Raw genomic sequence first — 205,374 nt, 5'->3', positions numbered from 1 at the left:
ATATATAGAGCCACCTGCATCGATCTGCGCAATCGCAGTGTAAGGGAGCCAGCTGTCTGCACTGCTTTATGCAGATGGCCATTTAGCAGTAGAGCAGTCTTCCAGCTCTCCCTCAGTGTAAATCCACCATGCCAACCTTCACACTAAGTTAACACACACAAACATACAAATACACATATATACATGCACCCCCCCCCCCCCCCCCCCCCACGTTCTCTCTCTCTGTCTCTTTCTCTTTCTCACACACGTGCAAACACAACCTGTCCCTCATATACTCACATATACTGGCATGTCCCTCATATATGCTCTCTCTCTCTCTCTCTCTCTCACACACACACACACACACACACACACAAACATACACCATACGTTACAAGTGCAGGCACACACACAGATGAAACAGGTGTGCTCAGCCGAGTCATGAAACAGTAACACCGATTTATGTCTATAACTTAACAGTGGTACAAGTTGCTGCTTATCTGCTGTAGATAACGAAAGCCCATAAAGATCTAAATGAAGTCAAGAGGCGGAACTGACGGCTGATACTGTACCTCACGTACACTTATTTCACTCCATGCCAACAGGGGGAGCAGCTTCTGATTAAAATGCATGAGGGATAGGATCTAAAAATAGCACAACACAGTAGCAGTGGGAGTAGGAACCTTTGTAGATCTAGAATATGGGAGCACTGACACCATCACAGAACAGTCACACAACTGTAAAAATGTGTTAGGATTTTATGACTAGACAAACACTGAACTACATGTTTCTAACCAACCCTCCAAACACTATTTCTATTTTTCTCAATACATTTTCCGGAAGAAGTGCAAAACTCTTAACGCAAGAACACAAACTCAACAATCCAGCAGCCAATGCCTATAACATTTACAAAACTCAAGCTTTGTACATGCCTGAGTTGATATTTATGTCAAACCATGATATTTATGTCAAAGACTAGTCATGCTTGTTGCAAGTCAACCAATAATAGTGTACTGCACCTGGACATATTGGTATAGCAATGCTTGATCTTGTCCTTGTTTCTCTGAAATGTGACCAAATAGACTTGGTGGCTGCATTTATTGAAGCAACTGCGTGGAATATATTATTATCCGTAATGATTTCTCTCTGTATCTTCCTATGGCAAACGTGAGCCCTCCTGTGGAATGGTGAGCTCACGGCTATACTGCCATTGTGGTCAGAGCAAAGAATACCGAGCTGGACAGGCAAATGACCTCACAGCAGCGCTGCTACAAAGAGCTGCTGAACAACTACTGCCATACTCCACACAGGCCCGTGCAGTGTCGTCCAGTACTGCGAATGCTTTATTCACCAGTTTTTAGTGCAGAAAAATGACTGGGCAATGCTAGAGCTGAAGGGTTGCATGGAGAGTTCTGGCCTGACTTGCTCTTTCCTGAGCATCAAGGCTGGCAGGAATGTTCCAGACTTCACCTTGAGGAACATTATTAGAGTGGCTAGGGGATGTGGAATGTGAGCTGCAGATCCAAACAGAGTGGAACAGTTGTTTTAGATGGGGCAAAGGCACAGCTGCCACTAGCCCTGTTAGCCATTTTAAAGAATCCCTGTTAGCCCTAGTCCTGTTAAAGAATCCCTGTGTTAGAAAATTTGTGTCTTCCTACTCATTCATTCCACCATGACACAGCGCTGAGGAAAACACACCAATCCTTCTCAGAGGCCACTTGAGTCGGATTTTCATGTTGTCCCTATACACTGGGGACTGAAGTGAGTTTTTTTTTTTGTCAGACTGGAGGATTAAGGGTGTGCAACCTGATGCCATCCTTGAATAAGGAAGTGGCCCTGGAAAACAGCACTCACATGAGAAGGAAAACAGAAGTCAGCTAGGCTGTCAACAACATAACTGTACACTCTAATTCAAGGCGTAGCTAAAGAAGAATATGGGTTACTCAATCAGACGACAGCATTCTCAGCAGTGTCCACTGTTGCTATGTTGCTCTGCTACATGAGAAATTAAACACTGAAAAGACCTGCAAATACGTCATTATACCTTTGAAAAGGAGACAGGCTGACCCTGTCTGTTTCAGACGCCCTGAAGGAAGTGGACAAACCATATTCTAATTCCTTTCATTTTCACACCTGCACCTGTACTCTGACATATAGCATTTGTATTCTCTCTCCCCATGGAGAGATATCATGCAGTACACCTGTGATAAGGCCTGGCAACAATCAGAAACAGCGAAGGGAAGTGATCTCAGACCTGGCCCACCTCTCTACTGCCTCTCTCAGCACAACCCATTTATGAGCAGGAAGACATAAAGAGTCCCCACACTATACAGTTGTCCAGCCGTCAACACATTCCTCTGGTGGAGACAGTGCATTTCATCATCATTACTTTTGTCATTTTCTGTCAGGAGCCATTATTGCATTGGAGAGCTGAGACTGGTGGCACGAATGTAATCAGAGGTCTCATACGTATTAGAATAGCAGTCCAGAAAATAAATCTGCGAGTGCCTATTTCACTATAACAGGGATTGGTCTCCCAAAGAAAAGTGGTTTAAAGAATTCTGCTGCATGCATTTTAGAAAAATTTATTCAGAAACCACACATTATTGGTATTTAATACTGCAGTTTTTCATACAGCACTCATTCTTTTGTAAAAAAACAAAAAAAAAAATAAAATAAAGGTGAGGAGAAAGCCCAAGGAATGACTTGACACAGAGCCCAGTACCTTATGAAAATGTAGATTCCAAAATGAGCAACTGCATCTAATACGATGCTGAATCTGGTTTTCATAGTTTGCTGTTTTAAGTAATTGTATAAAATATATGCATGATTAAAAAACCTGCAATGCGTTCAATGTGTATATTAAAAATGTATGTAAATGTGTATATTAAAATCATTTATTGAAATTATTTACTCTCACAAAGCTGAACAATTCAATTACAAATGAAACCTTCATTCATTCCTCACTCTTCAAGTTGGATGCTGTTTTTTTTTTTTTTGGGGGGGTGGGGGGGGTGGTAGTGTTTGGACAGTGTTTAAAACTCTATTGAATTCCAGTTTTTCCCAGAGTGAACCGTTACAAAATGCGGATAAGTTTAATGTCCTTATTGCCTTCACACATCCGCCCACAAACCATACCAGCTGAAAGGGTGAATTAGTCAACTACAACAGCACAGCACTTGTCTCACTCTCTCTGCTCTCTCATTTGGCCTTATCCATAAGCCATTAGGTTCTCCCCAGCATCTATCTAGAGACAAAAACCTGCTTCCCGGGAAAGAACGGCTAAGCTTCTGACCTTTAAAAATCCATCACAACTACTTGGATAATACATCATTACTACAAATGTCATTATTTAGATCATCAACACAACTATAGAAAACAAATTAATGTATGAATCGGTTCATCACATATCTGTAGCTCAGTAAGCAAGAATGTATCCTTTCACAAAAAAAATCACCCTGCAAGGTACACATAAATGTCTTTTTGGGGGATATCATTTGATTGCGACATACTAATGAGTTTTTTGCCTCTCTGTATCACTGGGAAGCACAGCCCCTGCTTCCATTCACATTTTGGATGCAGTGCAGAGGGTGTGGAGCACTGTCCTGTAGGAGTCTGTCCATTTAGCCGGTGGACCCACGCATGCCTGAAAGCTGCCAAACTTCCTTTATCTGGAATTCAGGCTGCGTAACCCTTGAGAGTACCTTGGAAAAACAATCTCATATCTCGTAAATGTTAAAATGTGAAGCTCTACAGGCAGTATAAAAGCCAGGTCAGGAAACAGCAAATGACAGGGTGTGGCCACCATGAACAGGAAGAGAGCAAGAAGGAGACAGAGAGGACTGTCATTACCTTCACCTCTACTCCACACTCTTACAGAGATACCACAGCATTACAGTGTATTCAGAAAATAACCACCCAGGGTTCCTGCGCTAGTCCAGTAATGTTTTCTGGCTCTTTAAGAGCATCAGTTTGACCGTGATTTCACTAGTGTTGAATCAGTCTGTATTCTCCTTCCAAAACCTGTTGGCATTGAAAATAGTCTATATTCTTGTCAGTGTGAAATCCTAGCTATCAAGTCAACAGGCCTTAAAGCTGGTGTGTGGCTGCTACAGATGAAAGTAAATACATATATATAAGTCTGTTTTGTTTGGTTGGGTTTAGAAAAAGTTCATGGTTTTGTGGTTTTCATGTGCAGTGCATCGGCCAGCACTGTTACACAAAACATCATGAGGTGGCACATTTGGGGACCCTCACAAATCTAATTTTGCATGTGAAGATGACTGAAACCATGGGATAGAAGCAGTTCACTGCCTTGTATCTTTCCCCGCACTCAGAGCTCAGATTTGACTTTGTACGAGTGGCTTTGAGTACATGTTGCTGCACTTCTGTTTGTTATGCATGCTAGTTGTAACCACCAGAAGCCAGCGCTACGTCACCTAATTACTGAAGTTCAAAGATTTGGGAGGGGAATTTTACAATTCCTACACAATTAACCAAACCTTGACAAACAATTCCCGTCCACTGTTATAAAAATCCCACTCGCCACTTCCTTTCCACGTCAGCTGTTCACGGAATCCCTCCTCCGCCCCATCTCCCACCTACCTTTTCTCTGTTTATAATGCCCAATTGGGGGGGGGTGGGGTCACCAACCTCAGCCCACGGCCAGTTGCAACCCGGCTGTTGGACTCCGAGCCAAATAAAAGCGCCGCCATAACCGCATTAAACGCAACCTTCATGCTTTGATTGTATGGAAATTCACACCTCCTGAAAAGCTATTTGACTTGTATTGTCTGTTTTCTGGTTAAAATTACTAAACGAAATGCATCTTTTGCAAGCGGTAAACTCTAATATACAATGAAAAAATGAGAAAATTCTTGTTTATTGGTATATTAACTGTTGAGAGCTATGCAAAAATAGCTTTACATCTGTGAAGCCATTTGATTGTAATGACTGGACATGTGCGAATTGTTTACAAAGTCAATGCATCATTTCTGATAGATGACAGACACATGTATTTAAAGCAGATGAGCAGGACAATATTGATTAACATATGGATGTCAGATTTAATAAAGCTCTGTATCAAACAAAACTGTATCAACTCCGAAATTCTGATTTAAATTGACTTGTTGATTCAGACAGATGTTTTGTGATGACAGCTTGAATGCAAACCCCTGTATTGGGACTGTCTGAAGTTCACTGGTGTTCGTGCAAAAAAAAAAAAATCCTATCTGCAATAATGATACGTGCTCTCTGGCACGTGCAAATTGTGTCACTACACTTTTGCTGCAAGTTTAACGCAAGCAGGTTTGTGATGTGGCACACACGAGGGTACAACAGGAGATGAGTGCTTTGCACCGCTGAGATAGTACGTCAGGGCAGATCAATGAGGAAGAGAAACCGATTAGCTGTGGCGTGGGAGGTCACAGAAATATGACTGAGCAGCTAAAATTCTTTGCCCCTTCAGGATGATCTCTCCTTGAATAGATTAGGCCAGCGTTTCTCAAACCTCTCCTGGAGTACCCCCTGCCCTGCAGGTTTTAGATCTCTCCCTGCTCCAACACAGCTGATTCAAATGATCAGTTTGTTATTAAGCAGCTTCAGGAGTTCATAACGAGTGGATCATTTGAATCAGCTGTGTTGGAGCAGGGAGAGATCTAAAACATGCAGGGCAGGGGGTACTCCAGGAGAGGTTTGAGAAACGCTGGATTAGGCAATAGGAAGTACAACTTCCCGTTCATCATCTGAACGTAATTTACGGCAAGCATGTTTTCTCACTGTATGACACCCTGTTTTGGTATTTTTATCTGTCCACTAGGCTCCTCTCACCATGCCAACATGCAGGAGTGCTGAAGAGAGACGAATGCGATCCTATGGTACACTGGAATGCAACCAACAGCCATTTGTCACACTGTACGTTGCACAGTGCACAGCGGTGTTGGAGGATAAGCACTATTCCAGGGTTTGTCCAGTGGGTCCCAGTCATTGTTGGCGTAGGGCTCAGCCTGTGCAGACCCCTAGATACTGACTTCTGTGAGTTTTGCACTATATCAACACACAGTGCCTTGATGTATTTAGCCCTCAGATACCAAATTGAAATTTAAAAAGTATTGATACCCTTCATAATGATAAGGCTAACCTTGCTCAGGTGCAAGCCAATGTCTTATAAACTCATCCTATTTTTTGATGGTCTACACCTGTGAAGGTAATTAGTGGATCACCTGTTTTGTATTACTTCTTGAGCATAAATACTTTCCCCCTCTATAAAGTCAAACAGTATAGTTGGAGTTTGTATTTAACAAACCAAAATGAAGAGAAAAGGGCATTCATGACAAGCGATGGATATAATTGTGGAGAAGCACTAATCTGGGGAAAGATACAAGAATATTTCAAAGGCACTGAACACACCTTAGAGCTCAGTGTAGTCTATCATACAGAAGTGGAAGAAATACGGAACTACAGTCACACTGCCTAGGGCAGCCCCCCCAAAAAAAAACTTACTCACCAGGCAAGAATGGCACTTGTCAGACAGGCTACTGTAATGTCAACTGTCCCTGTAACCAAGCTACAGAAGTCAGTGGCTGCAACTGAAAATGATGTCCATGGGTCAACAATGTCTAAGCTATTGCATAAAAAGGGCCTTGATGGAAGAGTAGCAAGGAAGAATCCCTTGCTGAAGAAAAAGCACCTGTTTGCCCATAAAGACTTTGCAAAATGTCACTTGGAAGATGCTACAAAGATATGGCAGAAGGTATTGTGGTCTGATGAGACTAAAGTGGAACTTTTAGGCTCATACACCAAGACATAAAGCTAACACTGCACATCAGCCAGGAAACACCACCCCCACAGTGTAATACACTGGACATCATGTTATGGGGGTGCTTAACAGCAGGAAGTGGCAATCTGGTCCAAATTGACGGGAAGATGAATGTTGCACAATACATGGAGATTCTTGACAAAAACCTCCTCCCTTCTGCCAGAAAGTATAAACTAGGGAGGAAGTTTGTGTTTCAGCAGGACAATGACCCAAAGCAGACCCAGAGCAACACTGGATTGGCTTAAAAGGAAGAAAATTGATGTCATGAAGTGGCCTGGTCAGACCCCTGACCTTAACCCCATTGAACATGTATAGAAAGACCTCAAAATTACTGTCAACTGCCGCTCCCCAAATAACCTGGTACATCTTGAGCAATTTTGCAAGGAGGGATGGGCTAATACTGCTCTATCAGGTTGTGTAAAATTGACAGACTTACCCAGAAAGACAAATACTTGCAAAAGGTGGTTCAACCAAGTACTAAAGAAGGGGGGTTGTTCAATTTTATTTCTTATTTGGGTTGCAAAGTTGCAGAGTTGAGTGATTCACAAATAAAAAAATCTCAGTGTAATTAGTCAAAATCTCAGGTTTTTGGAAACCATTTGTGTGGGGAAAAAAAGGGTTGGGGCTGAACACCTTTTCAAGGCACTGTATATAGCCTATATAAAAATGACCGCCAATTGGTTATAATGTTGTCGTGAAACAGCACAGCAGACCTTTTAAACTTTGGTACTCGTAAAATATTTTAATATGCGTGAGCAGTTGTGGTTCATTTGAAACTATGCTCCAGAAACGCAACATTCCACCGATACTGTACCGTCTAACCTCACAATTCAGATAATTGATGGAAATTTGACCACAGAGTTATTGCACAGACTTTCCCATTTGCATTTTCTTCCTAATCGTTTTCGTATTCTTCTCCATCTCAATTTTCCTGCTGCGTTTTCTGGCAAAGCCTCAGGCAGCAATAACAAATCTGCCCTGTTTGGATCTCGGCAGTGCAGCGGTAGCTGGCATTAGCGACGGTGAGAGCACACCTTAGTCGGTGCTTTTATTTTTCTCGTCCACGTTTAACCAGACATTAAAGTTAACGATAATGACATGTTCAGATAGCCTGCTAAGCTGCAGTCATTCAGTTTCTTCGCTAAGATGATAAACGTTTACTGTCACAAATGTGGAGTTGGCGATGTGTGTACTGCGTTACCAACAGAGTCAAAGATCATGGTATATATACACCCACAGCCTTTAATACAAAATGCCAAATTATCGTCATGCATGGGTCGCTAACGTCAGTTAGCCGACTGTTAACGCTTGTAGCTAGCTATCTGTTTGCACACATGTAAAACAAGGGGACTAAATGTACATTCAAATGGACATTAAATTCTGCTGTATATGGGAAAAGCCAACATACGTTTCTACGCGTTTTTTAATCTGAACATTTATTTAACGCGGACGCTGTACTACAACTCCAAAGACACTTGGTCATCATAAGTAAAGTTAGCCGTAATTTTCCCTGGCTTCTATATTTCTCCACCGCAGCACTGACGCCCCTATCGCTGGGACTGAAAAAACGAGGGAAGGGAAGAAACGGAGAATATACCCAACTAAACTGCGTGCGTAAAAGCGCTAGGGAACGAATCGATTTACTTTAAAACTGGCCGAAAGGCATTGTTTTTAAAATATTGGTGAGTTGTAAAAAGTCTGCATTACAGGACTAGACTACATTACGTAACATTGTGTTTGTTTTACACCAGCGGAGGTTTGGATTCTTAACTGCATGTTTGGATGAGGGAGTGCGTTTTACGGGGCATCACGTACACGGGGCTACGAGGGAAACTGTGGAGTGTTGGGAATAAAGTTTGCCCTCACAATGTTGTTCCCTTAAAGTATTTAGTTTTTGAATGTCATTTGTTAACAGTTCTGACAAACAACAGCATTAAAAGGCTACATTTGGCGGAGGCAATCGTGGGGTAAACATGCGCCCGTATCCCAGCGTTTTAATTCCACTACATCACTGCACTTGTTTGTGCATCCAGGTAACATTTAGAAAACAAAGCGTTGCTCTGGTTGCTCAACACAAATATCGATGTGCTTTTCCGATTTTTCCAGCGGAGTGTTGTTTTCGGTGGTATCCTCACAAAATCCATTGAACCTCGTAACCACGGATACGTGGGTTGGGGGTTGGTATGGTGCTCAGCAAAGCCAAGCGATCGGATCGTTGTGTAAGTGCGTGGTCAGCATTTTCAGACCAAGTTGTGTCTGAATGGGGGTTTCCTGTGTGGCTCCTACAGCAAAAGTTAAGCAGAACCAGCCCGGAGGGGTGGGTAAACAGACTATGGGAAAGACTGAGCTGAATTAGCGGCACTCCACTGACACGGCGTCCTGTGGGTGTGGGTGCGGGCACTCCACACTTTGCCACCCTCCGCAGTGTTGTCACAGCTGGCAATGTTGATGACAGCGTGTTTTAGGAGGAGGAAACGCCCCGGTCTGACTCAGAGTTGTAGAGTTCTAAAAGACGCGCAGAGAGAGGGAGAGCGCAGAACAGAGAAGAACGTCAGGAGAGCACTTCACGCTGTCACAGAGAGGTGAGGCTCACAGCGGCAGGGCTGCATCTGAACAGTGCAGCCATCTCTACTGAGGAGAAAGATATTTGTGGGGGGAAATTGACTCAGTCCTGCAACCTCCTGTGCACAAGACAAAGGACTGAAGTTTAGAGTAAGAGTTTGATTACTAGTTCTCTGGCTGCAACGCTGTGGATGTTTGTGATCGCTGTGCTCTTAATGCAGTGCTTCTCAATTTTTCCGTCTGCTTTGTCTTACAGAATCTCAGCTGGGCTGTCAGAGAGGTTGCAGTGATGGAACTCGACGACTTTTTTAACTACAGCTATGAGTACATGGAGTATGGCGACTTTGAGAGAACAGAGCAGGGCTACGTCCAGAGACAGGCTTTGCACATCATCTCCGTGGTCATCTACAGCATCTGCTTTGTGCTGGGCGTCATTGGGAACGGCATGGTCATCTGGGTGATGGCGTTCAAAAGCAAGCGGACGGTAAACACTGTCTGGCTGCAGAATCTGGCCGTGGCGGACCTGGTGTTCGTGCTCTTCCTGCCTTTCTCCATCGACTACGTCCTGCGAGACTTCAACTGGAAGTTCGGCCTGGTCATGTGCAAGCTGAACTCCTTCGTGTCGATGATGAACATGTACGCCAGCGTGCTGTTCCTGATGGTGCTCAGCCTGGACCGCTACGTCTCATTGGTCCACCTGAACTGGTCCCGGAGGCTGCGCACGGTCGGGCGGGCCTGGGCCGTGTGCGGAGGCGTCTGGGGGGTGGCGGCCGCCCTCAGCTCCCCCGCGCTGATCTTCCGGGACACGGTGCAGCTTCAGGATGTGGTGGTGTGCTTCAACAACTTCCACGACGAGAACGGGCACACGTTCATCATGCGGCACGTGGTCATGGTGTCCGTGCGCACGGTGGTGGGCTTCCTGGTGCCCTTCAGCGCCATCAGCGTGAGCGCCGGGCTGATCATGTGCCACGCCCGCCGCTCCGACGCGGTCCGCCTGTCCAGCTTCTCCAGGATGGTCTCGGCCGTAGTGCTGGCCTTCTTCCTGTGCTGGGCGCCCTTCCACGTCTTCAGCCTGATGGAGCTGACGATGCACTCGTCGACGCGGCTGCACCACGTACTGCAGACGGGATTCCCCCTGGCCACCAGCCTCGCCTTCCTCAACAGCTGCATCAACCCCGTTCTGTATGTGCTGCTGGGCAAGAAAGTCCGTCGTCTGCTGAAGCAGTCCTGCCTGGACTTCACCAAGAGCTCCCTGCGCGAGCTCAGCCAGTCCTTCTCGGGCACCGAGGCTGTGTCCGCATCTGTCAGCTCCGCCCCCGAGGAGGACCCCGCACAGACCCCCGTGTGATCGGACAGGACCGCTTCACAGGCTCGACTTGCCGACTCGCCTGCCGTCCGTCTCACCGGCCTCCGCACAAGCCGTTCGTTGACCATCTGTCAGTCATATCAAAGCTGTTATGCTCTGAATTTTGCAGAAAGAAAGAAGCTCGTTTTCTTGCAGTGGGGTAGAAGTGCTTTGCATTCTTTCAGAAACCCGATACAATTTCCAGTGGAGTGTCAACTATTTCCTGTTTTTTCTTCCTTCTTTTTTTAATATTTCCAGCTGGCATGCAGACAGGAATGAGTACAAGTTCCACATGGAAAAACAGCCGTAAGGAGCACACACACCCGCCTTGAATTGAGTAATTTCTGGTAGTTTATACAATAATATGAAGGTGACTCATTTATTGCAACAGTACGGGAAATGAAAATGTGATTTTATTCCTAGGATTGCTAATTAAAACAGGATAGAACCACATCTTTAACCTCATGTTGCGAAATGTTCATGTTATGAAATGTTCAAATGACTAGACTGCCCGATCATGTATTTATGTTTCATATATTAAAAAAACACAAAAGAACACACACTTTCAACTAGGCTAACATAATACACAGGGATGAATTTAGAGTTATATCTCTTTTTTTGTCTAAAAAGTCTTGGTTTAACCAGAATGAAATTTAGGCTCACGGGTTACACTGGAGAAACTGCAAAGTATCTTTTTTTGCTGCTAACCCAAGTTCACTCAGAAAGGCAACAGGAAGCTGAAATGCTTTCATTCCACACGCCTTGTACAGCAGACACTACAGCTTCTCGCATGTACTGTAGACTTCCCTCTTGAAGCATTCCAACCTCAAACACACTACAGCAAATCACCAGGTTTGTGAATTGCAGTTGAGGCAAGTCCTACACAAAACAAATTTTAGATTTAGATGCGACTTGAGAACCAAACGCATATAAACCTAAAACGTATTACGTGCTCATACTCAGATTACATAAATGAGTGAATTTTTTGCTCCTATGGACAACCTTTTGCTTCAGTTAAAACAGCACATGCAGTGCTTGCCAGCAAAGCATTGTAGTAGTGAAATATATTACGATAGCTTAGTATACGACTGAAATATGTTAGCTACTATATAAAATTAGAACCGTTGACGTTTCAACATTGTAACAGATGAGGTGATACTAACACCTGCATTGAAAATGTCCAACTTTGTTTTGGATTGCCATGCAACCTTGCAAATAAATTTGTATCAACACTTATCTGGCTCCAGTGTGGAAAATGTCTGCAGAACATAAATTACCATTCTCAAACCTTCAGTTTTCCAGTAACCAGCACAAATTGCAACTGATGTGGCTATGGCCCCTTTGAGCCAAGTTTACCGTTACAAAGAGGACTGAGTGGAAATCACTTGCATATGTACAGGAGGTGAATGTGTGCCTGGTTCCATGAGACAAATGGTTTTAATCACGGCCCTCCCGAACAGTGCCTCTTGCAAAGCCCTTTGTGGGCGTTTGCCCCGGGGACCGCAGCCGCGTGTAGGCATAGCTCTGTGATGAAAAATGCCAGAAGTCTGGTCTTAGACGCAAGTCCCCTCCTCTCCCTCTCACACGCACACAGAGAAAGAAAACATTACTCCACACACAAGACATATGCATTCTAAGTGCCTTTATTGCATCACTGTAGTGAGGTTTTTTCAGATCTTGTTGAACGCCGCCACATCCATAGACTGCACGTAGTCCTCGAAGGCTGTGATCTGCTCCTCCAGCTGGTCTGTCCCCACCTTGTCATCCTCCACAACGCACTGGATCTGTAGTTTCTTGATGCCATAGCCAACAGGCACCAGCTTGGCTGAAGGGGAAAAGTATGGATGTTACTGGGGCTGTCACAGTATTACAACCAAAGCAACTTAAGAGTGGCAGAGGAAACACATAACAGATAAGATGATGGAATACTATCTAAAGGTTAGTAAACAGATCACTGAACTGACCATCTGGAACAGTGCAAAATGCAAAATCCCGTTACTTTCACATTAATATATACAGGACCTTGAACTCTACATAAAACTGACATATGAATTTTACTGCCTGAATTCTGCAAGGTTAGATCTCCGCAGTCAGCCACTATTTACTCATTCAGTGGGGGGGGTATGGCTACGCTTGATCATTCAGATCTTAGGAGCTGAAGGACACAGCGCATTTGCAAATCGGATGTATGGAAACGCGCGTCCGTGAAGTGCACGTAAAGCCCCACTCACAGGATCCCCACAGCAGCCCGTCCATCTGAATGCTGCGAACACACTCCTCCAGCTTCACCATGTCCGTCTCGTCATCCCAGGGCTTCACGTCCAGCAGGATGGAGGACTTGGCGATGATCGCCGGCTCTGTGGGCAGGTAGAGACGGGTGAACAGGCGAGACCTTCTACAGTGATGAGTGCATGTGTGTGTACACACACACACACACACACACTCGCACAGAGAAGCCGGTGGCAGTCAGAGTCAAATAAGCGTCCATCACAGCTCAGCCGAAAGATGGTGAAAAGTTCATCATTACGCCACCTGATGGTAAACTACTGGGGCCAACCTAGAACCACAGCTAAAGTACAGAAGGTAAACCTAAGCAGTGACATGCATCAGAAGAGAAGGAAACGTACTTTTGGCTTTCTTCGCATTGTAGGCAGCAAGTCTCTCCTCCTTTAGCCTCTTAGCCTCTTCGCTCTCCTGTAGTGAAAAATGTCAAGTATTAGCTATGGGCTGGGTGGGGGAGGGACATGTCCAGATGGGCAAATGCTGGTTTAAAATCAGACAAATTGAAACAATCCATCACAAGCTCAGCCGAAAGATGGTGAATTAAATCCTCACGTGACCAGCTCCCCTCAAGTAAAATATTACTTGTTTACATACGTCAAATCACAGCCGTTTAAATTCACTGCTCCTTAAATCTGGATGGCTCATCTTGCTTACAGACCCCCTATTCAGTAAGCTTTCATACTTGTAAACAGCAAACCTGAATACCACTCAAAAAAGGTCAGAGTTATGTGGTCATACTGCACAGGTTTGACAGGTCTTTGAACACCCTGTCCCATGCACTGCACCAAGTGGATCAGCCCATCCAGAGGAAGGTGAGTGAATGTAACACGACACCGCGAAACAGCCAGGAAACAAGTCCTGCTTACCTCATCGTCGGAGCCGAACAGATCGATGTCATCGTCATCGTCCTTGGATTCTGCGCTGGTGGCGTCCTCCACACCGGCTGGGCCGTACTGGCCGAGTGGTTTCTTTACCCCGGGAAGGCTGTGGGGGCGGGGGAGCGGAGGTCAGGAGCAAAGCATAACACAGGGGCCCTGGCTGCGGGAAACCCGGGCTGATCAGTGGGGTAAACTGTGCATCACGCTCTCAGGCGAAAGATGGTGAAAAAAATCATCACTCAGCCGGGCCAGACGGCCGCAAACCTGGCTCCCGAGCAGCGACGGGCGCTACGCACCTGGCCTTCTCCTTCTGGTAGGAGCTGATGTGGTTGTACCAGCGCAGGGCGTGGCACAGGTCTGCAGAGGGGGCCCCGGAGAGAGCATCAAACACGGCCACGTCAGCCTGGGACGGCACATACCTGCGGGGTTAAACACTGATTGAGCAACACTCGCCACACAGGCCTACATTACAGCAGAAAATCCATAGCGGGGAGAAAGAGGAACATGGGTTCTTCATGATTTTAAGACAGCATCAGACATGAATGGTGCCAATGTAAGTTTCTACACAAATGGTAAACCATTAAAAACTAGGTGTTACAGAGGCTAAAATCGGAGGGTGGTACTTTTGGGTCTGGCGTAATAACTACAATCACTTACAGCTTTGAACGACAACCCACTGGGCGTTTAGATGAATAACACTGGATTTACATTTACAATCAAGACACATAACCTGTGATCCCCAAGTTCATGTTTCAGTGCAACTTTACACACCCACCCTCACCTCCCCTCCCCCGAATCTTTAGAGTCCACGTGGAGACATCCGGGTCCCTACAGAATAAACACTTAGCCATTTCCCCAAGAAAAGCTCGCTAGTATGAGAAACGCCGCGCTTATATGCCCTTTTGAACAGGCGCTAGCTGGCTAATTTAGCAAACGAATATTCTTCCCGCTCTAACGGCAACCACGCTATTAGAACTGAAAATGCCACAATTTCCCTCACAATCTGACATCTCTTTCGGTACGTGTAGCCAGGCTATAGTGAGTCCTACTAACTGCAGTCATTAGGTCTAGGGGCAACAATACAGACCGACACGACGAGAAAAATGTCTAGCTGTACGTAAAAATGTGAGGTTTGACGTCACGATAAACCGGAGGAAATGGTACCCCTCAACCATTCAGCTGCGCATACAAAAAAAAAAAATACTGTCGCGCTAGCTAGGCCGCAAGTCATAAAACATATGGCTAACGATCATATTTAAATGAATAAAATAGCGGTCAGACCGCACTGAGATATAGAACTCGTTAAATGAATAGAATGCATTTCACCGATCTAGTTAGTCTATAACTGAGTATCTTACCATACGAACTGCTGGCTATCATGCTAACGTTATCTAGCTAATCCTCACCTCAAGTTCAACAGGCAGCAGGACGGTAAGAGATTAAATCAGGTTCACGATTACAAACTGTATGAGGATACCAACCCTTCGATATAACTTTTATCGGCCAAAAAGTCATTCAAGACTTTAAGTCCAGCGGGAGTTTTCAGATCTCCAAAGCCCATTGTGTTGTTACTAAGACAGACCTCGTGTTCTCCTCGAAGCTACTGGAAGGGAGAAGGACCGATGGGAGGCGAAGTAGAAGACTTTATACCGATGACGACTGCAGTCTCCTCCTCTTTTCCTTACGACTTGGGTTTCTGCGAACGGACCCAGACCGAAGGATCTAATCGATGAATCGAGTGATCCATCCACTTAAGTAAAGGTCCGTGAATAAAGTAATGCATAGAACAGCTTCTCTGGGCACATATCACCTGGACAGCGTGTTATCTTAGTGTTTTAGACACTAGGAATGTAAGAACTTGATGGGACACACGCGAGATTTCAGGGTTGATTCACGTAAAGATGCCTTGATTGTAAGGTACCAAGAAGAGTCAGTAAACTGGTATTTACATTTGTTCGTTAAAAATCACACTTTAAGGATTTCATTTTAAATAAATGAACGAACGTTTTGAGGAACGTTAAACAGGCTAAATATGTAAGGATCTCGCAAGGACATACACACTGCACTGAAACTGGCTGTATGGTTAAGCAAGCTACTTAAACGGATTTGCATCAGGTGTATATCTAGCGGTATAAAGTTATATTTAAGGTAAGAGTAGTTATCCACTACAAACAACAACGACGACAATAATAATAATTATTAATTCTTAAAAGGAGGGCGCTCCAAATGAAAGGGTAAAATGAACATTTGGGCCAATGTTTCAAGCAGTGTCTCTTAGTCCGTTCAGAAATGTCAGATGAATTATTCATGGATGACATGGATATTCATGGATGGCATTTTATACAAGTATTTATTGAATGAAATAATATGACTCCCGTTAATTATATCAAGGTCGCCACGGGGCACCATTGCTAGTATGGGGCAAGCTATAGCACAGTGTCCTTAACTAAATACAATAATAAATAATAATGTGACTCCGGTTCATTATTTTTGAGTTTCTCCGTGATAACTTGGGCTTTGGTGCCTTGTCGTTTTCATGACATGACATTTCCTTGACGTTTATTATTGACAGAATATTTCTGTATAGTGTGTAATGCCGGTTTTCTGAGCCGTATTTCTTTCAGTGGTTGAAGAAAACAGAAATCTTAAGTTGTAGAAAGCATCTTTCTTACGCCTGCAATGTCGAGGGGGGTCCAGACACTCAGTTAAACTTTTTTCTGTCTCAGTATCTTAAGTTCACATTTCATATATTCACGTTTTTTTATTAATTATGCACCTACTCCACTGAGTACCATACTACATGTTGTAGTTGAGCCCATATTGATTCTTTGTAAATTCCTTTATTATTACAAAAACAAAGTTTTTAAACAGCAAAAGTCTGTGTAAATGACAGTTTATATCTGCAGGCATAACCATTACGCCTTATGTTTAGACAGGAAGTGACGACAGAGAATTGGGTTGAAAGGTTATATGGTATGCGAGGTTTTTTTAATAGAAAATTTATCAGGCCAGTTTTTATGATTCTCAAAATTGTATCACATAAAATGTAGTTATTATACCGCTATACTTAAATATTTAAACGTGTTCAATACTTCGGAAACCCAAATGTCACTGTTAGCTAATCGGACATTTCCGTCGTTTTAACCGGATATTTACGAAGTCGCCATTTATGTAAACTACAGTGACGCCGTTCTGGTCCAGGAGGCCACATAGCGACAAGGTAAGATGAGTAGTTATCTCATGATTATTTAGCACATAATTCATACGCTGCTGGGGGTTTATTTGCAGATGAGCATATCACAGGGTGAAAATTATAAGCTTGCCAGTCATGAACGTGAAGTGCGATGTTCTCTCTGTGCCCTTGACTTGCCAGATACCAAGGAAGCTAGCTAGGTGTCAGCTTATTGGATGTAGTGTAATTAACGTTACAGTACCAGTTGGCTGTTTAGGGACTCTTCGTAGATAGAAGAGGAAAGGAATGTGCTGAAGAGTTCAACTGCACAGTCATTCGCAGGTTAATTTATGTTTACCGAGAGTCCCATTAGCTAAACAGCTGGCTGCAGTATACTCTAGTACAGCCGGCTAGATAGCAGACCTGTTACAATCGTAGGCAGTTTCACGTTGGTTTGCTGTCACACAACTAAATGAAACAACTAGCCTGCTAGTTAATTAGAACCATAAAACAGACTCCTGTATCTGTATACTGTGTATCCATGCATCTTAGGGCACAGGTGTATTTTGAAACATTTTGGTTGTGAACAGCACATATATGTCTAGGTTTGTAAATCTATTTAGCTGTCTACAATAGTACAGCAATAGTACAACAATCTGCACTTATGATTTGTTCATGTTGCTGCATTTTGCTATTTACCTTACTGGGTGGATAGTTACAGTAGCTAATCGTCTTATTTCTTTAATGAGGATAACCAGACAACAGGTACTGTATGCGCAGAAGGAACCTGCCGTAATTACAGAACGCAGGCCTTGCTTAGTCTGTCAGATAAAATGAAATTGACTATACTGAGTCATAAGTGAGTTGAGAAAAAGTGACGTCATATACTGTATGCTACAGTAATACTGTATTGCCCTCTGATGAGACTTGCGTCTTGTCTTGCAGCGTCATGCAGCGTTTGCCGGTCGTTAGCCGAACCCTGGCTGGGGTAGCCCAGTCCAAGAGCTGCTTGCCAGTCACCAATAATGGTAATTGTCGCATGGGTGCTCTCACACATATGTTTGTATGTTTGATCTCTCTGCTTGTGGTAGCACAGTGTCTTTGGCTGCCCCATACTGTTAGGCCACATGCAGCTGACGGATGCTTTGTTTCAGGAGTCTGCCCTAGAACAGCGTCTTCATGATGTTGTTCCGTTCTGGGATTACTTGAAGGATTAGAGATTTACGGGCACGGCAGGGGATAAGTGCCAGGGCCCGGTCAGGGAAAGATGCCAGGCCTTGACCTGACCAAACAGCTTATCTTCTCAGGGAAATGCACGTGACTGGTATAGAATCAGTTACGGTACTCTCGTCAATATTTAGTGCATTTATTGTCACATTCTGTGAAACACAGACAAAAAAATTACTGTTACCACATTTGCTTGTAGATGTTCTTATCCTCAATGACGTACATATCTCACAATTTTTACGCATTCCCTGCCCTATTCCCCACTGATACAAAAACTACTGGCCAATTCAGTGCAAGAAGGGCCTTATGATGGATACTGAAGCTTTAACCCATTGTAGCATTCAGCAATGCTCAAAATAAACTTACAAGTAGAAAAACACTTGCACTTTGTGGCATAGGCCTTTATCAGGGTGATACCCTTACACCCTGATGAAGGCTTAAGCCATAACATATGTATATTTCTTAACCATGTGAATATTATCAGATATTAGATATAAGGCCCTTGAGTTCTGCTTAAGTTCATGGTGAGGTGCAAATTCACTGGTTCGTGCAAGCTGCTCAGTGAGCAGGTGAGTGAGTGCCACACTTGTGGCAGTCTAACAGACGTTGAGGCTTTGTGTTTTCTGTACGACAGCAGTTCGCACAGCTGCCACGGCTGCCGCGGCTGCCAGTAACCTGGTGGAGGTGTTTGTTGATGGGAAGCCTGTCATGGTGGAGCCAGGAACTACAGTACTGCAGGTAACCTGCCTCCTCCTGCTCTTTTATACTCGTTTATTTGAAGTAACTGAGGGGAAAAACATCTGAGGGGGAAAAGGGGAGCAGTGCTGTCCTTCGTAAACAACAGGGTCACCATTGTCTTTTGTGAATGAACATCCAAAGCTTGTGCTTGAACTCATGTACATGTAAGAGTTTAGAAGAGTTTTTAAAAAATCGTCTCCCAATGTAAGGTATGAGGTGAGAATGTCTTTCCCTCTATGAGGTTACTACAGTGTGCTCTGTCTCTGTGAGGTGAGAATGTCTTTCCCTCTATGAGGTTACTACAGTGTGCTCTGTCTCTGTGAGGTGAGAATGTCTTTCCCTCTATGAGGTTACTACAGTGTGCTCTCTCTCTGTGCAGGCATGTGAGAAGGTTGGGGTGCAGATACCTCGCTTCTGTTACCACGAGCGTCTGTCTGTGGCTGGGAACTGCCGCATGTGTCTGGTGGAGATTGAGAGAGCACCAAAGGTAACGTGATATTCCTAGTGTATTATTGTAGATCAGGCCAGCCTGGGTGCAGTAAAGTCTAGCAATGCTGCTGGTTTAAGTATGTCTCCACAGACAGCGTCTTTTTTTGGCTATGACCGAGCAGTCCTAGAAGTGATGAGCTTGCTCAATAATTCACTAACTGACGAAGCATCTCGAAGCATCTCTACCAGTCACAGCAGTACCTTCATGTTACCACTGGATGGCAACAATGCACTAATAAGTGGACCAACCACAGCAGTTATAACCCCCTAGTCAGTGCTTGTTCTGCTTGTTAGTGTTTTCTTATTGGTTTTATTAATCATGCTCACAGCAGAAGATCATTTTAACTAGTGCAGTATAATTAGAGGGAATGTGCGGTCTCTTCCAGCCGGTGGCTGCATGTGCCATGCCTGTGATGAAAGGCTGGAACATCCTGACCAATTCTGAAAAAACAAGGAAAGCCAGGTAGGCCCAGCCCACCTATGTGTCATATGTACTTGCTTCCTTTTTAATGATAGTTAAATACACTTTATAAAGAATTAAGGCAGATAATTTTGAGGGTTTTTTTTTTTGCTGTTGTCAGGGTGCCAGCCTTTGATCTGTAGTTGTGCCTGTCTTTTCAGGGAGGGTGTGATGGAATTCTTGCTGGCCAATCACCCTCTGGACTGCCCAATCTGTGACCAGGGTGGAGAGTGCGATCTGCAGGTAATCCTAGCTTAACCAGCATCCATACTGCCTGTTAGCCATTCCTTGCCAAATGGATCAAGCTACGTGAGGGAGGACTTGTTCAGTGCTCCTGGGAAACCCGGTCTTGTGCTAGAAGTGCTGTGCCTAGGCCAGTGGTAGGCAGTCTTCCAGTTGCCAGGTAGAAAACCGACACCCCTGCACTGCCTATGACAGTGGCCGATAAGAGCACAAGTCATAAGAGATGTGACTGGAGGGGGCGTGTCCATGTGCAGACACACGCTGGTGCTTGCATCATTATATGACTCCCCCCCTGCAAAGGTTACACGGGTTTTGAGCCTGGCTGTTTGTGCGCAGGACCAATCCATGATGTTCGGCAGCGACAGGAGCCGCTTCACTGAGGGGAAGAGAGCCGTGGAGGACAAGAACATCGGCCCGCTCATCAAGACCATCATGACACGCTGCATCCAGTGTACCCGCTGCATCCGGTGAGCCACGCTGCGGAACAAGCCCGTGAGCTGTGTGCATTTAGAGCTGGGGGTTCAGGGGACGCTGAGGTCTTAGGCGTCACAGACACACATTGAAGTGAATGGTGACGGCAAGCTCTCTCTTCTCTCTCCTCGGCAGCTTTGCCAGCGAGATCGCGGGCGTGGAAGACCTAGGCACCACCGGCAGGGGCAACGACATGCAGGTGGGCACCTACGTGGAGAAGATGTTTATGTCCGAGCTGTCGGGCAACGTCATCGACATCTGCCCCGTGGGAGCGCTGACCTCCAAGCCCTACGCCTTCACCTCCCGCCCCTGGGAGACCAGGTACGCACAGCCAGCCCGGCACAGCACCTCCACAGCTCACAGAACACATGGTGGGACCACACCACATTACACTAGTGTGTATAGTGCTACACTCGTACAAAGCCGCACTGCAGCACACAGGGACTTTACCAGAGCAGTGGAAATCTTGACTGCTGTGCTCTCTTGGATATGGCCATTGTTTCAGTGTTCTTCAATACAGTGTTCAGGAAATGAGTATTCCAGGTGAATTCCAGGTGTCCAGGTGAAGTTTCGCTTCAGTGGTGAGCCATTTCTGATGAGTCTTGCTGTCGCGTATGTTTGTATGTGGTCATCAACCGATGTGAATGAAAGGGAACCTGTGTTCACAGGAAGACGGAGTCCATCGACGTGCTGGATGCCGTGGGCAGCAACATCGTGGTGAGCACCAGGGGCGGAGAGGTCATGAGGGTTCTGCCACGCCTCAACGAGGATGTGAACGAGGAGTGGATCTCCGACAAGACCCGGTGAGCAGACAGCCCATGCACAGCCCTGCCACACTGACCTGTCCCATCTCCCTCCGTCCGAACCCTGACCAGTCTGTCGCCCTGACCGCAGCTTTGCGTACGACGGCCTGAAACGGCAGCGTCTCACGCAGCCCATGGTGAAAAACGCCTCCGGACAACTGGTGCCCACTTCCTGGGAAGACGTCCTGACACGAGTCGCTGGAGCGGTAGGTGTCTCCATGATTGGCCGTACTGGGGAGTGACCTGTCATTAATGTCCATAACTGAGCTCTCATGTGTCCTCGTGTCGAAGGCTCACACGTCACCCTTTTGTCTCAGTAAAAATTCATTCTAAGCATACCCAAAATGTCAGTGTTTGGGTGAGGTATGGCACGGCGTGGTAACAAATCAAAATGTATTACCAAGCATAACCAGGAAGATTCCCTTGGTTGTAGGTGTAACTGAAGCCAGTAGAAGCTCAGCCTTGCTCAGGGCACCCCTAAGTACATGGAGATGGGGCCATGAGTATATGGGGGTGTCATCAGTCTGTTTGCGGTTACAGCTCCAGGGGGCACAGGGGGACGATGTGGCGGCCATTGCCGGGGGGCTGGTGGATGCTGAGGCCCTGATTGCCCTGAAGGATCTGATGAATCGCCTGAACAGCGACAACCTGTGCACTGAGGAGGTCTTCCCCATGTCCGGAGCTGGGTAAGACGTGCGGGGGTGTCGGTAGGATAAAGAGGTGATGCAGCATTATAGGGGTGGGACCAGGTCAGAATTTGGAACAGTAGCACTTACGAGGATGTCTTTTTTCGTTTCTAGTACTGATCTACGCTCCAACTACCTGCTGAACTCCCGCATCACCGGCATTGAAGAAGCTGACCTGGTCCTTCTGATTGGCACCAACCCACGCTATGAGGCGCCGCTCTTCAACGCTCGTATCAGGAAGAGGTAAGCGTGGCGAGGGAAGTGGTGGGTGCGGCAGGATGGGATGGGTGGGGCCAGAGCCGCAGCGAAACAACAAGGCCGTGTGATGCATTGTAATTTTAAAGTGTAGATGAAATGTATTGTGAGCCAAGATTAATGTCAGTTTTCTCTGCTTGCTCATTCAGTTTGTACGTGCATTTCCTTGTGTCACCTGTGATTGAGGTCAATGTAAACATTGCTGATTTTGAGAAGCCAATGTGAGTCAGGAGTTGCTGTGTTTTAATTTGGGTTTCATCATCTGACTGCTGGCTGGATCTGGACTTGTTGGTTTGTTGCTGAAAAACCGCTGAAAAATCATTGCTAAGGTCCAGTGGCTCACAGAAACTATTTGGACTTTGCAGATGAAAGTGAATGTCGATATATGAACCGTAACTGTTCAGGTATATTTTTAGTTGACTAAAACTAAATAAAGCATATGCCTAAAACTGCTGCTGTGTAGATTTACAGTGATCCACACCAGGTTATACTGCAGTTGGATGTGATTATGGTATGTGCTGATCTCCTTGTCTCCTAGCTGGCTCCACAATGAACTGCAGGTGGCACTGGTGGGCCACCAGGTGGACCTGAGCTACACCTACGACCATCTTGGGGAATCTGGGCAGGTGTTGCAGGAAATTGCAACTGGGACACACCCCTTCTGTGAGGTAATGCTGGTGGCTTTACCGCCATGTCTGTTGGATTTTCCCACCTCGGTGGGAAGTTGGTCCACAATCGCTCTTGAGAGATAAGCTGGATGGAGTATAGTCTCTGCCTGTTTCCTCACCCACACCCCACCCTCCTCCCCAGGTGCTAGCCAAGGCGAAGCGCCCAGTGGTGGTCGTAGGAAGTGCGTGTCTGCAGCGAGAGGATGGCCCTGCCATACACGCCATGGTGTCCACCATCGCCCAGAATGCCCGAGTCACCAGCGGCGTGGAGGACGGCTGGAAGGTTCTCAATGTCCTTCACAGGTAACAGATATTAAACTGGCTGTGTGCCTTTTCATAGGCAAACCAACACTTACACAGTGGACAAGTAAGACAGACACCTTAAACTGGGTATACCTGTTTACTACAAGTGGTTGAATTCTTCCTTGGTCATACCTGTCAGTAGAGCTAATCAGTGGTTAACAGCATGTCCCTTCCTCTGTTGTGTGCCCGTGATGGCAGGGTGGCCAGCCAGGTGGCGGCGCTGGATCTGGGCTACAAGGCTGGAGTGGAAACCATCAGAAAGAACCCGCCCAAAGTGCTCTTCCTGCTGGGGGCGGATGCTGGCTGCGTCTCCCGACAGGACCTGCAGAAGGACAGCCTGATCATCTATCAAGGTCAGTGATGTTTGTGCCAAGCTTTGCTGCAAGTCTGAGAATGCCAGGACACAATTCAAAAACAGGAAGTGTCGGTCAGTTCCTAAGAGCCCACTTCCTCAGGGCCCAAGGCCTCTTTGTAACCGGTTATGTCAGATGGTAACTTTCCTGCGCCGCCACTTCCAGGGCACCATGGAGACCTGGGAGCGCCCACGGCCGATATCATTCTCCCTGGGGCTGCATACACAGAGAAGTGTGGCACCTACGTGAACACTGAGGGCCGCGCCCAGCAGACCAGGGTGGCGGTGACTGCCCCAGGCATGGCCAGGGAGGACTGGAAGATTTTAAGAGCCATCTCGGAGGTGCACGACTACCCCAATACCCCACACATGCAGTCCCCCCCCCCCCTTCCCACATTTCCTACCTCAGCCACTCCCCCCACTGTACAGAGCAAAAACTCGGGTACACGGGGGGTGTTCAGGACTCTCTCATTAACACAAGTGCGTTCACAGCTGGCTGGTGTGATGCTTCCCTATGACACGGTGGATGAGGTGCGTGACAGATTGGCTGAGGTGGCGCCCAATCTGGTGCGCTATGATGACGTCGAGGACGCCAACTACTTCAAGCAGGCCAACGAGCTGGGCAAGGTCAGAGCCAAACCCTGGCGCCCCCTGGGGTGGTGACAGCCTCGGCTGAGAGCCTGTTAATGATCTCAGGATATTATTCTGACTGAGAGCTGCCATCACCTCCTGTAAGCCTGGTGCTAATACTGTAGTCATCTGGGGAAGGTGCATTTACAGACTTGTTATCACAGCCCTTCAGTAATGTTACATTCACAAGAATTTGCGCAGTTGCTTTAATGAGTAAATCTTGTCTAATATTTTGAATGTGTACTTAAAGGCTAGGAGTATGTTTACTTAACACTGGTGTTGTCTCAGCACCATTCCAGCTGAATTTTCTTATCAATGTTATATGAATGTGATGGTAAGATAAGTAAATTTTTGATAAGCGTAGAAGAGAGTTGTGGTGTTAATGGTCCAGTAATTTTTCAGATCGTTTCAAGGAGAAAAGATGAATATGGTGATGAAGACCTACTCTCATCTTTCTCTGTCTCTTTCAGACTGTCGACCAAACACTCTTAGCAGACCCTCTGATCCCTCCGCAGCTCACAGTGAAAGACTTCTACATGACAGGTATGTCTGTGCACACCTCACACACGAAGCTACTCTGTTCCTGTCCTGACTGCACGCTTATGGTCAGAATACAGATTGAACTCAGGGTTCTCTCACCACACCACACAACCCCTGATGAGACACAATTGGATGTCTGAGCTAAAGGCCCAGGGTTTTAAGCTCAGCGAACCAATCCTATTTCAGCGCTGACTCTTGGGTGATGTCCTTGTCTGTCACAGACTGCCGTTCACTCATCTCTGCTACATTATCCTACTCTTGATGCCCACAGCTGCTGGCCACCAGTGTACATTATATGAGTCACATGGTATCAGTATAAACTGTACAGGCTGAGAGAATCAAACTGTGGCCCTAGCAAACACACAGTACAATTGAGAGAAAAGCTATTTGCCTAGTCTGCTGAAAACCCAGGTCCCTGGCTCGGGTAACCAATGGTGTTTTCTACCTGTTGCTCTCTCCCTTTCTCAGATCCCATCAGCAGAGCCTCCCAGACCATGGCCAAGTGCGTGAAGGCAGTGACCGAAGGCGCACAGGCAGTGGATGAGCCGTCTATCTGCTGAAGTCCTATCCGTATATATCCACAGATGGGCCAATTGCTAGTAACGCACAACTTGGTGTGACAAGACACCTAGCCTCCTTTCACCTGTAGAAGGAAATCCAAAGAAGTGTATGACCGTGTACCTCCTTCTAGTCTCACCCAAACCTGATGCCAGCAGTACAGATGAATCACATGAATTTTTCCCTCGTATGTTTTAGCACACTCCTGACAGTGTTGTAAAATGCTACTTCCACGTTGAGGATTCAAAGAGCAGATTTGTAGGAGAAAGGTTCAGATGTATTAAGAAAAAAAAAAACAGTGGAACTTACTGCAAGACGCTTTGCCATTTTATTGAGAGCACTTAAATGCACAGACTCCTTCAACATCATTAAGCCTCTTTAAATGTTTGGCTTTGCAATGCTATGTTGATAGTGAATGAATGACAATGACTTACTTTTGGTTACAGCTTATTTATGGCTCCAAAGAAGAGAGAACACAGTGAACTGGGTGTTTGCAATTTCTTGATTGGGTGGCTGCTTTGTATTAAAGAGTTGTATATTGTATGTAGATGACTGTATATTTAATGAACAAATGAAGCGGACCGCTCTGGAAGTGCTATTATTTCAATTACTTGTCCAGCCATATTTAGACATTAATAAACCAATGCACAACAACTTGATGTCACGTTAGTAATTTCATATTATTCCTTCAAGCTGAAAAAATGCCATCACCAAATACAATCTCTGCAAGAAGTACGAGGGGGGCACTGTTGCACTCTGGGAAGAGAGCCACAGGCAGATGGGTAATGCAAGTGGGGGAGAGGGGGATGAAAAGTGTGGAGGCTGGGGCTACATAAGTAAGATCACAGAATGACAGGGTAGCGAGAGGAAATGATTGTGTGAGAGGGGGGAAAGTACTACTGTGTAATGTGGAAAGGAGATGACGAGAAGATGAGCTAATGTATGACTGCATGCGTGCTGACCATTAACGCTTTAGAAAATATTCTGGGATGCCAGATCTTAGTAATTTTCACTAATAAGCAGGGTCCCACCTGTGAACTGTGGTTACAGTGCACCATACTTTTTACCGAAACAGGACAGAAAATGTAGTTGTCATACACAAAAGTTTTCCATGTTTCTCTTGTATGGCTTGTATCAATGTAATAAAAATAAAGGGTGAACTGCTAATATAACCCTACTGATTTACGTGCTGAGCATAAAAAATCCAGAATGACGAAAAGATTGAAAAAAAAGTCAGAGACCAGTCAGAGAAGGTTGAAGAAGTATGAAGTTAGCTAGGTGCTCTCCGCTTCAGCGCAAGAAAAAAATAACTAAATGCGTGCCACTAGCCAGACTATGCTTGCGTTTAACACCTGACAAGTATACAGTAACGTACACACCAAGAAACATGCAAGCTTTAACATGGTACGCCTTCTCTCTGGTATAATATTAAGTTAAATTTCCAATATGGTTGCAGAGGTTGTTGTTGTACAGTCGGTTGTTGTCATGTCCCCGCAGTGCCGGTAGTGGTGCTGTAAGGGGAGTCTGCTGAAGACTGAACTAAAAAACCCAGCAGGTCTTTACGGCTATATTTTGTTGTGGGTAAACTGCATTTAGATGCATCAAAGACTTAAACAAAATCACATACGGGTAGAAAAGTGGTAACTTGCGTTAACGACACTGAAAATCAGTGCATGGGTCGTCCGGTTGATTATAATAAGCATTTCCAGACTCTATCCGGAGCGAATACCATATAGCTACAGCGCATACCAACTGAAGGTAAGCGGATATGCCATAAAGCCTGGGGCTCGAGTGGTAGCGTAAACCGAGGCATTGTAGAAGACAAGGCCCTCGCCACTGCTACCCAAGGCCGTGGTTTTAAACGTCTGCAAGGCCGGTGTTCACGCTTTAACTTTACTTGTTTATTTATATTTCGCCGTATAATTTTCCCCAACACGGCGCCCGCAGGCATAGGAGAGAAATTGAGTATCACTCGAGTGTGACATGGGTCTTATCTGGTGGCTAAAATACATTTATTTAATTTTGTTTCGAAGGCCCGTTTAAACGGCCCTTTCAGCCCTTTGTTCGATGAAATATTGTAGCCAACGATACGTTTCTGTAACTTGAAAACGGATGCATATTACAAGTAACGGTGTAAAATAAAATTATTTAATGAAGTTGTGATATTTCCCAATAATTTGAACGGAGCGTATATATGCATTTTTATTTCCGTTTCCTGCGCGACGCTGCTTTGTTTTTAGCTAGCTAGCTGTAGCTTGGCATCTACCTAGCTAACGTTAGCGAGCAAGGTAAAAATCAACCTTGTTTAGCTAACCTTAGCTAGATAGCCAGGTGTCTACGTAAATAAGTATTTGCTACTGCTGTGGTCATTATTTTATTTGTCATGCAGAGGAAATAAATGTGATAACAACTACCCATTACGTTTCCAAAATAGCCTCTCTACGTATGTAGGTAGCTAGCAAAGCTGTATCGATAACGTATAACGTCAGTTAGCTAGCCACATTACTAAGATTGTTATTGACATTACCTAAGCTTGCTAAGTGTTAGCAAACTTCCTATTATCTTTAACGTTATCTTGGCAGTGCAGGTAGCGCACATTAGCTGTAGCTAATGGAAATTAATGGGCCTATTTTACCTTAAGTAGCTGGTTGGCTAAGCTGGAGTTACTTTGCCAGTCGGAAGGTTTCAAATAATTGTTTTTAAACACGTCGTAACATTCTTACCTGTTATTTTTTCGGTGTCACTACCTAGGTAGCTAACGTCAATAACTATTTGCTTATTAGATACTGTAGTTTGTCGACTGCGTTAGCTTACTACCAAATTCTAGATGTTGAGTTGCTAGCTAGCTAGCTATATATGTAACGTTACCATAACGTGACTGGATGTCTTGATAGCTACATTATTATTGAGTAGTGGCACTGCGTTTTCCTAGATACACGAGTAGCTGTCCAGCTATCTGTTTCATCACAAAGTGAGTCGATGAAGTCTAGTTACATTGTCGGGACTGCTTTGAAATGTGACCGGGAAATCGAGAGAGTGGATTTGCTTGTTGATTGCATTTTTCCCCCACCGTTTCTCTTACTAGAGAGCACTTTTCACATTTAACGTTTGTGTTTTCTGAAATCTTTCGGTGATGGACGTTTGGCGGGCTGTGATAGGATCGATGCCTGTGGCTGTGTATTAGGTTGGTTTCTCTGGTATTTGTTATATTTAACTAGCTTGGAAAATTAAGTTCAGTGACGTTACCTAACTACTGTCAGAGTGTAATTACATGTTTGCAAAAATGTTTTGGAACTTCCCCGTACTTATCACCTGATTAGACAGTGTGTGTATCTGACTGATGGGCGCGTTTTGACGACACGTCCCCGTACATTTCCTCCAGGAGCTTGATAGTTCAGTGTCGTGCTGCAGCGTAAAGCATCAACACGACGTGTGAAACTACATTTTTATTTGTTATAAGTCAGTAACTAGCTGACACTTAACTTGTAGACAGGAGATATTTTAAAGTAGTATTTTGTCAGCGTGTTTTTTTTATGGTTAGAGGCTTAACAGTGCGCGAAGCTGTGTAAAATCTAATTAAGTAAGAAATTAAAATCATGCGGTTGGAATTAAAACCCTTAACTGTAGCGAGGAGGCTAAAGACCGTTACCGTTGTCGGAATAACACGTTGGAAGAGAGATACGTGCAATATTTCTGCTGACTCTGGGGCGGTAGGCAAAGTTCGCTCGCTGGTATGTAAGTGGTTCCTGTGCCTGAAATTATTGACTGTTTAACAGACCGAAAAAAGTGAAAGTTTCTGTCTCTGCACGTCACACCTGGTAGTTAAAGGAGCAGACCTACAGTTCCGTACGTGCCCGTGTCTGTGAAGTGCAGGTTACCTTCAGTTTGGCTTGAATACCCATATGACGTCGCCCACTTAGAATCTGATGATCATTCACGCTTTAGATGTCAGGGGATTTCGGCAGTTACTAATTAGAGAGCAAAAGGACAATAAGTTACAGAGAAAGGGTAAGGACCCGAGGCTACTCATACTACCTATTTGTAGTATGAAACCCACAGTGAAACTCTCACCAGCTGAGTGACTTGTTACTTTGTTTAAAAATGAAAGACATGTTTCAAGAGTTCATAAATGGATAGTTTGTCCTGACAGTGATAAATGTTACTTTCATTTTCTTTTTGTGATGATCAGAAATAAAAAGGTGGGTCACAATGGCGACCCAGTTAAATATTATATTACTGTCCTTATAAAATGGTTCCAATTTAACCATCAAGGGAAAGAAGAAAGGGTAGACCTCACCAGTGGACTAATTAGCTGAATTGAAGGTTCAGACTGAATGTGTGGCAGAGAATGTTACCATATTTCTAAATGATGGCAGATTTCAATGGAGATTTGAGTAGTCAATGTAGTGGATTATTTGGCTTCTTTGCCATGACAGGATGTTTGGGGTTCCATGACGCACCTGGCATTTGATTTACCTTCCCCGATTTCTGTCAACAGCTGATGTTCTCAAGGACAAGAGTAACGTGATGTATGAAGGCAAACACATACACTTCTCGGAGGTGGACAACAAGCCGTTGTGCTCGTACAGCCCCAAGCTGTGCAAGCAGCGCAGACTCAACGGCTATGCCTTCTGTATCCGCCACGTCCTGGAGGACAAGACAGCCCCCTTCAAGCAATGTGAATATGTGGCCAAGTACAACAGCCAGAGATGCACCAACCCCATCCCCAAGTCTGAGGACCGCAGGTGTGTGTGTGTGTGTGTGTGTGTGTGTGTGTGTGTGTGTGTAAAGCCGTGTGTCTCATCTGTATGCATGTGTTCCTGTCCCAGCCCTGGTCTCCTCAGTCCTGCCCCAGATATCCAACTGCCCTTCTGTCCCCAGCCCCCTCTCTTCATTCTCTCTGGGAATAGCCTCCAGGTTCAGATCACAAGCGGCTCCATATAAAAATACATGTGAAACCTTTAGATATGCCTTTGGAGTGTGTGTATCTGTATAAGGCCAGCTTTGTCTGCAGTGTGTGTGTACGTGTGGCCATGTAAAAGGTATGGCTGTGTATGAGTGTGTGTATATGTCTAACTGTAAAAGGTATGTGTGTAACTATTAAATGGTGTGTGTGTGTTCTCTGGCAGATACTGTAACAGCCACCTGCAGGTGCTGGGCTTCATCCCCAAGAAGGAGCGTAAGAAGAAGCACGATGCGCTGGAGGACATGCGTCCGCGGGCTCACCTGGAGTCCGTGGCCCTCAACATCACGGTGCCCTCTCTGGCCCTGAGGACGCCCAACGGGCTGGACGAGCCGCCGCCCTCTCCCCTACGCCCGCGCCTGCTCGCCTTCTCTGAGGCGGAGCTGCTGGACCCCTTCGCCTTCCACGAGGAGGAGACGGACGGGGAGGAGGGCGCGCCCCGAAAGGTGGCCGCCGTCGTCAGGAAGAAGCCGCCGAGCCGGCCGGGGCTCGGCCACAGGCTGCGGCTGCCGGGCCCCAACCCCCTCAAGCCCAAAGCAGAGCACTTTAGCCCCTCCCCCCTCCCCAGCCAGCGCCCCGCCTCTCCCAAGCACAGCGTCCTCCCCCCTCAGCCGCCGGGCCTCCTCCCACAGATGCAGCACTCCTACCTGCCCTCCTCCGGCCTCCCTGGACTACAGCAGGGTTCGTTATGCAAGCCAGCACCACCTCATACCTCTGGCCCCCCGCCTCCTGGGCTGCCCCTCAGTGCCACTCACAGCCCAGCCCCGCCCAGCGGCCCCTCCCTCAGCAAGAAGCCCCCGCCCATCGCACCGGCCCCGCCCCAAGTCCCGCCTTCTAGCAGCCGGGATGGTTCACAGCGACACACAGTGACCATGCGCTCGGCCTCCTTCTCCCCGTCTCCGGCCTGCCTGGTGCGACTGCGGCGGCTGGTCCAGCTCTGCTCTCAGCGGCAGCAGCAGCACGGAGACCTCTTCCCTCATCTAGGTGCGGCTCTCGTTTTTACCACTGATTTTCTCCATGGCGCACTTTTGCCGTCGCAGGGGTTTTCAGTTTTAATGTCCCAGGCCAGGTTTTAAAGATATAAAATGGTAATGCTCCCCTGTCCTGTCCTGCCCTGGGGAGAGATTTCGTGAACTGCGTTGTTTCATTTAGAAGTGCCTGGTTAAACTTTTCTGGCCAGCCCAGAACTTGCTCAGTTTAGGCAATTACTTCTGGTGTAATCTACCTAACGTCTTAGAACACCACAGTGCAGTATTGTAGGAGAGTCTGTTTAGTGGGGAAGGTTCTGTGTAATTTCAGCACTGTATAATTAACATTGTTCATTGAACATAACATAGTGTTCTCACCCAAGGCACCCGATGAGTGAATGGAGGTAATGACTGTCTTAACTGTCAGCGACTGACAGGTGTGTCCGGTTAATTCACTAGGCAAACTGGAACGAGAGGTTATTTTGGAAGACCACACAGACAGACAGGCTCCACACAGACATTTGTTAGCTGTGCTGTTTTGACAGGGGTCAGTATGCTTAGCTAGTAAGGGTGAAAGCCTGTATTGGCCTTGGTTAGATTTTTTAACTGTATGTTGGCCAGCGTTGGACTTACAGTGTGTGTTTTGTCAGGGTTGGACTGGTCTGAAGACAGCGCTGAAGATGAAGATGAGATGGAGAGAGTCCCACCACACCAATACACCTGGAGACTACAGGAGAGATTCTCCCAGGACAGGTAAAACAAACGAAACTGAAACACATCTCTGAGAGCTCAAAGACGATATTGACTTTGAAGCAGAAAAAGCTCTGTCAGTATTTTCTCTGGAGGCATAGCTTATTGACTTAGCTTTATTTGACTCAGAGGAGTTTTATGTTTGCTGTGCTTCCTAAACAGTTTCACCCAAGAATCCGTTTTTTTGGCGTGTTTATAGTCTCAACCACACGTTCAAACCTTTACGCAGCTTTAGAACGTACAGTAAATCACAGACCAGCTCTGACAGCTCAGAGGGCTTCCTTGTGCCCCTTGTCCCCGCAGCTCGGACGAGGAGTCGGACGGCTGCCGCAGCTCGAGGCTGGCCCGGCTCTGCACTTACCTGCGGCACAAATACAAGCACCTGTGCAGGCAGGAGAGGGCGGCCATGCGCCAGAGGCGGTACTGCTGCGCCTTCCGGAAGGCTCTGCTGCACGCCGCCACCAAGGACCCGGACTGCGCCGGCCAGCTGCTCCAGGAGCTGTGCAGAGCCTCTCAGACGCCCGCCAGGTACGGCGCACCCGCGGACACCCGCCGGCCTTCACAGACCCCTGCGCAAACCGCAGGTCCGCTCACACCAACGCTCATAAGATTCTGTTTTGAGGAATTGGTCTGTAGGAGCTGTACCCGGGGTTCTGTGCATGAGAACGTGCCTGCCAGAGGACAGCAGTTTTCAGTGTGGCGTTGTGCTGATCGGTGGGGTTTTGTGTCCGCAGGGCTCGGTCGGAGGTGCCGAAGGACGCGGGGCCGGGACTCTGTACGGGCAGCACTAAGGGCCAGCCCTGCAGCAACCGAGCGCTGCCTTACACGCGACAGTGCTTCCAGCGTATCCTTCCAGCAGCCCCGCTGCACTGCATTCTGGGAAACCTCCTGACCAGTGTCCTGGTGGATATCCGCAGTCTCGACGTCCTTACAGCTAGCTCTTTCCTGGTGGGCCAGGCTCTTCTGCCTTGGTTTTGCAGTGTGCTGTGATATTTCAGAAAAATTTGAATAAGTGCAACAATATGTCAGTTTGGACACCTAGTTGGGAGATTAGCATTTTCATGCTTTTGTTTTTCAGCCAGCTCACATGGAAAAAAACATGTTAGATACGACTAGCTATGTTTTGTTTAAGTCATTGTGAAAGTTCTGTTCACTTCTGTGGCAGATATAATGTTGGCATACGTAGCTATAGGTATGACACACATGTATTTCTAGAGAGAAGAATGAACTTCGGATAAGAGCAAGGAATAGTTGTGAGGCTGTTCAGATATTTATTCTTTCAATGGCTAGGCTAAATTTTACATAATTTCCAAAGAAAGCCTCCAGTGATATTTCCTGACAGTCTTACTCTGCCTGATGAAACAGTTTCCAGTGGGATTTACAGGAGTCGAGGTTCACTAGTGTTTTTCTCTTGGCCTGACAAAGAAGTGAAAGGCAAAGTGGAAAGCCAGGCAGAACAGAGTCTGGCAGGGGTGTCGTAGTGGTGATAGTGTAGGAGATCTGAAGTAATAGCTCGTGTGAGTCCTGCGTAAAAAGCCTTAGGTAGCGGGTAGCAGGTAGCCGAGCGGTTGCAGCGGCTACGCCACTCCCCCGAGACCTGGTTAAGTGGCGTTGTTGCCGATCGGCTAACGGCAATTTGCCTTTAGCTCAGCTGGCAACGACGCCAGCCGCAAGGGGTCGGCAGCGAGCAGTGAGAACCTCGGTTCGGAACTCGCTCGCTCGCCGACCCACACCCGTCGCAGTAGGGCGGAACGGCTCCCCGCTGCCTGCGCCCCCTGCGCCCGTGCGCTTCCTTGACCCCTCTGCGCAGACATCCTGCTGAACCGCTCCCAGCAGCTCTTCTCCAGCTGCACAGCCAGGTTCGCCGACGGCCAGCAGTGCTCCATCCCCGTGTTCGACATCACGCACCAGACCCCCCTCTGCGAGGAGCACGCCAAAAAAATGGTGGGTCCGCGGTCCGCCGCCCACCGTTCCCACAGTTGGGGCATCGCGGCCTTCAACAGCTCTTCGCGACTGTGCCGTATTGTACAGAGAGTACAGGGATTCAGTGCTGCGTGTGTTCTGTGGTAACTTCCTCAGCAAGTGTGGGTTGTGCTCTCTGGCGTCTTAAAGGTCAGAAGGGAGGATGTCGCGCTTCGCTTTGCTTTGAAAGTTCATTCCCCTCATTGCTGAACCGAAAGTCCCATTACAGGAACTCCTTAGTGTTATAGCTGTTTAAGTGGGGACTGGAACTCCTTTTCCAAGAACAAGAGTGTGTATTCTCTGTAGTGATAAACAGTCTTTGCTAGCATGCTGTCTGCGTTCAGTTCTACCTTGCTGAGTAACGTGGCTTCCGTTGCAGGATAATTTCCTGCGAGGAGACAGTAACCGCAGGGTGCAGCACCAGCAGCACCAGCAGCACCAGCAGCAGCAGCAGCAGCAACAGCAGCAGCAGCGTAAGCCGCGGAAAAAGACCAAGCCTCCCGCGCTCACCAAGAAACACAAGAAGAAGCGGAGGAGAGGGCCGCGGCGACCGCAGAAGCCCATCCCCCCTGCCGTGCCCCAGGGGAACCTGGGAATGCCCTCCAGCCTGTCACTGCCCGCTCAGGCCACCAGCATCAGGTCCGTCACGGTGCCCTCTGACCTACGACCCCTGGTTTCTTTTCATATGGTTATGCTATCCAGTGGCATTTCTTTAAGAGGGGAGAATGGCCTCTGCAGTTGTCCTTGGGCGGCAGCAGCAGCACAGAGCCGTCCCTCATCGTTTCGTCCCGTTTCTTGGCAGGAGTCCTTCAACCCCCGACCTGAGTACAGACGAGCTTCCTGACGACATCACCAATGACATCACTGACATTCCAAACGACCTGGAGCTGAACCAGGAGGATTTCTCGGATGTGTTGCCTCGGCTACCAGATGACCTACAGGACTTTGACTTGTTTGAAGGTACCTTCCTTAAAACGCACTGTAGCAGACAGTACCCTCCTGTCATGACTTCCCCTAGCCCCGATTGCACTGTAGTAAGATTGTGCTGGTTTCAGGCTGTGTTGCGAGTAGAATGTCCTGTGTCCCAGCTACAGAATTAGAAATGGTCTGTTAAATGCTGCAAGGTCATGCTTTAGTCCAGTCACACTGATATTAAATTGATAGTAAATCCAGATCATAGATTTAAGTATTTATTATTATCATTTTTAATCTCATGTCTATTTTAGATCGCTGTGTTCCCAAAACTGTATGCTGAAAATAGTTTAATATTTTCCCTGATAACCAGGGGAAAATTTCCAGATTATTGAAGAATCAGCTGATATAATTGTGTGTGTGTGTGTGTGTGTGTGTGTGTGTGTGTGTGTGTGTGTGCAGGTAAGAACGGGGAGTTGCTGCCCACCACAGAGGAGGCGGAGGAGCTGGTTCGCGCGCTACAGGCCATGGGCTCGTACCCGGATTCTCTGGTGTGCCTGGGCTCCATGGCCCCCTTCTCCGGGCAGGGGGGTCAGGGCGGGGCCATGGGGGACCTGCTGAACGGCCGAATCCTGCCGGAGAATTTCTCCAGCCTGGAGCTGGATGACAACCTGCTCCACTCGGCCGAGGGGCACTACAACCCCGCCCCCTCATCCCAGCCCCCGCCCCCCACGGCCACGCCAACCGCCGCTGCCCTGGGCCCGCTGGTGGAGCGGGCATTTGCACGGACGCACCCCTCGCACCTGCTGGCCAAGCCGGAAGCGTCCCGCTCGTCGCCCCACGGCAGCCAGTACAGCAGTGAGCACGTGCCGTCGCCTTACAGCGACCACGTCTCCTCGCCCCACCCGGCCTCCTTCCACACGGACTCCGCCCTCCTGCTGGAGGTGCCCCTCGGCGGGGTCCCGGCCCCGCCCCGCTCCCCCTGGAACAACCTCTCCCTCCCCCTGACGGACCCCGCGCAGTTCGGCAACCTCATCGGGCCGGAGGGCCACCTCCTGTCCACCTCCCTGTCCACGCCGCCCTCCACCACGCACTCCCTGACCCTGCAGCCCACGGCGGCCCTCTCCGCGCTCCCCCAGACCGGCACCTCCTCCCCGTCCTCCTCCCCGCACGACCTGCTGACCTCCATCCTGCCCAAGCAGCAGCTCCCCCAGTTCAGCGCGGCCTTCGGCCACCAGCTGGCCTCGCACAGCGGCATCCCCAAGGACGTGCAGCCCACCCACAGCTCCACAGCGCCCCCTACTGGCTTCTCCATCGCCAGCGCCACCGCTGCCAGTGCCAACAGTGTGGCTCCCCCCTTCACCACGCAGTAGCTGGGGAGAGCATCAGGCAGAGGGTGTCAGGTGAGAGGAAACAGGCTGGACTCACTCAAACACAGCCACCAAGATTTACATTACCCAAAGGGCAAAAGCCACATATACTGCTGTTGCAGCCGCTTCTGTCTGCAGCCTCTGTGTTCAGGCTCTGAAATGAAGTGATGTGATTGGCTGACAGTAAGGGTGTGGCTGAAGACCAAGCTGAGTAATTCGATTGTCGCTGCAGGGTTGCTGCCAGCAGGGGGAGCTGTGGAGTTGGGTGCCTGTCTGGGAGTGGGCTAAGAAAAGCCAGTGGATGGGGAGGACAGTGGAGGAGGGGTGGGGGGCGTCTTTGTAGAAGAGTGTCGCTATCATACTGACAAGAGCAGCGCTTAGGCCTCAATCAGTGCTCCCATCTTTGTGTTAACAGTTAACATGCCTATCTTAAAGCTATCACCATGTCTCGCTTCACTCGTATTAATTGTTATTATTAATGAAATGTATTTATTTATCTTCCCCCCACGTTCAGTTCCATTCACCGTAGAAGATGTGGGAGTGAGCCGAAAGGAATGCACACATCGGAGGTGGGGCTGTGCTGAAATTTTCTCGCCAAATTGGGCAGCCGGCGTAAGTGGAGTCACATACTGAATGTGGGTGGAACAGCGAAGCTAATGTGTGAGCTGACTCCATTTTAAAATGCAGATTACACAAGCAGCAGCTGTCCTTGTTGCAATATTACTGACTACCTAGTTGGGCTAACCTAACTAACTAGTTATTTAAATGTTAGCGAGGATGCCAGGCTGGGTAGTGAGAGAAAGCATGCAAATAGCTATGAAGTTGCCCAGACAGCTGTGTAGCTATCCCTTTGAAAATGAAGGTTAATTACTAGACATTTCCATGACTTCAGGAAACTTTGTGTCAAACAAAATCGGTTGGTAATTTCCCTTTTTTCAACCGCTACATAACATCTGAGTGGTTAGGTGCAGCCAGCAGTGAAAAACTTTTAAATTCAAGCCCAGCAGCTCCACCCTCAACACTCGCTTCTGCCAAGGAAGCAGCCTTTTATGAGCGATAAGTTAGAGTTTAAAAAAATCTGCATGCCCCGCCCCACCAGTCTCCGATGTGTGACTGCCTTTTGTGTGTGTGTGTGTGTGTGTGTGTGTGTGTGTGTGTGCGCGCGTGCTCGCGTGTGCGTGTGCATGGGGCCCATTGTGATGTCATAGCGTAAAACCGTATCAGGAAACGATCATGGAGACAAAGCGCTTTTAAACTGTTTTTACATTGTAAATAGTCTTTTACTCGTTGGCCGAAACTCAAAGAAAGGTGATCATGTGTATCAGACCATGCCTGTGGACCCCTCATGGGCTGCATACTAGACACTTGAAAGTAAATCTGGGAACTCTAAGCAATAAACTATCACTGGCATATTCATGCTGTCATAGTATTTTAACGTAGTATTGGTCTTCACCCTGCGTCTTTTCAGCGCTGTTTAACCATTTTAAAGTGGGCTAGGGATCCGTTGTTTTCCTGATGGACAGATGAGAGCTCTCAGACAGTGTGGCAATGAGATTGGCCCAGTCCAGGTCAGGGAAGGTTCCATGAGTTGGCGGAAGAGCAGCCGGTTTGCAGAACCCACGGGTTTGGGAGAGTCCACTCTTATCAGCGCTGCTCTCTCTCTCTCTCCATTTGGTGGCCTTAAGGGGACAAACGGAATCCAACGCCAGTCCCTCCAGCAATGTCTTTTTTCCCATGGGAAAGCCTCGAAAGATTGCGCACGCTTATTCATGGTCTGATGTCACGTCCTCCAAAGCGGTGGACCCACAATCCTTAGTTTATACGGAAAAGACAGAGACGGAGGGTGTGCATTGGACGGCCGAGTGTTGTTTTTAGTGATGTAAGGAGGAGGGGCAGTGAAGGCAACTAGTAAAAGAGGGTAACCATGGGGGGGGGGTGGCGTTAGGCGAGCAGCAGGGCTGTTTGGGCCCTGTCCCTGACCTCCGCGCAGACACGTCTCGCACCCGGGCGCTGGAGACCTCCCAAAGACCAGCGTGCGGCGGTTAGCAGCACATGGCAGCCCAGGCAGACAGGAAGGAAGAGCGTGTCGCGCGTCGGAGCATCCCCGCATCGTGTCTGTTCAGGGAGGGAGGGAGGGAGGGAGGGGGGCAGACGACGCTTCTGCGCAGCGCTTTCGCTGACAGCGGCCGTTCAGCTCGCTGCTCTTCTGCGTCCGTGATTGTGCTGTTCCTTTCACCCGCCACCTGCTCCCACAGTAAGCCGAGCGCGTTGTGTCGGGACTCTGTGGTTCCTAAGCTGGGACGGGCGTGTCTGAGAGGAGAGGGCCGAGCAAGAAAAGACAAAACTACGTGACGTTACTCCTCCCTGTTGGCTTTTAATCACCGTTTTGCTACCTTGCACAAGGCGGATGGTATATTTTCATTTAGAAGCTGAAAGATGATCATGTCTGTTGTTATAAGTATTTAATATATTTTTAGAGTAGCGGTCCCCAAACGCTGGGTTTTGTCGGTGAGCAAAAGCAAGTGGGTAATGGACTGAAAGTGAAGAAAAACTCCCAGTTCCCCAACGTTCTTGTCATCTGCAGGTATATTTAGCAATGCCAGTGTTTTTGTGGAATCACCTTTCACCAGTTTTTAATAGCTACGGAAGCCTCTGGTAATAGTTTCACTCTCTTCGCTGTGCAGGTGGAGTGGATGCTGTGGGTTGTGTGCGCGTGCGTGTGTATGTATGTGTGTGTGTGTGTAATCTCCCGTTTCATTCAGCAGCTGGATTATAACAGCTCCGATTAGGTGTGACAGTAATTAACGATGATTGCTTTTACCGTAGCACCTTTCGTGGGTCTCGGGAGTGCTGAGAGCTGGGTGTGGCGTCGGGCAGGGGTACAGGGCTATGCAGGAGTTGCCCCATCCTTCTCTTTTGGGGCTGCTGTGTGTGCTGGTTGTCATTCCACCTGAGCTCTCCCTTACTGTGGTTTACACAGTAGGTCCCTGGACCAGGACTGGGAAACACTGGCTTAGGGGAACAGCCCTGTGGTTGTACACACAAGCCTGGCCGGACTCTGCCTTCGTGGGGGGGGGGGGGCATTGTTACTAAACTCCGGTTTGACAGGGCCGTACCCTTTGTGCTGATTTCTGTTTTGTTCCAGCTGAGCTCTTAATTAGTTCTGAGTTGTTAATTGGAAGCCTGAGCCGGATTTGCCAACGCTTGTCCCGCTGTTTCCCCCGTGCGAGTCCTTTTTGAACTGCAGGGAGTTGTTTGAAGTGCGTTTGCGTTAAAAGAAAAAAAAAACTCCACAAGCTTCAGGGCCCGGAAGCATTCATTCAACAATGAATCGGATTAAAGTGCAAGAGCCGATCAGATCGTGTCAACAAAAATATTGAATGAATAACTTCACTTGTATTTTTCAGGAGTACAAACAGTTCATTCACGGAGGACTTGCAACTGATTACATTATCGAGATAAATCCGGCACAGGGCAGTGTGCAGGTAGCCAACTACTCAGATTTTACTAATGAAGCCGTTGGAACGAAAACCAGAATACTCAGTTGGCCCCCAAAGCCATGGTTGGGAAACTCTGCCCTAGGCAACCACTGGGCTGTTCCTGTGTAGATTGTGCCCACAGCATCACCCCCAGCACTGATCCAGGATCAGCTACCCTAATCCTATCCATTCTGTCTGAAAAGCTGATGCTGGGTCAGTGCTTAGGGGCTCTTGCTACCTACATCACACTGGATGGTGGCAGGTTCGTTTGGATCTCTGCCTGTTAGAGCTGGAGCCAGGCTGGGTCGTTATACCCTTTCCCCACCGTAGAGCTGGAACCGAACTGGCTAATTGTATTAGCCAGTCTTGTTCCATCTCTTAAAAGGGGGGTGTAATGAGCCAGCCTGGTTCCAGCTCTACTGTGGAAAAAGGGCTTTTAGTGCCCTCCCTCCCCGACTGTCATTCACACTCATAGGCTCCCCCCCTTATTAGGCCACACCCTTCATCGATCAGTGCCCGCCCCTAAGCTGAGCCTTACCCCTGCTGTTCACCGAGAGCGATGGTATTGGTTTCTCCTGTCTCCGAAAAAAAAAGCCATAAAGCCAATACATTTCTACCACCTCTCTGTCACGCGGAAACTGCAGTAACACCCATCACACTTTTGCATTTGCTTGGCCACAGCATGGATCTCTCCCAATCGCACTGGAGAAATGTAGGCCGGGGGGGGGGGGTTTCTTTCGCGTCTACAGGAGCAGGGAAGCACAGACTCACTGCACAGTGAAGTTCCTATAGGAGCCCCCCACCCCCCACACCCCACACCCCAAAAAACTAAGTCAATGAACAGGGCTCTCTAGGCACTTACAACTGCTTTGAAAACCAAGAGGTGGCTGACCGATTCCTATACTCATTGAATGTACTGTATTACTGTTTTTAAAGATGATAGGACAAGCTAATAATAATATAGTCACCTTTTGTTATTGGTCCTTGTTTAATTTAAGGTATTTTTTGTATACAAAGTTTACATTTTTATGTATATTTTATTGTGTACAAATGATGTAATATGTGTATAAACACTGTATGTTAATATCTGTATATAGTGTGACAAATTTTGATCTTTGTTTTTTGGATGTATAAATAAAACTTGCTGTGAGGTATTCACTGACGTCTGTCCAGGGGCGCTATTTGCATAACACCACTTTCTATTGTATTTCCTCAGATTGTACTTACATTGAGAATGAGTTCTTTACTTTGGGATTAGATGGTGGAAGAGACTGAAGTAGATTACTTGTCTAGGATGACATAAAGGAGAGGAAGTAATCTGCACTGGTGAATGCACAAATCAAACAAGACAAATTGCTGAGACCCTGGAATCACCTTAGATGTCATGACAGTAATGGGGATTTAAGATTTTGTAAATTCTCCACAAGATGGCACCATGGCACCATTTTAGGCCTGGGTATTTTTGCACTTGATCTTGGAATTTAAATGAAGTTGTGAATGTGTAGTGTCCGGTAAGGTAAGGTAAGGTGAAACCCAACCAAGTGCCAATGTAGCAAGTTAAGTATCTACTCATTGTGTTTAAATTGGTTTGTACTGGCAGCAGGTGTTTCAATACGTATCCCATTGGCCTGCTTGTAGTTAATTTTAAAGATAATTTTGAAATTTTGGTATTACTTAGTGTTGTATTCCCAGAATCTGTGATGTAAATTGTATTAAGTAAAAGGCAAGTCAGCAGTAACGTGATTTCTCATGAACTCTTGCAGGAGTGTCGAGTTCTGCGGGAATACGTCCCGAGAGAACGGGTGACGTTTTTATAATCACAGGGTCACGGTCAGCCGTAAATGGAAGGTCAGCCATAAATAGGAGACACCACCTTAGTGACGCGGTTGCTAAGTATAGCATCGCGTGCTGCTGCGTGACATCTGCGAGCCTCAGACGCCACACCTTGTGGGACAAAGAGCTCCCGCTTCAAGCTGTGAAGACACTTTCACTGATGACTAAACCAGCAGGACAGCACAATGCTCCCGCAGTAATAACATCTTCACTGAGGCGTTGGTTTTCACTAGCAATTCCAACAAATCCCTCTGCAGAAATACGAGGCACAGAGCTTATCTTAAATTTGCATTAGATTTTTATTTTCTTAATCACTTGAGAGCTTACAAGGAGTTCAATACCTCTGTTCTTTAATGACATAAGCAAGGATTATATACAGGCCTATAAACTGTCAGCAATGTTACAGAAAAGGAAATTTACACTTTTTTTAATAATCTGTCATAAGTATCCCATCATTAATAATAATAAATGTCACAGAGGACCAGATTTGTATTTATTCTGTACTACAATACTTGCTCTTTACAGTTATAAAAATATTGGATTTTTCTTTATTGATTCATTCCATACAATATGTGTGTGCTGAGTGCATCCTGATGGCCTCGCGTTATTGCCATAATTGCAAAGGTACAGTAGCAATCGTTAAGAAATGACAAAAATGCAATGGTAACATTAAGTACCAGTTTTTTTTTCCCTCTCTTTAAATTAACGCTTACAAAGTGCACTACAGATTAAGAGTAAAACTGGACAGTCTCCACAAGGTGCAAATTACAACAAAAGACAGACTAAAGGGGGCAAAAAAAAAGAAAAAAGTCATGGCACCATTTTCATGTGGGACAAGAGGATGATGGGAAAAGACTTGAGTGTCAACGTGCATAGGTTGGCAAACACACCTCCGCTGAATGGGGCACAACCAAGGTGGTTATTATAAATGGCATTTTCGTATGATCCTTTGTTAGAATAGTAGTGTAGGGTGTGTGTCTGTGTCTGTGTGTGAGTGTGTGTGTGTGTGTGTGTGTATGGTAGGGGGGAGTTGGTGTTAATATAATGGCAGATGCCATCAATGTCTTCCGAAGCGAGTTCAGCATTCACACGTATCGCATGAGGAAAGCGCTCCGATCAGCCATCAGAACCTCGTCACCCCTACGCAGAGAGAGGAACAACTGCCTATCCATCCATACAGTCCCAAGCACTGCAGAGGGCCGTGGGGCTGACGGAGCTTTAAAATCTAAAATACTCAGCTAAAAACCTTCACTAAAAAGTCATTCCTGTAAAAAAAAAAAAAAAAAGACTATTCAACCAACCAATCACCCTTGATCATTTTTCTCATGCGGGGACGGCAACATGCCAGATCTCTCGGGATAGGACATGTTATTGCTGCATACGCTTGTCTCCATAGCGACGGGGGCTATGCCAATTTGTATAACCGGTGAAAGAAATGACTTGGCCAAAAACATAGGGGAGGGGGAACAAGATGCTCCTCTCTCCCTTTTAAAGCTGTGGCTTCACTTTGTCCCCCGCTCTGCAGTGATGGTAAGTCTGAGGGTAACCTGCACTCTCTAAGAAACGCGCTCCTTCCACACCCGGCGGTATGCTACAACACATACCGGGCGGGTCTGTCCGGAAGGGTCCAGACCAACATTCAGCCAAAACTGCAACGGCAGGGAGAGGCGGCCTCTCTCCGTTCCCAAACAACCTGCTGCTAGTTTTAGAAACCTGTACATTCCGTCTAACCAAGTTGTGCTGTTAAAAGGTCGAAAGCTGTCTTGGGCGACCTCTAACCTAGTACATCTCTATCTAGCAAGACTCATGCTAATTACTTATGGCTACTTCATGTATAGCGAAAAGGCAATTGCTATTGTTTTTTTTTTCCAGAGAGCAACTTGAGCAGCTGGTGAGAGTCCAGAGATAAGCTGTGATGTAATTTCTGGACAGAGTCTGGGAAGCGGCTGAGATCACTGCGGCGTGAGGGCTGAGAGCTAGGCGTTCCCTGTCTGAGGAGCTGCGTTACAGGGCCAGGCGGCACACACAACAGCCAATCGGCGAACAGCACGTTATCTCTTTTCGAAGGGACAAGGGGAAAGGGGAGAACAGCGTATTCTTTTAGGAGTTCTGACATCTGAAAGGTCGAGGATGTTCTCTTTATTATTTTTTTTTTTTCTGAACTTTGACAGGTCAGGTACAGCTTCCTCCCGCAGGAGTGAGGACAGGCTGAGGTCTGTCTGGCATCCCACGCAGCGGTGCGGGGGTAAAAGGACTCGAAGATATGCAACACCGTGGAGCGCCACAACCAGGAGTAGCTTAGAATTGAGTTACCCACAGCAGGAAAACAAGACAAAGCAAAAAAAAACAACTGGAAATAGGGCATGAGTTTTCAATGAATGGTAAACCCTTGAAAGAAAAAAAAAATATTACAAATAAGTGGAAATCAAAGATCAAACCCCTCCCCCCCCCCCAAAAAATGTACATGTAATCAAGGCAAGGCAATTCTCAGTTATGGCCATATGTGAGACTTTTTAAATATTTACCTTTACTAACAGTATCTACAGAAGCACTTGGCCGTTTGTACACAGTGATTCCTTTACCGCAAACTGCTTTATTTCTCAATATCTGTAAAAAACAAACAAACAAAAAAAAAAACAGACCCTATATACATATTTATACAACCACCCCTAACAGGCTGGTCTCCACCCCCTAGAGGACTCATGCGCTTACAGCAGGATACCTGAGGTTTCAAAAGAATGCTTCAATCTCCTTAGCATGGTACTCAAACACACGTTTCAGGACTCTGAGGGAAATGCACTTGTAAGGACACGCATGCTTGCACGCACGCACGCACACACTCAGACGTCCTCCTTTCAAACACCGCGCCCACTTTCCAGAAGTTCCGAGCCCTTCTGGAAAGTCTCAAGATATCTTCGCTTGAGGAATGCGCTGGATTAGACCTTGTCGACCTTGGATTAGACTTTTTTTTGGACGCACTGGAAAAAACTGCCCCAAGAGTGAGATTCACCGGATGAAGAGGTACAGAGATTGATGCCACAGTGCAGGTGGATCCTACAGGCAGGCAGTGCGTCCGGCCGCTCCACCCTCTCCGCTACACGCCTCTTTCTAAATATGTGCACTACAACAGTAAAGTAAAACAGAAGGGAAGGGAAGGTGGAAGAGTTTGCTTTAAGCGGCTGGCAGATGAGGGCCCTTCCTGGGAGACAGTGGGAGGCCATGGGAAACACAACAGCGCTTACTGGGAGGAGGATGACGCCCTGGACACAGAGAACCTGTAGGGGGCGACAGAGAGGGGGAGAGAGAATGAGAGGGGGAGAGAGACAGGATGAGAGAGAGGGGGAGAGAGAATGAGAGGGGGGAGAGGGACAGGATGAGAGAGAGGGGGAAACAGAATGAGAGGGGGAGAGAGACAGAATGAGACGGGGGAGAGGGACATGATGAGAGAGAGGGGGAAACAGAATGAGAGGGGGAGAGAGACAGAATGAGAGAGGGGGAGAGAGACAGGATGAGAGAGAGGGGGAGAGAGACAGGATGAGAGAGAGGGGGAGAGAGAATGAGAGGGGGGAGAGAGACAGAATGAGAGAGAGGGGGAGAGAGAATGAGAGGGGGAGAGAGACAGAATGAGAGAGGGGGAGAGAGACAGAATGAGAGAGAGAGGGGGAGAGAGAATGAGAGGGGGAGAGAGACGGAGAGAGAAGAAGCAGGAGAGGGACAGACGGGGAAAGAATGGGGGGACAATGAGAGAGGGAGGGAGAGAAAGAGCGATAGGATTAGTGAGAGGCTCTAGAGTGCAATATCAACACACAAATAGGACACAGGTCCTTGGTATTGGAACCAGCCCTTGAGATGGCTTCCTGTCAGTCACAGGGGAACTAAAGGAGGACTCTGAGAGGGATTTGCCGGTCACCTGGTCACTGCTGGCTAATGACATGGCTGGGAGTGCCATAACTACTTAGGACTCCTGTATGTGTATAATTTCATAGAGTCTAACAGCTCTTAAATGAGACCACCAGAACCTTATGGGGAGCCTCTGTTCCAGCAGGAGTTCAAAGGTCTAAGAATGATCAAATACACTGTAGGACATGTGGGTGGTACATTTTGCTGTACACTTTTTATTTCTTATTTCCATTCTGTGATAATGAGCTGATGTGGTTTTGTCTTCATAGCTTGGTTTTATGTGGTGATGTATCATGTCCTCACCCACACAGGCACTACTTAAGGAGATTAGCCTGTGGCTAAATGATGTGCACTGCGTAGCATGACACAGCATAAAGTTTTATAATTACCCACCACCTCTGATACGCAAAGTGGCAAATTTAACTTGGGAGAAAGGGGGAGCTAAGAACCTTTCAATGCGGCACTAAAATCATGTCTAAATTTGGCCTGTCACAGAGAGCCTTCTGGCTTCGTGGGAGAAAGATAAGCCTGGAAGATTAAAATTAACAAGGCAGAAAACACTAAGAATGTCACTGTTGGATAATCCGGTGGTTGCAGAATGTGAAGTGAAAACCAGCTAAATGGGACTCCTACGGATATTTTAACAGGCTCATACAGAGCTGGGCTCACTTTATATTCGGAGTAATGTGCACACCTGATGGTAAGTGGCAATATTAGCTTATAGGCAATGTTAGCTTATCACATCAAGCAGTAGATGAGCTAAGGGCATGAGAGGAGTGTATCGAATATAGGATTTTATTCTGTTTATTCAGGAGATTCGGATTCAGATTCAGGCTCTCCTGTGCCAGTACATCCTTACAATTATAAGACAAGCAGTGAGGAACAGTAGCCTATAAACTGGATCTGGGCACATATCCCTATTTTCTGTTAAACAAAAAGCACTCTACACTAGTTTAGCACTCAACTCAGTATTTTACTAACCTCTTGTAGTACTTTTCGACAACTACTCCTAGCATTGTGATGTACTTATCTGGAAGTCACTCTGGGTAAGAGCATCTACTAAATGAAGTAATGTAATGTAATCAGCAACCACATTAAAAACAGCTGTGATGTCATCCATTTGCATTCTGTGTACGATCAAGCCCGGTGCGCTACTGTGGATCTGAATCAGCAGCCGATGAATGGCCCACACTGCCCCCTGCAGGCCGCCTGGAGTGTGGCGCATGCCTACCTCTGTAGTCTCTGCACCAGCTCAGATACCATGGAGTCTGAGATCCCGGGACAGGCCTCCTCCGCCAGGAAGATGGCCTCCCTCAGCTCCTCCAGCGCCTCGGGTTTGCCGTTGTTCGCCTCACTCTTCTGCTTCAGCTGCGGGAGAGGGGAGGAGGCACAGCGACCAGGTCACTCTGACGAAAGCACGGGCACACCGTCCTCGGGCTTCCCCACCCAAAGGACGAAGGCTAAAAAAGGCCTCAGTATCAAACAAACTGGCAAATTCCCCTCTGTGCCATTTCTCAGTGAAAACCAAAGCTGGTGATGGAGCAGACGATCGTCACAGCCCCCTTCCACAGGGCGGGGACTTCTCCAAATGCAGAGACACACCCCAGGGCAGTGGGGGTGGGGTCTGATGCCACGAAAGATTCTGTAAATGCACTGTGTCACTGACTGAATTTGCATTGACTACATGGAATCCCTCAATTTGATAAACGGGGAGGCTTAGCCTATGGTTCTGATTTGGGGGTCATGTCTCCATCATTTAGACCAGAGCATCATGGGAACACAACAGACTCAAGTCATTAAGCCACAGCCGTCTCCCATCAACACTAGGAAGGTGATTTTGAGGAAGACGATGGCAACAGAAAATACACATGGATTGCATCATGGGATATTTTTAAAGAGATATCAACATCCACAACAATTGAACAAGGCAACACAATACAAACAGGCAATAATATGACCTAAAGGATTTTTAAATGAAGAAATCCTCCTTACCTCAGCAAACAACGGAGAAATAATTGTGGACAAGCTCTGTGACAAAGGCCTCTTTGGAATGTCTTGTACCTGCGGACAGATTCAGTAAGCGGGTGAGGACAGAGAGGGAGGGCTCCCCTGAATAATGAAACAGGGGTAATCGAGTCGGCCGCGCTCCCCGCTTCGGCTTTAAGAGCTTCCCGGGGCGGCTGCTTCAGCTGTTCCATTTAATCACACTTAAGCTGAAAGCTTTCCAGAGTATTCCACACACGACAGAATCAAAAAAACAGCCCATATGTAACACTCCACAGTTAAAAGTTGAGCTTAATGGAATTCTTCACATCGGCTGCACGCTGAAATCGCTGCTCCATCTTTCAGATAAACGAAATGGCAGCTCATGTCTGAAGTGCGGCGACAGGAACGATGAGAAGACGGCCTTCCAACAAGAAACAGTGCATGTGCTCTCACTCTCCTCCTTTACTCCATAATGAAACTACCCTACATGAGGAATGCTTAACACTACACAAAGCAGCTCTGCTGATGAAAGCGGTCTGCTGAGACAGGGCTCAGTAAAGTAAGTCAACTGATGATCTGGCACAGAGTTGGATGCTGAATGTGGTGCCAGCAGGATCTTCACACTGTAGTCTTACAGCTCCTTTTCAATCAGGGCGAGACATTTCCTGGCAGCCCACTTCAAAAAGGCATGTACACAAGTGCACAAGCAGCAACCAGACGAGGAGTTATGCTGTTGCTATGAACAGACCAATCAGCATGTGCCCTCCTAAAACAAATGCAAAGTTTCTCATGTCAGGGAGGAAGAACCACAAGGGCATCTACAGGATGTCCTGCCTTTCCGTCTGCATTTAAATCAAGGTTTTATCTCTACATACAAATTAATTTTCCCGTCAGCCTGACGTTGGAATCGGCAAGTGCGTCCTCACTGCAGTATACTCTGCACTTGCGTGGGAGTGCTAAAGAACGATGAGCTCAATCTGCTGACGCACTTGCTTACGGTTACTCTTTTGCACTACAAGTCCCATAATGCACCCTAGGAGGGCAAACACCAAATGGAGGACAGGCGCCACCGCCACTGACGTCGTCTGAGGAACTCGCAGGTGCCCTGTGGGGCACTAGAGGGTACTACTCAGCGCAGTGAAACGGGTGTCACAACACACCCAAACCCAGTGGAACAGAGTCAGTGCTGCTCCTCGGTTGTACCCTCCCTAATTTCAAGCATCGAAAGCCTTGGCTCAGAAAAGGCTCTACTGACAGAGCCATTCTGGAGCCCCGGGTTAATTTTGATTACGGCCCATGACAGCGTTCTCTCATTATCACATCATTATCGTTTATTTGCCTAGCAGATGCTCCTATTCCAGGCGTGTAATATTTCCATAATATCCACTTACACAGCTACAGGGGCCTCCAAATGCATTTACAACTTAAAACAATAAATAATATCAGGAAAAAAAAGAAATGCAAGTGGACAGTCAAGTTTGTCTTCTCAAACACATGAATATATGTATATTTTTAACGTTTGCAGATGTGCGCAGATTGACACGAGGAACTGTAACTCCTTGTTTTCCGCATGCAGCAGAGGCCGGCTGCACGGAGGGGCCGTGCCCCCTGCTCTCTCTCACCCTGCTCCTCTCCAGCTCGCCGGGCTGGGCCGTCCCGTTCTGCAGCTTTTTGGGGTCCTTCTCCCTGATTGTGTTGAAGATCCAGTCGTCGTTCCCAGAGTCGTTGCCCCCCGCCGCCTGACCGTCTTGCTCCCTGGTTTGACACGGTAAGGTGACAGGGTAAAAACGGGGCCGTGAGAAAACATCACGCGGAATCTCAATGCAACGGCAATGCAGGACATTGGGCATACTATGCTAACACTGCTGGCTACGCGGGAGGGAGAAGACTTCTGCATGTCACTGCCACTCAGAGAACTTTCTTGTAGCAAAAGATCACTTAAATGATGATGGAAATAATGAGCCTTGACAATTTTAATCATAAAAAAGTTTTCATGTAAAAGTATGGAAGATTTTGGAATCATCATGAAAACACATTAGTGGATCAGAGTTTCCCAACACAGGGATCACATTGCATATGTGCTGATTTCGGTTCCGCTCCTAATGATTTAGATTTGACTGGTGCTGGCTGAACACTGACCTAATGTGTTGCTAGAGGTTTCAAGGGTACGATTACAATTATTATATTATTACAATATTTCCAATTCAACATATTTTGTTAATACTTACAGCCTTACACTCAGTGAAGCTATTTCACTGAGTAATCAATAAACAGCTCAGGCAAACCTAACAGTTTAAGAGCTCAGATACAATGAACACCAGCATCCTGAATGTGTTCCAAGGACTGGTATAGGGAAATTCAGTGATAGTTCATGTATGCTTAGTGAGAGACAGAGAAATGTCTAAAGCAGTGATGACATGACAGAGCAATAAAGGCGAGAAGGGACTCACGTATCGGACTCTTCTGAGCTGGACTCGTCCCGGGACTGCTCCGCTTTCCACCTCTTGTACTTGTCGATGAGCTCCGTCAGGTACGACGTCTTCTTGGCGTGGCGGACGATTAGCTTGTGCTTCAGCAGCTCTTTGGCGGTTGGCCTCTGAAGGAGGAGGAGGAGGATGAAGAGGAAGAGGGGTCAGAGAGAAAGGAGGAGGGACCAAAGATATAGGGAGGGGTCAGAGAGAGGAGGAGGGGTCAGAGAGAAAGGAGGAGGGACCACAGATATAGGGAGGGGTCACAGAGAGGAGGAGGGGTCAGAGAGAAAGGAGGAGGGACCAAAGACATGAGAAGGGGTCAGAGAGAGATTGTAAGGGTTCAGAGAGAGGACGATGGCGTTCACACCATCAGCTTCACGTTCTTAAAAGCGCACTTTAAACGTCACGTGAGCCAATGCACTGAATCAGGATATATTTAGGTTTAGAAACCAGCATAACATCCATTGCAGTTTTCAGTAACACAGGTATGTAAAAGCAGGTGGTTCAGTCTGCTGCTGTCTCACTGCTCCTCTCTCTCTCATTACCTTTCATGTTGTGTCCATTAAAATTTACACTGCTCTTCTGTAAAGCACCGTGCACTAGAGCAACCTGACACCAACCTGTTGTAAAAGGCGTCATTAAGGAAATGTTTAATTGATCAACTGACAGCCTACAAAATATGTGAACACTTCGAAAGAGCTGCAGTGAGCTGGCACAGGGTTTCAGACTGAACTGAGAGTAAGGAGAAGGACTGTGGCCCGGAGTCTGGAGGACTGGGGCAACCTGGAGCTCAGTGCAGGGGAAGGGGTCTCTTCTCTGATCGACTCAGGGATCTGGTCACCATGGTGCAGGAGTGATGTCATAAGGACACCTATCATGGTCTCAAAGTCATATACTTCATTCACAAGATGGGAAGGGTGGAGCGGTGGGGAGGCTTAAGACTGTTGCAAACAAACGAGATACTGCTGAGCTGGTCAGCTGACTGGAGACCAGCCAACCCAGCAATGCAAACATTTTTTTTTCTTTTTACAAGCTCCTATTAATGAGGAGAAAAGAGAAAGGGAACTTTAACACACCATTACACCTTCCCAAACTGGCACACTTCAGCTCCAGGTGAAAATGGGATGCCAGGATAGACACAAAAAAAGCGATGCATAGCTCGCCTGCAAATTACCCTGCTGTGAGATGGGACTTTGGAATGGGGGTACATTCAACCTAACAGCCATGGCATTTTGCCCTTAAAGTAGAGCAACAAATTTAAGACCGTGTTTGCTTTAATCTGATTCCTACACAGGACTAAGTCGGCTATCACTGAGATAGTTAACTAATGTGTCAGAATGTTAAAAAGACATGGCGCTAGTAATGAACATTATGATCAGTAATAAACTAGTAAATTTCTCAAAATGACAGGGACAGTGCCATGTGTAATTACAGGCCTACTCTGAGGGAGGGAGAGGCGCAGACCACTTACGAAGCTGGGCTCCTTGTTCAGGCACGCCTCCACAAACTCTTTGAGGGGTTTGCTGTAGTTCCCCTCCAGTGTGGGGGGGTTATTTTTTGGGATGAGGAAGAGGACCTTCATGGGGTGAAGTTCTGAGTGGGGGGGCTCCCCCTTCGCCAGCTCTATCGCCGTTATACCCAATGACCAGATGTCTGCCTACAACACAAGAGATGGGTGGTCAGTAACTCTGACAAGATACAGACTCTGATGATCACACTTAGTATTTAAGGAACTACTTTTAATCAGAAGGGTATGAGTTCCAACCTTTAGTGCTGTACTTTTACAGCTATACAAATGGATATGTGTGCTTGCTAGGTAATGTACAACGGATAAGGGATACTATCAAAAAAATAATAATACCAAAAAGGATACTGACAGGAACCGACTGTTTATGTAAATAAATCACATGGGACAGATATGATTGTCATGCAGGAAATGTTGTAATGTTTTGACTTTAAGAAGAAGGAGGTGGGGCCAGTGTGTGTCACATTCAATGCCAGAGCTTAAACAGCGCGGCCATGTGAAAGCGTTCTTCACGCAGGAAGTGCGGGAGGAGGCAGGAAATGGAGCAGCTGCTGTTTCCATCCTCCCAGCTTTCTGCATAATCATCCCAGAGTGTGTGACACCCAGAGGAGCCGGCTGCTGGCCACAGAGGACCTTTCCTCAGTACCCAGACCCAATGCTGCTCCCTCAACATCCCTGAGATCCATTCTTATTGGGTTTATGTCATTTCTAACATTTCATCAGTACTATGTGAAATGTCTTTGTTTGCCTTTGTAGCCTTAGCCTCAGAAGTGGTCTGAAATTCTGCTAATAAAAGTGAAACAGTCAAGTGCAGGGGGAGGATCTGAGAAGCCACTCGGCACTCGCAAGCGGAAAAACCTCTTCATGCCTTCGACTGACGCCTTATTTGTCATTCCATCTGCAAGCTTTTAGCAGAGGCCTGTGCCTTAGTGACAGACCCTGGGTCCAGAAGCTGCAGAGGAAACACAATCTCCCATGGTGCACCAGGAAAGTGGCAAAGTCCTGTATGTAATGCTCTGGTTTGTTGGTTCAAGTGACCGAATGGTGTTCATTTCATTATAACATCATGGGAGGTCAGAGAGATGCCAATAAAGGCTCAGTTTATGCCAGTAACACTCAGTGACTACTTGGCAACAGCTCCAAACAAGCATCATACAAATTCCACCAAAATTCCAACAACAATCCTGATCTGATTATAATAACCTAGAATTCAAAGAATGGGTATCAAGACAATGTGATACATAAAAAATGAGCGGGGAAAAAACTGACAATTATGATCATGTGCTCAAATTAAGCCAAATAAAAGCATTTGGGCACAAAACACCACCAGCACTGCTACAGTGCACTCTTACTGGAAACAGTTTGGGCCATTTGGGACTTCTGGGTTTACCAGAAGCAAGTGAGTATGCCGAGTGGTACAGCAGCCATCTCCTAGTAAGACATGGAATGGCTCAGACTTGTATGCGTTGGTGGAGCTAATTCCACAGCTCCAGATGAGCGGGACAAAAACAGGAAGGCGGAGCCTGTACTCACTTTCGAGTCGTACGCGGACTGCTTTATGACCTCCGGGGCCATCCAAAAGGGCGTGCCCACGAACGTGTTCCTCTTGATCTGCGTGTCTGTTAGCTGTCCCGCCACGCCGAAGTCCGCCAGCTTCACGTCACCTTGCTCCGAAAGTAAGACATTGGCGGCTACGAAAGAAGCAGGACAGAGGTCAGAGGTCAGAGGGCAGGGGACTCTGGCACAACGCTACCATTTTTGATACATGTCACAGGGAATAAGGGCAAAGCGGTACGTTCCACATCTAGCATCGCACAGGATACAGATATCCTTTCCCAACTAGTTCACGGGACATGCCGTGTTGGTGACAAGAGGACGAACTACATGACTGGTTGCTAGTTGGGTAACTAGGAAGTGACACAGCAGTGAAAGACACACATTGCCCCAGTATAATGACAGATATGGCAGTGAGGTTCCATTTCAGAACCCAGAGTCACTTCCTTAGCTGTGGAGTGGAAACAGTGTTTTGCAGTTTTACGTCAAAAACACCGTGTTTGACAGTGGCACTCACGACACCAAGGCCACAGGTGTAGATCATTCAATTACTCATTGCTTTATGCCCAGCACAGTCTATCCCCACCAGTGAGTAGAACTGCAACTGATATAGCTTTTTAGAGTGAATGAGCAATTGAGTCACTGCTCTGCCCTATTGCTACATCATCTTTGCTAGGGCAGATCTTCCTGGGTTCCTCTAAACAGATCAATTTGGATTTGGCTGTCGCTTTTAAAGGTCAGGCATATTTCAGGAATAAATGTCAAAAAGCTGCGTGCCTAAGAAGATAATAACGTATCTCTGCACAGAAGAGACTGAAAAAGCCTATCGAAGAGGTCACTGCCTTCAGTGAAACTAGGCAGAAACATTCATTAGGGGAAAAAACGATGGTGAAAGGCGGATGTTTGGGGGGTAAAAAAAGGTGGCACCTTTGATATCTCGGTGGATTTTCTTTTCTGAGTGCAGGTACTCTAGGCCTTTCAGTATCTCGCGAAGAATGGTAGCGATCTGTGTTTCGTCCAGCGCCCCGGGCTCCAGCTGAAAGAGACAGCAGCCTCATGTCTGTCTACAGTCACAACCAACATTAGGTCTACCCACAGGAAAGAAAAACACTCACATTCACTGGACATTCCACTCTTACAATTCCCCTATAATAGCCCCCTACAATAGCAATAAAGTGTTTCAACACAAAACAAGTGCCTCTGCTACAAAAAAAACAAGTGCTTGCTAATTAATTCTCTCAGTCAGCTAGCTTGCAAGACAAATCCCTAAATAGACAGTTACCTTACTGGCTAGCTAGTTAATGTATTAATTAGGTAAATTAGGTGGTTAATTTTATCTTCCACCTGGCTTGCTAGCTACCTCTATGAAAAGGTTAAAGGTTGATGGAGCTCTGACCTTACTGGCTAGCAAATATGCCTGAAAATATACTGAGGACGCTAACCGGCTAGCTAGCAAATAAGAATTAGTCTTGCTTGTTAGCTTGCTAGATATCTTGTTCCAAGTGTTCGGGTGATATCACTCACCAAATCCAAGGCTGATCCTCCACCTAAGTATTCCATAATAATCCATAATTTTGTGTCCTGAAACAGGGAGAAATAATGGGTGTTAAAAAGAATACCTTGGAGAACAAGGACAGCACCACAGGGAGGAGCTCCAGATTGATGATTAGCACTTGAGTACTTTGCTAGTGGGGATACCTCTTTTTAATGGTACCAGCTCTGTATAAATACAGTACAGTCCACACCTGTGACAGAAAAACAGAAACATTTTTTACCCTAATCAGAAGTGCTTGAGTGCTGATTTTAACAGACACCCAAAAACCCAATGCGCTTTGTATAATATGATAAATTATAATTCATACTCTGAAATGCACTCAGTGTTCCTTGGCTTCACATTTGCACAGACATCATTCTGTTACACTGAGTATAATCTAATTTATGAAACAAAATGGACAGGCGAGCTTTGCCCTTCATGCACTGATGATGTGCTTCCTCTTCCCAGCTGATCACTGTTCCCATCACTTCCATCATTGTCATACACAGCAGAAACAGCATTAGTAAAGCTCCCTGGTAACACTCTACGCCAGTGCATCTATAGGAGCCAATCACAGGAATCATCTGTGAGCCAATTAAAAAACAGACAAATAGGTCACGTGGGCCAGCATGCATTTGGGTAATACATTAGACAGGATGGAGAATTGGAGATTTTGCACAAGGGGAGGAGAAAAGAAGCCGCAAGAATGCAAAGACTGTAGGTTTAAGCACAGTGGTGCCCCATGCAGGGGTTTTTCTCAGGGCCTATAGAGGACGAGGAGCCCAACTGATTGATTGTGAATAGTTTGCTAGATTCAGACTCATGCTTGCTGCCAAGGCAGGCCTGTACACAGGCACAAGCATAGGCAAGAGACAGAAAGAAGTGCAGGCAGACTGACAGACATGCACAATGAAGTCTTCCAGGTGTGACAAGGGGCCATGGTTAGACACGACACAAGCTATAACCTTCCTTCACACGCCATCCTTCCAGGAAGGGGCGGTCTGGCCGCCCCAGCTAGCCACGCCCCACTCTGTCTGTAAAGCCCAAACATGGGCGCATGTGAAGCAGAAGTAACAGCCACTTCCTCCAACTGTTTCTGAGAGATAAAACAGCTTTCTGGAGCAAAAAAAGGGTGCGTAGTGACCAGCATGGTGTCCGCTATCAATCAACCCCCTCGGAGGCTCAGGAAAGGGATTTTGTTGGGTGGGTCTGTCTTAAAAGCAAAACATTTACACAATGAAGGCAACTCTATAACTGCCCACTGGATAATTTACATTTACATTTATTCATTTGGCAGACGCTTTTATCTAAACCAACTTACATAGGTTACAGTTCTTTACAATGTTATCCATTTATACAGCTGGATATTTACTAAGGCAACTGTGGGTTAAGTACCTTGCCAAGGGTACAGCAGCAGTGTCCCAGCAGGGCAACCTTTCGGTTACGAGTCCTGCTCCTTAACCACTATGCTACACTGCCGCCCATAATTACATCCTCCTGTTTACTGCTTATTGTGCAGCTGGTCTAATTTTAATCCCATTAACATTAGTTCGACTGAAGTGTAACTGCAATGCATAACTTCACAACAGTTCTGAGCTGAAGCGATTATGAGGAATTGACCGTTGACCAATATTAGCGACGAAACTATATTTTCCCCTCAGGGACAGACCAGCACAGCTGATGGCAACGCACAGCTTCTAGCAGCATCACTGTGGGTGATTCTCCTCTGCGGGCAAAGGATAATCTCCTCTCCTTTCATGTTACACCCCCTATAATTCAGTTTCTACGCAACGCGCTCTGTGAAGCGGAAGGAAAACCCGAAAGGCATTAAGCGCACGGGCGATGGTTCGAGACCATGGCTTCTGCGCCCCCCGTGGAGACCACACTGAAGCATGGCCACCTTTGACAACAGCAAAGCACCAGAACCCGCGGCCCAGCCACGTTCCACTTCCTGTCCTTCTTAAGAGGGAGTGCAACACAGCTAGGAGAAATTATGACTTTTTTTCAGGAAAAAAAAACAGCACCTATGCCAATACCTACCATACCATTTCAAAGGCGTGTTATACAGTAGGACGCTGCAGTTTGACTGGAAACCCGCCGGAGCGCACTGAGCACGACACTCCGCAGTCCCGCTCGAGAGCTCGGTGCAAGTGCACCCAACCGAAAGCTAATTTGCTTTTAATTTTCATGTACGCGCTACACATTGACCTCCTTCCCCGAGGGTGAGCGTTCATTTCAAGCCCAGGCTTTAACTGGGTCAAACGAAATGATCGCGGCACAGCTGGGCCAACTCCGCGTTCCTTTCCAGGGGGGGCGTTCCCGTTTAAGGGACGCGGACGATGTTGGGCCTCGCGTGGAACGGGGACGAAAGCACAGAGCGGCGCTCCACGTCCAGGGGCGGGGGCGCGTTTCGCTAACTCCGCCCGCTGACGGCGTGAGGAAACATCAGAAGCGTGCTGGATCTACTCGAGGGCAGCTGCGAGCCTCAGCCTTCAGTGCGTCCCCTGCGCCCGCCGGCGGTCTGATGCGGATTTCTGGGGCAGAGCGTGGGCGGGAGCACGTGGCTGGGGAAAGGGGCCCCCCCCCCGCGGCTCTCTGTCTGCGCCGCCGTCTGGAGCGCCGAGCTAAACGAGGTGACCTGTCTCCGCCGCCGCTGCCGCTGGTGGCCCGGCCTCGCGGTGACCCTCTTCGCTGCGTCTGCGGCGCTGTGACCCGGGCAGGCGGACGCCGGGAAACAGCACTTCCAGATGAGGGGCCGTTTGAGCCACCGCTGGTTTTACCGGAAGCAGCTGAGGGTACTGAGTAGAAGCTAGCTACTGATTCCACTTGGTGGATGAACCTGGTTCTTGTAAAACATGGATCATGTCAATGTGATGGGCCCTGGGAATTCACTTCCCCTCATAGTTTAACAGCGACATTAATATTGGGGCAGCAGTGCAGCATGATAGAGAGCAGGGTTTGTACCTTAGAGGTTGCTGGTTCAACTCCCTACTGGGACACTGCTGCTTTACCCTTGGGCAAGGTACTTAACCCAGAATAGCCTCATTAAAAGAAAAAATTGTAACCTATGTAAGCTGCTCTAGATAAGAGCGTCCCCTAAAGGGACAATAATGTAAAGTAATAAACTCAAACCTGGTCTACCTGTCTGCACTGCACCAGAGGAGAGGGTGCTACATAAAGAGACAAAGACTCAAAGTAAAAACATTACAAACTGCCCTAACTGGGTTTGTGCAGCATCAATACCTGTTTTATCAGTATTCTTTTAACCAGGTCACCCCCGGGTAGGAAACGCAGTGCCTTTTGCCTGGCATCTCTACCCCTGTCTGGCCTGCAGCTGCCGCCATCTGTGTCCCACAGTGGGACGGAGCGCACCTGTCAGAGCTGCTTTCCAGGGGGTGTTACTCACCTGATCCCACACAATCACCTGAGTCATACGAGTGGCAACACACACACACACACACACACACACACACTTCACCGGCGCTGGATTATTTTATGAACTTTGCTGGAGGTAACTGTTTATGAGTTTGCCTACACTCCTTTAAAGGATGCTGAAGATGAATCCTCCCATGAGTGGAGAACCTGGGCAGGCGCGTGTATGAGCTGGGCCAGAACCAGAACCAAACCAGAACTCTGCAGGCTGGATTCCCTGGTGGGCTGTCACACCCTTGAGGAAGGCGCCCGAATGGCTTTGTTCAATACCCAGCTGCATAAATAGATAATGAGTAAAACATGACCCCAATAAGTCGCCCTGGATCAGGACATGCGCTAAACAAACACATACTAAGACGACGACGACGAAGAGGAGGAGGAGGAGAAGCAGAGGGATGGAGAGGGGTGAGGAGTGGCAGAAACAGAGGGATGAGGAGGAGGAACACGTCTGAGCAGCAAGACCACAGCAGGGGACTGAGCCACTGAAACGGATGCAGGCCTGCGAGCGCCTGTCAGCGCGGACCGCACCTCGCTTCCTCTGCGCTGTTCTGCGCTGAATCACCCACCGCAAAAAAAAAGCATGTCCTGACTTTTTCTTATCTCGTTCAAAGCTAAAAAGCCTTTTATCGGTCGATTTTACCAGTGAAATGACATGTCGGTCTCGCTCAGCGTGAAGCCCTTTCCTAACCACAGAGACTTCAGAGTAGGTGCTTCCGTTTCTAATGAGGTGGCTGACAGGATGGAGGGTTTGAGTAATGTAGGTCAGGATGTGGGCGTTCACCTGGACACCTGAGAGTTCCCTAATGGACCACCGTCAACCTTTCCAGTCATACAAAAATGGGCTGGTGTAACCCAATGGAGGAATTTCATAAGTTACAAGTGTCACACAACACCTGCACCCAGTCACACCAAGGATGATGGATGTCATGCCATGCCATGGGGGCAGCAGTCGGCTGAGTTCATTCTCCCTTATTACGGTGGCAGTGTGGCACAGTGGTAAGGAGAAGGGTTTGTAACTAAAAGGTTGCTGGGTCAATTCCCCACTGGGGCATTGCTGCTCCACTCCTGGGCAAGGTACTTAACTCACGACTGCCAAATATCCATCCAGCTGTATAAATGGATAACATGTAAAAAGACTGTAACCTATGTAGATCGCTCTGCATGAGAGCATCTGTTAAATGACAATAATGTAATGTAACATAATGTCGTATTACCACTCAAAGGTGCCCAGGAGCACGTAAACATGGCCATTCTAAAAAAGGCAGTTTCCACTTGCAAAGTTTGCTAGTTCTCTTTTTTAATCACCATGGCAGAGGCAGGATGGGAAAGGATCAGACATCCACCGTCCTTCTGTATTTAACGACACCTCAAGATAACGCAAGGAAACAATGTTTGCTTTTTAGATGAGGCTCTCGACCATCAGGTCAACGAGGGTAGTGGAAACAAGCGATTACACAACGTAACCCCGCCTCCCCAAAGGGAGGGGCTTGCTGGGATAAATCTTGCCCTTGCCCCCTTTTCTCCGGGGTTAAGGACAGAGCACCTGCTGATATCTAAGAGATAACTCACAGTGATAAAGTGCAAAGTTAAGGACGGGGCGAACGGTTCAGCTTATCGCTTAGTTACATAATGTAGTCGGCTGGCTGATGCCCTTATCCAGGATGACATTTTAATATGCATTTCACATTATTACCATTTCATATTATATAACCTTACATCCATCCCATACCTAGCTACCAGCTGCTAGCAATAAAGGTGAAGCGCCTTGCTCAAGGGAAAGGAAGCAGTCTTACACCTAGCATGTGAACCTACAGCTGGCTGAGTTAATTCTCCCTTAGTGCAGTGGCAGTGTGGCAGGGCTGGTGGTGTAGTACAGTGGTAAGAAGGGCTCGCAACCGAAAGGTTGCTGGTTCGATTCCCCGCTAGGGCAGTGCTGCTGTACCCTTGGGCAAGGTTCTCAACCCAGAATTGCCTCAGTAAATATCCAGGATGACATGTCAAAACTGTAAACTATGTAAGTTGCTGTGCATAAGAACATCTGCTAAATGACAGTAATGTAATTACAACGTCACACAGGTAACCTACACCATTACAGCTTAGCCTGCTTCTACAGACAAGGCTAAAGAGCATTTTATTTTATTTGTTCAAGTATGTGGCCTGCCTGCTTTGTTGAGCTAAGTGTGACTTCAAACAATAGGGCAGCAGGTGTACCCACATGTTCCTCCAGCACCTCAGGGGCTGGCCTTGAAACTGGCCCAGACCGACACCATTGTCAGGCTCTGTTCTTAACAGTTCTACCCTTTCGACTCTTAACAACCAGACATGAATCATGGCTCGATAAATCGGATCAGTATGGAGCAACACTAAGGGTGTGATATCCTCTTTGTATTGTTTCTACACAGTCCTTGAGAATGCTGGAGTGTGTATGTGTCTTGCGTTGCGGATGCTTCATTATCAGACCTTGTCTGTTCGCTGTAAAGCAGTACTGTGGCAGTGCATTACACAATGCCCACCAGAGACACCTTACTGACTGCAGGCTTCCACAGAAGAAAGCCGCTGAATAAGAGTGTCTGTACAAATGGGCAATGGGTGTCTGTTATCATTTAAAGCTGAGAGACAACAGATTCACAGTCACATGATTTGCGTGACAAATGTTGTTTGCTTCCCTTACACACACACACACACACACACACACACACACACACACACACACACACACACACACACACACACACACACACACACACACACACACACACACAGTCTACTCCCCATCCAAAATACACACAGGGGCCAACGTGCTGCCGATTTAGCCAGTATTGATCTCTCTTGAGTCTATTTTTACCCAACAGGTGCCGTTCTTTTACTACCTGCACAAACTCAAAGGTCAGTCGCCACAGAGTCAGGGAGCAGCAATTATGTACAGCGCAAGCGGGTAGATGGTGTAAGAAGGCAGTCTCCTATGAGACGAGGTTCCCCAGATACCAATCTATGTGTCCCTTGGTACTTTAATAGAGACTGTCCAATGAAACCTGGCTTAAGTGTCCACATCCTCCTTCACGCTGTCCCCCTTCCCCCTTCATTCAGGAATAATAGCAGGATTGGTCCAACACCCCCCTGTGAAGTAGTACCGTCAACCTACTTGACCTGAGTTATGGAGGATCATCACATCCTTTATAAATACATCAATGTCATACAGTATCACTGCGAGCACATTTCAGACAGAATTACAGCAAAAAATATGCTAGAGATGATGCCCTTCTACTTGACAGTTTATCTTTCATGATTCAGAGACGGATTTGGGTTTAAATCACAAGAGGATTGGCTGCTCTACTTATCCTGGCCTCCACCACGGTCCTCTTCATCCAATATCCAGAAACATTTAGCCGAGCTTCTCCTGAAGCACCGCCCTCTGCTGCAGCCGCGCTGGGTTTTATCGCATCCCACGCAAACTCACAGCAAACAAGACCTTCGGCCTCGGCGGGACAGTGACAGAAACCCTCCTCAATAACAGCACAGTTCACCACGCCGGTGCTGTGTGCAGACTGGATCACAGGCAGGCAGCACGGAGAAGTAGGAGCTGCACTGGTGGGGGGTGGGGGTCTTGCTCGGTGATCCCCACCCTAAAGAGCACGCAGTGCTTTCACAGCAGACCTGTCCCATTGCCATGAATCATTCATTGCCCCACATATAGCTGTCTAAGTGCAAATACTCGCAAGTAACACAAACGCAAAAAGCGCTCCCTCGAGAGGCTTGAGCTGCGATACGTGGCGATCAGTCTTCCTTCTGCAGGGCCTGGTGGGGGACAGCACTGATCACAGGCTAAAGGGAGAGACAGGAGCATGTGCCAGTGGCTGTAAGGTCCAGTCTAATTGAGATTGCACTGTCCTTTCTTTGGACCATCTTCAGCCAGGAAGATGCGTGGCTCAACGGGTAAAAGCCCTTGTCTGAGTGCAGGATAGGTCCTACGCCCCAGGGCAGTAAGTTCCAGTCTGGGCTGTGCTGCTTGCTGACAACTGCCCCTTTAGTGACTAGCGCCAGGCACCTCTAAGGCATTTAGACAATGTCTGGGAGATCCACTTCTCTGTTTGGCACTTGTTCTCCTGCTGCGCTTTTTTTACTTGCAGTGAAAATAGCGTACAAGTTTATCAGAGGATTGCATGCGTTCTGACCAACTAAGCAGTGAGGTGAACTAAGCATATAACTGCCGCCTGAAAGTTAGGGTGACAAAAAAACATCTAGAGGCCAAAATTATTATTCTTCTTTGACTAGAGAGTTAGGGACTTCACATGAAACCCTAACCCTAACCCAACCAAAGGACACTCTGCTTGGTTCCCTTAAAAAAAGGATCAGACCAGCTCCCTATTTAAATACCTCACCTGTTTGCATGATTATGACATTGGTGTGAGATTGGCAGCCTAGGAGATCAGGGATAAACTGACAACGTTACACTGTAGGTACAAGGACAGGCATAGACGCCATTATAACTCAGTGCATTTTCAAACCAACTTCTCACCAGATCAGATAAAGAACCCTCAAAGTTGTGGTTATGCTTCTATATAAAAAGGACAGGATGTTTAGTAGCAGGTGTTCAGGGAAGGATTATTTTTTAAGTGCTGATGATTTATGGTCCAACCTTCCAAATTCTTTGGGCACTACTACATGTCACAGAAAACATTTTTCTGAAATAAAGCCTTTTATTGCAAAATGACAGAGCTACACACAGAAACATGCTCAGATTCCATCTTTCCTGAAGAGGCAGCTCATCCTACCATGGATAATTCATTCCAAAGCTGGAAATAACATGTAACCTACTGAATGCCCATTGGTCATAAAGGATCTGGAAGCTGCCTGAGGAGGACATCCATGTGTTTTACAACCATGCTCCATCTACTGACTCCACCATCCTATGACGGAAGAAAGTCGGCATTGACTTTTGCTTTAAAAGTCGGAAGTGGAATTTGAATAAATGGGTCAATCTGCAGCTCAGCATGGAAGGAGGAATTGGCCTTCGCCTCACAGCACACCCACACAAAACCTCGTAAGGCTGGTCTCTGATATAGCATGCACAGTGTGCACTGAGCAGCATGCTAACGGACGTGCTTGAGTCTTCATTCAAAGAGAGCATGAATCAACATTCATCACAGGAGTCACATGCAATGACCTTTGCAGCCCTCAGTGAACAAGACCGCAGCTCTACGAGAGGCTGAAACAGCTTGGGGTGATGGTGACACTCACCTTGAGATAGGATCCGTAGTACTTGGTGACAAAGGGACTGTCACACTGGCTCAGAACGGTGATTTCTTGCTGAATGTCTTCGATTTCGTCCTCCGCTTCCTCGAGGTCGATTATTTTAATGGCCACAACTTTCTGAGTCCGATTGTCAATGCCTTTGAACACTTCCCCGAAGGAGCCTTTGCCGATCTTCTCCAGCTTGGTGAACAGCTCCTCTGGGTCTGCTTTTAGATTCTGAGAGGAAGGGAAGACAGAGAGATGTCGGGTAATAATCAATAGTAGTCATACAAACTAATCTAATCTAAACATTTCTAAACCATTCCACTGTGTGTTTTAGTAAATGCCGCTACTTAAAGAAACAGACAATCTAAACATGCCTAACTCTTCCACAATGTGTTTTAGCGTACACCAGTACCGGTACAACAAGCTCCAGTCTGCTTTAAAAAAATTAAAATTAAAAGCAAAACAAAAACATTTTGCACACACTGAAAGATGAATACATGTTCATGAAGAGCAAATCTAAGCTTAAAACAGTAACACCCCTGTGTGAATCTGCCTCTAGGACTGTCTACATGTTGGACACTGCACTATATTTGTGATCAAGCCCTCAAAACCAGAAGTGACTGTAGCTTGAAGTAGGTTATCAGAGACAAATCAGGATAGAAAAGTTCACAGACATTCAACTTTAATGTAACAGAGATGGAGATGAGTCTTATTAATGTAATACGATAATGTAAATGTAAACAGCCTCACTATCCAAACCACTTGCAGAAATAGGACGCACCTAAAATATTCTATACTTCTTTAACTAGGAGGGACAGGGCGGCTTTGTGGCCCACACAAAGGATGGAACTATTGTGTGCTATCACTCAATGACTCGTAATGATCCAATCAAAACCTTCCTTTCCACGGTATTACAAAAACTAAGTTTCATTCAAGTCAGTTACCACCAACGCATAATGCCACGAACTGTGAGGTACAGGAACCCTCACTGTGCCCTAAATGACATTGCAAAGGAAATTTGTGATGCAATTTCCTGTCACTATCATAAAAAAAAGCTCACAAGTTACCCATGCCACTGTAGTCACCAACCGCATTGTGAGTCAGAGCGGTAATATTGCCCTGGGTCAACACTCGGTCCATCGTGACAAAACACAGGCCCACACACGGGACAGTCAGGCGTACGGACACCCACCCTCTGTGACATAAAATGTCTCCTTGGTGTCCACTGAGACGAACGCCTACAATCCGTACAATGCAATTTCAGTTTCATTTGAAACGCAAGAACTGAGGCTCAGTCCAGGCTAAATCGAAAAGGTACTGACTTTTTTCTTAATCCTGCACTAATTTGGTGAAAGCTCTCCTTGTGCCTAATGAGGTGTATTGCCTCAATCAGGGTTTCTCTGCCATTCACTCCCTCAGGAATCTATGTGTGAGACACTCAGCAACTCAATTTTACAATCAAGCCCTCAAATCAAACCACTTCTATTTTTTTAATCTATCACTTTTATATGTAAAAATGAGATTTGTACAAATGCCACAAGTGCATTTTAAATGAGGATTAAAAAAGGTGTGTTATTATTATTGTAACACACTGCACATTCAAACACAGGTATTTTGTGCTGAGTGGCTCAGCATTGGGCTCTAACATCACCACAGGACAGAACACTTCAGAGCAGGGGCTACTACACGCATCAGATTCCATGGTCTGAGGGCTCCAGCGAATAGCTAACATAAATATTTAAAGTCTTGCGTTTATAGGAACGCATGTGGAAACTTTCAGCAATATCTGACGGGTTAACGGCAAAGTCGAGGCAATTTCACACACAGTAACCCAGTTTCCAGAGCAGAAACAGAACGCTGATTGTCCTGCCACTGATAAATTGTTATTTACATTGTCCAAACGTGGAGGGAAACAAAGATCTTAAGTAAATTTAAGACGTGCCCTTACCCTCCTGCTACACTGTCTGTAGTCCCCTCACCGTCACCGACAGAGGAAGAGGAGGGAAGTGCTAGTTTGCGCTATGCTCGCTTGACCTAACCGAAACCACACTTCCACTAAGACGCTGTCGTAGAGTGCAGAGAGGCTCACGCGCGAGAAACCTGAACGTGGACGTGAAAACGGCTCCCAATCCAAAACTGTCCCTACGAATTCACTGAGGAGCTGTGACTGTTGCACTGTGTCTCCAAGCGCATGGCTCAAACTGAGATGGGGCAGTCTATGGGGTTCCTGTACAAGCACTGAATGGATTACTATCCTAGCCAGGTAGAAATCTGTAAACCGCAGAGCAGAAATCAGGCCAGGTTGGTTGATCTAGCAGGAGGGATTCTATCCTAATCGAGTAGAAATCAGTAACCCACACAGCAGAAATTAGACCAGGCTGGCTGATCTAGCAGAAGAGAGTGTTTCTAGCCTTGCCTGGTAGAAATCGGTAAACCACACAGCAGAAATCGGACCAGGCAGCAGAGAAGGAGTTGCGTGCAAAGCACTAGTGACTAAAATGGAACACACAGCTCATTCCAGATGAGGGCTTCTGAACCTTTTAAGGTTGACGTACCCTTCGGCCTCAGCGAGAGGTGTAGTGTGCCCCGCTCTCAGCGGTGACTCAGTCGTTACAATATTTATTCTGGCACATGTGCTGTGTTTTGTATATCCCCGAAACGCTTTTTCGGGCCTTAAAATGTGGCGCACGCACCCCTGATGAGGGTTTGCGTTCACCCTGTCCCCTGGTGCACCTCCTTGTAGCCGCGAGGCGCGTGAGCTCTCACGCACAGGGTCGGCCGCGGCGGCTTTATCTCGATCCCGGGCGAAAACGTCAACGCTGCGGCGACCATGTGCAGATTTACGCCCTGGCACTTATCTACAGGGCCGATCCCCCCAGGAGTGCTGGCACGGCACCGGCCAGAGCTGGATCTCCTATTAGGAGGGACAGTGGTTACGTGGACTCCTGCTCCCCCCATGAAGAGTCAACAGGTGGGGTGGTGCTGTCGCACAAGGCACTTAACCCAGACTGCTTCGGTAAACATTCAGCTGTATAAAACGCATGACAAACTGTGTACGCTTGCTCTGGGTAAGAACGTCTGTTAAGCGAGTGAATAATTCAATAATAAAACACCATCAGGCGATGCTCCCGTGGGTTCCTGTCACAGCAAAGTCCCCTTTTCAGTATTAACTGCATAACAGCAATGGTAAGCAGGATCAAGGTGCCATCCATGACTTATTCAGGGACACTCCATTCTCTGGAGGCAAACACACACAAATAGCCAAATCTAAGGAAACCGGTTGATTGAATGTAGCAAAGATCAATCAGCACCACAGTGGCTAAGCAGTCACCTCCCCGTTTAGGGGCACTTGTAATGTCTCATTGAGGATTTGACCCTGAAACCTACTCCAGAGGTTCTGTTCCTTGGCTGCTGCACCCTGCCTGTGAATGGCTCTGAGTGGCACAGCCTCCTTCCCTTAGGGCCTGGGAGAATGTCAGTGCGGGGGGGGGAGATGAGATGCTGAGTCGTGTGGCAGGGGAAGCAGAATGTGTCACACAAGGGCCTGAGACCAGCGACACGAGTGCAGGGGACGTGCCAAACCCGCCAACGCGCCCAGACTGCACGGCTTCTGCTGCCGCGCGCTTCCTGTGTCGGAGCACCAACGTCTCGCTTCGAGGAGCTGCCCTGTCAGCGGCGTTGCAGGCAGGCAGCTGGGCGAGGAGAAGGGGAGGTGCGGGTTTGAATCACACTGACATGCTTACCGCTGCTGTACCCTTGAGCGTGGCGCTCACGCCTCAGCAAACGCCCGGCTGTGTGAATGGGCGACGCGTGACCCCAGATAAGACTGTCTGCTGATCAAATAACTGGCAAGCCAGAATGTTTCCGCTCGGAGAAAGTCAGCGTCGCCATGGAGAGGGACACAGCACGCGGGGAGGAGCGGTCTCCTGAATGCCCTCTTAGGACACATTTCCATCTGACCTTGGTCTTCCTGTGGCGTGGGTCTCTTCTGCGCAACGCAGCCGAAAACAGGAAGCTCCATGCAAACAGGATGTCTCTGCGGGTCCACCGGGCCCATCAGAACTGCAGCGACATGCACGCGAGTTCTGGTGACGCACGGAGCGGAACAGGGCCGCAACCCATCAGAACATCCCAATGGACCTCGGAGCCTAGACCAGCTGAATGGGGAGGCCTGTTAGCTCATTCCCAAAAGGTCCTCTCCCCTCCCTGTATCCCAAAATATTCATCTCGTTGCTATATATTGACCAGTCATGCTCGCTTTTCATAATGAGTGTAACAGATTTTGAGGCCTTTTTTCTAATGAACGTTGCACAGATCCCACAGACTCACTGACCTTTGTAACATGTGAACTGGCTGATACAGTGCACTCAGTGAATGGGGTCAACTATCCAAATAATTTAAATATCTGTGAATCTGCGCAACGCTGTTTTTCAAACAAACAAAAAAAAAAAACTAAATATAAGACACGAACAACAAAAAAAAACACCCTAAAACCATGCCGAAGTCTCATCTGTGACTGGGTCACATCTGGAGAGGGCAGGCAACAGGAACAGAAAGGACCCTCGAGGACCGCAGCTCCCAGGGGGCTCCCTCGCCACCTCCCCGCTCAGCTGAAACATCACTACACAACGTCAATCCTTAACGAGGGAACATCCGCTTACAGCGTGTTCGCGACCAGAGCCCACATCAAAGGGCGCCTGCATTCTGTAAATAACTTAATAAACCTTGAGGAGCCCCGATCAGGAAGGCGATGCGTTTTAACCAGGGGAAGTGGCACGGGCTTGTACGGCGGTGGAAGGGCTTCTTCATGATTTGACGACAGAAACCCAGCAGCCAATTAGAGTGCCCTGACTCCGCTTGCCTCTGACCCCCACTGGACGGGCCAGTGGTCTCCACGCTTGCCATGCCAATTCACTTACACTGCCACGGCAACCCGCAGCCTGGAGCACCAGGACATCTGCTTCATATTAATATACGGCCCCTGTCATCTGCATAATAATAGGGGCGAGGAGAAACACTTTCCAGCCTATCGCAAATTCACTTCATGTGATGAGGGGATTGGGCCTAATTGGTACAAGTGTGCCCTCAAATGAACCCCTTCTGAATCAGTCGTGTGCAGATGTGCAGTTAGTAAAACCGTATGCTAAAGAGCAGGGGCTGCTGCAGCCAATTGACAGTGTGGGAGCCACTCATGCCACTGTATGCTAATTTAAGATGAATAATTGGCCAATTTACCCATTTTACATGTTACATCTTGTCATTTACACAGATGGCTATCCACTGAAGCAATGCAGGCTGAGTACCCTGCTCAAGGATACAGCAGCAATCTCTCCCACCTGGGAATCAAACCTGCAACTAACTGGTTGCTGACCTCGTTCCTTACGTAATGCACAACCGCACACACAGACCTGCTACGCCTTCCTTCAGCTTCTCTCTGCCCACCTCAATGGCAATAAGGCACTTTCTGCCCTTAGCAACTGATCCTGGATCACAATCCAAAACTGTAAGATAAATGGCTGGGGTTAGTATTGGGGGTGGGCAAAGTGATCTCAGATCTGTTCCCCAGGGCAGACAGTACTTGTATTCCATGTATAAGGCCTCCATCATTCAGCCAAGCTTAACACGCGTGTGGTGATAACTGTGCTGTTAACTGAGATAAGGATGCATGGACCCCAGGGAGGAATTCTGCACGTTATCCACCAGGCCCTCAGGTAATGATAAACACCTGCTTGTGTGGCGTACTGTTAAACCCCACTTTGAGTTTAACTGCATCAACACTATAAGCATTACGAATCCAACAACATTCCAAGAGGCCACTGCTTCTGCTGTGTCCTGGTTCTGTGTGTGTTTTCGGAGTTTTTTTTTTTTTTAACGGGCTCTTGTTATGCGACAAGCAAAGGTGCTGGAAGGATGACAGCGGAGTATGTCCCAAATGCACTCCCAAATCACACCCTTCCCCTCTGTACTCGAGTGTGTACTTATGTGGTGTTGCATGAGGCATGGACTCTGACTGGGACACAGTCGTAGTGTCTGGCGGTGTAACCTGATATGTGGTCAGTCTGGTAGGAGAGGCTACTCACAGCCTGATAACTTTAGAAAGGTGTGACTGCTGATAGGCTGTTCTCTCTGGCAATGCCACTCAGTGATCCTGGCCCTGGCTGTAAGATCCTGGACTCCAACTAGCTTCGTACAGCTAATGGGGGGGTACCATGTGTCAGGATTAATCTGACAAGATGGCCTTACTGGGTTTGGCATCTGCGGCCTGCACATACCCAGGACACTCCTGAAAAGATAAGACACTCTGATGTAGCTCTCCACAGAAAGGCTCCTCCTCTCCATCTCCTCTTGCTCGACTTTCAGAGGAAGCCGCTGAGGGACCTTTGGGAAAGTGAATCATCCCCCAACCTCCCCACAGAAGAAACAGTTACCTTCTGTCACTTAATAGCTCCTCTTCTCAAGACCGGCTTGCAAGAAAGAGCACAAAACTGCATCGCAGGGATGATACAAAACACAGCACACCACATCTGAGCGCGGCTGCCGTGACCGCCAGGGACGCACCTGCTAAGTGCTGGGAACACACATTTCAAGCAACCTGACATTCCAGTATTCTGTGGCACTTGAGAACAAATATTTGAATAACAGAACCTTGCTGCATGAAACTCCACAACTGCAGTTCTGTCTAATGACTCACTGCTAGGAGACCTGTTCTCACTCACCCTCAGACAAATAAACAAATCATTTCAATTAATTATCTTATTTTACCCAGCCTTGAGCTGCGAATCGTGAATATGAATGAGAACAAAAGCACAGCACTGGATTTTCCTTCATTTGTAAATAATTTGACGCATCTGAAAGCTGTAATCAATTATTGACGCTACGATGGAATAATCTTGTGGTCGGGCTTCACTCTTCAGAAGCACGCGATTGGCCAGGCACGCCGGTGTTGAGAGATAGCGTGCACGCCGCTGCGGTGTGACGCCCAGCGCCTGGTCCGCTGACGGCGAGCCGGCCTGTGGCAGAGACGTGCCGATGCCGGCCAAGTCTCCCGCTTCAGAGGTGCCAACGCAGCCTGACGTCAGCCAGGCAACCGGAGGCGTCGCTGACTGGCATGCTGTCTGGAACCCCGCCGTGCGCAATCCCGCCTGAACATTTACATTTACATTTATTCATTTAGCAGACGCTTTTATCCAAAGCGACTTACATAGGTTACAGTTCTTTACAATGTTATCCATTTATACAGCTGGATATTTACTGAGGCAACTGTGGGTTAAGTACCTTGCCCAAGGGTACAGCAGCAGTGTCCCAGCGGGGATTGAACCGGCAACCTTTCGGTTACGAGTCCTGCTCCTTAACCACTATGCTACACTGCCGCCCACTGCCGCCTGAACCTGAACAGGGAGCTGCAAACGCACGCGCGGCCTTCTTTCTGATCCGAGCGAACACACTCTCCTCTTCGCTTATTCATCTGGCAGCGGCTTCTGTGTTCACATTCGCCCAAACCTGAGTGTTCTGCCCGCTGAGAGATGCCAAAGGCGCACTCTACACTGGAATGACCCTGGATTTTTGGTATCTGGCGAGCTCTCTTGGAACAGCAACATTTACACGGCCCTCAGAAACATAAAACGCTTTGTGAGCGTGTCCTCTCCATAGTTTGGAGCCGTGGGGGATGAGATGATGAGCTTTGGGTCAAGAACAAAACTCATTTCTAAGTGATGTGTACATGAAAAGGCCGATAAGGTTCACAGCATCAATTTACATCAAAGAGGATCACAGCAATACCAACACCAATTAAACAGCGTGCAGTTTTTCTTCACTTAGGTTTGAATTTCTGACTGCTAACTCTCCACAACACTCTCTATGTACCCAAAGTGTACCAGACATCAGGCACACCCCTTTTTTTGGCAGTTTAGCCCTGATATGCACTAATGTTTGCTCAGATGGAAAAAAACAGGCTATTTCCTAAACTCTTCTAAGACAACACAAGGCATCTCTACATTTTAAAAATCTCTGATGCCATGATAACCAACAAAAAAAAATAAAATCAGAGTAACACTTTTTCATCAGAGTGATATCAGAAACCACTTGTAGTTGACATCAGTAACAGCGTAGGTGATTCCCAAATCAGACGTTGCTAAGAATGACAAAAGTAGGTGCATAAATAAAAACAGCCTTCGTTGCTATGGTTCGACGGCCCGTGGGAATGGCAGACAATAACACTGCGGAGAGCGGATGGCATCCTCTGCTCTGGCTGCTCTATAAAGACGTCAGTGCGCTAAAATCAAAAAGCGAACGGACGTTACCTCATGACAAGAGGCACCACGCCCGGCGAGGCTGTGGCCGTCCAGCACAGTGCTGTGATCTGGCAGAGCTATCTCTGCTTATGCAGAGACGTCAGTTAAACAAGTTAAAGTGTCAGAATTCCTGCAGGATTAAACATCTTTCAGGTGGAGGGATTCTGTGAGAACACGACACACGGAATCCCCGGCTATACGGCCCGGTCCGCCTGGCAAGAAATATGCTCAGAATCTACGCTCAGAACGCTGTGTGTTACGACTACTGGTTCAAGGGAGCACGTCTGAATATGAATGAAACACACAGGCCTATGCCTGCACAGCAGTTCCTTGAAATGGATGCATCGAAGCGGATGAAAGGACGGGACATGTTCCCTGTCTGACCGAATCATAAATGAACGCTTTAAGTAAGAGCGTGATGCAATGCCGAAGACAGTGCTACTCACGGGCTGGCTTGCACTGACCCGCCTCAGCTCTGTGTGCGTGTGTGCGTGTGTGTGTGTGTGTGCTGTTCCCACTCGGCCAAATATGGCAGCCTGGCATTTACAGCTGCAGAAGCTTCTCTTCATCCAAGCCCGCTACAGCATTAATAGTGCACCATCACTTATCCTTAATGGCCATCGATTACAAAGGAGGCCTTTTTTTAAAGTCTTTTTGGGTCTCAGACCAACAGCCTGGCATTTTCCCTCAAGGAGCAGTCTCTCTCCACCAATCAGAGCGCAGCCATCGGATCCCTTTTACAGCCTGGTCCCTTGGGCGCACACATACTTCGTCCAATAAGATACTCATTTAGGGGGCCGTATTTCACCTGGGTTTATAGGCACATGTACAGCTGATTAATTCCAATAAAGGGAAAGCCAGCCTGTAGCAAATATAGCTTGCAGACAGATAACGAAGAGAATATGTTTTACACTGTGTTCTCGGTAGACAAACAGACTTGACATTACTGCATAATATTAGAGCTTGAAAGAACACATAAAGGTAAGACAGAGAGAGAAGGGAGGAAAAATTAGAAGAGAAGCACACGACATCAACTGCAATGTGCCGGAAGCACCTGGTTTATGTGACATCACCATCAGAAACATTCATTAAAATGTCAACACACACAGCTTTAAGATTAATGGCGACTCAGATGGTGACACTGAATGGCAAAGGCAAAATTAAACACTGGCCTCCTGCTGTCACACAAACACACCCCAACTCCATTCATTTGTGGTGCTCCTGATGCAGTGGTGAAGCAACAGCATGACAACGGTGTAACCGACATTGTGGAGTGGAAATATAATTTGCAATACAAATAAACAGGTGATTACAGCAAGCAGCCAAACCACCCCACGCCTAAAGCTGCACATGGAAGTGGTAATGCGAGGCTAGAAGGGTGTGCTTCCTGTGGATCAAGTAGAAACCACTTCCCCAACGCTCTGATGGACGACCGAAAAAGAAAAAATAGGTCCTGTCTCTTTCTGAGATCATTTCCCATCCCCATCTGGGTCATTAAAATGATATCAAAAATAAATTCTGCAGTGTGGTTAGATATGGCACTAAACGACTAAGTACGACCCACACCTCGCGTCTTGTTGGTGAAAATGTGTTAACCCTTTCAAACGTAGATCTGAGTTCTTTACAAAGCATTACACAATTAATATTATAATTATTATTCATACCACAAAAGGAAAAGCACACCCTTTCCAAATGCTAATAGCTCAGATTCTATAATGAAACACTAAGAAATGAATGAAGCAATCATTTGCTCTAAACCTGAAGACGCAGCTTCATTACAGTTGTTAAGGACCTGGAAATGACGATACAGTCAAGCCGTCGGATTTGACTATTAGTTTTACCTGGCAATCTACAGACGAAGCACAAAATAGAGAGACGTGTGGTGACCCTGGCCATTACGAAATCGATTCGTACGAAAACCCATGAGGAGAAAACTACAGTTTGCGTACCCTCGAACGCGTTACGTTCAATATGATCTGACCGTAACATCTGAAAAAGTGCTGAGTCCGCAGAAAGCAGACGCAGCCACGGTACCATCCAGTCAAAAGGGAGATTTCCAAAATCCAGTAAAACCAAGAGCATCGGAGGAGCTACCAAACCGCAGCATGCAACTCAACTGAAGTAAACTACGAGTGCACTGTTAAGGCTAAGTAACGAAACTAGAGTATTTTGGGGGAATATCACTGAAGCAGTGCTCCTATCGCATCTCCCGAACACTGCATAGCAATCATGTGTTAACGTCACCTTTAATTTCCGCACAAAAAAATAAAGACCATATTGCAGGTAGCGGGCTATTGTCACTGAAATCCATTATTATTCCAAAAATACTAGCCACCAAAGTGGACAGTTATACATTGATGTTAAAGGGACAATACAACGAATAATATTTCATGTTCCCACAAAAGACAACGGCTAGAAGTGACCAGCCAAATGAGTAACGTTAGCTAACTAACCTTACAGTAAGAACAGGCATTTCATGACGTCTGCTACTGAATGCATTTCAGTCCAATGGCTAACAAATTTCGCAAAATGTACTCGGGACAGGACGTTACCAAACATCCAACCCAAACAAAGCCTAACACAAGCTAGCCACAAACTGATCAGCTGTTAACACTAGCTAATCTAACGTTACCTGCAGCTCGCTATCTATTCGATAACAAGAACAATTGTGCAAAATATTTGCAATTCAACAGCGCAGCACATGCCTTTGTTCTTGGATTTACTAGAAAATAAGACATGTCTACTATAATTCCACAAAAATACATTTGACAGACGCCTATGAGATGGCTAGCTAGATCTACCTAGCCGGTCTGGCCGTTTTTGCACAAACCAAAGGAGGTGGCTCTCGTTTTGCCCAGGAACTCAGCGTTAGCTTGAGCAGCTCTGCTCTCTCGAAGGCCGCACGCCCCGGAAAAGAGACAACCTCAAGCTTTTCCCCAACTCAGTTTCCTTGCAACTTAGCCAAGGGTCCTTAAATGTTCGGGCTGATCACAAAACGCCCCATGTGTCGCCGCATAAACGGCCGCGATTACCGCAAACAACGTAGTCTGGCTAAGGAAACTTACTAGCTTGCCTGACTACCTATCTACCACATCCCCAAACTGGAGAAGCTATGACACCATCATTACATCTATTGTTCCCTTGCTTGTTGGCTGCAACTATATGCCGCATTCAGAAGTTTATTGCCTTTAAACTTCGTAACTAAGTTTCGAGTATCAATGCAGAGAACAGGTTAGCCAGCTGGCTAAAATGCCTTACCTGCATCCCTGGAAGGCCACCCTGTACCGGGGAGTGCGCCATGGCGTCACGCAAGTTGTCTAAAAGCAGAAATAAAACAAACTGCGACGTGAATTCCCAAGCGTGGACCCTTTACACTATAACGCTGTTTTTGAATACTCCGTCTTCTTGCTTATTGTGGGGGAAACCGTTTCCTCCTCCACGGACAGAAATACACAGTCAATTAGCCACAGATCGCAATCAGCCTGACTTTCAGAACCTCCGGCTAAGCGCTCCGTCGGAACACCGTGTTCCGAGGGTCTTTTCCTTTTGGACTGAAACCAAGTGATTCAGGTACCATTAGCTAGTTGGCTATCCCGAGAGTCGATGGGCAACTACAGAGAAATTCCAAACAAAACAGAAAAACATCTAGAAAACGTTAACATATATGCGACAGCGAAGTGCCGTTTCTCGGCATTTCAGATATTTTTACGAAGTGCACGCAGGCTTTTTTTTTTTTTTTGCTTGACTTGGGTTGAGTTGACAATGTCCCGTCTTCCGCCGATAGACTTCCCTTGCATAACACAAGCTCGGGTGCATTGGTTCCACGCCGCCCCTGCACCGGTCCGATGTGCGAGCCGAACAACCAGACCCACCAGCCGTAGTGAAAACAATACAAATGTCTTCAGCTGTGCGATAAATGTTGTGTTGTCCTCCTCACTTTGCGCTTGTGCCCTCCGCCATCTTGTCGGTGCTGTCACTGTGACATCAGGGCGGATTCGAACGACACTGCTGAAACTGCAGGGGGAGCAAGACCCCCTGCCTCCAATCAGGGTCCTACTCCCGCCCCGCTTCTGGTATCATGCAGAAACCTACACGTTACAGAGATTGGAATACATTTTACCTTATATTATATCTTTATTGTGTACGCTCTGTTCTGCGATAGGATTAAGCAGTATCCTGACCAGTAACATCGGGACGAGAGAACTTAACTGACGCATTAGGTCTTAATTGTTCAACACTTTTACCCCAAACCGATGCTTTGCAGTTACTGAGTTGATATATGACGTAGTTAATTTATTATGATGTAATTTTATAATTTGCGCAAATTCTTCAAAATAACATCAGTACTTTTGTTCATCGCGGAATATAACAGGTGTCTCGCAACAGTGATGAAATGGCTTTCACCCTGAATACTTTAGATTCATAGCCACTGTTTTCATAATCTTTAAAAAAGGCTGCAGATCCTCACAAAATACCAGTGAGTAATGTAACACAGATCAGACTTAAAAACAGTAGGCTACACTGGGATGGCAGATATAACCGAAGCAACCTGACCTCTTTCCTGTCACGTAGATGATGCATGATCAAAGGAGGACCGGTATTTCTCATAATTGTAACACCGCCACAGATTATCGGTAAATTCACATAAATTCAAATGGCGTGTACCTCTGTACATTCCCACATGTTGACGTATTTTTACGCAAATGTTCGCGTAAACGATTAAAATACAACAGCCAGGTTATCTTGTATTGCTTTCGTTAAAAAAAAAACGTGAAACCAAGTGGCTTTAACGACATTATATTTCAAATGTACGATTTTAAGAAAACCCCCTTGTTGTAGCCTACTTGTATGTTTGATGTTAATGTCATGTACATGTTCTTAAGATGACATGAAGGCAGTCATTAAATGTTTTTTGTTTTGCTTCATGTTATTTGATATATCACTTATAGTAAAGCAGATCCTGTTACAAATATAGGAAAATGACTTGTGACTAGATATATACAGCCACAATACCACAAAGAAAATGAATGAAACAATCATCTGAACAATAGATTCCTTTTAACTTTAACAATCCATCTCTACCGAATCCGTTCATAGTTGAGTCTATAGATGGCTCTTGCATCTACCAGCGCAGGATCTGCTGTTTCTGGAAGAAAATAACATTATTTCCTCCAATCTTAATATGTGTTGTGAAATATCAATTTGAGTTGTTTATATGTACTTTTAAAATTCCATATTTCAAATTCACAGAGAATTACTAACAATTTTATTTTGAAGTGAATTGATTGCCTTCTGTTATTTTACTGAGGTGTTCATATTGATATATTAATATTTTATTAATACTGAATGATTTAAAAAATCAATGATCATTAAACATTTAATAACATACAACTACATTCATTTATTAGACATCATAATGTATTTAGGGAATTGTTTCAATTGATTTATAGGGGTCCATGTGAATGTGGTGGTACCGGCCACCTGCACTGGGGCCAGTGGTATAGTATACTTGGTATGGTCAATGAAGCACACTTCAGGAATCTTGGAATTTGATATGAACTAAAAATTCCAAGAATATGCTAACATTCGCCAACTTTCCCTAACTGATGATATCTTTAGAATAGGTATGACTCGATATATAAAGAAACACAGAATAACTCTAAAATAAGTGTGGTGTATGGCATAGCTTAAGGCAGTATATAATGTTAGTTTTTTGTTGACATCACTAGCACCGTCACACTTTTTACCATTTTGCCAAAATATGATACATCCATTGTGTCATATTGTGTGGGTCATAGTTTTATGGATTAACTGACCAGTAAACAAAAACAATAAGGCACAGCCTGAATCCATTGTTTTTGTTTTTAAATTTATTTAAACTCTTATTGATTGACAGGAACATGTTTGTCACACAGTTTTACTGTTCAACATGACTGAGAGAGAAGCAGCTTCATTAAGGTGTCTCTGTGTGTTGGTGGAGCGACTGGCCCCATCATGTACAAAAGCACAATAACAATGATAAAAATACAAGTTACACATAATACTTACAAAAGCTGGAATGGACATGTATTTTACCTCTTTGGTAACCCCAATAAAATGAATGAAAAAAAATTATTGTAAAAAAAATTATTTACAATATTAAGGTAATTATCCCGCAAAGCTGGAATCTGAGATGGTATTTTTTCATGAACACCGTTCACATCTTTTAAAGATTTTAAATTTCAGTCACTGGAAACTAAAGTATAATAAAGTGTCATGCTTCTTGTTTTGTTCAGCTCTCTCCCAAAAACTGGAGCGATTCACTCTTCCCTTTCAAAAGCCACTCTTACGCAATACTACACTGCATGGTGTTTCACCAGCTCCATCGCTGTCATGGACACAACCGTCTTAATCTCAGTTTGGAAGCACCTTGGTGTCAGGGGTAGAATGATCTGATGCCGGTGAAGCATTACGTTCTATTTACTCATAACAGACTGTCCTCTTTGAGCACTGCAGGGCTGTGCCATAGCCCCAGATGCATGACACCAAACCAATTCAACCCACTGGGGCAAAAAAAAAGAAGCTTATCGAGGTGTTTAGATCTTGGTTTGCTTGATGTCTTCGTCGTGGTGCTCGATGGAGTCTTTCTTCTTCATTGGGATGCTGTCCTTCTCCTGTTTCTTTTCTTCTTCTGTTCCATCCTTGTTGAACTGGGCTTCTATCTCTGAAGGGTCCACGTAAGTGTAGAAGTAGGCCATCACAGCAAAGATTATGCACACTGCCACCAGGAGGGAGGCAAAAAGGATGTACTCTGCCCACTGTGGACACAAGCAAACATACACGCTCACATACAGAAGTGAAAAACCCACCAGATCTGTCATTCTAATGATCAACAAATGTGTCATTTGTACCAAAGATTTATGAATTGCACGCATGCACATTTGCACAGGCACACACACACACACACACACACACACACACACACATACACACACATGCATGCACATATGCACAGACACACAAGCGCACACACACAAACAAACACACACACATACACACACACCTGATCTGGGAGCTGTGCTGCCTCTGCCACAATCAGCACAATGATGTTGCCCACGGCGACAGTAAACAGCCATCCAGCCTGAAGCACTGACTTCATGTTGCTTGGAGCCTGGAGAGTGAGAGACGTTGCACATCACATGCGAGCATATGGGTCAAAATCAGCTGCATGACTTGAAGGCACCAGCTGTGAGGTTATTTTAATTAGCCTTGAGGTCTAATAACAAAGGCTTCAGATATGTAGTCATATCACCCGGCACATCAGAACCTCGGAAACATGATATAGGAGGTGAATTTTCCAACAAAAGCATTTCAGACCGCTTATGCTAAAGGCCTAGAAAGACTCCTATCCTTCCATCTATTCTGCCATAGAGACCGGGGACCCAATCTACATCACATAACATTACATGTCTACTGTCTACTTGTTTGACAAGAAGGTGCGCCCCCTACCTGTGAGTAGGAGAACTCAAGGCCGGTGACAGAGAAGACCACCTCTCCAGTGGTCATGAGGAAGTACTGTGGGATCTGCCAGGCCATGTGGAAGGTGTTGGGTTTGATGTCCATAATAGGCTCTATGGTAGATGTGCACTGGTTCAAAGATATGAGCAAAACAGAAAAAAATCAATCCCCTGTACAGGTAGTTGACTGGCCAAGGTTTTTATCTAAAAAACACAATTTTTAAACATGAAGCCAACTCACATTTTGGTCCCATTTGAATGTGCTGGGGATGAGGACAGTGAAAGAGCTACCAAATCCCAGTGTCATGGTGAATTCACACGTGTCCCCTGCATCATTCTTGATTGTGAAGGTGGTCCTGAGGAGACAGAGGGGACACCCTAAATTATCAGTATCTTTACAGAGGGACATTATCAGCCCTTAATACAGCAAATGCTACCTTTCACAGTGCTAACCATGTACAGAAAGGAAATCTCTCACATCCCTGACCAAACCTGTGCAGGTACATCGATGAAACCAGCAGAAAGGACAAAGCTGCTAGAATACAAGACTACTACTCAATAGATGAAGATTCAGCTTATTCAATGAGAATTGCAAAGACCACAACATGTTCAGATTTTTCATTCAGTCCTATAAAGTGCCAAAGGAGACAAAAGTATTGCAGAGTCTACTGTGGAATACAGGTAGTATCAAGAAGCACGTCATGTCATGAAGGCTTGAAACTGTATCTAAGAGTAAAGGCCACTCCCTGTTATTCAAATGGCTGTTTCTCAGCAGCAGGTGGTAGAATGACAGAGTGCTGTATGATAGATGTGGTATATAGATACACGGATGTACATGTACTTGTGTAAATTAGCCCTATAGTCCTGTGAAGATACTTACTTCCCCTCCGGTATCTGAGAGTAGTTTGAAGCAGTGTAGGGCCAAACCGCTCCATAGTCTGTTTTACTTGTTGACACGTTCAATACTGAATCCATACCATTCACAAATCTGGAAAAAAAGGAATAAAATAATAAGGCTTCAGCCCCCAAAAGAATAACAATATCACAGCAAATGTTCTGTAAGGACCATGACCCTGCACCTTTCCCTCCACCAAATCCTTGTTCTTTTTTTTTTATAGGGTTTTCTGCTGTATGTTAAGCTCAGTATAATGGCATGAGAGAAAGTCAATTTGTCTCCTTTTTTCCCTCTCTTTCCTCACAGTGGAGTATGGACCTAAGCAGAAATGCCCTATCCGTGAGAGCAGATCGCTACAGTATTGGGAACTTAACGTCAGTGTCTTTTCATGCCAGCTTACCTGATGGCATTATTGCCTTCCTCTGGCTTTTTAGTTATATCGTCGATCTGGAAGAGGAAAATATAAGAGTCACGCGTCAATGAGATCTTCTGGACACTGCCTTCTGGGGCCTCACATCAAAAAGGTTTCAGTCATAAAGAAAAAAACAAGAGCGTGTGCTGTCACTGGAGCTTCCTCCAGCCCGTCTGGGATCAGGTGACAGACGTTATCTGGAGAGAGTGAGGCTTTATAAGCCCCCAATTGGGTGGAGCCAACAGGGGTTGTTAACAGCTCACTGTTTGGAGCCAATTATAGTGTATTTGCTATGACAAGCATTGTGAGTGGTTCAGAGGAATCAGTGACTGAGAACACATTGCACATCTGCCTATTTCAGGGTTCACTTTTCCTGCTCTTGTCTGTAATCAGGAAGCAGGAATCGTCTTGGATAAAATAAGCCAAACACCTTTTGACTTGCCCAGGGACAGGACTGGATGAGTCTGTTAAAACAGTGCCATCTGCACAGTTTCACTGTGTGAACAGCGAGCAGTGTGATACTTACCAAATCCATTGTTTTGTTGGCAGGGTCGATCAGCAGAGTCTCCCGTGCTCCTTTCTGTAAGTAGACTGTCTCACTTATAGAGGCCACAGAGACCTTTATGCTGGCTGTGTCATACGTCGTGTAATCCACAGTGGCCTGCAGGGAGAAATGGAATAAAGTATGTTTAGAATAGCATTACAAATTTATATGAACTGTTGAAATGCAAACTCCCTCTAGTGGAGAGTCAGGGAAGGGCAAGTCCCTGGAAAGAGTTTGCATCTGATCCCTCTCATCTTGTACAAATGTGAAGATTGTGCATCTTTGCCCCTAATTGATTTTTTTTTCTACTTTGTGTATGACGTGAAAAGGAATTTTACATATTCCTTATTTGGTGGCTTTCAAGACAACAAGCTCAAAGCTGCTTGTTTAGGCCTTGAATGAGTTTATTTGTGCCTATCCCTAGATATGTGCTCTCAGAGGCCAAGTACTGTGATACCACATGCAGAGGTGTGGAAAAATGGAAGGTTGCATTTAGTGGAGGGGTACGACCCAGATGTGACTTTCACCACTACCTGCAAGAGCCAGGTGGAGGTGTGGTGCAGTGGTTAGGGGAGTGGACTGCCTATAAAAAAGGTTGCAGGACAGATTCCCAAGCGGAGCATTAAATATAGGCTTTAGTTGGATATGGCCCTCTAAGAAATAACACAACAATACAACATACAGCTTAGCAAACCAAACTTACTCCCCTTTTCAAAATGCATGTCATGTTAAAAAAATTCCAGCTTGCTTTGTCATGGTCAGTACATAAGGTGGTATTGCTATCTGCTTACCTGAAAAGCGCCAACATGCATAGTTTCGGTGCCAACAGTTATGTCCACAGGGTTGCCACCCAGGTTTAGGAATTTCACCTGACTTTGGGATTTGGATGGGAAGGTTGGCAAGGTTTTCTGTAAGAGAGCACACAGTGACAGGGTGAATTAGCACTCATGTGCTCTCTGCTCATGTACATTGGCATCGCCCTGATTCAAGAGACTGTATTCATCTGCTAACATGAAGGTCACAAACAGGCACATGCACATGTGCACAAAAGCAGACACACTATTACACACACACACACACACACACACACACATACAAGCACACGTACATAGACACATACACTCTCTCCAATGCCCCCTTCTAATGTCTACAGCAGAAATTCTATGAGATTTGGTCGGCTGTGAGCTCTGGCGTACATGTATTTATAAAAGAAATCCAGGGAACGTGTTTATCTGGCCATACCAAGCTTGTACCATACAACTGACCCCGACAGGACTGATGTATAACAACCAAAGACTTTCCCTGTGTTTTTAATCTTCTAAAAAAAGTCTCTGTTTCCTTTATGGTCAGATTAGAGCTGTGTGTGTACAGGTTGTACATGGCTGGTTCATGGGCTCTCCGGATTGGTCGACGGCCTCACTCACGTCAATCTCGATCTGCACCAGCGCTGCTGCCACGAAGGCCAGGCCCGCCAGCAGCATCCCCACGGTCATTCTCTTCAGAGGCCTGCAGAGCAGAGACAGGCGGTCAGACCTGCGATCCTTTCTAACCACGCTGCCTGGCTCCTGGGTGCGGTAGCCAGAGAGCAGCCACGGCTCTCACGACTGCAGAAACAACCAATGCTGGTGAGCCCACACCTACAGCGCATTCCACACACAATGCAATGCTGGGATCCGCCGGCGTGTTTCCATCCACCTACGTAATATGTAATTTCATCCTGAAGGGGGCGACGGTGAGCTGAATCCGAACCCACACAGGTATGCAAGTAGGCATGCATGCGTGTATTGGGACGATATAGCGTAGGCCAGTCAGAACCCAGAGAGCACGTCTTTAAACTGCAGGATAAGGAAAGTGTGGTACCAGGAACCAGCTCAGACACAGGGAGGACATGCAAACTCAGCACAGACAGAGTTGAACCCTGGCCCCTGGGGGTGTAAGGCTTCTGTGCTAACCACCAGAAATAACACGGGTCTTTATTCTCCACAGACTGACCTTTTAGTTCTGTGCGTGCGCAATTGGCTCAGAAATACTTGTGACGTTTCAGGAGGGCGAGACTCACGTGAAGTTGAGGCCGCACTTCTTGATCAGCGGGTAGACAGCGCTGTCCACGATGGGCACCAGCACCAAGATGAGGATCGGGTTCACAGTCTGCCCAAAAGAAGGAGCTTTAACACTGAAGAACTGAGCTGAGGCTCAATCACATCGGTGGGAAAGCGTCCGGAGCTTGACCTCTGTGACTCACCTGCATTTGATCCGGCTGAATGATGAGAGCTCCCTGAAAAGAAAGCACGGGACTGTAAGTGACTTTGCTCCACGGCAAACGGAGGGGGATATGAGTCACATTAAAATGTGTCCTTCCGAGGACGCTGAGACACTTACAAAGTTCCCGTCCATGGTGGTGGCCTGGAGGGTCCAGCGCGAGCCCTGCAAACGGAGTCACAGTCTGCTTAGAGAGTCCATTCCTCACACACTTCCCTCCTCTTTCCACACGGACAACATATAGCATGGTAACCACAGCTGTCAGTGCGCCCTGGCTCAGTTTTTACTTCTGAAAATGCACCTGTGTTTAAATTTGTCTGTATCGAATTAAGCTGTGCTTTTAGTTGGCCGGGTTACGGGCCTCCATTCATTTTGTCTTATCCAACAGACACTAAGAAAGAAGCCCTGTTACCTGCTGGTCGAACAGCGCCCAGAACATAGGCAGCGGGATGTAAAGGAACAGAACCTTCAGCACCATCTTGATTTGAGCGATGAGGAGTTTCTGAAGGAAGACAGGAGCAGAGAGAGAGAGAGAGTCGGGACAGAGGAAGGGTTATTTCCAGTCCTGGATTAGGCACGTCTACACTGGTGCAGTATTTAGCATGCAGTGTGTGGTGTGCAGTTCTTGGTGTACAGCGCATCATATCCAATGTGTGGTATGCGGTGTGCACAGTGAATAGTGAGTAGTTTGTAGAGTGAGGTGTGTGTTGTGCAGTGCACAGTGATTTGTATGCAGTGTGCAGTGCGTAGTGTGCAGTGTTGAGCGTGCAGTGTGTAGTGTGCGGTATAGTATGACCCGTGCGTAGTCTGAGAGTGGACATACGTCATATTTCTCGTTGGCCCAGTCCATCCAGTGCTCTCGCTTGGGATGCTGTTTGCTTCTGTGCCTGAAGCGGTTCTTCAATGCAAACTGAAGAAGAAAGGACAGGCCCAGATCAGTCAACCTCTCACAATTATTAAAGTTATCTGTTTTAGTTTAGGTGGAGAGAACAGCATTCATGTAAACTAAAACAGGCTTGTCACACATACAGCATACTGCAGTACTGTTCACAACCAGGTGCAAAAACGTTACTGTCTGATACGTGCAGAAAGAGCTGCCCAGACACAATGAGGACAATTTTTCTCAAAGTAACTATCTATACGACTGAATGACGGTACAAAGAGAATGCAAAAAACATGGTCAGTGTATTTCTGCCCTTCATAACTGATCTAAGATCAGGCTTCCCTTCCCCAGTCCTCACCTCCACAATTTAATATCAAATTTTGATGTTGATCTGGGATCAGACGCAAAGGACAGAGACCACCTAAATCAATCACAGGCTCTGAAGGCGAGTTAGGCCTGACTCACCCCAATGCACTTGCAGACTTCCAGCATGATGTTGCCTTTTGGGGCCGCCTTGGTGTACATGCTGCTCCCGACGATGAACACAACTGCAGAGGACACACAGACACGAAATCAGCGGCCTTCAGACACAGCCCACGGAGAATAAAGACAGGGGCTGGAGAACAGAGGCGCCGTGGGAAGGAGCTTACGCAGGGCGACCACCATGAGGGCGGCGGGGACGCCGAAGGCCAGCGAGTAGCACTTCTGCTGGGACCTGATGCCGCACTCCTGACCTGTGGATGGAACGGGGACACACGGGGAAGACTGTGTCACACCGTCATAGTCCCACAGACTTCTCATCATTTATACTCATTACTTGACCATTTAGCAGACGGTCGGGTCTTGTCAAAAGCAATGTGTAAGGCCATTGGCACAATGTATTAATTGAACGTCACAGGAGTAGCAAGAGCACTAAAAAACAAAACTGGCTGTAGCTTTGGAACCTAGCATGAAGCTGCAAAAGCATGGATATAAACAGCTATTGTTCCAGCATAAATTGACACACAACTAACTAACAATCACACTTAAGAGGAACACACCGACATCATACCAACACGCACATTGAGCCTAATTATAATCTACCAGAAAGACATTGCTTATTTCATATCCCATCAGTTTTCACCGAGCACAATTCTCTCTGTTTTGTCTCCCTAGTATTAGGCATTGTGCTGTTTTAGTCAGCACCATAGGAAATACCCAGGGCATAACTGGGAGGCCCCCCTCACTGGAGAGTACTGAGGCTATATTACTTGTGATGGGAGAGCGAGGCTTCTTGAACCCCGTAATGAGTGGAAGCTTCACTCTGCTGTCACTGTACCAAGGCACCTTCCCTGCCTTTTGGCAGACCCATTTGGGCTGATGTCACAGCTGTGACTCATACCTCTGAGGATTGGAGTGATGATGGTGGACAGGAGACTTCCAGCGTTGATGGACAGGTAGAAGATGGAGAAGAACGTGCTCCTCTGTTTCTCCTGCAGAAAAGTGACAGTGAGAAGGGCTGAGTGACACCCCAGTGACAACTCTCAAAGGGCCCCGATTTTGAATAATGACTGAGAAGAAGGAGAGATGTGAATACTGAACAAAACTTCTTTCCATATCACAATATCGCTGCTGACAAAAGCTCAAAAAATAAATATCGCTTTCTTGGAATTTCATTGTTATTGCTCTTGACTTTTGATATCGTTATTATCAGTATTGCAGTATGCCATAAATGCTTCTTGGGCTTGGCCTTGGAGAGAGACAATAAATGAATATCTGCTTTATTGGGTCCTGGCGTGGTCCCAGGCTATGGAGAGAATGTCTGGGTCTGAAGCTGGTTCTATCAGCAGGTGAAAAGGGGGAAGAGGCGATGGCTAGAAAATGTGGGTGTGGTGGACCTCACCTGGTGGTCCTCAAACTGGTCCCCACCGAAGGCCGCCACGCAGGGCTTGATCCCACCCGTCCCCAGGGCGATGAGCAGCAGCCCCACCATGGAGAGCACACTAGGATAGGCCGAAAATGCAACCTTTACCATTTTGAGTGGGCACCCTTCTCTGTAGCAACTGTAGCTGAGCGGGCAACCTTCTCTGTAGCAACTTACATATCATAATTTTTTTCCACAACAACCCAGGTAAAGCACTGCTGAAGGGTATAACAGTAGAAATGAACCAGCGGCCTTTAGGTCACAAACCCACTTCTTTAGCTAGGACACCACATTGCTGCCCAGCTAACACTCCCACTGACAGGCTGATGTTTCTTTTATCTCACGCCAGTGAATCTGTTCTTCACAATTAGCTTTCCAGTTTGAGTGTACATCACCTATCGACAGCTGATTCCACCATGATGGACCCTTGTATACCTCACTAAAATAATTATCAAACAGAGCTAAACCCTCTGTCTCTCATATTTGTAGATCACCAGCATCCTCCGCATCATACACTAACTCTTAGATTCCCTGAATTTTAAACATCTTTCCTCAACTTTGACTCAAAATTAAGTTACCTTCACAAACACAGTTTGATGAGTTCAGCACTCATCAAGTTGTTGTGTTTCTTTTGGAAAAAAAAATTTAAATTTTGATTGAAACCAGATGAAACCAGATGTATGTCTGTTGCCATTAGGCCAACGTCATTCACCCAATCACAGCAACCCTATTGCTATTATACCAATAAATACCATATACAACCAACACAGTAACTGTTCTTAGACTACCATTATTCAGATATAACACTCACAACTATTGAGAAGGGACACTAACTGCATACTACTGAGTAAGTGGTGCACTGGGTCTTCCCACTGGATTCATACTAATATCTACTTTGGGTTTATGCTGAAGTACTAAGATGCATATTGGCACGGGAAATTATGCTCATTTATGAAAACAGCCATCTTCGACACTAGGTGGCGCTGCAGAGAGATCAGCGGACTCACACGTGGAGGGTCATGTTGTTCGGTGTTCCGTCCCCGTCCGTGTCCGTGATGTCGTGAATAGCACTCACCGCCATCACAGCCTGCCCGATGGTGTAGACGATGGACAGGTAGACGATGGTCCTGCGAGGGGGCACGAGATCAAAGGGTTACCTAGGGGTGACGGAGGGCGGGCTATGCATTCCACGCATCGGTAGTGGTGACCATGCCTGCCCCTCGGCGCCTTCCCCCCCGTCACTCACTTGAACTTCCCCAGCCAGGAGTCGGCCACGATGGCACCCAGGATGGGCGTCAGGTAGCAGAGGGCCACAAAGGTGTGGTAGATGGAGGTGGCCATGTCATCATCCCACTTCAGGAAGTACCTGAAGTACAGGACCAGCACCGCTGTGGAGTGGAAAGAGACATTGGAGAAGCATGTGAGTCAACACTAATTGCTGATTACCCAGGGTGAACTACACAGCTGACATTTTACGACGTTATCCATTTGCACAGCTGGGTATTTACATTACATCATTGTCATTTAGCGGATGCTCTTATCCAGAGTGACTTACATAGGTTACGGTTTTTACATGTTATCCATTTATATAGCTGGATATTTACTGAGGAAATTCTTGCCCAACTATACAGCAGCAGTGCCCCAGTGGGGAATCGATCCAGCAACCTTTCGGTTACAAGCCCTGTTCCTTACTATTATGCTCCACTGCTGCCCCCAAAAATCAGTTTGGTTTCAGCACAGTGCAATGGCACAATCCTGACTTGGGAATCGAACCCGGGACTCCCAACTGCAAAGTGACACAGCTGGGTCTGTGTATCACAGCACTTGCACCGATGGCTGTTGTCGCAGTGGCCTCGGTCCTTACCTCGCATTCCATAGTAGGAGAATCTCTCGCAGAACTCATTCACCACAATGAAGAAGATGCTGAGGGGGTAGCCACAGACCTCCACCTGAGAACACAGGAGACAGAGCTCTGTGAGGAGCTGACACAGGGGTGCGCTCCTGTAAGGAGGCGTTAGGAAGCACGTCTTTTTAGATGCGTTTTAAAAAGAGCAATGACTCATTACTAGTGATGGTCAGATTAACTTCTTTCGGGTACATTGACATGACATCCTGCCATATGGCACAGCTGCTTGTGTAAACGCTTGAACAAACTCTGACAAGCTGATGGAAAATTAAGCCAAAGTGTTCTAATAACAACTGTGACAAAATTGTGTCAACAATTGAACTGAGGGCTAATCATCGAAGACCATTTATCTTGGTTCAAGTATTCCAGATGACAAGGAAAGAGATTTAGCAACATATAGTACAAGGACCTTTTTGGAACTTAGGCCTTTTTGAACAAATTACACTTGTAATCCAGGGAACTCCCAGCCTGCATGATCCAATGTCTGCAACTGAGGCTTTTAAATGAGGTGGAATTGAAGGAATTAATGTTGTATTTTTCCACACCTCTGTTGAGTTCAGATTGGGAATGACACATCAAAATTACCTTTTTCTTGGGCTTCTTCAGGTCCTGCTTCTCAGAGTCTGTTTAAAATAAAACCGAACACCAGACAAGATTGGCAACAACGTCTTATATCACAGGTCACAGAACTTCATAAGAAGAAGAAATCTCCAAAAAATGCCAATGGATAAATAAATAAAAAATAAAAAGCAGCCTAATAAAGAAACGCATAAATATCCATAAATATTGACATAAAACAATTGAGCTATAACATTGTTGAATGAGTCTGACATTTTAACAACCTATAATTAATGTATTAAGTTATTTAAAAAGAATTTTGTATTAAATAAGTTTAATACAAAAAACAGCAAATTTGAGAGACGTCTCTGAGATGCTGCTCTCCTGACCCACCTGTCATGATTGCAGTGTATGGAGATAGCTCCTGGTCCTCTCCCGTTAAAGATCCTACAGCAAAGAGACAGAATCCCTTACGCTCGGCAAACTTAAAGGCTGAGGGGGAGGGGGGCCAGGGGCCTTTTGTAACCTGCGCTGTGATTAGGGCTTGGGAGGTGGACTGCGCCCTGCATTTATGGCACCCTGCGAGAACACGAGGGGGGCAAGGAGAGACAGGGGGCGGGGGCGGGGGCGGGGGTGGCGTAGGGTGCACTCAGGTGGTTGTGGAGACGCAGGCGCAGGTGGGTGGGCCTGGGGATGGCTGTTGCCAGCGTGGCTGTGCTGTACTAGGGACAGAGCCAAGCCCGCCTCCAGGACATGAGATTGAAGAAGTCAGCTTTCTTCGATGTTGTCTTGTCATCTTTTTATGGTAAGGGAGAAATGCTGTGTTTTATCTGTGTTTGGGCCTTCTGCTGCTAGCCCTGGTGAGAGGAACGCTTCTGCATCGGCCCAAGGAGCCAAGTCATTGTTTCCTCAGAGGGCCCTGCTTGGACAAATGAACGCAGGCTTTCAAGAGAATGATGTTCCTGGAGAGTGCTGTGGTGAAATGAATAAGACCAGGCCAGTGACCTATGTGGGACTCTACCAGTTAGTCCCCCATAGGAAATATGAAAGACAGGCCATCTAACCATAGCAAAATGCACTCTAACTGCCACATGGGACTTTGTAAGCATGCATATGTAACGTAAGTATACAAAGAGCAGTCTGTCTGGGCCCCGATTGTCAGTATATGTGGACATAACCTCCTAAGAAAAATACATTCCAGGAAACAGGATGAAAAAACCCCACACACAACAGCTGCTTATGAATGCAATGATGAAAATTGCAGTGATGAAAATTCAAAATATTTCCTTTATGACAAACTGTGACATTAACTTTAAATTTGAACATTAAATACATTTAATATTCATAGGGGTTGAGGTTGTTGCAAATTTTTTCAAGGGTTTTTGATACTGATATTAATTTTGTTTACTTTGTTGTTTGCATTTTATGTGGGACCACATGCCAATGAGGAAACAAGGAAAAAAATGGGCTCTGAAAAGTAATATGAAACAATTATGTTATGTTGTTAACATACAAAAAATACAGACTCATCCAGGACATAAAACAAAGCACTTGTCCAGATTAAATTCATGATGAATATATCAGAATAACATTTTGCAAATTATGTAACTTTCAGTCTCTTTTGTAGAGCATGTGACTTTGTATTGTTTGTTTTGTTACGTCAAAATGCAAGTGCACACCAAAGTCTGACCTGTCTGTGAAGATTCCAGCCACGCGGGTCAGCCAGACTCTCAGTAAAGGTACAGTAGATAACACTCACATGTTAGAAGTACCGGATTGACCTTCTCACGTGCACACAGGCACTCCAAAATGCTTTCAGAGAATTATCTTTGTAAGAACAGCCAGGTTATCTGCAATCTAAATACATTGCTGGAGGGCAGGATTGCAATGTCCCATTTAAGATTTAAACCTGCAACCTCTGATTAAGCTTTGTTTGTGGAGCCAGTACAAAACAGGATCTAATTCACACCACAGAGTGCAAACACCCCAACAGAACTGTACAACACAGCCGATAAACGAACCACAAAAGACAAGCACACACCTGCAGTCTGAAACGAGAAAAGAGACATGAACCTGTTTCACTCACATCTGAAACATGGTGCTCGGCAATCCCCCCGCCACTTTGAACAACCTGTTTTTAACACTCTGGGTCTGGGTAGCGCTGTCACTGGATGAATCAGGATTAATCTCCCTTACTGGCGGCAGGAGAGCTTTCAAATGCGTCAGCACCTCTCTTTCAAAAAAAACACATGTGGCCTCAGCAACAAACCTCCAGCGTTGACTTTATTCAGTCACACACACACTGGCCTCTTTCTCTGGACATCAACATGGATCACAGGAGAACATGTCAAATGTAGGAGCCATTTTTAAGGAGTTCAGATAATATAATTTGAGTCATATTTAATGCTGAACTAATGTTACTTTTTGGTTAATGCTAAACTATTTTATCTACTGTCATAATCAAACAACACCCTAAATAAAAGTCTTCTGGATCATTACTAGCCATAAAAAAGGTTAATTTGGATCTGGCAATATTTCCTTATGGGGTTACTTGTGATTCATTTTGGCTTGTGACAGAAAGTCTTGTGATTAATTTATGATTAAAAAAAGTAGTAGTAGCAGTAATCCCATTTATGAGGAACTTCATGGAATTCAGTGGATTCATTAGTAAAGGACTGGACTCTGTACAGGAATTAGCCCTGATGTGCAAGTGTGGAGCATATAGGGAGTGTGTCCCATGTGAGAATGAGTGTTCATAGCATAGCGTAGGGAGAGTGTATTGTGTGTAGGGGGTGTGTATAATACATGGGGAGAGTGTATAGTGTGCACAGAGTGTGTATACCTTACATTCCATCCATTTAGCAGACACTCTTAACCAGAGTGACTTCCACCATGAAAGAACAGAAGTGTATCAATTCAGATTAAATGGGCAACAGTCTCAGGCCAGGCTAACAACATTCCCAGACCAGTGAGTGTGAGCGTAACACTATTCAAGTCGTACCGCAAGTTAACTTGTGCAACATGACTAGTCAGAAGAAGCCAAGTATACTACCATACATCAGTCATTAGATTACAGAATCCAAAACACATTGTGATACTACACGTGAAATAAAAAGTAACACAAGTGTATAGTGTATAGGGATATGTGTAGTGCGTAGAGAGTGTGTATGGTGTGTAGTGAGTGCATATAGTGCATAAGGACTGTGTACAGTGTATACAATATATAAGGAGTGTGTATAGTGTATAGGGTTTGATGCATTTGTAATATGCTTAAAACAAAAGCGAAAGCTGTCCAAGATATAGTACACTGAATAGCAGTGGCTTTTAAAGTAGTTTAAAACAACAGGGGCATAGAGAAGAACAGACATAATAATCGCTAATTTCTGTGTGGTTTCCTCACCTCTGCTTCATGTTACATTGACCAGTGTGCAGGCATACCCTTCTGAATGTTTTCATTTGAACATTCAGGCTTTTGCATTAGTAGCAAATCATTTGAGAGCTGCTTACAGCAGAGGTGTGCTCTCACACTGAATATGCAGTTATCTTTACGAGTAAAGAACACGTAGACAGTCATGTTACGGCTGGCGCAAAGTCCAGTGGCCATGACATGAAGCAGGCAAAGAGCAAACCCTGGAGAGAAACACAGTGGGCTCACCTCGGACCCAGGCCAGCCTTTTGTGCCAGCGGTGGGACACCATGATGCAGAACCTGCTGTTACACATCGTGCCGGATCCTAGCGGCCTCCTCCTCCCAGCCCAAAGATGTGCATTCGTTTCGCCCCTGTGCTGAACCGTGGAGCGTCCTGTCCCAGTCCCAAGGCAGAAACGCAACGCGAAGCAGCTACCTCTCAAGCCGGAGCGCCGTCAAAACAGTGGAAACTGGAACTGGTTCTACCAGGTTAGCCAGTGTGGAGCATGTCTGACTAGTGATAAAGAATTCAAGATGGCTTCCTTTACACAAAGAGGTCTCCTTGCGCAGAAAGGTGGCGATGTACAGACATAAACACAAATGGCCTTTTCATCCCTTGCTGGCCTCTACCAAGAATAACACTGTGACTGCAGCAGCACATGCCTTAGCAAAGACTCTCAGTCTTTCATTCCCAAGCCCTCACACAAAGAAATCAACATGCAGGTTTGGCAGTTTTTCAGAACTGAGGTTGAATTCTGACTATCCACATACTGAATTTCAGGGCAATACACCTGCAACATCAACAAAATCAGTTATCATTCCAGAAATACTGTACAACAGTGATGTTTAATTGATGATTAACGACCAAATAATGGAAACCGCCCTTTTCTCATGAGAGAGGAGCAAAACATGATCAAATGCTGTTTTTGTTTGATACAATTCAGAAATAAATTAATAAAGGAAAATGAAAACCCGAATGACCACAAAGACAACAACAGACAGAGGAGAAATGTGTCGAGATATTAGTGACCTTTAATTAAAAGAGAAGCATAAGGGCTCATTTTACATTTAAATACAGCAGAACAGTGACTTTCTGTTAAATAAAAAATAAAAACCCCTTTACTTCCCAAATATAAAATGATTTCATAAACAATAAAAATGAACATTAAAATGGCGAAAGCATCGTGGTACAAACGAACGCCTTTTTCGCAGCGTGGGCCGTCTCTGGGTCCACATCATCTTTACAGTGTATGAACCAAACACAACACCTCGCCCAAAAGACTCATATTGCACTCCTTTTTGTCTGTACAGGAACAACCAGTAGGGAATACAGTCGCTCTATGGCCTTGAACAGTTTTCCGTGGAAAGTCCTCAGCCCTCTGATGGTAATGGGTTGGAAATCTGAGGGCTAACGCTTTCATGGGAAAATCTTTTTAAAATAAGATGCATTTGTGTAGAAATATAATGTCTTCATTTACAGAGAGATTAGCGCAAATGTGCGGTATGCATACAACAAACAATATACATTGACGCACCTCGGTTTCCATCCAGAGGAGACATTTATCATACACTGGAATACTGTACATACAAAATTACTGACAAGAGTTCAGAACCTGTAAATAATAATAAGAAGAAAGAAAGAAGGGAGAGAAACTGTCAGATACACCCAGAGGGACAGTTACATGCATAAAGTGTTCTTCTTGCTTAGGAATCCCTGTTGGGAAGTCTCCACAGGAAATGCTACTGAAGAAGCCCATACAGACACGGGAGGCTGAAAGGACCGCACCTCGAAACGTCTGCTCCCCTATATCTCCTCACATCCTCCCCCTGTTCTCCATTTCTTTAGCTCCCGTTGCACCCCTGTCCTCTCATTTCCTCTCTTCCTGGCCGAACACAACTGCCCCCATCCAGCACAGAGACAGAGAGCTGGTGTCCTGCTTCATAAAACAGACGAGAAAGAGGGTCCTACAGAAGAGGGCGGGATGTTCGGGGGGAGGACGAGGGCATGTCAGTTCACGGACAAGCCGACAGACCGCCGCTCTCTCAGAGCGCACAGAGGCCGGAGGTCAAAGGTCAGAGTTCAGAGTTCGCCTCACGCCACGGAGGTGGAGCCGGAGATGCCCTGGATGGAGGCCCCCGTGGGCGTGCCGCTGATGGCGTTGAAGATGTGCAAAGAGTCCGGCAGGACGCTCTTCATGCCGTCCTCCACCGTGTGGATCTGGGGAGGGGAGAGCGGGAAATGAGACGACACGAGAGACGCAGGACGTCGGAAAGGCTGCGTTTATTTAAAAAAATGACCGGAAAATCCAAAACAAAAGCACGTTACCATCCAATCTGCCCATGTTGGCGCAAAGAAAATAAGAAGGAAAAAAAAAAGTTATTGTCATAAAGCCAAGCAGATCGCTCAATGTGAGCTTGCAACTAACAACGCACTATTGGACTGTGTACATCATGTCATCACATACGTGTGGTCTAATTTAACTGCAACTCTGTGATATTATTAATAGTCCAGACAGTTTCCTAAATGTGATAGACCCTGAAAACGAGCTGCTGGGATAGATGGAGGGCGACTCAGCCCTACCGGCTCGTGCATGATGGTGGACAGCTCCCTGGCCAGGTCCCTGTAGTTCGCCTTCATCTCATCATGGTACTCCTGCTGGTCCTCTTTAATCAGGCGCTCGTTGATGCCCAGGCCCTGGCCACAGGCGTCCACGAATTGCCTGTGTAAAAATGAAGTCCAGCACATCTCAGCAATGCTAAAGACAGCCATGTAGAGCAGTGGTGAGGGAACGGGCCATGTGATTCTTGTTGTAGCCTGGAGTCAGGTCTTCAACTACAATTGCTTCAGTTAAATTTATTAGATATTTAAAGGAATTATATGTAACATGTGAGCCATGTAAATTATCCTGAATGACGGCATTGACAAAGCTCAAAGCTAATAAATAATCTAAATGAATAATAATGATTTTTGTCCAGGGACCTTGGGCTTACCTGAAAACTTCTTTCAGCTGTTTGACCTTGTTATCAGGGTACTTCTTGGTGTTACAGTCATCCAGGAAAGCCCTGGCATATGCGAGCGGACCAGCATTTACCTGAAGGAAAGGGAAGGAGAAGGAGAGGCAAAGGGCCAATGACTTCACTTCCTTGTTTCAGTCACAAAGTAGACGGACAGCATCAAATTTACTACTTGGGTGGGATATGAGATATAACGCACCATTGCCTTCTCTTGAGGGTGATGCACACTCAGATTAATATGGGGGTCATGATGTGTGCGTGCATGCATTTGTGTGTATATGTAATGTCCATTCACCTCTTTGCAGATGTGTGAGTGTGTGTGTACGTATGAAAATGTGTATTTAAGTGTATGTAGATGTGTGACTCTAGGTAGATGTATATTTAAGTGTATGGAGATGTGTGAAGATGTACATGAGTATTTAAGTGGGTGTACATGTGTGCATATGTGTGCGTGTGTAGATGTGTATTTAAGTATACATACTTTAAGTATACATGAGTCTGCGTGCGTTTGTCTGTGTATGTAGATGTGTGTGTGTGTGTGTGTGTGTGTGTGTGTGTGTGTGTAGGACAGCCACCTGCACGCTGATGCTGCCCTGCAGTTTGAGCTGCAGCCGGATCATGTCCACGTCGGTGCTGGAACACAGTTGCCGCAGCTCCGCCACCTTCTTGCTCATCTCGTCGATGGCCACCTCGATGGGGTTCAGGTCCGAGTGGTGCTGGTACATCACCGCGATGCGCTTCTTCACGTAGGGGAAACAGTGCGTGGCTGGACAAGCACGGAGAGACACGACATGACATGACATTACATCACGTTGTTGTCATTAAGCAGATGCTCTGGAAACACTTACATATGTTACAGTTTTTACATGGTATCCATTTATACAGCTGGATATTTACTGAGGCGATTCTGGGTTAAGTACCTTGCCCAAGGGTACAGCAGCAGTGCCCCAGTGGGGAAATGAACCCGCAAACTTGGTTACAAGTCCTGCTCCTTACCACTATACTACACTGCCACCCCCAAGAGGAGTCTGCCATGAACCCTCAATACATCCTTACAAAGGGCTGTTTCATATTAGAAATTATTATTATTATAAACGTCCATAACACAGACAGAGAAAGTGTGGGGTTTGTCAGCGTTTGGGAAAAAGGTGAAAAAGCAGTTTATTGGGAACTGCCCCCTCAGCCTCCACTGTCGGTGAAAGTGCTATCAGGTAATAAAGATAACAGCCGCACTTTGGGATTTATCAGATCATATAACAATAAAACGCAGTCCAGCAGGACTGGGCAGGACAGTTAATTAAAAGCTGACAAGGTAAAAAACGAATCTGTGGAATATCGTATTGACCCAGGCACCTTCCAGGGGGTAGTGCTACCATTAAACGAACAGGGTTCATTATCCAGGAAATCAGACGGGCTCCCATTACCATCATTCATCCGTCATTTCCCCTGTGAGGATGGCTTGTGTTGAAACACAGGTTTGACTGGCAGGTCATGAAGCATTATGGGGTTATATGGATGGGCTGAGGGTCATGAGGTGAGATTCTGTAGATGGGTGGGGCTATCATTGTCTTTCTTTGTCATTTAGTGGACGCTGTTATCCAGAGTAATTGACGATTTTATCCATTTAGACAGCTGGATATTCACTGAGGCTAATGTGAGTTAAGTACCTTGCCCAAAGGTAGAACAGAAATGCCCTAGCGAGGAATCAAACCAACAACCTTCCAGCTACAAGCCCTGCTCCTTACCTTATGCCACACTGCTGTCCTAACTATGTGTTATCAGTGACTGCCCGATTTGAACCAATCATGATGCTGCTTGAATGGAGGAAAAAGTCCTGATTGGCTCATATGAGTGACTGTTTGCTGGACGCCGTGCGGTTATCCCACCCCGTCCGCGGGGACACCTACTGGTCAGTATGGTCCTGCGCTTGCACTGCTCCTCCACGCCACCCTGCTTCTTGCCCGAGACGGTGAAGGGCATCTCGAACACGAAGCGCCGGATGTTGTGGCTCCTCTCGAAGTCCGTCTTCCTGTCGGCCAGCTCCTTCTCCTCCAGGTAGGGCGTGACGTGGGTCACCTGGATGTAGGCGTACTTGGAGTCCAGATCTTTGGGATTCACCTGCGCAGAATTTTCCTTTGTTTGTCTGTTTGTTTCTGCACTCAATATGTGACCACAACTCGAAAAGGCTCGAACAAAGGCGACCTCGCTCCACACACACACAAACACGCACTGTCTCTCTTACAAACACGTGCATGCGCACACACACACACACACACGCAGTCTCTCTTACAAACACACACACACACACACACACACACACACAGTCTCTCTTACAAACACACACACACACACACACACACTAACACACACTGTCTCTTACAAACACACACACACACACACTGTCTCTCTTACAAACACACACACACACACACACACACACACACACACACACACACACACACACACGCACACACACACACACACACACACACACTGTCTCTCTTACAAACACACACACACTGTCTCTCTTACAAACACACACTGTTTCTCTTACAAACATACACACACACAAACACACACAGTCTCTCTTACAAACACACACACACACACGAACACACACTGTCTCTCTTACAAACACACACACACACACACACACACTCACACACACACACTGTCTCTCTTACAAACACACACACACACTGTCTCTCTTACAAACACACACTGTTTCTCTTACAAACACACACACACACACACACACACACACACACACACACACACACACACACACACACACACACACACACACACACACACACACACAGGGATGACGAGTATCATCAGTATGCATCAGTCCTTCCTTACTATGCAGCAATATTCGACATATTCATAAGTACAGTGCGATTATTCAAAACAAAACCCAGCATGCTGTTCACTTAGTGATATTGGATAATTAAGTGCAGAGGAAAGGAAACATTCCTCTTTCAGGATAATATTAAATGTATAAAGGTTATCAGTGGGAGAAGTATCATTCATGGTTTATAAGAGCACACCCTTAGGGCATTCTCATGAGACACACTGGCGCGTCACTCACAGATAGCACTGTCACAGATAAGGATAAGAGCATATTATTGTCAGTGGGCTTCCCTGGTCTGCATGCTTCATAAAAACATTTTAACAGGAACAACCCCACTACAACTCAAAACTGATTGGCTGTGGTTAATTAGCAGGGAAACAACAAAAAACACACACAAATATACTGTGAAGTACATCTACTTAGACAATCCAATCCAACCCTTACACAATTGTATCACCAGTCACTCAATCACACTGTGGCCTTAGAGATCATAGAGGCACCTATTAAATAATAAATGTCTTCAAACTACTTAATATACTGCAGAAAGTACAGCCATAATTCTAGGGCGGGCTTACGGCTCTGATTAAACTCCATCTTTAGGCTTCAGGGAAGTCACTATAGATTATATAAACACACAGAGACCTGACAGAGAAGACCAAAGTTGGCTGTAACCAGTGGATATCAGGTTCAGTTCCATGGTGGGACACTGGTAGAGATAAGGTGCTGAAACCTAAAACTGGACAGCCATCCAGCTTGGTACATGGATGACATATAACATCAACATAAAAATATAAACTATTTAGGTTGGAGGTATGATATCTGCCCATTAAAGTACACTGCTGGGCTGGTACACTCAGTGTTGGTCAGGCACTGAGACAGCTCTTACCTTTCCAGAATCCTGGATCATCTTCACATTCTCTGGGCCAAACTTGTCAGAGTAGAGTTTAAGCAGTCTCTGGGAGATCTCCGAGAGGGGGGTGAATTTGGGCTCTTTGTAGATGTACTCTTTGCCGTCCTCGTCCTCAAAAAAACCCTGAGAGGAAGGACAAAAACACAGACTTTGGTCTATGTGCTTTAACTGAAAACCGTCTGAGGTAAGAGTTAGGTGTACATAAAGCAGCACATGAAGGGATGTCTAAAGTGAGTAAAACAACTGTGGAAATAAACTGAGGGGAACGAAAAGACACTCATTAAACCACACGTGTTCAGAGACTCAAGTCACTCTCATGCCCTATACAACAACCCAGTAACAGAGAGAGAGAGAGAGAGAGAGAGAAAGAGAGAGAGAGAGTGTAATCAGGTGTGCGTGTGCTTATGACAGTGTGTGAAAGTGTGTGTGTTTTTATGAGTGAGTGTGTCTGAGAGAGTGAGAGACTGAGTGATATCACAATGATGAAGACCTTAAGAATGTGGCTAAATCTGTGAAGCACACCCCTGAAATCCATGGAGCCATAATTGGAGTGAGGTTTTTGGTGACCTCACACTCACACACACACACACACACACACACAGGAACACTTAGCTACAAGGAGGAAATGGCGATTTACATCATTACATCAATTTAACTGGGAAAACAGCATATTAACCTTCAACAGTTTCCATATGAGCCATAACTGTACAAAGTGGTTGCCATTTCATAAAACATTTACACTGAAGTAGATCAGCAAATGCTACTTTGCAATGTTTGAAGGCAAAGGGGCTGAACAGACAGCATGCAACCCTTTATACAGCAAAGGGGAATATGTCTAAGATGAGGAAGATGGTCAGAGGGCAGATCATAGCCATGATCCCAAGGACAGGAGTTTTAGTTCACTCCAATTCAAGCATGTTAGCATCAGCACACGAAGGAACACACCAATGCCCTTTCCACAGCTTAACCCTGTTTATCAAACTCGGAGAATGACTAACTAGAGTGAGCATTGTTTTATGTGTGAACATAAAGGTGCACTCTGAACACTGAAAGTAATGAGAGCGATGACAGCGAGGCTTCACGAACCCTGGAATGTGTGGAGCTACAGTGTGGTGGGTTGTGAATCACCGACTGGTACAAACCAATCAAACATCCTTGGATTCCATAGCGGCACACTATGATTGGCTCCCAATCAGTGAGTCACAGATAAGACTCGATGGCTCCACCCCTTTCAGGGTTCATCAAAACCTCACTCTCCAATTATGACCTTCTAAGTTAATCTTTGAGACAAGGTGGCTACTGGAAGCCTTGACAACACAGAGGCAACACTGCAATGCTGAAATGGATGATCTGGGTGGGGGTAATGACGCAGGGACATACAGTGGGACTCTGGCTACACTCACAAGGGGAACATCAGGAAGCCACAAAGCTCTTAATGCAGTGCATCTACTGCATCATTTGCTTTTATCATGTTTATTTACCTCCACATCCCTCTCACTCTCAGTAAACTGGTACTGCTACAAGGTCATAAAACAATAAAAAACAAAATGAAATTAAAGTTATTCCAAAAATCCACCCAGAGAACACACCTAGAAGCAGAAAAGTCACTTTTAGACTGAGGTACTATAGTTTAAAATGGATTCCTGAATGAATGCTCTGAAAAACCATCCTGAGGAAGGTGTCTAAATGGATGCACCAAACATTACTGGTCGGCACTGTAACAGTAGGGGCCCTCAAATTGTTGGATACTCGGAATGTCCCATCAAAAACTTTTCCTCAGTTTAAATTGTCTTTCAACACAGAGCTCACAAACATTTACAAGTACACATTAGACAGAAGTGTTAAATGGTAACAGCAAGATATCCATATACCATTTAACAGAAATCAGCAGGAGTCAACCATAGGTTTCAGAGACAACATTCTGCACATCTTTTAGATACTTCAAACAGAACACGCACAGAAGAAGCTAAAGGCGACAGAAGCTTAAAAAATCAATTCAAGTGCAAATGAGAGATGAAGCAAACTGATGAGGCTTTAACAGTGATAGCAAACCAGACTCAGAGGCCGTTTTTCCTTCCAGCTACATGCATTACTCTCGTAAAGCAATGAGATGCAACTCCGTGCCTGCGGAAAACGTGAAGCAGAGCACTATGGCCGGAAACGTGTTAATGGTGAATTAGAAGCCGAGAAGCACATCACACTCAAAGCGTTAGTCTGCTGAGAAGAGCTAGCAGAGCCTACTGCCCGACTTACCGCTGCCTTTGAGGAGGACAAAAAAGCAGAAAGACTTGATTAAAATAGATAATAAAACAGAGGTGGGTGATAGGGCTCATGCTTTTAAGAGTAGCACTGATTACTGCATTCATGCTCACTGAGGCCCTTGAATATGCAAAATCATAAGCAAAATCAGTCACTGGCAGCCGTGTCTCCCCAATAGGAGATGTTCTCTCAGCCAGGGTTTTGGTGGCACTTGTCAAAACCAAAATGTAAAGAGGTTAACTGCCTGAGGAAAAAAGACTATAAACAACTTAAAAACAACTCTCTACATTACAGTTAGCATCAGCATTGAAGACTGAATATTACTGAAATCACATTTAGGTGAAAGAGAGGTAAAAGGTCATGATTTTCTGCCCGAACAACATCAAGACTAGCCTCTGGTTCTGAACTCTGTCTGATAGGATTGCTGTTCGTTAGCTATGGCCCGTTCGGGCCACCATAGCCTCACCTGGCCGAAGAACGCCACTCTGAAGTACGTGCCCAGGAGCCTCTTGCCTGTGTGCATGACCTCCGTCACTTTGCTGTAGGCGCGGTGAAGCGTGTCGTAGAGGTGGGCCAGTTTCTGCAGAACAAACAACACCAACCATCATGTGGCTGGAGCTACAGCAAGGGTGAGCACTCTGACATTGATGGGACGTGCTCAGGTCTTCCGAGTGTCCCTGTCTCCTGGTTGACTCATTTGGTGACAATGCGCATGTCCCCTTCTTCAATAAAGGGTGTCTTTTCATAGTTCTACATGTCCGGAAGGAGCCAGCCAAAATTGTCTTTTGTACACTATTACTGCATTGCATGGTAGTTAATTGCTTAGATCCTGTGGTTTTATTCATGAGGCTGGCCTGTCATGTGTGAATGTTGCCAGGTGAAGTACCTCGAAATCCCGGCGTTTCTCGTAAATGGGGATGATGAGTTTGTAGATGTCCGATATGAGCTCGTAGCGCTCCGCCTTCCACAGTCCGTCTGCACACTCCTCCAGCAGCTCCATGAGCACATCCTGCCAAGACAACCAGGGCTTATCCACAGTGGCCACAGGTAGGCGCTTTGAGAACGTGTGTAACCAAACAGCACACTGGAATTCATAGGCAAAAATGACCTATCCCCTTAGAGGTCTTACTGGTCAACTTAGACATCTATTCAATCAACCTGATATGTCTTCAGTTTTGAGAAATAAATTTTTGGCAGAACTAATTGCACCGTGTAAAACCAGTAAAAAGAATATTTTCCCAAATGAATTCATTTAAATTAATTTATTTTAAGTTCAATGTGTAATGACAAAGAGCACTGCAGAGGCGTCTTATTCCCAGCTAGGGAATGACAACTTTTTCTACATGATTACCATTGAATATGGCATTAAAATTTGATTAGGGGAGCTTAGAATATGATTAGAATTTGTTCCAGAGTAGAGTAGTTACAATGTTATCATAATGGTGATTAGAATGGGTTTAGAATGGAGAGGTGATGATGTCACACTAGAATATTAGTGATGTCACAGCCAGAAAGGTGACATCACAGTATATAATGATGATGTCACAATTAGAATGGTGATGATACAATAGTAAGAAAAACAGCAGAAGAAATATGACAAAGTACAATCCCAGTAATCATCAAAAGATCATCACTGCTTGAACACCTATTGCCCTTAAACAGAAGATGTCCATAACAACATTTATCGCATACCTATGATAAGTTTATGATAGTTATGATAGTTACCCTAAATGTAAAACAAAATTTTGTTTTTCTTCTTTCTTGCTCATGACTTGCATTGGAAATTGGCAGTTTATTCTAGTACTGTAACTCTTATGGAGGAGGTGCAAATTTCTCTCTCTGTGCTTAATGTCAGGTGATGGGGAAGTCTGATCCATCGTCACTGACTGTTGCTTCATTTCATACACATAAATGGATAAGTAAAAGCAAATTACCCTGACTGTATTTACACAAGAGGATAATTATAGGTTCTTGTTGCAGAGAACGCAGAGTCTGCTTTTGAGGACCAGATGGAGAGGAAATGGACTTTTCACTTGTCTGGAAACAGAGAATTTCCCATGAAGATAAACACGGGATGGTAGCTTAAAATGGTATTTACAGTGTACAGCTTCCAGAACAAACAACATCAGCTCTGCGGCTGCTCTCTGGGGCTGTGACCAAGACACATTTGTCTTGATAGTTTGGCACGTAGCTCATCTCCTGATAAGGACATTGTAATGCAGCTACTTGGTTATCTGTAAGAAAAGTGCAAACTCGGCCTTCCTGCACCGGGGACTGTCGGTACACACGAGGCAGAATGTGAACAGCAATTGATACTCCTTACAGAGAGATAAGCCAGCTCTGGGAACATGTTTACAGCCACACAGCCATAACCCTAAGAGCCAAGGTGGCAATTTTAATACAAGGTAGCGCCACAGTTATATGGCCGCTTTTATTGTGAAATTTACTGGCAGGCTGTAAAATATGCAGGGCTTGCCAAGACTAACTTGCTGCAGTGTCCAGTTAATTTTACTTCATTTTTACAGGCAATGAGAAAACAAAATTTAGCATTAATAAGAACATGCACGAAGCAGTGAATTCAGTGTTTGTTAATGTATGGATTCTGTGAGACTGGCGGCTGTGCAGAGGTCCTGGACACCTCCGTTCCTTTCCGGCCCAGAGGAAGGGCAGAGGTGACTCGCAGGTCGAGGCGGGTCAGCGCCCTCACAGCGGAGAGGACTGAGAGCCGCAAAGCTTCAGCCCTCCTGTCCTCCTGTCCCTCACCTCGTTGAAGTGGACGTCCTGCATCCCCACGTCCTCCATCATGGACGCCTCCTCGTCGATGTTGGGCGTGATCACGCGGAACGCCGAGCAGCCCTGCTTGAACATGCCTGTGACACAGGGACGGCGATGACACAACCACACAACTACCAGGGATCCACATAACATCTCCTTCTTATTAACTATCACCAGCACTGCCATCTAAATTTATTATTAACACCACACTGTTCAGACTGGATGTGTGCTGAAAAACAAACACCTCCAAGGAGAGGTGTGCGGTGTTCAAACACAGCATCATCTTTAAGGCACTGGAAGGTAGAGGTCAGAGGTGAACACCTCAGACCTGTAAGACAGAATCTTATTGTGACGTTTTCGCTTCATTGCTCAATGGCTCTTGGCAATAAAAATACTGCACATGAGAAGGATGCATGCGTTGCATAAAACTTGTGATTTACATCTAATGACTACAGAGATTAACACTGATATCTGCAAGAGCCTCGCAGAAGGCTTATCAGAGGAATGTGTACTTTTGAACGTCAGCTAATACACACAACAAAAGTCTGTTAAAGTACCAACATGTATGAACACAGCTAGTCATACACCAGTCTTTCCCTCTAATGCTACCTGGGCAAAACACAATTTTACCTTCATTTTTTTGGTGACAAAACTTGTAAGGATTATCCAGCAAAAAAAGCCATGAGACAATCATGAGATTAAATCTCTTGGGCCATGCCTCATGCTCTCATGCTCTGATGTGATGAATGAGCATTTTTCTTATTTACACCCAGTGCGAAAGTATCATTTATGTGACACAAAGCTGATACTGACCAGGAGAACCCAATGTGTATGGCCTAAATGCCCCTCCCACCTGTTCCAAAATCACAGCCCCTCAGGCACTGCATATATTGAGATCTCTGGCGTACGGCCCATGGTATAAAAGTTTACTCACACTAAATTTGAAAATCCTACATTTGAAAATTCTAAATTTGGCCAGATTCCCAATTTGACATGATTCTGACACATTCACATTCTACATAGATAGTGGTTCGAAGGGACAGAGAACATTAATAACTGATCAACTGACAAAGAAAATATCAACAACTAATTTGTATTTGAATTACCATGGTTTTAAGGAAAAAAAACTATAAACTGCTCTCTGTGAGGACAACAGAAAACTGATAATTTTCTACACAAGGGACATGTTATCTAAGCAAAGGTGCAGAGGTGTGTGGTGTCACCCAGTGGAGATGAGATGCACTGCAATTCCAGCGTCCCGAGCTGAAGACATACCTTTCCTTCTCAGGTATTCTGCCACCAGAGCTGCTACGTGCACATAGCACATCGCCGCCTGCAGACGACATGGAGAGGTTCAGGGCAACTGCTCAGAATGAATGAACACGGGACAGCTAAACTGGCAAAACACGCTTGTGTTAAGACTGCAGAGTATCCCTGTACTTTGTTTATATGCCAATATAATGAAGGCCTTTGCACAATCACATTAACTGCCGACTTCATCACAAGTGCCTTGAATTCAAGAGATGCAAGTCATGTTTTTTACATAACACAACACACTACTGGGACCAAATAGGGAACATTTCAGTTTTACACAGATATCTCACATTGGCTTTCTACTTCTGCCCTCATACACGTTCAGGTATTACTTTGCCCCTCCTATCTCACTGCCCCTCCCCCTATCCCACCCCCTACCCCACCCCCTGTCCCACCCTGACCTCAGACAGGTCCCTGTTTTTCACGTGGATGCGGGCCATGCTGTCCAGCCAGGTCTTGCGCAGCTCTGGGGTGCTGGCGTAGGACTTGGCCAGGCTGTACTGCAGGTCCACCAGCATCTCGGGGTCTCTCTCGTGCTCCTTCATCTGCGCCGTGGCCATCAGCACCGTGCGGATCCGCTTGGTCAGGTCCTTCACGTCCGACGGGAACGCCGTGTTCTGCGGGCGGGGCGGAACGGACATATGGCGTGACTGCTGCCACCCGCCGACGCGAAGCACCTGCTTCGTCGAGCGCGCCAAAACCCGTACAGCACCCACCTACTGAGCCTATACATTCTTTCTAAAAAAAACTGTAAAATATTTGCCAGAACGATGTTTAATCAACTGAAGGCCTCGTCTATGCTAGGGACACAAGAATAAAATGTGGAATTTTTTTCCACTGTTGTGTTGCTGCCTGTTGTGTGCCACTTAGGACCCAGTAGTAGGGTCCTTATTTATCAATTGGGTTTCACTGTGTGAGTGATAACCTGTGCTTCACATGCTGGGGATCTCTGTAGGCACAAGATGGCGCCCTCTGCAACATACTGTGCATGTATATTTTGGACTTGAGTACTGTAGGAGCTGCCCTGCGGTTAGCCCACTCACCTTGATGGTCTTGTCGCTGTTGGCGCAGTTATTGATGATGGACAGAGACTGCTGGAAGCGGGTTCCTCCGATCCCAATGACATCTGCGATCAGCTGGCTGACTGCGATCACCACCTGCGCAGAGAGGGGCAGACACTCCTTCAACCAATCAGTAAGCATCTATTCTAAGTAATGGCAGCTTTCATCACTGCAGGCAGTCCGTGAAGCTGCAGCTCTAAACCAGAGCTCTTCAACATTGTTATGGTGGCAAATAACAATGGATAAAAAAGGTGCTGGCAGGCTCAGCTAATTGCACTTGCTAATTATCATTCAATGTATGAATAAGTATTTAAGTAGTAAACACACTGACCTAGGCACAGCGGCTAGTTGTCACATTCTGAATATAGCATTGCCTTTTAATTGTTCTAATTAATCTCATGTGAGGCAAATGATCAATTTGGAAAAGCTGAGTACTATTTAAACAAATAGCACAATACTGGAAAAAAAAACAAATATTTCAGGTCAACAATCAACAACAATTATGAATGTAAACATACAGGGAACACAGCACTTTTACACAACAAGGCAAGCAGTGATTACAGTGGCTTACAGTGGCAGTGTCCCGGACACATAGAATACCATCATACTGGATTTCCAAGCAGTCACAATTTTTGATATATGGTAATAATAGGAGTTGTTTGTTTCTCAATGATCAAAGGGCCAATAGGAAGCCCACTGTGGGCCGCACTTGGCCCCCGGGCTGCTAGCCAAACAGCCCTGCTGTAAACTGATATGTCACACAGCTGAGAGAGCGCGCCGGTGACCTGCAGGTGCGTGCGGACGAAGGACTTGCGGCCGGTGTAGTCGAAGTTGCTCTTCATGAGGAAGTAGAGCAGGTGGGCGGCGTCGCTGCGGATGGAGCTCAGCTTGGAGTTGCAGCACTTCAGGATCTCGTAGCAGAAGGAGGCGCACATGTCGGCGCGCCCCTCGAAAAATGTGCAGGGGAACTGAGAGAGAGGGCAGGGAGGGAGAGAGAGGCAGAGATTTAGTAACAATTTGGTTATGTCTGTTATTATTGCAGTTACAGAAGTTCAGGATAAGATTTCTTGTCCTATTTTTTTATTGATTGTTCTTCATGCTTTGACAATATGTACTGTGTACAGTACCAGTCAAAAGTCTGGACACGCCTACTCATAGAAGGGGTTTTCTTCATTTTTACTATTTCCACATTTTAAAATAACAGCAAAGACATCGAAACTATGAAATAACATAAATGGAATTATGCATTTATCAAAAAAAGTGTTAACTATCCCCATCACCTGACATTAAACTATATCATATTTTAGATCCTTCAAAGGAGCCAAAAAATATTTTTTTTAATTAATTTTTTTTGAAAGAAGTTCATAAATTGGCATCAACTTCACTACGTATATTTGTCTAAGAAATACATTTCAATCATTTAAGCATACGTCTCATCATGCATGCATTTGAATGCAGGTGTGTCCAACCTTTTGATTGGTATTGTATGTCTTGCCAGTAAGAAGGCTTAAGCTCAACTGAGAAAGGGAGAGAGGTAATGTGATGGGATCATGAGAGACATGTTAAATGAATAAAAGCATCTCTGAAGACACACTCATTTGCTGGAATGCGAAGGGGCTCCTGCTCACCTTGTAAATGAAGGTGCGCAGGGAGGTGAAGACCTGCTTGAGGGCAGCCTCAGACTGGTTGATCTGAAGGAAGCAGAGGTGGACCGCAAACACCTTCTTCATCAGGAGGTTGTGACCGTGGTCGGAGCACAGCTGGGTCTGAGGACACAGGACCTTCTGTTAGTTCTTTCTAAAGAAAACGCCTTCTCTCTGAATTCACTCATTCACATAGCAAAACTACCTGGGTTGATCCTAAAATGACCTCAAAATAACCATAAAACCCCACAGAGAGCCATCAATTAGGGGTGAGTTGTCTTAATTAGGGGAAATAATCACATTGATCAATAAACACACAAACAGCCCCAAAAAAATATGATCACCTTTTTCCCCCATTTGGAATTAGCAAATTGGCCACCTGCTCGACCACCTTTTTCCCATACCCACAGGAAGTGATCCTGCACCCACAGGAAGTGCTGAAGGGTGGTACCCACACTCAGCCGTGATGTCAACAGCTGCTTCTCACTGTACAAGCCGCACAGTGTACCACAGAGGAGTTAGCGCTGATAAGAGGATTGGTGGAGTATAGCAGGGAGGTAGACAACGCACCTTGAATCCCATGATGAAGACGCTGAGGGTGTCCAGCACAGTGAGACACACCTCGGTGGCGATGTTGGCCTCCAGCAGAGACTGGTTCAGCACGTCGGCGTCTGAGTGGCTGTAGCCTGCAAGGGACGCGCCACACTACTGAGGACCCCTGCCCGTTACCCCCATTCCGCATACTCACAGAAAACAGAACATCCGTACATTCACTTATGGTGCAAAATGAGGGAGCAGCTGTTATCAGCAAAACCAGCATACAACAAGAAGGTCACATTTGATTCAAAAAAAGTACACACTGTAAATAAATATTCACATTGGATTTAAAAGAAAATACACATATAAAATACATATTCAAACTATACTGAAAATGCATACATACATCAAATGAATATTCACAAAGTATTTAAAAATAATATATCAAAAGCACGTTTGACCTTTAAACAATGGGAAGAGCATTGAAATGCAGCAATGTCAGGAAAAGATATGAATAGGGAGAGAGGAAGGGTTTGGAGAGTGGCATTCCCAGCATGCACTTGGCACAGCTAAATTAATCACTAAAGAGCTGATTATGGCAGGCTGGCTGCCGACCTGACACGCTCTTACCATGGTCTACAGAAATTCCAAGAACACTTGAAATCTTTCTTACACTGAAAACACAAACAAAGTCACTTCATTAAATGAAAAATGATTAGACTTACCCCCCTTATGCACCCCCCCCCCAAAAAAAAGGAGGAAATGTTCTTGTTTTCAGTGAATTACAAACCGACAGAGAGCTGTGTCTCTGTGACAATCACAATCAAACTGCAGGAGATCCAATGTTGACTTGATGCACGTATGTGTACATACCACCTGAACGGCAACACACATGGTCAAAACCCTTAGCTCTGCTAACCTGTTCAAACACCCATAAGCCACAGATGAAATTTGGCGGGGTCGGGCATATGTGAAGTCAGCATGACGATGGTGATGATAATGACGATGATGATGGTGAAGATGGCGAGGGCGAAGGTGACCAGAGAGGAAAGAGGGACGGAGCAGAGGGGAGTTGTGGGGAGGGAGGGAGGGCTGCACTTACTGTGGTTAAAAGTGTAAGAGTTATCCAGGCTGCTGAGCTGCTGTAAGCGGGCATGCATCATTCCCGCCCTGTTACGGGACACAGGCAGAGTCTGAGACTTCCGCTCATGTGCTACGGGCCCTGCCCCTTCCTGGTTCCTGATGGGGGGGAGAGGGGTGTTAGTGCGCTAGGAGCAGGCAGGGGTGGACACCTCCCACCCCGACACCTTCAAAAAGGGGGTGGAATGTAAGAGACAGGACAATAATCAACACTATGCTTCAAGCGATATATGCACAATCTTCATTCGGGGAATTGATTTGATCTTAAATATGGGCACGTAAATGGGCACATACGCATTTTTGGATATCACTCCCACCCCCTTACACATCCCTCTGTGCCCCTTTACGTTACAATCTTCAGCACAGACACACTGAGATAGGCTGCCGTTCGGCATGCTGTGATTCGGAGAAGGCTGTTCCACATGCAGAGAGATGAGCAGTTAGTACCAGCAGACAATGAGACATGCCGTGACCAGCAGGAGGTCACACTGTAACTGTGGTTATTAAGGAAGTGGCAGTGCGCAGCATGGTGTTACGACATGACCAATGAGAGCAGAGAAAGAGGCAGCATGCGTTTGGTGTGGGAAAAGGCAGGCACACCCCAAGTCTTACCCAAGCAGGAGAGGGCAGGAGCCATGTGTTTGCCGTGTGTTTTTATTATATTAAACTTGACAGCATTTAAGTGCAAAAAACAGAGAGAGTGAGGGAGGGTTAGAGAGAGCAGTGACCCAGAGCCCATGGTTTAACAGATATACAGAGAGTGTGTGTGCCTATGCATGCTTGTGGGTGTTTATGTGAGTGAGTGAGTGAGTGAGTGAGTGAGTGAGTGAGTGAGTGTGTGCGTTTGTGTGTCTGCATGTGCATGTGTGTAAGTGTGTGTTGTGGTATGAGCATTTGTCAGTAGTCTGTCAAAAGGTATTGTGTACACTGTGTACGATGTTAACACAATGACACAAACCAGAACACACAATATTAATGACACATATTAAGAATTATACATCAAAACAAAACTGAGTTAATCTTGTTACATCATCTCAAAAGTTCAGACACGGTGTAATTTCAAATGTCTGTTTTCTTTTTGAACTTTCAATTGAATTTACTGTAAATTACTTCAATAATATGTCAGATAAACAGATAAGCCTGATCTGAACCATGCCCATTTGTTTTCATTTAACAGTGCAGACTTCTAAGATGGGAACAATAAGCAAAACAATTAATCATAAATATTGGCTGATGAAATTCAAAATCTGCAATGCACAGTGTCAGGTGATGGCGTATGACCATCACAAAACGTTTAGTGTTTCACATTTCTGTATTGTATGGATCATTTAAAATTTGATTTGCATTCGTTTACTTGTATTCTTGTCTAAGAAGCATATAATAAATCCTAATGATTACTTAATGTAGCTGCAACTTTAAGCTTTTGTGAATATGTTACATGTGCCTTATAAAGATGCCCTTAGATTTATACATTTATGGTACGGTTTCATATAAAGTTAAAAATGTAGCTGGTGTTGTCCGTGCTCAATCTCTAAATGACCCAAAGTACTGCTAATAACAGGGCCCCTTATGCTTCCATACTTCTGACTGCATCAGAGAAATGCAAACATTACCTGGCGATGTGCCGCTTCCCCATGTACCTGAACTGATGGAGACACACCCTGTGGGAACACAAACAACAGCATCGTTTCAAACAGGGGAATTCCATGGAAAGGATCCTAACATGGGGCCAAGCTTTTCTTAAACCTGTTCCTTGCTGCTGTCATATCATGTTATGTTGTATTTCGTGCATCGCTATAGCAACACCAGAAACAGCATTGTTATTTTGTTTCTTGAGACTGATGTTGTAATAAAAAGGACAGGCATGCCGTGTGGTGGGCAGGACTTACTCGATAAGCGTGAAGAAGTCCATCAGCTCAGCTGAGCTAGCCTTGTTCCAGTAGGTGAACAGAGCATCTAGAGGTTGGACGGAGAGGGAAGGAGAGCGAGAGAGAAAGTATTAAAATGTTATCAATTTCATGTGACTGATCTGATAACATAGCAGTAATCCTATGACACTGAAACAAACCAAAAAGAAAAAAAAAACACAACTTGAACATTCAACCAAGTTCTTCAAAAATCCCTACAGACATATTCAGTCTAAGCTAACCCAGCGGTAAGTGCTGTCACTTTGGAAAGGTGGGTCTCTTCATCATAGTGAAATAAAGAGGCAGGGTATTCACACTTCCTTCCCCCCGCGCAATATTTTATTATCTCTTAAGAAAAGACAATGCACCGAAAAAGATGCTGTTTGTACTCAAATTTGTCTGTCGTTCTGTGCACACAAAAATAACAAAAAAGCTTCCTTGGAGAGTCAAATAGAGTACTGTTCCCGCAGGTCTGTTCACACGAGCTGCCTGTGTGTGGCGCAGGCGAGCGCGGCGGCCGTACCTTCTGACATGCTCTTGAGCACGTGCAGGAAGCACATGAGCAGGCTCTTGATCTCGGCCTGGTCCAGCTTGTCGCAGCGCAGAATCGCGCTCCCCAGGGTGGCGGCGGGCTGGTGCTGAGGGGGCAGGAGAGTCGGGTCAGAGCGTACAGGGAAGGGGGACAGAGGGACGCTCCCCGCGGCAACGGGCAAACTTTTTGCGGCTAGGCCTTCCTGCTCTTTCTGCTTAGTCCAGAAACACACCAGGCTTGTCACCTTCCCAATGAATGTGGGGTCATCTCTCTTTACTGCTGACAAGGTGTACTGCTGTCTAACACAGCTTTCAAATAAAACTTTTATAGTTTTAAAATGACCAGTTCTATAAACACTACAGCCATTAATAACCAAATCCCATTACGCCTCACAGTTACAATGCAATAACACAGCTCTGTAAAATATATCCATCATCTGTAGACATCTGTGTAAAGTATTCTGCTGGGGAGAAGGGAGCGTTCACTACCATTCACCCACTGCCTGCTGAGACCTCTGGGACACTTATGGTATGGCATTCCTACTACACGTAGCTTGTGGAGTCACTTGGCTCTGTAGTGCCAGCTACACCAGGATAGCAGTGAAAGCTCAGCTCTAAGTGCACCTACTCTACAAACTCTCAAACTCCCCGCAGAGAGGAGAATTCGACAAAGCGGCAGACTAGCAGGTCTAACGCAGCGCAGGGTTGGCCCAAGTGACTGCAGCTTCCTTTGCCAGAAGGGAACGAGACTCTGCCGGTGAGGGAATGGAAACCGTGAGGCTATGGATGTATCTTTAAGGAAAATATGATCTGTCTCCGTGCGATCCAAAACTTTGCACTGAACAGCCTTCGCACTGAGTAACTCGGACAGCTGGCAAAAGATCGATTCTCCATTCTCTTCCCTGTACCCAATTCAAAATGGAAACCTATCAAGTCAAAACCAGATTCAGTACAAACAACATTTAAGAGGAGGTATAACTATTGTATGTTAATTACCAGGTACGGACACAGAGGGTGGGGGGTTAGGGGGCTCAAGCCCCTGTCCTTTCGGTCCTGAAGATAAAAATGCTCTTTCCTGCCTTTCCATGCTGTTTTCATTTTACAATCACCTTTTATACTTTTATGAGAGTGATATTTTAGAATTGACAAAGACATCTGCCGAGAGTCTTAAAAGTAATTGTACTTCATACTGCACCTTTCCAAAGACACTAAATTGTCAGATGATCAACACCCAGTCTGAATGATTTAAAAACACTGATCATTGATTTTTCAAGCACTGACATGTTTAAAATCAACAATAAAAAAACAATAAATCACTGCAGCCAAACCAAAGCCATCTCTGACAATTACTGGCAAGATGCTGTCAATATTCCACACTTCCAAATCTCAAAACTCATCTCCTAAGAGATCAGCGTCTGATACTCCGGTTTCTGTTAGATTTTGGGATCAAACACACACGGACAGACAGAAACTGTGAAATGTATCTAAGAGAGAAAAAGGATGACATTGCGAAGAAACACATTGAGGGAGTTTCTTAGGAAACAAATAAAGGATTTCTTTTCATCTTTCCACCGCAGCACTTTGATGCCCAACACAATATCTGCAATTGATATGCATGTTATTTCTGCTTTGTGTAAAATCTAATTGAATTGTGGCTGTATTTCCCCAGGACACCCCCAGAATGAGTTGAGAGAGAGCTGTGGAGAGCAGGGGGAAGGGGTGGGGGGGTGAGGGGCTCCTCCCCCCCAGGGGGAGCACACTATAGATCCTAGCACGAGCAGAGCGGCAGCCCATGAATCCAGACGTCTGGTTCATGACACCCCGGAGCAGCACTGGCCAACAGCGGGGCTCGCAGGGACAGTAAGGCCTCAGCACAGCCAATCCACACACACTTGCTCCCGGAGGACAAGACGGGGGCAGAGAGGGGACAAAAATAAAAGCGTGTCCAGTACTTGGAGCGGCATGCCGGCATGCGCGATATTCTCCTGCAGGGTGGGGACTGAGAGCAGGGAAAAGTCCATGGTAACGCGTTTGGTGCGGGCCGAGGGCGTGGCGTCGTCAGGCTCGGAAAAGAAACGCAGCACGTTGGCAGAGTGTCTCCGGGTGAACCTCTCCCTCTGACATCAGCAGCATGGAGATGGGGGGGGGGTGTCAATGGTATAAGGACAGATTAGAGGAAGAGGGGATGGGGGTAGAGGAGTGGGTCAGTGTTGCACGCTGCCGTCTCAGGCCGAAGGCGAACATGAACACATCTTTGCCATCCCTGAGACATTAGACACACCCCCACATTGAACAGTATCCCCCTTATGACTGCTTGTAATCAAACAAGAAAGTATCTTATTACATCGCACAGTTTTACTGAATCTCTATTTCAGAGTGCAGGTCCATGTACTGTTGATTGCACTCTCAATCCAAAGCACTGCAACCCTTTCCCTAAAGGACTGCATTTAAAGCACAGACCATTTGACGTTGCTTTCTTCTGTGTCTTGATAGCTGCCTGGAACAGATGAGGCAATAGGAAATGACATCACAGGCCTTGATTTTGCTCACAGTGTCTGTACTGGGCAGTGAGGAGGCCTCCTGTTGGCTAGCTCATCTGCTGAGCGATGGCTTTTGCAGAGGCCCGGGTCACAGAGACTAGAGGAATCACAGGGCAGTACCTTGTCCAGGGAGTTGGTCTTGTCATGGCTCTTCTCCAGGAGGCTGTTGCCGGAGTCGGTGCTGATGAGGGAGCCGCGGGAGTCGGCGTGGCGCACCGAGTTGATGTTGGGAGTGGAGGAAGCGTGGGGGGAGGCTGCAGGATGGAGGCAGAGGGAGGCTGTGATGCTTTCATATACACACACACACACTCACACACACACACTCACACACACACACATACACACACACACACACGCACACACAACCACACATGCACATACAACTACACATACCCACACGCGCACATACGTATGCGCACACACACACACACACATATACACACACACACACACACACAAACATGCGAGCGTACACACAACCACACATACCCACACGTTCACACAAGCACACACACAAGTATACAACCACACGCACACACACACGCACACGCACACACACACACACACACACTCACGTATTTATTCACATACTCTAATTTCCCTGTCTAACTTCATCCACAGAAAGCCTATCCCTGCAGGCGGTGGGGAGCTGCTTACCTGTGCCAGAAATGACTCCAAACACATCCTTGTGCAGGCTATTCTCCAGACTGCCCCCTGGCTTCTGTGGAGTCATCATAGAGCTGCCCAGGAAAGAGTCATCTCTCCCATTCTGAGATCCAAGCACAAAAAGAATGCATCGTATTAAGAACCATTCAGCCATGGGAAGCTGTGTTTACAAATTGACCACTAGGTGTCAGCCTTACATTGTTGGAATGGTTGATGACAAAAGGGGAGACCTCCTTTACATTGAGCCTGTGCACGTTCTCCTGCAGGAGACCGAAGAGGGGCAGGTAGAGGGTGGCCAGCCTGGCCTGTTGGCTCTGAAACACATTAAAAAAACATTACATCATGCCGCCATTACAAAATCTCATCATTACATCATAACGCCACTATAACACACAAGGTTCCAACGGATTGTGCTTCTTAGCACTGCCAAAGTGAAGGACTCCCTACCTTAGAGGTATATCGGTCGTCAAAGGTGTGCTTGATCATCAGGTTCTTGAGCACCTGGATGGCGATCTGGCGGATCTCCCGGAACTCCTGCAGGGCTCCGCCCACCTCTCTCAGCAGCAGCCCCACCAGGAAGTGGTTCCTGCAGAAGTCGTCGGTCAGCGAGTAGTCCAGCTGCAGGTCTGAGAGGAGAAACGTTGGAGATGGTGAGGGACAGGGACGTCTTTCTCAGACAGCTCAGCATATCTCCCTGGCGTGCACAACTGCGCAACCCAGCAGCCCAGGTAGCTGAAGAGCTCTGAGCTTGCCTTGTCTTAAACTGTAATGTAATGTACTGTAAAAACTGATCTCACACAACGGTGACTACAAGAACAACTCTTCCAGACGCTTGCTGTCCAAGGCTGAGCCCTGACTGCCCTGAGGTAAACCCCGAGGTGACAGTTCCCATACAAACATGCAATATTACATTATTTATAGGGGCACCAATAAACCCTGAGTGGTGCTGCATCAGCTACCAATAAAAGCCATACTTAGCATTTTTTTACCGTAAGCTGTATACAGGGTGAAACATAATCAGTTTCATATTAGCTCCTAGCTAAGGATCAACAACATACTGTAAGCCCTGATTGGAAAATAGTATCTTACAAGCATAACCTACAAAAGAGAATGGGATTCTGAAGAAGTTTCTTATTCTTGGCTTGATAATGCAAGCTTTGGGATGTATCTTTGCCAGCTATGACTATGACAATGTGAAAAACTAAGAACAGCGAATTAGTCTGTGACATGATAGCTCTGTTCTTTACAAATTCTGGCTCCCAACAAAAGCTAGTAAAATAGATAAAAACAAGCTACTCTAGTGAGAATGAGTGGGATCCTATGCCGACTGCACTGTACTTCTAAAAGTGATGGATATCCATAATTCTGCTTCACTGCTCACATAAAAGACTGTTGTTCTCTTTGCTTAAAACACAACAGAACCACACATGGCAGTTAGATGTCTTCCTCATGTCACACTCACCACAAATCAGAAACCGAATGAAAACCTGCTCATCACCAAATTATTCTATCAGACCATCTGGGTTTAGCACATTGTGTCAGAACCTTGTGTTTTAAACAGCAGACTTTTACAGTGAGAGAACCTCAACAAGTAAAAACCATACAGTGCCCAGGGTAGGTTTCTTTGTGAGTTTGATTGAAATTCTTCTGTTGAGACTATATTCAATCTATGAGAAGTGACAGCTTTCTGTAGAACAGCTGGCGGTCTGGGAGGTTGTAAAACGGACATCTAAGAATTAGTTTAAGCAACAGCACAAAATCTATGCAATTGTCAATAGTGCATTGATCAGCAATCAAAGACAATCATGAATGTAGCTTCACCCGAGTTATGATTAGGCAGGGGACGACTGACCATACACAAGCTTTGTCAATGTTCACACTGCACTGACTTGCAGTCATGAGTCTCAGACAAAGCAAAATTAAACCACTTAAAATGTGGCTAGAATGAACACTCAATATATGGTCATGGCATGAGATCTAGAAAGAAAAAACACTAAGACCCAATATGTACAAAGGCACCAAAAAGAACAGAAAATACTTATTTACAAACAGCATACAGAAGCCAAGCAGCGATTTAGCATGTTGGTTTTTTCAGGCTACAAGGTTACAGGGAATAAAGTGAGCAGCACTTAGCATGAGAAGTTACACAAACATAAAACTTCATCACAACAAACCACTCCTCCATGTCCTCTGAAATGGTGGTGATAAACATTCACTTACACTGTCCTCCACATATGGGCTGTAATTGGTTCACATTAAAATATCAGAAGAAATATGGTTCTGAAAATAACACGTTGAGCGTGTTCATTCTTTCAGTCGCACAGACACTGTTCTGGATAAGATCTAACTACACCTCATTAATGATAAAAGTCCGCTGCTCCCACCCTATAAGTATTCATCTATTATTAAATCCTGCTGACATTTCCCAGAATCCCACCATCATGGCAGCACAATGTGAAGCTACTGCTTACAATTGGTTCTGATTTCTATGTAGTCTGACAGGTATCAGAGATGTCTTTCCTCTTCCTCTCTCTTTCTCTCTCCCTCTCTCCCTCCCACACTCACAGTCACTCTTTCCTTCTCACGCTCTGTCTCCTTCTTTTCCTTCTTTCACAGAAAACTACCTGCGTGTACACAAACACGTGCACGCACACACAGAGCTTGTATCAAAACTGGTCAGGAAATAAAGACTGAGCGCAAACAGACTGAGAGTCTGTAAATAGACCACTGCACCTGCAACCAGCCAATTACAATCCATATTGATGGAGACCAATTACATCAGCTTTTATTAGTGATGCGTGTGACAGATTAGTCATTCTACACCAGATACACAATGACACTGATGACCGAATAATTGAATTTAAGGGGCAAATCCGTTCATTCCGGCCTCTGCCATCCGCAGTGAGACACTGAATCGAGACGCCGTCTCGGACAGGAAATGCAAGCGGCACACCTGGCACCTACCTACAGGAAGGTCATGCGACTCCACGCTGGGAGACAGAAAAGCTAATTCATAAGGAAAGAAAAGAGGGAAAAAAACAAAGCACAAACAAACACAAAAAACAAGCCGCAGTCAAATGAGGATCAGCTGCAAACAGAGGAAACGTTAATGCAAAATACACCTGGTCATTCTCAGCATCTGCAGCCCAAGCTAAGGAGCTGCAGCTCCACCTATAGCTTGCATCTACAGGTGCAAAGCCAGTATCACCTAGAGTATGCACCACTCCAACTCAGCCAATAGGAAAAGAGCAGAAGGCCTTAAGGGAAGGCTGTGGGCAGCTGCAGAGGGACTATGTCTACACGGCATCTGACTTGTCCATTGATTTGCCTACTTCAGCCCAACCTGCAGCATGCTTGCACGCCTACATGTGTCAGAATAACTCTCACACCGAGTAGGATACCCAACATGCACAGCAGCACCCTGAGGATTAGGGCGGAGCAGAGGAATGGGCCAAGACTTTTTACCTTGAAACCTCTGGATTCTCCCCTTCCCGAAAGGCATGGGCAGGTTCAGGGGGACGTAGTGCTCGTGGTTGCATACCACGCGCAGGAACTCGAACTTGAACTCGTACAGCGTCTGGAAGAGAAAGCGTCTGCGTTAGATCAGGAACAGCTGAACAAACCCTGCCGAAACAGATGCCTTTCTCTCCCCTGTGGTCAGTACATTACATTATTTATTTGCTAAGTGGATGCTCTCATCCAGGGTGAATTGCATTGCTTACATTTTATCCATTTGTACAGCTGGCTATTTACAGATGTAATTCTGGGTAAATCCCTTGGTTATGGATACAATGGGAGTGTCTAACTCTGGACTTGGACCTGCAACAGTCTGCTCACTAGTTCACTCCCTTATTTCTGCTACACAATACTACTCTCCCATTCAAAGCATTAGATTGTATGAATATTCTGGACACTTGGTTGCCACATGCTACACAAGTACAGTGTGCACAATGGTCCAAACTACCTTGGAATCTCCAGGAAGAAAGCAGTTGATGTAATTGTTAATCTGCTTGAAGACAAAGCCTCGGTCCATGAACGTGAAGCATCGCTGCAGACAATAAGAAGGAAAAAAAAAGACACACTACTTACTACTTCAACATTTGACCAGACTATCAGGAAATTAACCTTGCTGAACATTGTTACGGCTGAAACTACAGGTGTGGATCATAACATCCTTGTTCTGTCAGTCTTTGTTTAGAACGTGGTTCCTGTGACCTGACCCGGCCTGGACCGTTTGCAGACGGTTTGGGCAGACAGTGTCCTGGGGCCACTCCCACCTTGATGAAGACGGCCAGGCTGTGGTTGGCGTTCCTGGCAGCGTCCAGGTTGCCCTTGTACTTCTGTGTGATGTGGGGCATCAGCATGTTCACCAGGGTCTCCACGGTGTGATGGAAGGAGGCGGAGAAGCGCTGGTTCCTGGACAGCTGACAGAGCGGAGGGGACCAGGGTTAGAGCTCCGCCAGCACAGATTTGCATTGGTTTATTTTTCAGCAGCGGCTTGCAAATTTCCACTCATAATAAAGCCAGATGAACAGTGGAACAGACATAACACAAAGACATACAGTAACACAGTCAAAAGAAGTACCATTGTGTGAAAACAACGCACTAATGAATATCTTGTTATGCACCAGTGCCACAGCGAAAGGGTCAACATAAAACCAGACTGGTATGAGATAATTCACCCAGCTTTAACTGCTGCCCTGCTCTTGTTAGCATTTCGTAGCCCGACACTGAGGGAAATTGATGGGAGTCTGCTATGGCTCCCTGATTACACAGAAGCATGCCAATGTCGAACAATAACAGGGTGGTTCTGGGTAATTAGCATCCTCTGTGGCTTAAAATGTGGGAGATCTTTGTAATTTGAGGGGTGATCTTGTGGGAAGGCTGGCAAGGCTGGAAGGTTAGGGGATGTGTTCATTTAGATTGTGAACCATAAAAGTGGCAGTTGAGTAAAGCATAAGGACCTGGCTTTAATTTATGATGTCTTTAAGTATTTACTTTGCTCAGCATGTTGTAGAGTGCTGCATCAGAGTTAATTTGCACCAAATTGCTGAAACCAATGTTGTGTACTACAATAAATACATGTTCACACATCGTGCTTACCTTGACTTTACCGCTTTCTATCAAATACTGGGCCATGGACTTCACTAATGCCTCAAAGAAATACCAGGAGTACTAAAAAATGGACAACATGATTAATCCACATATATACAGTACAAAAAGGTGTTTCCATTGTCCATTACGTATAAAAATGACTTTCTACTACTGTATTTGAGTATAGGTGCCAGTAAAAGTGATGCATAAATGGAGTTATGCTTTTTCTCACATGTAGCTGTCCCATACATAAATGCGGGTTAGAATAAAAAAGGTTATTCCTGTGTACAGCACATAATTTGCACCCATTCTTGTGTGAGTTAAAGTAAAGCTGGCATGCCATAGGCAAATTAACTCCTAACTGGCCTCGATCTACCTCCTTTAGAGAAACGGAAGATGAGCTATGTCCAAACAACTCACACATTATAAAAATCTTTTATCTGACATTAGGTGCATGAGTGGAAGCCTGGCTGCTTTCACAGCGTGCAGTGTTTCATGCTGTGTAAACTCGAATCGCCGTGGACCTGTGGGCTGGCGCCCTGAGCGGCGCATACCTTGAGCAGCTTGTTGCTGGTGAGGAAGTCTGTGGAAGGCTTCAGGATGGTGGTCATGGCTTTGGCCAGCTCCTCGTGCACCGTCCTGGCGCTGGTGGCTGTGTATTGCTCAGTCTTAAACACATACTGAAGGGAGCAAGCAAGAGAACAGGAAGGGGGACATATTTTAAAATGCCTTTTCTCTCCTGTAAGCAATCCTATTTTGGAATTTCTAACTATATGCTAAGACTGTCTCATGTGACATTCTGTGCCTTAACTGCTGAGTGACTCAGGAGTCCTAGGGGTATGTTTTTGAGTGAAGCCAAAAGGCAATGGACTGCATGGTATTACAACAGGACCGAACACCTCAGGAACAACAGTTGCAGTACGCACCTTTACGTAAGATTGCAGGTAGTGTTCCAGACCCTCCTCGTGGCAGTGAGAGACGATGTGGATCATGACCCTGAGAGGGGAAATGAACCACAGGGGTCAAAGGTCATGGAGAGGTCAGATGCAGTGAATCAGGGGAAGCCCTCACTAAGATTTACCTGACTCTGAAACACCTGCTGAAATACCAATGGTTGAAGCACACTCTGAAGCACACTCCAGAGGCGGTGTATCAGCAACCATCAGCAGAACATGAACCAGCTGTATCAATTACAGGCCACATTTTTACAGATAATTAAATGATTTAAGCCTCAGCTTCATGATCCTGAGAGGTGGGAGCAGGTGGCGGGCGAGGAGCACGCTTGCCTGGTGACGTTCACCGCCACGTCCTCGTGGGCCGCGTTGGTCAGGACGCGGAACAGCTGGTTGAGGACGGTGGGCAGGAAGTTGATCATCATGTGACTCTCCATGGCATGGAGGCTCTGCAGGGATTGGGGGGGGGGGGGGGGGGGGGGGGAATGCTTTTAATTAGGATGGTACTGCAGACCCAATAAGCAGTGCCGCTCTGTATTCGTGATAGCCAGCAGGGCAGTTCCGCCAGACATCCCCTAACGAACACGCCAGAGCTTCGGTGCATAACAGGATAGGAGGAGGACACAAACAGGACAAACAGGATGAGCGCTGATAAGCAAGGTGAAGAGGATGTTACCGGTTTACTCTGTTCCTAGAATACGGTAAGGCTGCGGGTTTTCAGATTCATTCCCAGCCACACAGCCATCACTCAAGGCCAGTGAAATCATTTGGCTTTTAACCTGCGGGTGACTCACTCCCCATTGTTAGCTTAGAGGCGGTGTTTACGATCAGACCCTGAGGATATGCGTGGTTGCGAAAAGCTTGCCATAAGAGGCCAGCAGAAACCATGCAGGAACACAGTGTGCCACGCTGTGAATGGGTTGAAGCCACACCCTGAGAAAGCGTGACTTCACATTCCTGGAAACTTTGTCATGACCTCCCTTCCGTGGTCAGTAAATATAAATGCATTTGTACTTTTTTTCCTTCAGTCATTGAATATTATAAACACATCCAGAGCATATTAGCGAAGAATTTGAGCAAAGTGTTTTTCTTTCCATTTGTGTCACAGCCTGTGTTACCGTCAGCGTAGCGTAGTGTTGCTGTCCATTTCAGCATTGTTTCCAGTGTCAGTGTTGCGGTCAGTGTCAGTGTCATTTAGATTTAGTGTTCCTGCCAGTGTCAGTATAAGTGTCATTTAGTCTTGGTGTTGCTGTCAGAGTCAGTGTTGTTGTTGCTGTCGGTATCATTGACAGTGTCAGTGTTGCTGTCAGAGTCAGTATTGTTATTGCTGTCAGTGTCAGTGCGGGTGCTTTACCTTCAGGTACTTGATGAGCTCCCCTCCTGAGGGTTGGCCTGCACACTCCATACTCTGACAGTGGTGGAAGAAATTGTGCAAATGTTGATCCTGGGGAAGGGGAGAAAAAGCACAGCTGAAGCAGGAGTCGCTTTTTTAAAAGCAAAAGAAGAAAAGATTATAAAACGACAGCATCACTTAAACAAAAAGACACGGAAGATTTAGAAATACACATTCATACTGTACGCTGTCTAATACTCATTTATATGCTTAGCGGGTTTCCTTGAGGTGATGTGCACAGATTATATTTCACATGTGATCTATTTATACAGCTGGATATGTACTGAAGCAGTTCAATTAGATTACTGAATGTTGTTCAAGGGTACAACTGCTGTGTCCCAACTAGTGTTTAAACTCATAACACATTGGTTCCAGGCTGACAAAAAGCTTCCTTATTACACAGCCCTCTCTGGTTTCAATAATGTAATGCATGACTGTTCTGAAAAGGATGTGTTGATGAACCCCAATGAAAACAAAGGTAAGCACCACCCAATTGCACGGAACTCAGTTATCACTAACCTGAGTGTAGACTGTTGAGACAAGGTGAGTGGACACCTTGAGCAAAGGCTTGCCTCCATCAACCCATTTGATCTCAGGACCGGAATGCTGCCATTGATGACAAGACACAACGGCAATTATTAAACCATTATTAAACGTTCACTGTATGGAGCAGACATCTACAGCAGTGACAGAAACCACAAAGCAGTCGCAGCTGTGAGGTGGCAGACAAACCCAAGCTGTTGAAGGACCCATGTTACTTGCAAGGTTGATGTGACCTACAAAGCTTTCCTCAATGTCAGACCTGAGTGCAATTTGTTCGCGCATTGCTTAACACTTGTGCATATCTTCATATGGGTGTCTCTGTGTATATAGCAAAGATAGAGCAAGGCCCCTAATCCATCAGCACTCAGCAAACTGAAGCTGTCTTTCATATCTTTGTATGTGGAATTGAGCAGCAATTATACACACTGCTTCATATGGGTGTCTCTGTGTATATAGCAAAGATAGAGCAAGGCCCCTAATCCATCAGCACTCAGCAAACTGAAGCTGTCTTTCATATCTTTGTATGTGGAATTGAGCAGCAATTATACACACTGCTTCACACCTAATCTCTACAGAGGAACACTGAAGGTTCTCAGGTGGGTGATCAGGTGATCAGGTACTCTGTATCACAAGGTCAGATAAAGCCATCACAATTCCTTTTTGAAAAAAAAAAAACCATCTACCTTTAAATAAAATGAAAGTATTCATTAAAACATAGCACAATGCACAGATTAAATTTGTCTTGGGTCCTATTCTCTCTGCAATTGCAGAACTGTGACACACTCCTGCTGGTGAGGATGACGATGAAGATGAGACGGGTGTGAGGGTAATGCTACAGTGCACAGTGCTAACTCAGGATTATCTGTGCGCAGACTAGTGATGGGAAAATGATGCTCCAAGAACTCCATCGTGGAGCTATATGTGCCGTCAATCATTGGTTACTCTGAACGAACCCAAAACACTGTCCAGTGCAGAGCATTACGAATCGTTCAAATCAGGGAGTCATCAATGAAACATGCAAGCTCCACCCAATGTGGGGTTCATGACCTCCCCCCATCCCACCAATCGTGTTGAACTGCACCCGCCCGCAGAAAGCCCCGCTCCAGCCTCGCTGGGATTGGCGTTACCTTGCTTATGCCCTCCTGGGAGCACAGGTACCCAGCGGGCAGGTTGGCGGACACCGGTATCTGCTGCTCGTTCATGATCACCCTGCCGTCCTTCAGTAAGGGGAGCCAGGCGTAGCCCACTGCCGTAAGGAGAAAGCAGAACCCATCACCCCACCGTCCATATGTCTATTCAATTTATCTGTTTCTTTAATGGACGCTGCAGAGCAACTTCAGCTCAGATTTTACACAGGCTTCCATTTACACTGAAGTCATTCAGGTTAAAGATATAAAAACAGTGCTCCACCTGGGATTTGAAATTGCAACCCTCTGGTTACAAGTCAAGTTGCCTTACAGCACTATACCACTGTACTGGCCACTACTGCATATACTCGAAGTTGGGAGGCTGTCATATGAGTGAAACTGAATGGAAACAGTGACACAGGAAGTGACGTGTCTACTTGAAAGGGTGATGTTAGGAGGGCGTTGGTGGTGTTCACCTTGGGTTTCCACCAGGTCCCTCTTCTTGGTGCTGGCCTTGCTGTTGCTGTCGCAGCTGACATGGTAGAAGGTGAAAAGCAGGTGGTGCTTCTCATGGAGCTGGGCGGGCAGCTCAATCTTGATCTGAGAGAGGAGAGAATGCACAAGGCCCCTAAAGCCTCACAGCCAAACACACGGGACTCCAAAGGACTCCTTTACCAACATACGCACAGAGGTGCTCACACTCACTGGTCTTTGAGTGTTGTTACCCTGGTCTAACACCATTACTCATTTAACTGGATACACTTATGTTCTATCGTGCTGGAAGTCACTCTGGATGAGAGCATGTGCTAAGTTGATGTAATGTAATGTAATGTAATGAGGTCCTGCAGCTGAAAGAGAGGGTTTCTGCTGCAGATCTTCTGTCATGCACAAACTGCTGGCTTTACCCTTTAAACTGCAGCTCAAAGTGAACATTCATGCATTCTTGTCTCAGGATGCTGAGTGCTGTTGTAATGGACAAATGCAAGATGTCCTTCCAACGGGAAACAAAGGTTATTTACACAAGGTTCCGCTCACCTCATCATAGAACTCTGGGTTCTGCTGATGGTGCAGCACTGCGGCAAAGGCGTTTTTGGCAAACAGAGGACCTCCGGGGTGACCATAGATACACTGCAGAGCCACAGTGAGAAACGAGTTATTCTCTTCTCTTAGACTGCATAATGTTCATCACTGCTTTCCTTTAGCTGTGGGGATTACAGCCACCACCCATGACACGTGACAGGTAACTGCTGACAGGTGATAGATAATGGTTGACAGGAGCTTACTTTGAGTGGCTGGGACTCCTCCTCGTCTGAATCCTTGAACTCAATACAGATAGCAATGTTTCTTGCCTGAGGAGAGATAAGCAGAGAGAGTGAAAGGGACAGAGAGGAGACGAGAGAGAGAGAGAGAGAGAGAGAGAGAGAGAGAGAGACAGACAGAGACAGAAAAAGGGAGAGAGAGAGAGAAAGGAGAAAGAGAGGGAGAGAGGGAGAGAGCATAAAGCTGACCCACTTAGAAAAGAGACTTCAGCTGTTCTTATTAGATGAAAAGTTCTGCTGGCAAAACTGGCAGACTTTCTTTCGGTTATTTTCTTTTATGTTAATTCATCATTTCCTCACTTCAACTTTGTTTTCTCTGTCAGCTCTGTCATTGTGCTGGCACAACAGCTAGGCTCAGCTGTGCAATATCGAAGAACTGGAGACATGACATACATTTATGATATAACCAACAACTGGGAGCAATTTAGATAATCTTTATATGATTTGGAGCTTGTCTGAACAACTTTAAAATTCTACTGTGCTCATATAACATCATACCTCCTTCCAAGGATTGTAATATCTAGCAGACAATAATTAATACATATATTCTATGTATCACTAACATGCTGTCATGTCTTTTCTATTATCTCTTGGTGGCAAAAAGTGTCATTATATTGTTTTTCATGCTATCCCCATTTGCATGTGTACTATGAAATGTTTGTAAGTCCTCTTTCCTAGAAGTGTTTGTATACCCTGAATCCTTATTTATTACAATGGAAAACAAAGTTCCAAAAGCATACTGAAAAAGGGTAACTACTTACAATAAACATCATTGAACTGTGTCTTTGAACTATGACTCTAATAAATTGAAATCTTCATCTGACAAATCTAGCCAAATCTTACACTGCTTTTATAAAATAAGGCTTTTTCCCACACAAACACCACAGTGCGAGGACTGGGTTTGTCCCCCTACCTTGGCAAACGACTTTTGGCTGTCATATTTCAGGTGCTTGGGGTACACGTAGAGGTGGTTGTTGTAGGTGGTGAAAGGCTGGGAGCACTTGGCAATACAGGGGACGAACTCCTCCACCTCGAACAAGACGCTGTTCTTCCCGTTGCACTCAAACTGCTTCACTGGAATGTAGGACGAAGTGACGCAATCTGGGGGACAAAACGAGACCAACAATGAAAACGAGAGGCGCCTCCGCTGGACGGAAAACGGCTCATGCTTTTTCGGTGGTTTCATTGTTTGAGCGTGGATCGAATTCGGAGATCTTACTCGTTAGGTCCGGGGCCACGTTGTCGATGGTGACATCTAAGTTTCCTAAGATTACAGGAAGCTTGGCCATCTTTTCCGGCCTGAGGAAGAGGAGAAAATAAGCACTAGTTAAGCCCTTTATTATCTTTTAACTCGGCCCTGATGGAAGCAGACTGGAGAGAAACTGACACATGGACAGAGCATGAAGTGAGCAATTATTTGTCTAGGTGCAGCGACACTGAAGGGTCAGATTCATGGTGGTAAAGAAAACATTATTCCAAAAACATACGAAGATATCATTTCACTCTGAAACCCTATGAAGGCCTGTTCTAAGCCTTAGCTATATTGTTTTAAAAGACTGGGAAAGATTAATTACGCTACCTCATTAAATTATAACAGTAATGATGACAAGTTTATTTGAGTAGTTATGAAACAGCAAAACTGTAAAACTAACTTTCTGAAATCCGCCAAAAGCTTGAACATGTCCTCATTTGAGAGCTTTCCGCTGTCCTGCCTGTAAATGGCGGAGAAGCGGGATGTTTTGTCCAGAGTCCCCGACGCGTCTCTGAACAGCGGCCTGCGGAGACACAAGGGAAGCTCTCTTGGATGGGGTAAAAACAAAGCTTCGCAAGCCGCGTTCCGCTTTCCAGGGCCGTTCCAGAGCAAAGCTTTCCGCAGAGATCTTCCCTAATATTCCATCTGCTTGGGTTGATTCATTTTTCCGCAGGATCAATGCAATTTCCCCCACTATCTCGGACTTCCTGCAGAAGCTCTTCTGACACTGGGGATGCCAGATTGTCCCCATCAAGAGAACGGCATTCTGCAAAACTAGCAGCCTCTTTCCAAGCATGAAGGACACAGGCCTGTTTCCACAGCTCATTGCAGAATAACTGCAGCTCCAGGGAACTGAGGTCATTTGTGGGCCACTGGAAAAAGCTTTTCCAAAGTATTTTGAACTGGACAGTAAGAACACAGCCAGCAGAGAACTGAACACATTAATGCCCCCCCTGTGGAGAGGACATAAAATATGGAGAAAACATGCTATTGTACAGCATCTCCTTTGCTAGCTAGCAGTTGGAGTTTTTTTTTTTTTACTGAACACATGTCAATCAATTCCTTCCCAGTGCTCCATCTCTGTCTGGACTTCTGCATATTGAGTGTTGCATAAAAGTCATGATCAAAGCAATAGCTATTTTAGTAGCTTGTGGTCATTTTTATAGTTATTGTTGTGGTGTGACCACCTTTTATCATTACAGTTATTTTTATCGCTGTCCTTCTCAGTGTAGTGGTCATGGTGGTCAGATGAACCATCTTTAACATGTCTGGTTTGCGAGTCAATTTGCTTATTCAGTGAACACAACCAAATGTGCGTTTCGTTGGAGTCTTGCATATTAAACACACATTAGATCCCAAGTGGACCTATCCCCTGGTACTTCTACCATGTCACTGAGTCTGTATGAGGTATGACTTAGTTTTGGGGCATGAAAAGTGAAACAGGCGAGGGAGCCTTACCTGGCTGCCCAGGCGAAAGGCATCCTGTACTGACCCAACCTGCTGCAGGCCAGTTTGGCATTTTTCAGGACCTTCTGAGCAGCCTAGTGATGGAGAGAAAGACCAGATCGTCAGCCCTGGGCACCATTTTAAAAAGACGCAGGCCTCATTTACATGCACATTAATGATGCCATTTTAAGGTGACTAAGACAAAACTTTGAGTTGTGCAGAACTCATGTAAACTCTTGGCAGGAAAGTGACGGGACAGGGCAGGGAAGAGTAACAGGCCAGTCTGTAATGTTACTGTGGGTGAAATGCCTCTCCTATTCCCACTCTTTACTCCAATTATCCATTATTTACATGTAAATGGGAGTGTTTGGGAAATGCTTTTTTACTGACAATAATCGCATTATCGTGTGTATATAAAGGTAGTCATCGAAAGGCATAACTTTCAGCACTTCAGTGTGTCCAATCGTAAGTCCAGTCGCTGCCAGCTGCTCTTTCACTTGCACCACACTGAAAAGCTCCCTAATGCCTTTCACATTTGCAGCCTGAATAAATCTCATTACCGCGCATCTCCTGATATAACCGTTTTACGGACTGATATGAATGGACAGGGCCAACCAGTCCTGCATTTGATTTAAAACTCTGTCAGAGTATTCTGGTGGCTGGCCAGAACTCTTTAAAAGGCAGATCGTATGTATATCTATGGAGTCTAGGGTTAGCAGTAGACAATGGAAGGGAGTAATTAATCTCTCTTTCAATGTGAAGGGCCACTGTTCTACGCCTCTCACGCCGGCCGCACCTTGTTGGAATCCGAGCTCTTCATGTACGGCTCTGCGCAGTGAGCAATCCCTCCTTGTAGGACCTTCTCTATGCGAGCCACAAGGAATATGTCTGGGTGGGGACACGTCACTGAGAAGACCCCCTGGGTTGAGACAAACACACTTAAAAATACAGCTAATCAATGCTTAACAAACAGTAATAACTTCACTACAAACCATCAACGGATACATCATTGATATGTATTTCTACATTAATAAAGGTTATGAAATGTTTTATTAAGGAAGAGGCCAAGGTTAGCAATGTGAGAAATTTCCACTCATGGTTACAACATGCACTGTTGACATGGGCAGATACACAAAATAACACTGCATTTTGCAACCCTGTGTAGAATTTCTCCATCTGGCAACTCTGATCAGCAACGGTATTTGTCAATGATTTACAATTAGGTTATTAATGCTTTATCAAACACAAAATGTTTCATCCCAGTTTCCTTAAACATTACATGGGCAGTACTTCTGACTGTGAGAGTTAGCTCTTTGCTAATGCTACCGTGTTATATGTACTGTTGGGTCACACATGCCTTCATTGTTACAGACAACCTGCACTGTATTACAACTGTTTCACAATGCAAGCTGTGGAAAGAATATATTTAAGTGAGTATAATTAATCAAATCTTGTTAATGTAAAGTAATCTATTCCAATCCACAGGTATGCGTTTGCATGACAAAGACAAAAATAAGTTTCTGTTCTACTCCATTCTAAAATGGAGAATGAGCGCCCCCCACCTGTCTGGGGTACTGCAGCAGAGACTCTGGCAGCCCGTTGACCAGCCTCTGGCCTCCCTGCAGAGTGTCCCCGCCCCCGTTCATGTGCTGGCCAATGGGAGCGGAGACCATCTGCCGGACGGACGGGTGGTTCAGGTCCACGTGGAAGTCGGCTGAAATCTTGCGGCTGTTCTGGATGTCGAAGAGCGACAGGGTGACATAAAACGGCTCCACCTAGAAAACAAAAACAGCCAATACCCATCCACGTCAAGCCAGATATGTTTTTACGGATAACAAGCGTTTTTATGGGATGTGCATTTGTACTTATTTTTTTAATGTTGTGAATAACTCCTAAGGGGGGGGGGTTCTTGGAGGGAGTGGAGATGGAGTGCAATATTGCAGACTGGAGTCTGGGGTGGGGGGGTTGGGAGGGTTGATGCACTGAGAGTGGGGCCACCTGGTTTTTTGCGGAGGGTGATTTACATCCTTGACTGAGCAAACACTATCTGACTGAAACAGAATAGCTGTCTATGTTCTCCCAGCCCTGCAGCACCCTTGTCTTTGTGTTCCCCTGCCTGTGTGCACATTTCTCTCTAATGAACAGACCCCCGTGAGTGACAGCAGGAAAGCGGCACTAGTCCCATTTCCCCCCCAATTGATGTGGTGCACAGTGGTTTGCTATGACGACCGGATCCCCCTGCCCCACAAAGACAAACAACAGTGATGGCCTGACCAAACTCCAACTGATAGGTTAACGCCTTCCTCCCTGCTCTGAAGTACTGGGAGGGGAAAAAGCTGCCTAATGACGATGCTTTCATGGAAAAAAACGGGGATGTGAACAAAGAAACATGTGAGTCTACGTATGGGGTTATGTATGTGAGTCTGTGAGGGTGTGTGTGTGTGTGTGTGTGTGTCTGTGTATGTATATTAGCGTGTGTCTGTGTGTGTCACATTGAGCGCACATTTGTCGTTGGTCCCTCCTCATTCTCGGCCACACAGCTCTGCAGGTTGAAGGACAGGTCGTTGCAGTTCACCAAAACGCGCTTGCCAAACTTCTCCTCAAACTGCTTAATGTCCGGCTCAATTCCTGAGAAGTCAAGTTTCTAAAGCAACACAAAGATAAAATATTAATGGCTCAAGTTTACATTTGCACAGAGGTAAGGACAGAAGACTTAGTTAAAGGGATCAGACAGATTCTACATCAAATGACAGTGCTCTGACTTTAATGGTCAGACTATCAAGGCAGTGGCACCTGTTGGGCTTTGATTTGCTCACCTGTGTGTCGGGATCCAAGGCAAACAGCTTCAGCCTGGTCTCACTCCTCATTTTAGATTCGATATCTCTCGCGCTCTGGCGAAAAGCAAAAAACGAGGTCAGAGCCATCACCACAGATGCTACATTTCACAAACAAAGCACTGCATGTGCTCACTTTTCGAAGTTTCTCAAATCTGAATGTTCTCAATGTTTCTAAAGTTCGGCCAAAAAAAAAAAAAAAACAAATAAAAAAAAATGACCCTGTCAGCTCTGGGGATCGAAACTCTGCATTAGCAGTCTGGCTGTGACTGAGGATATTTTTAGCTGCTCACGGTAGGACTGTTGAGTCAGAGGTACAGCGAGGAGGACGAGCATTTGTCACGATCACCTGTCCTATCTGTCTGCCCCAATTCGAGATCCCAGGGCTATGTGTCACCCTGGCGCTCCCGCGTCGCCTGCTGCTTGCCATGGCACACAAGGATGGGACAGGGCCGCAGCCATCTGGAGGAAGGTCGGCACGGCGACGGCGCGGCGGCGGCACGGCAACAGCACAGCGTGCCCTCAAGGTGTCTGTCAAACCGGTGGCCCGCAAGCCGACCCTGTCAGTGCTGCACCCTGTCCCCTGGCGGACGCGTGTGCCCATGCATGTTCGCCCCACAGACAGAGGGGCAGGTCTATCATGCCTCAGCACATTTCCACTTTGGCCCAGCAACAGCTTCTACTTCAGCATGATACTCGCAAGGAATCACTGCGCATCTAACAACCTGGAGGCCCACAGCTTTCCCCTCAACTTTAGTTTTTTAGGGGCCCTCAGTTCCTTATTGGTAGCAGGTGGGATCGCGTGCATGTTTTGTGAATCACAACCTACAGTTAATTTCATGGATTTGAAAACAAACCGATAAACAGATAATGAGGCACGCCCAAATACATGTTTGTGAAATGAGACCAGACTTTACCAAGAGTGGGAAGCCCAACCGAGCTTGCACTCGTTTGATAAAGAAATGATAAAAATGATAAAATGCATCTTAGAGTGGAGATATGACGGAGGCAGCCGTGGATGGGCAGAGTCCCGTTCGCTGTGGGTAGATGGTACTGTGGATCTAATGGATTAGATTCTTTGTTTATTCAGTACCTCCCACTGCGTGGCAATTTCTTGGCCAGATTATACATCATGTGAATCGGTGTGAAAAGGAGACCCGCCTGTTTGCGAAAACAGAACCTACCTGAAAGCCGTCTAAGCTCCCAGAGTAGCTGTCTGCTTTTCCCAGCTCGTCATCTGAAGAGGAAATGAATGATTTCTAATTAAGACCCAACACATCCTACACACTTACTGCTTATTTTCCCCCACTTACACCCATTGTAAGTCTTATGTCTGAAAAACAGACATTAGTGCAGTAAAAGAAATGTATAATGTCTTATTATGAGCATGCTCAAATGAGTAAACACATCTCACAGGTGCAGTACATTTTTCCTGTGAAAGGAAGTAGATCAGAAAAGCAATTCAGGCCCCAGAATTAAACTCCTGAATCCTTTAAGACTGTTGTTATTTAAACAACCATTAATAAAAGGGATTAGAGAAGCTTTTGGAGGGGCATAGCTTCTCTCTTTAGGCCGAGCTCAGATCAGGGAGGAGGTGCGATTAACAGCAGGCTGGGTGGTCTGTGGTCTGCGTAGATTGGGAAAGGAGGTGTGTGGCTGGAAGAGACAGTAAGAATTGTGGCTGGTTTCCCAAACGGATGTCTGTTTGAGCGATGACACGCTGACCTCTTTGACATGCCCAGAGGAGAATCAGCTTTCATCAAAAGCTGTCTCATTAGTAACACTGTCGTCTATGACCCCTGGCACACACAGACCTAGACCCACACATACAGGTGTGCACAAATGGACATTCACACACACATACACACACACACGCACACACACACACACACACACACACACACACACACACACAAACACACACACACTAACAAACACGCACCATCGTGCAGGTCCCCGTTCCTCTTCTCCTGCATGGCAATCTCGAAGCTGCTGTGGAGGATCTTGTTGAGGGTGCTGATCCACTCCTCCATCTCCACCTCGCTGTCCGCAGCCAGCAGGTACGTGCTCTTATCCTGCATCTTCAGCTCGAAGGCGAAGCGCCGCACCTTGGTGTTCTGGGCAGAGACAGAGAGAGACACTTATATCCCTCATCGGAGCTGGGTTCAGTGGGCTTTTCAATGACGCTTAATAGTGATTCCTGTGCATTCAGCTCAGTATTAGAACAGCTGTGAAAGACTGCTAATCTGCACAGGGTCCACAGTATGAAGGTCATTAAATAACAACGATAAAATAATAAAAATAATAATGAAAATAAACAAAATATACAGAAAACACTCAATACCAGCAACTGTCACAATATAGACATAAAGTCCTGTACCCAGTGTATCTGTGATGAGACTATTCATCTAGCTGACCAAAGAATTATCAGGAATAATAGTCACCGAGCAATTACCAGCACTGAAAGAGATGCTATAAAAGAAAACGTTTAAAGCTTTAAGCACTTCTGCTTAAAAAAAACGTACATGTGGAAAAACGTACATTTTTTTAAATGTAGAGTCATTCAATTGCAATAACAGACACGTCACTGCTGAGATCCACAGAGAAAGAGCAGTAATAGGGGCCGGGGAGCGGGGCGTAAAGACAGGGGGTGGGTGGTGGCTGGATGTGCTGCTGCCAAAGCTGACGCGGTGCTCCTTTAAAGCTGGGGTCTGAAACGTCGTTTCTGGGAAGCTGGAGTGGTCTTTGTTCCAAACAATTATCATGGCTTAACCGGTCCGATTAGTCACTAAGTTGCATATCCGCATTTCCCAAAGTACACATAAAAATAGGTCTGTGTGGGGACCCCCGAACAATCTTCAGCAATAATGTCCAGAAAATCCAAGCTTTGGAAAATGAATATGCTACGCATGTCAGAACAAACTCCACCATAGACCAAGTTTGAAAAAACAGAATAAGATCCTAAAACTCATTCATATTGTTCTGATGTCATATAAAGACCAAAATGTAATAAAAAGGCTGCACCCATGAGAAGTCTCCAGTTTCATAATGTATGCTTACCCACTTCTTTCACCTGTTTCTCTGGTGTTTTTTTGCAAGGATAGAAACCTAATGCCAGGTGTCTGGATCCTTCCAAGATGTCATAAAGACACTCTTGCACAGCTCTGATTGGCTAACGGAGACAGCACTGACCTATTATTACAGCTCCCTTTCAACACTTAAGACACAGATATATCTTGACAAATTCAAAACAGTGCCTTTTAATATCCTCTTCTATCATTTTAGATCTAGTTAAACGGCTTTGTACCCACTGAAATAATTAAAAGCAGAGATCAGTCAATCAAATTTAATTTGTCATAGCACTGTCATCAAAGGAAACTTCACACATCCTAGTAAAAGCCCTTAGAGCCATATAGTATGACATCGTATAAGGAATTTAGTCATATACAAGTGACGGGCAAAATGGAAAATATCCCCTAGCTGGTCTCACGGCAACCAAAGATAAACTAGGAAAAAGCCCACTCTGTCTGTTTGGGTGGACTGCAAAATAGAGCCTCGAACTGAACAGAACCCAAGCTGAAACAAACACAACATAATTCACAGTTAGCAGTTATTAACTGCTGTCACTTCCTCAGGATGAGTCTCTCAGACTCTCCATAGTCTCGGGCGTTGTCTGTTTCTTCGTCTTCTGGTGTTTGCACAACACATATAGCCAGTTTCAAGGAACACATCACTAAGGCCTCCTCTCATGACTAATATTGTGGCATTACCCACAATGCACTGAAGTTCTTTGAGAGGGAGGCTAATTTGTCTGTTGTGTAAACAACGCTCCCTCAACATTTCCTAAACATCTACACAAGTCATTACTGAGCCAGAGGAAATACTGTGTATTAAAAAAAAAAACACTCTCCATTTGCCTCATCACAGGGGTAATTAGTGCACGCCTCAGTGCATTTCAACCACAGAGGAGCTGCATACAATAGCACCAGGAAATGGCCGGGCATTACGCTAATCTTAGCAGAGGCCACATTAGATACGGAGCCGCCACACTGACATGGAGGAAAAACCCAGATGGGGTTTTCCTTTTCTTTATCTGTAGGATCTCCTGCATCAGAGGTCCATCACCCAGGGACATTACCCTGACACGTGAGTCCTATGAGTCTTTTGGGTCTGAATCAAACAACACTAAGCATTATGGAATAACCTCTCAGGCTCTAACCAAGTAATACGTCTATGAGATCTGGTAACGCAGTCACACAGTAGGCCCTTCACAGCTGTGTGCATGTCCGACAGACTGCTATTAAGACATTAAGACTGGAGAGACCTACAATGAATTGCTGCAACGGACGTATGAAGACAGGTGAGCTCTACAACGACCCACCACAGCAAAGGTAAAGAGACAGGTGAGATCTACAAAATCTCACTGTGGGAGACAGGTGAGACCTATGATGACTCACCACAGCCAGGGCAGCCACTGAAATACTGAGGATCATATTTCGAGACATTCTGCTCCAGCAGCTGGGGACCCAGCTAATAATTCAGCCTGGCCACGCTGCACAATGCTCTCTGCCAGTGCAGTTAGGTCTCTGACTCGGCCAGGGAGCGGGAAACGCAGACGCCGGCGCTCGGCCTGCGCGGTCCAGCCCTACTGTAAATCTGCGCGCGGTGCAGTGGGGGAGCGGCCCGGGCCGGCTTCCTCCTCTGCTTTCCTCATCGTGGAAAGACTGAGCGCCGCGACGGAGAGCAGAGAGCTCGGCGCAACTGGCTGACGAAATCTCCCCGGGGGCCAGCTGGAAAACGCGAGCGCTTTCCAAGGATACCAGACCTGTGATCACATCACAGCGATAGTTGAGTTTGCTGAGGTTTTGATTTGGTGGTGTGGGGTGGACCTGATGTAAAGGTGGGAGCAGAAGGACAGGGGATTTCGGAGGACCCAGGATACCTGGTATCTAGGATAGCCAGTGTGTACATGACAGCAATGCCAGTGTTCAGCATCTGCATATCTACTTCTAATCCCACCATTGTGGTTTATATCTGGAGTCCACACCAAAGGTGGTAGAGGTCTATATCTCTTGCTGGGTTTGTGTTTACTATTTTTTGTGTATTGCCTCTAGGATGTTGAAAGGAATCAGCAGACAGGTCAGAGACAACAAGACAGCCCCATACTTCAATTCCCACAATCCGCAGCATTCACATCACAGAGTGACAGACCCCTCTGCCCACAGGGGCTCGTCTTCTTGTCCTTAATCCTTTTCTTGCAGTTTAGTAAAACCAAATGCATTCCCTCTTTGTGTTTTTGCCTCATGATCAGAGGAAGCGCCTGAGCCCTCCAGGGAGACTGGTGTGTGTAATATGGTGATCGATACCCCCCAAACGTGCACTGTGGTCTGTAGCGTCACTCTCCTCCCTTCACTGAGGAGTCAGTGGTAATCAGTGACTGGTCAGAGCGAGCGGAAGAGAGGCTCAGATGTCAGCTTTACGTCAATGCTGTGGGGTGACTGCCAAGTGCACCAGGGGAGGTTCCACACTGCACGCAAAACATCCCATATCTGACCACCAGTGACCCGGGTCTGATTCCCAATTGTGTTAGTTACAAGTAACAATGGGGCGAAGACAAAAGCCAGGAGATACAGTTTAAGGTAACAGCTTGGTCTGAAGACTAGGACTTTGTGAGGGAGGAAAAAAACATTGGGAAGGCATAGCACAGTGCCCGTATGAGCGTACCAGCCAGATCCTGTACCACAATGTGCACATGACTGCACACTGACACACCACGGTGTGTGGACAAAGAGAACCAACTATAACGTCAACTGCGATAGGCTGTTAGACGTATTTCACAGGCACGCCTGTGAAAGTGAAGACATACGTCACTTGTGAAGCAACTGAGAAAGGCTACCTGAACAACCCCCATGCAGGAGTCCAGGAATATCGTTCCTTTCGGCTCTTTGGAGATCTTCTCGTCCTTGTAGAAGTTGAGGTTGTACGAGCCGTCGCCCAGCTGAGTCAGGTGGAAATACCTCCTCTTGAATGACTAGAAAGCAGATTGAGAAAAAACAGTAAACCAACTTTGACTTTTGCAAAATTTGGAAACGAGAGATGGGGGGAGGGGGTGGTGGTGGTGGCGTGGGAAATTAGCTCAAGGGATAAAAAATAGCCCTAGATGTTAGGAAGTCTGATAAACAGGACATCCCCCTCATGAGGATGTAGTCAGTGCTGATGAGTGACGGGCACTGACAGCGGCCGTTCCGCAGCCCATTGTGGGTAAAAACACACTGATCAGGTATGAAGAATGGCATGCGTGCCAAGGGGAACCACCAACGAGCAAACGCCATCACTCTCATCACCACCACTGCCATTCTCCTCACCATTCCTCTTCTCTGCACTGTATCTATTGATTTGATTTATAATCAGCAGTGTGGTGGTAATGGCTGGGCACAGGGCTTGTAACCCAAAAGGTTGCAGGTTCAAATCCCATGTTATGTACTGCTGTTGTACCCATAAGCGAATGACAGCAGGAAATGTCCAGCTGTATAAATGGATGTTGCTCCAGAAAAGTGTGTCTGCTAAGCAAATATCATAATGTAATGGGTGTGTTTCCATGGTGGGGGGTGTATTTCTGTGTGGTGTGGGACAGCTCATGGGTAATGTAATGGGTGTGTTCTTGTTGCAGGGGGTGGGGGAATGGGTCATTTTCTTACCCTCATGGTCACGCTGATGGCACTGTTCATGTTCCCTTTGTAGAGCCAGCCCTGTTTGGTGACCCCGCCCTTCTGTGACCCCAGGGAGGCTGTGTCCTGGAAAAGCACCCGACAGGCCACCAGTTAAACATGTGGATCACGCTCACACACACACACACACACACACACGCTAACCCCATAAACCCAGACTAGAGATTGGCCGTGCTTCAGCAACCTTCTGAGGACCTCAGCCCCCCACCCAAACTCCCACAGGCCAGCTGTGTTTCTAAGGCAGCAGGATAAGGCCCTGCTGTTGCCCAAACTCTGACATAACAGTCTCCTGGGAGCACCAGGAGAGGCAAACACACAGAGGACCACAGCGTGAAATCTCCCTCCAGGAGCCTGCTACTTCAACCAATCAGACACATCACATAAATAAATACCTCTTATGTCTCTTCTATTATGTACAGGCATGTCCAGATACAGTATGGACCTCTTCCCAATAAACAAAAGGTAAATTTCAAATGCAGCCTCTGGCTTATTTTTCACGTGCCAATAAACTGTTTATTACACGTGAATAAACAAAGGGCTACTCCAAAGGGTTTCCAGCTGCATTATGGATTAAATATGACATTATTTAGCAGTGAGTTTATCTGGGGCGAAAATGGAAGAGCAGACGGCTGTTTTTGATCTCAGTTCCTGGCATCGTCTCTTTTCCATGATTAAAAGCCGTCGAGAACATTTTCATTGGTTTCCGTTGACACGCAAAAGTGGCAAAAAAAAAAAAATACTGCTCCAGACAATTTTAGAAACCAAAAATAATGAATTTTCTCTCAGGACGTTTTATGACACCGTTCCTGTTCCATTCTGCAAGCTGAAAGGAGCCTTGGCGTGCTGGCAGGGAGAATATTTTCGGCATATCGTACGCTCATCTGCAGTGAGTCTGGAAACTCTCAGGGCCCGCCTACAGTGTTCGTCCTCTGGCCGATGAAGGCTGCTCCCAGAGGGGTTGGCCAAATTACCAGCGTTTACTTTCAGTGAACCTAGAGGCTCCCCAGACAGTCGCGAGGCGACGCCAAAATCAACAGTCGCCTTTAACCTCGTATGCTCTGTGTTTTGCGCTCTTTGCTATATGCTACAACTGAGACACATTTAAACACTGCCATTCAAAGAGCTTGACTGGATCTGCATCCTAACAAGATCCTTATGAGCTTTGACTCTCCTGTCGGGTGCCTTTGAGTCGGGACCTTGAAAAGAATGACACATTTTGATTTATTTGATTGGCTGGGAGAGCCTAGTGAAGGAGTTTTGAGAGAAACCGCTACAATAGTTTTCTTTGCTTGCACCTGCCTGAGGTAAAACATGCGCCGTCTCCCTGAGGGAATGCTTGCAGATTTGCTCTGGGCTGGCGGCACACCCTTCTCACAGTCTATCATCAGAAGATGTGCTTGTGTGTGTGTGCGTGTGTGTGTGTGTCTGTGTTTCTGCCTGCAGTCTGTTGTCATCAGATGATCCAGTACAGCACCCATGAGCTGAGGTGCTCCACCGCTCACTACTTAGAGCACTCCTCCTGTTATAGTTTGGATATTCCTCTATAGTAGAGTTCTTATTGACGGTCCCTAACTGAAGCAATGTCTTAAGTCCGATTGAGAATTTCACAACGGTCCCTTAAAAGATCAAAGTCCCATTTGCCAGTTGCAAGTTTGTTATTATGTAGTCGGAATCAACAGTCATTAAACTTGGATAAACTGACCATTGGTGTCATCTGTGCTTAATGACACATCATAATAACAGTGATACTACACACCCATCCTTGCACTCCAGCCCAAAAGAGGGAGCAGCTCAGTGGCTCAAACCATGGTACCGACACAGTTAGCATGGTTAGCATGCAAGCAGGTTAACATGTGAGCTGGTTAGTGTGCGAGCCCCTAAGTGTGTGAGCTGGATGGCGTGCGAGGTGGTTAGCGTGCGTGCTCTTTGGATTCAGTTGCGCAGCAGTGCAGAGAGAGGAGGAAGAGAGTAGCGGTGTTGTGGCCATTTCTGTGCCAGGCTCCCCTCAGCACCGGACTCTCAGCAGGTGACCCCCTGACCTCCCCTGGGTGCAGTCCAGGGGGGGTCTTCCAAGGGTAACAAAACCTCAAGTACATGGTTAAGAGATGGCATGGGTACATACAGCTGAGCAATCTGGCGTCCCTTACACATCCAGTTAATTAAGTGGTTCTTCTCAGCAGTTTAACTGAAACTAAAACAGTAAGTGCCAAAGTGCTGGAGTCTGGAGGCTTTGAACACAATGTTATCTCATGCAACGGAGGTGAGAGAGGAAAACAGGGCCTCCAAATCTCTGCCTGAAGTCAGTTCATGCAAATGATTGCAGTATTTTCCTGTAAAGTTTGGAATTAATTTAATATGAACAATCCCCCCTTTTTTCAGATGCCAGGAAGCTTTAATTATTTGGATCGCAGCTTTTATGGCAAATAAAATTCAGTTCCTTCTTGGGAGTAATTACTGTTCTCAGAGCCCAGACACAGTCAGTTCTATGAAACAGGGAGAGAAGCCGTGTTGGGGTACCAGATGACCGCTGCCAGGTTCTGCTGGTTCTTGGAAAATAGTTGGGTTGAAAACAGAAAACAAGCTCATTAACAATATCTGTGAGGGCATGATTATGTATTCAGTGTCTCAGGCTTTTACAGAGGAAAAGAGAGCTCCCTGTATTGCTGTTAATCTCCTTTGAGAACTAAACAAGCCAAATGTCCTATGTGCATAAATACCAAACTTTAATAGTGAGGAAACTCATTCCTGTCAAGTGCATCAAAATGGTCTACAAAAACTAAAAATGAACGTAGGCCACAGAACTCTACGACTTCGTAATAAGATTCTTGCTTATTGTAAAAAAATAAATAAATAAAAATAAGGTAAGACATAAAACGGCACTGTATATAGCACAGTATATACCTACAGCAGAGTATTGCTTCTGTATGACAGAAATAAAATGAATACCGACGCTGAGCAACCCAAAACCCTAATGATATGCCACAGAGGCACATATACAGTTTGATGTGGGTACGCTTTCCTGTTATCACACAAAAGGGGGTGGGGAAAGAGCAAAGGGTGGGGGTGAAGGGCTCTGTGGAAAAATCTGAGCTCTGTGTTTTTCAGCTCGATCTGTATATCAAAGCCCAGTCACCAGATAAGGGCACAGCTGGAATTATAGAGAATGTCCTCAAAATAAACTAGGAGTGAACTCTACGGGCACCTTTATGTTCACTGTGAGTTGACGGATACTACAGTAAGCACAGTGTTAGCCCTTAATCGCTTGATTAATTGTTTAACTGAAAGCGGTGTAATCCCTTCGTGCGCTGACAAGATCTTTGCTGGCTGGGCTACCCACATTGCCACATGAGGGCTTTAAACCCTTCTAACATTTTCATTACAGACAAAACTGTCGATTAAATTGTTATGGCAGCCAAAAAGTACACTGCTGACATGGAGAGAGAACATCTGTGCAAATCTAGACATGTGAATGAAAAAAAGAGCATTATCTGTTTGTTATTTTGGTGCATGACTAACATGGCTGGTTGAAGCCATAGGGAATTCTGATGGCATGAGCGATAACTCATCTAGCTTAGACACTCCTCTGACTTAAGCCAGATCACCTGTATGGCTTCAGCGTAATCTAGGAAGCTCTGACTCGGGTGGCCTTCCAGTTCAAAAACCTCATCTTTGAGTACACTAACAGCTGCTGGGGTTTTATCACTGCTAACATTCCCATCCCAAATCCCAGCAAGGGGAACCTCTCCATGACCTGTGTGTTTGTATGTGTGGGAGAGTGTGTGTAGGTGTGTGAGAGACAGAGTGTGTGTGTGTGTGTGTGTGTGTGTAAGGGAGAGTGTACGTACATGTATGTGCGTGTGAGTGTGCATATGTGAGAATGTTTGTATACCTGTGTATATATATATATGAGGGATTATTGTGTTTGTGCATGCATCTGTGTGTATGGAGGAGTGTTTGTGTGCAGGCCGAGCTATGCCTGACACAAGAAATTACAGACACAGAAGAGGAAAGGAAAGAAGACAGGAAAGAAGACTGCCATTTCAGATACAACGAAACAACACCAAAAGAGGCCGAGATAACAAAAAAAAAAATTTGTTGATCTTGACAGACACACAAATCACACTGCAACTTCACTACTACTGCAGCGAAACCAGGGATGTACATTTTGATTAATTTGATATTTTGATCATTTTATGGCTCAAAGGATTTGTTGAACTGACTGGAGCAAATCTACATTCATTCACCACTCATCATTAGTTATCAATGAATTCGATGTTCTTTTATGCATGAATACTGATGAGAGAAAATAAAGGTGGAAGACCTTTAGCATGTCATTATTGCTCTCCATTTGATCAATTAGATTCGATCAACCTACAATCTCTTGTTTGAATATCTGCAAAATATATGTACAAAATAACAATAACGAAATAAATTTTGAGCAATACAATCAGCCAGATTAGACGGAAAAAAGCACAAAATACAGTAAATGTATTTATCCTTAACATCACAGTGGTTTTATATCTTAATCTAAATTGTCTTAGGACAGGATGCGACCGGGCCAAGAAGCACACAGGGTAAACACACAGGTGCACACTCACCTCATCTTTATCCACATCTTCATCTACCTCAAACACGTGGACCGCAAGTTTATCCGGCCTGGAAACTTTACTGCAAAACAAACACACAGGAACAGGTCTATAAGAGGAACTGAAGGCATCACAATAAGGAATTTCAGCTGAGCCCGACATCGCCACCTATGAAGCTTAGTGTGACAGGGAGATGACACATTTTGTAGCAGGCCAAAAGCTCGCCTCTTAGCGTTTCCCAGCCGAATGTAACGGATGTGTGAGAGAAAGAGTGGGGCATTGAGCTGTGCTCACTGAAACAAGCCTCTCTGATTGCGTTTGCAAAGGTTAGCGCCCATTCATAATGATGGCTCATTCACAACACACTGAGTGACACAAAAAAAGGTCTTCAATAGCCTATCGATAAACATCTAGCTTTCTTGCCTGGCTTAAACTCTTTTCCAGACTCAACGTATGGTGCTCTCTGCTCTCTTTTGGTTTTTATTTTTACTGCTTCTATAGTGAAATGATACACCCACAGCAAAGAAAGAGACACAACAGTAGAATTAGAGTAGAGTCGCTGTGGACGGTTACCAGACGGATAGGGACAGTCCTTTATCTTGGCCACTGCCAGACTGAGAACGTTAATGGCGGCTTAGCTCATTTCCTTCGGCTACACCGCTCCACAGTGACATCTGCAAAATGCATTCCTCAAAACTCAAAGGTGGGGCTGGTGACACGCAGTCTGAGCCGGGAATTTTAGGACTTTCCGAAACTATTTCCTGAACGCGCACATTTGAGTAGTGCTGATCCAGGAACAGCCTGAGAGTGCCTCGCTCAGAAGGAAGTGGGCTATTGTTTTGCACTTCGGGGCTGAAAGACCTGAGTTTCCTAGCTTGGCAGCCACATCAGTAAACAGTCAGAGGGGCTAAACACAGCCAGATAATGACACTGTGTCAGAGGGAGGCTAATGGCAGGGGTGGGGAGTGATCCACCATCCCGGCGCCTTTCGTATAAAAGGAAGAGCAGCATGTTTCACCATCACACACGTACTGTAATTAAAGTGGCACACTTTATATCAGATGCACAACTCTGAGGCTTACTGAGGGAGCTGGCGGAAGTCTCCGGAGTAGTCCTCATACTTGTAGTTAAGGACATGCCAGTCAGAGATATACGTCTTGATGCACTGTGAAGAGAAAGCAAATTAAGGCTTTATGTGTGTCACAATAAAAAAAAAAAGAAAAAAAAAGAAACAACATTCTACTCCAACGATCAGAAGAGCTGAGAAGGTTACACACTCAAAATAAAGTTTTGGAATATTCCGCTTGTCGGTTTCATCTCTGACTGTGAAAACACTCACAGCTGTGGGACTACAGAACCACAATTTGTATGTATTAAGATCATGATGAGAAAACTGGAAATAAGTTCACAAATTAATGAAATACATAGTCTTGAAAATATGCACTGACAGAACAGCTCACACACATATGCACACTCAAAAGAGGTATGTGTCAGTGTCCCTGTGACGCCGACATGCTGTTTACATGCATTGTTTCGCCTACAGTGCATGCTTGTTTTAGACAGGGCCAAACAGCCCTGTTAAGTATGACCGACCATCAGACACTTTTTCTGGGCCTTCTGAACATGAGTGTGCCCATGTGTCTATGTGTGTGTGCAAGCAAGTGGATAGTTGTGTGGGTGTGTGTGCGTGAATGAGTGTGTGTGAGTGCGTGACGGGGTGGGTGACATTAACAGCTGCACTAGCTGTCAGCAGGATGTGAATTAGATTGCGATGCTCTATTAACCGCTTAACCACTTGAGGCCACTGGACCATGAACTGCGGACCAAGATGAACAGACATGACCTTAAGCACGAACCTGGAAGCCCCCTTGTTATTCTAAAATTGTGTTTCTGGGAATTCTGGTTGCTGACGTCATAGCAGCTATGAGGAGAGTTTCCAAACATGAATGCAATTACAACATGACAAAGCTAAAGACAGCTTGGTGTTTATTTTCACTTCTTTATTTCTTGGTATTGTGAGCACCACTTCTTCTAACACCAAAGAATTGGTGACCGTGTGTTAAGATTCAGTCAGGAAATGCTAACAATGTAGCATTATTCAGTTTGATAACTGCCCTTAGCCCCACTGTCAGGGGGCTTTCAGATGCATGAGTGAGGCCTCGAGGCCCTGAACGAGTCTCACTCGCTCACATAATGTCATGAAATATACAGTGGAAAAAGAAGGTGCACTAAGTTCAGGTTCTGGTGTACATAGTTGTAAGGTGAGCCTGTAATCTCTAAAACAGAAGTAGATCGCCCTGGTCTTGCAGTGCTGGGGATTTCTCTCATTTTTGTTTCATCCATGCTCTTAATCGCATAATTAGATCAACTGGTTAGCTAAATTAACATTTGGTTAATTTGGGCGCATTTACTTACCTTAATAATTGATCCAATTAGGTATTTAAGAGCTCTGCTGGAATAAAAAACTATGGGCTCTTCACAGGCAGGAAAAAAGTGATTTTGTAGAAATAAATACTTCAGCAGTAGGCACTGGGAGCTTGTGCCATTTAGTATCTCCCAAAAGTATAGTCATATGTGTGTCCAAAATATGAGTCCATACAACACAATTCCATATAATACTTGTGCGTGGCTACATGACTGAGATGTGAAATGTGAACTAAGATTATACCCATGAAAAATATATAGCTACTGTATAGACCTAAACCAGCTGCTATCAACCACAACATTGCAGGGGTCAGATGTTTTAGATGAGAAAGCTGAATGGATCTTACACTGGATGCCTGTTTCATTCTGTATGGGACAATGTGTTCTACACAGAAATCCCCACACAGGAGGAGCGGTTATGAGCTGTTCACAAATGTTTGGTTTCGGGATGCCGGGCGGCTCCGTAGGAGGGAATGCTACACACCGGACAATAGCTGCATTCACAGAGCCCATCAGAGGCGGCCAGGGGGGGAGAGAGACGCCCTAAGAGCACATATTTATGACCCTTCATCCGCGGCTTACTGGACTGGGCGGGGTTTCGGTCAGTGCCGGCCAAACACGGCGCGTTCCATTTTCCATTCATTCTTTAGGACTGACATCTGTTCCACATTAGGAATCAGAGTGATAGGCAGCATCAGAAAGGCATTCTTTAAAAAAAAAAACAAAAAAAAAAGAGGAGCAGGTTAGGAGAGCGAGGCTGACGGGGGGACCTCTCCAGCTGGAGGTCTGCAGTCGGGGCTGGCGTTTGCTAACGAGGATGGAAATGAAAAACAGCAGACTCTCTCTGCGCTGCGTTCTGCGTTCTGCAGCTGCTTCATATGATGATGTCATAATGCACTTGACCTAGGGGGTGGAAGTATTGCCTTACCCCTCCAAGGACACCCCCGCCCTCCCTGATGGAGCGCCACATGTGTGAGGGAGAAAGGGGGATTGGGTTGGAGTCTTTAGGGCTGCCGGTCACACAGTGACATCACAGATATTCTATATGCTATCCGGCTCTGTGAGCTTAACGCTGGAGGCTCCATCTCTACCGCTTCTGAGGCCATATGCCATCTGATTTGCTCGATTATCATGGACGTTCTTAAGGGTGTGTGGTGAGAAACAGAACATCCACAGCTAGCCTAGCGACAAAGACAGCAGCAGAACCCCCTGTTACCAACAAGAACCTACACAAGAGACTAGAAGGATGGAGGGAATGCAGGAGTTAAACATCCGGTCGTGAAACAGAACCTCCCTGGATCTACAATGCACTTCAGACACTAAAGTGTGCTGCCCACTCTACTGCCAGTCTGCCCTTTACTGAACACTGGCCCAACAACCATGAACACTGTCTATCCCCTTGAATCCTGTCAATATTTTCACTATAAACACCACTTACATACTTTATACACTACTTGTATTTTACTCGTACCTTGACAAGATATTTGCTGCTCTGGGTTCCTCCCACAGCCCAAAGATACAATGTCTACATTGGTGTCTCTAAATTTGGCCACCTTTTGTACATATGTGCATATGTGCATATGTGCGTGTGTGTGCGTGTGTGTGTGTGTTGTCTCTGGCCAACTGCAACCCCCTAGGGAATAAAAGTGGGTACTGACGAGGGATGGACTCACAGGATTGAAATCCCTGTGGTTCAGACTTACACACAAAGCTGTCTCCTTAGCTGTCTCCAATTCACTAAAAGCAATCCTTCTCAAGACTGCATAAGATCTGTAACAGCAATTAAGGCTTTCTTATGGAGAGTACCTAACTAATACACATGTCACAATGTGACAACAGCCAACCACACTGTCCATTCCATGTAAAGGAGAGGATTCTAAACACATTTTTACCACAGGAAAAGTGGTGCACTGAACAGGGCTGCAATGTGAATCTACTACAGGCATCCGAGGAGGAGACTGAGGAAGTGCTCACTTCTCTGAACTGCAGCACTGAGCGCTTGGCCAGTGTAAAAGCCCTAATTACACACCCATGGTGATGGAACTGGAAAAGCACCTCCCCTCGCCCCCAGCTTCCAAGAATGACGTACAAGATTCTAAATAAATCGCATGCTGGATCTGATAGCCACACCCACATTCTGAGAATTACAGGGAACTCGCACCAGAAATACTGCTATAAATGACAGGTCTACAGACTTAAACACCTTGTTTCCCTTCAGGCTCAAAGCTTAGCGGCGTGTTTAATGAGGCAAACACCTGTGACTTCTAACTTTGCAATCATGGAAATGCAGATATTACACTGCACCGTGTGGGCATGCAGCTACACGATATATGGCCAGATAAATTTCAAAGGACTGGGCTGCAAAAGACATTCTGTGTCATAGGCTTCACACTGGGGTTTAGTGATGAAATTCGAGGCACAGGGTTAGGTTTTCTTTGGGGTGGTTGGGATGAGTCATTCAAAGGCGCCTGTGCCATCAGGTTAGGTCTGTTCTTTCAGACATTGACTGATATTGAGACATCAGGAGTATTATACATATATTATATATCTATGGTCAGACTCCAGTAATAGACCTTGATTTCTGAACTTAAATTTCAAAGGAATTACAATGAAACCTGAAGTGTGTCATGAAGAATGCCAGTTTTGCAGAGTTCTGTAGGCGGTGACGGGAATCAGAGTGTGTGCTGTTCAGACCAGTTCAGTGCAGTTTGAATATGGTTCAGTACAGTCTTCCACTGCATGGACCACCACGTGCCACGTTGTCAGGCCAATGTGTGGCCTAACACTGGTACCTGTGGGAGCTGAGTGGCAAAGTTGCAGTCACACTCCGCTTAATGGGGTGTTTACAACTAATGACAGCATTTCGGGGTATCAGAACCAAGACAGTGAACAACCCCGGCGTGCTAGTGGTGCATTCAGAGTAGGAATTTCTGTTTTGGTCCAATAATGCTCACTGCGACCCTGGGAAGGGCCTTACCTCTTGGACAAACAGGCTCTGCACCTCCTTCTCTGCGTTTTCAGGCACGGAGGGGTAGAGGGTCCTCCACTGGCGTCTGAGGGTTGAAATCTGTGGGGGGAAAAAGCAACCGGAATCAACACCAGAGAAGACAGTGCTTTGCTTCACCGCATGCAACACATTTCACCTCCTATGCACTCTCTCACTGATGGACCTCTTCCCCTGATCAATAACTGCTGCTGTTAGCTTGATATAAAAGCACAGTCGGTGATGATGATGAGTGCGCTCTGCTTTCAACACATTTGAAATTTAAAGGGCGGAGAGCCAATAGAGAAACAATAAAGCCCGGTTCACAGTCCTGCACTGACTGCACATTTATACTCATAATGAGAGAGACCGCGTGCCAGCGCTACTTTCCAAGGTTGCTCTGTTTGAACGTTTTATGGAGCTCTTTAGTGCATGAGAGTGAGACCCGAATCTGCCTTTCGAGACACGTCAGCTCAGAGATGTCCATAACAGATGGAGACAGACGCTGATAGAAGAACCAGAGCTGTATAGTAATCTGAAGACTGAGGGCACTTGGCTGGCCAGGATACAGAATACAGAATACAGTTCCATTCCTTTGGACAGAACGTGGACCTGAGGCCTGGAGCCTGCACGCAAGAGACGGCTTCTCTGTGCGAGGTGAACTTCCTGTGCGTAAGACGAGCTTCCTGTGCTTGACACAGGATGCTCCTTCTCCCAAATGAGCACGCTGTGGGCCTGGAAACCAGCCAGCGAGCACCGCAGCTCCCAGAGGAGATGGACCGCACCTTTATGAAGAGGACTGGTAACAGCACAGGACTTGTGCTTGGAAAGACAGTGGGGTGTAAATGGGAGGAGGTGCAGTAGACAAAATGCTACTGGTGGTGGGCATAGGGTTTGATGCAGCCCCTCTACAGAGTCCACACTGCAGACACACAGTAGCTGTATTACCACTTCACACCACTAGGGCGTGCCAGCGGCTCCCCTAAGTGTAAGCCACACCTTAGTACCTGATTCGTGTCTCACTGTCTCTGTAAATAATTTGAGACATCTTTTCCTCTCCATTGCTTCTTTCACAGTTGATGAAAGCCCCAGCTGACACAGCACACATACCAGAGTCTGTGAACCATGAGCTCAAAAGACCACCAATTAAAAGCACAAACCAAAGAAAGGCGGCTTTTTCTTTCGTGAATGGACATGACATGAGTGCTCATTGATGTGTTCATCACCATCACTCAGCCATAAGCAATACCTGATGACCAATTACAACTCACATGCCACAGAAAGGTGGGGTTTTTCCTCTTGAATGAGCAAGAGGTATTCATCGATGTGTTCAGTGCCTTTGCGCAACAGTAAGCAACACCACATGAACAATGGCAACAACATATCAAAGAAAGATTGTATGTGATTAGGCACTGAACCCTGTCATTCAACTGTAACCAGTACTTCACAACCAATTAGAACTGCACACCAGAGAAAGTTGGATTTCTCCTTCCTGAGTGAGGATGATATTGGGTGTTGGACATCGTCAGTCAACTGTAAGCAGGGACAGGCTACAAATTAAAATTCCTCCCTTTATATGCATTAACCTCTGTGTGCATTCATTTCTGCTCTGTTGGATTTCAGTCACACAATCAGGTCCCCCAAAGCTGTGGGCAGTCATGTGGAAAATCAACCACTAGATAGGTTCTGCAAACTTGTATTGCATATGCAGAATTCACTACCCAAAGTTCTTTACATAATTGGGAAAGTGTGAAAATTAAGGGATTATGCAACTGTGAGGAATAAAATGTAACAAAAGCTTCTTAAAAATGAATGCTGAGTGTGATCTGACTAATTACAGAGATGTTTCATGTGCAAATGAGTTCATAAAAAATATTAACAACAATAAAAATCATTTAAATTTTTTCTTTGTGTAGTTTTTCATACAGTTCTTAACATGTCCACTCCAGTTAGTACAAACATCTTGGATGTGAGCTTCCTTTTGAGACACAAGGGAATTATTAAAAATAGAAGCACACACAAACCTGCCACCCCCAGACTCCCTCCCACTCAATGCAAACCCAAGGGGCCGGAACAGAAGTTAATTTACCACTCTGTTGATCAAAAGCCCTGGAGTTACTCCTCAGTGAAACAAAGGACTTTGCAGCAGTGGGAGTGGGGCGTGGCTGATCTGAAGAACATGGGAGGATAATTGCTCTAGAATAAGTCAATATTTTTAAGATGCAAGGAGTGGCGATGCTCAGCATCTGTTTGCTGTCATATTCAGTGATGTTTCTCCAGAGCTTTCTCTTGCAGTTTTAAAAAAAAGTCCTTTTCGGTCAATGGCAGACAAAGAAAAAAGCAGAAATGTCACCCTGGCTTTGTGGTTTGCCTGTGGCTTTTACCCCTGGGGCGGGGGCCATGGGGCAGATAAATGTAGCACAGAGGAGAACATCACAATACAATAACACTGCAAGAACCCCCCCTTCTGACTCACTTCCTTTCAGAACAAAAACAGGCACAGGGGCAAATATCCCTGGCTTCTTTGCCAGGTTCATTCAGCCTCAGCTTGTGTGAGAGCAAATGCACGGCAGAGATGTGACCGAATGTGACCAAGACTGTGCTACAGACCGAGCAGAGGCCATTTTGTACTTGGCGCTGTGGTACTGAACTGAGGTCAGCTCTTTAAAGCCCAGATGACTCTCACCGCTCTCCTGAGCCGGACCTACAGGCCTGCTTTAGTCATCAGGTTTACAATTCCACTGATTTTGAAACTGCACGACCCCTTGGGCCTGTGCAGAGCACTGCTCCGATTACGCCCAAATTGAAAAGCACACTCTGAAAATCAGACCTGCTCCAACGGCACATCCTCACTGCAAACAGCTTATTTTAGTGCTGCACTGAGGCCCAAATACAAGATGGAGCACATCAGTGCTATGTCCTCCATGGTTTTATGGCCTCAGTGAACACAGCACTGTACTCTCACTGTCCCACAGCTGGACGGAGGGGTCACAGATCTTCCTCACTCATTCCAGAGCCAGACAACCAGGCCTAAAAGGGAACCTCTGAACTATAGAGCATTTTAAGAGGTTTTGCCTTGTAGAAGCTGATGAGATATCTACTAACCTACTGCAGTGCTGGATATATGTCTGACACAGCTGAAGGCAGGGTGATAGTTGCAGTTAATGTACCAGTAAGTGCCCTTTTATCTACTGTGATGTTTTGTTTCACATATTTACACGTTTCAAAAAGCAAAGACCTGAGTGCCAGTAAAACAACACTTAAGCTCATTAGCAAAACAACTTATTTATTCGTGCTAGGGCACATGGGACTCCTCATCCGGTGTGGATTTTTATTGCATGTGTTTGCATGTGACAATTGCAGATGTCTGAACACATAGACATGAGTGAGCGGGAACCAAGGGGGGGTGTTGATGTATTGATGACAAGCCAGCTGGTTCAATAGGGCCATAAGAACAAAAGCACTTCTATTAATAAGTGCATGATCAATAGGAGACCCTGACCTGCTCTCAGTGGCCCATTTTCCACCAAGGCAGTTGGAGGGCCGGTTTGGAGCCGGTGCCTAATCTCGAACCAGTGCTTCGCCTTTCGACAGCCAAAGAACCGGCTCTCGGCCAGGAAAACTGGTTTGAGAGAGACACCAACACTTTGCTGGTCTAGAACCAAACACTGCTTACGTCACCGGCTGGGGGCGGGATTATCGTGACCAACTAAACTAAAGACCAACTAAAACTTTGTGACCACCATTTAAAAAAAAAAAAAAAACAGAGCTAGCGTCTGCCTAAAAAGAAGAAGAAGAAAAGTTTTATTTTTCAAATGTTTTGCCTTGTTGCCAGCCAGCTATGTACTGTCAGTACTCCGGACCCCTAGCTGTTGTTTTGGTGTTCTTCCTGTCTGTCAATGTGGTCCATGTGCTTTTGTTTACTGTTCCCATGTGTTCCAGCCCTGCCCCGCTCCCCGCCCACCTGATTGCAGAGACATATACAGTCTATACAGACTGTTTTCAGACGTATACATTGATGTAATGATGTGGCTCTGTGGTGGCTCTCTAGCCCGTGGAAAAGCAAACCGGTTCTTAGAAGGTTCGCAAGTTGAACCAACTCCGAACCGGCACTAGCACCAGCCCAGAACTAGCACCTAGTTCGCGTTGGTGGAAAAGGGGTAAGTGTCAGGCAGGGTGGCCCAGCTGTGGCAGTTTCCCTCTGGCTCCCTAAAGCTCCAAGCCTGAGCCTGAGCCTGAGCCAGTTATAAACACAATGGGGGGGCGGGGGGTGGTATTTGCAAACCTGTAATCTAAGAAACAGAAACAAAGTGGTGTGGAAACCGGAGGGAGTCAGGATGTTGGGTGGAGGTGAGTCACTGAGGCATTGTGGGAGCACCAATCAGAATGCAGCTACTGAGGAGCAAGCATTCCATAGAATCTAATTTCTATGCAGATCATGTAGTGCATGATGCATCTAACACATTACCAGGGCAGTCCAAACCCTTCCCTTTATTCATTCTCAAATACTTCTTATCCCAGCTCCTGGGATTTCCTGATATCTAATATTTTAAGGCACAGAATCAAATACATTCATTTTAAATAGACAACATGAAACGACTGACCTCTGGAAGGAATTCTCTCGAGTAATAAACCGTCTTTAGTTTCTTTAGTACATCTATCATACTCCCCTTCCACATTAAAACCACTGCTGAGCTACAAAAACAGCGAGTCTCTGACAAAAACAAAAAACGTCTACTTTTGTCAACGCAAGCTATTATGAAAGTACGCTAGTAGCTTGTGCACAGATACCACAATGTGGCCATTGAAGACATCTCAAAATTAGTTAGCGGCTTTAGGAATCCGTCTCAATAACAAATTGTCCCGTTGCAAAAACAAACTTTCAAACTCTTTTTTAAACAATGATATCAAGCCCTTCAGAAGCGGCAGAAAATGTAAACACTGTTCTCCGCGTCACTTGTTTGGAAGGTGCTCCTTCTGGCACGTTCTCGCCGCCACCCCTCCGCAGCTTGGCGGGCTAAAGCAAAATAAGAGAGAGGCCAGCCCCCGTGTCCCCCCCCCCCCCCCTAAAAACACAGTGCTCTTCACTCCCCTGCACGGCCCTGCGTTTCCACCCCTAAAACAGAAAACAAAAGGCTTCCCTGGCGGCTCGCAGACAGCGGGGAACTGAGCTATCACTGAGGAGAGCAGCTCGGCCGCATATGCGCAATATTTTGGGAAACACCCAGACTGCATTATAACTGCGCAAGCCTTCTGACTTCACAGATTACACTGTGACAGAGTGGGCCTCATCCACGGAGAGGGTCTTATCGCACAGGCTGATGGTCAGAGCCGCCTTCAAACAAACACAGAAGGCTGAACTTGCTGCCACTATCTTCAAAGAATTCTCCTTGTGTTGGAAGAGTAATGGATCGTGTTCGATGGGCTTGGCCCCCGGTGCTTGTCCTAAAGCAGGGAGGGAGCACTCCAGGTTACCCCAGAGGAGCTTCCCTGGCAAGACGAACTGAACTGAAACATGGAGGCTCCAGTGTCAGTCTCTCCCACTCTCTCCCTGCTCTCAGTGATCAAAACCAGATGGTGAAGTAAAACGCTGCTTCAGATTTTTATGTTGGTAAACAGCTACAATCTCTGTTACAAGAAGTATAATTTGATAAAAACCTCCAGCGTGAGGTGCTGGATTCCCACGGGGGAGAGAGGGGGCGGGGCGCGTCGGTCCCAAAGCCGAAGCTCTGCCAATGAGCAGATTTACACGCCAGCTGGGAGCAGCCCGCAAAAATGTTGCATTTACACATGCCTTTTTGCCCTACTCCCATTTCTGAGAGTGAAGACCCTCTGTGATTATGCTTAGGTTACATTATTATAAATCACATCCCTACCTCGCGAATATTAGCCTTGGGTCCTCATAGACTGTGAGGTAGTTGTGACTGTGAGGTAGCTTCTCATAGAAAACAGTGACTTTCTATTTGCTCACTAGCGTGGTTAGAAGTGAGTGGCAGTGCACTGCAAAAAATCCAAATCTCACCAAGCATATTTGTCTCTTTTCAAGTCAAAATATCTCTTTACACTTAATATAAGACACAGTCACCAAACAAGCAAAATTTCCTTGAGCTACAAGGACTTGTTTTTAGACGGTGCATCTTGAATATCTGTGTATTTCCACTAGTTCCATTGGCAGATTTTTTCACTTATTACTAGCAAAAAACACCTTGTATTAATTATTTTAGTTCTTATTTTTGAAGGGCTATTTTTTGCAGTGTGTAGCATAGTGGTAAGGAGCAGGGCTCATAACCAAAAGGTTTTTGGCTCTATTCCCCGCTGGGGCACTGTTGTTGTACCCTTGAGCAAGGTTCTTAACCCACAATTGCTTCAGTAAATATCTAGCTGTATGTATGGATAATGTAAAAAAAAAACTGTAACCTATGCAGGTTGCTCTGGATAAGAGCATCTGCTAAATAATATAATTATGTAGGCTGGACTCTGCAGGGCATTTCAGTAAATAATCAAAATATGTATGTGTTTCACAGCACATACTGTGTAGCTCAGATCCTGCTGTTCAAAGGAGGTCCTGAAACACAACAGGATAACACAGGGAGAGTCTGACAGCACCTGCAATTACTTAACAGCAAGCAGATCTCGGCCTGGCCGTTTTATCCGCTGTGATTTGAAAGCTTGTCTCGACGCACCTGGTGCTCTCCACACAGCACAGTGCTTCTAACTCCAACTCCAGTGTCTCATGACAGATGTGTCACAGTGAAGTCCCCCTACCCCTCCGCACATCCCATTAAAGAACAAAGAGCAGGGTCATAGCTAATGCGCCCCTCACTGCAGGCCTCCAGCTGCCTGCCCTTGACCATGCCGCTCAGATCCTGCCTATTACCCTGAGACCAATGCTGGGGTCATTCATCTCCCAGCATGCTCAGCTGCATAGGGGGCATGCCATCACATGCCAGACAAGAGAGCAGAGGATCTATTACCCAGCACCTAAACAACAAGCCTTAAATAAAACTGTCTCCTCCATCTCACCAATACTGAGCAACCGTGTAAAGGCTGAATAACATCATCGGCTGCCTGCCAGTGTGAGGGAGTCTACTCATTCAAGATTAAATGTTCCTGTGTTATCCGTCATGTAGGTGTTTCTTTGTTCTGTTTATACAACATGAAGGAGAAATGATAAAAAAGCTTATAAAACATCCTTTGGACTGTGAGGCAGAGGGCCGAGGTAATGCTTAAGGAAATATATTTCATGCATCCCTCTGCGAGAGACGTATTTCTACCTGTTATCACTTTGCTTACAGTTTCTGTTCTAGGCAAAATACTGTTTCATGGTCTCCAGCTCAATCTTCACTTGACCAGTCTGTCAACAGAAAATGTGACAGAATCTACCTCTTGTTTATTGGTTGCACTAACTTTTCCTCTGTCACAGCTAAGGGGAAAGCACCGATAAGCCATCTGACCTGTGACCTTCCTCCTCTTGGTGCACACAGAAGGAAAATTCCTTCTGTGAAAAGACCTCTCCCCTCTTCATAACATGAGGCTGCTGTAAAATGATGGCAGAAGTGGACTTTGGCTTCTTGAGAGATGTCCTGTGCTTTTGTGGATCATGTGACGTGCAGGCTTACGATCCTGCAGACGTGCCAAATGTACACCTCGGCGTTCTCAAATTGTGCAATTCACGCACTGACAGCACTTTTATTATGAATTATTTGCTTATCTGGAGTGACTTCCAGAGGTTACATTTATTTTACATACTATCCAATTATACAGCTAGAAACTTAAGAAAGCAAGTCAGAGAACCAGAGAACAACAACACCCTGGGATTCAGCATCTGGGATTCAAACATGCAACCCTCTGGCCACTTTGCCACATTGCTATTCTACTAGTGCTAAAGCACTTCTGAAGCATAATAATAAGGTCACCAGAGACAGAATGAAACAATCCTCCAATGGTTATTAATGCATAGCAACAAACTGCATTGCGAACAATTTGGAGTATCCTGGGGCAACATTATTTGTTTACAGACCAAAGCACTGTCAAACCCTGCAATCACTTACACTGTTCATGTGGGGAATGTTTCCTTATTTAGGGTAATGTGGGCTTGTATATAACGCATTACCCCACTTAAACATCTGGATTTTCCTTTCACGACCCAGGGGTGTCATATACGAAATCAGAAACCACAGCTTCAGGTCCTCTGGTCATGAGGTCGGTGGCTCAAGAGTTCCTCCTTGATGCTACCTAAATTATCAGAAACCTTTCTTCTGTGTCTGTCATGAGCTGAACAGCTGTCAGATCAGGCCTCTGGGGTTTCAACTGAGTGAACAAGAGACAGCCTCCTGCACTGCACCTGAAGCTCTGTTCTCTATCGCCACGGAGATACCTGTCGAAGTGACACTTTCTCCTGACAGCAGTTATGTTCTCACAGGCAGTCACCGGGAGGTGTGGAAAAATCCTGCCTCCCAGCAGCTCAGTGAGATGTTTCAGGAATGTGGTTTCCTGTTTGAGACACTACTGCCAGATCACCTAGCTCCACCTGACAGACCCAGCCCCAGGGCCTTTGGATCATCCTGCGGTCTGTTCCCTCTGTACGCATTATTTCCTGTGAGCTGTTTCCTCTCAGGACACATGGCCTTTTCACCAACCACAGAACATGACTAAAATATTTAGAAGTAGTTGTCTTTTTTTGGTGCCAATCTCACTTGCTCTGGGGCCGTCACTACAAAGATCAAGCAGACACTCCAACACATTAACCGAAAAAAATGAAATTAAATCACCAGACGTGAATAGTGGATTCATTTTGCACAACACAGTTACCTCGTGATTAAGGTGCAACATTTTCAGTGTTTCTCTTTGGTGGCGTAGCGTACCTCTTTGCTGGTGCTACCTGGTTTAAACTGTGACCTTTTTATCTGTGTTTTATGTTAAAGGCCCCCCTGTTAGAAAACGTAATCAGTTTTTGGCCTGTAACCCTGTACTTTTCTCTGACAGCGTATGAATATGTCTGGCACTGCACTGTATCCTAGCCTCCGTATCTGGAGTAAAGCCAGAGATTGTTTATACCGAACGGTTTTTGTTCCCAGCTCAACCATGTGCCAGCTGGGAACATTCCTCCACGGCTCCTCCACCGCGGTGACGCAGGAGTCGCACAGGTGAGCCGACAACGCCGCGAAACGAGGGGGTGACTCACCTGGAAGTCCTCCAGCGGGAACTGCAGCATGTCCCGTAGGACGTCACTGAGGATCTGGGTCTTCCTCTGAACCAGAACATTCTCGTAGTCCAACGGCTCAATCAGCTTGGGCTTCACCTGAGAACACACAGCAATGACATCCTGTTAGAACTCAAACACAGCAATAACCTGCCAGAGCCCAACACAACTGCACTGTCCTGTGCACCCATATAGGGTACAGCTCCATGCTCACCCGGGATCAGGGTTATGACAGCAGGGTTTAAGACAAAGCTGTGACTCACTGTAAGCACTTGGTGTCTGACTGGTGTCAGAACAGAGGTAATGCAACCTTGGGTAATTAAACACAGGTCTGGAATCAGTCAACATTTGTACTTAACTTCAATTTACAATTAAATGTAAATTTCATTCACAAGCGCAAGCTTTGCAATCACCAAAGTAAATTAGAAAATCGTGTTTGCTTTGAAAGAAGTAACAGTTGCATTTAATTTTTAGGAACCCAGGCCTTAGTTGTGGTTTGCTACCAATATATAGATTGTCTCAGCCCTCTTATAATAGCACTGCCAAGCATTAGGATGGTCAGGTGATGAAAGAAGCCTGTAGAAACTTTATAAATTAAATTAAAAGCAACTGATATTAAATTAAATTACATTAATATTAATTCATTAATATTAATTCATTATTGATTTGGAGGGCAGGATGCATACATTAAAATCATATCACAGAATGAACAACACAACCAGGACACAGGTGCAGAACAGCTAGCAATGAGTGCATGAGTATTAAGCTGAAAAACTGAAGTAAACTGTAAGAATACTGCAACACTGGTTAAGAACACTAGTATAGATAGTGCTAAAGAAGAGGGCAGAATAGCTACATCATTCTAAGGCACAAGCAGAGGGGAACAGTCCATTAGAACAACAGCACACCATTCCATTCAGTGTCTGAAGTGATTAGGTACTGGTTTCTAGGCAAATAACATGATTGCAGCAAGAATCACAGGGAGGTCATCTGTCATTCCATTCTTTTGCAAATTGAACTCCCCAGATTGTTCTGTTGCAATGCACACTGTGATAAAAAATAAAGGAAAATACAAATAAAGCCCAAAACAGCGGTGTTTAATCAAAGGTAAAGAAAAAGAAGTCAGTCCACACACAAAAGAAAATCCCTTTTTAAGGGAGCAGACGAGTGATATCTGGGCTTCACAGAGACTTGCTCCTGCCAGGGCAGGACAATAGGAGTGGAAACTATTTTTGCACATGGAAAATGAAGGCCCCAGACGGTGCTCGAGAGTCGGGGAAGTGAGCGAAGGGAAGGGAAAGTGATACTGGTGCTGGACTCCTCAGAGCTCAGCTGCCTCGTCTGATAGAGCACAGCATCACGCCACACGGCGGATTTAACACTCGGCCACTTCAGAAAACAGCACGGCCGCTTTAGGAAGCAAGCATTCCGATACTCCGCCCACTTTATCTATGACATCACGGTGAACTACTCCTGACCCAGTGCAAATCTTTTCTAACAATCTCACCTGTATTTGTACAGGCCCTTCCTGTAGAATGCAGCAGGTGTGAGGCACGCCTCTGTACCTTTGAGCGTAGTACTTACCCCGACCCATTGATCTGTGTATAAAACTAGATATATCCAATTTTGCACACAGATTAATATGTAAACTGTAAGCTATGCGAACCACCCTGCATAAAGTTCTCTGTTTGACAATCTTCGAAAAGCCAGAAATGCACTTTGAAGCTGGTTTACAAAATCGCCCACAACACAATAGCACAAAATAGTACAAATAGTACAAATAGCACAATAGCGTTACAAATCTGCAGTGTAGCACAGCGTGGGCGCGGTGGAGGAGGTCTTATTTCACTGTTAGAGGGGTGTTGTCTTGTTGCTGTGCTATGGCTTTCCTCAGTAGAGAGGCTGAAGGAACAGGGCAGGGCTCTGGGCCTGAGAGAGCGCTCCAGCGGTACCAGCCTCTGAGGCTTCAGTGCACACGTGCAGTCTGCTAAACACACCATGACCACCCGCGTAGCCTCCTGCTGCCGCCCACTCACAATACATGGAATTACAGAACAATGGGAGGGCCAGAATGACCTCATTTAACACCAGCACACACACACACACACACACACACACACACTTTTGCATACGCATGCACACACACACACAAACAAATGCAAGAGCACATGCACACACAAGCACAGAGACACTCAAACATGCAGACAGAGAAACACAAATGCACACACTCACTCTCACACATCGGCAGACAGCCACTGTATGCCACTACAGGCCATGCTAGCTTTTAAGTACCCCTAAAATACTGATCTGAAACAATGACTCTGGAAGAATGTAAAGGGTCCATCCTGGCCAATAAACACAGAGAGAGAGAGAGAGCCACACCCTCAAATACATCTCAGAGTAAAGACAGAAACCTGATCTGAGGCAATGGTCTGTGCTCATTAAGGATACTGAGGAGCTTCAGTCTGTCAGAAGGCTGGAGACACTCGGCACAGTGAAGCAAGGGTCCAAGAGCCCCTGCCATGCTCAGAAGCGCACTGATGTCTCCCCACAGAGCACATCAGAGCGTGGGGGAGAGAGAGAGAGACTGTACAACTGGGTCTTCACCCCACTCAGCTTGCCGTCTCTCTCCTGAGGAAGTTATGTGGTGTGGTTACGAGAACCCTGATCCCTGCTTCAATCATGCAGATTACACTGTCTGTACTGACTCTACATCTGCCTTGAGAAAATGCAGAAAAGTTTCACCCCAAGCACTGCATATCCAGAGCTTAATGTCTTATCTGATATATCAAAAAGAATAATGCTCTTCTTGATGCCCTTTTGCTATACTGTAGGATCAACATGTCATGTTACTTGTTAAAACTCACAGAGATGTAATACTAAAATGCTTTAATATGAGACTGGAAAGCAGTAAAGCTTCATGTCTCAAAACTATGCTTACACACAAGGCGACAGAAGCCTGTAATTGTGAGCTCTCCATGTCTCACCTTTACGTCACACAAACGCAGCACACTATAAAATTTACACCATGACTTTGAAAAATCCTTCCTTTGCAGATTAATGACGTTACACTCAGGATGTGGGAATGCCTCTTCCTGCGGTCTACACCACAGGACTTCTGATGACATGAAACGTGTGAAGTCCGTAATTCTAAGCCTCGCTCAAGGGTACAGTAATGGCTACCCACCTGGGAGTCAGACCTGAAACCTCCAACCCAGTTCCTTAACCACTTTACTACAGTGCCTTCCATTCACTAGCCAGCTCCACTGCGAGGGATTTAAGCGCTACAACATGCCTTCTGGAATAATATGACAGTTATTTCCTGCCCCCCTGTTTAAATATTATGGAAACATAAATTATAGGAAATCACTGAGAGGGAAGGATGGCTGGTAGTCGTTTAGTGCGGAGTTTAAGGGACCAGGAGGTTGCAGGCTCAAATCTAAGTTGGGCCAGTGCCGTTACTCCCTTGAGCAAGGTACTTAAGTTGAATTGTTGCATTAAATATCCAGCTGCATAAACACATATTACTGCATTAGAAATGTACACTAAATTAAGTATGCTAAGGAAATAATATAAGAATGAAAGCTTATATTATTGTGGAGTAGTTCACTGTAAGATACCTCAGTGATTATGCCCAGAATCATGCCAAAGTAATTGGTCAGGTGAGAGTATAGGTAAGGCTGGCTTTACTTATCATTACCCAGATAAAAGACTTCTGCTGTAAAGATGTGATCTCTACAGTAGACACAGGTAGTTATACTGCAGAGACACCTGATTGGTCAACACATGTGACAGTGGCAACTGATAGGCTTTTGACCAACAGGACATCATGACCCCAGTTACACAGAATGTCATGCCAGAGTCAGTTTAATGACTGATAGTGGAAAAGACAGAGTATTGTTGGAGCCCAGTTCAGTGCACATGCCTCTTTGCTAGCAAGTGTGTGTGTGTGTGTGTGTGTGTGTGTGTGTGTATGTGTTTGTGAGTGTGGGTGTGTGTGTGCGCAGAGAGTGTGAACAATATGGGATTAGCCAAGGCGTAGGGCCACATCCCCCTCACATCTGGGGCTGATAAGGGAAGCATGATGTCACAGCAAGAATCTTGGACTGTACCCAATTAGGATTTGTGCCTGCTGTGGAAAAGCTAGTATGGCAGTGATCACCAGTGGAAAGCCAAGTGATCCTCCTCTTACACTTTACACTACAATTCAGCAAATGGTCTGGCAGGAGGATTCCAACCTGCCAGTAACCATTCCATATCAGCTGACCATGGGGTAATGACACATTTTACAGATAGGAGCTGTGTCATTCACACACACACACACACACACACACACACACACACACGCACACACACACACACACACACACACACGCAAACACTCTCACACAAGCAGGACTTGCACACCATTCCCCCTCCACAGGTACAACCTCCTACTGACAGAATGAGCACAGGTAGGCGTTCTCTCCAAACACAAGCAAACAGACCAGGTGAGTCAGGGAGCGATGAAGGGCCCCTGGAGGATAGCAGTGCAGAGGCTGAGAGCTCTGGCACGCATCCTCTCTTCTGTTATCTCCACGCCCAACTCCAGAAAGATCACAGAGCGCTGAGCCTGGCGCATGTAGCCCCATCGCTAGCAGCTCCGCCTCAGACGCCCACGACACGTGCTGCACGAGTTTCAGAAAGCCCTCTCCGCCTCTCAGCTGCAGGAGAGACAGGCCAGTCTCTGAGCCCATTGCTGTGCTGGATGCGGGTTTATTAACAGCAACGCTGCAGTCACTGGGGACTTTCTCGCTGGGAATCAGGCTGCATCATGTGGGAGATAGGTGACACGCTCAGTGGGATGTTATGAGTGTACTAATGCATTATGCACATCGAACAGTTTTAAGCAAACCTAATAAGAAGCACTGCATAAACACTGACAGACTGAGGGCACTGAAACTCGGTACAGTGGATAAGGAACTGGCCTTTTAACCAGAGGGTTGATGGTTTGAGTTCCATCCTCTCCATGCGCCCACCAATGAGGCACTTAACCTGGACTGAAGTTCATGAATGGAAACGATGCAAGTTCCAAAGACACAGACACAAGCGCGCAAGTTCAAATGCAAGTTCCAAAAGCAAAACAGGCATAAAGTAAGCCATCTATAGTACATAGACAGGTATGCTATTAGTCATAGTAGAAGCACGTTAATTGGGTTTTCAGTGTGAATACACTGGTGGCACACCACTATGTTAAACAATAAGACCTCGGTCCCCGCACACCTCCGCGCTCATTCTTCATGCTGACACCAAAGAAAATGCAGAGAGCCCCGATCCCCCCGAGCCCCTGCTTACAGACCACACCGAGGTCTCTCTCCATAATCACTTCTCCTGATTTCTGCTGTGCGTTATCATAACAGCTTTTGGCCACTTGGGGCTTTTGCGGTTTTGTTGCCTTTACTCTGAAATTCCAGAGCCCACACACTCTCCCTCGTGACTAGAATCTGCTCCATTGTCGTCCTCCCCCCCTCCGTCCGCACGCACGCCGACGTCTTCCATATGCCAGTGTCGGCCACTGGACGCCCCGATTAACAACCCCCCCCACTGACTGGAGCTCATTCATGCCCTCCTCTGACCGACCCCGCGCTCATCTCCAACTCTACAGTGACGTTTCTTGGAGAACAATGCCCTCTTAGATTACTCCCAGGTCACGGCTCATTTGCCGCGGCGATAACCGCTAATATCACCGAGACTTAACTGCTTGCCAACTAAAGTGGTGGTTCATTATTTGGCAGCCCGTTGTAGACAGAGGGGCTCAGCAGCTCAGCACTCCGCACACTCATGGCCACCTGAAGCGCTCCTATCTCCCGCAGGGAGTGAGGTGGTTTGCCTTCCTCAGACGGGCGGCTGCCTGGGCAGAGCTGGCCTTTAAATAAAGAGCAATCAAGATAAGCAAATACCAGCTTAATTTCCAAGTCTGCCCGCGCACCGGAGGAGGTAGAGAAGGAAAAAAAAAACACGCGGGGTGCCAACATAAACATTTTAGCCAAGTACACCGCACCCTCAATTATCTGTCTTTCAGAGCTGGCTAATGAGGAATTAGCACCGTAAACAGACACATCAAAGAAAGTCAGAGTGGAAAAAAAAAACCTTAATACTGTGTAGACAGCAACAGTTTATTTCCATCCTTCAAGCGCTTCTCTACAGCACACACTGACAGCGCACACCTTCCTGTTCTAGTTCTCATGTGTAATTATTATTGGTGTTTAATCTGTCACGTTTCCACTGCTGCTTCCATCCAGGAGGGTCATCCTTTCTGTCCTCACAGATCAAACAATCAGGATTGCTTGCTTAATTTGTGATCCTGACTTCAGCAATAACACCACTCTGTTCACTGACACAAACCTCACACCACTGTCTTCCCTGTGAGTCACCACCCCCTGACAGAGAATAAAAACGGATAAGAAACGAAACCCTACAGTAGTTTTATTCCCTGTCATTAAGCGTGACTTTTGAGCTGGAGAGAGCGGATTTTACTGGAGGCGTACGGTGCAATTAACTCGTATATATGCAGGAGCACAGTGCTCAGCTGTTCTGAATGCGCGCCGTTACAGCAGCAAAGTTCACTACTGCTTTCCGTTGATGTAGAGTTGTAGACAAAGCGCTTTTGAACTGGAACCTGTTGCACTGTGGTGAATAAGCATGTTTGGATAAAAAAAAGGCTTTCAGATCCAGATGGAAACTCAGAGAAGCAGCAGAGAGAAAAGGACGGGTCTGCCGAACTTGGGCCAGGTGCAGAAATGTCACACACCTGCTTTACAGCCCTGATTTCACCCACGCACTGACAGCGCTGTCACCGTGTCAGAATTGCACCCTGCAGTTCATAACTGGGTTTCAGCCTCTGGTACTGAGGGATCTGAGGAACAACCGGCGTGCTTATACTCTCGCTTCCAATTCCTGAGCAATACATGTGCAGTACACTCTTAACAATGACACCATAGTAACAAAAATCAGCTATAGTGTATTAAAACCATGAAGAGCAGAGATCCGTGTCTCTGCTCCACAGTGTCAAACACCAAGCTTCAGATTGTATAAACAGGCACAGCAGCACTGTCAGTAAACAGCTTTAAATCACATGGTTGCAGGTTCAGTTCCCAGGTGGGGCACTACTGCCTGACCCCTGAGCAAAGTGTTTGACCTGAATTGTTTCAGTAACATGTCCAGCTGTATAAGCGGATAACGCCTAAAAAATGTGAGCGATACAACTCTGGCACCTGGTCGATGGCATCAGCTACACAAACGGATAATTCAATGCAGCGCAAAGCCCTGCCATTGACTTACCAGCACCTGTGGCACAGTCTCCACCTCGGCCTCTGCCAGGGCCAGGCTCCTGTACTGCTGGGGGGACTCGATCACCAGCTCCTTTTTGGGGGTTTTGCTCGCTTTTCCCTGCATTGTGGCTAACAAAGATTCCCCCTCGCTAAATCCCAGAGTCCAGCGGGGCAGACTGCCTCTGCCGCAGCCGCCTTGTCCAGCACTGCGCAGCGCTGCGCAGATATGCTCCCGAAGCACGCGGGCTCCTACTCAGCAGGAGAAGTTTCAGAGGAGTCCTCCAGAGCCCCCTTCCCTCTCTCACGCCCGGCTGCTAAATCACAGCAGCCTGGCCTCGCTCGCCTGCTACGAGGGGATGGCCCCACCCACTCTCAGCTGTGCTGTCTGAGGAAAGGAGGAGGGGGGAGGTCCAGAGGGGGAGCCAGACACCACCTCAAAAACCCCTCCTACAGCACTGCTGCCCCCCTGGCCATCTGACTCCCTCTCACTCAACCACCTGCAAGATAATGACAGTGTCCTCACAAGGAGGGAGACACAGATTCCACACATACATTCCACTGCCTCGCTATTATGTGTTAAACAGGGTGATCCACCATTTCGGAGATCTGCTGGAAAGATCTCAAACAGGCTCCGCTGGAGGGTGGATTAGTGATAGACGCTGAGATACAGACAGGAGGAGGTTAAGAACTTGCCATTAAGTTGGCAGTAGTCCTGAATTTGTTTTTGTTTGTTTTAAGAATTAAGAAGTATGCAACTCTAGATAAGGAATACCACTTAGCACCTCATACTATTGTCTTTATTGTGTTTAATTGCTTACTGTTGTGCCACAAAAGTACCTTTGGACATTTTTATTAAATGAAAGAGATTGCATTAATTCAAATCATTTTGATTATACTGGATCATAGAAGGGGTCTAATGTGATAGTATTACCTCTGTGCACTTTGCATGATTTCTGGAATTAGTTTAGTTGCAATGAAAAAAATGTTTTAACTGTTTTAAAGTTAAACCTGATCCCTTTGTTATAATCCAGATCATTTCAGCTGACCCAGTCTCTTATTTGTCACTAATGTGCATTTCACAAAGCCACTGTAACACCGCAACATTCCACTCAATTTAGTAAAGAAAAATAAAAATAAATAAAAAAGTGGTTTGGGACAGTCGACAGTTTAAAGGTCAGTTCTACAATTCCTGTTTATGACTCACAGGCGTGTGTCAGAGCATTCTGAGGGACTGGAGAGAGCCAGCTGTGTGTGTGTGTGTGTGTGTGTGTGTGCGCATTCTGTGAGTGACTGTGTCCATGTTTGTGTTTGTGTGTGCATACTGTAAAAGATTGTGTGTTCATGCGTGTGCGACTGCATGCATGTAGGGTTGAGGACTGCAGAGGCTGTCAGTGTGCAACATCTTAACAAATGAACACAATACAGTCTGTCCATGTCGGGATAAAAGAGCAATATACAGCGAATACTGTCTGTACAAGTAAAGAAGTAAAACCGGTAAAATTCAGCTCAAAAATCCAACAAAACCAATAGTCCTTTTCAGGAAACTTAGGCAAGCGTAAGTTGTTCTTGTCTAGATGGGTAGCCAAAGTAAGTAAATTAGACTTCCATTCAAGCTTGATATGTTCCGTAACTTTAAGAACTTTAATTCCTATCAGTGCATTCAAAACCTGGCATCCAGAAACACTGAGCCCTACCTGGCCTGAACCTGAATGCTGTAACCCAATTACAGCCGGAACCTGTCATGTTCCATTGGGCCCTGTTGGGTTAGATTCAGGCTGCAGGGCTTTACCTGCCACATTCTCTACCTCAATGGATTACCAAACATCACATCCCACGCCATGCCTCAGCTCTCCCTCTCCATGAGATACAGGGTTCGGGGGAGGTGTGGAGCTGCGCAGGTCAGAGGAAGAAAGCACGCTCCCCTCCAGTACCAAAGAACACCCGGAAAAAAAAGCAGCACCGAGTTCACCCTGACGGCGCAATAAATGGAGACATCGGGAAAGTCAGAGCTAAATTTGGCTACAGACCACTGCAAAACCACAGGGGACACGGAAAGAGTCTTTTCTTAATATCCAACAGACAAACAAGGCAAAAAAAAACACTTCACCTAATCCAGTTAGCTAAACCTACAGCTGGCAATCCCAGTGAATGTTTACACACTTCCTGGCAAGTGTGACAAACACAGCAAGAATTTCTCAAGAAAAGGACGCACCTTGCCGCACTCCTTTAATCAAATGCAAAGCGTTATGTGGCTGTATTTGTTGGCATTCTTCAAGTCACGTAAACCCCTTTGGGCATAAACCCTGTTACACTGCATGAAGAAAATTAAAAGCTACCCACATAACAATAATAAAAACAAAATACTAAAACTAAAGCAACAGTATGTGCTGGGGACTGCATACACTCGAATTGGTTTTAAAGTGCTCCTCTTCCTATATTCCTCTATTTTTCTGTAGAGGAATATAGGAAGAGGAGCACTTTCAAACCCGCAGCTGTTAACTAAATATACAAACAGAAGTATATTTCCTTGACACAACAGAATCCTGGAGCTGCCAAAGCATTTATGCATTGTCCTTGTACTGAGGGCTTCTGAAATACCTCTGCAACTGCTGACATGTCACACCAGACTGGATCCATGCAACCTGAGACTGTACAGGTGAATGAGGTGAAAGTCTGTTTTCCACCCTGGCTTTAATATGACCAATGCATTGTGATATGACAATAACATTATTGTTATAATTTATATGCTTCACAGACACCCTTGCCAAAGGCAACTTCTTATAGCTTTACAAAGCGGCATAGATTGCATATTACCCCTTTATAGAGCTGGATGCTTACTGTAGCAGTGCAGGCTTGCTCAAGGGTACAACAGCGGTGCCCCACCTGGGAATCTGACCTGCAGAGTTTAATTACAGGTCTTGCTTCCCCGCTCACAAATTACCTTATGAAGCCCTTCACACACACATACAGACACACACACACACACACACACACACACACACACACGCACACACACACACACACACACACACTCTCTCTCTCACACACACACACACTCACACTCACACACACACTCACACTCACACACAGATGCAGTCACACACAGATGCAGTCACATGCAAGTATACACATGCATACACAAATGCTCTCACACATGCATATGTGTGCGTGCGTGCGCACACACACACACACACACACACACACACATAAATGAACACATACGACAACAACACAAAACCACAAAAACAAGGAGTACCAGTGGAAATCTGAGTCATCACTAAACAAGGTCAATATACAAGTGCCTTTTTTCAGGGTGCTGCCCGAAATATGCAGCCTTTCACTCCTGACCGTCTCCTGATTCGTCACTGTGTCTCGACAGAGGGATTACGAGCGTCTCCTCTCCCAGGGAGCAACTTGTTATTGTCCCATGCGGACACGCCCCTGTCTCTGCCCCTCTGAGTGGAGCGTGGGGGGCTGCAGGGGGAGGACGGGCTGAGTTACCCATGATCAGGAGGGTCTCTGCTACTGACACAGCTGTTCCTCTCTCTGCCACCTGCCCACGCTTACAAACACACACACACACACACACCATATAAACACACACGCACACCATATAAACACACACACACACGATATACAGACACACACATGCACACTGACACACTAACACCATATAAACACACACACCATATATAGACACAAAGATGCAGACTAACACATACACACTCTACAGACAGATACACTCACCATAGAGACAGACAGACAGACACACACACACCCAACCACACACAGACACACACACACACACACACACACACACACACACACACACACACACACACACACACACACACACACACACACACAAGCGTGCACAGTCTTCAAAGTCAGAGATCTCGGAGAGAATCTTCTTCTTCCTCCTGAGTGCTGTTAAATTCAAGAGATACAGAATGGCTTTATTCAACAGTAGCCAGCCCTGACACTTTCTTCCTGTCTCTGATAACACCCTAAAACAGTGAACGTGCAGTCGCATACTATAAATGTCTCACTGGTGACACAGTCAATCACAAACACTGTCTCCATGTATCCGTGACCATCATAGCTTCCTTATCACCTTTACTCCCTCTGTCACTTTCTGAAAACTATCTGTCACATTACTGCACCCAAAAAACAAATTCCGTATATTTCCAATTTACTATTAAAAACATCCTGGTGACCTATATCTGTGAAATGACAGAGCACATGTGAGTTGCCAAGGAGACCGTCTCTGCTGCCACTCTGACATACCACAAAGGTTTTCTACCATGGCTGAGAACATGCTTTTGAAACACCCACACGCATTCACTCTAATTTCACTTTGGATTCACATGCTCCTTCACACAGAGTACAACCTGAAACAGCTTGTGGTTAAAGTGTATGTCTTTTCAATTACTGTCAGTGGTTGTGCTGTATAATGGATAAGGAGCTGGGTTTGTAATCCAAAGGTTGTCGTTTTGACTCCCAGGTGGACTGTTTTGCCCTTAAGCATGAAAAGCAATTGCTTCAGTAAATATCCAGGTGTATGAATTGATGTATAGTATGCAGAGTAAAATGAAAGCTCTGCCAAGCAAATGAATAATGACTATTTTCAAAGACAGCTGGTAAATCCGCCAGTAGACTGTGATGGCATATCACGACTCAAGCTAGAACTAAATTATTACATCTCATAGATAAAATCAATAAGAACAGTTTGCTATATAAAAAAGAGAGACAAAATGAATTAAAGCCACTGTCTCTGCGCCCGTATCCTTTCATCTTAATACCAGCAGGCAGACTGACCTATGCCAGCAGATATCTGACCTAACCCAGAGGGAGGCAATTCATTAAAAGCAACTGCAATAATCACACAATTTATTATTTTTTATGTCTATTGATGGTCTGATCCTTGGATCAAAAAGCCATAATGACATGATTCAGAATGAAGCACGGGGGCTGGATTCAGAGCAGGACGTTCAGGATCGATTCACATTAGGACATCGGGGCTGGATTTACAGTAGGAGACAGAGCAGGACAGGACAGAGAGGCAGGAATCAGAGCAGGACAGAGAGGAAAGAATCAGAGCAGGACAGAGAGGCAGGAATCAGAGCAGGACAGAGAGGCAGGAATCAGAGCAGGACAGAGCGGAAAGAATCAGAGCAGGACAGAGAGGAAAGAATCAGAGCAGGACAGAGCGGAAAGAATCAGAGCAGGACAGAGAGGAAAGAATCAGAGCAGGACAGAGCGGAAAGAATCAGAGCAGGACAGAGAGGAAAGAATCAGAGCAGGACAGAGAGGAAAGAATCAGAGCAGGACAGGCATGCCGAGTGTTGATACAGAGAACATGAGGGACGCTTGTGCTGATTTCCCGATCTGCCGCAGTAACAGGCGTACAGAGGACTTCAAACAGACTTAATCTCTGCACCACAGTTTTGGGCTGGGAATTCCCACATGGTCAGCCCTATGAATAAAGATTCTGAGTGAAATTTACATTTGCTTTTCCAGAAACTGGAATGATCTTGCCAGAAACTGGCTTTTTTTGAGCTTGTTTGTCTGATGGATGCGTGACATGGGCACAGAACGTATTTAATACACCTTTGCGATATTGTTCATCCACTTGCTCAAGGGTACAACAGCACTGCCCTAAACAAGGTTAAAACCTGCAATACTCCCCTTAAAAGCCCCTCTGAAAAACCACGACTCACTACACACTCCCACCCTTGTTTCCTGTTGCCTGCTTGTCCTCATGCAGCCCCGTCTGCTGCAGATGGTTTGCAGAGGAAATTAACTTATCATGATGTAGTACCCATCTCACTGAGAGAGGGCAATCTGAGCAATTCAAATGTTATGGATATGGCGAGATGGCCTGACATGCAGGGTTGTGGTGGAACAGCCCATTTGCTCCGGCAGGGTTTCCTCATTACCGTTAAAGTTCCATTTATTTCAGGACTGTGGAACATTCTCTATTTTACTTGTCTCTGGTCCCTTTCACACAGACTGAGTAAAAGCTCAAAAAGCTGTGAGTCTCACTGCAAGACAAGAGTATATTGCATATGCTGTTTTACACAGCCAATTATACTGACAGCCAACTTTCCAGCCAACAACTGTTTCATGATTCTGACCAGCTGTGAGCACATGCTAAATCATAGATGAATACTACATTATTCAAACAAAGAGTAGATAGATATTTGCCCAACATATTACCTCAAGTATATTTATTTACTTTTCAGATTTTTGTAACGGTGGAAAGTCCTCCATTTTATTAAAGAAATTTAGCACTTTTCATTTTAGCAGTTAATGACTGAGTATGTATGTGAAACCAAGGGCATCAAAGAACATTTAAATTACTCATAGCCATATCTTTTGTGCTACTTTGATTTCCTCCTCATTGATATTATTACTTGAAATGACTTTTTCTGTTTGAAAGAAGCACAAATATGATGGCTGCTTATCACTTCCATATGCTCATTCTTATCAATGGCCTTTTACTGAATTTAAAATACTGCAGTGTCATCTTTGTACAAAAAGGTAGTCATTAGTAGTCAGTATCCAAATATTATTCTGGAACTTCTACATTATGAAAGAAAATAGATTTAGAACAGGACAATGGCAGACTTACTTCAACATACAAGCATTTCTGAACCTAGCATTACAGTGTTTTATCCTGGAGATGAAACTGCTGTGAAGTACTGTGCTCTGTAGCGACAAGAGCTCTTCAAAATGCCAGAACATGGAGGCCTTGGTCATGGCATTGCTTAGTGCAGTCAAATTGGATTGCTGATTTAAAGAGGGCCGTGTTTTCGACCATGGCAATCCGCTGATTGAATCCACAGTATGGATCTGAGTTGGCCTCACTGCAGCCAGCACAAACATGTAAACAGGAAGCCCTCACCTGCTGTGCTTTGTTTTTACTGGGCCAAATGCGAGGCAAAGCAAGCCGAAATAGGTCTGAAAGGGGTCTGATCAGTTCCGATCTGAGCAGCTGTGACAGCATTATGGAGGGTTGCAAATACTTTTTCCACATTAGAATCAAAGCAGACTGCCTCACTTTAGACTCTTGAGCCTGGTTCCAGCTTTATAGTGGAGAAGAGGTATAATAAGCCGGCCTAGTTCCAACTCTACAGTGGAAAAGGTGTATATTAAGTCAGCCTGGGTCCAGTTCTACAGTGGGAAAGAGGTATAATGAGCCAGCCTGATTCCAGCTCTACACTGGGAAAGGGGTATAATGAGTCAGGCTGGTTCCAGCTCTACACTGGGAAAGGGGTATAATGAGCCAGGCTGGTTTCAGTTCTACACTGGGAAAGGGGTATAATGAGCCAGGCTGGTTCCAGCTCTACACTGGGAAAGGGGTATAATGAGCCAGGCTGGTTTCAGTTCTACACTGGGAAAGGGGTATAATGAGCCAGGCTGGTTCCAGCTCTACACTGGGAAAGGGGTATAATGAGCCAGGCTGGTTTCAGTTCTACACTGGGAAAGGGGTATAATGAGCCAGGCTGGTTTCAGTTCTACACTGGGAAAAGGGTATAATGAGCCAGGCTGGTTTCAGTTCTACACTGGGAAAAGGGTATAATGAGCCAGGCTGGTTCCAGTTCTACACTGGGAAAAAGTTATAATGAGCCAGTCTGGTTCCAGGTCTACAGTGGGAAAGAAGCTAATGAATTGTGCATTCCACAACACAGCACTGTATCTGAGAAGGTCTGGAACTAGTCAGCCAGTCCCCCCCCCCAAACACACACCCACCCAAAGCTGGGAGGGCCGTTACATAACATGGGTTTGACGCAACAGTTGGGAGCTGGGGGAAACCAGAAAAGGCGTAACCTGGAATGTAAGGAAAACACACATCCCCCTCTTCACCCTACCCCTCCCCGAGTGTGAGGTCAGCGTTTGGGCTGCTTGTGGCCAGCACGCCCCCCAACCCCACCCCCCTAACACCACCACCACCACCCCCTGGAGGGGGAACTTACACAGGTGAGAGGGAAAGAGAGTGGTGAACAGGGCTGGAGGTAAAATAAAACGCAGTTCAGGCTCTTCTCTCTGGGTGACCCTGTAACCAGAGCTGCTGTGGGATAGCCTAACCGCTGCCGCCCTACTCACACTGCTGCCCTTACAGGACCAAGAGGATAAATCACTCCTCTGCAGCCACTGGAAGCTCCGAGACCTCACGGCCCCACCGCACACAGCTGCAGGTACGCTTTTACTGAGAGCTGGAGATGGCTGACAGGCTGAATCAGAAAGTCTCCGGGAATCCCTCGAAAAGAGAGCATTCTGATTGGTGGTGATCTTCAGGTCTGCCTGTCCTGTGAGGCCCAGACACAAAAACTGCACGACAGCTGTTGCTAAGCAGCGTCCTTGTCAAATCTGTGGTGAGGGGTGTCTATGTGTATGTGTCACAGTATGGCAGACACAGCGTGCACACCTGTTTCTGAGCTGGGGGTCGGGGATAAGTCAGTCAATAAATACGTTTGAGTTGACACAGGGGTTTATAAAAAATTCACAAGATAAAATTATATTGTATGCATGGTATATTCTGAATTCTGAATTTCCTCCCATAATGCATGTAATGGACATCCAAGAGCCTTCTCTCTGTGGCATTCTCCCTAATCACCAGCGTGTCTTTGCAAAGAACACTGATACAGTTTTTAAACTTTTTTTTTAATTTCCATGTTTACCACACCAGTGTGAGAACCAGGTGGCTGCAGGGAATCTCTGCACAGTGTTTTTTATCAGAGGCTCAGTGGGAGGGAGGGACAGGCGCGTCCCCCCGCTGCCAGGGCTCCGGTGCCCACCGATAACGGCGTCCGGCTCCAAACAGAGCTCGCGACTCCACGGAGCGCCCCTCAATGTTATCAGCACCCCCGCAGCGCCTACCCCCTCCCGCTGATGGACTTACAGCATGGCCAGAGGGCCGCACAATGGAAACAACCCCAGAGAGCCACTGTGTGCCTGTTTTGTTGTTATTTTCATTTGCTGCTGGCCAGCGTGCATGTTTTTCTTTCCTTTCCAGCCCATTGTTTTGCTTTTTTTCTTCCCCTGTATGTCCTGGAGAACGCCCAGCCGGAGTGAGAGAAGGGCTCCCATAAGCGCTCAGAGTTTCCACTCGCTGAGGGAGAGAGAGGGAGAGAGAGGGAGAGAGAGAGAGAGAGAAGAGAGGGAGGGAGTAAGAGAGAGAGAGGCAGAAACAGAGGAAGAGATAGAGGGAGAAAGGGAGGGAGAGAGGGACAGAGAGAGAGAGAGAGAGAGAGAGAGAGAGATGGTGAAAAGAGTAGAAAAGACATGATGGTAGAGAGAGGGAAAAGGGACAGGAGTCATTATGGAGAACTGCCCAGTCAGGGCCTTAATTTTGCACAGAAGGAGGGAGGGTGTCGAATGCAACTGCAAATAAACCGCCCGGACATAAATAAGCATGGCCTGGATTACTAAGAACTGCAGCCATTAGCCAAATTTAGAGAAGCACCACTGAGCTCACCAGCTCGTCATCGCAAGCAGCCCAAACACTCTCTGTCAACACAGAGAAAGCCCTTTATCATTTCACCACCCTTTACAACAACAAAACCAACACATTGCCCACAAGAAGCATCTGAGAGCACATAGCCGCTGTCGACTGACTGTCAACTGATTGACGGCTTTGTCTTGAAATCATTTCTTGGAATATTTGTTAGTTGAAGCTCTGCCCATCAAATGCAGCTTGTTATACTGAACTCCAATGGTAAATAAACCGCTGGCTCCAACTCCAGGAACATCAACAGCAAAACATGTCAAACCACAGCGTTTTGTAAGCGTCTTTATTAGCACGGCACGTGTTACTCACATCACTGTTCGATTTTAGGAGTTTCCCAGAAGTAAAGCCAAAAGCAAATGAAGTCATTCCTCTAAAAGCTGAAAGGGCCCACGTTCGTCCCCTAATTCAATTTATACAATGCTAAACCCTGCATGTGGGGGGTTGGAAATCCTATACGCTGACTGACAGTGGCGAAAGACCTGCGGGACTCCATGCAGTGCGGACTCCATGCTCTCACACATGGTTCCTATTGACCACGGAGGTCTGAGTCACTGAACACACAGAACCTCTTCACATCTATAGGAGAGCAAACATAGCTCATCTTTTCATGTAGTGAAACCCCGGCCCACAGTTGAACAGTTGCTACCATAACACCACACTGCACAACAGCTGGCTGCACCCTCAAATGGCTAGCTAGCCTCTCTCTTCATTCCATTCTATTGCAAATGGACAATGAGGACAACTTTGCTACAATGAGTGCTTTCTGCACAAGAAAAATAAACCAGTATCTACAAAAATTGTTACTAAAATATCTGGGGTGAGCTGATAAGCACTTCGCAAATTAATTTTGCTGAATATTTAAATAAAGCTGTTACGGAGTTAAGACGATTTATATGCATATTCCAACATAAAAAGTCCTGTAATCTCTTAAGGAAGATCCTGCAGATTATGACTATAAGGTTAATGAACGTTTACATGTTTTAATAGTTTCCCTATATTCATATAATGCTGTCAAAGAAATTGAACCATAGTGTAATTATATGAAGACAGATCATCAGCATTGCCCTGAAGTTCACAAAGCATTTCCTCAAGAGTCTTCACCTTGGCCCAATGACAGCATCTTTCTTGCCAAATGAATTTCCCATTCTGGGCCAGTTAGCCACAACCTTTCCCTTGACCAGTGTGGAATCATGGGAAATTTGTGTAGGAAGGAAAAGGTGGTCTGGAGCTGAACAAAAATTGTGCTTTACTCTACCCTCACTGCCTCTCTCTCTCTCTCCTCTCGGTCCAGTGACCTTTGACCTCCGTTCCCCTCTCACACACTAACAAGCAACGTTTCCCATTGACAGATCAGTCTTCAATCAATGTCTCTTTGTCAAACAGCCACACGTTACTTCCCAAGGTTCCCTCTGGGCAGTTGCAGCAACCAGAGCAGGTCTACAGCTTTAAGTGGCAACATCACAACTTGCAAAAAACACACTATCTGCTCTCCTCAGGGGCAGCCAATTTAAGCAACAGCAGAGAGACACGATTTCCCAAAACGTGAAGAAGAAGGCACGGCCGGCTTCGTTTCGGCAGAATGCACGGTACGTCGACGCCCCACGGAGCGAGAACCTGGATGAGGCTACGGTGGGCGGTCCGGGCATTCGCGCCTGCTACAGGTCTGCCGGCAAAGCCTCCCCATCGATCTGAAACCCTGCACATTATCCCAGCCTCCCGCTGAGTGCTCAGCGCAAGCAGTGTGTCTCGGGAGGAGAGACCCAGCCTCCCGCATCCACTGAATAGGCATGAGCAAACGGCGCTTTGAAGACGGTGCTCACATCCGCAAATGCAGACACGAATAGAAGCTGCTTTCCGAGTCGATTCAGGACGGGGCGGAGGAGCGCGCGGTTTTAGTCCATTACAGAAGGCGTGCGGCCAGCCCGAATCGATGTTTTAAAAAGTAACAAGAAAAAAAGCCCAGTTTAGAAACATCTGGGGCTGGTTGTCCTCCGGAGGGAACATCGACTGCATTTTCTGCAGATGCGTGCGGGAAACGGATGCTGTTGAGTGAACAGTTTAACCTGCAATCTTTGAATTATTTATCTACCCCCCACACGGCCCCACCGTCACTTTCAGCCAGGGATGTAATACGCACTGTATACCGTATAATCCTCACGGAACATCCTCAGAAGAACACCGCACAGCTGCCTGGGTGACTTAAAAGCACTTGCTTTCAGTAACACATCAGCTTTGATGGCCAGGATTTACTGGGGAAAAGGGACAATTTGGTAAACCTGTTCCCTCAGCCCAACACCGCTCCGATTTAAACTCTTGAGAGATGCCGAGCAGCTGTAGAGCGTACAAGGAAGAGAAGGAAGTAATTCCCTAAAACATACACAGACAGACCCACAGTCAAAAGTACACGGACACTGATACTTGCAAATGCAAAATACACACAAGGACATAAACACTTTCATCTGTAAACTTTCACACGCGCAAACTTGCAAACAGCCGGACAAAGAGTCAAACACACACAGCCAGTCGTACAAACACATGCACATGCAAACGTACTCTCATAAATCCAGTCATGTACACACAGCCAGACTTTGAAACACGCATGCACACACCCACTCAGCCGCCTTCACCAACACGCCCACTCACACTCGCGCTCGTGCACACGGAGGGGGCTGTTACCAATGGCAGCACGGGCCATGCCTGGGACTCCCGGCGGCTGGGGGAGCCCTCCGCCCCCTCCTCCACCCCGCTCGGCTCCGCCACGCTCTTGCAGATGTAGCCGCAGTTCCTCTCGATCACTGTGCGCAGCCCCTCGAACAGAACCACGCTGGTGGTGCAGCCCATCGCGGCGCCCGCTCTGGTTCCAAAAGCACCTCAGACCACGCCCCCCTTCAGCAGGACCCGCCGGTGACCCATTTTCCCAGCTCGGCCCCGGCGCTGACCCCCTCCATCCCAGCCCCTGCAGCTCCAGTGGAGGGTGGACCCGGAGTGCGGCAGTGCCAGGCTGCTGAAGACGCTCCGGGTGGAGGGAGAGAGGCTGTGTGCTGTGTCACTGATCGGCTCCTCAGGGAGAGGATTAGGGCTGAGGGATGCTGGGGGCTCTGCTGCTGCTGCTGCTCTCAGCCAATGCTGTGCTTCATCACGCACCCAAGCTTCTGTCTGATGCTGCTGATGCTGAGTCTCTGTCTTTGCTCCTCTCTCTCTCTCTCTCTCTCGCTCTCTCTCTCTCTCGCTCTCTCTCTCTCTCTCTCGCTCTCTCTCCCCCCGCCCTCTCAGCCTGCTCTTCTCTACTGTATCTTATTATATGTTATTAAAGTGTGTTGCACTCATTTCATCCCCTGACCCATATCTGAAAAGTGTTTGAGCATACTCATATATAAACACACAGAGTCTCTCCCTCATACGTTTACCTACACTCATACCCACCCACAAACACACACACCCACACACACATATATGTAAACATCCAGAAAGTCTCTCTCACACATGTATCCACACACATACCTACCCATACACACACCAACACACAGGTATATATGAACATGCAGAAAATCTCTTTCTCACATATGTTTCCACACACATACCTATCCATACAAACACACACACACACACACACACACGCACACACACACACACACACACACACACAAACCAAATGGTAACAGGGAGACAAAGGTACAAAAAGAATAATGAGGTATTCCTGAAAGGATAAGTGGCACGCCTTCATTGGAGCCAGCCAGACCCCCGGGAGCCCCCGCCTCAAAGTCAAGCAAGGGCCAATATGGCTGAATGCTCATTTAGTTCAGGTTAGCATCAAAGCACTTACCCAGCAGGGCACACCCATGTGCAGTATAAACCCCTGATGCAGAATGAATCTGCCAGTCTCTCACATGACAATCCCTCAGCTCACAGTTACAGTATCACCAACCCCCGGATTCAGGTAATTCCTTTGTCCTTAAATTTGACTCACAGAGTTAATTTTTTTCTTCACAAATACAGTTCATCAAAACTTTGCAATCGCCAAAATCACCATTTCCTTTTGGTCACAATGATCACCATCATTGTTGAACAAAAAGTAACACTTGCATTTAACTTTATGGTTAAATTAAGGGCAAATGTGCATTAAATCCAGATTCAGTATTTTCCTAAATTTCTAAATGCTGCCTGTCTTTCCTTCATGGGCATTCTTGTTAAAGTTAATGGGACATTCTGGAAAGTTAATATTCACCATGACACCTACCATGTCATGTATTGTTATTACATATACTTGTTGATATATATCATTATAACTTTTTGACTGTATGATGATGAAAAAACATAACTACTGCCCGGCAACCTGTTAAAATCACTGCTGCACATTCACTAGAAAGTTGTTGCAACATGGTTTTCCAGAGTCCAAATACTGAACATCCTCAACACTTTTTCCAGAAGCAATAGTTTCTTAACGGGAAAATTTGTCTGGAGTTCTCAGAAATATTCTTAAATAATATAAGGGTTAATATGCTGTCCAGTGGCTTTCCTCTAAGTACTCTCTGTTTACATAACTTTGCGGGGACAGGCGACCCTGTAAGCCTCAGGCACTCAGACATCAAGCAGCGTATATCTCCTAATAAAAGATTAGACGCTGTGCAGATGGACAGGGGCTAGCCTCTTGACTGAGCAGAGAGAGGGAATAAACTCATTGGCAGAAAAAGCCTGACTTCTGTCCAAGACTATCCAGTAGGTGATGGTACTTCTTTCATTACTGTCTCTCTGTTTGCACATGCTAGAGGTAAAAACACAATTTCACATGCAGTAAGTACTGTAATATGCAAAATATAGAAGGAGGTATTCAGAGCAGAGGAAAGCGACATTTGAAATTGAGGTAAATTCTGAAAAGTTTGATTCAAAGTTGTAAAATGATATTTCCTGCATCTTTGTGCCACAGGACCATGTCTTCCAAATAATACAGGCACCTACCTTGTCACCAAGGACAGCGGAATGTCACCTGGATCCCAGCACTGACTGAAGACACGTTGGCTGCAGTGGGGATTTAACAGGCCTTTACGGCACAGCGGGTGGCAGGGCGATCAGTGCTGCTTTATATGGGATCAGTATTTACCCCTTCTGTAGGGTAGCTTTGCTTTACCTGAGGGTTACTTTAGTGCAGGTGACATTATTGCTTACAGGCATACAAATATTGGTATATAGGCATTGGTAAACCATGATGTTTATTATAAAAGAATTGTTAATATGTTCTTAGTAATGTACTGTGAAAACAGTATCTTTTACCTGCTGTATATATCCTTTGTTCACCATGTTGTGTGACAGTGCTAAATTAATAAATAATAAATAAATTTCCAGGAGTCCTTAAATCCTCACAGCTTTCAGAACCGTACCCTGCACTGACCATTGGTGGTTTCATTTTGTTCAGGGCACCAGACTAGGGTTCAAGCAAAGCACACACACACTCTCTCTCTCACACACAAACACACACACACACACACACACATACACACACGGACAGTGGCATGAACGCCATCCACTCACTATTCCCCAGTGGTTGAGGGGTCAAGAATGCTGAGTCTGCACCACACTGCCCGCCGCTCTAACCCCACTAAATCACACAGATCCCCCCCTCATGTCGATATACCTCTTCAGGAACGCACATGCATCCATACAGCAGGATCCACAACACTCCCATTGCTACATGTCAGCCTAATGGAGTTCTTTAATATCATGAGGCATGGCATGGCTCATCTGAGCCTTCTTCATCTTTCACAGTTCCATGTATAATCAATAACCATTTCACGGTTTTCCTCATGTCTAATGTTCGGTTGAAATGCAGTTGGTAGGAAGGTGGTCCTAACCGGCGCCCCCCCAACCTCCTGCCACTCAGCAATAACGGCTCTTCACCCGGGTAAGCTGACACCTCCCTGTGGAGGGTGTTAATATTTCAGCGGCTTTGACACAGTCACCTACTTTCAACTGGATGGAGGGGAGAAGACAGGGGAAGTGGAGGTCAGGTGCAGCAGGAGAGAGCACCAGAGGAAGAAAAAAAGAGAGAGGGAAAGAAAGACAGAGATAGGGAGGGAGAGAGAGAAAAGTAAAAGGGGGAGAAGAGATGACAAGAGAGAAGGAGAAAGGCAGTATGGGGCTATAAACACGTCTTTTGTAGTATAGTTTTTATTATTACCAGCAGTAGGGAGAGGAAGAGAGAGGAGGAAGTGAGAGAGAGAGTGAGAGAAGATGGGCTATGTTTTAACAGGTAATAATGACAGTCTGCTGGTCATTGCTGTTGAGCATTTATGTATTCTGTGTGTGGCTGTTTTGCTTTGGCAACACAAATGTGTGTTTGTCATGCCAATAAAGCTTATTGCATTGAACCGAATTGAATTGAGAAATAAATGCCAGAGGGAGACAAAGATTGAGAGTGGGAGAAAGAGACAGAGAGGATAAATGAAAGAAATAAGGAGAGACAGAAGAAGAATGAGAGAGAGAGAGAGAGATAGAGAGCGAATGAAGGAGGGAGAGAGAGACAGAACAAGAATGAAACAGAGGAGGGGAGAAGAAGAATAAGAAAGAGGCAGAGGGAGAATGGAAGAAAGAGAGAAAAGGGGAGTGGCAGAAAGAGATAGAGAGAGGACGAAGAGACCAATATAGCAGGGGGGTGGGGAGGAAAGAGGGAGAGAGACACCATTCATCCTGATCATTCAGAGAGGGAGCAGGAGGAAGAGAAACAGAAAGGGGGGGGGGGGGGGGGGGGGGGGGGCACAAGCGCAATTATATGCATTGATCTCTGAAATGTGTGTCTCCTCTGCTCTCTCCTCTCCTCCAGGTCTGCCCCTCCCTGGAGGCCTGCAGCTGCACCGGAACAGCCCCGTCACCACGGCAGCGGCCAGGCCAAGCAGGATTCAACTCGCAACAATCGGAATGGCCAACAGCAACCCGCGTCCATTCCCAAACCTTACCCAAAAAACTACTGTGGTCTGACTAAGCCCTTGTCACAATCATGAGCTCACCCTAAAATGAATAGCCATAAATGACACTGATTGCGTTTCATGACAAAAGAAGATGCTCTTAAAATAGCCATACTTCCCTGTGGGGTGTGGTGGACTGCAGGGTCAGCACCGTGCAAAATGTATGAGGCGAGGGCCCCAGCGATGTCGGGAATGACTGTGGGAACCCTGAATGACAAACCAAGAGAGAGCCCCACTCTGAGGTATCATGTGCTCATGTGTACAGCACTGTCTCCACAGGCATGTGAAACAGCTATAGCTCATATGAACAGGCCTGCTAACAATAGCGTTCTACAAAGCTCAGATGACTATCTTAAAGCAGTGTGATGCATTCATGAATGACATGCATATAACAATGACAGTATAATGATTATTATTATTATTACTATTACTATTATCATGACATAACAACAATAATATTATGATTGTTATTATTACTGTTATAATTATTGTTGTAGGTATCATCATTAATAGCCATAATAATTATTATTTCTGAAAATGCATAAAACAACAGCAAGAGAGAAAGCAACTGTTGAAGAAGACAAAATGAGGGGTGATCCAGTTTTTGATCTCAACCACAAACACATTGAAAAGCATGCAGATCATCATTGTCCTCCAACCTCACATCACCATTTCACCCGAAGTGTCACGGCTGGCCACATTACAACTGTGCTTGGAGAGTGCATTAGTTTGATGAAAACCGAGTAAAGCCAACAGAAAACCACTTACACAAATCAATACATGATCTTTCCATCATTTACCGCAGCTAATTCAAACAGTGGAAATATGTGATACAATACCAGCTCTGGATCGGGTTCTGGTGAAGAAGTCTGAAGCACACTCCTCATCGCTTCAAAGTCTTTCCCCGGTTCAACTCCACAGCATTCCATAAACACTGCCTGGCGTCTGGGATATTATAAATTCCTAAAATCGAGTCTGTGCAATAGAACCACCTCTGGCGTCTTAACTCCACCCAAACAGGAGCTTGACTCTGTGCTATGCTGCTGCTTTTGCTCTGAGGAGCTGAGGGGAAACACGCTCCCTAAAAACCATATCGAGTTTGGGTCCGAGGTTTCCTGGTTTGCTTTTGGATGACACAGAGTTTTGCAGTTGAAACGGTGTGAAGAATGCCGACAGGTTCACAAGGATCACGCAACACAGATTCTGTACAGGTTGAGGGTCGAGGGTCCTCTGGTCTTTTGGATCAAATACAGACCAAGGCTGCATTCTGAGAATGCACACCATAAAAACGCACCAGCCAGGAGAGAAGCAATCATCTGCTACTTCTGTCCGCACATGGCTACTTTTATTTTCAATATTCAGAAAAACAATGTCTACTGGTGGGTGGTGGGGTCTACATTTTAGGCTGCTTCTTGTCAGGAAAGTTAAATTAAACAACATATTATGTAAAATATCATAGTGACATTTCAATTGTTAAAATGTAGTATCAGGACATAGTATAGTATAGTGTAGTGTACTGTAGTGTAGTGTAGTATCAGTTAGGACAGTCACTAATAAGGAGCACTAAAGAGAACGCACTATACACTGGCTCGTTGACAGAACATACACAACACAAGCTTGTCCACAACACATTAATATCTGGGGTCTTCTATAGATGGAGGCAACAGGTCTTTAGGCAGGTGCCCCTTCACCCCACTTCTGACCCCCCTTGCACCAGCCCCACAGGTGAGATCCACCTCAGGCATCAATAGCAATGTAATGGTAGCCATCCTAAAAACACAGAGCCCATTTCTATATGTGTTGCACATGCACAGCAAACTCAATCTCAACGCACTCTTGGGAAATGAAACTGACTGAAGGGGTATTAAGAGGGACTTTACTAGCAATGTGAATCCACACGTGAATGTGTATTTGCGTATGTGCACAATGTATGTGTATGTGTATGTGCTGTTGTGGCGTGTGTGTGTGTATGTACTTGTGCATGTGCTTGTGTGTCTGCTTGTATGTGTGTGCGCACAGTTCCAGGGACTGAGATAATTACTCTGCGGGACTCGGACCTGTGCTGACAGGGTTTGGGCTGCGTAGTTCTGGGGCAGATTACTGTGTCTGGAACAGCTGTACTGATGCATCTAAAAGCCTGCTGGCAGCTTAGATATGCACAGTCCTTTCTGGGTTTATAGGGCAATGCTGACTGGAGTTCTGGGAGTCTGAGCCCTTCGCTTTAAACACAGACAGTATATGGCCCACAAGCAGAGTCACACGTCTTAAACGAACATATGAAATGAAAAACTTGAGATTCTCAGGACTAACTAAGGGTTCAGCTACAGGCAGGATTAACAAACAGCCAGCACTCATTCCTCTTAACCTTTTCACAATGGCATATTTTACCTACAGCAGTCATGACTAAAAAAAACACAGAAACGCGTTTTGGCATGTTGAAGGCAACACGCAGAAACATTGGTGTGCGTTATGCACCAAAAGAATAATTTAACTGCGCACCACAATCTCTCCCCTCTTCAGAACAAAATTCACCAGCTGCCTTCTGTTTTTGCATACAACTGTGAGTTTGGAAGAAGTACTACACAAACCCCAGACATGAGTATCACATTAGAAAAGATCACCAAGCGGTTTTTCCTCTGAAACATCCCCCAGCGTTGTTGCGGGGTTTCGCTTCTTTGAACGTTCTTGAAGGAGGGCCAGAGCCTGTACATCAGCTGGGAATGTTACAGAAACTCTTCTCACTGGGGTCCCATATGGAGCCTGTAATCCTCAGCTGCGGAGGACAGATTTCTCCCATCTGATCCTCAGCTGGTGCTGGAGGGAGAACAGGACAGGACCGTGCGAGGAGGAAGGAAAGATCAAACGAGGCTGAGCGCAGAGGAAGCGCAGAGCGATTCAAAACAGAGAAAAAAAACTACCTTATACTAGACTTACACTGCAGCTTAATGTCTTATCAGCAGCCCTAATGACAGTAACAAAAGTGGTAGGTACCCTTGTAACAACAGGGTTGCAGGTTCAACTACAAGAGTGGCACAGCTTTTGGTCCACCTCTGAACAAGGTACCTCACTTGGATCGTTTAAGCAAATATCCAGCTGGATGGACAAAGTCCGTACAAATGTGAGCTGCCCTGTGTAGGAACATCTGCAAAGCAAAGCAAGCTAAAATCCAGGTGCTAAATATTTAGCTAAATTTTACCAGAGGAGGCATGGTGTACACCCCAAGTGGCACGTAGCAGATGTTGGGCAGACTTCACACAGAATGTGGCAGGGAGAGAACATCGACACCGGGGAAAGTGCAGATGGTCCTGACACTCATGGGTAAAACAAGACAAGCGTGCGGTCCTGTGCTCTTACGCACAACAAGCCACAGCGGTCGTCTCCAGCCAACAGCTACTCTGCTATTCAGACTATGAGCACATGAGCTCAGATGGCTAATATGGAGCGCAACATTTCACACTGACCCAACTGATCCAAGAGCAGACATTTTTAAGAAAGCAGCTTTCTGGCTTTCGTATTGAGAGACTCACTGCCGCCAATTAAAGACATTTCATGTAAGTAAAGATTTTACACCACTGAAGCTGGAAGAAAGAGGTTGAATGAATCTACTATATACTGCTCTGTTTTACATCTCTTAAAGCAGCGCGGCCGCAGCGGTTCACATAAGCTTCTCTTGCACCGCTGTGCGTTCCTCCTCACTGAGAACTATGGAGCGTGCTGTGGAGATTCAGGCGTCGCGTGAAGGCCATCATACTCCGACCTACAGGAAAAACCACTGCGTGATAGACGCGCCCCCAGACACACAGAGTCAGGGTGCATTAGGAATGCAAGACTGCGCAGGAGAGTCTGCAGACGAGACGCCTGTCTGTCTATTCGCACTCCTACCCCGGGGACCCAGTCCTCCTCATCAGGGCTGTGACGTCTGACGCATTCCCCTCGGAAAAAACACAGATGACACCCTTTTGCAAGTTAAAGCGCTCTTCTGTGGTTTCTAGTCCTTCCACATTGGAACAGAATTTTGGAGAGGAGCTGAGGAGCTGGGCTTTTACCCCAAAAGGTTTGCAGGTTCGGTTCCAGGTTGAGACCCTGCCAATTCACTATAAGCAATATAATATTGCTTCACTATAAGCAAGATGCTTATTCTGAACTTTTTCTGAAAGGCTGTATAAACACATGCAAAATGCATGCAGTGAAATTTGCCCTGGATAGGGGCTTCTGCTGGGAAAACAGATAAATTAACATAATGATTAGCGATATGAAGGAGCCTAAAAAAACCTAATCCTCACAGCGAAACCGAGCTGGCTCTTCAGGGGGAAAGTGTCCATCACTGGAGAGGCTTCCAAAGCACATGTTCAGCACCCAGCCGGCTAGGCTTCCATGCTAAGGGGTCATCTGTGTTTACGCTGGGGTTGGGGGGACCAAAAGACAATGGGCATAGCTGACATCATTCCAACACATGGCTGCAGGAGTAAAAACACTAGCGGCCCCTCGGGGAGCTGGAGAGGGAAGTGCCTGCTTCCTCCTGTTGTGTAAACCCTGTCACATCACTCGCCTTCCCCCATACCCTCTAATGCCACATGGACTCAGAGAGCAGCACTGCTCCACGAGTATCGCTAAACTCTCCCGCTCCTTCCTCCTGGAATGTTTTTTGTGGCACAGGAGCTCTCTTATACAATTCTCTGAGACAAGAAAAAACAAAGCCGAGCTGGTCTTTGCCCATGCGGCACTTACACAACACTCCTGTTTTTCAAACACAAAATACTCCTATGGACCAACGTGGTATGCCATAAACTGCCTTTGCTTCAAATAAATTTTCGTTTAGAATTTTGCGCCCTGCAGCAGAGTTTAACGGCTTGACCTCACGTACTGTAGGACAAAGCTCTCTGTGCCGTCTGCGCGTGATCTGGAACTCATTTTTGACTTCTTTGGCTGTCGTTCAATGCACGTCAGAGCGGCCGTGTTTTGGAAGGCACAAGCTGAGACAATACAAGAGCTTTTTTTTTTTTTTTTTTTTTAGAAAAAACACCAGTCTTTCATCAAATTCTTATTCAGAGTGAAGGACAGAAGACGGCTTGTTGTTGACCGAAAAATCCAAATGCACCATCTTCAAAAGCAGCTTATTTTCTTCTAAAGCTGCTCCTCTAAAACTGATGCGATCAACATGATAATCGTAACCAGAGATCCACCCCAGCTTAACTCCTCTGCAGGGGTGGAGAAACTGGGGACATATGCACAGAGGGGGGGTATGCGTGCCCGTTCCCTAAGAAAATATTATCAAAACAAATTAACAGCTGAGAACTACGCTCTGAGGGGTAACGAGGTCTGATTGATTCAGCCATGAATACCTTGGAGGGAAGCATTGTTAATCATGCTATATTGATTTGCCGATATTTATTCAAGATGACAAGAGAAAGTTCCAGGGCCTAAAAAGTTCAGGCTATGGCACAGACACACTCGTCCAAACCGCAGATTAGGTCAATCAACACTTGACTTTATTCTTGTTGCGTTTAATCGACAGCTGTTCTAATCAGACCCCTTTGCTGGGCTGCTGACGGTTAGCAGATGGGAAAAAAACAGCAACTTGAAGAAAAACTGAAGATTCTGACTCCGCAGGCTGAAGGTCACCAGTCATTAAGCAAAGGCCCAGTAATGAGTCTGAGGGAGTGAGGGATTCACCCGTTGAACGTGAACATTTAATCAGTTCTTGTGCCAACAGACAGGGAGGGGGTGAATAGGGGAGTCAACTGCTGATGATCCTGGAAACGAGAGCAAGAGAGGTAAGTGTACACTCCAGGCCTCTGTGTGAGTGCACACTAAATAATACATAAAAGTCTCTACAGAGGTCTAAACAATCTAAAATAAGTAGGTGGGGGGGAAAGGAAACAAAACATGAAGAATGAACTGGTAATGCAGAAAAAAAGAAAAAGGAAACAAAAATAATCGGAAACTGGGCATTTTACAAAAACAAAACGTGCACTCTTTACAGATGGGAAAAACAGTGACCCCGCACTACAGGCCCCTATTTAAACTGCACAGTGGGACCGCTCTCTAAACTGCAGCTGACTCCAGATCAGTTCTTCCCCCTTAAAGTGGCACTTCACAGAAACAGGAGCCACATCCTCTTCCCCAGCGCTGGGTATTTTAGGAAAGTTTATTTATCCCTGGAGAAGCACTAAACTGAGTCTCCTCAGGGGCTTTGCTTCCTCGGCTGTGTAGCACAGCCACTGGGAGACATAGCTGTGTAGTAAGGCTACAAAATAACTACTCACCATGTACTGTAAACACGCTCAAGAATGGCGACATCAATACCACACACACACCATGCGCATGCGCGCGCACACACACACACACACACACACACGCACACACACACGCACACACACACGCACACAAACTTACTCTCCAAGCCACCCTACCCCCCATACTCTTTCCTGCTCACAAATGGCAGGACCAACAACATGCACACAAAGCCTCTTCCACGGTACACTGTAAAAGTACAGTAACATTCGCATCGGTCATTTGCTTAAACTGAACCGTGGGAAACAGATTCACCCTCATGAGTCCTGCCCGGCTCAGACCCGACCGCTCCTGAGAAACAGAGAGCCGTGACGGTGGCGAGACCCACAGACGCCAACGTTCCTGGCCCCGCCCTGCGCCTTATCTCTCTGGTGAGGATGACCCGGTAGGCACCGGTTTGGGCCAAGTGCGCTGTCACCACGAGAAAGCCATACCTGGCCTGGCGCATACAGTACAGCAGAGAGCAGCCGATAAGGCCAGCAGATCAGTGTAGTGGTTAAAGGGTGGTCTTGTAACCAGGATGTCTAAATCCAGGTTGGGGCATGGTAGTTCAATTACCTCAGTAAAAATTCCCGTGTAAATTAACACAATTTATACAAGACAAGGGAAAAACTGTGAGTAACTACGCAATACACAGTGCTGCAGACTAATAAGCAGTGTTATAAACACTGTTCATCACTCCCACGTAACATCATCGCCGACTGATCACCAACCTCCTCCATTCCAAGCTTGTGAATAGATTCATTGCCTTTCTGAGCAAAACAATACTGTTCTTATGATCTTAAGACATCAGTCACCGGCACAGTAATGCTCGTTTCCCCCAGACAGACTGAGACTGAAGTCTTTCCAAACTAAGCGCCTGCCTAAAACACCCAGACTTGACACAAGAGGAAATCTTCTCTCAGGCGCATATTGACAAGTGTTGTAGCCATGTTCATTAAGCTGTTATGAAAGAAGTGTTTCACACACTGGCCACGCTCATAATCCCTTCACTGTTCCGGTTGGAGCATGAGCTGCAGAGCTCTGTTCCCACACCCCCCTTCTGACCAATCACCACACTCCAGGCAATGCAGCTGCTGCCACCTACAGGCCAATAAGGTGACTGCTCATTTATAACGCATGCCAGACAGCAGCACTTCATGGCTTTGCTACTAGAGGAGAGACACACAGCAGAAATAAGCAAGAACAAGAAAAGAGTTGCTTTTTTTCTTTAAATAACTTATCAGTCAAAGTGAATCAGCACCAGCAAGTAGCAGCAGGCAATATTAGTGTAAAATCAGGAGCTGTGACACCCCTCTCACTGCACTACCATTACAGATGTGCCCCAATATTTCACCACATGAATATGTAACCATGAGATCTCCGACAGTTGATCAGTATTCAATTACTTGTCAATTAACAAGAAATGAAAAAAACGTGCGTGAGAAAATGTATGGATATGAAGTACTGTGCTTCACACAATGTCTGGGGGGAAAAACATGATTAGATTATTAATATACCTGAATATCAGATTGATGGCAATGTATATCTGACTGCCAGGCTGCCTCCGCTAAACATACTGTCCTTACAGATGTATTCCAAAACTCCCTCCCTGTTGCTTCAGTGAACTTCATTGCCCCCCCCCCGCCCTCCGGCTCTGACATCACAGTCCTTGTCCTCTGCCGTACTGCACGCAAACAGATGGTGTCGTCCGTGCCCCTCTGTGCTCTGCGCCCCTGTTCGTGTGGAAACACTGGACCCCTTTCCACAGAGGCCTGGCCTCTGAAGCCACACTTGGCAGTCCCCAACTCCGGTGGTGCTGGCTCGCTGGCACTTATTCCGCGGACACACTGGGACCATTGTCTCCGGGCCGGACCGGCCCATCGGCGGGAGAGTGAGAAACCAGCCTCTTCAGGCCGGAAACGCTGAGGGCCCGGCGAGAGCGGCCATGATCCAGCTCTCGTTATTTACGTGGCACACAGCCTCATTCTGGGGCCACGAGCGCGGTCGCTAAATCAAACAATCCACAGCCTCAGGACAACCGTTGATTACACTGTGCGTCTCGCAATGAGCGCGGCGACCACAGAACAAGGCCACGCTTAAGCCCTTGTCACAACGAGGCGACCGCAAGCCCTAACCACATGTGTTTTGGCCTTGTGACTGGAGAACCGCCACTCCGATGATTTGGGACAAATCCAGCTGACAACTGACCAGGGGCGATTAGGCCAGACGGCCTGACGAGGCCAGATCTCGATTAGGGCAGAGATTCTTTTGCGTGGGCACTTGTCAGATTGGCAGGACACGCTGACTAGTTTCCTTAGGATTAAATGCCGATAGGCACGTCACAAACGCATCGCGCATCAACCCGACGAAATGAAAGGGCCCTGGAACATTTTCAGGATTCGGGTCAGGGACTGGAAATCACCTGTCCGCGTCATCTGCTCAGTCATCTGCCCCGTTTCAATTTAAAACCCTACCTGCTGCCGCGGAGGGGTCCAAAACAGTAGATGACGCCTCTCTAAAATTCAGACAGAATAATGACCCCATCACACTGCTGTACACAAAACCTGCCAAACTGAGGGATGGCTAGGTCCAAAAATAATCTCTTCTCTGGCTGGAATAAGCCTCAGCTCCCCGCTGAAAATATTTAGTAGAAACTCCCATTAAAACGGCCAGGGCAAAACAACAAGGAAATTGAGCGCGAAATGAGAGGTTTATGGCATTCCAGCGGTGTTGTTATGATGCATGTACTTGAGGCAATGCCCACTTGCTGAGAGAAGCAAGCGAGGGTACACTGGGAATAATGTAAAGCATACTTACTTTCTACCCACCTAAGTTTGATCAACATCTCAAAGGGATAGCATACAACCTATAAACAGGCTTTGAGAATGGCCTCCCTTTCACAGACAGCACACACTGCAGTCCAGTGTCTGGTCTGTTCAAGGCCTGCTCATCTAACCCCTCCTACTGACAACAAACAGGCTTAGCTCCTGCAATCTCAGCCCACTGTGATGAGTATGAATGAGACTGAATGCTACACTCAGTCAAAGAAAATAGAAGAACAGCAGACTTCAGTGCAGGTTTCACGTGAACTTCAGAGTTCTCTGCCATGTGGGCAGAGGGAAAATCTGTCATGCTAAGCAGGGAGTTAGCAAGCTGTTGCCACATTTTCTGTGTCTACACAAGCACATCGCCAGAGCTCTGGGTACTGACGGAAATGTCAGTTCTCAGTCTCGTAAGATCACATTATTTTCTCTTTACTTAGCAGGTTCCAAAGTAACTTACAAGGCTTAAATATCATCCGTTATACAGCTGGATATTTATTAAAGCAGATCAGGCCGAGTGCCTCAAGTTACCTGGGAATGAAAGTGGCAGCCTCTGGGTTATGAGCTCTGCTCCTTATCATGATGCCTACACATTTATTCAGACCTCAGGTGAGAAAAGCAGAGCTGAGGGGCTTATGGAGACCACCCTCTAGTGGAGGAAGAAAGATGGCCAACATTAAACACAGTGAAAGCCGAGGCAGCTGGCCAGTTCTTTTTACGCGGCTGTAACAGTCTCTCTGAACTCTACCTCACTGATCCTGATGGGACCAAAACCCTGTCAGGTCCCTTTAAATATAAACCACTGGCAGATTTGCACTTTTTGCTGTGTGCAGTAATCAGCCAGTAATCTGCCTGTTGTGAGTGGTGAAGTGGGAGGGGGCACATCCTATTAAATAAGATCAGGGGAAACATGCATCCAATATTCATCCTTGCCTGGATCAGGGACAGCTCAGAGCTTAGGGACATTTTGAATTAAGATTCAAAGACACCACAGATACCATAACTTCCAACCACAATAAAAGAGAACACCTGAGAACTGCGCCCGTGGGGTCCTTTGTTGACCCTTCCCCTCTGGGCTCAGGTGTGAGCGCAGCTCTGCCCACTGTGCAGGTAGGTATCAGACTCCACACCTGAGGGCTCCAGAGGGGGGTCAGGTTCTTCCTGAACCCTGCCGAGGTGTCAGTCACACCCCCACCTCACTGAGGGATCACAGCACACAAAGCCCACGCCTCGCTGCTCAGAGTCCGACCGCACGTCAACCCTCACTGATTCACAATCAGAGTCTCTCCGCGAAACTCAGCACAAACCCGGCGACTGAGTTAATAAGTGGCATCTGTACACGCATTGTATCAGCAAAAGGAAATTAAAACATCACTGCTTAAATGAAAACAAGCTGCACATTAAATTAAACTAATACAGCGTTGCATCACATCTTCCCGGGAAACAAATGACAACACTTGGCCTTCACTGAAGTCTAAAATGATTCCTTCTTGTAAATATGTTCATAAAGTTCAGTATTGTTAGTCTTCATTCAGAAAGACAGTATTTGGATTGCAAAGCACTTTGAGCTGTGTGAATGACAGGTGCTACATAAATACAGTTCATTAATATTGTTATTATTTAATGAAGCAGTTCCTTTCCGTAGGAGGAGAAAGCTGTAAGTGGTAACCCGTGACCCATGTGTAATGGGTCATTAGCCAGAACATTAATGGGAGTTATTTGTTATTTGTATAGTGCTTGTGTGAGTCATAAGAAATCTGACACCGTGTGGCCCAGAGGGGCCAATGACTGCACAAGTTTACACGCTACAGACGAGGAAACGTTGCAGCAATGTGAAATTCATAACAGAGTCATATCCGGACAAGACTCCCTCAAGCAGCTAAAGTCACGTCACACATTCCAGATGAACGTTTCCTCTTCGGGACGTGCTGCGGCTTCTTCTGTGCTGCCCGCGGGATGCAAAGGAGTTCTATTCTGCGATTAATGACGTTCCTCAACAATGATCAGAATCAGTCTTGTCTATGAGTAATGTGGGCCAGATCGTGATGCAAGCTTTTGAAATCGTGAATCCTGCTGAGCCAAACTGTTCTGACTTTAACAGATGGACTTTTTTGCGCTGATCTCTCCATGCAGTTCTCTAATGTGGTGTGGCGAATCGGGAAAGAGAAATAGACTTGAGACCAGAAGGTATTAGGTTACCCAGGTGAGGCAACAGCTAGGCAAAACACTTATAACCTCAATCACTTCAAGTAAATATTGATCAGTATAAACTGAGCCATGTAGGTTGCCCTGGAGACAGTTATTTTGTAAGTGACTAAATCATAATTACAGACATAATTCAGCCTACTTCTGTCTTGAAAGCATGTGTACAATTCAATCAAAAGGTGGAAAAAATGGACAAGAGAGGGGAGGAGTGAAACCGGAAGTACAAAGAAAGAGTAGGGAGTAACCGTAGACCAGCTGAGGATGCTGGGAAGGAGGCGGAGTGAGTGACGACTGTTGAGTTGGGGCCTATGGCAGGGGTCGGATTAAAGATGTGAATGCACTGTGAAAGGAAGCATATGTCTGGAATCAGTGGGGCAAGGCAGAGAGGGTGACACTGAGGGAAAGGTCAATTCCCCCTCCGCCCCCCCCTAAAGAGGAGAATATACAACCACTAGGGGGGGACAAGAAAACCCAATACCTCCCAAACCCCAGACTCACTGTCATCCCTCAGCAGTAAGAAGAAACCCTGAAAAGGCCAACCTTTCACTCTCACAAAACAACAAAAAAATGACAGCATTCTGTGTGGACTGAACAATCACAACTGACACACACTGTGAATACACTAAATGGCTGGAGAACAAGAGTGTCAGTCAGTGACATGAGTGTGAATGTGTATCCTGAGAGAGACTGTGCCAAGGACCGGAGGGGGCCATGGAAAAGCTCTGGATAATCTTCAGAGGCTTTTCTCCTTGTAATCAGGAGAAATCCTCTTGAGTCGAGTTAACGGTACATTGCCATCAAATGGGAGTGGGGTGGAGGTGGGGGGGTTGGGATAGTAACCTGACACACATTCCTCCACCTGAGCTGCGAGACTTACAGACCGGTCCAGAGAATAGAATAAAGCTAAGTCACTTTGAGTGGAGAGGACCTATGCTGCCTTGATTGGAGGAAGGCAAAGAGCTCTGCTGCTTTGATTGGAGGATGGAAAAGATCTCTGCTGCTTTGATTGGACGGTGGCGAGGGCCTCTGCTGCTTTGATTGGACGACGGTGAAGATCTCCGCTGCTTGGCACAAGGCTGTGCTGACAGGCCACAATGTGGTACTGTATGCATACTGAGCTTGGCAGATAAAACCTCTACTGTCAGCAGGCCCAAGAGTAGAAATAAAAAACACCTAGCCTAGCATTTGCTCCCATCAGAGATGCACATTACACCAGCTCTGCTGCACAGGCAGGTCAGGGCACAGCTCTGTTTACAAAACTATGGCCAGGGCTGCAATGTCACTGCAGTGCTGAGGGGGTGTATTTATGTGCTTATAGCTGTATTTGTTTAGTTGTGTGTTTGCATGTACTGTATGTATGCGCTTGTTTGGGTGTGGGTTTGCATGTGTTTATGCATGGTTGATAGGGTGTGTGTCGGCTTATGTGTATATACTGTTGTTTATGTGTGTTGTATGCATGTTTGTTTGTGTGCATGGGTATTGTTTGGGTCAGTGTGTGTGTGTGTGTGTGTGTATCTATGCTTGTGCGGGTGTGTGCTTGTGTGTGGGGTCAGTAGGAATACTCTGTGATGCAACCATGGACATACTTGCACCTACCTGCACCCTTCCTGGCAGACGTCACTAGTGTTATTGGACACCATTATTATTGCTACAATTTATTTGCTAAGCAGATGCTGTCATCCTGGGGGATTTATAGCGTACAGTTGGCATCTTTTACACATTTTTGAATTATACAGCAAGGTATATTTTAACTGAATCAAATACTCTACGGTACCACAGGCCCCTAGGAAGGGAACGGCAGCTTTCAGCTTACACCTCCGGCTCCTCGACCAGTATGCCACCAGGCCTGCTTACCATGCCATTTCTGGAAAAGGTGTGTCACTTCCTGTGCGTCACAGCACACACGGTGAGACACATTATGGGCTGTGGCTTCCTCAGAGCAGCTTTGTCCTCCAGGCACTCGAAGTGAGTGGGCAGCAATAAGCATGTGATGATTAACACTCTGTACCACCCCTGCGTCTCTCTCTCTCTTTCTCTTTCTCTCTCTCATCTGTCCATCAGTGACCTGTGTTGCGCAGTTGCTGTGACAACAAGGTGGTCAGTCAAAGGAGTGGTGGGTCTGTGTTGACCCCTAACTCAGATCTGCAGAAAACGGCAGCGGAAAAGCATGCAAGGGATTCTGGGATTTGCAGATGGACCTCCAGAAAAAAAGAGAAAGAAATCAATAAGCTGCTAACATTGCTGCTCGATCTCCTCACATTGATGACATACGCACCATGTCATCCTTGTGATTGGTGAACCAGAATGGCAAAGCTCTGATGTAAACAAAAACCTGGCAAATGACACAGCTTCTATCTGTAGAAATGGTAGGGCAGCATCACACACTGCTGGGGACGAACACAGACACGGTCCTTTAACAGTCAGGGGGAACGCTAAGAGGAGATTAAGCGCGGTGAGAGATACTGAGCTCTTTATCTGTGCAGCTTGCGGTAAGGAGCGCTGGTGACGGCAGGCCGTTTTTAGCCAGATCGTGTGCCGTGCACGTTCCAGAAGCTCTTGGTTCGGGCGGGGGCCTGTGATGTAAACAGGGTCAGAGGTTAGAGGGCTGTCAGGAGTCTCTCAACACAAACACAGTCAGCTGGCTGAGTTTCCCGGGGCTTTCTGTTGCAGTGCCAGTTGATAAACACGGACACCTTATTTAGAAAACTACTCCAGTACAGTCATGCTGTCTAGTGTCAGCTCTGGGTGAAATAAATAGCGGGAGGTCACCAAAATGCTGTATCAAGCACAGAGCAGGATCTGGATGCTGTACTGCGCAGAAAACCGAACACTGACTCCAGAAAATCTCTTACCTGCTAAAAAAGTAATTCAACTACATACATTGCTCAGTTTTCATTTTTCTTAAACCTTGCTGGATTCCTGCTGACCTATATCATGAAATATCAGTATAAATAAAATTGTTATCTTGTTTCTTTGCTCAATAAATGAAATGCAACTCTGTCAATGAAAATGAAACATTGGCAGCCTCCAAACAGCAGTGCATGTGAGACGTAACACGGTAAACATAAAAAAGAGGCTGTGTAAATATTTAACATCAACTGTAACTTCTCTCGCCGGGCTGTGTCCAGTGTTAACCCAAGGCCTCAATTCTCTGAATAAAAGGCTAGTTCTTCACACATTTTGTTTTCCCTGGCAGGTTCAGTAACAGACTTATCACCCCCAAATCACAAACACGCCTTTCCCCCTTCCGGACCAAAAAACAGGAAAAGCATTACCCATTACCCCTCTTGCACAATCCAGTCACAGCCTAGCACAAACACTAAGCCCCACCCCTGCGTTGTATCTGCAAAGTGCACAGGCCCTGTGACTGGCTCTGTGTGGGCGGGACTCCCCCCTCCTCCATGCAGTCTGAAGCTGTGGAATGCCAAGCATGCGGCGCGCTCGGTGATCATCTGATCTGATGCTCATTGGCCGACGCAGGCCCTGAGTGGAGCCCTGCGGTTGCGCTTCTCTGTGTGCGTACTGACGGCCGCTCCACAACAGGCCCGGCTGTATCAGTAGCCCTACGTACCCCACTTTGGATAGGCAGCTGAGCCACAGAAAGGTGGAAAATGCAGGTCCCAAGCAGTCATGTGATCCCTCGCATCATTTCATATAAGAAGAGCGTGAAGATGACTTACATAGCTTACGTTGAACAGATTTGTACAACTGGACCTGAACTGGGTCAAACGGGGTCAAATACCTCAACACTACCACAACAAGGAACTGAACTGGCAACCTCTAGGTTATCAGCCCAGTGCAGTCCCAGCAAAAAAACAAAAACAAAAAAAAAATAACACCTAAGAAAATATCTGTGCTTGCGAAGCTTTGATTTGACACACTTCATTCCGCAACAAAGATGTTGCCCCTCTTGTTAAAACACTGACAGTAAGCACACTTATTGTCAGCGTTTGCGTCCCATGAGCGTTTGCGTCCCATGAGTCTCCTGTGCGCGGGGGTGTGAGCGAAAGCCTTGCTTGGCAGCTCCGTGGTAATCAATACTACTCCGCCAGCCCCAGCAGCTCCCAGAGAAGAGCTTCCTCCTAATGAGCTGACCCTGGCTCTTACAGCGCAATCCTCTCCGCTTCTGCCTTAATGGTCCCGCAAATCACCGGACGGAGGACAAACACGGAGCAGCCAGGAGCGCTGAGAGCCCTGGGCTTTGCCGAGGAATAGCTGCCTTCAGACAGAGAGAGCAATTCATGCGAAATGTCCCAGGGTGCCATTATTTTCAACAGGGGAGGAAAACGCGGAAAGGCGAGAGCTGTGGCTGCTTTCATTTGGATGCACGCGGCGTGGCATGTCTACATCCAAAATTCAGACAACCTGAGCTTTTACGGTTGTGCTTGGTTACGCACAGTGGAGTTCAGCAGTGATGGCACAATTTTGCTCTGTCACTGCCAAATTTAGAGGTACCAGATTTCTTTGCTGCCAGACAATGATTTGGTAGACACCAGGGTGTAGACAGTTATGAAAATGGTCAATGAACCTAGATATGAATTTGAATTTAGATATGAATGATGAGCTCAAACGGGCTAATAAGGCTGGGATCGCTTCATGATTATGCTGTTGCTGTATGTTACTCTTGGAGAAATGTCAACTCTTTGGATCATTTCCATATGCATTATTCACCCCTGGTTTTTGCCAGCTCAAATGTGGTCACAGCTTGCTGGAAGTGTAAAATGGCTGTTGGCTAGACGGTCAACAAAGCTTGCTGTTTGTATTGCAACCAGCAAAGACCATCTACTGTCTCGCCTTATAATAGCTCAGCACTCTGTACGTTTGCTGGCTGTCAGAGACTCAGTCTCCAGTGATGGCGTTGCTATTTTAACCCTGCGATATGTTTAAAATGGCCATAAAATCCTCACGCATAACACAATCCTCACAAATCAGTTATGTAATGTATTTGGCAATCTTGTCCATGTTGAGTTGCACAATCCTAGAGTTCATTGGAAATTTTGCTGTTGAACATCTGACTTATCTGTTTGCAATTACTATACATGTGATGGCTCCCTGGATACTGCTCTAATGCCCCTTTGGGTCCTCTGGACTGAGTCAGAGAGAAACACAGTTTTTCTCCGTGTTTGATTTTGGTGGAATTATTTACAGCTGCATTGTTTTCAAAACCAGATCTTACGTAATCAAATGTGAGTTCATGGTATATGTAGTCCTCTAGCAACATACACACACATGCACGCACACACACACACACACACACACACACACACACACACACACACACACACACACACACACCCAATACAGGTTAGGTCATTTGATGATTCCATGATGATGTGAATGCAAAAATCAAGAGGTGACCTCTCAGAAGGAAAATATGAACAACTACCTTGTAATCACGTACAGGGGCGAAGCACACTAGCTCCTTGTACTGTACAGTGGTTCACCAACAGGTCTGTGAAAAATGAGCCTTGTCATTAATTTTGGATGGCCGCTGGTATTTTCAATAAATTCACTGTTTCTACTGTGTTATCTACACTATCTTTCTGCTTAGCTGACATTCCCTGCTTACAGAGATCGCATTTACTGAAGTGATTTGGAGTGTTGCTCAATTACCACAGCAGTGCCCCACTGTGGACTTGAACCTGCAACCCCTGGTTAAAAAAACATACTTTACATGCCTGTTATAATCTTTTGAAAGGTTGGACAATAAACCATTATATTTCCTCTGAGAGCGTACACATTCAAGTCAATATTACAGAAAGGTTGTGTGTTTCGATGTAAGTTTTTCCTCCTAGCAACTACACCTCCGTACACAGATGTTGTTACGTTACCTCTTCTGCACGGCCTGCTTGCCAGCTCTTGTTTAAGCTGACACTCAAGACAGCTCAACCTGATGACGAAATACAGCGCATTTTTCTTCATTAAATTCCACAGCCTCAGCACTGTTGGCATAATGGAAAATTCACACTACAAAAACAAGCACCTTTATGACAGAATGTGATTACAGCCTCTCTGTATGACCAGCTCACCAAAGATGGTGCAGCGAAGGGCGAGAGCAGTTGCCCCACCCAGCCTCAAACCCAGGTCTACGGGGTACCAACCATGCGACTTTGACCGCAACGCCAAAGAGCCAGGGTCGTTGGTAAGGCAGTGAGAGAGCATACTCAACCGTAGTGACGGCACTCCGTCACAGACATGCTCTTAAAAACACCTGCTCACCCCAGGGCAGGGCAGATTTTTTTTGTTGGTGACTACTATCCTCCACCGGGTGAGTCATATAGGACGCATAAAGGGATACGCTGACCCTTTTGCCGAGGGCTGGCTCCCGGTGGAGTCACGGCTCCAGCTGGCGGCCTGCTTAGGAGGAGGGCGCAGACCTGGGGAGGGGCCTGCTGGGATGAGGGGCGGGCTGAAAGGGGGCTGAAAGGGCAGTCGGGTCTGTCTGCTCTGGCTCAGGGCTCAAAGAGGCCGGCGGAGACGAGAGATGACGCGGCCATCAAATCAGATCAGTGCCTCCCGCCAAAACACAGGACTCCTGATTTAACCCGATGGCCCTGCGCGCAGGAAGGTGCTGTGCCGGGTCTGTCACAAAGAGAGATGTCACAGACGCGGTGTTTACACATTAACATCTTGCTGGAGCCGACCCTCCCCTCGCCACAGCACGGAGAAAACAGGACTCATACCATGACAGAATACAGCAGTGGAGAGCATAACAGTGCCTCACAGGGGCCGGTGCATATAATGGAAAAAAATGCATTATACGTGCAAATAACTGCTCAAAGAAATCCTATCCTCCCTTTATACGTGTAAAGAAAGGAACCCACATCAAACAGATGGGAATTTGGAATAGGCTTTTTTCACATGAGAACACTGCGGTGTCAGACCTTTTCCTATTGGCCCTTTATATTTTCATCTTAAAGAATGATGGGCTCCGATTGGTCAGTTTTCCTCCAGTCAATGCTCTCAGTCATGAGCCCCTTTGGATCGTCATAATGTGTGACTGTGTCGTAAACGCTCTGTAATCCTCTTACAGGATCAGCAAGGCAGAAAACACACAACAAATCAACAAAAACACCTGAGTGGAGCAGTGCTGCAAGGTTAATTCACCCCCCCTCCCCCCCCAGAGTTACCCAACCTTAATCTTGAAGGGTCATTAAAGTGGAGTCAGGCACCTGACCCAGAATCTTAACTGAATCCATTTAGATTCCACCCCCAGCTCTCAGAGCATTAATGCTTAAAAACAGCTGGAAACCTGCTGGACTGCAGGCTTCCAGCTCTGGGAGGGGAGGCCCTGACCCAGACAGAGGAAGAACAACTTAAAAACCCATGACAGGAGAAGCATCCTGATGCATTAAGTATATTTGACCAGCAGAGAATAAGATCTTGCTCAAGTTTCTGGAACTTGAATTTGGGAAATACTGAGCGGAAAGAACTCCTTAAACACTACAGTGAGCTATGGCTGTTTAAACTGAGGATAAAGATTGCCCTAACATAAGTGTCTGAAATCGGCAGTATTTCTTTTACAATGAGACAAGCTATCCTTTACCTTCACTTCAAAGTGTTTGAGTTCAGTATTTTAACATGAATGTAACTCCATTTGCCAGGAGCTGAATTCTCTCCCCTAAGAGTGGGTCCCAAGAGAGACATTTAACCATTTTCCCCATTCTGGTCATTCTTTTTTCATTCCATCTGGAAAATTCCCACCATACACTGCACTGTGACAATCTGACTACAAACAGCATTAAACACACTTTTTACTAAATAAAAAAATGATTTATTGATTTTAGACCTTTCAAACACCATTGTACACTTCCTGACAGATTTCCATCAGTGTGAGAGTTCCACTTGTGCCGTACTGTGTTTTTCCCCCCAGGAAGCACTGGTTGTAGAGATTGCCTCCAAAGAGCCTCCCCAGCTAAAGCTGAAAGGAACTATCGATAGCACAATCAGCCTAGACTAAAAGCCGTGCGTCTGCTTTCAGAAGATACGGGTCCGTGGCGGGTAGCCCCACACTTCTGAGCTCTTCAGCTCACATGGCCACTCGGGATTGGTCTTCCAGAACGAGAGGAGCGGGGAGAACAGAGCACACACGGGCAGAGAAAACGACAAACAGCGGGGACCTGGCAGGGCTTCAAAGGAGAGGAAAAACAGCTGAGGAAAAAAAACCCAAAACAGACGATTGTGGTGAGCTACCGTCTGCTCCTTTCTCCCTCTTGTTTCCTCCCCAAGGGCCCACAGACAGTTCTCACAATTACCAAAATTACAGTCTTTCACTGCAGCAGGCCTGGAGCTAACCGACTGAGGAGAAAAAAGCGGCCTTTAAAAAAAAAAAAAAAAAAAAAAAAAAGAAATAGGTTTGAGCATTTCCTGCGCAGAGCTCTTTATAGACATGCCAGTTCAACACACCTCGCTGAGGGAAAAAAAAATAAACAGCCTGCTAAATTTAGCTTTTTTCTCACCCATTCTGAGAGAAAGGAAGTGTGTTCCCACACTTTCTCCTGAGCGACCGCAGATCCGCTCCCGGCTGAGAGCAGAGCACGTTGGAGGCCCCGCTCGTCAGGGTGTAATCTGATGGATTAATTCGGTGGTGGTGATGGGGGGGGTGTGCAACGGGTAAGAGCACGTGTGCAGGGCACAGATCAATGCAGCGGGTTTTCCCCCCTGCGGCTGACACGCGGATGGCCGGACCGGGTTGCCACTGGACACGGGTGTACCGCTCTGCTTCCTGGTTAATGAATGACACGGCCATGTGAGAGGCCGTCCCCGTTAAAGCTCCCACTCCTGGCAGCTCGGGGCTAACGAAGCGTGACTGCCCCCGCCGCTCTTCCTGAGGTTTAATCACACTGAGGACACAGTGGCTGCAGTTAGCAGATGTACCAAAAAAGGCCACAGGGTTACACCCAAAACACAGCACTCCTAAGATTAAAGAGAGCGCTGTATCTCCTGTGTATCTGGGCTGGGTGATTCCGCATCCTGCGTGGGATTAGTGTGTGTCTGCCTTTTCCAACTCGAATGTTCATCACTGGACTGAAGCCCGATCACATCTGATTAAAGCTTTATCTGCTCTTTATCCAAAATACATAAACACTGGCGTCACTGCATTAATGACAAAGCTAAACCAAGAGATAGCCAAAAGCCACAATTTGGGGTGGTGTGATTTGTCCTTTGAGTAACAGATTTGTGCTCCATTTTTTGTCTGTGACACCATATTTTTCATTTACTTTATCAACCACCAAATGCTTAATTTTGTCTACAAATCTTTAATAAGTACAACGTACAACGCTATCTATACTTATTGTTTACGGTGATAAGATTGAAACCGTTGCCACCAATCTTTCAGAGACCAACCTATGTGTTGATGCTAATGAATCCATCAGCCGGTCAGAACTCACAGATCTGCATCAGATGACAGTGCACACAAGCCAATGGTACATTAAACATGACAGCAGCTGTCTGGGGGTGAGGATTCATTTGGAAACAGCATGGAGTCTGTTTCCCGGTCCACATCCGGAACATTCTACATATGGCAGTCAGGCATGAGTGAGATCAGACACATGCTTGCTGCCTGCTCTGTCAGCACTGACCTGTGGTAACATAAAGTACAATTCCATTATTTTCACAGATTTCTCGCTCTATTTTTGATCTCTACAGCATCATGTTTGTGACAGTCAAGGTTATGGTCTTTTTCAATGACCGAATGTTGTTCCATTTCTGTGAAACCTCGCTTCTACTCTAGATCCAGATCAAGAGGCACTATAAATGAACCAAAAAGCACCACTCGGTACTGGATTCAAAATGCTGTTAGCACGGAATTCAAGCCAGATCTTCAGGGGCAGAGACCACCAGACGATCAACAGTTTGTAAAACTTCACCCTTACTTCAGAAGGGTGAAGAAACAGCCTATCTGATAGACACCCAGTTCCAGTGAAGGGTGGAGGGTGAGGTGTGTGAGAGTGTGTGTGTGTGTGTTGGGGGGGGGGTTGGGGGACAGCATGACCACCCTCCCCTGCAGAACGGGCTCCCAAACACCCTTCGATCTGGGCGAGTGCGTGCCGGAGTCAAACAAACTGTCAGCAGAGGCACGGAGCATTCCAGACTCTGGGAAAGCAAACCCCACTCCGAGCAATACATCAGACACAAGCCTGGACAGGACCAAGGCCTGCCTCACACGCACATGGCGTGAGCTCTCACGCTCTCACAGAGAGAGTCTGCAGTCAGTCACGTCATGCGTTTCAGCTGTCCAATTTACAAAAAACACCTCCACAACTTATTACACCATCTGCGTGCTGCAATTATCACAATGAAGCTGCTGTGGTAATCATAGTGGAAAGAAAGTGTCCCTCACTCATTCCCTAATTCACTCACTCTCACTTTCACTAGGGAGTATGCAGCTCCCTAAAAATGATGAAACCACCCTTGATTTACCACTAGATGGCAAAAAAGCACTAATAAAGAGATTCACCAAAGTAGTCACAATCCCTAAACGCAGGCTGTTCTTGCCCTTGTTTCAATATGTGTTGACTTCTCAAACTAGACCGTTGAAACAGTCCATCTTTCAACAGTGGATAAATATTAGTATTTGGACTGTGTACACAGAATGATTAAATGAACCCATTTACTGTAGAATGACTGTTTACCACTACCATGTGCAGTTTTAATGAGCTGGGTGATGTTTCAATCTGTTTTTCAAAGAAAAATGTCTCCTTTGTTCTGAACAGAATGCTCAGTGCAAGTCAAACCGAGAGCCAATCATCTCGCATCTCGCAGTAGTAACTGCTGCCTCTGGTAAGTGAATTTTCTGCGGTGCACCAGTCCAGCTGGTGACAGTGTTTGGTCACAAATGAAGTGAAGGAGGGTGGGGTGGGGGACGGGGACAGCTGGGGGGAGCTATGAATTGACGGCGCAGCGAGACAAACACGAAACATGTTCCAAAACACTCGGAGGGACTGACACACAGTCAAACACAGTGAAAAGACGCAGTCCGCCTCTGCTCTTTCCAGGACTCTGCCACTTTGTTATGGTAACCTCCCCTTCTGTTCCAAAACACACAGACTCTATCAGGGACACTGGCCACGCTTAGCTGCTCTCCCTCTCCCAGCCAATGGCTGCGCTGCTGCTGCGGCGGGCAGAGGAAGCCCACCCCGAATCAGGGCTGTTTACTGGTGCGGGAGATGACAGACAGGAAACCATGGGCACTTCCTGTTTGGGCACGGACAGGAGAACGTCCAGCAGGGAAGCCCGGCCGTGAATGTGTTCCTACGGACACGCCTGTCGCCGAGCAACACGATCTGCAGCCACTTGTAAGGGTCTTGTACACACATGCAATCTGTACTTTCACTGCGACTCAAACACTTTGACTACGCAAAACAAGGAAATTTCGCACATTAAAGATGAATCACTTTCACATTTCTGTCTCCGATGCTAATGAACGCATGTCTGCTCATTTTGCTGTGGTTCATATATTCCGACCACAGAAAAGACTGGTGGTGGCTAATTCTGTCCTGTTTCTGCAAAGAACACTAGATGAACTCTTCACATTTCCAAAAAAGCCATTCCCAAAACCCTTGTGAAAGACATATGGAGAGCAGTGTGGAGTAATAGTGAGGAACTAAAGGGGATGGTAACTAGCAGGTTACAGGTCCTAGGTGGAAGACTGTAACCTTGAGCAGGAAACACAAGCATATATGAAGCTGTTATCAATGGATAATATGTAGGCCAGGTTAGGTAATGGCATCCATTAAGCAAATAAATAATAACAAGCATAAAAACCTAAGAAACATAAACTGTGTATACAAGAAAAATACCACGTGGTATTTGGGAAAAGAGATGTTTGCCCCGTCTTAATGCCGTCTCATTCCTTCAGTCAAAGTTAGCCACTCCAAAAGCTTTTCTTTCCCCCTTTCCTTGAGTAAGATTATGTGACAGCCAATAATCAGCCTACAGAAGCGTGATTCCACATTTAATCAGCATAAATATCAAAGGGCTATTGTGTACCGGGGTCAGTACCCACAGCTCACCCTAACCTGAGGGGTGTGTTGGGGTGGAGGTGCCGAAGGACTGAAGTGTCCATATACTGAGCAGCAAGCCTAAGATCTCTGGCCAAAATCTATAATTTGGTATGCTGTATAATATTTATCAAATAGTTACATCTAGAGGCAGGTTCTGAGGCGCCGTGTTGGCTCCAGAACAAAGTCTCCTGTCTGCTGTTAGTCTGTAGAAAACGTCTGAAATTATGTAAAATCTGGCAACCACAGAATCTTTTTTTCCCTCACAAATACAAACGTGAACATAAGTATTCAATATACTAGAGCATAGATTTTTCCCAGGGTCAAAGTCATTGCGTTCAGTATGGAACTGGTTAGAGGTCAAACAACAAGCAGGCTCTAAAACGTATCTACATAGTTCTGGACCATTGAAGTGTTCCGTGCTAAGTCTTTTAATCCTCTGTTGGTTATCCAATTACAGTGACTGCCCAGTGGTACGTGGGAGGCATTTGGGAGCCGGTGTTCTTTCAAACGTGTTCATCTGCGCAGATTGTGCAAAACGCCTGACAGCCAGTTAGCAGCCACCGGGTGAACGACAGCACAGAGCCTCTGAAGGAATCCAATACGACCATTTATTATTCTGCCTGATGCCTGGGGCTGGCACAGTGAGTGCAAACTGTGTGGTGTCCCTTCATGCTTGGCTTAGCGCAAGTTTGAATTGGCCGGGGCAACAGAGGCTGCGAGAAGTGGAAAAACTAAAACAGACAGGCCCTGGCAGACAGTTACGCTCCCACACTTTAATGGCGGAATATGACCGGCTTTATTTGCGCTCTCCGCAAACAAGTGGCAGAGATGAGAGGGGCCAGATAGGGTGCATCAAAGTATAGCTTCTGATGCTGGAGAGAAGAACGGTTGGTAAAAGAGCGCAAATTCCAGGACACCGGCAGGGTTACCTCTGGAAAAGCGATGTAATGCTCAGACTTCATTTACAGCCAGTCTTCTGGGTGCTTTATTCTTCCTATTAAACCAAATGCTTCTGAGCTCTCTCTGTGCAGAGGGACCATTAAATCAGGCAGCACTGGAAATATCTGTGTCAATCTGTGGCATGTGAAATATTTCCCATCCACTGGCCCTGCTATTGTTGGTAGAGAGCGAGCCTCTGTTCTGTGACTGCCGGGCTTGACACAGGCACGGAATGGACATGGGGGCTTTGGTGACCTCCTGTGAAATACCAGAGTAACTCACAGGGCTTTAAATGCACTCCTGCGCCCTCTCCTTTGCAGAGCTGTGATTTCACCAAAAGGTTGCAACAGACAATGCACATTTCAGGCAGATGAGAGCTTCTCCCCATCTCTCTGCATTCTGTCTGTCTGCAGCATG

At 46.2% G+C, this 205,374-nt stretch overlaps 7 protein-coding genes across 9 annotated transcripts; 3 read left to right on the top strand and 4 right to left on the bottom strand.

The window, feature by feature from the left end:
* The first annotated feature begins 9,338 nt into the window (after positions 1-9,338).
* LOC118786097 (G-protein coupled receptor 1-like) lies at positions 9,339-11,904 on the top strand. The gene is made up of 2 exons (XM_036541136.1): positions 9,339-9,378; positions 9,615-11,904. Exon 2 carries the CDS (start codon positions 9,648-9,650, stop codon positions 10,704-10,706), a length of 1,059 nt encoding a protein of 352 aa, XP_036397029.1. The 5' UTR covers positions 9,339-9,378; positions 9,615-9,647; the 3' UTR covers positions 10,707-11,904.
* Positions 11,905-12,328: 424 nt separating this feature from the next.
* On the bottom strand, positions 12,329-15,483 carry eef1b2 (eukaryotic translation elongation factor 1 beta 2). Its single transcript, XM_036540698.1, has 6 exons — positions 15,346-15,483; positions 14,161-14,283; positions 13,853-13,970; positions 13,331-13,397; positions 12,935-13,060; positions 12,329-12,528 (listed from the first exon to the last, which is right to left on the bottom strand). Exons 1-6 carry the CDS (start codon positions 15,423-15,425, stop codon positions 12,374-12,376), a joined length of 669 nt encoding a protein of 222 aa, XP_036396591.1. The 5' UTR covers positions 15,426-15,483; the 3' UTR covers positions 12,329-12,373.
* Positions 15,484-16,896: 1,413 nt separating this feature from the next.
* On the top strand, positions 16,897-26,103 carry LOC118785514 (NADH-ubiquinone oxidoreductase 75 kDa subunit, mitochondrial-like). Of its 2 annotated transcripts, none has more exons than XM_036540224.1 (19): positions 16,897-17,084; positions 17,982-18,064; positions 18,901-19,001; positions 19,381-19,488; positions 19,877-19,953; positions 20,112-20,193; positions 20,530-20,660; positions 20,800-20,985; positions 21,333-21,467; positions 21,559-21,673; positions 22,008-22,153; positions 22,268-22,396; positions 22,947-23,076; positions 23,219-23,379; positions 23,578-23,732; positions 23,898-24,073; positions 24,224-24,358; positions 24,832-24,904; positions 25,370-26,103. In XM_036540224.1, exons 2-19 carry the CDS (start codon positions 17,986-17,988, stop codon positions 25,459-25,461), a joined length of 2,211 nt encoding a protein of 736 aa, XP_036396117.1. In that variant the 5' UTR covers positions 16,897-17,084; positions 17,982-17,985; the 3' UTR covers positions 25,462-26,103. The 2 variants fall into 2 exon arrangements, with proteins under 2 accessions (XP_036396117.1, XP_036396116.1); XM_036540223.1 differs by having other exon boundaries at positions 18,898-19,001.
* Positions 26,104-26,987: 884 nt separating this feature from the next.
* Positions 26,988-36,591, top strand: LOC118785513 (INO80 complex subunit D-like). 2 transcript variants are annotated; one of them, XM_036540221.1, is made up of 10 exons: positions 26,988-27,217; positions 29,958-30,204; positions 30,589-31,406; positions 32,041-32,143; positions 32,444-32,668; positions 32,875-32,984; positions 33,951-34,084; positions 34,482-34,741; positions 34,905-35,062; positions 35,477-36,591. In XM_036540221.1, the coding sequence occupies exons 2-10, from the start codon at positions 29,987-29,989 to the stop codon at positions 36,385-36,387; spliced, it is 2,937 nt and encodes a 978-aa protein (XP_036396114.1). In that variant the 5' UTR covers positions 26,988-27,217; positions 29,958-29,986; the 3' UTR covers positions 36,388-36,591. The 2 variants fall into 2 exon arrangements, with proteins under 2 accessions (XP_036396114.1, XP_036396115.1); XM_036540222.1 differs by having other exon boundaries at positions 26,990-27,014.
* Positions 36,592-44,659: 8,068 nt separating this feature from the next.
* On the bottom strand, positions 44,660-75,604 carry LOC118785492 (serine/threonine-protein kinase 24). The gene is made up of 11 exons (XM_036540181.1): positions 74,886-75,604; positions 63,337-63,567; positions 54,657-54,713; positions 54,060-54,168; positions 53,112-53,269; positions 51,525-51,710; positions 50,033-50,178; positions 49,205-49,337; positions 47,589-47,657; positions 46,828-46,964; positions 44,660-44,971 (listed from the first exon to the last, which is right to left on the bottom strand). Exons 1-11 carry the CDS (start codon positions 74,925-74,927, stop codon positions 44,935-44,937), a joined length of 1,305 nt encoding a protein of 434 aa, XP_036396074.1. The 5' UTR covers positions 74,928-75,604; the 3' UTR covers positions 44,660-44,934.
* Positions 75,605-77,862: 2,258 nt separating this feature from the next.
* Positions 77,863-92,195, bottom strand: LOC118785465 (solute carrier family 15 member 1-like). Its single transcript, XM_036540121.1, has 24 exons — positions 92,139-92,195; positions 88,877-88,930; positions 88,511-88,548; positions 87,884-87,968; positions 87,266-87,407; positions 87,027-87,146; positions 85,999-86,098; positions 85,498-85,588; positions 84,767-84,850; positions 84,582-84,664; positions 84,057-84,143; positions 83,646-83,735; positions 83,354-83,398; positions 83,217-83,249; positions 83,034-83,122; positions 82,399-82,480; positions 81,766-81,882; positions 80,957-81,091; positions 80,419-80,465; positions 80,004-80,111; positions 79,365-79,479; positions 79,116-79,253; positions 78,670-78,777; positions 77,863-78,424 (listed from the first exon to the last, which is right to left on the bottom strand). Exons 1-24 carry the CDS (start codon positions 92,179-92,181, stop codon positions 78,203-78,205), a joined length of 2,256 nt encoding a protein of 751 aa, XP_036396014.1. The 5' UTR covers positions 92,182-92,195; the 3' UTR covers positions 77,863-78,202.
* Positions 92,196-93,043: 848 nt separating this feature from the next.
* Positions 93,044-164,539, bottom strand: LOC118785756 (dedicator of cytokinesis protein 9-like). Its single transcript, XM_036540668.1, has 55 exons — positions 164,248-164,539; positions 156,910-157,026; positions 147,720-147,809; positions 143,401-143,483; positions 142,331-142,400; positions 137,703-137,798; positions 136,901-137,035; positions 132,947-133,121; positions 132,189-132,241; positions 130,987-131,061; positions 130,674-130,814; positions 129,733-129,945; positions 128,967-129,089; positions 128,183-128,265; positions 127,125-127,247; positions 126,692-126,771; positions 126,386-126,573; positions 125,437-125,502; positions 125,189-125,281; positions 124,630-124,753; positions 124,154-124,272; positions 123,003-123,089; positions 122,445-122,534; positions 121,424-121,539; positions 121,064-121,133; positions 120,692-120,817; positions 120,147-120,218; positions 119,321-119,467; positions 119,008-119,091; positions 118,509-118,620; positions 115,491-115,669; positions 115,241-115,357; positions 115,035-115,146; positions 114,498-114,631; positions 111,830-111,944; positions 111,289-111,355; positions 111,013-111,060; positions 109,362-109,498; positions 108,293-108,408; positions 107,708-107,845; positions 106,865-107,047; positions 106,062-106,175; positions 105,420-105,635; positions 104,980-105,037; positions 103,693-103,799; positions 101,816-101,938; positions 101,396-101,509; positions 100,924-100,929; positions 100,152-100,187; positions 98,647-98,793; positions 96,814-97,024; positions 95,482-95,672; positions 94,883-94,983; positions 94,473-94,611; positions 93,044-94,109 (listed from the first exon to the last, which is right to left on the bottom strand). The coding sequence occupies exons 1-55, from the start codon at positions 164,359-164,361 to the stop codon at positions 93,984-93,986; spliced, it is 6,300 nt and encodes a 2,099-aa protein (XP_036396561.1). The 5' UTR covers positions 164,362-164,539; the 3' UTR covers positions 93,044-93,983.
* Positions 164,540-205,374: the final 40,835 nt, after the last annotated feature.

Source organism: Megalops cyprinoides, chromosome 11 (genome assembly GCF_013368585.1).
Source record: "Megalops cyprinoides isolate fMegCyp1 chromosome 11, fMegCyp1.pri, whole genome shotgun sequence".
Taxonomy (NCBI): Eukaryota; Metazoa; Chordata; class Actinopteri; order Elopiformes; family Megalopidae; genus Megalops; species Megalops cyprinoides.
The sequence above is the reverse complement of the archived record's forward strand: the minus strand, read 5'-3'. Positions and strand labels throughout refer to the sequence as shown.

Bases quoted from the DNA above. Each gene is read 5' to 3' on its own strand.
- LOC118785465 (XM_036540121.1), bottom strand. From the start codon at position 92,181: ATGGTGTCCCACCGCTGGCACAAAAGGCTGGCCTGGGTCCGAG. The intron at 85,589-85,998 runs GTGAGGTCCACC...ACTTTTCTGCAG, and splicing joins ACCAGTTTGAGGACCACCAG to GAGAAACAGAGGAGCACGTT. The intron at 80,112-80,418 runs GTAAGCTGGCAT...CTTTTTTTCCAG, and splicing joins GAAGGCAATAATGCCATCAG to ATTTGTGAATGGTATGGATT.
- LOC118785513 (XM_036540221.1), top strand. From the start codon at position 29,987: ATGTATGAAGGCAAACACATACACTTCTCGGAGGTGGACAACAAGCCG. The intron at 31,407-32,040 runs GTGCGGCTCTCG...GTGTTTTGTCAG, and splicing joins AGACCTCTTCCCTCATCTAG to GGTTGGACTGGTCTGAAGAC. The intron at 32,144-32,443 runs GTAAAACAAACG...TTGTCCCCGCAG, and splicing joins GAGAGATTCTCCCAGGACAG to CTCGGACGAGGAGTCGGACG.
- LOC118785514 (XM_036540223.1), top strand. From the start codon at position 17,986: ATGCAGCGTTTGCCGGTCGTTAGCCGAACCCTGGCTGGGGTAGCCCAG. The intron at 23,733-23,897 runs GTCAGTGATGTT...CGCCACTTCCAG, and splicing joins CAGCCTGATCATCTATCAAG to GGCACCATGGAGACCTGGGA. The intron at 24,905-25,369 runs GTATGTCTGTGC...TCCCTTTCTCAG, and splicing joins GAAAGACTTCTACATGACAG to ATCCCATCAGCAGAGCCTCC.
- LOC118786097 (XM_036541136.1), top strand. From the start codon at position 9,648: ATGGAACTCGACGACTTTTTTAACTACAGCTATGAGTACATGGAGTAT.
- LOC118785492 (XM_036540181.1), bottom strand. From the start codon at position 74,927: ATGGCGCACTCCCCGGTACAGGGTGGCCTTCCAGGGATGCAG. The intron at 51,711-53,111 runs GTGAGTACAGGC...CTTGTGTTGTAG, and splicing joins AGTCCGCGTACGACTCGAAA to GCAGACATCTGGTCATTGGG. The intron at 44,972-46,827 runs GTAGGCATGCGC...CGCCCCCTACAG, and splicing joins CTGGTGCAGAGACTACAGAG to GTTCTCTGTGTCCAGGGCGT.
- eef1b2 (XM_036540698.1), bottom strand. From the start codon at position 15,425: ATGGGCTTTGGAGATCTGAAAACTCCCGCTGGACTTAAAGTCTTGAAT. The intron at 13,061-13,330 runs GTACGTTTCCTT...ACCTGCCCACAG, and splicing joins CAATGCGAAGAAAGCCAAAA to AGCCGGCGATCATCGCCAAG. The intron at 12,529-12,934 runs GTGAGTGGGGCT...TTTCCCCTTCAG, and splicing joins CGGGCTGCTGTGGGGATCCT to CCAAGCTGGTGCCTGTTGGC.
- LOC118785756 (XM_036540668.1), bottom strand. From the start codon at position 164,361: ATGCAGGGAAAAGCGAGCAAAACCCCCAAAAAGGAGCTGGTGATCGAG. The intron at 126,772-127,124 runs GTTAGTTTTACA...CCTCTTCCTCAG, and splicing joins CTTTTGGCGGATTTCAGAAA to GCCGGAAAAGATGGCCAAGC. The intron at 111,061-111,288 runs GTAAGTCCTGCC...GTGTTCCCACAG, and splicing joins GACTTCTTCACGCTTATCGA to GGTGTGTCTCCATCAGTTCA.